The following is a 288,358-nucleotide window of genomic DNA, read 5'->3' on the forward strand; positions in this document are numbered from 1 at the left end:
TGATTCTGTGAATAGGGCAGTAATATTTGGAGATTTCAACTACCCTAATGTCAATTGGGATACAAATAGCATGAAGGACCCAGAGGGCATAAAATTCTTGAACTGTTTTCAAGAGAACTTTTTTTAGCCAGCAAATAACATGCCCAATGAGAAGAGTGTGTCTTACTAACTTAATCGATTTTTTGAGTTTGATTTGATTTGATTTATTGTCACATGTATTGGGATATAGTGAAAAAGTTTTGTATTGTGCATGCTATACAGACAAAACATACTGTTCATAGAGTACATAGGGGTGGTGCTGTGGTATAGTAGTTAGCACTGCTGCCTCACAGTGCTAGGAACCCAGGTTCAATTCTGGCCTAGGTCACTGTCTGTGCGGTTATTTCCACATTCTCCCCGTGTCCGCGTGGGTTTCCTCCTATTTGTGACACTAATAAATACACTTGAAAGGAGGGGGTGCAGAATATAGTGTTGCAGTTACAGTTACAGGGTGTAGAGAAAGATCAGCTTAGTTTATGGTAGGTCTATTCAAAAGTCTGATGGCAGCAGAGAAGTAGCTGTTCTTGAGTCGGTTGGTATGTGATCTCAGACTTCTGCATCTTTTTCCCGATGGAAGAAGGTGGAAGAGAGTATGTCTGGGATGCGTGGGGTCCTTGATTATGCTGGCTGCTTTTCTGAAGCAGTGGGAAGTATAGACAGAGTCAATGGATGGGAGGCTGGATTGTGTGATGGACTGGGCTGTGTTCACAACCCTTTGTAGTTTCTTATAGCCTTTGTCATAGTAGGAGCCATACCAAGCTGTGATACATCCAGAAAGGATGCTTTCTATGGAGCATCTGTAAAAATTGGCGAGAGTTGTAGCGGACATGCTGAATTTCCTTAGCCTCTTCAGAAAGTAGAGGTATTGGTGGGCTTTCTTAACTATAGCGGCAGCGTGGAGGGACCACGATAGGTTGTTGGTGATCTGAATACATAGAAACTTGAAGCTCTCAACCATTTCCACTTTATCACCATTGATGTAGACAGGGGCATGTCCTCCACTACGTTTCCTGAAGTCAATGACTATCTTCTTAATTTTACTGACATTGAGGGAGAACCGTTGCACCATTTCACCAGATTGTCTATCTCTTTCCTGTATCCATCTCATCATTCTTTGAGATCCGACCCACTACAATGGTGCCATCAGCGAACTTGAAAATGGAGTTGGAGCAGAATTTGGTGAAATCCCATGGGATACAGGGGAAGGTGGCAAGTTGTATCCAAAATTGGCTCAGTGACAGGAAGCAAAGAGTGTTTGAGGGATGCTTTTGTGAATGGAAAGAAGGTTCCAGTGGCATTTCACCGGTCTCTGTGTTAGGGGGCTTGCTGTTCATTATATATATTAATGATTTGGAGTCATGTGAGAGGCATGACTGGGAAGTTTGCAGATGACACAAAAACTGGCTGTGTAGTTGATAGTGAAGAGGAATGTTGTTATCTACAAAATGATACCAATAATTTGGTTGAGTGGGCGGAAAAGTGGCAAATGGAATTCAATCCTGAGAAGTGTGAGGTAATGCATTTGAAATTGGCAAACAAAGCATGGGAACACTTAATAAACGGGAATATATTGTGAGTGGTAGAAGAAGTGAGAGACCTTGGAGTGTATATCCACAGGTTGCTGAAGGTGACAGGACAGGTGGATAAGGTGATAAAGAAAGCAGATAGAATGCATTCCTTTATTTGAAGAACCGTTGAATACAAAAGCAGGGATGTAATGCTGGAACTGTATAAAATGCTGGTGAGGCCACAGCTGGAATTTTGTACACTGTTCTGGTCACCACATTACAGAAAGGACATAATTGCACTGGAGAGAGTACAAAGGTTTCCAAGAATTTTGCTAGGGCTTGAAATTGCAGCTATGAGGAAAGTTTGGATAGGATAGGCGTGTACTAGGAGGTCAGTTACTGAATACATTCACAAGAAATCTGTCAGTGTATTTTTAACACGAAAGATAAAATATATACTAAACATGTAAAAATGAATTACATTGCAGAAGACAAAAGGTTGGAAAGATTTCAATACAAAGATTTCACAGTGCTCAGCAAAAGTATACACCAGTGATAAGGAAGGACTGTAGAAAAAGGGATAATCAGCCATGGATATCAAAGGAAATAAAGGCAGGTATTAAATTGAAAGAAAATGCATACAAAGTGGCAAAGATGAGTGGAAAACTAGAGGATTGGGAAATCTTTAAAGATCAACAGAACACCACAAAAAAAGCTATAAAGAAAAGTAAGATAGATTATGAGGGTAAACTAGCTCAGAATATAAAAACAGATAGCAAAAGTTTCTACAAATGTATAAAACGAAAAAGAGTGACTAAGATAAACATTGGTCCTTTAGAGGATGAGAAGGGGGATTCAGTAACGGGAAATAAGGAAATGGCCAAGGCATTGAACAGATATTTTGTGTCGGCCTTCACAGTGGAAGACACAAATAACATGCCAAAAATTGATAACAAGGCGGCTAAGGCAGGTGAGGAACTAGAAACGATCATTATCGCTAAAGAGGTAGTGTTGGGCAAGCTAATGGGATTAACGGTAGACAAGTCTCCTGGCCCTGATGGAATGCATCCCAGGGTACTGAAAGAGATGGCGGCGGAAATAGCAAATGCACTGGTGGTAATTTACCAAAATTCGCTGGACGCTGGGGCAGTTCCGGCAGATTGGAAAACTGCAAACGTGATGCCACTGTTTGAAAAAGGAGGTAGACAAAAGGCAGGTAACGATAGGTGGGTTAGCTTAACTTCTGCAATGGGGAAAATTCTTGAATCTATCATCAAGGAAGAAACAGCGAGACATCTGGATAGAAATTGTCCCATTGGGAAGACACAGCATAGGTTCATGAAAGTCATGTTGAACTAATTTAGTGGAATTCTTTGAGGATATTATGAGCATGGTGGACAATGGGGAACCTGTGGATGTGGTGTATCTGGATTTCCAGAAGGCATTCGACAAGGTACCGCACAGAAGACTGCTGCATAAGATAAAAGTGAATGGTGTTATGGGTAATGTATTAGCATGGATAGAGGATTGGTTAACTAACAGAAAGCAAAGAGTGGGGGTAAATGGGTGTTTTTCTGATTGGAGATCAGTGACTAGTGGTATGCCTCAGGGATCAATGTTGGGACCGCAATTGTTTACGATTTACATAGATATTTGGAGTTGGGGACCAAATATAGTGTATCAAAATTCGCAGATGACACTAAGATGAGTGGCAGAGCAAAATGTGCAGAGGGATACAGATGGTATAAGTGAGTGGGCAAGGGTCTGGCAGTTGGAGTACAGCGTTGGTAAATGTAAGGTCATCCATTTTAGTAGGAGTAACGGCAAAATGGACTATTATTTAAATGGTAAAAAAATTGCAGCATGCTGCTGTGCAGAGGGACCTGGGTGTTCTTCAGCAAGAATCGCAAAAAGTTGGTTTGCAGATGCAGCAGATAATTAAGAAGGCAAATGGAATTTCCATTTTAATAAATGGGGAACCAATCCAAAATCATTCCTGTTGCATTATCAACCAGCCACTTCAGTTCAAATGTTAAGAAATTTTGAAATTCTGAGACTGGTAAAGAAGAAATATTTCTTTTAAAAAAGCGTATTGAGGTTTTGCTTTATGTGCTGAGTGTAAATGTTCATAGCCTGGGGTGTTTTATTGCTTTCTGTTCGTTTCGGTCTCAGCCAGTAGAGGGTGCTTGTATTTCAATTTTGCACTCGTTCAATGTCCATTTCAGGGCCAGCAGCGAGTGCTAAATATTCAACTCAGAGGCTCCGCACTTTGTGTCTTCCATCCTCAGTATTTCACTGCTCCAGTTGATAGCAAGGATGGGAACAAGGTTGTCAGGAAGTGGAATTAGTTGTCTCAACAGTATTCTATTTCCCAGTGTAAATCCTAGTGGAGTTGAATTTTCTGATGGTAAGGTGAACCCTGGAGAAAACTGCAGAATGGCATGTTTGCACATTGGGTACAAGTTTCCATTACTTGTTTTCAATGTCTTGATATAGGTTTCTGAAGTAATTGGAAAAATGCCAGTTCATTAATTGGAATTGATTCAGTTAAGCCAGCCCTGCTTCAATATCTGCACGTGGGAAATATCTGCACCAAAAATAACAAAAACAAAAAACCCAGAAATTTATGTCTCAGAACCCAAACAACGTTGGATGGAAATCATAGGATCCCTTCAGTGCAGAAGCAGGCATTCGGCCCATCGAGTCTGCACCGACTCTCCCACAGAACATCTCACCCTGAGACCCTATCCCTGTAACCCCACATATTTATCTCACTAATTCCCCTAACCTACACATCTTTGGACACTAAAAGGCAATTGAGCACGGCCAATCAACCTAAGATGTGTGGGAGGAAACCGGAGCACCCGGCGTAAACTCGATACAGTCACCCAAGGCTGGAATTGAATCTGGGTCCCTGTGAGGCATCAATGCTAAACTCTGTGTCATGTGCTTTGGGATCTCCTTGGATTGAATTTTACACATCACAGATGGGCGCTCGCCTGACCTGAAAGTATGTGCAATTTCACGAGAAGACGTAGAATGCGCATCCTGCTGTCCTCATTCATTCGCTTGCTATTTTGGTTTGCGGCATGAGCAGGGATCGACTGTGAGCCCTACAGCAAGTTAAAGGGATTAAAAGTCCAGTTGACTTGAATTTTACCTTGCCTGTCCCAAAGTCTCTCCTGCTAATGAGGCCAAAACGTTGTGTGATTTCAAGAACAAATTAGATATACCTCTAGGGGGCTAAAGGGATCAAGGGATATGGGGGAAGGGGGGATCAGGATATTGAATTCGATGATCAGCCATGATCAAAATGAATGGTGGAACAGGCTTGTAGGACCGAATAACTTACTCCTGCTTCTAGTTTCTAAAAATCTTTCCCACATCCACTTTATTCAGGCCTTTCAGTATTCTGTAAGATCGCCCCTCTTCCTTCTAGACTCCATCGAGTACAGAACCAGAGTCCTCAGACGCTCCTCATTCGTCAAGCTTTTCATTCCTGGGATCATTCTCATGAACCTCCTCTGGACCCTCTCCAAGGCCAGCACATCCTTCCTTAGATACGGGGCCCAAAATTGCTTGCAATATTCCAAATATGGTCTCACCAGAGCCTTATAAAGCCTCAGCAATACATCTCTGGGTGGCGCGGTGGCACAGTGGTTAGCACTGCACTAGGGACTCGGTTTCAATTCCGGCCTCAGGTATCTGTCTGTGTGGAGGTTGCACATTCTCCCCGTGTCTGTATGGGTTTCTTCCAGGTGCTCCGGTTTCCTCCCACAGTCCAAAGATGTGAGGGTTAGGTTGATTAAATTGCCCCTTAGTGTCAGGGTAAATACGTGGGGTTACGGGGATAGGGCCTGGGTGGGCTCGATGGGCCTAATGGCCTCTTTCTGCACTATAAGGATTCTATTATTGTAAATAGTGTCCAATGAAATTCATATACCACATTGCTCATTTGCGATAGGCAGAATGTCTTTTTGTTAGATGTCAGCATCCTGTTAATGGCAAACATTACTCGTGTTTCTAATGTACAGTGACAAAATGAAACAGCCAGCTTCACCTGTTGCTCAAATTTTTGAGATACCTTACCCTAACCTGAGGTAATCTGGGCACTTTTCCAGGCCAAAGGTGGCTCTCTCAGGCCCATTCAGGAGTTTTTGCAATATATTGCAAGCAATGATCTGATCAGGGTAGCCATTATTTCACAGGATAGCTTTGTTGCGCCCCATTTCATCATCAAACTTGCACAGTGAGCAAATGGTTTGGACACTATTCACGAGATTGTCAATAAGGCTACCTCTGATTATCCTGGAAGGGTAAGGTATCCCAAAAAATGAATACATAGGGCCCTGTTCTTTTCAGACAGAAAGAACATGTACACATATTGACCGGAATTTTACCATTCCGCCTGCCGTGGGAATTGGAGCAGGTGAGGGGCGGACTATGGAAAGGTCCGTTGGCCTCAGGCAGGATTCTGAGGTTTCGGGATGAGCGAGGCCATAAAATCCCACCCATCTTATCTGTTTCAACTGAACAGAATAGGTGACAACCATGTTCTGGTTCAGTCCCTCGGCCTTGACCAATCAGAGTCAACCTGCCTGGTCTGAAGTTAAACTAAGCTTGCCAGTTAATTGTCAGTCATCAGTTAACTGGTGCATTCTCCATGGCAATGTCTTTACCAATCAAAGTTCACTTCCAACCAATCAGCACACTCTTTTCATGAAGTATAAATTGTTGTTCCCTTTATATTTGGTATTCTTGTAAATGTCCTGGTCATTGCAAGATGAAGAGCTTTGACCTGTCTCTTTTTCAGAAATACTCAAGTTCTGTACTAGCAAATGATGATTTGTTTAACTTTAATTTGCTGATTTATACTGTGTCCTACATTCCCACAACTTGTTGGTGGCCTATAAACAACTACCATCAATGTTTGCTGCCTTTTGCTGTTACTTAGCTCCCCCAAACTGAATCTACATCTTGATCTTCCAATCTAAAATCCTCTCCCGCTAATTTACTGGTCTCATCCTATATTAACAGCACTACCCCAGTTCCTTTTCTTTTCTGTCTATTCTTCCTAAATGTTGAATACTTAGTTCCCAGGCTTATTCACCCTGCAGCCACATCTCAATAATGACAATTAGATCATACCCATTTACTTCTACTTGTGAAGTCTGTTCACTACCTTATTTCAAAAGAAGTGTGCGTTCAGATAGAGTGTCTTTGATTTTGTCTTTTTAACATTTTTCCGTATCTTGACCCTGTTTGATGCTGGCCTTTATTTCTGCTGCCTTCCAATTTCACTTACTACTTTTCTTCCTACCATTACCAGCTTTGTTTCTCTCCTATCTGAATTCCTCCTCGGGTACCCATTCTCCTTGCCAAGCTAGTTTAAACCCTCGCTAACAGCACTAGTAAATTTCCCTGAGAGGATATTGGTTCTGGTCCTGCAAAGGTGTACCCCATCATCCTTGCGGAGGTCCTAACTGTCCTGGAACCCATGCAATGCCTCAGAATCTAAATCACTCCTTAATGCATGTGTTTGATAAATTGCCCCATAATAGATTAATGTATAAGGTCAGAGAAGGTGCAGACAGGGAACAAATGGATTGCTAACTGGCTTCAAGACAGAGAATGGGAGTAAAAGGGAACAACTCAGAATGGCAAATGGTGGGAAGCGGGGTTCTAAAAGGATCAGTGTTGAGGCCACTGTGGTTTACTATTTACATTAAATATTTGGACTTTGGAATCAAAAACACTTCAAACATTTTCAGTTTACACCAAATTGGGGGTGGGGAGATAGTCACTACCAAAGAGAGCTGCAACAAATGACAAGAGGACATTAATAATTGGCAAATGAAGCTGAACAGAGATAAACTTGAAGCAGTACATTTGGGTAGGAAGAGTAGAAAGATCACTTATCACTTGAAAGATGCTAGTCTGGGTGGGACAGAGAGGAACAGATGGCTTTCAGAGAACAATACACCAATCAATAAAACTTTCACTCAGGTTAGCAAGGTCATAAAAAGAACCAGCACTAGGCTTTATTTCGAGAGGAAAGACTTAAAAAGTAGGTAAGTTAGGCCAAACCTGTATTTGGTTTGATCAACTTTGAGCGCTGCATGAAGTTCTGTTTGCCATGTTATAAGAAGAAGTGAGGCTCTGGAAAGGGTGCAGAGAAGATTTACAAGGAAAATACCAGACGTGTGGACAAATATTGACAGGTTGATTTTTTTCCCTTGAATAAAGAAGGTCTTTAAACAGAGATTTAAAATGATGAAAAGTTTTTTTTGGAGTGAATATAGAGAGAATCTTCCCTCTCGTGGTGAAGAGTATAACTAAAGGCTGTATGTATAAGCTAGTCACCAAGAAATTCAACAGGGAATTCAGACGAAACTTCTTTACCTATAGAGTGATGAGACTGTGGAACTTGCTATCATAGACTTTGGTTGAAGCAAATAGTTATAGAGGTTCGAGTGGAGCTTAAACACTTGCATGGACTGATTAAGTTGAATGGCTTGTTTCTATGCTTTTTATCCTATGTTATATATTCCAATAATTTATATATCCAACTAATATTACTGACTGTTTATCCTTGTTGCAGCATATTATTGGGAACATTTTCTACATTTTCTTTACTGTATATATTATAGCTTTGCTGTTTATATTATACTTACCAATTTAATTTCACCTGCTACTTTCTTAACGATTATAAACCCGTATTCTGATCCTGCTTTTTTTTTTGTTTGAGGTACCAAATGTTCACTAATTGTCTGATGACAAACCAAAGTCGGAAGATTTCCCTGGAGAGCTTGATCACCATTTTTCTTTCCTTTATTTATCTACATTGCTTTTCCTCATTTATGTTTCTAAATAATTTTAATTCCCATTTCATTTTCCGTTTCATTTGTTTTTGATTCTCAGTTTCTATCCATCTCTTCTTTTCTACTTTCTCCAGTTGTTCTATTCCTATCTTTGACATTCAATCTTTCTGTCGTGTGTGTGCACAGGGTTTTCTTTTAATGCTTCCTCCATTCTTCACGCTGATATTCTCCCTTCAGTAATTTATGCTTTTATTCATATTGCTGAAAGCCTGAAAAGAGTTAGACAAAGTGAGCTGTCAACATATGTTGTTAAGCATCTATTATCACTTTTGAAAGTATCGGGTACTGAAGTGTCTGTCTCTAGTGATCTGTGTTCACACACTAACAGTTCAACAAGCACGGGTGCCTGGTTTGTCAGCAGGAAGGGAATACAAACATGCCAACTTCACCCCCCTGACCCTGAGAAATTCCTGTAGTGATGTCCTGGGACTGAAATGAAGTCTCTTTGGGATGTTCCAATGCATCTGTTGCCCTTGCCTTTCTTGGCGATAGAAATCAGGGGTTTGGAAGGTGCTATTGAAAGAACTTTGGTGGATTGCAGCAGTGCATCTTGTAGATTGTACTCATTGGTGCCATGGTGCATTGATGTTGGATGGGGTGCAGTAAAGCTGGCTACATTGTCTGGGATGGTGTCAAGCTTCTTGAATGTTGTTGGAGCTGCACTCATCCAGGCAAATGGAAAGTATTCCATCACACTCTTGACATGAGATTTGTAGACGGTGGATAGGCTTTGGGGAGTCAGGAGGTGAGTTACTCATAGCAGAATTCCCAGCATTTGACCTGCTCTTGTAGCCACAGTATTTGTATGGTTGGTCCATTTTGCGTCTGGATTTAGCGATGGTAATGCCTTTGTGAGGCAAGAGGAAATACTTTATCTAGTTGGAGATGATCATTGTCTGGCACTTGTGTGGCACAAGAGATCCTTATGAATATCAGCCATAGCCTGTATGTTGTCCAGGTCTTATTGCATGAGGTTATGGACTGCTTTGTCATCTGAGAAGTTGTGAATGGAACTGAACACTCAGTGAACATCCCAATTTCTGAGTTTCTGTTGGAGGGAAGACATTGATGAAGCAGCTGAAGATGGTTGGCTCTAGGACACTACCCTGAGGAACTTCTGCAGCAATAGTCTATCTGGAATTAAAAGTCTAATGATGACCATGAAATCATTGCCAATTGTCATAAAAACCCATCAATAATGTCCTTTATGATAGGAAATCTGCCACCCTGATCCAGTCTGCCCTCCATGCAACTCCAGACCCACAGCAATGTGGTTAAATGCCCTCTGAAATGACCTAGTGAGCCATTCAGTTCAAGGTCAATAAACCATGGCCCAGCCAGCAATGCTCACAACAAATAAAGAAGAAAATGTCCTGGGATTGAGATAAATATCTTCCAACAGCCACAACCATCTTCCTTTGTGCTAGGCAGCAATCTAGACAAGTGAGAAGTTTTCCACACTATTACCCCTGTAGTTAGGAACCTCACCCCCTTTCCTCTCCTCCCAGCACCACCCTTTGACTTCAGTTTTGCTTTCAATGCCACACTCAGTCAAATGCTGTCTTGATGTCTCAAATCACCTCTGCAATTCAACTCTTTCATGTATGTTTGGACCAAGGCTGTAAAGAAGCCTGGAACTGAATGGTCCTGGCCCAGTCTGAACATCAATAAGCAGGTTATTGGTGAGTACGTGTCATTTGATAGCACTGTTGCCAACACTGCCCATTCTTCTGTTGAGGAGCGTAAGTAGACTGATAGGCATTATTTGGCCAGATTGGATTTGTCCTGCTTTTTGTAAACAAGAGATATCTGGACAATTTATCCACATTACCGCATTAATGCTAGTGTTGTGGCTTGGATAATAGATATTGACTAAATATGCCTGAAAAAGTTAGGACTTGACCATTCCAATATAACTGTTTTTAATGACATGGGTCTGAATAGTACACCCAAAAACAGGAGCAAAACATGATATCCCAAAGCATTATCGAGCACAAAAATGACAGGTCGCAATCCCAGTGTCATCACAGCAGTCTGGAATAATTATGGGTGAATCTGGAAATCGGGAACCTTCCTATGCTATGCAAATTGAACATAATAGGCTAGCTTTGCTCATTAAAAAGGCATTTTACTGGCATAATATGTGCAGATTGGAATCAAACACTTTCAGCGTGGGATTTACGCTGGCCATATTTCCTGTTTTTTCATCAGGCAGGCAGTAATAGTGGGTTGTCTGTGGGCAGAGTTAAATCTTGGCTGTTCAGTGTCATTAGGCTGCTGGAAGTGCTTTGTGGAAGAAGTAGATATATTGAGACTTAATTCCATGATTTAAGAACCTGAGACCTCATATAGAGAGGTCTATTTCTGCATTGCGCTGCTAAAGAGGCTAAAGTGGCCCTTTAAATTAAAGGCTGTGACCTTGATTCTGGTCACAGTCCACGAGCTCCAACGTCAGATATTCCACCCTACTGCTCTGATTGGGTGGGATATTCTCAGTCTGTGGCCTGGAACCCACCCAATACTTTTAATTGGCCCAATTGGCACTTTATTCAGTGTCTTTAGGTGGCAGGCTTGGAAATCTGAATGCTGGCTGCTTTTAGGTGCATGGCCCGTGCACCATGCCAGTGCATATTATTCAGCCCATAAGTCTTAATTACTGCCACACAATTAATACTTACAATTGTGGATTTTAATTGCTGGAGATTTATAAAATATTAAAAAACTTAAATAATTTTTTTTTAGAAAATCCTACCTCCTGATGTGTTAGAGTCTCTTTGTTGTAATGTGATTTGCATTCATTCTTTAGTTACCGTTTAACCGCTGTTCACTCAAATGCCACAAATGTCAAATGCAGCCACTCAATGCTCGAGTTCAACTTTTATCAATGTTTGGACCAAGGTTGTAATGAGATCAGGAGCTGAATGGCCCTGACAGAACTCCAACTGAGCGTCAGTGAGCAGTTTAGCGGGTGAACAAGTGCCAGTTGATTGTGTTGTTGATGACATTTTCAATCACTTTGCAAATGACTAATTCGTGGAATTGGATTTGTCCTGGGTTTCTTTTGGACAGAATATACCTTGGCAGCTTTCCACAGTGCCAGCTAGATGGCGGTGTGGTAGTTGTACTGGAACAGCTTGGCCAAGGGTGCAGTTTGTGGTTGAGCACAAGTCTTCAGTGCGACTGCTGTGATGTTGTCAAATCCAATGTCTTTTCTGTATCAATGCCTTCACCATTTCTTGATATCACGTGGAGAGAATCAAATTGGTTGATGAACCAGCTTCTGAGATAGAGTCATAGAGGTTACAGCATGGAAACAGGCCTTTCGGCTCAACTTGTCCATGTCGCCCCTTTTTTAAAAAAAACCCTTAGCTAGTCTCAATTGCCCGTGTTTGGCCCATATCCCTCTATAATAGAGAAGTGATGCTGGGGACCTTTTGAGGAGGCCGAAAGCTATCACCCATTTGGAACATCTGGCTGAAGATGGTTGCAATATACTTCAGCTTGTCTTTTGCACAGATGTGCTGGTCCCATCACACTGAGAATGGGGATAGTTGTAGAACCTCCTCCTCCTGCTAGCATTTTGATTCATCTTCCGTTCACAACTGGATGTGGCATGTATACTGCATCACTATTGAGTTAGAAAAGTCAATCTCTTGTGAATGCCATTTAAATCTCAAATTTGTGAAGATTGGATGCACTAAAATGAATTGTAGTGGTGGTGGTTTTACTGTGGCCAAATTGATTTCCTCATAGTGTTTCACTGTTTGCTAAAATTTGAATTACCATTTGTTCAGCAAATTCAAATTGCTTTATTTTGGATAAACTGGGCCATGAGCTTGCTGGTTTAAAATAGGTTTAAGCCAACAAGGTTTAGGCTGGTTTAAAAATACAGGAAAGGATGTCCCGAGGTGTGGTACATTGCGAGACCATGCAGACGCTATGGCAACAGATGAATGGACACCGCACGACAATCGCCAGGCAGGAGTGTTCGCTTCCTGTCAGGGAACACTTCAGCAATCGGGTATTCAGCCTCCGATCTTCGGGTAAACATTCTCCAAGGCGGGCTTCAAGACACACGACAATGCGGAATCGCCGAGCAGTAACTGATAGCCAAGTTCTGCGCGCATGAGGATGGTCTCAACCAGGATCTTAGGTTCATGTCACACTCGTGTAACCATCACTATTTGGCCTGGGCTTGCAAAATCTTACTAATTGTCCTTGCTCGAGACACTTTGCACCTCTTTAACCAGTGATTATCCCTCTCTCGACCTGCACTGTCTGTACTTGTAAAGACTCACATTCCAACCACTATCTTGCAATCATGTCTTTGTCTATAAATGCCGTGTTTGTGAAACCCAGCTCTCCACACACCTGATGAAGGAGCAGCGTTCTGAGAGAATCATAGAAACCCTACAGTGCAGAAGGAGGCCATTCGGCCCATCGAGTCTGCACCGACCACAATCCCACCCAGTCCCTACCCCCACATATTTACCCGCTAATCCCTCTAACCTATGCATCTCAGGACTTTAAGGGGCAATTTTTAACCTGGCCAATCAACCTAACCTGCACATCTTTGCAGTTGTGATTCCAAATAAACCTGTTGGACTTTAACCTGGTGTTGTGAGACTTCTTACTGTGTCGGCATCATGGTTCGAAATAAATTATGCATCCAGTATTTAAACCGTGTTTTATGATGTAGTTCGAGGTCATTCTTTTTTGCATGAATCAACCTAGCTCGAGTTTAGAACTACTTTCCTTTTGTTCTTTGTATTCTGGTGTGGTGATCAGGTATTGGTGTTTTTATTAATAGTGTTAGACTCCCTGAGGTACATTTAAATGCTATTGGTTTAAATGTTCAAAATCAGTACGTTTCCTGTGAAATGAATAGATAATTTGCAATTGTTAGCTTAATTTATAATGACCAATGGAAAAAACTGTAGGACATGGTGGTAACTAATACTAGAGTGATCTGATTCTGCACAAAACCTGACATTTTCATTGCAAATTTGAGGGTAATCAGGCAGCAAATTTCATTATTCATGGCAAATGCAAAAATTTGCTGTGTTTGTCAAAATAATGTACACTGTGCCAATGTTTTTGCCCAAATTAGCTACTAATCTCATTCTGATTGAATAAGACGTTACGCATTCCATTCTTGCTTTTAAAAAATCTTGACCAAGGGCAAAGAATAATTAAATAAATGTTCCTTTTTCATCCAGGTTACAAATGGTCTCAAACACATCTCTTGAATGTGAATGTTTGATTGCATTCTGTTTTGCTAAGGTGACTTACAATATCAAATGCAAAATTCTTCTTTGTCTGAACCATTGTAAGTACATGTAACAATGACAGCATTGAGGATTGATTAACAGATCACTAAAGCATGCTACTTGCTATCTATCTACTTGTACTTCATCATATGTTGTTTCGCATACTATTTTTGAATGAATTCATAAGGATATGATTTGCATTCTATTACAGGTTACAATAACCAGTAGCATTAATTATGCTGCATACTATTTGTATTTAATTTAGCTTAAAATTGTATATTTGCATTAGAATTAATTATTTCACATCAGTATTCATTCCTACATGTAGTGCTATTTCCAAAAGGGATTATTGTTCAGAGCAATATTCAATTTCCACCAAGGAAAGATAATTATTCTTGGAAGGAAGAATGCCAGTCATATATTGCAACATTTGAAAAGGTAAATGAGTGTGACTGGTTTGCAAATGGGCAATTAGATTACACCACAATGAAACAACCACGTGAGTAGGGTGGCAAAAAACAAAAACCAGGGGCCAGATAAAGAGCGTAAAGAAAAATGCATGAAGGACTACACCAAAATCCTTGGCGGGGGTGGTGGTCCCTTAGCATTAACTGGCCCTATTTGCCACTGGCAGCAATCCTAATGCCCTGCTGAATGGGACTTTGAGGCTAAAACGGGATTCTCGATAGGCATCAAACCCATTGTCATTCATCCGGCCAGCCCCACTGGCCCGGATCAGGTTCCCGCTAAGGGCGGGAACAAGTTAATTATGCAAAACTGCCAAGAATGTAATTAGCAGTCATGAAGCCTGATTCAAAGCCCACCCCACCATTCATCTACCTTGCAGCAGAATTTGCACTGGGTGGGCTCTGGTGCAGATCCCTGTGGGAGATTAAGGAGTTACGCATTGCTCATGTAACATCTGCTGCTGCCAAGTTGTAGAGGGTGGGTTCTCTAAGGAATCACAAGTCTGGACACAATTTGAAACACAATCTTTCACCTCCCCTCACACTTTGTAAAAAGGAGCGATTTTTCATGTAAGGCAGCAAACACGGGGTATGAATGAACTCCAGTCACTTAGAAGTGTACAAAAGTAAGACCAGGAAGGGAAAATCATAGATCCTGATGTTCCCCCTGTTTCCGTGTCTCTTATTCCCCAGCCAACCCCCTCAATGATGCATGTTTTTACTTCCCTTTTCAAGATTCAGCAATCACAGAAAAGTGCGAGTAAAATGATAAATACATTGCTGTCATCTGATTACAAAAGTCACCCTCACCCACACACATACAATATTGGTCTTTAATATTAAGAGCAACAATGATACAATGTTAGTTTGTGTGTGCCTTATCAGTGATTCCACCATGGCTATTAAGCAAGCCTGAATGAACGAATTTTCTTTTAATAGCATTGTGTAATATTAACAGGAACATATCCCGGTAGTTATTTATAACATTATGCAGTCAATAATACTGATTTTGGTGGCTGCCTCATTAACACATGTTCTGCACATTGCAGCATATGCACGTGGTGTCAGCAAATTCAAATTTGGGGGAAGATTCAATATTTGCAACCCAGATTGCAAGAAAACCTTAAGGTTTTGTTATATTTTGACTTCTGGCTCAGTATAGGAAAGAAGTGCCATTGCCATGCTGCAGCTTCCATTGCTCGATTGTTGGAGAGTTCTAGAAGGGAAAGAGGTTGGGAGAGAAGGGTGGTGGAGGAGGAGTGGTCCCATTCACTTGCTTTTGCCCGAGTTCCCTCCTTCCTCCCTGGACACACTGACCCAGTACTCACTCACCTCACTTAAGATAACTCAGTATCACTAGAAATGAAGTTCCAGTTTCCTGGGAGTGGCTTGTGCCACGAACACTGACATCAGTGGGTTCAGCCTCGTATGAAGCCGAGTGACAATCCCTCCTCCCACTGACCCAGCGTCCCAGCTCCGGCCTTGTTACCAGCAAAGACTTCCTCTTCTTCTTGCATTTTCTATTTCTTCTCCTTGGTCTCCTGAAAGATGTTGTCACAAATCATTCAGTGCAACTGAAAGACCACTGCATGGTGGCCAGTGGGAATGGTCAGAATAAGTGACCCAGCTCCTCCAATCACAGGTTCCCTCTGTCATGGATTGGGTCTCTGGGAGAGTGGCAAGAGTGGAAAGGAAGGAACCTGTAATTGGACAATCTGAAGCAATTATTAACTCTAGCATGGAATGCAGAGTCTTGTTTTGTCTTATTGGTTTCCACAATAGATTGCATTCAACAGGTCATAGCAACTTCAAGGGAAGATGATGTGAGAGTTTCAAAAGTCCTTGACATACACACATCTGCAGATCTGTTCATGCATTAAACTTCTTTGTTGCTTTTTCGTGCATAATACAAAGACATTGCTAAACAACCTTCATAAACCGATCAGTATGAGGGAGGGAGGAACAGACAGCACCACACAGAGCCACCGGAAGATCAGTTGGCAAGCAAATCAGTAGAATCAGAGAACAAAAGAAAGAAGCGCATCAAGGTAGGTAAATCCCTAGGACCTGATGAAATGTATCCCAGGACACTATGGGAGGCTAGGGAGGAAATTGCGGGTCCCTTAGCAGAGATATTTGAATCATCGACAGCTACAGGTGAGGTGCCTGAAGATTGGAGGGCAGCAAAAGTTGTGACTTTGTTTAAAAAGGGCTGCAGGGAAAAGCCTGGGAACTACGGACCAGTGAGCCCAATGTCTGTAGTGGGTAAGTTGTTGGAATGTATTCTGAGAGACAGATTCTACAGGCATTTACAGAGGCAAGGACTGATTAGGGACAGTCAGCATGGTTTTGAGTGGAAAATCATGTCTCATAAATTTGAGTTTTTTGAAGGGGTAACCAAGGAGGTAGCTGAAGGCAGTGCAGTCAACGCTGTCTACATGCACTTTAGCAAGGCCTTAGACAAGGTACCGCATGGTAGGTTGTTGCATAAGGTTAAATCTCATGGGATCCAGGGCGAGATAGTCAATTGGATACAAAATTGGCTTGATGACAGAAGACAGAAAAGGGTTGTTTTTTTCAAACTGGAGGCCTGTGACCAGCAGTGTGCCTCAGTGATCGGTGCTGGGGCCACTGTTATTTGTTATTTATATTAATGATTTGGATGAAAATGTATGAGGAGTGGTTAGTAAGTTTGCAGATAACACGAAGATTGGTGGCATAGTGGACAGTGAAGAAGGTTATCTAGGATTGCAATGGGATCTTGATCAATTGAGCCAGAGGGGTGATGAATGGCAGATGGAGATTAATTTAGATAAATGATGCATTTTGGTAGATTGAAATGGGGCAGGATCTACTCAGTTAATGGCAGGAGTTGGGACATCTTGCTGAAGTTTACAAGACATTAGTAAGGCCACATTTGGAATACTGTGTACAGTTTGGTCACCCTATTATAGAGAGGATATTATTAAATTAGAAAGAGTGCAGAAAAGATTTACCAGCATGCTAGCAGGACTTGATCGTTTGACTTATAAGGAGAGGCTGGATAGATTGGGACTTTTATCCCTGGCGCGTAGGAGGCTTAGGCGTGATCTTATAGAGGTCTATAAAATGATGCGGGGCATAGATAAGGTCGACAGTCAACTTATTTTCCCAAAGGTAGGGGAGTCTAAAACTAGAGGGCATAGGTTTAAGGTGAGAGAGAGATACAAAAGGGTCCCGAGGAGCAATTTTTTCCACTCAGAAGGTGGTGTGTGTCTGGAACGAGCTGCCAGAGGCAGTAATAGAGGCAGGTACAATTTTGTCTTTTAAAAAGCATTTAGACAATTACATGCGTAAGATGGGTATAGAGGGATATCGATTTAATCCGGGCAATTGGGACTAGCTTAGTGGTTAAAAACTGGGCGGCATGGACAAGTTGGGCCGAAGGGCCTGCTTCCATGCTGTAAACCTCTGCGACTCAATATCCAGCGTGGGAAAGACAGAATCTGTGACCAGAGGTGCAGCTCTGTTCTACCCGTGTTTGCTGTTCCTCCAATCACCGTTCTGCTGTCCATTTCTGCTCTCAGCAACTGACAATGTCACCCTCTAATTTAGAAAAAAAATGCCAGTTGCTCAGAGCAGGACCTTTTGGCAACTTCTTGGTTGACTGGTTTAAAGAAAAATTGGAGCCAGTTGTGTGTAAGAACTGCTGCCATTTACCTCTGGGCAGGTTTTAAAATAATCGGAACCATGAAGCTGCCTGTAGATCAGAAGCAGCAGCTCCTACTCGCAGCAACTGTTACTGAAACTGACAGTCCCACTTGTTTCTAAGGCCAATTTCTCCAGATCTGAAACTGGCTGCTCAATCTGGACAATGACGAGAACTCCATTTTATAACAATGAGTCCGGATAGCCTGGATGGCTCATCATTCAAAACATCTGGTACCAGGGAAGAGGAAAGGATGTATTCCATATCAGTGCACAAGAGAATTCTCAGTCTGCTTAGGTACCCTGGTCTAAGGCTTCTTCAACAGAACTACTGCGAACAACCATTATACTTAAATCAAACATATTCTCTTGTTAATAGCTGAGTTCTACTTATCTAATTATGAGATAATCTCTGGTCCTGGCTGGGAGGTGTTACCAAGCCCAAGAATGCGAGCATGCAGAGCAGAAGTAACATCAGTAGCCAAAGGCTCAACAAAGCCTGGTGGTGACTGGGAACATCTGAATAAAATAGTTTCTGGGTTCCAGCATAAAGAAGTTTCTGAGTTCTAGCATAAAGAACAATCAGCCAAGCCGGGTGGCAACTCATGATTGGAGATACTTTTTGGTGTATTTGTGATTTCCTTCTTGAAAACCCGGAGGTTGAAATGCTGCTCGATTCATAGAGAGGTGCGGCAGTCACACAGATGGATGTTCCTTTTGTGCTGTAAAATGAGATGGGGAGACCTTGACATCGGAATATTTGAGTCCCAGAGTTGAAGAGGTAGGTAATGAGCAAATCAAAGGCAATGCAAACAGCAAGAGGATACACTAAATACTTGAGAAAACAGCCAATCCTAAAACATCAGTCAAGAGAACTTGCCAGTGACAAAAGGGAAATGAAGAGAAACCAACTGAACCACTTGAACGTTCTTTGTTAGTAACTGAAATTTCTAACATTCGAAGCAAGGTTTTGAATAAAATAAAATTAAAATTACATATTTCATGGTAAGGTGGTTGAATCTAGCTAGCTTTTAATACCCGTGGAGTCAAATTGCCACATCTTGTAGCACAATCCCCCTCTAAGTCAAGGTTATGGATTTGAGCCCCAACTTCAGCGTAACACCAAGGGAGTGCGGCATTATCAGAAATGCCATATTATAGGTATGTTAAATGGAGACAATCTGTCTGCTCATGTGTACGTATTAAGCTCAGCTGTGTAGTTTGTAGTGATGTAATATTGCTCCCTCAACTCGCACTACCTAAAGCAAATCTACTGATCAATCATTAATTTCTTATTAATGCAGTTTATAACTGACTGCCATGCTCATCTACCAAATAAACCTGTTGGACTTTAACCTGTTGTAGTTAAAACTCTTACTGCATCTACCCAACAACAGGGACCACTTCAAAAGTAATTTGCTGATTATGAAGCATTTTGGGATATTATGAGCACTCGTTTAAGTTCCATATAAATGAATTTTTTTTTTCTCTGTTACACTTCACCTGAAGGCCTCAGTTTCACCCAAAGCCCTGGCCTTAACATAGCCCTTTCTTGGGAAAGTTCCACCCATCGCCCACTAAGTGTCATAACAGTAAGAAAACCGGAGCAATCCGGGTCAGTCCGTCCGGGTGTGCACTGGACCGCAAACGTCCCGCATTTAGTCATTTTCTTTTGGGAGAGTAGCGAGCTGCATGTCAGTTCTGGGAGGGGTAGGGCCTAATCACGCTGGTGAGCCTGGCTGCAAAGCGACTGGGCGCCATTTTGAAAGAGTGCCTTGATCTCTCAGTGCACTGGAAGAAACCCTCCCTTCCCTCACGGACAAAGAGAAACACCCCCCCACCCGCCACCCCCCGCCCCAATCAGTGGCATTTTTCCCCATCCCCCTCCCTGACATGGATTGCTGGCATTGGGGCCCTCCCAATTGGTCCCCCTTCCTGACCCCTGTCATGCCCCCATTCTTGCCCTTCATGTCCCCCTGCGTATCCCTGCTTTATAGTCCCCCCCCCGGACAGGAGTCCCACTCAGGCCCCACCCCCTTGACAACACCCCTGGCAGAGCCCAACTGGCAGTGCCAGTGTGCCAGATGGGCACTGCCCAGCCACGTCCCCAACCACCATTGAGTTCAATGGCCTCCGAGCTCCCCAGCATCACCATCACGCCTGGTCTCCACTACTGGGGACCAGAAGTGTCTCTCGCTGTGTTCGCACCACGTCTGAGGGTCAGAAGGCCCCAGGAGCTGGGAGAATCCGGCATCAGGGCCAAGCCTATGTAAATGTTACTTTAAATATGCTAATTGGCCCCATGTCCTTTCTAGGTGAGATCCAGTTTGTGCCAGTAGGAAGGGACTGGGTCAATTGCAAACCGTTTGGCGCTGGGCGCACAGCCCATTTTTGGGCCCGCACACTGTTTTCCCAGATTAGCGCTATCTGCGCCAGGCGTGGCAAGGCTGGGAAAATCACCCCCAGTGTTTTTTGCCAGAGCTGTAACTCTGCTAACTGAAGGCCGATTCAGCAGCCTGAGCAGTAGTGATTATAGTTGCCAAGGAAGGGTCAATAGCACTTAGTGAGCTCAACAGATGCTTCTGTTCAGTTTAGTCATATCTTTTTGGTTATTTTCAAATTATTTGAAGAAAATCTGGACTGTAAATTACAGAATCTTTATTTGGGCAATGTCTGCATTAGGTTTATATTAAAAATAATAAGCTGTTTGTGTGTGTGAGTGGAATCTATTTCAGACATGACAGGCTTATATGTACCAGTGTAATTTTTGTTTTGTGGTCAAATTATAAACAATCTACAAACTGCAAGGTCAGAGGAGTGGAGAACCTGATTTTATCCTAACTCACCCAGTAGGGACAGGCTTGGGTTGGATGTTAGTTTTGCAGTCCTACCAAATTTACTCCTCAATGAAGTTACTTGCCTCTGTAATCGACCTTCCCAAAGTCCAGGCCAAGCTCTGACCATTTATAAAGGCATTCGAGGCTGCTTCTGACTTTCGGGCAGCTTTGCGGTTTTCTGGCGGACTTTTAAACAGAAAATCGGAAGCACAAAGCCACCTGAAGATTGGAAGCAGCAACACAGCAATCGTCAATGAAATGGGCCTAACAGTTCCAATTTAAAAAAAAACAGCTCTTTCAGTTTTAAGAACATAAGAACTAGGAGCAGGAGTAGGCCATCTGGTCCCTCGGGCCTGCTCCGCCATTCAATAAGATCATGGCTGATCTTTTCGTGGACTCAGCTCCACTTACCCGCCCACTCACCATAGCCCTTAATTCCTTTACTGTTCAAAGATTTATCTATCCTTGCCTTAAAAACATTCAATGAGGTAGCCTCAACTGCTTCACTGGGAAGGGAATTCCACAGATTTACAACCCTTTGTGTGAAGAAGTTCCTCCTCAACTCAGTCCCAAATCTGCTCCCCATTATTTTGAGGCCATGCCCCCTAGTTCTAATTTCACCCGTCAGTGGAATCAACTTCCCTGCTTCTATCTTATCTATTCCCTCTGTAATCTTATATGTTTCTATAAGATCTCCCCTCGTTCTTCTGAATTCCAATGAGCATAGCCCCAGTCTACTCAGTCTCTCCTCATAAGCCAACCCTCTCACCTCCAGAATCAACCTAGTGAATCTCCTCTGCACCCTCTCCAGTGCCAGTATATCCTTTCTCAAATAAGGAGACCAAAACTGTACACAGTACTCCAGGTGTGGCCTCACCAGCACCTTATACAGCTGCAACATAAACTCACTGTTTTTAAACTCCATCCCTCTAGCAATGAAAGACAAAATTCCATTTGCCTTCTTAATTACCTGCTGCACCTGCAAACCAACTCCTTGTGATTCTTGAACAAGAACACCAGGTCCCTCTGCACAGCAGCATGCTACATTTTTTTTACCATTTAAATAATAGTCCATTTTGCTGTTATTCCTATCAAAATGGATGACCTCACATTTACCAACATTGTACTCCATCTACCAGATCCTTGCCCAGACTATCTATATCCCTTTGCAGACTTTGTGTCCTCTGCACACTTTGCTCTGCCACCCATCTTAGTGTCATCTGCGAACTTTGACACAGTGCACTTGGTCCCTAACGCCAAATCAAAGAACAAAGAACAAAACAGCACAGGAACAGGCCCTTCGGCCCTCCAAGCCTGTGCCGCTCCCTGGTACAAACTAGACCATTCTTTTGTATCCCTCCATTCCCACTCCGTTCATATGGCTATCTAGATAAGTCTTAAACGTTCCCAGTGTGTCCGCCTCCACCACTTTGCCTGGCAGCGCATTCCAGGCCCCCACCACCCTCTGTGTAAAATATGTCCTTCTGATATCTGTGTTAAACCTTCCCCCCCTTCACCTTGAACCTATGACCCCTCGTGAACGTCACCACCGACCTGGGGAAAAGCTTCCCACCGTTCACCCTATCTATGCCTTTCATAATTTTATACACCTCTATTAAGTCTCCCCTCATCCTCCGTCTTTCCAGGGAGAACAACCCCAGTTTTCCCAATCTCTCCTCATAACTAAGCCCCTCCATACCAGGCAACATCCTGGTAAACCCCCTCTGTACTCTCTCCAAAGCCTCCACGTCCTTCTGATAGTGTGGCGACCAGAACTGGACGCAGTATTCCAAATGCGGCCGAACCAACGTTCTATACATCTGCAACATCAGACCCCAACTTTTATACTCTATGCCCCGTCCTATAAAGGCAAGCATGCCATAAGCCTTCTTCACCACCTTCTCCACCTGTGACATCACCTTCAAGGATCTGTGGACTTGCACACCCAGGTCCCTCTGCGTATCTACACCCTTTATAGTTCTGCCATTTATCGTATAGCTCCTCCCTACATTAGTTCTACCAAAATGCATCACTTCGCATTTATCTGGATTGAACTCCATCTGCCATTTCTTTGGCCAAATTTCCAGCCTATCTATATCCTTCTGTAGCCTCTGACAATGCTCCTCACTATCTGCAAGTCCTGCCAATTTTGTGTCGTCCGCAAACTTACTGATCACCCCAGTTACACCTTCTTCCAGATCGTTTATATAAATCACAAACAGCAGAGGTCCCAATACAGAGCCCTGCGGAACACCACTAGTTTCAACCAACCATTATTCATGTAAATTGAGTTTGTGTCTTTATATGCTCTGTTTGTGAACAGAATTCCCACTCACCTGAAGAAGGGGCTTGCAGCTCCGAAAGCTTGTGTGGCTTTTGCTACCAAATAAACCTGTTGGACTTTAACCTGGTGTTGTTAAACGTCTTACTGTGAACACCACTAGTCACAGGCCTCCAGCCGGAAAAAGACCCTTCCACTACCATCCTCTGTCATCCATCTTTGAAGCTCTAACAGCTCAGTGTGGACAATGATATATATACGGCAACATGCCCAGGTCTCCCTAGCTCCCATTGTTCTGAAATTTGTGCAACCTTTCTCTGCTGGGCCCTGCATACATGTACAATCTATGAAACTGTTGATGCAAATATAACGGACCATATTGCAAAAGGCAAATTTCCAGCACGTAAAGCAGGATGGCAGAAGAATAGAATACAGCTACTCCAAGTAAATCAATTTCTTTACATATTGACAAGGGATCAGTGCTTAGAAGCCTTTAGGCAAATTGGTTATCAGGGTTGCTGCCTAAGTGTTGAGTATCCACGACGTTTTTAACTTTTAACATTGGGTAACTAATTACTTTTAACTAGAATTCATACAATGCAGAAGCCACAACATTTTAAACAACTAGCAATTTTAGTGAGAAAAAGGAGAACATAATTCCAGATATAGATTTATTATATATTTTTTCAAAAGCTATCGTGGTCACTGAGTAAGCAAATATTCAACACAACTTCTCAGCCAGCAGGCCAAGAACAGAACAAAAATCTCCAAACCACAAATAGAAATTGGTTTTCTGTGTATATAATAAAAAATATAAATACAGGACTAAAAATAAAACTGACTGGGAAACCTTTCAAAAAATAAATACAAGAAAGTTCAGCTTTTACCCAAGATTTATTTTGAATAATTAGCTATATAGAAACAAGCAACCAATCCAAAAGGTTGTACAGAAAAGGAATCCTGGCACTGTAAAATGATACAGAAGGACAAAACATTGGCTTAAACAGATTGATCATTCAGTCTTGACCACTCAATTATCCCAGACTGGAAAGACATGGGAATGCTAGCAATTAAAATATTCAACTGCAGCCAAACATACAATATATACAGAACATCCAGTCATGGCTACTTTCTTCATGTCTCTGTAAAAGTTCTCTAAGTCTACCTGTAGTTCAACAGCAAAACCAGTAATACAATACACATTACTATCTACAGTATACGGTTGTATTTAAAGCATGACAAAAGAGCGCAACTGGTTGATAACTGCATGCAAATCAATAAAGAACTGTCAAAAAACTGACAATTTTGTAAAGCAGAATCTCAAGAGTCCAGAGACAAGAACTATTGAAATAGGGTTTGTTTAGTGGAAAACATGAAGGCACTTGGAGAATACCAGACCAGATTATTTATTTATTTATTTTAAAAAGAGGACTGTTTGGTTTTAATTAATCAGTGGCTTTCTGCCATCACTGAGTATGGTCTTTCACAGCGTACTGGTAGCTAAATGCTCTAACAAGATCAAGTCTAATAGAATAAACAATCTTAAAAGAAAATAGTTTACAACAAATATTAAGACATGACAAGTAATTTCAGCAACATAATTTTAAAAGCAGCAATGCATAGCCTTTCTTTCAAATATTCTATAACTGTGGACACAGCATTTATGCATGTCCTTTAATACACTATTACAGTATAATTCTGGCAAATAAGTAGAAATCCATCAGTGCCACCACTACTGGGATATTCAGGTAAAATATCTGGCATGGAATTGATTATTTCATACAATAGGTCATTTATGGCAAAAATAAATTTGAAGACATTGTCTTTCTATAATCATCTGGCTGTCTCTTAGGCCCTCATTCCAGCAACAATTGCTTGGAAAACTGTGAATTTTCCCTCATTGTATCTGAAAAACCAGCACAGCATTCAGAGTTCCTTTCAAATATATTCATGGTTTTTCCTCTTTCAAATATCTCAAATTCTCACAACTGAACAAGCACGTTCATAAAATATTTGGCAACCTTTTGTTTTTAAAACTCCAGTGAGAGTAAACCTCTAAATGATCATTTCAAATTAAAAGCCATTAAAGGTCTTTCCTCCCGTTTCTGCCAGGGGCTTTTTTTATCCTCGTCTTGATCTTCAGTGCTGTCATTGTCATCATTTTCATTGATCTGATCATTGTCATTAATACGATCATTTTCATCATTCATCATCTTATCATCAGTATCAGCATTCTCGGTCTGTTGTGGATTAGTTGGAAGACATTCTTCAATTTCTTCAATTCTCTGTATATTTTCATTCTGCAATCCTACTGTCATGCCACCATCTCTTTCAGCTGATCCATCCATGAGTGGCTTCATCGCAGTGTCCTCTGGACTGCAGACAGCTGTCCCACTTTCACTCCCACTCTGCTCCATGTCATCCACATATACCAGCCTTGTGTAGGTCATACTGCCAGAAAGATTTCGTTCTCGTGCTTCTTTTCCCTTACGGGAAGGTTTTGGTTCATTCATATCCACACCAGAATCCAAACTCGCGTCGTTGCTCCCATTTTTTCCAGCTTTCTGTAAGTCAATGTAAGAATGCCTCACCTGGGCATTTGCACGGCCATCTAGGGAAACGAACCAAGCTCGAGGATGAGGGAGAGGTTTCCCTCCAGCTAGTTCCAGCAGTGCTTTTTCCGTAAAGAGTTGGACTTCTCCATTCATCTGAGCCATTGCAGCTTCACTCAGTGATGCTGGGATGGATACAGATTCTGACATGGTGGATGATTGTGGACTCCAGTCTCCGCCTTCTGTTTCCTGAAGCTGTTGCTGTGATAAAGTTTGTGGTGTCACTTGCTGTTGAGAATGTGGATGCACCTGCTGGCGAGAAAGTTCTGCCTGTAACCTTTCCAGCTCCAGCTGTTGTTCTGTTGGGGCAGTCAAGGGCTGCCCCAAGGATGGATATTCCATAGGCAACTTCATATAACGGGCAGGAATGACCAATGTGGGTAGCACTTTTCTGTAAACATTGTCATTCACCTCATCTGCTGAACTGCAACAGAGCAACTGGCCTGGCTGAGGAAAAGAGGTTGGTCTTTCAAGGTGGTCAACTGACCGGGACATCATGTAATCAGTTGTTTTCCTATCCACCTTTTGTGCTTTGTCAGGGGCATATGGCAGTTGATAATCTGGTTCTCGGATACTACTCTTACTGTCAGTGGACAGTAGGCTTATTGAAGCCTGAACTTCTTTATCTCTTTTATCCAGTAGTGGCTGGGAAGCCACTGAATTGTAGCCTTTCATGTAGTCTTCCCTCACAGGAGATTCAAAATCCTCAGAAACATCAATAGATCTTGCCATTTTGAGGTGATAGTTTCTAGGAGGAGACATACAATACTCCTCCTTTAAAGTCTCTCTCAAAGATGGGTCGTTACGTGAAATTAATTCTTCCCTCGAACTGAATTCTCGTGAAGTACTATATGAGGGTTTCAGCATTGGTGTATGAACATCTGCCTCTCCGTTGGCTGATACCAGTTCCATGTGGACTGCACTAATTAAGTTGAGGTGAGACATGGAAGTCGCTTGGTCCTTCTTCGAACTGTCCAATGCTGAAGACAGCTGAATTTTCCTATGGTGTTGACGGGGTTTTAAGCATTTTCTCCTGCAAAAAAAAATGAATGGAGTGGGAAGGAAAGAATAGTTTAGATTGTGTTGGAGAACACTTTACATAATAAAAAAATAAAATGTAACTGGAAATGTGTTTAACAATAAAGTAAACACATGAAAACTTTCCAAGGAGAATCTATCTGGCAATTTAAAAAGCAACCAGTGATTACTTAAATAAACTGACTTAGGATGGCTACATTTTAACTCTTTAGACTTTGCAAACACTAATCTAATAGCAGGAAACAGATACACTTGGTCAGTAGACAATCCCAAACATCACAAAAATGTTTGTTGCAATGGATGATACAAAAAATAAATCAAACATTTTCTTAAAAGGCTCTCTCAAGGAACATCTCCAGGACTTTAAAATGCTCCCAATTGTTTTTATTTTTAATTATAATTGAGATTTTGGTACTGATGCTAAATTATTCATGTCAACTGTGTTTACTATAATGAATAAACATATATTTCAAGAAAGCTTTATTTGGTACAAAAAAATATTACCCCTGTTTTTCCACTTTAGTTTAGTCTCTCAGTGCAACAATTTCTCAGCCAACAGATGCACCCTTGGCAGCATGGCTGAGATTAGGAACTCAAGAATCACAGCATGAAGCACTTCCCTACCACAACGTGGTCCAACATATTGGATAAAATACATTAATATAATTTGGGCGGCACAGTGGTTAACACTGCTGCCTCACAGCACAAAGGACCTGGGTTCAATTCCGACCTCCGATTGTCTGTTTGGAGTTTGTAAGTTCTTCGTGTCTGCTTGGGTTTCCTCTGGGTGCTCTGGTACCTTCCCATAGTCCAAAGATATGTAAGTTAGGTGGACTGGCCCCTTAGTGTCAGGGGGATTAGCAGGATAAATATGTGGGGTTAAGTGGATAGGGATTGGGTGGGATTCTTGTCAGTGTAGACCAGATGGGTCAAATGGCCTCCTTCTGCACTGTAGAGGTTCTATGATAACTAAGAACCACTGCAGCAAAATTAATCATCTTTCAAGCTTCATAAAGCTCTGGTTCAAAACATTTTTCAATAAATCACTAATAAGCAGAAGAATCATGCAAGAAATAACGTTTTGTCATTCAGAAATTAAGATTTAAAATCCTTCCGATTAGACCTCATCCTTTGGAAATGGATTATTTTGAGGTTCTCTGCTTTATTTCTGAAAAGTAGCTTCCTCTGTCAGGTTACCTGCAATAATAGATGAGTAAGCAAAGCAGAACCAGCAGAATGACAGTCATCCCTCCAAGAATGGCCAACAAGAAGGCTGTATGATAGACAGAGATGTCACTGGATCCAACGGGACCCATATTACCTAAAATGTGCAAAATACATATCAAATGACTTACTTTTGTTCGTAATGCATAATTGAGCAAACTTCACCAGAGTAGATTTGTGAAAGCGATACTCTTTTTACCACATTATTTTTAAAAAGTAGAATATGCTCATTATCAACCATCTGCATTTTTAATATAATTCAAATGTCAACACAGTACTTCAGTGTTCTAGTCCATTAGTTAAGACCCCCCACTATAGCCATCTTCAAACTTGGCTACAATTCTCCCAAATTATTTACCTGGGCTCTGAGGGGACATGGCTGCTACCCAGTAACCCAACTGTGGAGCGAGGTATGTCCAAGTCAGATAATCCCCTTCTCTTTGTACAAGTCCCAATCCACTCTTCAGCCAAACACCTAAAGAAACAGGAATCAAAAAATCAAGAAACTTTGATTCAAATCACATTTTTTTTCAAAAATTATTTACCCCATTAAGCTAATACTGGAAAACTGGGCACCCTTGTTAAGAAACACACCCAATTTCCTCTAATAATTTTAACAGAAGGAAACTAAAAGAAGCAAGTTGGTATTGAGAAGGTAGGTGGAAGAGTGTTTTGAAAATGTGCTTTCTTGGCAGCTTTTCCTCTCACTCCGATGGCATTATCATCAGCGTTAAGTCCAGCTTAACATAAATCACTAAATAACAGCAATTCAACATCTATTTTGTAACTGAATCGAGCATTTCCCATCACTTATATTTGCCAATCCCAATTGCTTTAACATTTGTGCAAACCTCTCATTGATCACTAGAGGGCATATAAGCATAGTGGATACATGCCATAAAGAACAAGAGTGTATTGTTAGCGCTTCTTGATAATTAAGGCCAAATACCAAATCAAAGTTGTTGCACAACTCTTTGCTTAACATTCAAAACCACGTAGACATTCTCAAGTGAGCAACGGGTGATAATGCACGCTGTTAGCAAAACACACTCAAGCTTGACAAAGGATGCCTTGCAAGTCTTCTTCCCAGCTCTCCCTGAAATAAGTGCAGCCACCTACTGATATTAAAATTTGCTCTCAATTGCATATGCAGCAGAAATGCATACGGTCAAGTCAGGAGGTCAAAGCTCTGACATCAGGTTACAATACAACTCTGACCAGTGCATTATATAGCATATTTATTTGTGTCACAAGTAGGCTTACATTAACACTCTAATGAACTTACTGTAAAAATCCTAGTCGCCATACTCCAATGCCTGTTCGGGTACACCGAGGGAGAATTTAGCATGGCCAATGCACCTAACCAGCATGTCTTACGGACTGTGGGAGGAAGCTGGGGTACCCGGAGGAAACATATGTAGACACAGGGAGAACGTGCAGACTCCACATAGTGACCCAAGCCGGAAATCGAACCCAGGTCCCTGGCACTGTAAGGCACCAGTGCTAACCAATGTGCTACCATGCTGCCCATAAAGAATAGATGTGACCTTTCTCAATATATTTATCTTAAAGTTGTAATAAAATACCATAAGATGCTGTTTATAAAAGCCCAGAGCTTTGAATGTTTAAAACACAAGTGTGATGCTTAGTGATTACTCAATTGTCCATTGTAGCTGAGCTGTCAGTTTGATTAGGTACACAGAATACAATTATAGCAGTCTACAGGAAAATATTCTACCTAAACATTCTTTGTTAGTAATATTTGAAAACAAAGGAAATTAAATTTACTTTGTCCTGGATTTAAGCTACAGGACTTTCTTCAGGCGACAAAGTTACCAAAATAGCAAATGTTCATGCCTTGAAATTGTCCATTCATTAATCTTCTCCACTATTAAACTACATGAAGGATCCTGTACTATTTGATCAGAAGCATTTGAGGACCTTTAAAAATGGTGAGTTGGACCCAGATCCACAGCTCCCACCCCCATTTCTATCAAATCCCATTTTATGTGGGCAGGGGTAAAGGGCACAATTCGCTCAGGAGGGAAATCCAAATGCAGCAGGACCATTTGAACTTCAGTCTGAGTTCAAACAGACCCCATTTTGGCTGTTATAAGGGCTTTAACCCAATGTGGGAGTACAAATTGATGGAGTAGACATATATGCTGATGAATGACAGACAAGCTCTGTTCAAGTATAATGTGAATTTTTAAAAATTCTTTGTCCTTTAAGCATGAAAAAAATGTTGAAGCAGTCAGTGAGAATTAAAAAAAACCCCTGCTGGACTGCTTTGATTGATAGGCCATCTGATCATGCAGTTTCAATAGAGGTTTTAATGGATATTTCCCCTCGGGCATTAGGTCATTATGAATGCTTGGCTTCAGAGTTTCAGAGTCTCCGATTATCTCAGCAGGGTGTTTTGAGTTCACAGTTGGATTCACAGTTTAAAGAGGTCATGGAGAGACTAGCTGTCTTTGATGTGGAATTTGATTATAAAAGGTTTTTTAAAAAGAGAGTAACCACTTGAGATTTAAAAGATTTGAGTAGATTCCATGAATAAGGGCTGTATTCGATAGCAATCTTATCATCTCCACATAGCTCCTCATGTCTGGCCATTGTGGATGCTGGGTGAGAGAATATAGAGGTTGTATAGGGGTATATGAGGGGCATGAGTTGACATGGAGGGGGTGTGGGGATAGGAGGTGTATAGGGGGCAACTGAAGGTCATGAGTTGACATGGAGGGGCTAAAGAAAGTTCAGGAAAACAATTCTGTTAAGTCAACAATTAATGTGGTAAATGACTAAGAACAACCAGTAAACTGACTGAAAATGTGTGATGTAATATAGAGATGAGCTTCCGATGGGAGCATGTGGAACAAAGTAGGCTAGAGTAATTTCTAAGGAAATAGGAATCGGTGCTAAATGGTTCTTTAATGCCCCTCAACTGCCTGAACCATGACTGCAGGTTCTTGTACAAATGTATCAGCATTAGATTTTTTTGCAAAAAGCAAGGTTCTTCAAGGGTAATAAAATTATGGGTAACTGAACCATTCAATGCATTGAACCTAATTGCTTCAAATGCAACCTCTTCCAATGATATCTTAAAAACATGTCTTTGTATGTGGGGAAAAACATGGAGCAGGGACATAGAAAATGCAAGATTTTCTACTCCATTTAGTAAGAAAGCTATGATGAAAGCAGAGCTTCCTGTTCTAAGATACAGTGCAGAGTTTTCACCCACTGTCAATTAAAAAAATAGCACTTTAGAAGGACGTGATAAATGCACGTTCTGAATTGGATTCAGCTTACAGTTGCTGAAATAAATCCTTTTTTCTCTGTGCCAGAGTTTCGACAATGCATAAACAGAACTAGTGTTACGAAGAAGCTAACCTCATTTGTTCAACTTTAAGATGGAACCTGGAGATAAATTGGCAATCAGACTAAGCCAGGGTTGTTTAATTTGTAAATTTATTCACTCTGTGCAATACTCTTCATGGTTCCTTCTGGTCCCACACCTGTTAATTTGGTTGCTTACACAGAGAACTGACAGCTTTTCTGATGAGACCATCATAGAATAATTGAAGTGCAATTGTTTCCCAAAAACAACATGTTTAATTCTTTCCAGAAAAGCTCAAGAGACTGCTAAAATGATGAGTAAAATTGCTAATCAACAGCTATGATATTGCTTTTGAATAAAAATTCCTGGACAATTTCATAAAAGTTACTTTTACTAATCAGCAATTTTCAGAATCAGAGGTCATCAGAATATAAATTGAAGAATATAAAGGGACTTCGAATTCCAATCCAAATTATTTGACACCAACTTTAAAACAACGTGGAGAACTAAGAAAGTTGAATTCAAAATTACAAGTTAATCCAGTGCGTAGATTTGATTTATTATTGCCACATGTATTAACATAGTGAAAAGTATTGTTTCTTGCGCTATACAGACAAAACATACCGTTCATAGAGAAGAAAACGAGAGAGTGCAAAATGTAGTGTTACAGTCATAGCTAGGGTGTAGAGAAAGATCAACTTAATGCAAGGTAGGTCCATTCAAAAGTCTGACAGCAGCAGGGAAGAAGCTGTTCGAGTCGGTTGGTACGTGACCTCAGACTTTTGTATCTTTGTCCCGGAGGAAGAAGGTGGATGAGAGAATGTCCGGGGTGCGTGGAGTCCTTGATTATGCTGGCTGCTTTGCCGAGGCATCGGGAAGTATAGACAGAGTCAATAGATGGGAGGCTGGTTTGCGTGATGGATTGGGCGACATTCACAACCTTTTGTAGTTTCTTGATACAAGATATCTAGATGATAAATTTATGATTCAGAACACTAGGCTTCAACTGTTAGCTCAATCTATGAGTATAATACATGGTGTGGGTCTAGGTTATAGAAGACCTGGAAGACTCGCATAAGATTTCCTGGTCTGCGAAGTTGTGAAAGTGTTTTGATCCATCTTAAGCATCTGCTCCTTGATGGTTTGAGATTCATGAGATTCCCTCCTGAGAATTAACCGTGCTAATCATGTGGAAATACAACCACTCAGTGTGGTTTTAGGAAGGAAGATCTTGGTTGACCAATCTCCTTGGAAGAAATGACAACCCAATGGACTGTGGAAGTCTGCCAAAACCCTGCGTTTAAAATTCTTGCCCTTGTATATACTTCAGAAAGTTAGGGTGACTATTGCGTTCTATAGCAAAGCTGTTAGTGGGGCAATTCATGTTTCCAATGGCTTTCCACTTAGAAATATAGTGTTGATGTTTCGAGATGAGAAACATGTATTGAATTCTTGTGACCAATTTTTTAGGCCTCAAGTCACAGGGTCGACTTTTACAAGGATAATGTCGGAGGGATTGACACATGCTCGATTCGGGCCCAATTCAATATTCATTTTATAACATTAGGAATTATACATAATACATCCAATACAATATAAATAAATTAACTGTAACACAATGTCAAAATCCTTCAAATTCACTCTGATTGCCATCTGAATCAACAAACAATTTGTCCCAATTTGTGCTTGTATAATATCACATAAATCTTCATCATCGATAGTAACTTTGGTACCATTCGATGAGCAATCATCCTCCATGCAGATTTGATATTCCACATCTTAGAAATGATGTTTGGACAATATTAGGATCAAATTCATTTCATGTGCCGATAGCCCATTGACACTATGATGCTAGTGAGGATGTTTGCATAGTTCCACCTTTAGTGAATGTTCTTTCCAACATCCATTTGCTCTATACCTTTTGGATACTGGCCGTGAGAGATTTATTTATACACACATCCAAGGGTTGAATAACACTTGTAGAATGGTTGGGAATAACTGCCATGTTGGCTGGTCTCACATCACAGACTACATCGTCAACAAGGTGGAATTTGAAAATGTATCTGACAAGCAAACATTTTTGTTTCGTAGTACCCCGGTCTCGAATTGCATGAGTCTTTGATCCATTTTTGTAACCAGCTTCATCCATCCATTCTCATGAACATGGATGACAATACCTTTGTGAAATTCTTCTTTGGGAAAATTTTCCACTTGAATATCATGATAGGCTTGAATTTTGTGCCATCCAACATACAAGATGTTATGATCAGGTGAGGAGGGGTCGAATGACTCCCCTTTGTCCTCTCCTCGTTTAACAGCAATGGTTTTACTTTAAAACAATGGGCACAATCTTACTGCCTATTCACACCATGCTCCCGTTGCAGTGAAGACGAAGAATTTGGCAGCAAGCCAAATCTCCATTCGCAGCAGTGGGATGGGAAAATCATACTGGCTTGAACGGTCGGAAAATTCCAGCCAATATATTTGCCAATTTACTGAATGTTTAGCCGGTTACATTTAAAAAAAATCAAATTGGATAGGTTTTCTGGACTTTAACAATGAAAGAGATTAGCTTTGTTATACTTCAGGAAAATAGTCATAAATACTAATAGAAAATGCTAGACAAACTCAGGAAGCTTGGCAGCATCTGTAAAGAGAAGTAAAATAGTAATTTGGCAGTACAGAACTTGTACAGTATTGCTGAAAAAGGAGACATGGTGTTGAAGCTTTCCAACTTGCAAATCTGTCCTGATGAGTGCAAGAATACCAAATATCAAAGAGAACAACAATTTATATGACATGACAAGAGGGTACTGGTTGGTTGACAAGTGGACTCTGGTAGAGGCATTGCCCTGAAGAATGCACTAGAGAACAGTTAGCTGCCAAGCTTTTGCTTAAATTCAAACCAGGCAGATTAACTCTGATTGGTCAAGGCATTGCCAAAAGTGCAATGCGTGTACAAGTTCTGTTTGCAAAGGACAGGGCCTTGTTTATGAACATATGTAGCTTCTAGCATGCATAAAGGAGACATATTGTGAGCTTGACTAATAGTCTTAAATTGGTTGCCAGTTTAATTCTTAACTCTTAGCGCAGTCAGGACTGTTTAATGAGTCTTGGCCAATTGGTTGAATACAATCAGTATCTTGCCTGTTGTAAAAAAACAAGGGGATATGCTGTTTGATACAATTCTCCAGTCATTGGGACGCACGACCTACATACCTGGCATCACAATGACACTGTAATTCACATTTCACATTACCATTGAGTGGTAGGCTGAATGTCTTTTTTTGGTTTGATGGCAGCACTGTCTTAGTGGAGAATAATACTCGCATTGCTCCTGCATTTGTGACAGCGTGAAAAGGCTAGCTTCACCTATTGCTCAAATTTTTTAAGACACTTTGCCCTTTCCAGGGTAATCTGAGGCAGATCTTTACAGGACCAAAAGTGGCAGCCTCAGGTCCATTCATGAGTTTGAGAGATATAGAGTGATCAATGATCTGACCGGGGGAGCCATTATTCAGCAGGATAGCTTTGATGCGCCCTATTTTGGCATCAAGTTTGCATGCTGAGAAAATTGCTCGGGTCCTATTTAGGAGGTTGTCGATAAGACCAATTTGATAGCAAATGGAACTGTAGGCATCCCAACGCATATATTAACCAGTGAAAGTGGGTTGCAGTAGATAGTATTTGACAATCCATTTGTATTTCTCAACTAGCACAGAGGAGACTGCTCCATTTCAAAGGTGGACTTGAGCACAGGAAATTCCACAATGTGCTAGTTGAAAAATCTGTTAATGAGTTCTCGACTATTATTTACCCACTTGTTAAAACTGCTCCTATTGCACAGACATGTTGGGCTAAATCACCTCCTACTGTGCTGTAACAACTTTGTGATTCATTATCAAAACCTTGCATGATTTTGGATGCTTATATTAAATCTCCTCTCAACTCTTTCTGCTTTGGGAGAACAATTCTAACTTTTCTCATCTCTCCATATGACTGAAGTCTTACATCATAGTTTCCATTCTAGTCAATTTACTCCACACCTTTTCAAAAGCCTTGACACTCTCAAATGTGGTGTTCAGAATTGACCACAATACTCCAACTGGGCTTAATCATTGTCTTGTCAAGGTTTAGCATAGCTTCCTTGCTTTATATTTTATGCATCTATTTATAAAGCCAAGGTCCCTTATCCTGCTTAAAAAGTCCATTGTACTATTTAGTTTCATGTCATCTACAAACTTTGGAATTATGCCCTGTATACGTAGAACCAGTTCATTTATATACAGAGCAGTGGTCCCAACACAGATACCACTGCACCTACCTCTCATCTAGAAAACAACCTGGTATCAATACTCTCTGCTTTCTGTCCATCAGCAACACAAACTTTGCCTTTCTGTCTGCACAGACTTTATTACGGTACTTTATCATGCGGTGGCCAGTTGGCTTGATAGCTAGCGTGAGTTTCAGATTAACACCAGTAGCACAGTTTCAATTCCCATTCCAGCTGAGATAGACTTGGGACCTGCCTCCTTACCCTACCCCCGAGCGTAGGAGGCAATGGCAAACCACCGCTGGCAAAATCTGTCAGGAAAATCGCACAGGATGAAACATCAGCACACGATAGGCCAAAGACAGACCTTCCTTTGGATAGAGCACACATGAATGAATGAATTAACTCTATTGTACACCTTTTGAAAATCCATGTACATGATATCAATCACACTACCTGGACCTGGTGATGTCCCTTCCCCACCATTTTGTCTCCTGTTGTTGTGACCCAGTTAGGGACTGTCAACATTTAAAAAGAAGTCTGAATTTCTAGTTTTAACTAATAGAACTACACTGCAACATTTCATTTTTCTTTAAAACAAAACAAATTTAATTAATAGTAATTGTTATACTTAATACTTTCTTTTTACAAGGAAGTATAACAATTACTATTAATTTAACAACATGGTATGTTATGCACTCAGGTTTACTTCATACTTCCTCAAGAATTCTCTTATGAAACTCATTAATCTTGAAGTTATTTACTTATGTAGGGATGACCCATATGTATTCTACAGTGCTCTGGATAATTGTTCTCAGCAGCAGCTATTCTCAGAAGTAAAACTCCCATTTACCACTTCTTGACTTTGGATGGCCCAGTTCCTTGTTCTGGTTATTTATTCAATATTTTCCAGTGAATTTAACTGATTGCTTTCTATTTCATGAGATTCTATGAGGCCATTGCAGATTCTCGCACTAGCTTCAAACTTGGCAATCTTCCAGCTTCTGTTAGGAATATTCATACGTTAGGAACAAAAGGGTTGTTAGGGAAAAAATCGGACCTCTCAGGGACAAAAGTGGGGACTTATGCTTGGAGCCCAAAGAAGTAGGGGAGATCCTAAATGAATACTTTGCGTCGGTATTCCCAAAGGAGAGGGATGTGTTGACTGGGAGTGTCTCGGAGGGGAGTGTTGAACCGTTGGAGAAAATCTCCATTACAAAGGAGGAAGTGTTAGGTTTGTTAGAGAATATAAAGACTGACAAATCCCCAGGGCCTGATGGAATCTATCCAAGGCTGCTCAGGGAGACGAGAGGTGAAATCGTTGGGCCTCTGACGCAAATCTTTGTCTCGTCACTGGACGCAGGTGAGGTCCCAGAGGATTGGAGGATAGCTAATGTGGTCCCGTTATTTAAGAAGGGTAGGAAGGATAACCTGGGTAATTATAGGCCGGTGAGCTTGACGTCCGTGGTGGGGAAGTTGTTGGAGAAGATTCTTAGAGATAGGATGTATGCGCATTTAGAAAGGAATAAACTCATTAACGATAGTCAGCATGGTTTTGTGAGAGGGAGGTCATGCCTCACTAACCTGGTGGTGTTTTTTGAAGAAGTGACCAGAATGGTTGACGAAGGAAGGGCCGTGGATGTTGTCTATATGGACTTTAGTAAAGCGTTTGACAAAGTCCCTCATGGTAGGCTAGTGAAAAAGGTTGGATCTCATGGGATAAAGGGGGAGGTGGCTAGATGGGTGGAGAACTGGCTTGGTCATAGAAGACAGAGGGTGGTAGTGGAAGGGTCTTTTTCCGGCTGGAGGCCTGTGACTAGTGGTGTTCCGCAGGGCTCTGTATTGGGACCTCTGCTGTTTGTGATTTATATAAATGATCTGGAAGAAGGAGTAACTGGGGTGATCAGTAAGTTTGCGGATGACACAAAACTGGCAGGACTTGCAGATAGTGAGGAACATTGTCAGAGGCTACAGAAGGATATAGATAGGCTGGAAATTTGGGCAAAGAAATGGCAAATGGAGTTCAATCCTGATAAATGCGAAGTGATGCATTTTGGTGGGAATAATGTAGGGAGGAGCTACACGATAAATGGAAGAATCATAAAGGGTGTAGAGACGCAGAGGGACCTGGGTGTGCAAGTCCACAGATCTTTGAAGGTGACGTCACAGGTGGAGAAGGTGGTGAAGAAGGCATATGGCATGCTTGCCTTTATAGGACGGGGCATAGAGTATAAAAGTTGGGGTCTGATGTTGCAGATGTATAGAACGTTGGTTCGGCTGCATTTGGAATACTGCGTCCAGTTCTGGTCGCCACACTACCAGAAGGACGTGGAGGCTTTGGAGAGAGTACAGAGGAGGTTTACCAGGATGTTGCCTGGTATGGAGGGGCTTGGTTTTGAGGAGAGATTGGGGAAACTGGGGTCGTTCTCCTTGGAAAGACGGAGGATGAGGGGAGACTTAATAGAGGTGTATAAAATTATGAAAGGCATAGATAGGGTGAACGGTGGGAAGCTTTTCCCCGGGTCGGTGGTGACGTTCACGAGGGGTCATAGGTTCAAGGTGAAGGGGGGGAGGTTTAACACAGATATCAGAAGGACATATTTTACACAGAGGGTCGTGGGGGCCTGGAATGTGTTGCCGGGCAAGGTGGTGGAGGCGGACACACTGGGAATGTTTAAGACTTATCTAGACAGCTATATGAACGGAGTGGGAATGGAGGGATACAAAAGAGTGGTCTAGTTTGGACCAGGGAGCGGCGCGGGCTAATTGTTCTTTGTTTCTCGTTTCAAGGCTTCATTCTGTGATCACCTTGCTGGTGCCAGTACAGAGCGAGACTGCGGATAGTTGGGAACCTGTCTCGGGGGCAGGGAATTCAGATGGTGTTCGTAAAGCAGAAGTGGAAATGAATAGGGTTGGGAAGCATTTTCTGATCAGGGCCAGTGTGATCTCCTGGACTCGTTTCGATCGCCACAGGGGGTCGGAGAGGAATTTCCCAGATTTTTTTTTCCCCATATTGGCCCTGGGGTTTTCACTCTGGGTTTTCGCCTCTCCCAGGAGATCACATGGTCTGGAATGGGGGGTTGGGGGTGAGTTAATAGGTTGTGATGAACAAAGCATCGTAGCTGTGAGGGACAGCTAGGTGGATAGGATATTAGGATGTAGATAGGCTGGAAAATTGGGCGGGGATCCTGGATTCAGGATTCAATCCTGGACCGGGGAGCGGCGCGGGCTTGGAGGGCCGAAGGGCCTGTTCCTGTGCTGTATTGTTCTTTGTTCCCTTGGAAAATTCAAACAGATTAAGTCTCACACATCTCCCACATAGTAAATGATGATGTTAGTTCTTTACTCTGCTTACAGTGCAGGTCTATCTAATTCATTTATTCTAGCTAACTTCGCTCAGTGAGCTGCAAGCTATACAAAGACACACTGCAACTAAAAAGCTTTGTCAGCCAAAACCCAGATCAATTGAAACCAGAGAACCTTCCTAACCGCCACCCATTTCCATAACGACATAGCCTGCTCTGGACTGTCCTTACATCAACCTTTAAGTTAATATTCCTTATTTACGTAGATTTTTACAAACTTTGAGGATTGAAGTCCCAAAACAAAACCATCTCTCTGGGCTGCAGTTACCGCATGCTTTGCAGACATCACATCTCCAGCTCTTTAGCTAGGTAAGCCCACCTCCTAGAATCATGAAATCCCCACAGGATTTGGTCCATTGAGCCTGCACTGACAACAATCCCACCCAGAATCCAAGGTATTTACCCTGCTAATCCCCCTAACCTACACATCTTGGCACACTAAGGGGCAATTTAGCATGGCCAATCAACCTAATCCACACATCTCTGGACTGTGGGAGGAAAATGGAGCACCCAGAGGAAACCCATGCAGACACGGGGAGAATGTGCAAACTCCAAACAGACAGTCACCCGAGGCCGGAATTGAACCCGGGTCTTTGGCGCTGCGAGGCATAGTGCTAACCACTGTGCCACCGTGGTTTATGGCATTCTTCTGGTTTATAGCACTCGCTATTCTACTCTGCCTTTAATGAACAGGAATCACCTTTTGAGCTGCTATTTCTTCAGGTTTTCAGGCAATCTCGAAAACCTAGCATTTTAATCACCTTACCTTTTTAGCTGCTATTCTCTTAAGGCAACATTGCCCCAAACCTTTGTGCAATAAGCTTCAAGCTTGCTTTAATTACATTTTTCCCATTTTTAAAAAACTGATAAAACTTTAATTACTAAAACTAAAAATTGTATTCTAAACCACATGAATCAGATATTCACAACATTATCCAATGTCTTTGCTTCCTCTGCTTTTATTCTGTCATTGGCAGCATTTCCCTATAGTGAAAACAATTGTGAAGAATTCACTTAGTATCCTAACCATGCCTGCTATCACCACAAGACAATCACCTTGAAGGTTCCCAACTGACCCCACCTTTCCAATTACTTACCTTTTACTATTTATAGGTTGATAAAAGACTTTCAACTTTCCCTTTCTGTCATTCGTTAATCTATTCTTACCCCTCCACCCGATGCCCCTCTAATTTCATTTTTCAGCTCTCCTTTGCACTTTCTGCATTCTGTTTCATTCTCTGTTGAATTAAGAATCCAGCATCTATCATGAGCATCTTTGTGTTTAATTTTAATTTTTATATTTTCAGTCATCCAGGGATGCGCTAACTTGGGTGCCCTTCCTTTCTCCCTTGTGGCAAGGTGTTTAATTTGTACCCAAACTATCTCCCGCTTTGAAGGCCCTTATCTACCTGACAATCTTTGATTCCAGTCTATTGGGCCAGGTTCTTTTTATTAGCTTATTGAAATTAGTCTTGCTCTAGTTGAGCGAAGCACAGAAAGGTATTTTCCTGTTTGAATGTCACATGTCCTCTTTGTAACTATTCTAAGCCTAATGGTATTGTGATCATTGTTTCCTAAATACTCCTAAATTTCATTAATTAATCAACAAACAATCTTTACTGTGGGAAGAGGCGGTGTGTCATGGTCCACAGCATAAGTACTTAGAATTGTATGTAATTCAGTGATATTTTAATAAAATTTGATTATCATAGAATCACTACAATGCAGAAGGAGGCCATTCGGCCCCATGAGTCAGCACCGACTCTCCAACAGAGCATCTTACCCAAGTCCTATCCCTACCCTTTATCTTGACCAATCCACCTAACCTGCACATCTTTGGACTGAGAGGGGAAACCAGAACACCCGGAGGAAACACACACAGACCTGGGGAGAACATGCAAGCTCCACACAGATAGTCACTCAAAGCCGGCATTGAACCAGAGTCTCTGGGGCTGTGAGGCAGCAGTGCTAACCACTGTGCCACCATGCTGATTAAATAATCAGATGTCCAAACTACAATTTCAGGAACCCTTAAAATTTCACTGATTAAACAGATAGGCTTTTGGGGTCACTTTGTCCATCAAGGTCCCAGGTAGTCTGTTGCCTTCACTATGCTCTTAATATATTTGCACATTAAGCAATTCGCAGGGGAAAAATTAGAACTGAAGGTAAGAAAAAGAACAATTCATGGAGCTTTCCACAAGATGATCCACTACAATAATTTCAGGACTACCATTTTATTTTTTTACCAATTATTTTTGAATTTGTCCTCTTCAAACAGAGGCAATTTTTGTTTTCATTCATTCGTTGGACATGGGCGTCACTGGCTAGCCAGCATTTATTGCCCATCACTAGTTGCCCTTGTTCAGAGGGCAGCTGAGAGTCAACCACATTGCTGCGGCTCTGGAGTCACGTGTAGGCCAGAGCAGTTAAGGACAGCAGATTGCCTTCTCTAAATGTCCTCAGAGTCTATTACTCTGTACAAGGTCAAGCAGTTTCATCATGGTCTATATCATCCAGTCCTTTAGAATCCCTCTCAATTTTCTGTTTTCTAATGAGAACATGTTTGCTCTGTTCTTTATTCTTTCAATATCCTTTTTGCATTGTGGCAATACTGTACACAGTATTCCACATGCAGCTGTAGCAATGATTTATGAAGTGGTAGGATTACCTCACCGTTTTGGCTCAATATTCACCTTTAATACATCACAACATCTGATTTGCTTTATTCGCTGCCATTGAACATTATTGCCATAGCTTCAATTTACTGTCAATCAGGGGTCTCAAACTGCATTCATTTTCCACCCACATTATTTTCCTTCCATTTAAGTAATCAACCCATCCTGGAGTTTTCTTTCTGCCCCTGTGAAACTCGAGCATTTAACATTCACATGTGAAGTAGACTACATCAGGGCCACAGATGTGTTTCTTTTTATAAATGCAGTGTGCGAACACCAGAAAGTCAATTAAATTTATTTCTGTTTCACCAGCTTGTAGGAAATCCGTTAGTGAAGGATTACATCGTTTTAATGGGCAAGAGTTTAAGACATTATAGTATGCTATTACACTTATAGTTAAACAAAAGCCAAGTAAAGAGTCGTAATGTTTCAAGAAGTATAGCCCAATTTCCGCTCACCTGGCTACAAAGAGATGGCTTCATTACGCAGCACCAGTCTGTCTTAGCTATAGCAATGACTTTGAATCTACTTTGTGGGTACCAGAGGCCTATTCTTGCATACTAGAAAAGAATGATGCGCTGGAACATTAACATCCTCTGACATAGGACTTTTTTTATTTTATCGTGGGACATGGGTCTTGCTGGCTGGCCAGCATTTATTGCCCATTCCTAGTTGCCCTCGAGAAGGTGATGGTGAGCTGCCTTCTTGAATCACTGCAGTCCACGTACTGCGGGTTGACCCACAATGCCATTAGGGAGGGAATTCCAGGATTTTGACCCAGCGACTGCGAAGGAATGGCAATATATTTCCAAGTCAGGATGGTGAGTGGCTTGGAGGGGAGCTTGCAGTGGTGGTGTTCCCATGTATCTGCTGCCCTTGTCCTTCTAGATGGAAGTAGTTGTAGGTTTCAAAGGTGCTATCTAAGGATCTTTGGTGAATTTCTACAGTGCATCTTGTAGGTAGATGGCTGATGGCCAATGCTAAAAAAAAAGGCATAGGGGATTTTCAAAGTAGGGGAAAACGCAGAGAGTGAAGACTTAGCAACAGAATATCCAAAATTCTAACCAATGGTGCTAAAAGCGCAACTGTTAACAATGAGAAGAAGAAGAAGAGGGAAACATATTAGGATTGATGGGTGAGCGGAGGTTAATGAAGCTTGAAAAGCTTAGGGTAATCAAGAATTTGTTTGAGTGGCAGCAAGTAGAGGTAGCAAAGAGGTCAGCAGTGTTGCATTACTGGGTGTAGGCAGTTTTTGATAGAGAAGCTGTGTAATTGGAAATTCAGTTCAGGATCAAATAGGACTTTGAAGTTCCAGTCTACTTTTGCGTGAAATAATGGCTGGGGGAGGGGGAATGGAACAAGTTGGACATCAATAGACACTGCGGCAGGAGCTCAAGAAGATGTATTTGTTAATTTCATGTGAAACCGGCTGAAGTTTAGACTTATCCAGGATGATATGATGGAAGAGAAGTTTAATAATGCATAAGTAGTCAAGAGATCAAGAAAAATGGAAGAATTGGGTGCCTTTGGCATACAGGTATCTGCTGATGTCACAGCAAGGCAGCACGTAAATGAGAAAGGGGGGGGGGGGGTGAAAGAAAAATCCTTGGTGGCTCTGGAGGTACAGAGAAAATGTCATGGCTATGTTCAGATAGGTAGGTATGAAAATAAATGGAGAGAGTTTCAAGAAGCTGGACAGATAAAGGTTTCAGAGCGGGGGTGATCAGGAGGACATAAACATAATCATAGAGCAGGCAGGCAAGGGTTAAATCTAATTAATGTGGGAAAGTGTTAAGCAATTCATTTTGAAGGAAAAACAAGGAGTTTGAGTACTCATTTGAGAATGAGACTTGAGGTTCTGATGTATAATTTCCTGAAACTGCAATTAGAGGTAAGTAAAGGGTCAAAGTATTTTTGGTTTGCAATATAAATTTGTAAGATAACAGTAAGAATACAATTAGTTACTGTATATAGTTTTGGGTGCCCTAATATTGGAAGGACATTCAAGTTAGAGAACGTACAGCAAAGATACCTCAGAATTAAGTCATAAAATCAGAATCCCTACAGAGCAGGAGGAGGCCATTTGGCCCATTGAGTCTGCACTGACAACAATCCCACCCAGGCCCTATCCCCATAACCCCACATATTTACCCTGCTAGTCCCCAAGACATTAAGGGGTAATTTAGCATGGCCAATCCACCTAACCCGTACATCTTTGGACAGTGTACCTGAAAATGAAGTGCCAACCTGGCCATGCTACAACACAGGACCACATGCATGTTAAACAACAGAAATGGCTGAGCTAAGAAATCCCGTCACCAATGAATCAAATCAAAGTTTTGCAATCTTGTCAAATCCAATTGTGAATTGTGGTCAACAACTCAACAGATAACAGGAGCAGGAGGCTTCATGAACATTCCTACCCTCAGTAGTGATAAGCTCATTGGTCAGAAGACAAGGGGTCACGGGTTCAAGGTGAGGGGGGCAAGGTTCAACACAGATGTCAGGGGGACGTATTTTACACAGAGTGTGGTGGGGGCCTGGAATGCACTGCCAAGCAAGGTGATTGAGGCGGACACACTGGGATCGTTTAAGACTTATCTAGATAGCCACATGAACAGACTGGGAATAGAGGGATACAAACGAATGGTCTAGTTGGGCACATGAGCGGCGCAGGCTTGGAGGGCCGAAGGGCCTGTTCCTGTGCTGTATTGTTCTTTGTTCAGATGAGTGACGGTGGCACAATGGTTAGCGCTGCTGTCTCACAGCACCAGGGTTCCAGGTTCAATTCTGGCCTCGGGTCACTGCCTGTGTGGAGTTTGCACATTCTCCCCGTGTCTACGTGGGTTTCCTCTGGGTGCTCCGTTTTCCTCCCACAGTCCAAAGGTGCAGGTTAGGTTGATTGGCCATGATAAATTGACCCTAGTGTCAGGGGGATTAGAAGGGTAAATGCGTGAGGTTACAGAAGTAGGGCCTGAGTGGGATTGTGGTTGGTACAAACTCAATGGGCTGAATGGCCTCCTTCTGTAGGAATTCTATGATTGCCCAAGGCAGCATTTCACCACGTGTGGCATCAAGGAACCCTTGCAAAACTGGAGTCAGTGGAAATCAGGGAAAACATTCCACTGGCTGGAGTAATATCAATCACAAAAGGAAGACACTTGTGGTTGAAGGCCAATCATCTTAGCCCTAGAATGCTGCCTCAGGAATCCGCCACAGCAGTGGTCTAGGGCCAAAAGCACAACCTGGACACATTCAGGCTTGGGCTGATAGTAGCAAATAGAATATTCACCAGGCACTGACCAGCTCTCCCTGGCATCCCATTCACCATCGCTGAATCCCCCAATATTAGAAGCTTTTCAGAGAACTTGTTTACGGCAGAGAATTCTTACAGCAGAGGCTGCTGCATCCTTTGTGAGAATTTTGTTTTTAAATATCAGAACAAACGGGGGGAGAAGGAACTGGCTGCCCATGAAGGCGGTGAAAGCAGAGACAATCAATGATTTCAAAAGGAAACTGGATGGGAAATTGCAGAGCAATGGGGGATAGAGCAGGGGAATCGGACTGACTGGATTGTTCTACACAGATCCAGCACAGACTTAATAGGCCGAATAGCCTCCTTCTGGGCCACAAATGACAGAGAAATGAATGTGATTCTACTAAAGGAAACTAGAATGACCTCCTTTGTAAGAGGTCCTCCTTGTTTCATTATTCTGCAGATCTAAATTAGACCACCTGTTAACATTCTAGGCACTAGTGAAAAAAAATCTATTCACCTCTAATTAATTGTGCTGTCTCATCCCTGGCAATATTCCAGGGAATCACTTTCCATAGCACACAATTTAGCAGGCCAGGGAGAGGTAAACATGTGGCTCTTCTTTGGGGAGTTAGGTACACATTTGCTACAGTGAAACTGATTCACAATTTCCGCCCTTACATGGGTGCCAGTACCGACTTAAAATGCAAAGCCATCAAGCTTCTCTTAAGTACTTGCTGTAGCACTTAACTTTTGACTTAATCCTACACTGGCCTGTCACTTCAACTTAGCAGTCCCAACAACTTAAAAAAAACCCATCTGTAGCAAGCTTGAATTTAATTCTTTAGGAAGCTGATCACTTTTACAAAGTTTGCTGAACAATTGACAGAAGGAAATTAATGGCCCAAGTGCAACGAGCAAATAAAAATGGTGCTTATTTTAAGACTAGAGCGATGTAATTAAAGTATTACCTTTAATGAATGTTGCTTTACTTTGAAATAGTTATTCGTACCTCTGGCAACATCATTTATGACAGACTGCTCAATGCATCTCAATGACTCTCCCAGGTCCTAGTCACAGATGGCTTCCTGCTCAACTCAAATTACTGATCCCAGGAGTTACATGAATCAGTATACCCGATTTCATTTGGATATAAATCAGGAAAGCGTTTGCAGGCATCAGACATTAGTTTAAGGGAAAGCCACAAGTTTATTTATAAAGTATGTTAAACCAGATGTAGGCAAGATTGTGGCATTGAAAATGTCACAATTATTTCAGAATGATTACCACTCCACGCGTACACTAACATGGTCTCGTTATCAAGAGCTGGTTTAATTTTGAACCATAGAATCCCGACAGTGCAGAAGGAGGCCATTTGGTCCATCGAGTCCGCATCGACCACAATCTCACCCGGGCCCTATTCCCATAATCCCTCATATTTACCCTGCTAATCCCCCTAACACTAGGGTTAATTTATCATGGCCAATCAATCTAACCCGCACATCTTTGGAGTGTGGGAGGAAACCGGAGCACCCGGAGGAAACCCATGCAGACACAGGGAGAACTTGCAAACTCCACACTGACAGTCACCCGAGGCTGGAATTGAATCCGGGTCCCTGGCGCTGTGAGACAGCAGTGCTAACTATTGTGCCAATGTGCCGCCCCAGTGAAACCCACTAGTAATAATTCTAGATTTGTTAAATATTTTAACATGACACTAGAAAGCAGATTTCAACAGTCTACTCCCATCTTGCAAAACAAAACTATGAACAAAACAATGAAAAGTCTTAGTAAATGTTAGCACAAAGCAAACGCTGTGGACTGTCATGAAAACAGAAGCCTGTCTTGTCCATAGGATACTCCATTATACAGCGATTCTTCTCAACAGTTCTGTAATATATACTATGCTCTCATTATAGCGTCTCAATCAGACACAATGGCCAGAATTGTACCACTGTTCACACCAGTGGGATTTTGCCATCCTGCCGCAGTGAATGGAGATTTGGCCAGCTGCCAAATTCTCCGACCTTGTTGCAGCAGAAGCGTGGCATGAACGGCGGTAAGATCGCGCCCAACTTGTTTCAAAAATTGCCTCGCGAGAACCTGCAAGTCCAGAACAGAGTTTGTCTCCTTTTAATTCGTTTATGAACAGACGCTGGAGAGATTTGTTCTCTTAGGCAGAGTAGGCAGAATAATTGAAATTTCTCTGACTCACTTATTTTAAACTATATTTATACTTCAGTTCTAAAACTGTATTTTTGCTCAGTTATTCCTTCTTCATGTCCTCATGTGGGCAACAGAATAGCTAGAACAACCTAGTCTCAGAACAATCCTGTTCTGTAACCATCAGATGGAGGTGCTGCCAAGACCAGTGTCTTAACACACTGACAGGTATGTTCACCATATACAGTGTTGGGTAGGTCTTTACGATGAACTATTTTATGCAGCATTCATGGGAAAATTCATCAAACATCTGCTTTTCTAGATATTGTGTAACAAAGGCATGAAATAAAAAAAATATAATTCAAACTGACAAGTCTTTCACTAGCACAGGCCATGGAAAGTCTACCCCATTATAAATTCTACATACCCACTCAACCTGCTGGGATAGCTTTGCACACCAAGTTCACCAGTCACCTCCATTCTTCAACACTGATCAGCACTCTCCCACAATGGATTATTTGGTCTTTTTCTATGATCATGTGCATTAGGAGACCATGTGAACAACTTGCCCAGAAGGAATGCAAAGTTTATAGCTCTCGCTCTCTGCCAATTTCATGGGGTCCATTCTGTGTTCCATTCTTGGAAAGCTGAAGCATTTATCCCCATTCTCTTCACCCTGAATGCAAGTGAACAGCTTGCACAGTTCAGACTTGAAATGTTAAATCATTTTCTCTCTCCAAAGACGCTGCTTGATCTGACGTGTGATTCCAGCATTTTGTGTTTTTACTTTAGATTTGAAACATATGCAGTTTTTTGCTTTTGTCAATAGTAGTTGTGCTGTTCTTGATTACCATTTGGAATGGAAGCAAGGGAAGCTCCAAGGCACAGAAACTTGTTATGTTTCAAGATTTTTGAAGAATTCTTTTTCTGTTTATCAGAAAGGATTTTGCAGTTTTGCTATGTTTTGTTCTAACATGAAGTGCATTGACACAAATTTTTAAAAAATTAAAGGCATCGCAAATATGTACTGAAGCAATTTGAGTGTGCATCTTAGCCCACTTCAGACTGATACAAGGACCCATTACTTCTTCCCAGACCCAATATTTAGAGTGAACAGTGGAGTTAAACAACTTGATACATAATTTCAGGTGGCCAAATATTCACATCCAATGGGGTGAAGATAATTGTCTTCACATGGTTCAATAGATGTAGAAGGTATACTCCGGAGAGAGAGGATAGTCATTTTAATTCGAAGATCTATTGGCAAATACCAGCAGTGGACTACATTTGGAGATGATGTCCCTCTGCTTCCTAGGCCATGATTTCTTTTGGGCCAATGGAATTCTTGCCTGCCAGTCAGGGACCAATTTCATTTCCACAGAGAGGCCCGATGGAATCAAGTGACCTTCACGCACTTGCATGGCATCTGTTGGGTCTACCTAGTGATCTTGATCCCCAGTGACAGCAATCCCGCTCATGGAGTGCCACCGGCCAAATCAGGATCCAGTAGCTTCCTATTCTGCAGGCGGGAGCAGTAATAGCTGCCGGCAATGTACATATCAGAAGTTTAGAATCATTGAGGGATCTCAGGCCAACGGAGAGTGAAGGTGGGATAGCGATTATGGGGTGATAGTCTCAGGGAGCAGGGGATATCAAGGGCAAGAGCAGAAGAGCAGCTTCCAAAGACTCCTGCTTCCTGATACAAGGTCCCTCGATCAGGCACAGAGTACCTGACCATGAGCAACCTTGCCAGGAGGCTGCTAGCAAACCCAACTGAGTCAACTCGGCCTTTGGGAAGCATTGAAAAGCTACATGGCGCCTATTTAATCCAAGAGTCATGGATAGATTGCAATGGGCTCAGGAATAATGGGTCTCAATTGGTTCATTAATGAGCCTATTTGACATCCCACTGGTGGCAGCTGGAAATCTCTATCAGCCCCTTCCGTCTGTTGACTTAGTTTTGCCCCTAGTGGGAAACTGACATGGGCCTCTCCCACAATTAAGTAGAGCAGGCCGCCATATTTACTGCTATGATGAGCTGCATTAAATCCATTCCCTCGATTCAGAACTAATAGTGAGAAGAGAGAAGCATAGAATCCCTGCAGTGCAGAAAGAGACTATCTGGCTCATCAAGTCTGCACCAACTCTCTGAAAGGGCATCCCACCAAAGCCTCCCACCCGCCTTATCACCTTAACCCCGCCCATGGCCAATTCACCTAACCTACACATCTTTGCACTGTGGGAGGAAACAGAGCACCTGGAGGAAACCCACACAAACACGGGGAGTAAGTGCAAACTCCACACAGACAGTGACCCACGGGTGGAATTGAACCCGGGGGCCTGACGCTGAGGCAGCAGTGCTAACCACTGTGCCACCGTATAGACAAAACAACACAGGGGTAGGGCAGGATTCAAACCAAGGTATGAGGCACAGTCCTTGACCCAAACCTGGGCTGCAGTGAGAAGTGGTCTGAAAGAGAGACAATGTTTGAAAGCAAGCAAATCAGCCTATGAAGAGGACAAGTAAAACTACACTGGCAAATTAGGCATAACTAAGGGACCAGCATCTGGTGCCTTTCATTAGAATGTGCACTTATTTTTCCAAATAAACATTCTAGGCTCAGTAAACGGGATGAGCCAAATATTTCAGGATTAGTCGCTTCTTCTGCAGGGTTCCAACAATTTTAAAAAACTTTTACTTGGAATTGCGGCTAAGTTTGGAGCCCTGCCAGCAGGATATATGATTTCAGTTCATGTATTTTGTTTTGCTGACATTCCCGGTTCTTTGCCATCGCAAGGTCTTTCTCCAGTGCGCGAAGGATATCAAGGCTTCACATTTCACATCGATCTCTCTCTAAGAAATGCTGCCCGACCAATTGCATACTTTCAGCATTTTCTGTTTTTATTTCAGACTTCCAGCATCTGCAGTATTTTGCATTTGTAAGGAAGTTTTGACCCTTGCATCCGTGACATTGGCATCGTCACCAAGGCAAGGCGATTGCTGTAGGGCCAGAGTCCTGGCCGAGTGCAGTCCATTGAATAGAATAGAATCCCTACAGTGCAGAAGGGGGCCATTCAGCCCCTCAAGTCTGCACCGACAACAGTCCCACCCAGGCCCTATCCCCGCAACCCCACATATTTACCTTATTAATCCCCCTGACACTAAGGGGCAATTTAGCATGGCCAATCAACCTAACCAGCACATCTTTCGGACTCTGGGAGCAAACTGGAGCACACTGAGGAAACCCACGCAGGCACAAGGAGAACGTGCAAACTCCACACAGTCACCCGAGGCCAGAATCGAACCTGGGTCCCTGGCGCTGAGAGGCAGCAGTGCTAACCACTGTGCCGCCCCTTGAGATTGGGGGGGGGGGGGGGGGGGGGCGGAGTTAAATGTCTTGCTGCTCCCCAACCAGACCTATTTCTCTACATGCTGCAGCTGCTCATGTCTCAAGGCCTATTGAGTGAGCAGAGGCTTCTGGTACCTCAACAATATCAGGCACAATGGTGCAGTATGGTCACCAAGCCTGGTTGGAAGCATTCTTGGAGGTTTGACCATGTGATGCTGTGGCCACAAGCCATCTGACCATGTGCTGTCATCTGGAACTGTTATTGGATTTATCATATAAAAATGGATCCTCAGTTATTGAAAATCTTTGTGGTTTTGCGTCAACAGGTGTTGTGTGAGAGTTCCCAGGACCAGGAGGCTACCCGAGTACAGGAGGAGAGGAGCAACAGCGATTGGGTGGAGGGAGGGGCATGAAGGAGATATTTTCTCCACGCAAACCTCCAGTATCAATCTTTGTCCCCACGCGCAACCGCCTGCAGTCGTTATCTCTCAGTTTCCTCTCATTTAACCCAAGCCTTCCTCCAACTCGAGCTCCCACCCCCAGTTCATGCCAAGGCTGCTCCTATTTCTCACTTTCAAGGTCCTCAATTCCTTTTCTCCATACTGGCAGATCTTTGCACTTCTGCAATGAAGACTGTTCTAGCCAACTGTATGGTGACAACGGAAACCACAGTCTGAGTGGGCTGGGCAGGGTACAATCCCAGGGAAAGATGGGTTTCTCAGTTACTGTGAATGGTGGGGGATAAATCTTCATGACACAATAGATGTTCTTTAACCAGCTGTCAACTCATACTTGTGCGTGTCCAGTGTTTTAAGCTGTGAGCAGACTTGGTGCATTGAAGGCTGTCCATAATTCGTAACATGGAAGCGCTGCTGGTTTAAAGGGATAGTTTTTAATCTGTTATTTATTATATTTACTTAAAATAATTGAGTGTGCTGTATTGAAGAAAATAGGGGGGGAATGCTCAAGTGCCTTAATACTTTAACAAATTACTTTTGTCTCCAAACCTGCCTTAAAAAAAGTCATTGGTAAACTTAACACAACACTGATCACAGGGGACTACTGGCTGAGTTAGTGGTGCTCCGTCAAATAATTTATAGCTCTATATATCATGTCCTTGACTGGAATCTGGACTCAGTATAGGACACAACAATTTAAACAGTTTTTCCAGTAAAACAATTAATTAAAGGCATCCTCCTTCTTTTTCTAACTGTCGACATTGGTATTAGATAAACGGGCATAATGTTGATTTTTGAACTGGTCTAACTAAAGCACACATATCCTAAAAGGAATGCTGGATCTCAACACTAAATCAGTTTAGATACTGATTTGTTAATGTTGCTAAGCGCATTTGACAAGAAATATATTAATATAAATTACACATAGTTAAAGGACATTATTACATAAAGCCAACGTAAAAATATAACTAAATTACTCAGGTATGTGAAAAATATTTTACAATTCATAGTCTAAAATTTAGGCTAATTTTCACAAAACTTGTGATGTAAATTAATAGACCATCACAGCAGATCATTTGACACATGGGGTGAATTTTGCCGTCCCGCCCGCCACGGGAATCGGAGTGGGTGAGGGGCAGACCATGGAAAAGTCCGTTGACCTCAGTTGGGATTTTCTGGATTTGGGGTGAGCGAGGCCGGAGAATCCCACCCAAGTCTGTGTCAGCTCTTTGAAAGCGCTTTCTTCTCTTTTAGCTTTCACAGTATACCCATGATGTGGAGATGCCAGTGTTGGACTGGGGTGGGCACAATAAGAAGTCTCACAACATCAGGTTAGAGTTCAACAAGTTTATTTGGAATCATGAGCTTTCAGAGCCCTGCTCCTTCATCAGGTGACTCACTTTAACCTGGTGTTGTGAGGCTTCTTAATGTGCCCACAGCATACCCAAGCTGACATTTAAAATGCAGGATATCCTGATTTCAATCCTCAATGTTTAGTCATAAAAACAAAGTTTAAATAAATGTAAAAATTGTGGTTCCAGCAGGCTGCTGTACCAAGATACAACATTACGCTCTTGCTCACTATTCCCCAGTGGCTGGGTGACAAATCTCCGAGGCCATGCCATTTTCAGGAATTCTGCTGTGTACTCTGTACTAGTCATTCATACAGAACTGTTAGCAAAGACTCGTGAGAATACGTTGTCTAGCAAACTCATGACAGAAGAGGATGGAATTTAATGAGCACCTCACCAGAACAACCTGAGCCATACCCCACTAAATGAGGCATCGTAAAAATAGAACTCTGCGACAGATTTGCTCGGCGATGTATAATTGCAGACAGAAAAGTGTGAAGAGTACAAAAAACACGCTAAAGAGCTGAGAGCTGACTTTATGCAACAGTCAGTGTTTTTTTGGGCCAGTGCAACTCTACAATTCACTGAAAAGAATTTGCAAAGATGAGTACAGCACGAGACCATTACACATGTAAACTAAGTTTTAAGAATCTTCTGCTTTTTTTGTTTGAAGTTCAGTAGCTTAAGACAATTGTCATTTCATGGCAAGTAGCTGTAGAGCAGAACTCCTTGCACTCTTATCCAAAAGGACATTATACAGTTCTAGAAATGGAAGACACCCTCTGATACCTTTCCCAATTAACCATTCATAGAAACTAGAAGGAGTAGGCCATTCGGCCCTTTGCTTTCATCGTGGCTGATCATCGAATTCAATATCCTGATCCCCCCCTTCCCCCCATATCCCTTGACCTCTTTAGCCCCTAGAGCTATATCGGATTTCTGGAAATCACACAATCTTTTGGCCTCAACTACATTCTGTGGTAGTGAATTTCACACATTCACCACCCTCAAGATTCACCATTCTCCAAGATTCAATCCGTACATGAGTGTCTGGTGATCTCAAATGTCTTTGTAATGTGTCCACACCTTACACTTTCCAATTGAACAGGAGTGTTCAAAGCTGGGGCAGCCCTTTCCTCTAGGGTTAGGTAGAGGGTGCTAAATAAGGAGGTCCTTCCTACCCCCATGACTGAGCCCACAGACTTGCTGTAAGGGTTTATTTAGTGGCCTTGTCACAAGACTTGAGCACAACCCACTGCTGGTTAAAATACCAGTGGTGGTGGGAAGAGACCCTTATGTGGTGAATTGATGATCATTTATGGGCTTCAACTGAGCGAAGGGTGGGTGGGTGGAATGACACCTACTCTGCTGCCAGTAACATACCTACAGAGGCAGTTAGTGTACGCCTGGGTTGGGGGCGGGGGGGGGGGGTAGGGGAATGTGACAACTTGAACACTTGGTAGATATCTACAGTTTGCTGTACAGTGATATGAGTGTAATTTCTAATTTACATATACGTAGCAAATAACAAAAAAAATATGCACCCAAGCTTACACTGTCGTTGTGCATTATATTACAAACATGGAGCGGATGTTATTACCATAAGACATAGAAGCAGAAGTCGGCCATTCAGCCCATCAAGTCAGCTCTGCCATTCAATGAGATAATGTTTGGTCTGATGTGATAATCTTCAAATCCACTTTCCTGCCTTTTACCCATAACCCCAGATTCCGCTACTGAGTAAAAATTGGTCTATCTCAGCCTTGAACACACTTAACGACCCAGACTTAACAGCCCTCTGTGGTAAAGAAATCCATAGATTCACTACCCTCGGAGGAGAAATTCCTCCTCATCTTGGTCTTAAATGTATGATCCCTTACTTTGCGATTATGCCCTCTGGTCCTAGACTCTCCCACTAGGGGAAGCAAACTCTCATCATCTACCCTGTCAAGCCCTCTGAGAATCCTATATGTCTCAATAAGGTCCCCTCTCATTCTTTTATATTCTGAGTACAAGTCCAAACTTCTTAACCTCCACTCATAAGAAAATCCCTCCATATCCAAGATCAACTTAGTGAACCTTCTCTGGACTACCTCTGTCAGCATATCTTCCCTTAGATAAGGGGACCAAAATTGTTCACAGTATTCCAAGTGTGGTCTAACTCATGCCAGTATAGGCTTCCCAGCACAATGCAATTGATCAATTTACAAGCTATATTTATGATATATTTAAAAATAAAACATGGTTTAAAAACTGTGCCAAGGTTAAATAAGGAAAGGAAAATAAAACTAATATTGTAATATAAAGCTATATATAGCAATGTTTCACTCTTAAAATGTTTATAATGGAAGTTTCCAGTTTTAGCTTATTAATTGCTACCAAGAAAACCTTAAATGCTGGACGTTAAATACAGTATTGCAGCACAAAGTTATCTTATTTGCTGCTTGAGTAAATGGTGCAGCAGTTTCAAATTCTGATTGTTCGGAGTAGAGGAAACACCCATAGTAGTAAATGTCACGGTTCTTATATCCTTCTGTTGGATAGCACAGCAAATTAAACTGCTTATTTTCTAGTATGGCATAAAAAGCGAACAGCAGTGGCAAGTAGTGGCTAAGCGAGGTGAACTTGGTTAGGGGATGGCAGTAGTCGGGGTGGGAAAAACAGTGGTGTTGCTGGGATTGGAGAGCTTCCAGGCATCTGATTGGCCGTGGAGGTAGGACATCCTCCCTCATGGGGGCAGAAGCCACCACCTCAGACAGTTATGTAAAATCCAGTCATGGCTTCCCAAGCCGGCAGAGGCTGGCTCATCCCTGACTTCAGCTGGGGGATGGGGCCACCATCCCCACTTAAAATCCAGTCCATTTATGCAAGATAACGTACCGTTTATACTCGAGTAATAATCAATGTCGGGTAAAAGTTGACCCTTAACATTTAGTCAAAAAAAACCATATATATATATGTCCTGTGTACAAGTCAATCTTAGTTTTTAAGAGATAGAACAATTTTTTTTAATGCCCAATACTACACCAAAATAGCATAAATTCAAGCTACTACTGGAAGTTATAATTTCCTAATGTCACAGTCATACTACCAATGCTATTACATTACCTACATTTTAATTACAATATCCTCTGGTGCCTCGCACTATAGAATCTTGTAAAGTTATTTGAGATGAGAAATGCTATCAGTTATGAATCCATTCAGAGACAGAATGCCAGGAAAACTAGAGATGCTACCAAGTGTGGCCAGGTTGAAATTCCACCAATCTCGCCCTCCAAACAAGCCAACACTATGATAAATAACCTGTTACTACAGGTAATTTTAATTTCTTGATATTATGGTTGTATCTATTAATATTTTCTTCTGCTACAATATATTACATCCTATTAAACTGTTCTGAAAAGAGAAAAGAACATTGAAACCAAACCGGGAAATCTGGAAACTGGCACCACAAGCTTTGTACATATCATGCCTAAGTACTGATACCTGTATAAATACAGGCCCATATTTTCTGACAATATGGCATCAAGAAAAGCCCAGTTCAAATTTAAAGTTGTTGAGTTTGGAGAGCAGAAAAAAATATTTGTGCAGCAGCTAGAGAATTCAAGATACTGGAGATAAGAGGAAGCTTTCTAGGAAGATACCCAAGCATAAATGCGCTGAGGGAAATCTAGCAAATGGGCACAATTGGAAGATGAAGTTGCTAAATACATCAAATACTTTTTAGCTAGTTTTTGAATAATACCGTTAGCGCTACCACGATGTAGATGTGTCTGTGGATGACCCACACAGTTATTATCTGGCTATTTACATCTAAGATGAAAGAGAGTTGGGGTCAAGGAGAGCTAATTAGAATGAATGGAAGGTTAATGTACTTTGCAACGGACAGAGGAAGCCATTTTTGTGATCAGGTTACAGGCTTCCCTACAAGTCAATGAATATCTCTTGACCGACAACAGTTTTGTGTGGTCAGCAGAGATAGAAAGCTACTTGACTTTGAGAGAGACGACAGCCAAAAGCCGGGAGAAGAATCATCATTGGAACAGGCTTTAACTGCTGGCAGCAGATTTTGAAGAAAGCACCTGGAGCCAGTCATGCCAGTTACACTTGAGAGACTTGGAGAAAGACTAAAAAAGCACAAGGCAATGAGAGGAAGAGATGCGATGAGAGACAAAGAGCTTGAGAGGGAGAAACCTGGTGAGAAGCTTAAAGAGCTATACAGCTCAATCCAGTCTGTGGACCAATTGCGTTCAGAGAAAAAAAAAAGGTGACATCCCAGGGAAAACATTTAAGTGATTGGTTGGGTGAGTAATTTGCTCATTTATTCTCAAATCTCATCTAATTTATTAGTAATTGTAGGTGTTATTAGTATTGGTAAACTTTACTACAGTAATGAAGTGTAATCGGAGTAGAGAGGTTTATTAATTATATATTAATATCAAATTAATTAACACATTGAAAAAATGACAGGGCAGATGATGTGTTGCAACTACAGAATGTGGGGAATCCTGGACACCTCTGTGATCCAGGGCAAAGTCCTCTACAATTAAGTGGCTGTGGCTTGAGGAGCTTTGGCTCGGAGTCACTGAGTTGGTGGCTGAGCAACAGACACAGATGCAGCAAAGGTGGGGGGTGGGTTATGTTACCAGAACATTTTGTTACAGAAGGTGGTCACACCCTCGATGATAGGGACCTCTGATTAGGGCAGTGATTGTGACAGGAGGGTGTGACTGCAAGCCAGTTTGAGGGAGAGGAGTGGATCTAAGATTAGTGTTTTACGCTTAAATAAGGGAAATTATGAGGGCATGAAGATCGAGCTGGCTAAAGTGAACTGGGAAATTAGGTTACGGATAGGTCAATGGAGATGCAGTGACAGACATTTAAGGGGATATTCAGAACACTCAGGAAAAAAATATTCTAGTGGGAAAGATAAAAGACTTTAAGGGAAGGACATACTGTTCATGGCTAAGACCATAAGAAATAAGAACAGGAGTAGGCCATTTGGCCCATCAAACTGGCTCCATCATTCAACCATTCAATAGGTTCATGGCTGATCAGACGTTCCTCACGTCCACTTTCCCCATAATCCTAGATTTGTCTTACTGATCAAAACTCGACCTATCTCAGCCTTAAAAATACACAAGGACTCTTTCCCCATAGCTTTCTGTGGCAAGGAGTTCCAAAACCTCACAACCCTCGGAGAAGAAACTCCTCCTCACCTCAATCCTAAATTGGTACCCCTTTATTCGGAGACTATGCCCTCTGGTCCTAGACTCTCCCATGAGGGGGAACATCCTCTCAGCATTTACCCCGTCAAACCCCTTAAGGATCCTATATGTTCCATTCTTTGAGTTCACCTCTCATTCTTCTAAATTCCAATGAGTATAGTCCCAACCTGTTTAACCTTTTCCCATAAGACAATCCCGCCATACCAGGGATCATCATAGTGAAACTTTCTCTGAACTGCCTCCAATGAAATAATATCTTTCCCCAATTAAGGGGACCAAAACTGCTCACAGTACTTTAGATGCGGCTTTAATAATGCACTCTAGCTTTTCTCAATGACACATATTAGACTAACTGGCCTATTGTTTTCTGCTTTCTGTCTCACCCCTTTCTTGAATTGTCACTTCCAGAAACTATAGAAGTTTACCACAAATCCATCCACTATCTCTGCTGCCACTTTAAAAAACAATGACCTAGGATACAGGCCATCACAGACCAGGGAATTGGTCAGCCTTTAGATAGTTTTCCCAGTACTTTTTCCTCAAGTGATCATGATTGTTTTAAGTTTCTCCTTCCCTTTCATTTGTTGACTTACTACTATTTTTGGGCTTTTTTTGTGTCTTCTACAGTGAAGACAGGGAGAAATATTGCTCAAAGTCTGTACCATTTCCTTGTTTCCAGTTGTTAATCCCCTAGTCTCATTCCCCAAAGGACAGGTGCTTAAGGCTACTCGTTTAATTTCCATTTACTTGTAGGAGCTTTTAATGTCTGTTTTATATTCCTTGCTGGCTTTGTTTCATACTCCAATTCTCTCTCTCTTCCACCGCCGCCGCCACCACCACCAGTCATCCTTAAAATGCCCAATCTTCTGGTCTACATTCTCACTACTCCTCCAGGAACTTTTCAGTAGTAATTAAAGGATAGTCTAATCGTTTTGTGACTATTTCTTATGCCTACTTCAGTTCGACTTTGATTAGCAGTGTCTGCAAGGCTGCTACTTGGGCTAATACTTGCATGTTTAGCAGGCATTACGGTTTAAATGTGGCCAGTATCCAGGACAATGTTTTTAACAGATGTGGTTTGGCAAGGGTTGAGACATTCCTCTTGGGGCCTCCCTTCTTCTAAATTGTATTATTCTGGCATGGCTCATAGGCTATGTGACAAAGAAAGCAAGGTTACCTACCCATCTTTAACAACATTGGCATTCTTTGAATGACCGTGTGTGTCATAATCTATGATTCCTTCCAACCATTTCCTCAGGCCATGTTGGATTTCTTTTGGAGTTGAGAGACTTTAGAACAAAGTCAGTTCAGAAATAAACTGCTTTCTAATTTTTAAATAGAGTCCACAGGACACTATTACCAGAACAAATTAATGCTATCTAAATTCCTACGATAGAAGAATAAGGAGTGAATTAAATTAAATGCAACCTCAACTGGCATACAGCCGTGGCTACCGCATTAGGTTTCCAATTTTGAGTCATTATGCAACTGAGCAGGTAACATACTCAGCATGTATCAGGTGATATTTTGAAACTAAAGCCAACAAGGTTATAAAATCAGGCTAAAAGAATAGCTGACTGCATTGGAAGAACAATCATCCAATTTCTGCTCCAATTTGTATGTGAAGACTGGGGGCAAGGTAAGATTGCAATATAGCCAAAGTATTCTGCAACTTTGGCTGCACTGCAGCATCAGCTGGCTTCTGTTCCCTTTACATGGGCAAAAGAAGCTCAGCTGACAAGAAGAAAAAAATACTCCGAATTCAATGCTTACTACAATCAATTCCCTAATAGAAGTTTAGTTACAAATGCTTAGCGTGACGATAGTTTTTCAACCTCAGTTATGATGCAATTAACTTCAACGGAGCAGTTGAAATCTAATTGCGCATATTAACACTGATCTTTTACCATTGCAATTTCTACTTTGCAAGCTGGTTAGCTTGGCTTGAAATTTAACATGCACTATTTTCCATTGTTGCGCCTGAAAACACATTTTTCGTGACATTTCCTGTTCTTTGCATTATTCAAAAAGCCATTCAAGATCACATGCTTAGTGCCACAATCAATCAGTCTCACTTCATCTGGCATTTTCAAATGGAAAGTTGGCAATTCACACGGACTACTGGACTGAGTTGGACAGAAAGGGAAAGACACCAAGAACAGAAACAAGCAAGAAACAAATGTTTACCAGAAAGCAGAGTAATCAGAACGATTGAAAAGACAGAAAAATACCAGGACTAGCAACTATTGAAAGAATTAACTTATACATTTAACTGGGACACCAACAAAAACTTCTGATGTAAGGAAATACCTCGGCAACATATTCCTACAACTAAAAGGATAAGAGCTGATGACAATATGGTCCCATTGAGAGTACATAGTATATACTTTATGGGGGCTGCGCAAACATTAATTGGACCCTCATTATAATGGACCATTTACTGACACCCAAACAGTAGATCACAACATGTCTAATGTACCTGGTAAAAATGTGAAGTATAACAACGTGGAACGGAGATATAAACACAACCGTTAGTACAACCAAATGTTGCTACCTTTAGGTACAGCATGCACTGAAACAAAATTACTTTAGGGTCAACAGACAACTTATGTCTGTTCCATCTTATTTCCATACATGTAAACACATATAATGCGGATTAAAATTACTAGCATATTTTACCATTTAAATGTGCAACTTGACATTCTAGCTTGCGATACAGAGTACAAATGAGAATAATGGGACAACCAAACATCACAAGGAAATGGAAACCTGTACGTAAATGTTACGCAAGGTTTTAGGCTGTTGAACTTTTAGAAAATGTGCAACACAATTTAGTTACTGAGAACACCTAGAAGCATTCGTTCAATAAGAAAGAATTATAGGACATGCCTCAAACAAACTGCACTTTCAATTCCATCTTTTTCCTTTTCTTTCGTTAATATGCCCTCTTGTAGTCCCCTTCAGAAAGTAGAACGAGTGAGACAGTCCGGAGAATGCAATCCTTTGTAACTATCAGCAATATCATGGAAATATCTCACGATGAGATATGCTTGATGGAGAGTGAGTAGTAGTTGGTGTTTCACCTCCTGGGTGAGGCATCTTGCTATACAATTGATAGATATTGATAGATTAAGAGAATGGGCAAAACTGTGGCAAATGGATTTCAAGATATGCAAATGTGAGGTCATCTACTTTGGACTTTAAAAGGACAGGACAAGCTCATTTCTAAATGGTGAAAGGCTAGAAGCAGTGAAGGTCCAGAGACCTGGGGAATTCAGGTACATAGTGCATTTGCAATGTCACGAAAAGGTACAAAAAAATAATCAAAAAGGCTAATGGAACATGAGGACTAAAAGGGATTAGAACACAAAAAGGTACGAAGTCAAGTGTCAGCTTTAGAAAGCCATGGTTAGGCAGACCTGGAATACTGAGGGGAGTTCTGGGCACCCCATCTTAAGGAGGATATATTGACCTTGGAGGGAGTGTAGCATAGGTTTATCAGAATGATACCCAGATTTCAAGAGTTAAATTATAAGGAGCGATTAAAGAAGAGGGCTGCATTCCCTGAAATTAAGATTTGAAAAAATTCATTTGTGGGACATGAGCATCGCTGGCTGGCCAGCATTTATTGCCCATCCCTATTGATGTGAGCTGCCTTCTTGAATCGCTGCAGTCCACGTGCTGTGGGTTGACCCACAGTGCCATTAGGGAAGGAATTCCGGGATTTTGACCCAGCGACCGCGAAAGATATGCAGCAATATGTTACCAAGTCAGGATGGTGAGTGGCTTGGAGGGGAACTTGCAGGTGGTGGTGTTCCCATGTATCTGCTGCCCTTGTCCTTAGGGGGTGATTTGATTGAGGTTTTTAAGATATTAATGAGAGTGCTGAGTGGAGAGTCTAGGGCTCAGGAGTATAGTCTAAAAATTGAAGCCAGACCTTTCAGGCATAAAGGTAGGAAACACGTTACATGCAAAGGGTGGTAGAAAAATTGAACTTTCTTCCACAAGTGGCAGTTAAGACTAGATTAATTGTCAACTGTAAATTTGAGTTTGATAGATTTTGATTAATCAAAAGGTACTGGAGGAAATGGGTAAAGGCAGAAAAATGGGGTTAGGTTACAGATCAGCCAAGATCTCTCAAAATAGTGGCTCAGGTTGAAGGGACTAAATGGCCTACTCCTGTTCCCACAACCATTTTCTGTATTGGGCCCAAGTGAGTAAAGGACAAGACTTCACAGTCACTACAAAAGCTGCATTAACTAAAATGGCCCAATGAACTAAGGCAAGAAGTTTAAGAGGAAGATCAACATACATGAGGATGGAAATAAGTAAACTTGCAGGGAGGCCAAAAACAGGATTTTGTGTTTTCTACTTGCCACGCAAACTTCTCAATAAGGAAGAGAAATATATAATCTTCTGTAACATACTGGGCACTGCACTTAGAGAACAGACAAACAGTAAGCTCTCCTGTTCAGTTTTCCAAAGTTTGACAAATTATCTGGACTGCTTACCAATTTTCTTATCAAACTTCCAAGCTGGAAGAGGATCGTTATGCTTCAAGGAGCTTTTGGTTGGCAGGGGAATGGTCACACAGATAGGACCGTTCACCTGGATCTCAGTTCCATCACTATTCAACAGATGAACACTCACTGCTGTGACAGGGGTCAGCTCAAACCTGCTGCTGTTTCCTGTAAAAGAAAATTGCATTAGCAGTATTGAACGGATCAGATAATGTAACGGAGAAACAAAGAAAATCAGTGTCGCTATAATCATTTGTTATCTTAGCATTAATCAGGCAAACTGTGTGTAGGTTTAGGGAAGCAACATGCTCAGAATATGGTTAACACGTGCTAGTTGTCACAATCCATCCTCCCTGCTTTAAACTAAACAAAATTCTGCCAGGCAATGATATGGTTCACAAAACCCACAACACAAGTGTGCACAATTACACAAATGGACCCTTCTAAGCAGCTGAATTTCTCAATAACTGCTCCGCTCTCCAGTGAACTATGACCGATTCAATTAACCAGATGCACATAATCAATATAGGCATTATTTTCAAACTTACCAACTGCAACACAATGTGAAGATTTTCAGTGAGCTGAAAATTTACATTCAAAAAGTTGATGAAGGATCCCCACATTTAAATATAGCCAGATCAAATTTCATCTGATTGGACCAGTTTAAAACACAAAATCACTGGCGGTTTTATAAAAACTAGATCCAAGTTACAACAAAAAGTAAATGGCGCATTAATGATGAACAGTATCAGTATTGATGATGAAAGAAACTACTACATCTAACTTACAGATCTATCTTCTATTACACGATTCCTGAAAGGAAGAAAATAGCACCGTACAACTAATGGAGAAATAACAGGAATAATCTGAAGAGAATTTAAATGCCATATAAGTCATGCAGCTGCTGTGGTAGTCAAAATTAATCAAATTGAAAACATTGCAATAGCTCAGTGAACACACTGAAAATGGCACATTTTCACAATTTAATGCAATTTATTTTAAACCGAAAGAAATAGGTCACTTTTCAATTCTTTGCAATTAAGGATCTTGTAATAGAACATAGAACAGTACAGCACAGAACAGGCCCTTCGGCCCACGATGTTGTGCCGAGCTTTATCTGAAACCAAGATCAAGCTATCCCACTCCCTATCATCCTGGCGTGCTCCATGTGCCTATCCAATAACCGCTTAAATGTTCCTAAAGTGTCTGACTCCACTATCACTGCAGGCAGTCCATTCCACACCCCAACCACTCTCTGCGTAAAGAACCTACCTCTGATATCCTTCCTATATCTCTCACCATGAACCCTATAGTTATGCCCCCTTGTAATAGCTCCATCCACCCGAGGAAATAGTCTTTGAACGTTCACTCTATCTATCCCCTTCATCATTTTATAAACCTCTATTAAGTCTCCCCTCAGCCTCCTCCGCTCCAGAGAGAACAGCCCCAGCTCCCTCAACCTTTCCTCATAAGACCTACCCTCCAAACCAGGCAGCATCCTGGTAAATCTCCTCTGCACTCTTTCCAGCGCTTCCACATCCTTCTTATAGTGAGGTGACCAGAACTGCACACAATATTCCAAATGTGGTCTCACCAAGGTCCTGTACAGTTGCAGCATAACCCCACGGCTCTTAAACTCCAACCCCCTGTTAATAAAAGCTAACACACTATAGGCCTTCTTCACAGCTCTATCCACTTGAGTGGCAACCTTTAGAGATCTGTGGATATGGACCCCAAGATCTCTCTGTTCCTCCACAGTCTTCAGAATCCTACCTTTGACCCTGTAATCCACATTTAAATTAGTCCTACCAAAATGAATCACCTCACATTTATCAGGGTTAAACTCCATTTGCCATTTTTCAGCCCAGCTTTGCATCCTATCTATGTCTCTTTGCAGCCTACAACAGCCCTCCACCTCATCCACTACTCCACCAATCTTGGTGTCATCAGCAAATTTACTGATCCACCCTTCAGCCCCCTCCTCTAAGTCATTAATAAAAATCACAAAGAGCAGAGGACCAAGCACTGATCCCTGTGGCACTCCGCTAGCAACCTGCCTCCAATCCGAAAATTTTCCATAATGATGATAGGATTTGCATTCAAACTGCTGGCCGTCTAATTGGGCCTGGTTTGTATCACAAGTTCCAGCTGCTGGTCGTCCTTATTGTTCTTACTGATCAAACACTCTGAACACAAATAAATGAACCAGGTGCGCACACAACATAACGCACTGTCCGGGCCAGTCGTTATCCCTCAGTCATTGCTAAAACAGACTCACTCATCATTAGCTCATCGTTGTTTGTGGGACCTTGCTGTTTGCAAATTAGCTGCACTATTTCCTATACTACAACAGTGACTACACTTCAAAGATACATCTTTGGTTGTAAAGCACTTTGGGACATCCTGAGATTGTGAAAGATGTGGTAAAATCGTAAGTTCTCTCATCCTCTTTGCTTGATGAATTATCATTCCTGCGTAAGGATAAATTATGATGCATTATGTATGGGAACATTACCACCTGCAAGTTCCCATCCAAGCCATACACCATCCTGACTTGGAACTATATCACTGTTCCTTCACGGTCACTGGGTCAAAATCCTGGAACTCCCTCACTAACAGCACTGTGGGTGCACCTACACCACATGATTTAAGGCAATGGCTCACCACCATCTTCTCGAGGGTAATTAGGGATGGGCAATAAATGCTGGCTGAGCCAGACATGCCCACACCCAGTGAAAGACTAAATTATAAAAAAGGTCAATGCAAGCTATATGGAGGAGACAGTCTTGATTTTATTTTGTATAAGAAAAGCAAAGTTCTGCTATCATCCCTCACAAGTGCTTGAATTTATTTTTTGCTTAATGTTAGCAAGTAGGCAATTTTAAACCAAGATGCTAATATTTGTTATTAACATGAAAAATAAATTGGAGATAATAGGCAATGTTAACACAGTGTGTACTGAGTGGCACAATCTCTTGAAATACACTGCTGCGGGAAGAAAGTAGTACTCATTAACAATGGACATCAGGTTAAAAGTTTCTGTTCAAAGGCTGATTTGCAAATTAAAATTACTTATTTTAATAAAAGATTGTTTTGTTTTGCAAAATTGGCATGCGGCTTGCAGTTTTACTATAAATCAAGCTGGGAAGTGATAGAGAAGAATATGGAGGTGAAAGAACAGAGCTTAAGAGCAGAGCAAGAATTCATTGTATTATCCCAGTTCAAAACTTAAATTTCAGATCCTCAGCTAGTCTCATCCACACTGTGAGGTCAACTACACTAGACTGCATATAATGAACATTGGTATGAGCAAGAGATTTGAGTACTGAAACTAAGAACAAAAAAGAAGTTTGTGTGAAATGGAACAGCATGCTGATCAGAAAGAGTTGTTCTTGAGGGTCACTATGCTCAGCTGCAAAGTACAAAAACCATAAGAAATTGGGTTGAATTAACAGAGGGATAGAAAAAATTGCACTCGGTTGAAGTAACCTTCACCTGCTACCTTAATGAATGCCAACTTACTTTGTTTCCCAATCATCCTTTTACCTTGATTTTACAATTTTCAACCTTATTTTCACATTGGTCATGTTAAATTCTCCCTCCCGAACAGGCGGCGGAGTGTGACGATTAGGGGATTTTTGCAGTAACTTCATTACAGTGTCAATGTAAGCCTGTGATACTAATAAATAAACATAAACTGAAACAAATCAATCCATGGCATTGCCCTTTCCTATCACTGTATCCTCCTCCAGCCCCACACCCCTTCAAGATATCTGCACTCTTCAGCATAACTAATTTTAATTACTCCACCATTGGGTGGCCGTGCCTTCAGCTGTTAGGCTCCTAAGGTCCAGGATATCCTCCCTAAATCTCTCTGTCGCTCTCTCTCTCCCTACCTTCCATTATGATGCCCCTTCAAATCTACCTCTTTCACCAAACTTTCAGCCATCTCTTAATATTGTCTTGTATAACAGGCATCTCATGCTCTTTATAACTCTCCTGTGAAATACCTCGAGATCCGTAATTATGTTAAAGGCACAAAATAAATACAAGTTGCTGCTGTTGAAGATGTTGCTAATACCTCAAGTAAGGTATTCTGCATAGCTTTTACTTAACCATATCATGAATATTATTACCCCCGAGAGGATAAAGTTTAGCGCTGAGGATGATTGCGGTATCACAAATTTTAAATTATGAGTGAGGAAAGTGTGCTCTTTTTTATTTTGAAGATATTTTAAAGATTCTCTGATGGAAGTTTCAAGATTGTAAAAGAAACTGGTAAAACTGGTTCTGACACAGAGCAAAAAATGAAGTCTTTCTGCCCAAATCTGTCTGTACTAGCTTTTTCAATTATTCATTAAATCACAGGTTCAAACTCGGTTAAAAACTGCCATGAATAAGAGTGTGTGCAAATCTCTCAATTCTCATGGATAACTTTTTAAGTAGAAAATCTCTTACTATTCTATTCACCAGTAAAATAATGTGGCTTAAATTACAAACTAGATTGATTGCATTAAAGGCATTTATATAATTATTATATATGTCTATTCATCTTTTCTTCCATCTCTTCATTGCTTTTCTTTACAATTGAAAAGCTGCTGATCTACAATTTCTCTTAGCAACTTGTAGTTAGCCAGGTGAACAATTTGACTGTTCCAATGTTGTCCATCATGTATGGGCTGTCGCCAACAATTCACATTTTTGGAATGTGAACTTGTTCCCATTCTGGAATAGCAACCTCCATAAAGTTCGCTAACTTCCTGGAGTATAGGACGTTACGAACAAGAAAGAAAGGGTGAACCAGCGTCCCTCTATTCAATCTCATTGGTCAGTCACAACAAAGATTTACATTTTTTTTTCATGAGGATACGCCTCTTCCAAATCAATGTATTAAAGTATTTAAGCTGTGAACAATAAGGAGAAGATCAAACAAAGTTTTCTTGATCAAAGAAAGAGCAAATTTATTAACCACTAAACCGGAGAAAAATAATAAAAACTCAATGCCAAGCATGCATGACTCATGCAGTCATTAGGGGGAGTTAGAGTCCAATAAGAAAAGGTAAAAGAATATACGGTTAAGTGCCCTTCGATTGTCCTCAAGGTGTAGATTTTACAATGTTATGGCCAAATTAGATGAGCTAATTTCTTTTGTGTGATCAGATAAAGAAGGCAGTGAATTATTCTGAGATCTCAGTTCATGGATAGAATTCTGATACAGGTGACTTCTTGAACCAGATGAAAATCTTATTCCAAAGAGAGGGAGAGAGAAAGAGCAGTCCTTAGCTTGTGTCAATTGTTGAAGAATTTCTTGACACCATCTGTGTCACTTGCAATTTCTCTCTACTGGCTGGCAGTTTTGCTTTGAAATATTTTACCCAGTGTGTTTTCCCAAGAGGTTTCGGTGTCTTTGAGACAGTTATTGTTTCAATATCCAGTACTTTACATTTTCAATGTTTCTGCCTTAAACAGTTATGCATTTCGATGGGTGTCTGGATTATAGGAAATGTCTCTATCTTCACATTCCCCTGAGGGTAATTTGTTGGTTTCCAACCTTCAACTTAGAAGCAAAGCAGTTTGCTTTGTCTCAGTTTAAATTGAAAAAGATTAAGACAGTCAAATTGAAAAATCATACTTTCAAAAATAAAATGACAGTTTTGTATGAAGGAGCAGCTTTAAGTGATCTGGGGATATTGGTTTTATTTTTGGCATCATTTTGAATGCTCTAAAATACATTTTAAGTCAGCAGAGGATTTTGGAAGTACAGATCATGCAGCAAACCATTATTTAAAATACCCCAGTGAATTGACATCCAAGCATTTGTTTTTAAACTGAGCAGTTGTTGATTTATGAAGACATATTCTTAAATGGTCTACTAGATATCAGCCACACATCAACTTTCATTGCAATGATTTCTCTTGGTTCTCACCCTGCCAGAATTTATAACATAGCCACAATTACTTGTATGTGGTTCTCGAGAAGTCCCAACTAGTTTACAGTTTGAGAAGACAAATTCTGCAAGGAAATTCATGCATTTCCTAACGAATAAGTTTGAAGTTTGTTGGCTCGAAAAGATCTTGCCTGCTAAGAATCAGAGATTTAAAGAAAAGAACATTGACTTCTATGTTCCAGCTAACCAACAAGAAGCCAGCAATGTTTTTTGGAGTGCCCCTGCAGAGATTTTGTTTGCAAGCCCAAAGAGTTTTTCCTTACCCCAGCAAAAAAACCGGAAATGTTGCTTTTTAAATTGAATAACCTCGAACACTTGTTCTTTCACTTTTATTTGCTGCAGTTACAGGTGGTCGCTGCTCAATTGTGTTAGTGACTTAAATGATCACAAGACTGAGCGGCAGCCAAATGAATGCCACAGCAATAGGACAAGGAATGTGTGCTCTCAAAGTGCTTCAATGTAGATCTTCAGTGCAACAATACTAACGAGCTTTGTAATCTAACTTAAATTATAAATGAAAAGCCGTGATTATGCTGAACTAACATAGGTCACAATATCATGCATGCAAAATGCATTGTTATTGCACCATGCGTTGCAGAGAAATTAATTCTCACTGTTGCCCACTTTCACAATATTGACAATTTTGCCAGGACAAAAAAAGATAGAATTCTATGTAGGCATATACTTTGCACTATTTAGCAGAACATGCACGCTGTCAATTAATCTAAATTCTGAGATATATTAAAACATACTTAGCCAATAAGCATTTTATTAGTGTTGGGTATAATTTTTGAAATTCGTGGTAACAATATGCGGCCTTCTGGCACTTGTCATTCTTGGGGCACGGAAGAGAAAGGAGATAGTGAATCCTGGTGGTGTGCTCACCACCAGTAGAGCCTCCTTTGAGAACGGTCTTCTAGATGCTAGTCAGGCAGTTTAAGGGCTAGCGACAGACCTTTTCTGGGATCAAGGATCCCAGAGACAGAAATCCCACTCTCAGAGCTGTCAGTCAAAGGGGGCCCACTCCTTATTGCGATCAGCTCCACTGAGAGAGTCATAGCAGCAGTCGGCAATGCACCAACGAGAAGCCCAGGATCAGTGAGGGACCAGGTAACCGGTCACTGAGGGAAGGTAGAGTCAAAAGAAAGGGCTGATTGTTTTTTAAAAAATTCTACTTGTAATGTGATTAAAATTTTCAATATCCCAATTGGCCTTTGCTATTTTTCTAGTGAATACCACTGCCCTGAATCTTCACGGCTGATATTGCACACCGTATAATGGAGGACAGTGGGATATGAATTTATACCACAGGGAGCAGCCATGCATTCTGATAGTCTGACAAGCGAGAAATAAACTATTCCCATTGAGTATCAGGGATTATATCGCTAATTCACTTTGCACATAATTACTTTCATACTACTTTGGTTTGTGTGAATATCAAAATGAAGGTAGTTTCAATTCTTTACTGAGAAAGCTTGTAAATATATCATCCTAACTCGAGTCATAACAGCAGTGTGGAGCAAATTGGTAGTTATTGCAGCACCATACATGATTTGGGAGGGGTAAATTTAAAAATACATCAATATTAAGAGGACCCACTTAAGCTTAATTCTACATAGGGGCTTGCATTGCCTAATCTCTGTGCCTTACCTGTTCGATTTACATCAACACCTTGCAAATATGGGAAATTGCCTAGTTCCCAAGGGGTGACAGCTACTGTAAGAAAAGCTATCAGATTTCTATAAGTTGAGTTCTTTGGCAAGTTGAGAGACCTTCTGTGGAACTGGACTCTAGGCTGAATTAGTGCACCTATGGATTAAAACAGATTAGGATTTATCAATCATTTATCATTAGAGATCATATAAGCATTAAGCTTCAAGTTAAAACATAAACAATTTACAATTAATTGTAAAATAAAGGCAAAACACTGCAGATGCTGAAAATTTGAAATAAAAACGAAGTGCTGGAATACTCATCAGGTCTGACAACATCCGTGGAGAGAGAAACAGAATTAACACTGAATTGGATAGGACTCTTCAGAAGAAGTTTCCTGCCAGCTTCCTTTATCCCTTGATTCCCCGAAACCAAAAATATCTTAGCCTTAAATGTATTCAAATGATGGAACATTCACAACCCTCTGGGATAGAGAATTCCAAAGATTCACAATGCTTTGAGTGAAATATAGAAACATAGAAGATAGGAGCAGGAGGAGGCCATTTGGCCCTTTGAGCCTGCTCCTCCATTCATCATGATCATGGCTGATCGTCCAACTCAACAGCCTAATCCTGCTTTCTCCCCATAACCTTTGATCCCATTCGCCCCAAGAAGAAATGATTTCTCCACATTTCAGTTCTAAATAATCAGCCCCTAAATCTTGAGGCAGTGTTCCCGTATTTTAAATTCCCCAGCCAGTAAAAACAATCTCCCAGCATCTACCCTATCAAGCTCCTTCAGAATCTTACAAGTTTCAATGAGATCACCAGGTTCTGATGAAAGGTCATGACCCGAACAAAACATTAACTCTGTTTTTCCCTCCGGTTTCTTGCTCCACAGAATGCCACCTGACCCGTTTAATATTTCCAGCATTTTCAGTTTTATTTCAGGAATATACCGTTACAACCTAAAACTGGACGTAGTTATGCTCTGGGTAACCATGAGGCTGCAAAAACTCCTTATTGTGTGTGCTGGATACTGTGATTTTGAACGCTTCCCACCAGCGTTTTGGCGTATCATCTCATTCACTTGCGTTTTTCATGTACATCTGAATACCATTTTCAAAGCAAGTTTTACTTTTTTTTCAAATCAGCACCCAAAACCAAAACATTAAGTGATCCTATTCCTTTTTTCTAGGCTAAATTAACTTCTTAAAACGACTGGTACTGATTTTTCTTATTGCAGGTCACATGTGGTCATGCCTCAAACTTGAATTGGTCACAGCCTTCATTTGCCTAAAGAGAAACCAGGGGCGGAATATTCTTGTCCCGCCCACCATGGGAATCATGGGGGGAGGAGAGGCGGACCATACAAAGGTCCGTTGACCTTGATTTTCCAGACTTGCAGCGAGCGCTGCCGGAAAATCCGGCCCCAAGAATCTTCTACCTCTCTATCTGTTTTAGTTAGCTAACGCAGGTTTACTTTCTTTCTCAGCCATAGCATAACCCAAAAGCTTAATCTTGAACAAACATCCTGTATACTCTGTGGGCATAGAAGACATCTTATAGGCCACTTCTGTGCTAAACAGTGAGTGCAAAGGTCAGTAAAAAAAAAATTGTATTGAAAAAATTGGCTGTGCACAACATTTTTTAAAAAATGGGAAACATAGCCTCAAATTAAAATTCATCACATATATTCTTCAAGTCTGTTAAACCTCTTGGGCCCAAGGCTGCTTCCCAATTGGTTCAAAAATACCACCTTTTAATTGATTCTAAGTGAACCACTTATTCCAAAACTCAGCCAGTCTTCCAAATACAAAACTTGCAATGTTATTACAATGTGTGAAGGAATCCATGGACTGGGTAAAAGAAGTCTGCAGGCTAAGTCTGCCCCCATGGACCACCCGTTTCATGCTACTGACAATATAGTATTTGAGCCATATCCTAGGGAATGTTCTACATTTTGTAACAAAAAGTAAATAAATAACCTGTCTCAAATGCTACTTATTTAATGTTTTCTTTTTTGTTCTTTTTAAGTATTGGAATAAAGCTGTAGGCAGCCCCTTCCTTCAAAACATGAGGCCATGCAGATACCACCTTTGCACAAATATTTTTCAAATGACTGCATGCAATGCCCTTCAAAGGCAGAAAAAGGCATCCCTGCTAAATTTTATCCTAATCTTATGTACCTTCTAGCCCAACAGCAATACTCGGAACAATGGATTCAATAGCTGGATGCTTTAAAACCATATCCACCTTATTAACAAATTGCTTAAAACCAGCTATTAGGCATTTGGCTTTATCAAATCCAATGAGTTTAACTTTGGTGTTCAAAGCAGGATATAAAGTCAGAATTCAAAGCAAAATACTTCCATCCCTCCACTTGGGGGTGTCTTTCACAGCAATCTGTATATATTTGTAATGTATACTTCCCTAACCTTGCTGACAGTTCAATAATGCCCAAAATTCAATAATGTTCAGGATTACAATGCGAATTCTGTCACTTACTTCTGTTAATTGGACCATGGTTGTCATTTCTTTCTCTATTAGAACAGTTATTCGAAGGTTCTGCTTAAGAAAATTTGTTGCAGTTAAAATATGGTGAGGTTATTTTCCTTGGATACCTTTAGGTGCTTTTAGAGCCTCCAAGATGATCGAGATGGGGACTTCAGCTGCACTGCTGGTTTAGTGCAAGATAGCATCTTGAGAAGGCAGCTGAAGCGTCTGCTTGGAACAGTGACTTGGAGGAGCTTTAAGGGTTTGATTGAGAATTAAATTATATGCCCATGCGCATTAAAGAGAGCACGAAACTTTGGATGCCAGTGTTCAACAAATGCACTCTTCTACCAGTGGCCAGCTGAACAAAAATCAACAAATTGTAGTTGAGAATCTCCTGAATTACATAAAGGCATGCTTAATTTTCACTGTTCACCCGCTTGAGGAAGTTTTGTCGTACATGGAGACACTTGGTCAAGACATCAACATGCTATCAACATTTATTCCAGAAATTCTCTAAGGACTTTAGTGAAGGAGAGTGAGTACTATTCTAGGAGAAAGGCAGTGCTTGTACATGAGCATCCTGCTAGTGGTCCCCTTGTACTTGAGGTGGAAGATGAGTGTCAGGGACCCGGCTTTGATTCTGGCCTTGGGTGACTGTCCAGGTGGTGTTCGCAAGTTCTCCCAGTGCCTGCCTGGGTTTCCTCTGGGGCTCCGTTTTCCACTCAGTCCAGAGACGTGCAGGTAAGGTGGATTGGCCATGGTAAATTGCCCTTTAGTATCCAAAGATGTGTAGGTTAAGTGGATGGTAGATGCACGGGGTTTTGGGGATAGGGTCTGGGTGTCCTGGGTAAGATGCTTGTTCGGAGATCAGTGCAGAATAAATGGGCTGAATGGCTTCCTTCTGCATTGTAGGAATACTATAGTAACCCCTCCTGCTGCAGTAGAGATGGATATAAGTGTGAGGCGGAAAACGACTCCGCTGTGAATACAGAACATCCATCCTCCTCTCAAACTCCTTCACCAGGACCTCCAATGCAACACCCAAGGTGATGTGCACCTTCTTCCTGGAGTGTGTTGTGGGTCAGAGAAAGCGTTCTACAGTTTCAGTGGAAGTGGGTATATGGCGACTACCTACAAGCCGCCATTAAAATTGTTGTTCATCAGCATGTCAGTGTTAAATCTGCAGGTGCCTCCAACTTGTAAATACAAGCAAAGGGAGCTGGTGAAGTAGTAGCATTGTCACTGGACTGGCATTCAATAAAAATCTGGACTCAAAAGGTCGAATTATGATTAAACCATCTGGTTTCACCAAGTCATTCAGGGAAGGAAATTGCTATCCTTACCTGGTCTGGCCTACATGTGACTCCAGATCTATACAATTTGGTTGACACTTAAATGCCCTCTGAGATGGCCTAGCAAGCCACTCTGTTCAAGGGCAATTAAGGATGGGCAATGAATGATGGTGCAATCAGTGACGCCCAAATCCCATGAATGAAAAGAAAAAAAAACTGTACATTTCTTCAGGAGGTAACGAATTTACTTTGTAAAAAAAAATCTTCTTCCTAAAGCATTATTCCTAATGAGCTGCTCCTGAAGGAGTGGGAGGGGAGAGTTCGGGTAGCAATGTTTGATGGGGGAAGAGAAGAGTTGACTCACTTGCTAGCATCTCACCTTGACTGCAGTGAAAGTCCTTAGTGAACTGTGCACATGGAGACAAGTATAAGGAACAAATATACCAGGTCAAGTTAGGTGGACATTCCTTTAAAATTAATTCAAGATTCAAATAGGCCTAAATGCAACATATGCTTCATCTCCTCAAAAATAGTGACCAAAACGGTGCAGCATACTAAAAATACAGCAAATGCATCATCAAAACCAAACAATTATGTATGAAATACCGTGGGAATGAAAAGCACACACAATCGGATTAGTATTAATCTATAAATCCACACTGAAAAAAAGGTATTTGGCTCAGTAAGCCTACTTCATCTGGAGTTTAGGTATAATTGCTATCATTGACTTCCATCTCTCATTATCCACTGATCCCTACTTTAAGGATAACTAATTTCCTTTCTCGATTGACCCTGAAGAAAAGAAAAACAAGTAGTGTTATCAGCTTTTCCTACAACTCCCAATCCTGCTGCTTAAGAGGTATTGATCCAGCTTCTTCTTAAAGATGCAAAAAGAGCGGTCCAAACCGATACTGCAAACATTGAAGTCCCAATATTGAGATATAGGCACACCATATTGGCCACAAGAAAGGCTAATTTCACCCATCAGTATTTATTGCAAGTCCAGGTCCGAAGCTCTTCTGACCTACGTCACCATCCATTCTTTGGATAACTAAATATATGAATCATCTACTGAAGGTTCTTGGAGAAGTGAAACCAAGCAAAAATATTGTATATGACATCTGAAGATTTATTGAAATGAATTGTAGCATCTTCAAGTTGCAGTTCAATTTGACTGGGGCGGCATGGTGGCACAATGGTTAGCACTGCTGCCTCACAGCACCAGGGACCAGAGTTTGATTCTCAGCTTGGGTCACTGTCTGTGTGGAGTTTCCAAATTCTCCCCGTGTCTGCGCGCGTTTCCTCCGGGTGCTCCGGTTTCCTCCCACACTCCAAAGATGTGGGGGTCAGGTCGATTGGCCATGCTAAATTGCCACTTAGTGTCAGGGGGACTAGCAGGGTAAATACGTGGGGCTACGGGCTGGGTGGGATTGTGGTCAATGCAGACTCGATAGGCCGAAAGGCCTCCTGCTGCATTGGAAGGATTCTATGATATTTACAGTACCAAATTGACTTTGGAGCCAACGTGACATGCGCACACATGCAATCCAAATCAGAGGAATAGCCTCTTCCACAATACGTCTAACTCACCCCCCCATCTACAAAAATATCCATAAAGTGCATATACCAGATAAACGGATGATTTTCCACAATTGGTTGGGGTTGGGGATGTGGGGAGAAAAAACAGAGTCAATATTCATCAGTCTGTGTTGACCACACAGCTAAGAAGGACCAATGGCATGATTTCAGAGGGAAAAACATCATGGGTTACAACTTGGAAGTATAAAATTAGATGAAAAAAAGGCCCGGATATAGTGGCCAGCGATGAAGCGACAGCATTCACTGTTGACCTCAAAAAGAACTTGCCACAAAGATTTAATGGTCCCTATAACACGAATTTCAGTTTTCCTCAATGTTAATTTAAATCTGGTGCCAAGTCAAGAGGATTTTCCAGTGTCCAGCAACAGTAACATTATCAAGCAGGATAAACAGCAAATCACATAGAGGTGTTTTCAGGGACAGCAAACCAAGAATATTGCATTGAGTATCTTTCACATTTTATACATTATACAGAGGTTTAAATAATGATTTAGATATAGATATTAGAAGCGCAAATACCAAACTTTAAATAAGTATCACGCCTGGAATTATCCAAATGGAAAATCTGACATTGCATAATTATAAAATTAGATTTTCTGGGCCAGAGAGGTTTTTCTGCAGTTATATAAAAGCAAAACACTGTGGATGTTGTAGGTTCGAAATAAAAACAGAAAGTGCCTAAAAACTCTGAAGAATCATATTAGCTTTGAAATTTTAACTCTGCTTCTCACTCCACAGATGTTGCAAAGCTGGCTGATTTATTGCCAGCACTTTCTGTCTTTTGCAGTTATGACTTGGTGAGTAATAAAAACTCAGTTACACCTCATTAACAAAGTGTGATCTTTTCAGCGTTTTTTGTCAGCAACATTACAGCACAAGAGTGCGAAGTTCCTGTCAGTGCCACGATTTCTAATTGATTGCAGTCGGTGGAGGCTTCAACAGTCCAAGTTACAGAGAAGTGGAGAATCACTGGTAGGACTTGTGCATTTCTGCATTTAACAGCGCAGGTACAGACTCCAAATGTTGTCAGTTTCAGAAGAGTGACAATAGTGACTGCTGCAAAATCTGGATCCTGATGTACGTTTATACACCATAAATTTCAGTTTGCAAGGATGTCATTTTTAAGAAATGCAGGAGAATAGGGTACCTTCACACAATATTGCAATGTATTTTTTAAAATCCAAATAGCTTTCAAACTTGAAAACAAACTCTAATAGAACATGAAGGCATCTCTGTTGTATGGGCAAGTCTTTGATAATAATATTCAATAAATTATTTGTCATATTCCTCCAGTACATACCCTGAAATCCTGAGACAATCTGAACGATGTCTTCATACACCATTAGGGTTGCTGACCGTTCAGGATGTAGAAGCAGGCTCACAGATGAAAACACTGATAAAATAATAAAATTAAAAAACAATATGTATATTAACTGGATTGTTGTTGCTTTGCAGGAAGTTAGAAAGTACAGAACTTCATTAAAAATTACCATTTTTGCCAAACCTGCATCCTTACAATTTACAAAACGCTCAGATCATTAATTTTAGAATGGTTATTAATTTGGACAGTAAATAGGTTGCCTAAATCATCATCATGCAAGGCAGACAACTGTTTCACACAATCTTGCAATTTACAAGTGAAGGGCATGACAGCATCATGGACGATTGGCAAGTCATGATTGTATGAATAACCATATCAGTAGACAGGCTCTATACAAGCTCTTTTCAGCCTGCAAATTAATGTTTTCCAGTCGATTAACTTTTAATGAAACAGACTACAAGGTCATTGTTTTGTAGACTCTCCAGCTCCTCTTTGGTATGATGGATCTATCGAGCCAACATTTTGTAAATGTAAATCACAAAAAGCAAAGGCAAGATTACATTGCACCCTACAAACCTGATAATTCTCCTCCTTGAATAATTTAATTCAAACCTCTAGCAACTGATGCTTTTCTTGGGACAATATGCAGCATTTAAAAAATAATTTGAATAAAAAATTGTTCTTGAAAGTTCTTTTCGAAATTTGCTTCAAAAGAAGTTAAGGGTTAACATTCATTATCTCCAGTATTCCCCACCCCCTAGGTAATCAGTTACACTCTTTCCCGCTAATTCAATCTAGTCTTTGAGCCATTGGTTAGCACAATTCAAACTAGATTAATTGTTGTCTATTTCAGTATTAGAAATGATTAGTATTCAAAGTGAATACTTTGAATTTCTAGAAACATTTTGCAGGAGTGGAACTGAAATGGTACATAAATAGTTCCATCTAATTCACACACAGTATGCCAGTATTATTTCCGAACTCTCTCAGTTTCTGGAATTTCCCTTTAAAAATTCACAAAATCCGGACTTGTTTAGCAGAGAAATGTTTTAGGTTTGTATTATTACAGCTGTAATTGCTTAGGATGCAAAGCTCGTGTGCCTAATGGACAACCTTCAAGAGTGTTGTCAACAGCAGCAAGGACTACAAATACTGGTCACATTTTTATGGTAAGCGTTTTAACAACACCAGGTTAAAGTCCAGCAGGTTTATTTGGTAGCAAATGCCATTAGCTTTCGGAGCGCTGCTCCTTCGTCAGATGGAGTGGATATCTGCTCATAAACAAGGCATACAGAGACACAAACGCAAGTTACATATTACTGATTAGAATGCGAATCTTTACAGCTAATCAAGTCTTAAAGATACAGACAATGAGAGTGGAGAGAGCATTAGGCACAGGTTAAAGAAATGTGTATTGTCTCCAGACAGGACAGCCAGTGAGATTCTGCAGGTCCAGGCAAGCTGTGGGGGTTACTGATAGTGTGACATGAACCCAAGATCCCAGTTGAGGCCATCCTCATGTGTGCGGAACTTGGCTGTCAGTTTCTGCTCAGCGACTCTGCGCTGCCGTGTGTCGCGAAGGCCGCCTTGGAGAACGCTTACCCGAAGATCAGAGGCCGAATGCCCGTAACCGCTGAAGTGCTCCCCCACAGGGAGAGAACAGTCTTGCCTGGTGATTGTCGAGCGGTGTTCATTCATCCGTTGTCGTAGCGTCTGCATGGTTTCCCCAAAGTGGCATGCCTCGGGACATCCTTTCCTGCAGCGTATCAGGTAGACAACGTTGGCCGAGTTGCAAGAGTAGATACTGTGTACCTGGTAGATGGTATTCTCATTTGAGATGATGGCATCCGTGTTGATGATCCGGCACGTCTTGCAGAGGTTGCTGTGGCAGGGTTGTGTGGTGTTGTGGTCACTGTTCTCCTGAAGGCTGGGTAGTTTGCTGGGGACAATGGTCTGTTTGAGGTTGTGCGGTTGTTTGAAGGCAAGAAGTGGGGGTGTGGGGATGGCCTTGAATGGCCTCAGTGCAGAGTCGCTGAGCAGAGACTGATAGCCAAGTTCCGCACACATGAGGACGGCCTCAACCGGGATCTTGGGTTCATGTCACACTATCGGTAACCCCCACATTTTGCCTGGACCTGCAGAATCTCACTGGCTGCCCTGTCTGGAGACAATACACATTTCTTTAACCTGTGCCTAATGCTCTCTCCGCTCACATTGTCTGTATCTTTAAGACTTGATTAGCTGTAAAAATTCGCATTCTAATCAGTATTCTGTCACTTGAGTTTGTGTCTCTGTATGCCTTGTTTATGAGCAGATATCCATTCCATCTGACGAAGGAGCAGCGCTCCGAAAGCTAATGGCATTTGCTACCAAATAAACCTGTTGGATTTTAACCTGGTGTTGTTAAAACTCTTACTGTGTTTACCCCAGTCCAACGCCGGCATCTCCACATCACATTTTTATGGACAGAAGGCATCTTGGAATGACCAAATTTGCTCCTTCCTCCACTCACCCTTCTAATTTTAAAACACTTGTTGATCAATAGTATTTATATAAAATCAGAAAGGAGGTAGCTTTGACAACCTATGCCCTTGACTAACTGGGCTTGCTCATGAGCCAAGATTGTCCAGATTTCAGGGATTGCCTAAGATTCTCAAAATAAATTTCAGTTGATACTTAAGTAATGGATGGCCAGCATCTATATCAAGTTAGGGAAAATGTTTAACATGCACATTAAGAAGTCTCACAACACCAGGTTAAAGTCCAACAGGTTTATTTGGTAGCAAAAGCCACTAGCTTTCGGAGCACTGCCTCTTCGTCAGGTGAGTGGGAGTTCGTCAGGTGAGTTCCCACTCACCTGACAAAGGGGCAGTGCTCCGAAAGCTAGTGGCTTTTTCTACCAAATAAACCTGTTGGACTTTAACCTGGTGTTGTGAGACTTCTTACTGTGTTTACCCCAGTCCAACGCCGGCATCTGCACATCATAACATGCACATGGCAGATTGCTGGAACTATAGGTTCTGGCAAGTAAGTTATAAAAGTTGACACCCATGCATAATTTTCAACACCTTTTTTGCAATTAGTTTAATTAGCCTGATGCTAATTTAAGTACAGGTGATGCATTTCATTGCCAGGCTGCAGTAAGTTGATTTAGTCAGGTCTAGTTCCCAAGTTCCAAATGTCTCCAAATGCATTGGTGGAAAAAGAGAAAGTCTGCACAGTACTGTGCTTGTAAATTGGCACAAATGGGTTGATCAGGAGGTGAAGGTGGTACAGCTCAGTTCTAAGGTCCATAGGTTCATGAGATGCTTCACCAGAGACAGGAATGCAAGAATATAATTAGATGCTTGTGAGAATTGTGGAGAGTGGATTACCCGCATAGAGGTTCATTTTTGCTAAGCATTTCCAGAGAAGGATGTTCTTTTTTAAGGATGGTGAAAGAATGATCAAAGATAAATTGTAAACTATTATTTTGTTTTATGTGGTGTTACAACACGATAATAATCTGCAAGAACAATACATCACAGATGGCCAGCACTCAAAAGGAATTGCAACAGTATTGAGCATTCAAATACTTTCATCACGTGCCAAGACTTCCAGGCTCACCTACTGGGTTAGAAGCTTATTCATATTTATTCCTCACTGATCACAAGCTGGATCTCCTAGCAGCCATCTACTCAATCTTTTGACTGCACAGACTCTAAGGCGGTCATCTTGGTTCAGTTAGCAACATGCTCATCTCTCAGTCAGGCACTGAGCCACATAATCAGATTTCAGCTCATAGTCGAAAGTGGACTGTTGCTATGTCAATGGTACCATCTTCCAGAAGAGGAATTGATGTCACAAAGGCTCGTTCTATGAATCGGATGGGCATTAAGGAAATACTTTGGCACTATTTGGAGAGTAGAAAATGCTCCTGGTAGCAATGTTTTCAGCTTCAGGGTCTCTGGTGTAGAGCACACGTCAAGAACTTGACCACTTAAATAATATTCTGAAGAGGAGTCATATTGGACTTGAAATGTAAACTTGGCTTCTCTCCACAGATGCTTCCAGGCCTGCTGAATTTTTGAAGCACTTAGTTTTTATTTATGAACTTGACACACTATCTATATTTTCCACCCATTGATTTTAACTCGGCTCCAGGAACATTGAAAAATGACGACTTTACCTTGACTATAAATAGCACAAAGAGGAAGACTAATGACATTTACAAACTGAAAGCCAGTGAGCACCACAACAAAAAATAATGAAAGAAGCTGTATCGATATCTTAAGATATCTTGGGGCGGCACAGTGGTTAGCACTGCTGCCTCACAGCGCCAGGGATCAGAGTTTGATTCCCGGCTTGGGTCACTGTCTGTGTGGAGTTTGCACATTCTTCCCTTGTCTGCATGGGTTTCCTCCGGGTGCTCCGGTTTCCACCCACAGTCTGAATGACGTGCTGGTTAGGTGCATTGACCCGAACAGGTGCCGGAATGTGGCGACTAGGGGAATTTCACGGTAACTTTATTGCAGTGTTAATGTAAGCCTTACTTGTGACTAATAAATAATAAGTACCAGTGTTGCTCAATCAATTAGGGAGGATGCTCCCAATGGTGGGAGTATCCAGAACCGGGGCCACAGTCTGAGGATTCAGGGTAGACCATTTAGGAGAGAGATGAGGAGACATTTCATCACCCCAAGAGTGGTGAGCTTGTGGAATTCATTACCACAGAAAGTAATTGATGCCAAAACACAATGTATTCAAGAGGCGGCTAGATCTAGCACTTGGGGCGAATGGGATCAAAGGTTATGGGGAGAAAGCAGGATTAGGCTGTTGAGTTGGATGATCAGCCATGATCGTCATGAATGGTGGAGCAGGCTCGAAGGGCCAAATGGCCTCTTCCTATCTTCTATGTTTCTATGATTACTTTTGAAATGTAGTGCTATGTAGTTAAAAATGACAATGGTAAAATTTAAATTATACCAATTACTTTAACAGGAAGCATAAGCAATGCCTCCAACAAGAGATGGGAGGTTTGAAAAATATTGGTCTCCTTCCTTTCACCATCTCCATAAAACAAAGCAGCCACATAATATTCAGAGCCAACTACAAAGGCACAAAAGTTAGTTTGTCAGCAAGATGAGCTTGAACACCAGCAGCTAATCAACTCAACTGGCCTCCCAGCTGCCCCATGAGCCTGCTTGCAATTCTTGTTGCTGGATCTATCATGGAACCAAATGAGCTGGTCAAAACCACTCTCCCAAAGCTAACAATGGGCTTACAGTTGTAGAGGTGAACAAAGCCAATTTGAACCAATTTCCAATAACCCCATCAACAGCCTCGACATCAGCGATCCCAGCAGATCTGCCAACCCCACTGCTGCACTGGCCTATTTATAGATTCCTGTATCGGTACTGTAGTAATAATTGGATCACCCTACACATTTTCCAGTTCTTTACTAGGTGTATCTACTATATTCTAAAGACCACCACCCTCCACCCCCCCTTCAACTTCCATCATTCCAACATTTGTTAAAAGTCAGTTATATTTTGATGCCTGGTGTTCAAAGTTAATAAAACTGAAAGGATACTTCTGGTTTTAAACATTATGCAGAAAGACAATTAGCATTCTTTTCATTTATTTGATGAAATCACCCAGAAATTCCCAAGGGTCTCAGTAAATAGTCTTTTAACATTTGATGCTCAAGATAATTTAAAGGGGGGGGGGGGGGGAGGGAGAAAGTATTTTACCATTTCACTTGCATTTGTAATCCCTGTAATTTGTACAGTTTGATTGGGTTCTGAAGCAAGTATAATAAATGCAAGTGAAACGAATGATAAATGAACTGCCAACAAGAAAACCAATTCTTTAACATTCCTACATCACACAAGAACAGAACTAGGCCATTTACCTCGAGCCTGTTCCACTATTTAATGAGATCATGGCTGATTTCGTATACCCACTTTTGCCCGTATCCCATAGCAGTTTCGGTTAACAAAAATTTACTAATCTTCGTTTTAAAATTCATCTCACATCAAATTCCATTTGCAAAAAAAGAGATCTCCAACATTCTACCACGCTTTGCATGTTGGAAGTATTCCCAAATCTCTTGCCACAAAAGCTCTGGTTCTAAGCTCCCAGTTCTCGACACCACAACCAGCAGAAATAGTTATACGGCCTATTTTTTATAATGTTAAAAACTTCAATGCAATCAGCACTAAAATCTAAGAAATACAACCTAGCTTGTGCAATTTAACCTCACAATCTAACCCTTGGAGTCCAGATACATTTTAGTAAGTCCAAGATGCACTCCCAAGACCAATATATCCTTGCTAAAGTGTGCAGAGAATGGTCCACAGTATCCCAGGTGTGGTGGAACCACCTTATTGGCCGTAAAGCACTTTGGGACATCCTGCGATTGTGAAAGGCACTATATAAATGCAATTCTATCTTTTTTCTTTATTTCAAAATGTGTAAATATCAGGAGGTTGGCTCGAAAAGTTGAACTTGCTTATAATTTGGCACGAATTTTGGAGGTAGACTAAATCAACTTTGGAAATTGGTGAATAAGCATGTTTAATCTATTATGACTGGGAGAGGATGGGAATTGCAGCATTAATACAAGTTGAACAATCCAACTGAGCATTATTTCAACAATGCAATAGGTTTGTGGCTTTCTCTAGATATATGGCTTCAAAATATCACCTACATGCAAGATTATACATAGTGTTAAGCTGCCTAAGGTCAGTCTATTAACTCACTAATTTTGTCATTTGGTAGTACAGAACTTGAGTATTGCTGACAAAAAAGACATATCAAAGCTTTTTGTCTCGCACTCATCAAGATGTTTCACAAGAATACCAATATAAGGGAAAAGTAACACTTTTTACTGTGTGAGAAGAGAGTGCAGATGGTTAGTCTCACAGTATAATGCATTTTAGTGGACTGGAAGCTACCTATATTAATATACAAGGCCCTGTTCTTTGCAGACAGAAAGAGCAGGTACACACATTGCACCTGCTTCAGCTAAACAAAATAAGTGACAGCCATTCACTGACTCAATCCTCAGGGCAGTGTCTTGACCAACGCGGATCAAGCTGCCTGGTTTAAATTTCAAACTATTTTGACAGTTAACTGTCAGTCACCATCCTCCATGGTCTCTACCAGAGTCCACTTGAAAACCAATCAGCACTCTCTTCCCATACAGTATAAATTGTTGTATCCCCTCATCAGGACACTCACATATTGTGAGTGTCCTGATGAGTGAAGACAAAAAGCTTTGGCATGCCTCTTTTTTCAGCACTGATTTATTTTGATAAATAGCCAGTCCTCTTGTTTCTAGAAAAGTCTGAAAGGGTAACTATGTTCAATTATACTACAATTGACTGTGCACTGTTATAATCCAAGAAACTGCTTCTTATATTGTAATAAATTTTGTCAAAAAGCAAGGGATTTACATTATTTACTGCCCGAGAGGGGTAAACCTCTGTTGCTTATCAAAGATGGTGTGTAAATATTTGGTTCTAATAGATAAGTGTTTGTGTATCGATTTTTGTAAAGGTTGCATTTTTGAATATAGTAATGATGCAAAGAATAGTATATATTTAGGTGAATTTGAGGAGGGAATGTGGGGATGGTGGTGATAATTATCAGTGAATTTCCTGGATGTTGCAGATATTAAGCACGAGTTACCGTTAATATTGAAAGCATGGCCATTCTACATTGGAAGCACACTGCCAAGAGACAGCATGCAATTATTTTGTCATTAAGAATATCTTGAAGAATAGCTAGCTCATACAACATAATTGGATTTGCTAAAATGATTGCAGTACCTTCGGGCACTCAGTATCATGATTTGTAGAAGACACAGTTATTGACAGTCCTGTGCTAGAGGTTTAAATTAATTTTTAAACTCGATGAAAACAAAAACAAAATTAAATAGGTGCTCAAATATATTTAGCAGAACAATGGAGATGTAAAGGACTGTCATCAATATCCGTTACAACTCTTGCAAAGCGGTCCCATAGATGAAAGCACAGCGGGCAACACCATATAGCTAAACAAAGACAGCATGGGCACCATATCCTGAGGCAGAAATACAATCAGCTCTTCTGTTTATTAAAATTAACCTCATTTGCACTTGTATTTTCCTTTGCATTACAACTCTGGTTATCAAAACAAAAGACTGAGTAGAGTTAAACCACTATAACCCGAAGCAGTCAAGGCCAAGTTCACGACACAAGCACACGAGTGAATCGAATATTGTGCTTTTTGCCAAACTCATTAGCAACTGGCTGTTCTTGTGCCAAATTTGCTACAGTTTATACACTAATTACTAACTTGTAAATACAGATGGAGTGTGCAAAATTGCTGGATGTTCTCTTTTGCTGAGACTATAGTAGCACTTTCCAAAAGGGGAAAAAAAAGAGAGGTATCAATCTCTCCAGAAAATTGGCAGCTAGTATAGCAGCCAAAGTAAATGAATGTATCAAAAAGATGGTACATTAACCCAACAATGCTAAATTTTGTTTAAAAGGCAGAAAGTAAACATTTTGTACAATTTATTTTGTTCGAGAGTTTTGATCAAGAGTTTAGAATTTTTGAGAAGGGGATTTACAAAAATTTCCAGCAAAAGAATTACAAACATAAACAAAGCCTACATTTCTTGCCACTCAAACAGAGCCCATTAGTTCCAATATTTCAACAGAAAAGACATTGGCAATTGCCATATTAAGGTAATATAATTAATGATCTTGTGAAGAAAAAGTATAGAAGAAAAGCTATCTAAGTTGCCATGCCAACAAGGAAGAAGCAAGAAAATCTTTAAAAATCTGTTGCTCTTCCATATTCTCTTGTTTAAATTCTGTTTTTCAAAATGGACCATTGCTGGTCTGATATAATGGCTGCAGCTGGTCACAGGCTGATAGTTCTAACCACCATTGATCTGAAGACTGGTCTTCAGAAAGTCTCGTCAAGGCAAAGAACGGAATCCTGCCAGACTGAGCCACCCGATATTGGGCTTGGACTCACGGGACACTCCGGTCTCATTAATTTATGTCAATGCCTGCTTTGATTTTGAGAGAGGAAGAAAGAAACTTATCTTTTATTGTTGAAGCTGAATGAGACTCTGAAATGTACAGAATGGCAGCGTATGCATATCATTTAGTGGAGTATTTGCTCCTGCGCTGGACTGGCTCATTCTGTCCTGCACTAGCCTGTGCTGAAGTGATGTCTTCGGCTGACTTTTCCATCGCATTGCTCACCAGCAAGTTCCATGTTTGCTCGTCTCAAAATACACATCGCATTATTAACCATCTTTACCGTCATAGAATCCTATAGTGCAGGAGGAGGCCATCTGGCCCATCGAGTCTGCACCGACCAGAATCCCACCCAGGCCATATCCCTATAACCCCATGCATTTACCCTAGATAGTCCCCCTGACAATAAGGGGCAATTTTAGCATGGCCAATCCACCAAACCCACACATCTTTGGACTGTGGGAGGAAACCGGAGCGCCCAGAGGAAACCCACACAGACACGGGGAGAATGTGCAAACTCCACACAGACAGTGACCCAAGCTGGGAATCGAACCTGGGTCCCTGGCGCTGTGAGGCAGCAGTGCTAACCACAGTGCCACCGTGTCGCCCCTCATTCTGACAAGAGGCATACTTGGATTTCAATTCAGCAATTGTTCATACAGGCTTGTCTTTGCCAGTTAAAAAGCACTAAAGCAGTAATTAACGTGTATTCTTGTGGCTTCCGCTCTGTGTTCCGTGGGACAAGGGTGGACATGGTCGGGAGGGACACGAGGCCAGGGGGAGTCCAGAAATGAAGGTGAGGTGGGGCTGCACGAATTGTAAATGCACTTCAGCTTGAGGAACACCACTGTCTACCATTCTCTAGTCTGAAAAGTGATTGTTTTCCACAGGTTTTTGTCCTTAAGCCACTTTTCGATCCAAGCAGACACTGACTCTCACATTCCATGAGCCTCAACTTTGTTAAGCAGCCTTTTGTGTGGTTCCTTGTCAAAAGCTTTCCTAAAATCCATATAGACTACATCCATTGAAATTCCTTCATTGACCTTCTCTGTTACTTCATCCAAAAATTCAATTAGATTAGTCAGGCACGATCAGCCTTTTAAGAATCCATGCTGGCTATACTTAATTAAATGGTGTAAATGGGTGGCATGGTGGCACAGTGGTTAGCACTGCTGCCTCACAGCACCAGGGACCCGGGTTCGATTCCCGGCTTGGGTCACTGTCTGTGTGGAGTTTGCATGTTCTCCCTGTGTCTGTGTGGGTTTCCTCCAGGTGCTCCGATTTCCTCCCACAGTCCAAATATGCAATTAGGTGAATTGGCCATGCTAAATTCTCCCTCAGTGTACCCAAACAGGCGCCAGAGTGTGGCGACTGGGGGATTTTGACAGTAACTTCATTGCAGTGTGAATCTAAGCAAACTTGTGACTAATAAATAAACTTTACTGAAGTTTATTTTATTTAAAATGCTTACCTGGGACCTTCCAAGAAGGATACCAAGGTGCATCTTTTGACTACCTTCTCCCAAATCTGACCCTGGGAAGCCAGCAAGTTACAGATCATTAAGTATTCTAGATTTGCTCTGTGATTCTAAGCATAAAATCACCCTTTTTGCCCTAATAGGACCCAATGTTGTGATTTCAAGAAGAAATTATATATATTTCTTGGGGCTAAAGGGATCAAGGGATTAAATACAGGAGGGTCTCTCCTTCCACACCTCAAAAAAGATTTGGGAGAGTTTTGGCAATCTGGTTACGCTTGACCTGAGCTATTTCCGTTTACTTACCATCTGTAAGAAGCAAAAGCTCCATCTATCTACGGGCAAGGGATGGAGTCACAGGTATGCACTCCCTCAGACAGGTATTCCCACTCCTGATTCACATTTGGGATCCACCATTTGCCTAAGAGTCAGTATGCTGGTAGATGTTGAAGATGCTGGTTGGGGTGCCAATCAAATGGGCTGCTTTGTCTCGGATGGTGTCAAACTTCTTGACTATTGTTAGACCTGCACTCATCCAGGCAAGTGGAGAGTATTTCAGCACACTCCTAACTTGGACAGGCTTAAGAGAGTCGGGAGCGGAGTTATTCTCCACAAAATTCCCAGTCTCTGTCCTCCTCTTTTAGCCACAGTATTTATATGGTTGGTCCAGTTCTGGTCAATTGGTAACCCCTCGTGTGTTGATAGTCGAATACATGTGGGAATAAGAAAAACTGTAAATCATAGAACAAAAAAAAACCGATGTTGAAATAAATCAAAATTTAATAGGTTCTTCTGAGGGAATGTTATTCCATTCTTGTAAAAGTAGTTTCTCAGGCCAGGCAAGGGTGTTCAGCATTAATTACGTCTTGATATACTACAAAGCAACTCACTACGAGAAGAAATTCCTCATCACCTTAAATGAGAGACCCCTTAATGCAAGTGGGTTGAGTGTTGTATGAGAACACACTAAGCTTGTGTTTATTATTCTTGATGAAGGCAGTGATGCAAAATTCCAGAGCTCATTGTGGCTGCACAACTGAATAAAGTTGTAGAGATTATTACATTTTGGAAATATAGTGGTAAATTTTAAGTCATTAACCATACAAAACCACTTTTTCCCCGCAAGTAAAATCAGGCTGAGATCAACAATTCCTTGCCCACTACTTAACCAATTCAGAGATGTTTTCATCATTTGGATGTTGTGTAAATCTTGCTGGAACAATAACATTGCTCTCTTCGTCCAAATCATTTATATATAAATTGTAAAGAGTTGAGGCCCCAGCACTGATCCCTGTGGTAAACCACTTGTCACACCCTGCCAACCAAACAATGACCCATTTATACCTTTTGTTTCCTCTTTGCTAGCCAATATCCATGTCAATATGTTACCCTCTACACCATAAGCTTTTATTTTCTGCAATAACATTTATAAGACACCTCAAATGCCTTCTGAAACAGTACATCCAATGGTTCCGCTTTATCCACAGCATCTGTTATTTCTTCAAAGAACTCCATCAAATTGTTTAATTTCTCTTTTAAAAACCATGTTGATTCTGCCTGTTTACCTTGAATTTAGCCAAATGCCCTGTTAAAATATCTTCCAGCATTTTTCCCTATTCAGACTGTCAGTGTCAAATCAATTAGATTCTCAGCCAGTTTAAAAGGGTTAGTTTAAAAATTAGAGTCACATCACATCAGATTTTATGATGGATGCATCTACATCATGCATAAAATGAAAAACATGAACAAATTGAAGCCACCCCTTTTCAATAATACAGTCCCCCCTGCAACCCCACCTTTGTCCTTTCCATATTCAGTAAAGGGACAGACCTGCATAAAAGAATCTTCTTACAATTATTAAGAGAGTACTAATATAAAACTCACAGGGCAGTTTGGTGGCTAGCCATGGTGAGGAGTTTGGGACGTAACCACTTTTTGTTGCAGCAATAAGCAGCTGAACTCCAAGGATGTAGCGGAACGTGATGAAGGCTACCCCATCTGCTTCTGAATATCCTGAGGCAAATGAGGTCTGGTTGGTAAAAATCTCAATGAAGGCTTTACCCAAAGGCTGATGTGTACTGAAATCACTCACGTGGACTTTTAACGTCACCTCTGAAAAGAAAAGGAGGATACAGTCAGAAAGCGCTGATCACTGAAAACTTAAGATTGAAAAGATTTTTTGTCTTTACTGCAAAACACTAATTACCCCATTTTAACTCATTACATGTTGTAGATCTGAGGTGCAACTTATACCTGCTTATTATGATACTCAGACAGATGATGGGTAATACCACATAACAAGTGAGATAGTGACTAATGTGCCTTTCTTAAAATAAAAAGTTGCAATAATGAAAAAACTGTGTGCAACAATAGAGAGTTTAAACCATACTAATACATTCAGAGGGACAATGTCCCTGCAGTTTACGTTGTGTCAATCTACTGCTATTTCTTGCCAGTTTTTGGAACGACCGCCAGTGCTAAGCGATCGGTGAGTTGAATTAGTCATGGGGCAAAGGAAGATATGGAGTTGAGCCACATTGTATCAAGTGCACCAAGTTTATTTTTAAATTCTTTTTCACGAAACATGGGTGTTCCTGGCTAGACCAGCATTTATTCCCCATTTCTATTTTCCCTCCATTTTCAACTGTTTTCTGTTTCAATTTTTTTCTCTTTAATCCATTGGTCTTACTTAAAATTGAATTCTGCAGTTGTACCCTTCTTGTGGTTGTTTTCCACCTTTCTGCAAATGATAAATTAAGACAGAGTACAACTTCCTCTGAAATTTTAGTATTTTTCTTAAAATCAGATTTTAGTGCATGTACAGTGAAATCTTTTAAAGGAGATGCTCCAAAAACAGACACCTACAAAGAAAAGACGCCCGAGGTACACAAATAATTTTAATGGTCAAATTACAAGACACATGTTGAAACCATGAATAAGTGCAAATGATGAATGAAGGGGAGCTTATGATGCACCAAGCTCTTTTATAACTTAAGTCATGGGACAAGGCTCATTAAAAATGTTCACTGATTGATGATTACTGCTGCTCAACCTTGCAGCTAGCTTTCCTCCTACCCTCAAATCCTCACAAGGTCAGAATATACGGGTCAGACCAAGGTGGCAGCAGCTTTTGTGAGAAATAAAAGCTTAGGGGTTTTTTTTAAAAAAGGGCGGCATGGACAAGTTGGGCTGAAGGGCCTATTTCCATGCTGTAAACCTCCATGAGTCTATAACCATCATAGTGGCAGCGAAACCACTACACTCTGGCGTGCACATTCTTTCCTGGGAGTACCTGCAGGGAAGTTTCTATTCTCTTGTGCAAGTCGTGAAGAAAAAAAGTTTCCAATCAGTGGAGCATTTTTAAAAAATAGTACATTGAATAGCCATTCTGAAAATAAGGAAACATGCATTAAAAAGGATAGATGCCAGTCACCAAGGTGTCTGTAATTTACAAGTTTTCATGTTCTTCCGAGATGTGAGATTTTTAAAAATGTGCTATCTTGCGCCCTTCTAGGTGGCAAATGTTAACAGTGTGCAACACTAGATAGACAATGTAAATTTTAGCACTCAGGTCAGGCACAGCATGGATCGGATTCCAGGTAAAAGCTCATTTCTTACAATGAACAAACATGCCTTAACCCAGCCGGAAAAAAATGACTACCCCGCACTGCACAGTACCATGACAGCTCAATTTCACACTTGCAACTTTTGTGTAATTTGTAAAAAGTGAAATAAACATCAAAGCAATGGAACAAACTTGCATTTAGGAAGTGCTTCAGGGCATTCCAAAGTGCTTTACAACCAACTAAATACTTTTGAATAGGAGTTACTATTGTAATATAGGACACAACATAAGTGCTCAGTGGCACAGTGGTTAGCCTCACAGCGCCAACGACCCAGCTTGATTCCCGGCTTGGGTCACTGTCTGTGCGGAGTCTGCACGTTCTCCCTGTGTCTGCGTGGGTTTCCTCCGGGTGCTCTGGTTTCCTCCCACCAGTTTAAAGACATGCTGGTTAGGTGCATTGGCCATGCTAAATTCTCCCTCAATGTACCTGAATAGGTGCCGGAGTGTGGCGACTAGGGGATTTTCACAGTAACTTCATTGCAGTGTTAATTTAAGCCTACTTGTGACACTAATAAATAAACTTAAAACTGCTGTGGACTCAGCCATTAGGAATTAGCAGCATGAAATAAAAATCTAAAATATGGCCATAAATCTATTGTGACTTAGCAGACTAACAATTCTTTTTCAGATTAATTTCACATTCGCCATTCTGGGAGGAACAAGAACCTTCGTCAGCTGGGGATGAATTTCAAATCAGTTTTCAAAAGGTGACAGCACTCTATTCTGGTCCCCTGCCAGAATAGCTAGCTCCAGCTTACTGTTCAGATTGAAGTAGCATAAGGGTGCCTATTATGAATATGAAGGTACTGGGTAGGAACTAAATCAAGTACTAGCTTTTTTTTGTATGCTACTGTTCAAATTATTACAGATCCCTTCTCTTAAAAAAAAGCATAGAAATGAAAGACAGCAGCCAGTATAATAGTCAATGGTTATTTTACAGGATTAACGATCTAAAGGCTTGGATGAATGACCTGGTTACACAAGTTCAGATCCCATGAGGGTGGCGGGGAAATTTAAATTGAGTTAATGAAATAAAAACCTGGTATTAGCAATAGTGACTATAAATTGTCGTAAAAACCCATCAGATTCACTTTTCCCCTTTATGGATGGAAATCTGCTGTCCTTACTCAGTCTGACCTACATGCAACTCCAGGTCCTTGGCAATGTGGTTGACTCTCAGCTGTCTCTGAAACGGCCCAGCAACTCACTTGTATCAAATTGCTACAGATAAAGTAACAATGGTTGGAAGCACCTGCATAGAATTTGGCACCAGACACAACAAAAGCACACCAAGCCCAGTCAACCTGCATAATCCTACATAATGCACTAATGTCTAAGGAATTGTGTCAAAATTGGGAGAGCTGTCCTTATATTTTAGTCAAGCAATAGTCTGAGCTGTCATACAGGCTCCTACTTTTCAGTCAGTACCCCAGACTCATCCATCACCAGCCCACAGTGGCATAGTGATATGCAATCAGGAAGGAATGACCCGGAGTGTATTCAATATTGACTCCAGACTCCTTGAGGGATCAAGTAGAGCATGGGTAAAGAAACCTCCTGCTGAATTAATATTCATTACATTACAAGTAATGTAATTAATATTACAAGTTGAATTCAAGTTCAAAGAAGCACAGGTTTGCATGGGCACCTAGGGAGGAAGCTTCCATCTGCATCACTATGGGTGGCTTGGTAGCACCATGAGTGACCAAGCTGAGTCTTGAAGACAATCGGTGACAAACTGGGTTTCTAGCAGATGAGTGGGGGCCCATCCTCATAGTGAAGACACCTTCCATTGTGTTGTGTGGCATTGGCACCATACTAAATGGGACAGATTCAGAGGGATCTCCTCACCAATGTTGAAACATCTTTAAAACTCAAATCGTGTAACAGGTAGATCAGTGGTCTCAAGCCATACAATGAAGACTGGAGTACATATGGTAGAAATGGCTTGACTGTCACTGCCTCACCTTATTAACCACTTGATCAAATCCCATTATTTCATCATCATCAAAAAGGCAAACTCCATTCTCATTTTTGCTCCCACTGGTGTGACAATACTATGCCTTTAAGAAATATATTTTAATCATGTTTCTCCGCAGTTTTTTTTCCAAAACGGGCCCTGGTATTTTGTTGCCATAATGTCTGAGTTGATGTCCTCTAATTGTTGCTGAAGTAATATAATGGGCATCTCGTTTATTTTTAATCAAGATGCTAATGTAGCGTCCTGAAGTTTTATGATCCTTTTGGAATTGTTGGGCGGAGCATGACTGACAGGTCAGGTGCTGCCTTTGGACAGTTCTTTATCCCCATAAAAAAAAATCCAACGTTTTAGTTTCAGTTTTGTCAGAAGCTGTTTGGGCTGCAGACTGATAGTGGTGTTTTTTTTCTCTCCCTCCCTGGTGTTGGAAATCTTTTTTGGGGGGAGGGGGGAGGGCAGGGGGTGGTTGGGATTGCAGTTAGAAGCTAGAGGCAGGTACTGTCTCTATCTCTCAAGGTGTGCTGAAAGTTCCTGGACTGGAAAGCCTCAGCGTTTTAATTCAACATCCAAAGGACACAACAGGTGTTTAAAAGCTGCAAAATCCAGCATCATGTGAGCATACCTGCTTTCTGTGCTAAGCCTAGAATGGGGTTATGTTTGTGGGGGTTGTTTGATCTGGAACTGTAAAGTTAGCTGTTAACGTTTATACAATGTTATGGTTGTTTTCCTGTAATTGATGAAAAGTATGCTGATTTTTCTTATTGTAGTTTAACTGTGTTATTAAATAAACTTTGTTTGATAAAAACTTCCCAAAGGGTGCCTTGAATCATACTGGGAGTGAAAGACCTTATGCTCACCCGTGCTAAATTCAAATGTAAAAACTTCAGGCTATCTTCAAAAGGTCCAGGCTATCTTCACAAAACACCTTGGAGTTTCTGGCCTGGATCATAACATGAGCAACCGGTTTTCCCTTCCCACCAACATCATTACAGAATGGAAGTGTTCACAGATTTGCTCGTATTTATAATGAAGAACATCCATTCAGCCACCTGTGTCTCCTGCATTCCTCACTGCACCCTCCCTGAATCACTCTTCCGACACCAGTCGTCAATTTGGGCTCTTATACTAGATATTGCCCTCATGTTCAGCATCATAGGCCACCCCAGTAAATGAGCCTTTACTAGTTGAATATCTGGTTAAATGTAACAGCCCAGCAGTCAAGCAGATTAGGGAACCTGGGGTTAGTCTATTCTGGCTTTCTAGACATATGCATATTCTCAGTAGGCTTCTGAGAAAACATACACTCAGACTGTGGATTCGGTCATGGACTAAAGATAGAGAGAGTAGAGTAGTTCAGTGATGGAATAGGACCAGTGCAGCTGAAAGCTTTGCTGCCAATGTTCAAAAATAGAGGCAAGCATAAAAGACCAGAGTCAGGACCGCAAGGAGCAACAAGGAAGTCCAAGAATACAAGAGGTGGCAGAATGGTTTTGGTGGTGTTTGAGAAGTAGAGGAAGGGTTGATGGTGGGGGTGAAGAATTTCAGACAAAAAAACCTTTAGGAGACAACAAATCAATGTAGGTTAGCAAAGACAGACTGGCTGATAGACCAACTGGCTTTCATGCAGGTCAGGATACCTAATGTTATATTTCCCTCTCAAACAACTTTCTCCTGCATCTTTCACCCCGCGTAAATAAAACAACTTCTCCTTTCAATCATGTATTCCGTTTCCTCCAGCCAATCTCCTTGGTTTTATTTGACCTCGACCGACCCGTTATCCACACGCATAGAACACTTAGTCACATTCAAGGGGAAAAAATACAAATTGAAAATTAAAAAAGTCATTCATAAATTACAACTACCCCTCTGCTCTTCCCACCTATCTATTCAATATTTGCAGATAGATTTTAACAGTGCTTACAGATAACTGGTGTAACCATGGAAACACTCCTGGAATATGGAAATGTGAACGAAAAAGGCCCCATGGAGAACACATGCAACATAACTAGGGTGGTTCCACTCAACCTACCCTTTACAATTTAATAGGCTGAGGCCGGATTATACCCAAGGGAGGGGGGTATTATAACCATAGCAACATAAAGGTTAATTATCACAAACTACAAAGCAGGAGATGTAATAGGAGCTGCAGGATGACAGATTGCCACCAGGACAAAGGGAAAGCCTGCGGAGAAACACTGCGCAAAGAAAAACTGACAGTAGGGAAACATTCACCACAATTGAAGCTGTGAAGACGCAGCGTCACACAAAAAAAAACCCTGACCTATTAATGGCCAACCAGGATTTGAAAATACTGCAAATTTGGAGGTTAGTTCAAGATATTGGTGGCAAAACACTGCTGACTTTGGAGAAATGAGCAGCATCAGTTGAAAAAGGTCACAGTCTACACAAATATTGCAGAAAGCTTAAAATGCATTTTTTTAAAAATTCAGTCACACTTCTACCATAGCAAGAGAAGAAATAGTCGGGGCTCCAGTCATCATTTTTTAAGTCTCTCCAGGTATAAATTGATAGAGTGTTAATGCTATATATTATGGTTTAGAAAGGGAAGAAAGGATAGTTTCAATAGGACAGTCAGCCTAACCTCAGTGATGGACAAATTATTGGAGAAAGCTCCGAGAAAGTGTATAAATCATTTAAAGAGACAGACCTAACAAGGACAGTCGGCATGGATTGCTTAAAAGAAGCAAAACAGAAAATGAATAGAGCCAACGTTGTGTGTCTGGAACATTGGCTCTGGTTGAGCGCAAGCGCTCCGAAAGCTAGTGGATTTTGCTACCAAATAAACCTGTTGGACTTTAACCTGGTGTTGAGAGACTGCTTACTGTGTTTACCCCAGTCCAACACCGACATCTCCACATCTATCCTCTCTCCACAGATGCTGTCAGACCTGTTGAAATTTTCCAGCATTTTGTTTTTGTTTCAGATTCCAGCATTGGCAGTATTTTGCTTTTGTTAAGAGAGGGTCGCCTCTGATGAATTTGATTGGATTTTTTGGGTAGGCAACAAGGAGGGTCAATGAGGGTAGTGCATTTGATGTGATCTACATGCATTTTAACAAGACTTTTGACAAAGTCCCACATGACAGACTGGTCAGAAAAATAAAAGCTCATGGGAGCAAAGGGAAAGTTGCAATGTGAATCCAAAATTGCCTCAATGAGAGCATGCAAAAGGTAATTGTCAGTGGGTGTTTTTCCAATGGCATCCCCCAGGGCTCAGTTGCTGTGTGGTAAAAAAAAATCAATGATTTAAGCATAGATTTAGACGGCATGATTAAGTGGTTGCAGATAAAATAAATGATGAGGAAGAAAGTTGCAGAACGATGCCAATGGGCTAACAAGGTGTGCAAAAAGTGGCAAATGGAATTCACTCAGGAGAAATGCAAGGCAATACATTTGGGGAGGACAAATGGGAATACACAAGAAACGGTAGGTGGTGGAAACCCAGTACATCACCCTGCTCAGCCCTTGGGTAGGAAAGCTGGGGTACACCTCCAACACTGGCCCTCTTTCCCGATTGGGTGCTTGCCATCATTACATCCCCACACCCTTCTCCTCAGTCCCCCCTCTGAATCTCACCATGAGACTCTGTACACTTAGGGAGGGAAATCCTGCCACCTGTAAAATTCTGCCCATAGTGTACAGGGGAGCAGGGGATTTATGCTAGAACTGTAGAAGACATTAGTTAGACCATAGCTAAAGAACAGTGTACAGTTCCGGTCATCACATTACAGGATCCACGCTGGAGAAGCATTGTCCCTCAAATATATGATAACCAATTGTCACTCACAAATGGAGAGAGATCACATTAGAGAGGGTGCAGAGGAGATTTACAAGGATGTTGCCAGGATTGGAGAATTTTACCCATGAGGAAAGATTGGGCAGTCTGGGGTTGTTGTTGTTGTTGGAATAGAGGTGGGTAAGGGATATTTAATTCAGATGCATAAAATTATGAGGAAAATAGACAAGAGTGGAGAGGAAGGACCAATTTCTATTGACAGAGAGGTCAAAAACCATTGGTTGGTTAGTTCAGTTGACTAGATGGCTAGGATGTGATGCAGAATAATGCCAATGATGTAAGTTCAATCCCCATACTGACTAGTGGTTCATGGAGGCCTGTCTCCTCACCTTGATCCACACTGGAGAAGCATTGTCCCTCAAATATATGATAACCAATTGTCACTCACAAATGGAGAGAGATGCTTCTGGTCCTTTGTGGACTATGGCCATTTACAAATGACCAGGTTTGAAGTAAGTGGTGGAAGTACCTTTTTTCATCCAGAGGGTGGAGGAGGTCAAGAACTCACTGACTGAAAAGGTGGTAGAGGCAGAAACCCTTATTACATTAAAAAAACACTTGGATATGTCGCTGACATGCCGCAAATCGCAAGGTTACAAATTAAGAGCTGGAAGGTGGGATGAGACTGGAAAGATCTTTATTACTCAGCACAGATGCAATGGGCTGCATGGTTTCCGTCTGTGCTGTAAATTTTGAGATTGTCCAGTTTCTAAATACTGAACAGAGTTGATTACCATTCATTATAAAGCTTAGTAAGCACCAGTATCCAGTGTGCATGCACTTCAGACCAGATTTGTAGAGCTGTTACTGATGAGTCACAGTTGAACCACCAACAAGTTTTACTTGGGCGTTACACTTGTACAACTCGAGTAGGGATAACATGGGGAAACAAAATTCTTCCCCAATGGATTGCTTGGTAAATACACCATCTGCCATGGCGCTGAGCTTATAACAACAAGAATGTCCTTGGCTTGATTCCCCATCTGTGTCAGTTGATCTCAGCCGAGAGTCAGTAAAGTATTACAGTTGGCTTCTGTGCCTCTGGGCTTGAAAAACAATTCAAATTTGCCTCCATCCTCATAAAATCCTTCCTCCCCACCTGTGGCACACATTATTCTCCATAAGAGATGTGGGGAGAAAGCCTGCTTCTAACCACTTTTGGCATTTGCTAAAACAGCCTGTGATAACCCTCAGTCCAATTTCCCCACGTCCTGAAGGGAGACAGCCTGGACCATGCTTAGTAACTTCTTTGGCTGACCGTCAATATCTTAAACTTGAGATTTATGCAATCAAGGGACATAACTACTCTGTGGTACAATACATCGCTGTACAGAAACCAAAATGATTTATCAACATTTAAACAATGTAAGTATATAATGGGATCTTCAGATCCACTACCTTAAACGGCCCAAACTGGATTACATAAATAGAATCTACTTTGATCAATTATTCTGCTAAAATTAATATCAAAAGGGTCAAGTAGGCATTTTCAGTATAATATAATAGATGTATTACAAGATACTCAGAATCATCTGAAAGTGCAGTGCAATTAACCTTCAACTCTGCATCACTTAACTTAATTATAAGCACTGTACAATTGAACACACACAGCTAAAATAAATAAAGTGCTTTTACAGTTAGGGTACAAGTCTGCCAAATCCTATTCGACATCATGTAGAAACAGGGTATTCAGTCTCGACGAATCAATAACTGTATTTATTATGTTTGTAAAGGTGCAGCCTTTGTAAAGGTGCAGTTACTGCAAAGCATTCTTATTTGCAAAAATTAAAGAATATTAGCATATTTAGATTCCTATATATTGTAGAAAAGTAAATGTTGAATAGTCCAATTAGCAAGTTATTTTGAACATGAATCCTAGGTATGGAGTTTAAGTTTATTTATTAATGTCACAAGTAGGCTTACATTAAAAACGCAATGAAGTCACTGTAAAAATCCCCTCGTCGCCACATTTCAGTGCCTAATTGGGTACACAGAGGAAGAATTTAGCATGGTCAATGCAGCTAACCAGTACGTCTTTCTTCCTCAGTGGGAGGAAACAGAGTACCCGGAGGAAACCCACACAGACACGGGGAGAACGTGCAGACTCTGCACAGACAATGATCCAAGCCAGGAATTAAACCCAGGTCTCTGGCACTGTGAGACAGCAGTGCTAACTAATCATTGCGCTACCGTGCCGCCTACAATAATATATTTACAGTGCATTATTACCAAGCTAAACGACACAAGGACTGCTTCTTTTCCATATCATTCACAGCACACTGCAAATGCTACGATTTGCTTGAAACATTTGAAATGGGTTTTCCTCATTACCTTTTATCTATTACAAACAATGCAGCCTTGCCTCACACGTCTTTATACTCTTGCAATGCAGGTAGTGCCGTACCAAGGTGACTCAAAGACTTTCCACATATTATTCTGTGTAAAGGTTCCGTAATATCAAAACATTGTAAGAACAAACTACTTTCCATTTACATCTAATTCCATATATCTGCATATCATTTGCACTATAGCAATTTGACCATGGTCACTTAACTTTCAGATTGCCACTTCCTAAATACCAGTTATTGAGATCTAAGCTGCTTAACTTAAGATAGCATCTATAAAGTGAGAGAGATTTGGCAGCAAATTTTGTAATCAACACCTTGAAATTAATTCAGAGTGAAATTATAAACTATATGGGGAATATGTTAAGCTTTAATGTCATGTTTGTTTCCTGTTAGTTTATTAATTTGGATAAAAATGCCCTAACAGCTGCCTGTTTGCCAACGCAACATCATGTACAGATTCCTGGATTGGAAAAAAATGGAGTGGTTTTCTCCATGATCAATGATTGTGAGATAGCGCGCATAAATTTTCCAACTGCAGCTAAGGGGAGTGGCACCTCATTTGTATTACATAGAGATAGCACAAAGATATCACATCACTACACCCAACAGTTAAGTAAAGAAAACTGCTGCCACAAGGATTAGTATTTCTATGGAAACCATCCCTATGGCCCACATAATGTTGTACTGTGCCACATACATCTGAGTTTGATCCTAAGCCCTTGCTAAATGAGCTGATCTCTTCCAAGGACAGCAGAATTCTCAGGCTCGGCAGAAAACAACAAAAATAGCCCTGGCCATTATTCAACGGGTGCTGAGCAGCACTGGGCAAAGGCAAAATCAACCTTAACTGTGATATTCCTCCCACAGCCAAAAATGCCCAAAACTATGCTAAAGTATGATTTCCTAAGCAAAGAACCCGAGAGTTATCAACTGTTTAATCCTAACAAAGTCACTGCCTTTAGGGAAAATGAAATGGGAAGTGGACAAAACATTTCCTCACTGGGTGGCTTTGTGCTGCTCATTGAAAGGAAGAGGGGCTCCAACATGTGGAGGGTATAATTTCCCAACTTGGGAGTGCCTGGATAGGTTCACCTCAAGTCAGATCCCTGAAAAACAGACATTCACAAGTGTGGAAGAAAATCATTGCAATGTTTCGTGACCCTGTTGCTATCCCCAACTCAAAATTTCAGACCTACATAAACTTTAATCACAGCAACGATAGATCGAGGACAATCAAGAGTGAAAAGCTTAAGTAATCAATATCAGCAAAGAAAGGTATTAGTGAAGTTTAAGGGATTTAAAACGGACAAATCCCCAGGAGCTGATGGCCGACATCGCTCAGGGTTCTAAAAGAGGTCACTGCAGAGATACTGAATGCGCTGGATATGATTTTCCGAAGTTCCCCAGATCCTAGATAGTCCCAGCAAGCTGGAAGCTAACATCGCATTGTTAATCACAAAAGGAGGGAACTACATGTCTGTTAGCCTAACATAAGTTGTCGGGAAAAATTGAGGAATCTATGATGAGGTTTGACAAAGCATTCAGAATGTGACAGTATGGTCAGGCAAAGTCAACACAGTTGCATGAAAGGGAAATAGTGTTTGAAAAATGTATTCGCGTTTTTGAGGATGTAACTAGCAAGACAGATAAAGGTGAACCAGTAGATGTAGTATGTTTGGTTTTCTAAAGGGCATTCATTAAGGTAACACAAGTTTAATATACAAGATAAGGGCTCATGGAGTAAGGGATGATGCATCCCAAATGGATGGAGGATTGGGTGACCGACTGGAGGAAGTGGAGAAGGGTGACCCCAAGTAAAATGAGAAGCCTAAAGAGAATGATGAAAGTGGCTTGCAGTAATGTCCTTCGTTCCTTAGTTTCTGTTTCTTGTCAGACTTTGAATTTAGACACTTGAATACATAGGTATGCAAAGACTGATGTTCTGATTATGATAAATTCAGCCTATAGAATCACAGAGTGCAATTGGTCCTTCACTAAACATAATGGTAGGTTGTTGTCGTTTTTTTAAATATTGCTCTCTCATAGAATCTCTACAGTGCAGGAGGCCATTTGGCCTACTGACTCTTTGACAGGGCATCTTACCCAAGCTCTTTCCCCCACCTATCCCTGTGAACCCACACATTAACCATGGCTAACCCATCTAATCTACACATCTTGGGACACGAAAAGGGCAATTTACTATGGCCAATCAACCTAACCCTGCACATCTTTGGATTTTGGGAGGAAACCGGAGCACCCAGAGGAAACCCATCCATACAGACACGGAGAACATGCAATCTCCACACAGACAGTCACCCAAGGCCAGAATTGAATCCAGGTCCCTGGCGCTGTGAGACAGCAGTGCTAACCGCTGTGCCACCATGCCACCCTCTCCTCTAATTTGTCTTGGGTGGTTGTAAAATTCTGTACAGAAACTACTCTTGCACCCTAAGCTTCACCGTTTATATTAGTGCTGGACTTGTTGCCATAGAAGCGGACCCCAGATAAAATCATGTAAAAATCAGGGTTTTTTGTGGCTTATCAAAACAGCTTTTATAATGCCTTCATTACAATGGCAATACAGTACAAGTTCATTGATATGAAGGATGGGCCAGGGTAGATAGAAGTCAACTGGTTCCAGAAGTTGAGGAGGGAGTCAAGGGGCCAGAGGTATACGATTAAATACAGGAATGAAGGGGCGGAGAATAATGTAATTCACTTGTTTGAACAGTTGAGGCAGAAAGCAAGATTAGATTAGGTTGGAAGTGCGGGAAAAGACGTTGAATGGACAAGAAGAGGATAGGTAAATTGGAATAGAATTATTTATTCACGAGGAGGGTAAACATCATGTATTAGCATGGATTGAGGATTGGTTAACTAACAGAAAGCAAAAGGTGGGGGGTAAATGGGTGTTTTTCTGGTTGGCGATCAGTGACTAGTGGTGTGCCTCAGGGATCAGTGTTGGGACTGCAATTGTTTACGGTTTACATAGATGATTTGGAGTTGGGGACCAAGTGTAGTGTGTCAAAATTCGCAGATGACACTAAGATGATTGGAAGAGCAAAGTGTGCAGAGGACGCTGAAAGTCTGCAAAGGGATATAGATAATCTAACTGAGTGGGTGAGGGTCTGGCAGAGTACAATGTTGGTAAATGTGAGGTCATCCATTTTGGTAGGAATAACAGCAAAATGTACTATTATTTAAATGGTAAAAAATTGCAGCATGCTGCTGTGCAGAGGGACCTGGGTGTCGTTGTGCAGGAATGTCAAGGAGTTGGTTTGCAGGTGCAGCAGGTAATTAAGGTGGCAAATGGAATGTTGTCCTTCATTGCTAGAGGATGGAGTTTAAAAACAGCGAGATTAAGTTGCAGCTGTATAAGGTGCTGGTGAGGCCACACCTGGATTACTGTGTACAGTTTTGGCCTCCTTACTTGAGAAAGGATATACTGGCACTGGAGAGGGTGCGGAGGAGATTCACTAGGTTGATTCCAGAGTTGATAGGGTTGGCTTATGGAGGAGAGACTGAGTAGACTGGGGCTATACTCATTGGAATTCAGAAGAATGAGGGGAGATCTTATAGAAACATACAAGATTATGAAGGGAATAGATAAGATAGAAACAGGGAAGTTGTTTCCACTGGTGGGTGAAACTAGAACGAGGGGGATAGCCTCAAAATAAGGGAAAGCAGATTTAGGACGGAGTTGAGGAGGAACTTCTTCACACAAAGGGTTGTGAATCTGTGGAATTCCCTGCCCAGTGAAGCAGTTGAGGCTACCTCATTGATTGTTTTTAAGGCAAGGATAGATAAATTTTTGAACAGTAAAGGAATTAAGGGTTATGGTGAGCGGGCGGGTAAGTGGAGCTGAGTCCACAAAAAGATCAGCCATGATCTTATTGAATGGCGGAGCCGGCTCGAGGGGAAAGATGGCCTAATCCTGCTCCTAGTTCTTACCTTATGTTCATACATTGGGTGGACCAAATGATCTGTTCCTGTGGTGACACTTCCACATGAAAGAATTTGAGTTCATTCTTAATAGCAGTTATAAGAACACAAGAATAGGGGCAGAAGTAGACCAAGAGGCACCCTGAGCCTGCTCCACCATTCAATATGATCATCGCCGAAAATCTCCATCCCTTGTTCGCAGCTGGGATTCTCTGGTGCCACTGAAAGTGATGGGGGTTTTGGCTGGAACGCCAAATTTTCCATTCTCACTTGCAGCAGGGCAGCCACGGACGAGGTCGGAGAATCCCGCCCATAGCCAACCTTCAGCCTCAACTCTGCTTTTCTGCCCAATCCCTTATTCATTAATTCCCTAGAAACCAGAAATCTATCTCAGTCCTGAATATACTCAATGATGCAACATCTACATCCTCCTGGCATAGTGAATTCCAAATTCCACAACCCTTTTGAATGAGGAACTCTCTCCTCATCACAGTCCTAAATAATCAACCCTTTACCCTGGGGCTGTGCTGCCATGGCTTCTGATCTTCGGGTAAGCATTCTCCAAGGCGGCCTTCACGACACACGACAGCGCAAAGTCGCTGAGCAGAAACTGATAGCCAAGTTCCGCACACATGAGGACAGCCTAAACCGAGATGTTGGCTTTATGTCACACTATCAGTCACCCCCACAGCTTGCCTCCTGTCCTGTCTGGAGACAATACACATCCCTTTAACCTGTGCTTAATGCTCCCTCCTCCACTCACATTGTCTGTATCTTTAAGAACTGGTTGGCTGTAGAGATTTGTATTCTAATCAGTATTCTGTAACTTGATTTTGTGTCTGAGCCCTGTTTGAGAGCAGGTTTCCACTCCATCTGACGAAGGAGCAGCGCTCCGAAAGCTGATGGTATTTGCTACCAAATAAACCTGTTGGACTTTAACCTGGTGTTGTTAAAACTGTTACTGTGTTTAACCCAGTCCAACGCCGGCATCTCCACACCAGGTTTCCCAGGCAGGGGAAACAAACTCTGTGTCTACCTAGCAATCTTGTATATTTCAATGATATCACCTCTTATTCTTATAAACTCCAGAGAACATAAATGCTATTTACTCAGCCTGGGCGGCACAGTGGTTAACACTGCTGCCTCACTGCGCCAGGGACCTAGGTTTGATTCTCGGCTTGGGTCACTGCCTGTGCGGAGTCTGCATGTTCTGCCAGTGTCTGTGTGGGTTTCCTCCAGGTGCTCTGGTTTCCGCCCATAGTCCCAAAGATGTGCTGTTTAGGTGCATTGGCCATGCTAAATTCTCCTTCAGTGTACTCAAACAGGCGCTGGAGTGTGGTTACTAGGGGATTTTCACAGCAACTTTATTGCAGTGTTAATGTAAGCCTACTTGTGACACTAATAAATAAAACTTACTCTTCCCAAAGTACTTGAATCTACTCCATTTCTCCAAGTCTTTACCCATAATCTTTACACCTTCACTCTGACCCTTTCATCTCGGCTCAAACTGACAGTCCATAAATGGGGTATTTTCCTTGCCATCTTCCAGCATTTTTCTCCAGATACTCGGTCATGTTCTCATCAACCCACCACATAGCTCAACGTCATCTGCAAACATCATTGACCATAGCACTTCCTGTCTCACTTGCCCAAGTGAGAACATCCTTGGCAATCAGGAAAAGGATCAAGCTCAGGGCCAATCCTTGATGTAATCTAACTTTGAAACTGAAACTCTCCCTGCTCAGCTTCTTATTCTTGTTCTGCCTTGAACATGTCTTTTAATAGTCACATACTTCTCAGGCACTCCACAAATTCTAGGAAATCTTGAGATTTCCTCCCTAGGTACATAATCATAGCCTTTTCCAGATAGATGAATCATAGAATCCCTACAGTGCAGAAGGAGGCCATTTGGCCCAATGTGTCTGCACCGACAACAATCCCATCCAAGCCCTATGCCCATAACCCCACATATTTACCCAGCTAATCCCTCTAACCTACGCATCCCGGGATACTAAGGGATATTTAGCATAGCCAATCAACCTAACCCACACATCTTTGGACTGTGGGAGGAAACTGGAGCACCCGGAGGAAACCCACGCAGACACGGGGAGAACATGCAAACTCCACACAGACGGTGACCCAAGCCGGGAATCGAAACCTGGGCCCTGAAGCTGTGAGGCAGCAATGCTAACCGCTGTGCCACCGTTCCGCCATAATACCATCTTCATGTTGCATTGGCCTTGTTAATGCTTCTCCATCACTTGTCTCAAAACAGAAATGGCATTAGTGATGCCCAGACATGAATCTTAATTGACCTCATGTATTTTTACTATTCATCTCAGTCTCTGGACAATGATGTTTAGGATCTGGACCCCATATCCACCATGACAATTCCTCTGGTATCTCAGCCAGTCCTAATGCTTTGCTGTTTTCCCTTGCTTTCAATGCTATTCCAATTCCTTCCAGATTGATGCTAATTGTCATTTCCTGACTTTCAGCAACCGCTTTTATTTTTGTTCTTGGATTTTCTTCATTCATGAGCCAGTTAAAATATTGGCCCTCACCTCCCTTCGATTTCATCCTCTTTCAATAAGGTTAACCCACCTGCACCATTTCTCACATCTTCTACTAACCTATCTCAAGCAGCCACTATTCTGAAGTTCTCTCTTTTGGTATCCAGACATTCCCATATGCATTCTGTGGCCAGAGATCTGCAAACTCTCTACTGGGACCAATTTTCTAAAGTAGGTTCGGGTGGAACAAGCAAGACAGAACTGAAATTCGATTTAGCTTTCAGATTGGCTCGATGTTTGAATCCCACAGTTGTGTACTGCTACACATTAGATTGCTCCCCTGTGACCCTCAGAAAAAGCATAATTAAACCAAGGGTGGAAAAAAAATATGTTGACGTGCTGCATTTATTAGGGGAAAAAAAAAACTTTCTTGGAGCCATAAAGACATTTGCTGTATGGAGTCTTAAGCATCTAAACTAATTTGATTCATCACGCAGGCCATAACTGGATGAACTCCCCCTGGGTTTACGTACAATTTTATACCTTGGCATCGTAAAAAGATCGATTTGGATCGCTGAACTTGATCATACTGATCTGACTACAGATCACAAAATATCATGATATAAATAGTCCAAATAGAACAAGGGTCGGTTTGGCGTAGTTAATTTGGAATGTATAGCCAATCTCACTTAAAAGTTCAGAAGAAAATGCAAATTTTGCAACATGTTTCATAGGAAACTCAATCCCTTACAACAGTCATATAATTTTACTTCAATGATTGCACAGGAACAAGAGGTCAGTACAACGAACATGGTCAAGACCCTTTTGGTGCTATTATGAAGGTAAGGAGTTGACATTGAAGCTTTATAGACTCACTTATTGTGTAGACAGGGCTGTAAGTATTTGCAGGCACTGTTACATGAAATATTGATTACAAAAGTGTAAAGTTAATCAAACTTCTGTGGGCTGTTCTCTTGTATTTACATTGTACTTCGCCCCTCTTCCTTAGAAACTGGAGATCCATTAGGGGTAAAAGGTGCGTGCAAAGGAGCCCAGATCTCCATATTGCAAATTGGTCACAAACTATTGGAGGAGAGCAGGGGCAACAGAAAATGAACAAGATTGACCTGAAAAGCCACTGCTATAAGAATTGCAAAATAAACATTTTAAAGGGTGCAGGTTACATATAGGAGAAATGGATAACTCAAGGAGCTAGCATAGACTTTTCAAATAAAAACTCAAAATGCATCAAACTATAACAAAAAAAAGAGAAGCCCCATTTTTAAAAGCGTAAACCATCTCATTGAAGGACTTATAGAGTTAGGGGCTTTGCTGGAATGCAGATGAGTAAACACTTCAATTTTATTAAAAGTTTAAAAGAATGGAACAGGGTAGGTAAAAGCAGAGTACTTCCAGTATTTGGGGTGGTTTAGAATAAGACCTATAGATTAAAAGATTGAATGTGGAAGAGTGAGCAAGAGAAACTGAGAGAGTCACACACTAAGATGATATCGCACTGGAGATGGCCATTTGGCCTATCATGCTTCCTCATTGAAAGAGCTATCCAACTGGTCCCACTATTCTGCCCTTTTCCAATGGTCTTGAAAATCTCTTCCTTCAAGTACTTATCCAATTTCCTTTGTCCTTTCAGGCAACATAATTCAGACCATAACAAGTCACTGTGTAGAAAAAAAATAATCTTGCCACTGGTTCCTTTGCTACTGACCTTAAACTGGCTTTTCTGCTGGAAACAGTTTTCTTTCTTTACTCTGTCAATGTTATTCATAATTTTTAACAGCTTTATTAATATTTGCTGCTCTAACTTGAACATCAACCTTCTCACTATTGAACAGCCCTGTATTTTATTTATTTTATTTGTTCATGGAATGTGAGCATTGCTAGCTGGGCCAGCATTTATTGCCCATCCCTGAGGGCATTTAAGAGTCAACCACATTGCTGTGGATCTGGAGTCATATATATATGCCAGATCAGGCAAGTATGGCAGATTTCCTTCCCTAAACCCGATGGTTTTTTACAACAATTGACAATGGTTTCATGGTTGTCATTAGACTTTTAATTCCAGATTTTTATTGAATTCAAATGTTACCATCTGCCGTGGAGGGATTTGAACCTGGGTTCCCAGACGATTAACCTGGGTCTCTGGATTACTAGTCCAGTGACAATATCACTATGCCACTGTCTCCCCTGGAATGCCATACTAGCCAATATCCTTTACACCTTCCTTAGGGGTTTAACATTCTCCCTAAAGTTTGGAATCCATAACTGAGGAGAGATTGGGTAAACTGGGGTTGTTCTCCCTGGAAAGACGGAGGATGAGGGGAGACTTAATAGAGGTGTATAAAATTATGAAAGGCATAGATAGGGTGAACGGTGGGAAGCTTTTCCCCAGGTCGGTGGTGACGTTCACGAGGGGTCATAGGTTCAAGGTGAAGGGGGGGAGGTTTAACACAGATATCAGAAGGACATATTTTACACAGAGGGTGGTGGGGGCCTGGAATGCGCTGCCAGGCAAGGTGGTGGAGGCGGACACACTGGGAAAGTTTAAGATTTATCTAGATAGCCATATGAACGGAGTGGGAATGGAGGGATACAAAAGAATGGTCTAGTTTGGACCAGGGAGCGGCACGGGCTTGGAGGGCCGAAGGGCCTGTTCCTGTGCTGTATTGTTCTTTGTTCTTGTTCTTTGGACACAATATGGAGCATTGACACATAGATTTTAGATACACTCAATAAAGTGTAATAAAGGATGGGCATTAAATGCTAGCCTCACTAGCAATGATCATATATCATGAACAGATTAAATTTATCATGCTGTTGAATTAATTTAAACAGCATGGGGTTGAAGCAGAAACTACAAGATTAATCTAGGCCGGCAGAAGATGGAAATGCACTGGAAATGATATGAGAGCAGGGCAGGAAATATGACTGGACTTGCATGGAAGATAAATGTCAATATGGAATGGCCAATGGCTTATCGCCATGTCGCATTTTTTTTCCTTTTGCAGATGCTGGACTTGCAGTGCAGATCTATTTTGTAACAGAATTATTCTTCAGTGTGAAATGAGTCATAGTTTCATGCGAGCTCGCATCATAACATAATATTGTGCAAACTCAACAAACTTAGTGGGTGGTTGGTTGTAGCAATGGCAGAAAGCAGGATGAAGAGTATGTGTCAAATCTGGCTTTCGATCAGCGGTGGAGGGCAGTCAGCTACAGCAACTTAGAAATGCCAAGCTCTGCTGTACTTCAAATGCTGCTGCCACGTTAAAGTTAGGTCGCAAAACTTGAAAGCAAATTGAAAGACATTTTTACAACGCTTTTAAAAAAATCACCATTTAGGTGTTCCTTCTTTATAATGCTGATAATACGTAGAGCTGATTAGTTAATGGAGCGTAAAGTCATACTTTCCAACTTAAAAATATAGGGCCTTATACTAATGGGCATGATGTAAACCAGATTTTCATAGGCCAATGTTGCATCAATTTCCTGGATGCCAGTTCATGTACACTAACGTGTTCAGTTGATGGAAGGCTTTAATGTAAATGTTGTCCATTAAATGTTTGACTTGATTTGATTCACACTGGTGAGACATCGATGTTATAGCAATAGCACCTCATGAATTGTGTATTAGGACCTAGATAATGTAATGGTGCAAAATTTCACACTGAACCCATCAATCAAGGTTTTTTTTTAAAGTGCATGGTTTAAATACAATTACTAACGGACAGAATGTTGAGAGCAAAAGCAATTTCCATCAAGCATAAAACACCCATGTACAGGAAACTATTTCTGAAACTTGATGAGTTGTAACTTAACCTAATTTTTATTCCTGTACTCAGCATCAATTGTTTCAGCAAGTTCTCAATCAAATCTCAAAATATATATGACAGAATTGGTCCATCTTCGGCAATTTTAAAATGCCACAATAAATCTACTGTACTCTCAGAATCAGCTGATGGCTACTCATCTCACACTGAAGCAATAACTTCCCTCCTCCAGATATTTTTCTAAGGCATTACAATACTGAGCTTTCTTCTCAGACTATAGATTCCATTGCATTCTTTGCACCTCTATGTACTTTTACTAGCATTAATCTAATTGCGATGCACGATAATTTGCTGCAGGGATAGGTAACACGCTGTTCTAACTTAAAATATTTATTTTAGGCAATAAAAAAAACGTTAAAAGTTTCCTTCTGTGAAACATGGTGTTTGGCAAGTTTACTTTTCCATTCAATTTTCCAGGAATTAATTGCGCAACGCTGGCCACACTTGCTCAGTAGCTAATTTCCAATTGTTAAGATTGAAAATGTTCCTGGCTCTGGTGAGATTCCGAATAAATCCAAGTGGAGAAAGTCACGGTCTTTTCTTAGTTTATCTATGATCATCTCATAAGGGCCTTTGAAGCAAGGGCATGGTAGATATGATCAATAAGGTTGCTTGTGTGTAGTGTCCCTTCCATTAAAATGCATGTTTAATGAAAACAACAACTAAGCAGTACATATATGGTTTAAAAAATACACTGGCAAGTTCCCTATATTAAAAAAGAACAAAAATTCCCATTCTAAACAAAGGAGGAAACTGCATTTCTTTTCATTCATTATAGCTGTTGGCTGCATCAAATTAAATTGTTGACTAAGAACTAACCTTGCACAAAAGGAAATCCTTGGATGCGAGAAGAAATTATTTTGCGTAAGCTAACTGGAAAGGGTAGCTACTTTGAAACCACATTGACAATGCTAAAAAGTTACAGCAGTTGACACTCATCTCAGCTATGAGCATGTTGCTATGAACCATTTTTCCTTTACAGATAGGGGAAGCAGAAAAGGGTTATTAAAATAAAATTCATTTCAGGCCAAAAGAATTGAGTTATCTTCTACAGTATCAGTGAATTACCAATTTAGTTAAAATTCTCCATGAAACGACATATCTTCTCATTAAGTTGCAATTATACCACAGCAGCTACTGTAGTGTTCAATGGTTTGATTGAGCTCTTTGATTATATAACTCTGGTTAGGCAACTGTATTTGATTGCTTAACCATGTGAGTGGAGCGCGAGAGCTTTGCAAATTAAGAAGATTGAGTTCAAACTGAGACCATGTGTGTACACAACATGGTGCCCAACCGTTCCTTAATTTACAGGATTATTCTGTATCTGAGTCCACCATCCCACGTTGCATGATATCCAGGCACTGTTTGTCCCATAATTCGGGCCTTTAAATTTTAAGCATGTGCAGTACCTGTTGTCTATATCCTTTTTGATAGGCTTGGATTCAAACCTGAAAACTTTGCCAGAGCACTAAACATGACTGATGACGCCATCACCAGCATTCTTCCCGACTTACTGGATTTGGGGAGATTAAGGGGTACTGCCATGCTCCTCACCCTGACACATCAATTAGTGTCATTTGCAATTCATGTCAAAGCATGAGAAGAGCTGAAATGACCAGAAGCAGAGCATTGAATAAATTAGCTCATTGACATGGATATCAAATTGATTCATTGCTCAATGACAGAATGGCAAACCTAGAAAATGCATTGACATTAAGATGTCAATAAAGCATCATTCCAGTCAAGCATCCACTTCTTACAATCCAAAAACTATCAGCATAATTTCATGACTCCACACAGTTTTAATAAAACTTGATACACAATGGAGCTAAAGCTGATGTCTTACAGATTCTGTTACTCATGTAGGTGTGTTTAGGTATTACAGAATACCTTCTGGACCAAGTTCAGCATTCTCGAAAATGGTTTCTTCATTTTTGTCGGGGACATTCATCCTAGCTGATGGCACTAAAGGACAGAGCAGAACACTTATCAACCAGACCCAACATTACTCACACGACTCACTAAACATAATTTGATGTCTAACAAAGACAAGTGCACATTCATGGAATCCAAGGTCGACATTCCAGGATACAAATTGACATGAGTTGTAAAGCCTACATATGACGATGCCAAAGCATTTCATGCATTTATGATATCTTCTAACGCGAGAGTCATAGGGTCATAGAGGTTTACAGTGTTTTCAGCCCAACTTTTTTTACTACTAAGCTAGTCCCAATTGCCCAAATCCCTCGATACCCATCATATCCATACAACTGTCCAAATGCTTTTTAAAAGACAATTGTACTCGCCTCTACTACTACCTTTGGCAGGTCGTTCCAGACACTCACCACCGTGAGAGAGAAAAAATTGCCCCTCTCGACCCTTTTGTATCTCTTCCCCTCTCGCCTTAAACCAATGCCCTCTAGTTTTAGACTCTCTACCTTTGGGAAAAGATGTTGACTATCTAGGTGATCTATACCCCTCATTATTTTATAGACCTCTATAAGATCACCCCTCAGCCTCCGATGCTGCAGGGAAGAGTCCCAGTCTATCCAGCCTCTCCTTGTAACTCAAACCATCAAGTCCCACTAGCATCCTAGTAAATCTTTTCTGCTCTCTTTCTAGTTTACTAACATCCTTTCTATAATAGGGTTACCAGAACCATACATGGCATTCCAAGTGTGGCCTTACCAATGTCTTGTACAACTTCAACAAGATGTCCTGACTCCTGTTCTGACCAATGAAACCAAACATGCCGAATGCCTTCTTCACCACCCTGTCCACCTGTGACTCCACTTTCAAGGAGCTATGAACATGTACACCTAATTCTCTTTGTTTTATAACTCTCCCCAATGCCTTACCATTAACTGAGTAAGCCCGGTCTGGTTCAATCTACCAAAATGCATCATCTTCCATTTATCTAAATTAAACTCCATCTGCCATTCATCAGCCCACGGCCCAATTGATCAAGACCCTGTTGCTATCCTAGATAACCTTCTTCACTGTCCACTATGCCACCAATCTTGGTGACATCTGCAAACTTACTAACCATGCCTCCTAAATTCTCATCCAAATCATTAATGTAAATGACAAATAACAGTTTATCCAGCACCGATCCCTCAGGCATACTGCTGGTCACAGGCCTCCAGTTTAAAAAACAACCCTCTACAACCATCCTCTGTCATTTGTCGTCAAGCCAATTTTGTATCCAATTGGCTACCTCACCCTGGATCGTGTGAGATTTAGCCTTATGCAACAATCTACCATGCGGTATCTTATCAAAGGCCTTGCCAAAGTCCATGTAGACAACATCCACTGCACTGTCCTCATCTACCTTCTTGGTTACCCCTTCAAAAAACTCAATCAAATTTCTGAGACATGATTTTCCACTCACAAAGCCATGCTGACTATCCCTAATCAGTCCTTGCCTCTCTAAATGCTTGTAGATCCTGTCTCTCAGAATATCTTCTAGCAACCTACCCACTACAGAGGTTAGGCTCATCGTAGTTCCCAGGCTTTTCCTTGCAGCCCTTCTTAAACAAAGGCACAACATTTGCCACCCTGCAATCTTCAGGCACCTCACCTGTCACTGTCTACGATTCAAATATCTCTGCTAGGGGTCCCGCAATTTCCTCCCTAGCCACCCACAATGTCCTGGGATACACTTCATCAGTTCCCAGGGATTTATCTACCCTGATGCGCTTTAAGACTTTCAGCACCTCCTCTGTAATATGTACACTCAAGACATCACCATTCATTTCCCCAAGTTCCCTCTGCTGGATGCTAGCCTTCACTTCAACATGGAGGGTGTCTTGCTGAGGTGCACCTTCTGGAAGCAGTGACTGCACCGATGCAAATCTTCCCCATGGCAGCCCATCAGCGTCGCCGCTCTGCCGCCCTCTGCTGAACCGGAGAGTGAGAGTTGGCATTGTTCCTTGGTGCCACCAAGTATTAAGTGCATAGAGATTGTAGAGCCTCTTTGGAAGCTACTGCACAAAGATACACAATAAGAATGGAGAATCACATGGCATTTGAAATATTAAAGGCAAAGGTTGCATCTCCACCAGCATTCGTGCAGATCAGTCTACAAGCGGAAACGTATGTTGCAACAGTCACGATCGGAAAATTCAATCGGAACAGTACTCTCAGTACATTGAAGGAGGCAAACAAGCAATTGCGTATCTGTCATGCCTATTGTCAGAAACTGGAAATGCTCTACTGGAGAGTGGGAGGCACCAACCTGCAGCTCCGCTTGTGAACACTGGCATATGTATCACTAAGGTAAAACGCTCACCAAGCCCATTTACACTGTTAGCTACGTTAGGATCAGGTCATTTACAGATGGTCAGATAAGCTTCAACAAGGTCGAGTATCTTGCAAGTTCACACAACCGAGTAGCTATAATGTGCACGGTAGCACAGTGGTTAGCACTGCCTCCTCACAGCACCAGCGAACCAGATTTGATTCCCGGCTTGGGTCACTGTCTGTGCGGAGTCTGCACATTCATCCCATGTCTGCGTGGATTTCCTCTGGGTGCTCCAGTTTCCTCCCACAGTCTGAAAGACGTGCTGGTTAGGTGCATTTACCATGCTAAATTCTCTCCCATGTGTGCCTGATCAGGCACCGGAGTGTGGCGACTAGGTGATTTTCACAGTAGCTTCATTGTAGTGTTAATGTAAGCCTGTGATACTAATTAATTGAACTTTAAAATGCTGAGCTGTACAATTATTGCTGAAAGTGTCAGTGACAGTGAAGCGCCTTACATCATTGAAGACTATGTAAACTTGTGAATAACTACAAATCACGTTACATGTGGGGACTTAGAGGCGGAATCAGCGATAGATAGCATATGGCAGCAAGTAAGCCAATACCTAAAAACTGAGTGGCCTCGTGATACTGGGGAAGAACTGATCCCGTACTACAGCGTATACAATGAATTTGCATTTCTGGTGATTACTGTATTGCAGAGAACTCAGGCCGTTATCCCAAAAGGATTACAGTAACTTGTCTTGCATCCTGTCTATATAGGTCATCCACATGTTGTTAAGATGAAACATCAATCCTGTGAAGCAGTGTAGTGGCCAGCAATAGTTCGCTGTACAGAAGAGTTAATCAGAAACTGCATAGTTTGTACTGTTGGTGAGAAATCAGTTAAACCATGGTCCGCACGCACAGGAGCACAGTGGTTAGCACTGCTGCCTCACAGCGCCAGGGACCTTGGTTCAATTCCGACCTCAGTGACTGGCTTGTGGAGTTTGCACTTTCTCCCCATGTCTCCATGGGTTTCATCTGGGCGCTCCGGATTCCTTCCAAAGATATGAGGGCAAGGTTGATTGGCCATGCTCAATTGCCCCATAGTATCAGGGAGATTAGCAGGGTAAATACGTGGGGTTATGTGGATAAGGTCTGGGTGGGATTGTTGTTGGTGCAAGCTTGATGGGCCGAATGGCCTCTTTCTGTGGGGATTTTATGATTCTAAAGCTGACCCCCTGAGCCACAAAACCATGCTAACAACTCCAAAGTATATATTTGGAGAATTGCAAGGTCTGGGAAATAATGTTTTCTTCTTGTTCAGGGTATACATAATAAATAGCCAGAAATCGCTACAACAGGTGGTCCAGAGACAACAGACCCGCAGTTTGTTTTCCAGTCAGCGTGCAGGGTTCCTAGAAAGTTACAAATTTCACCACCATCTGACAGCGTGCTACTACTCACAATTGAATGGTGGCATTTGAATGATTCAACGGGGAGATCAAGGATAGTCTGAGAGCCCATATCAGAAGGAAAAACATTTGAACAATCCATTCAGATCTTGATTGACACATATCGATCCACTCCACATACTGACTGGAAAGACACCAGCCGGACTTATGATAGATACGTTGCAACCTTTCACATGCCACTGCCCATTCTTAAGCCATCACCTCCAGTTAATGAGAATGCAAAGTGAAAGCAGATAAGATCACAATGTGAAAACATGAAGCAAAAGCATACTCAAGACAAACGAACAGCTTCACAAGTTCGCCTCAATGGTGGACTTAGAATAAAAGGTAGGCCATTTAAAACTAAGATGAGATGGAATTTCTTCAGTTAGCGGATGGTAAATCTTTGGAATTCACTACCCCAGAGGGCTGTGCTTTTTCATTCATCAAATATATTCAAAGCAGAGGTCAACAGATTTCTTGAAACCAATTCTATTTAGAATACAGGGATAGTGCATGGAGATGGCATTGAGGTAAAAGATCAGCCATGATCTGGTTAAATAGCAGAGTAGGTTTGAGGGCCGAATGGCCCATTACTGCTCGTGTTCCTAAAACTGCTCACCCATTGTGTATTTTGTTTATAAACACCTTAAAAATGGTTAATAGGCAGTAAGTAGTAAGTTGCTGGCTTCAGGTTACACTACAAAAGCTTTGACATCTGGTCAAGTTGAGCCAATTGCTGCAGAAACAGCCCATTCCATCCACAGCCCAAACAGAAACAACAGCCCACACCACCATAACCAGGCTCCCCCCGCCCAAACCACCCATCTCATTACTCAATGTAAAAGATGCATCAACATTTTCCCTGGTGCCTTGTTAGGTTTCTTCATATTTCTTTATTCCCCGCCTCAAATTACCAACTGTTCTCTAAGTAGCAATTATAGGTTTTGATGTGCAAGAGTGAATTTTGAAGAGACAGAATAACTCTATTTCCTTATAATTAATGACTCGGTAATGAAATTGTATGTTTAGAATCACAAGTTCCTATAACTATCAAGTCTTTAATTATAGGCATCAAGCAATCTTGTGTTTTGTTCAAGGAATTTCACCCTAATGAGGGAGTGCATTAATAATTTACAAAGATAGAGTGAGCCACTGTGCTGCAAGAATAGGAATCAGGCCTGCAGTTTTGGCTTAGTTTACAATGTCATCTACAACTAACTCTTCTGTATCTGCAGCAAGAATTTTTGGTTCAAAAATTAACAGCCTTCAGTAATCTTCCTTTGCAACTCAAGGCACATCTGGTGCATTCATTCATATGGAGATCAGCCACATCCCACTTACGGCTTCATTCCAACTTAGCTGCATGAGCATCTGTCACATCATCTTGATCCATTAAAGAGCACATCCAATCCCAACATGTTTCCAACAGTCTTTCCAATGACAACATTAAACAAATGAGTCAGAATTAATTTAAACAATTGTGGAAGTTTGCAAAAAAAATTAACATTAAAACAAACAAAAAAAAATTCTCTCAATCTTTGCCCTAATGTTTTGATCGATGATTTGGTTAGCCTTTCTCAATGTTTAAATCTCTACACACAAGATTGTTCTGTGGGGAGATATGTCAATGTATTCCTTGAACAGCTTTGCTTGCCCATGCAGCTCAAAGCCAGCTCCTGCCTGCTTAGCTCTCACCACGAGTTAAAAATCTGGCTTAAAACCCTCAAGAGTGGAGAGAAGGGAAAATATAGTGATGCCCACACACACAGAATGCAAAAACAAAATAAGGGACATGAGGGAGGTTCTGGGTTTTATACTTAGGAACACAATACCGTCGAAGCCCCCTTAGTTTATTTTTTGCCCCAGCTATCAAAACTAGAAATCCTCCTAGAATCCATACAGTGCAGAGGGTGGCCATTTGGCCATCGAGCCTGCACCAACCACAATCTCATCCAGGCCCTATCTCCTGCTAGTACCCCTGACACTCAGGGGTAATTTAGCGTGGCCGATCAGCCTAACCCCGCACATCTTTGGAGTGTGGGAGAAAACTGGAGCACCTAGAGGAAACCCACGCAGACACGGGGAGAATGTGCCAACTCCACAGAGGCAGTCATGCAAGGCCAGAATCGAACCCGGTCCCTGGGGTGCTGTGAGGCAGTGGCGTTAACCACTTTGCCACTGTTCCATCCCTTCAAATTCTTTCCTCAATTTTAAACTTTCCACTTGCCATTGTCAAATGGATATCTCATCTTGTTTACATTTTTCAAACTTTTTGATATCATAAAAGTGTGGGCTTAGTTTCAACTTGGCATCAGAACTGAAAAATCACTTTGCCTGCAGAACCTTGTGTGGCATGCACAGCCCCAAACACATCTTGCGAGCACAAAAGTGACCAGAAGTGATACGTTATATAAACAAGTCGCAGGATTTTCAGTGCAATCACTTGGTTGTCAGAATGCTCACAAACCACTCAAACACTACTCTTCCGTTTGACATGATCTACATTCCAGACATGCAAGCTTAACAGCTGAACAGAATTTTGTTCTGAACCTTCAAAACAAATGCTCTTTTCCTCACGGTCTGTTGCACAACCAGATAGATCAAAAAAGAAAAAGAAAGCTTCACATCCGTAAGTAAGGTCCAAATAAAAGGAACTCCATTTGTAGGTCAGTAAGTAGGGCAGTGAATATCAGGTTGACAACCGAGCAGATTGCTCATGAAATCAAGTGCACTCAAGTAACAAAGAGGGAAGGGGAGGTTGCAGAACACAACCATCACCCATCTGACACTGTCATTCTGCTTTGAATGGTACTCAAAACTACATTTAAGTGCCATTTGTGGATTAATATTTTAAACATCCAAAGATGCTGCAATGGAACACAAGAGGCGAGAGTCGTTACACTGAAACGCCATAAATTTTAAACAGAATCATTGCTACCACCGAAAGGTTCATTCCTTGATATGGGGATTAGTACTCACCTTTGCAATTCTCAATGCTGCTATTTTAAAATGTGCACATTCTCGTCACTTCCTTTGCTAAATGTCTCAGCCAAAAAAGCAGATGCCATGTCTTTGGGGGTTCATCAGATGAATCTGCCTAGGGCAGCCGCATTCTCACAACCTCTAATTGTTTGTTGAAAGACTAAATCTCTGTACCTGCCACATCTTAATTACTGACTACTCTTTTCAAAAAACAGATTAGCAGTCATTGCACAATTGCTTTCATCACCCTTAGCCGCACCGTGCATCAGAACCGGTAGACTAATGCTGCAAAATGAGAATTTAAAAAAGTATTCAGATCAAAATCGACAAATTCAGGTGAGTAAGTCTTTGAAATTGTCTTTTACAAATCATATAGACTTGGAAGTACAATCCTAATGCTAAGCATGTCAACAAATCTCCAAATAGACCTCGACAAGAACGGGATTCGATGCCAGTGAGATGGAAGTGACAGATAATGTTAAACAGCATGTTGCATTCCAAGACCACAGTATTTGGCTTTTACATTATTGTTAAATAGCACCACCATATTTGCTCTCTACTTTAAAAATTCATTCATGGAATGAGGGCATTGCTGGCTAGGTCAGCATCTTTTGCCCATCCCTAACTGACCTTGGGAAAGTGGTGTGAGCTGCCTCCTTGAACTACAGCAGTTCAGTGCTTTTAAGACAAAAGTTTCAGGATTTTGAGCCAGTGGCAGAGAAGGAACAGCAATAAGTCTCTAAGACAGACGGTATGTGGTTTGGAGGGGAACTTTTAGGTAGTGGTGCATCTGTGCCCTTGTTCTTCTAGGTGGTACAGGTTGTGGATTTGGAAAGTGCTGTTGAAAGAGTCTTGGTGAGTTGCTACAGTCCATTGTGTAGATGGTACACACTACTGCTATTATTGTGCATCAGTGGTGGAGGAAAAGAATGTTTAAAGTGGTAGATGTTGTGCTAGTCATGATGATTGCTTTGTCCTGGATGGTGTCAAGCTTCTTTAGTGTTGTTGGAGCTGCACCCATCATACTCCTGTCAGACCTTATAGCTGCTGGATAGGCCTTAAGAAGTCATAGGCGAGTTATTGCTTGCAGAATTCACAGCCTCTGACCTTCTCATGTAGCCACAGCATTTAGAAGGCTGGTCCAGTTGACTTTTTGGTCAATGTTGATAACATTGGATTTTGTGATGGTTATGTCATTGAATGTCAAGGGGAGATAGTTAGATTACCTCTTGTTAGAGATCTCTTGTTCATTATCTGGTTGTTATTTGCCATTCGTCAGCCCAAGTCTGAAAGTTGTGCAGGTTTTTGCTGCATATGGACATAGATTGCTTCAGTATCTCACAAACAGTGCTGAACATTGTTACAGTAGTAGCAAACACCCCCCACTTCTGACCTTATAATGTAAGGAAGGTGACTGATGAAGCAACTGAAGATGGTTGTCCTAGGACACTACCATGAGGAACTACTGCAATGATGTTCTGGGACTGAGATGATTGTCCTCCAACAACCACAACCATCTTTTTGTGCGTGATACAACTCAAACCAGTAGAAAGTTTCCCGCAATTCCCATTGACTCCAGTTTTGCTAGGGCTCCTTGATGCCACACTCGGTCAAATGCTGCCTTGATGTAAAGGGCAGTTACTCTCACTTCACCTCTGGATTTCAGTTCTTTTTTCATGTTTGAACCAAGGCTGTAATGAGGTCAGGATTTGAGTGGCCCTGGCAGAATCCAAACTGAGTGTCAGTGAGCCAGCTATTGTTGACTAAGTGCCGCTTCATAGCACTATCAATGACCCCTTCCATCATTGCACCGATGAACCAAACCTAAATTAAGAATGGTGTTGTTGACAATCCCAAGCCACTTTTTGAGAAACAAAGTTGTGTTCTGCGTCACTGGAGTTAATTAAATGTAATGTCTGCCAGAAGTACAATCTTGGGACAATATAGCAGATATTTCTCTTCCAGTTAAAAGTATTTCATCTTCCAAATTGAAAAAATATTTGGGTCTGAACATTCCATTATCATATTGTCAAATGAAGGGAACCAACTCAAAACCAGCATCACAGCCAAATCTAGAAAGCAAAATGTTCCTCAGAATAAGTTTTTAACATTAAATATCTGGGTAAGAGCCGCAATATCTTTCCACCGCATTACTGCTTCAGTTGTGACAATTGTGATCACACTGCTACAAACAGGGAGCTGTGTCTGACCATATTTTGAATTCAACCAGTGCAAGGAATATCTGGAGACATCTCCAAGTGGAATTCAGGCTCTGAAAGGAGCCTTGGACTTCACTGCTGGACATTTGACTAATATCTGAACTTCTATCTCAGCAGACGACAATTCTTAGTATTGTTGCTAAAACTATACAACACCACAATCTATTAGGTACAAGCAGATGGGAAATGTTTGACAAAAGTCAATGTTGTCCATCAAACTAGACTTGGTCAAAACATGAGGGGACGAATTAACAATGAAAGCCTTAAGAACCAGCAATGATCCTCGAACGTCATACTCAATTGAATGCTACAAAAGTGGAGATTGGCCTCCCTTGCTCTCTCACCAATAAATTCTGAGAAGTTTGATGCTAATCTGGAAAAGATTTCCAAGAATATAAACATCCATCATGTACCGAACGTCATTCTTCTAATGTGAGCCTATAATGGATTTCAGCTGGGTTTTAACTGTGGTGAGATGCATATTAGTCAAGGTTGATCACATCTTCACCCACTTATTTGGACCTTTTTAAAACAGGGTCACTGAGGTGTGATCAGGGCACAAGCACTGTTTCCCCCACCTGGCCTCCACATCCAACAGTAGTGCCCAAACAGTCACCCAGCTGAGACCAGGAAACTCAGTACAGACCTAGAGAACTTCCCAATCTGCATGACTTCACATCACTCATGGTCCATATGGCCACTGAGCAATCATCAGAATTTAAACAATTCTTTAAAGATGTGCAGTTTTTTTTAAATGTTAATCTTGTCCAAGACCTATCTTGTTTATGGGAACAAAGAAAAAACTTTTCAGTGATGAGAAGCTTGGGATGTCTTAATGAATGGAATCACATTCTCGGCCGAACTATAAAACAAGAAAAAACTGAAAAATAATAAGCTGAAACTCCTACTGTGCTTGGAATTATTTTCTCACATAAGGAATGTCAAAACAAAACTCATGAAGGGATTCACTTAAAGAGCTGTACTGAAACAAAGGAACAAAGTCCTTAATAGTGCAATTTATATAGAGCATGGAGAGAAGTCCTTAACCCATCCTGCCCTACACCCGCCCCCAAAAGAGTTTTTCTTTGCAAATTTTATTCTCATTGGTTATGCAGACAGAATCCCATGTTTAGACTTGGGATAACAATCACATGGTGGGAATTTTGTTCAACTTTGTATTGAGAATGGCCGTATGGACAGCAAAAGTAAAAGAAAACAGGAAATGCTGCAAATACCCAGCATGTAGCCTATCCCCCATCATCTACAAAGGCACAAGATAGGAGGACCATGGAATACTCTCCACTTGCCTGGGTGAAGTGCAGCTCCAACAACACTCAAGAACTACATTATCAAAACAAAATCAATGTAAAAATGATTTTCAACCTGACCAAAATCTAATGTTGGCACAATCAAAACTTATCCTGTTTAGTTCTCAACTGAAACTTGGCACTTCTCTCCATCTCCTTGTGTGGCTGCTTGCTGATATGCACAGTTCCTGTGTTTCTTATGATATTCAGCTGTGCTTGCATCCCCAGGTTCAGTTTATTGGAAAGAATACTTGTTACCAGCCAGGGGACAGTGCCTACCTATGCTCTGAACCTCACCATCCATTGTTAAAATCTTCATTGTAAGGCTCAATTGCTACATGTTTTTTTTATTTCTGGCCTTCCTAGTTCTACCCTACACACAACCTCACCCAGAATTCTGCAGTCGACCCTACATACCTATATCCCCTGTCCTTCACTTGTTTCCATCAACCGGGACATTAACTTTAAAATTCTATCCCTTATCTCCATCCCTCTATAGCCAGATAGCACACTAGCTTTGCAATATGAAGTTAATGGCCTTTTACACATCTTCAGTTCTACTGTACACTCCTCCAGCCACAGTTCCAAGTGTACCAGGGCATTCAACCATTCTGAAAAATCACTCCCTAACCATGTTACTTCGTTGTCTTTCCAGACCACTAAAAGCCTTCACAGAACTTCTGGTACTATTGTACAGAAATGGTTTCAGTTGCTGGGCTTCCCATAGTCTGTTCTCCGTAAGAATAACGTGTGGCATAACATCCCAAGAGAAGATTGGCAGCAGTACAATGTAGAAAAGTACCCTGAAAGTGTCACATGTTTGTGTTTTCAACAATCCTATTGGACTTTGGGAAAATATTAAGGAGCTAATGCTAAGAATTATGGGTACTTCCAGACAGCAGGACGAAGAAAAAGCATCTTTCACAGTTAGCATCTGCTTCCAATCAGTGGCTGGAGCCAAGTACACCCAGGCTTGTTGTCAAAGTTGAATGTTAGGCCATGATCTGTTGATGAGATACAGATAATGAGGAGAACTGATGCTTAAAGTTGAAGGAACCAATCACAGCTTTTATCAAGTAATTAAAATATGGCAGAGTATTGACTCCGAGGAATCCTTGCAATAAGTTATCATTCAGATTGGCTAAAATGACAAAGGTGGCTTGATATGAAGTTTGAAAAGATAGGTTTTTTTGACATAAATGATAAAAGGACTCAATAAGTTAGAGGGAAAGGTCAGACAGTTACTGATGGACAGGCGACTTTTGATAAGAAATGAAATTTATGGGAGAGGGGAAGACTTGAAATTAAGAACTCTGTTAGACACAGAAAGGCAATGAATTCAGCATGTCAGCCCCATGCAGAAATTACTCTACATATAAATTATTTTGAGAACAGAAGCAAGGTCATTTCTCCTGAACTATACTCTCCCAGCTTTAAAATTCAATTTTATCTTGAATATACCTCTGTTGCTTTATTACCAGCAATGTGTTGCTACACTGTTCTTATAGCTCAAATAATGTCCCTTTCCAACGTTAATGCTGGCTTGCCCTTACTCGAGGGAGGTTATTGATAAAATCCAGCCCCAGGTTTTAGGCCCAGCATTCCCACAAGCTCCACAAAACCCTTAAAAAAAATGTAACTGGCAGCAAAACAACTGCAGTCGCATGACTGTGTGCAGCTGCTGTATCTAATCTGTAATGACTAACATGAATATAAAAAATAGAGTTCTATTTTTATACATCAGAAATGAGCGGTAATGTTGTCAAGTTGATGAAATACCGTATGGCAATGGAGTCAATGAAGTATCCTTTATGTATCCAATGATCTACATGAAGCAAATACGTACATAATTACCTGAATTAATAGTAATGTGCTAAGTATCCAAGAGCTAAAGGCATTATTCCAGATCTAATAGCATGTTTATGTTGAAGTACTAAGAGTCAACAAAACAAGCCAGCCATTGATTTAACTCTTGGCATCCAATATGTTCTGCTAATTTAAAGCATTCATATAAAATATTTATTACTCAAAATCCCTTATTTAGAAGGCTCTGCATTCTAATGTAAAGCACATGCAATTCTCAGTTTCATATCCCTTCCAGGCACATCCTTAAAACTATGCAAATTTTCCTTCCATTTTGCAAATGTGACATTTCTTTTACTTCACTGACATTTGGTCCTGTTCATCAACAGATTTACCAAAGAATGCACTGATAACAGCAGCCATTTTTCCTGAAAGGAGCGAGGGAGACTGAGAAATAAATGGGCACAATTATTACAAAAAAATGTACTGGATAGCAGATAAGTTACTCACAGCACTGTCACATAGGGATAGGGCCTGGGTAGGATTGTTGTTGGTGCAAGCTTGAAGGGCTGAATGGCCTCCTACTGTACTGTGGGATTCTATGATTCCACACCACTACCTGTTCCTCTGGCCCCTCACGTGCTTTGAGCAACTCTAGATTTGTTTTTTTTTGCTAGTTTGCTAGTACCTCCTGCCACCCATCATAACATTCAACTTGTACTAAACTAGAAGCAGCCTGTACGACTTGCCCCATAGCCCCACCTTTGTTGACCAACATGGGCACAACATTTAGTTGCCTTTACCTTACATCCACAATCTCTTTCAGACTTGTATTCCATTTATTCCAATACACCATTCCCTAACCCCCTACTGCTTTTGTTTCTGATCATGTGTGCATTCCCTCCACACCTTCAACTCCCTCTCCAGCTTTAAGCGTCATCCCACCCCTTCAATTAACATTGATTTCCACCCTCTCCCTGGCAGTTTATGAAACTTCAATATGATTTATACATTAAAAGATTCTATACAAGTTGATATTGAAAGGGGTGTAAATAGAGATCCCTTTTGGTTATGCATATAAATCAACAAGATATCTTCATGAATGGATCTGTCAGCGTTCAGGCTTTTCCCAATTCTACATGTGGTTTAAGCCATCATTTAAGATTGGTAAAAAGTTAAAACAAAATTATATTCCAAAAAACAAACTTTATAATACCTACAAACGGCAGTAATATCTGACCTGAATTTAAATATAGCTTTAGTAACCTACCTATGAATTCTATATGCTTGATGTTCAGAGTTTGAGTTACACAGAATATAATGCCAAAATGAATCTACCAGAGTGGTAGAACACTAATCCCACTCTCTCTACTTTCCTGGTTCAAGGAGCAAGTCTACCTCAATTCACCTCATGGTTCCTGATACCTACTTACTGCCACTCGAGAAGGTCAAGATGGGATCACAAGTCCTGTGCTGCACATTTGATGTATACAGCAACAAAGTGTAGGAAATGAGCTCAGCAATCATGGTCAAGTTAGTGAATGAACTAGAATAATTTGGGGAGATTGATAAGGGGTGAGAATAATGTTCAAAATTGTTGCAATAAAAATGGCCGATTCTCCACTATCCAATTAATATCTAACTCTGGGGATGCTGTGTTTCTTGAATGAAGAATTCCCAAGCCCAATTGTTGGTGGGGACCTGCTAAAAGCCCGTCAATGCTTAAAGCTGGGGAAACTTTCACACACTCTCATAGTCCTTGTCAGTAGTCAACATCATGAGCTATTACTTCCTAAAGGGTGGGAAAATGCTGGGCTGAATTTTCCCATCCATTAGTGATCAGCTGAGAGGTGGGAAGGTTGACCCTCTTGATTGGGCTAGCAGCTCGAGGTTGAGGCACTGTCCTCGATTGGACAGCCTTGGTGGGAACTTGTTAAATGACTCCCTCTGACTAAGTGCTGCTCTAGACTCTTGCAGTCCACCAGAACAGGGCTGACTCCTGCTTTCAACAGTGGCAGCATGACTTCAGGGTCCCCTGAAAAATTCAGCTCGCCATATTTTTAATTGTTTTCTCCTGTAGAAAAAGCAATTTGTTAATGGTTCATGTTAATCACTGGCGGTGTGAATTTAATCGATTCATGTCAAATTGATTTACAGTTAGCCATATGTAAATATCTTGCCAGAGAAAGAAATAATTCAGATCAATGTCGTAATTAACGGTTAGTCTATTACAAGTCATTGAGTTATTCATTTTATGACTACACTTTGCTCGGGTTACTGAGAGGTTCAATTCAACACGGGCTCTGATCCAAGAGCTGAGATAATTTGAATTTGGTTTGGTCATTTCCCATTGAATTGATGTCTTTATAGGATAGAGGAGCAAATTTGGTACATTTTTATTTTACAGTGAAGGATAGTACTGTTAAATGGCTTTGCAATAGTTCTGGTACATGTGGAGGATGAAATGAAACACAAGATTTAAAAGAGAAAGTCTTTAGGTAACAAACCAGAAATGGGTCTCTGACACGTCATGAATAAACAAGGTTATTTGAGAAAATTGGGTCAGCAATGGATTATTGAAAACAAACCAGCTCTTTTTCTCCACCCTCTCCTCTCCACTATGGTTAAAGTATTAGCTGAAATTGATACATGGTTTTGCACATATGGTTTTAGGACTTCTTTCAAAAGAAGTGGGAGAATCTAAGTTCCATCAGAATAATCCTGCCCAACATCAGACTGGAGATGTACATTTTATGATGCATTATACAATATGCACATTGGATATGCAAAATATCAATAGCAAATGAACTGCATTATAATGAGCCACAATGTACCATAGCTTCAGTTGAGGATGACATATACCATGTTTTCAGGATAAACTGTTACACCTAATGATTAAAAAAATCTGCCATTAAAATTAATATGGACTTTCTGCTGCTTAAAATACAGTTCTCGAGGGGTACAGGAATCGGGTATGGAAAGGTTAAAAATTTATTGAGAATTACCCAATTTATTCAGCAAGATATCATAGAAATCTTAGAAACCCTGCAGTGCAGAAAGAGGCTATTTGGCCCATCGAGTCTGCACCGACCACAATCCCACCCAGGCCCTACCCCCATACATTTACCCACTAACCCCTCTAACCTATGCATCTCAGGACACTAAGGGGCAATTTTAGCATGGCCAATCAACTTAACCTGCACATCTTTGGACTGTGGGAGGAAACCGGAGCACCCGGAGGAAACCCACGGAGACACGGGGAGAATGTGCAAACTCAAGCCAGGAATCGAACCAGGTCCCTGGAGCTGTGAAGCAGCAGTGCTAACCACTGTGCTACCGTGCTGCCCCTGATGCAACAGTCATCAGTTTCACTGATGTAACAGTCACTTATAAAATCCAGCAATCAACTGTAAAGTGCATTTTGCTGACTATATTAAATCATATTTAGTAGCTTTTGAAAGTCTTTCAGCCAATGTGAAGTGTCATCAATATTTGATGCCCTCCAGAGATTAAACAACTTGAAACGGTGCAGTTTGCCAGCAGCAAGCGGAATGCCATCCGTTTAGCTAGGACTACCTGGTCAGTAAGGCTATTGACTTGTAGAGCTGCTTGGAATCAATCGTAATTGCGCACCCAGTAACAATTCGACCTCGCCAATGAAATCAAAAGTAAAATTGAGACACTCCTCATCAGCACAGGCTGTGCCTGCCCCATGTCCCCAGCCAGGGGGACATGGGGCACAGTGAGGGAGGAGAGAGCAGAGTGTAGAATAATGTACCTGTACAGGAGAGAGAGAGAGAGAGAGAGACTGGCACCCGTGCAGCAGCTCAGTGTCTGGCTTTCTACAACATTTGTGCATTTTCCTCTCGCACCATTTTCTATTCTGCCATTTAATTTTTTCCCAAAACAAAGTCCTGTTCGTAGTGTATTGAAATAACTCGAGAGCACCAAATACTATATTAAAAGATAAAAGCAAAATACTGCAGATGCTGGAATCTGAAAACAAAATCAGAAAATGCTGGAAAGTATCAGCCGTTCTGACAGTATCTGTAGGGAGAGAATAGGGCCAACATTGAGTCTAGATGACCCTTCGTCAGCTCCCCCCACAGATGCTGTCAGAACGACTGAGATTTTCCAGCATTTTGTGTGACTATATTAATGGAAATTGAATTGTATTGCAATCCAGTGTCAAATTGGAACAGTCAAGTGATGTACATTAACATATTTTATGAATAAAGTAAAAGCCAAATCAAAAGTAAAATTGTGTATTCTGGCAAAAAAAAGGCAGCACCCGATGTGATCCAGTCAGTGGTTTAGTCGAGAAGTCAACCAGTGACATGTTGTTGAAGCCTGCCTATTAAAAATCGGCTGATATTCATGCTGCCAATCCCTGGGCAGGCCAACTATTTATTAAGGCCACTTTCCCACCCCAAAGTTAAAATTCCCACCTTAATACTTGATTAATTAAAATTTCCTACAAGCTAACTTAACCTTTCTTAAAAATAAATTGTCATTGGGACGTGGAAGTGAAATAATTCCTCAGAGGCCGGTGTCTCTTCACCAGATTCCCTTTTATTTGCAAACTTATATCTCCACTACTAAAAGTGCTTCAGGTACAAAGTCAGAATCTGGAGTGTCATTAGACCTGACACTCCTCATTATACACAGAGGTGAGATTGGGCAGGCAATCATTACCTCGATCAGGGTGCTCGTATTCCTAAGAGGCCAACCTCATGGGGCTCATTGGGGTCATTAGAATGACCAGTATTGGAAGTTGCCCCAAAAGGTTTAGGAGCCAATGGTGAAGTTTGGAACTGGAATCACGTTACTGGGTCAAAACTCTCGAAGTTCTTGGCTAATAGCACTGTGGTGTAGCGATCAAATGGACTACAACAGTTCAAGAGGGCAGCCCATAGCTCCAAATGCAATTAGTGCAGGCAATAAATGTGGACCCATATCCAGAGAATTAAGTTTTACATGGATCACAGGTTTCCTTCTCTTAAGGCTGTGGGTTTCTATAACAATCTAGCAGCTTTCATGGCTATTTTCTGGGGTGAGCCCAAAAACGATCAGATTCTTTGCTTTCAATTTCACCACTTGGCATGGTGGGATTTGAACTCAATATCTCTACATACCACAACTACCAGGCTACAATTTAAATCACTCCAATTATCACTTCAGATTAATTTTGGTCACGAGATCCCATAATGATACTCGACCTGAAGCTGAGAGTCTCCTTCCCCACAGCTATGCCATCACAAAGACCAACTTCAGAAATAAAATGTACACCACGATCAAGACTGTATCATTCAATTTCTCCTGCTCAGAACCAGCCTCTCTATTTCCACCCTCCACAAACCCATTTTCACTGTTGTAGCCCATGTCCTAAGACTGCTCAAAGGCTAATACTTTCTTTATCCCATATCTTATAACAGTCCGAAAATGCTGGAAAATCTCAGCAGGTTTAACAGCATCTGTGGAGAGAGAATAGTGCCAACGTTTCGTCAGAGCTAGTGAAGGGTCATCCAAACTCAAAATATTGGCTCTACTCTCTCCCCACAGATGCTGTTGAGGTTTTCCAGCATTTTGTTTTTTTGTTTCAGATTCCAGCATCCACAGTGGTTTGCTTTTATCCATATTATCAACCATTTTCTGACTTTTGTTCTGACCTTTAGCACCTTCTTCACCCCATGTCCTTGTTCGCACCCTTCACTCTTATTCCTTTCACTCTCACAGCAATCACTCTTTTTCTGCCATCATGACCCTACCCATCAGAATGGTCTTTCAACATGTTGCCACCTGAGACCATGTCGGGAAGTAAGATTTATAATCAACATGAGCAAAGCAAAGTTCAAATTTTTCAGAATTCATATTAATATTGGTTACACTTCTAAATCACATGAATTGAATCACACTCCAAAACGTAAGCTTTGATAGGCCTGATAGGGATCCTATTCAAAACATACGGAAATATTAAACTCCTATGTGCACTCATGCATTTTTTAAAGTTTGGCTATGCTTTGTAGCTGTTGGATTTTGAAAACAGATGCGTTAAGTTTGACTAGGCGTCGTCAACCAATCATATTCATCTTGTGGTGCTGCAAACATGTGCCCAACTAGTACTGGCACGAGTCGATATTTGTTTTACTGAATATGCTCTTGCCAAAAGGTTTATTGAGTTGACTGGATTTCAAATGGGACTCTATTCCCATTTTCTGGGAATTAAAAATGATACAGTGGAAGACTGCCATGTCATAAAAACAGGACTAAAAGTGGTCATCTGTCAAACTGACAATACTCATTAACATGAGAGAAAAAAAAGCAACCAATTCTGTTTCAATATCTTCCTTATGAAAGAACATGGTTAAAACAAGAATATCATGTTGTAGATCAAATAGAGAGAGAAAATGTGAGAAATACTCTATGTCTAACAGTAGCCGTGGGGGGGAGAAACAGAGTCAACATTTCAGATCAATGATCTATCATCACAACTACTGTCCAGTGAGGTTTACTGGAGCTCCACTTAAGAGGGGCACAAAACAGAATAGACATCCAGTAATATTTGTCATTCTAGCTTAATTAAAGCCTTTTTTAAGAAAGCGGAGGTCAGTACATAATAAGAATTTCCAGGAACAGGAAAAATATTATTTAAGCCCAAAAATGTCCATCCTGTATCACACGGACAGGGAATAAACCCTATTTATGAAATATGATTAAATGTTCTAAACATTTTTTCCAACCGAAACTTTGCTAAATCTTGTATATTTCCAAGGTTCAATTATTCTTTCAAAATATGGCTTCACCCTAATGCTTTATTACTGTGACGCCGAGCAGTAAATTGCTTTTGGCTAAAGTGAACAATAGCCCTGATATTTTGAATGTATTATTGATATTAAGGAGGGCAAAATATCAGCATGGTGGCACAGCGGTTAGCACTGCTGCCTCACAGCGCCAGGGACTTGGGTTCAATTCTAGCCTTGGGTCACTGTCTGTGTGGAGTTTCCACATTCTCCCAGTTTCTGCATGGGTTTCCTACAAGTGCTCGGATTTCCTCCCACAGTCCAAAGAGGTGTGGGTTAGGTTGATTGGCCATACTAAATTGCCCCTTAGTGTCAGGGGATTAGCAGGGTAACTATGCGGGGTTATGGGAATAGGGCCTGGGTGGAATTGTGGTTGGTACAGACTCAATGGGCCAAATTACCTTCTTCTGCACTGTAAGGATTTTATGATTCTACTTCATCTCCACACTACCTCAATCTAATAAAGACTGTACTTCTCCATTAACCTATTCTGAGACTATTACCCAACTAGTTACCTTGCTCTTGATTTCCATATTTATAACATGCATCCATCAATATTTCAACCCTTTTTAGGGATCTGGATTGGTTTATAATCCTGAAAACAACTGCCAGTTATCCAATATCCCAGATGCTTCACCATGGAACTAAATTAAGAGAAATCGTCACCAGGGTAAAAAACTTGAGAAATGACTGAAAGCTTGGTGGAAAATGGACTTGATTAGATTATTTATAAAAAGATGAAAGGGCTTGACAAAAAGTTGTAAGTGGGAACCCAAATAGGTTTGTAAGCTTTTTAAACCATTAGACATTAAGGCACTGATAGAACTAGCAGCATTCAGTTAGATGACTTTTAAAATAAGTTTATGAGCTAACAAAAAGCAATTTACACATATGAGATGCAATAATTGCTGATATTTAGAATGTATTATATTATTGATTTTAAGGAATATTGTTCGCTTTGGCCAAGAGCAATTTACTGCTCGGCATCACAGTAAAAAGACATTAGGAAGAAGCCATATTTCAAGAGAATAATTGAATCTTGGAAATATGCAAGATTTATCAGTTAAAGTTTCAGTTGAAAAGAACGTTTTGAACACTTGATCATATTTCTTGAATAGGGTTTATTCACTGTTCGGACGAGATGGACTTGTGCCCAGACGTGGTGTCACAAGTTAGTCTGGTTAGATAGTGGGACTAATACCATTATGCCGAGGAGTGAAATGCAATTGGCTAAAGTATTTGACAAGTATTATCGTTGATTTGTGTATCCTGAAGATGATTGATTTAAAGTTACTGAAAGGTGGGGAATGATTGATAAGAAAAAACTATAGTTGATCAGTTTTGATTGCATATGTTAGATTCATTGGAGAAGTTTTGCTGCTCTATGTCAAAGCTACTTAAACCTTTGATGTTCTCCTGGCAGCTGCTGGTTTAAATAAAGTTACGGCTTCATACAGAAATACTTGCCCCGTGAGTCTTGTATTGTCTAAACTTTAGGCAGTAACGGTCATCTCGGTTACCACACCAATGAGGGCCAAGGTAATCGGATTCTCCCTTTAATAGTTAGAAGATGAAAAAAAGGGATTTGAAGATAAGAATGAACATTTTAAATGTTTAAACGGAAATAGAGGAGTTAATGTAGGTTAGCAAGGATCGGGATAATATTTAGGTAGGACAGATGAAGCTGGCTGAATTTTGGATAATTTCAAATTAATGAAAAATGGGGAGTGGGGACAGTGGATGGAGATTACCATGGTGTTTCCTTGTTTAAAGAAAAAAAGTGCAAGCTCCTCAAGTTTTCTTAATAGGTTAAACTGCTGATACCAAGGTCATCTTTATTACTGACTTCTGTAACCTCAACAGCAGTAACAAATTATTGCAGAGTGATATAAAGGATTCTAGATTGAAGTCTGATCAATACCCAGTACAAACACTTCAGATCCGCATACAGGTTGTGAAGATCTCCTATTTATGCCAATAACTCCAATGCATAGTTGGCCCTTTGGATCCCAGAACCAATTCCCAAGGCATTCCTTTCAGTAAATCTCCATAACCTGATGTTCTTTTAAATGGCACCTGACTCTTCTTTTCCAGCCAATTTCTGCGCAAACTACAAGCTTGAATCAAGGATATTTTACCAAAAACTAGGTGGAAGTCAAGTTATAACAGCTTAAAGGAGCTAAGTGACACAAGAAATGAGATTTATTATGTGCGGACGACCATCGATTGAGTTGGTGTGGCTCCACTGAACTTATAAACATTGGTATCTATTTTCGAGAAAGTTTATGAAACAAAAATCGACGCTTAGCAGTTTAGTTAGTCTAGTATTGGAATTGGCAAAATAAGAGAATCAAGCATAGGGAGCAAAGTTGAGTATGAGTATCTATATGAAAATCAAAGCAGCATCCACTAACTCCTCACCCAGCTCCCTAATCACCCAACTCCCGGCACTCTATTCAAAGTCACTGCCAGTGCTAAATTGCACTGAAATGTCTGTTTACATCCTGCTAAAACTAATGAGTTAGCTAATTCCAGTTCCAGAAACACTGGTTTAAGCTGCTTTCCTTACTTAGTTAGGTTTAGCTCCTCTTGCAGTGCAAGGCTGAAAAATTTACAATTTAGTCAGTACATTTTAATTAAATGCAAAAAACAAAGATTAGTTTCTTAAGAGATTAACACTCCCATTCTCATCCAAACTGCCAGCAATCAATTAGCACATCACATGGATGGTCCAATGCCTTTACCAAAGAAAAGATAAAATAGAAACATAGATGTTTACAGCATGAAAACAGGCTCTTCAGCCCAACTTGTCCATGGCGCCAAGTTTTCAACCACTAAGCCAGTCCTAACTGCCTGCGTATGGTCCATATCCCTCTATACTCATCTTACCCACATAACTGTCTAATACTTTTTAAAAGACAAAATTGTACCCGCCTCTACTACTGCCTCTGGCAGCTCATTCCAGACACTCACCAACCTCGAGTGGAAAAATTTGTCCCTCTGGACCCTTTTGTATCTCTCCCCTCTCACCTTAAACCTATGCCCTCTAGTTTTAGATTCACCTACCTTTGGGAAAAGATGTTGATTATCTACCTTATCTATGCTCCTCATTATTTTATAGACCTCTATAAGATCACCCCTAAGCCTCCTACATTCAAAGAAAAAAAGTCCCAATCTATCCAACCTCTTCTTATAACTCAAACCAACAAGTCCTGGTAGCATCCAAGTAAATCTTTTCTGCACACTTTCTGGTTTACTAACATCCTTTTTATAAGAGGGTGACCAGAACTGTATTCCAAGTGTGGCCTTACTAATGTTGTGTACAACTTCAACAAGAAATCCTAACTCCTGTATTCAATGTTCTGACCAATGAAACCAAGCATGCCGAATTCTTCACCACCCTGTCCACCTGTGACTCTACTTTCAAGGAGCTATTAACTTGTACTCCTAGATCTCTTTGGTCTATAACCTCAGCTAGTTTGCTTTGAGAGAGAACTTCCTTGTTCTGTTAGTACATTGCCAATTAAAAGTTTATTCATTAGTCACAAGTAGGCTTACATTAACACTGCAATGAAGTTACTGTGAAAATCCCCTGGTCACCACACTCCAGCGCCTGTTCGTGTACACCGAGGGAGAACTTAGGATGGACCATCCACTTAACCAGCACATTTTTTTAAAAATTGGATCGTGGGAGGAAACGGGAACACCTGGAGGAAACCCTCCATTCAGCAGAGCCCGTTCTCTTCAGACACCCTGGTCCACTCCTCCATCATACCCAACACCTCAACTCCTGCCCACGGCAGCTTCCCGTGCAATCGTAGAAGGTGCAAAACCTGCCCCTTTACCTCCTCCCTGCTCACGGTCCCAGATCCTAAATACCAGTTTCAGGTGAAGAAGCTTCACAGGAACCTCCTTCAATCTGGTCTATTGCATTCACTGCTCCCAATTGTGGTCTACTCTACATCAGGGAGACCAAATACAGACTGGGTGACTGCTTTGCTGAACACCTTCGGTCCGTACGCAAACCGGACCCAGACCTTCCAGTTCAACAAACCACCCTGCTCTCCTGTCCCTATGTCCGTCCTTGGCCTTTTGCAATGTTCGAGTGAACCCCAATGCAAACTGTAGGAACGGCACCTCATCTTCCTATTGGGCACTTTACAGCCTTCCAGACTGAACATGGAGTTCAAAAACTTCAGAGCGTGAACTTTCCCCTCCCTGTTTCCATTTATTTTATTTCATTTCATTCATCCACTTTATCATCCTTCTTGCTCACTTACATTTTTCCAGCTCTCCTTCTTGCCCCCCCCCCCCCCCCCCCGCCCCGCCCCTCAGGCAGTCCCTTAACAATCTGTACCTCTATTCTGCCATTCACACTTTCTGATTACTTAATGGACACTTTAGCACCTTGTCAGCATTTTTTGTTTTTGTTACTAACAACACTGCAGACTTTTCTGAACTTTCTCAGTTTGATGGAGTCCACTGAAATATAACTATGCACTGCAGCATTACAAGATCATCTTATTTCTTTCCATTAATCACTTAAATTCTCTGGAAAACAGGACAATGCCATCTGGTAGAACTGTGCATAAGTGCTTGGCTATTGGACTATACTTTCAACAAAACAAACTCTACACAAACCTCAACAATCTGTTACAGTTCCCATAGGGAACAAGACTGTGGACAGCCCAAGTGTTAACTTGATAGCCTAGAATACAGTGCAATTAGCATTTGATGCTTTAGGAAACCCCCGAGCTCCAATTTTAAAGTATATAGTATATCACAGAATTTTCTAAATTTACAACAATTTTGAAACATATTCTCTGGGTTGGGGTAGCGATGTACAATTAAGCCATTGCAGTTTCCAAAAGGAGTTATAAAGAATTTAAACAATTAAAATGTTTTGTTCCTTGGAACACAAAGTCACTCTGTGTCTTAAAAGTCTTCACTTCCAATGTTGATCTTGCCAAGCGCCCACACAGGCTGGGTAAGAGGGTCTCAGGGGTGCCAGCACTATATTCTAGGCTCAAATACAAGTCATATTATCATAAAACATCACTATAAAACCTGCCCGTCTCCATTTTAATGAGCTTCGTTTACACCCAATGGTGGAATGACTCATTGCAAATGTTTCACCTCTGGGAAAGAAATAACTGTCACCATGCCCGGAGTTGGCGGGCAACAAAGCAGTGGAGTCTGCAGCCAGACCTCCCCTCGGTTCTGAGTAAAAGTGGAGTGAGACAAGTGGGAATTATTAGGATGGTTACCAGGACAGAAAAGTATTTTCAGAAGAAAAGCAAATATCAAAAATTATGGAATGTATTCTCTGTACAGGCCATGGTCAGCTGATGTACACAGTTTGAGTTCTGGTCACCACACACATGCTGTGAGGAATTAAGGCCCTGGAAAATGTTCAGGAATGAACTAAACTGAAATTTGGTTTAAGACATTTAGCAACCTCAATAGGCTAAAAGAGCAGATATATGTAATTCAAAAACAATTATAGGTGTTGAATGAGATCTTTAAAAGTGAAAGGATTAGACTCTGTTTTAGCGGATAGGCTATTTGAATCAAGAGAGATTAGGAAGGTCTAGTGGGTATAAAAAGTTTACTTCAAAGTTTATTTATTAATGTCACAAGTAAGGCTTACATTAACACTGAAATGAAGTTACTGTGAAATTCCCCTAGTCGCCACACTCCGGCATCCATTCGGGTCAATGCACCTAACCTGCACATTTTCAGACTGTGGGAGGAAACCGGAGTACCCAGAAGAAAGGTGGAAAATGTGCAAACTCCACACACACAGTGACCCGAGGCTGGAATTGAACTCGGGTCCCTAACCACTGTGAGGCAGCAGTGCTAACCACTGTGCCACCCCTCAAGAAGGAACAGGACTACTCAGAACAAGTAGTTTTGATCCTTAACAATACTGCAGGCTGCTGGCCACCAGTTGGGCCACCTTCTCCTCCCTCCCAGGATATCAGAGCTGCACTGGCATATCTGACTGGTACCCAGAGTTCACTGGCTTCATATAGATGAGGTTTGAAGCCCAGTTTCCAGCAAGCGCTAGGCACATCTTCCAAGCACATCACCTATTGCATCAGTTTCCAGCACAATGCTTCAGACATTATGTCCATTCCTTTCAGCCTTTTTGGTTTAGTTATTTTGCATGAAACATCTCACTTGCTTTCCAGCTTTGAGGCGGCCCACATTCCTCACTTCACCAGTGATGGAGCTGTTGCGCATTTCTAGTTTAGCCATTATACTTGGCATCTGTTTGAAATTGTACGGTCTATGTCATCTACTGTGCTAATTAACACATTCATGCTGGTTTTCCTCAAGGGCAAATCATGTTTAAATAACTTGAAGTTCAGAGAGGGCTGATTAGAGTAACGCTGTTGATGGTATTTATAATAATACTTATAAATTTAAAGAACATATAGATTAGGAGTAGGCCGTTCGGCCCTTTGAGTTTTTTCCACTATTCAAATCAGATTGGCCATGATCTTATTGTGATCTCAACTCCACTTTTCTGCCTGCCCCCCAAAAAGCTTGACTATCAAAAATATATACGACTCAGCCTTGGATAAATTCAATCATCCAGCCTCCAGTGCTTTTGAAGAAAAACTATTCCAAAGACCAACAATGCTGAACAAAATTCTCCTAATCTTCACCTTAAGAGGGAGACTCTCTTATCTTAAATTGTGTCCCCTACTTCTGGGGCTGAACTTTCCAGTCCTTCCCGTTGTGGGACACCCTCCCTGCTGGTGGGACACCCTCCCTGCTGGTGGGACACCCTCCCTGCTGGTGGGACACCCTCCCTGCTGGTGGGACACCCCCCCCCCCGCCACCCCAGCAGCACGACTGGTGAACAATGCAAAAGGCCATAAACATTGGCGGGGCCAGAAGATCCCACTGCTGCATCTCCATTGGATGGGAGTGGGGGAGGGCCGGGGGGGGATCTCACCCTATAGTTTCCTCAAAAAGAGGAAACTTCTACCTAATCCCCTCAGGAATTTGCATGTTTCAGTAAGATCACCTCTCAATCTAAACTCCAATGGGTATAGGTCGAACCTGTTCAACCTTTCTTTATAAGATAACTCCATTACCTTGGGATCAGAAATGCCTTCCTGCTAACTTGCCGTACTAACATTTTGTGATTCATGTACCAAGAGATTATAGCTTTCAATTCCAGATATTTTTTTCCATAACAGCTGCCATGGTGCGATTTGAACCCGTGACCCCAGGTCTGGACCTCGGCATGATTATGGAATTATAGAATCCCTACAGTACAGAAGGAGACCATTTGGCCCATCAAGCCTGCACCAACCACAATCCCACCCAGGCCCTATTTCCGTAACGCCACACATTTACACTGCTAATCCCTCTGACACTAGGGTCAATTTATCATGGCCAATCCACCTAACTCGCACATCTTTGGACTGTGGGAGGAAACCGGAGCACCTGGAGGAAACCCAAGCAGACAGGGAAAACGTGCAAACTCCACACAGTCACCTAAGGCCGGAATTGAACCTGGGTCCCTGGCGCTGTGAGGCAGCAGTACTAACCACTGCGCCACCCTGCTGCCCAAATTAGTCCAGTTACATTACCATTATGCCACTGTCTCCCTATGTGTGGATAAGAAGACAGAAAGACATGAGAGAGTGCAGAAAAAGTTCACATGAAAGATTCCAGGGATAAGAAACTTTACTTGTGAAAATAGATTGAAGAAGTTGGGACTGTTTTCCTTGGAGAAGAGAAGGTTGAGAGGAAATTTGATAGAGATCGGGGTTTGGACAGAGCAAATAGGGAGAAACTATTCCCAATGGAGGAAGGATCAGAATGTAAAACACACAGAATTAAGGTGATTAGCACAGATTTAAAGTAATTGGCAAAAGAAGCAATGGAGACATGAGGAGATTTTTTTTCATGCAGTGAGTGGTTGGGATCTGAGACTCTGGTGGAGGTAGGTTCAATTGAGGCATTCCAGAGGGAATTGGATTGTCTGGAAAAAAGGAAGAACGTGCAGGGTTACGGGGAGAAGGCTGCAGAATAGCACTAAGTGACTTGTTCATTCAGAGAGCTGGTGCGGAGACCAAATGGCCTCCTACTGTGCTTTACCAATTCTGTGATTAATAACAATTCACTGTTGATTTTCAGCTTCCTCTTACCAGCAACACATTAACTCCAGAGCTTGCTTGTTGAAATGGGGTCCAAGTGGGTCAAGCAAAAAATATTCAAAACAACACATCAAAACATACATCCTGCACTACTTTCAAAAGAGGCACAGATGGCGAGACTTCATCCATGTATTGTAATAGGATACACTTTCCGTACTTAAACACACGCTCATTCAATCCAGTCTGCCATGCTGACATGACATATGGAGAATGAGCTTTATTATGACACAGGCAGGCATGAAATTTCTCCTGAACTCTGGCCTGAATAACATTTTAAAAATTACAACCCCTCATTTCTGCATGATTTCCAAACAAGAACAAAGAAACACCAATGCAGCATGTGTTAGCTCCCAGAATGAAAATACAATCATAACCTGAAGCTTTATTTTAAGCCTGTATTACAGAAATATTAAATTAACAAATTTATAACCAAGTTTGACAATAATAGTGAATGTATAAAACTGACCCAGAAACAGTAAAGTATGACTTCTCTATAATCTTCTCCCAAAACAAATCCTACCTCCCAAGTTTCATCATATTAAAATATCTCAAAGTATCTCGCACAACTTCTTGCAAGGGATGCAATGAATTGTGTGGACAAATACAGTGACCACTCCGTGACAACAATGAAAAATAATTTTGTTTTAAAAAAAGTTCACCAAGACAGGAATATCTGTAAGGTCACAGCTTACATTTTCTTTAAAAAGTGCCACATAATCTTTGTTAATCTTTGGCTGAACCACGAAGTTACAGATGTGGTCTTGGTTTACTATTCGAGATATCTCACACGAAGAACAGATCAAATATTACAGCATTGTCTTTTACTGATTGGCATTTAGCACAATAAACAACATTGCCTGTTGTAACTGGCCTCTTCAAAAGCTACCAAGAAAATTGCAAAACAAACAATCAAATGTTAACTGTAGGAGAACTTGTTTGATTTTAAACTCCGTCATCTTAGATTTAGCCCCAGTGCAGCAGACTCCCATTATACAATTGTTCCTGACCTCAAGAACAGATACTTTTGTTCAGTAATTGAAGAAAATAAATTTCAAATAATTGTATAAATGTAAGACTTTTGACCAATCTAGGAATTAATATAGATGAAAATAGGTATTGAGACATTAGCAGAATGAAAATAAGAATTTCAACAGAATCCCACATTTTTCTTAGCATTTAAAAAAAAAAATTGTCAATTATCGTTTGAAAATAAAAGCGACAGAATCTGACATTGATTGTGGGAGAACTAGAGTTCACAAAACAGGATGAAATTAATGAACATTTTGGAAGGCAGAGGATAATTTGGGTCAGATATTTAAAGGGCAACTCATCCTCCACTACTACAATTGATTTTGAGGAAGCCACAAAGGATGTATAAGTAAAAAGACATCAACCAATATTCTTATAGAAGTTCCAGCAAAGGAAGGGGCCATGCAATCCATTGTGCCTCTGCCATCACAAGCTCAAACTGGAACTGCCTCATCCAATTCCATTCACCTGTCCTATCTCATCAACCTACAGAGTAATTATTTTTAATATATATTTATTAACTATACATTTGAGACATTTAAAAGGTTTAACAGATGTATCAAAAAATCAAAGGTATCAGGTGGAATGTGGCTGCATAGAGAGAGAGATCGAAATCATATGGCAAACACCATGGAGGTACAGTCAATGGAAGTTGTTGGATTAGTAGACATATGGACAGAACCCCATGCATTTAACGCCCAACCTACACATCTTTGGACTATGGGAGGAAACTGGATCACCCGGCAGAAACCCATGCTGACACGGGGAGAACATGCAAACTCCACACAATCACCCAAGGCTAGAATTGAACCTGGGTCCCTGACGCCACCTTCCCAATGAAAATTGTTTGTATAAAAGACACAATTTCGATCTAAAATGAACCAAGTAGATGCAAGAATAAACATTTAGGGTTATTTGAATTTATTCTGCCTTAGGTTCTCACCAGGCAATCAGACCATCCACCTGTTTTCCACACCACCCAAATAAAGTAACAGGAAAGTAAAATTGAATGGGGTGTAAAATGGATGATTAATCTAATGATATCAGTTTCTCACCCGACAAGTTCAGTTAAATTGTCCCTATAAATCAACATCACCACAAAGGAAACATGGGGGATGGGGAGGTGGTACAAAGTTCAATATAAATGGACAACACTCTCCCATTACAATGTGTGTTCAGACTACTTTCAATCTCAAAACACAGCAGGACATCCGTGTGCTATGGATCATCAAGCCTCCATAAAATGTTTGTTGAGCAAAGCAGCTTTGCATTCATACTAACCAACACACAGTGCAAGACCCTGATTAATTATTACCAGCAGTTAATAACAATGGCACAGATCAGTAACTCTTGGCAAGAACAACTGGATTAAGATGCAAATTCCAAATTCTCAGAAGAATCAACAGAACGGAGACCAAAAAGCCACACACAATCTGTTCAAGACAATTTCCAAATTCATGTCAACGGAAGGCCACCAACAAAACCCACAAAGTACTACAGAAATAAAGAATAAAACCAAAAAGTTTTTGAAAAATGAACCACAAATTACTCCTCAGTTACGGGTTTAATCAATCATCTACTTTATTTTTCTTGCTTCCACCAGCAGAGGCTGGTATTCCGCAAGTATGATGTGGAGATGCCAGCGTTGGACTGGGGTAAACACAGTAAGAAGTCTAACAACACCAGGTTAAAGTTCAACAGGTTTATTTGGCAGCACAAGCTTTCGGAGTCTCAGGCTCCTTCTTCAGGTGAGTTCCGCAAGTACAAAGAACAAAGAACAAAGAACAATACAGCACAGGAACAGGCCCTTCGGCCCTCCAAGCCCGCGCCGCTCCCCGGTCCAGGATTGAATCCTGAATCCAGGATCCCCGCCCAATTTTCCAGCCTATCTACATACCAATATCCTATCCACCGAGCTGTCCCTCACAGCTACGATGCTTTGTTCATTACAACCTATTAACTCACCCCCACCCCCCTATTCCAGACCATGTGATCCCCAGGGAGAGGCGAAAACCCAGAGTGAAAAACCCCAGGGCCAATATGGGGAAAAAAAAATCTGGGAAATTCCTCTCCGACCCCCTGAGGCGATCGAAACGAGTCCAGGAGATCACAATGGCCCTGATCGGAAAATGCTTCCCAACCCTAGTCATTTCCACTTCCATGAACACCATATGAATTCCCTGCCCCCGAGACAGGTTCCCAACTATCCGCAGTCTCGCTCTGTACTGGCACCAGCAAGATGATCATAGAATGAAGCCTTGAAACGAGAAACAAGGAACAATTAGCCCGCGCCGCTCCCTGGTCCAAACTAGACCACTCTTTTGTATCCCTCCATTCCCACTTAAGTAGTCCAGAGGAGTTGAGCAAAATAGTTTCCTTACTTCATGCTGCTCAGCAAAATACTTTGTTCATGTTAGAATGGGAATGGCAGCATTATTGGTGAGCAAGTATCATCAAGTTAATCTGTACACATCCAGTCATCTGGGGAAAGTTAAGGCACTGTGCTTGCATACTCAAACAAGTTCATAAGGATCTACTCCCTATTTCTGACTGTTAGTGACATACTGAATATATTAGAACAATGTATTCTGTCAGCTCATTCCTTTTGAAATTTTGACAAACCGGCCAAGTTTTTAAAATCACAATAAAGATTAGTTTTGTGCTGGCTGTCATCAGACAGCCCCATTTGACATCCAATACTTCATTTCCAGAACAAAATCTTTCAAGTGGTCAGGACAAAAACTCAAACACAATGGGCTGCACAACTGACACAAACAAAAATACACTTTATACTAGGATCTTAAGTCAGACTCCAGAATTAGGCTTTTATAAACTCATTTAATCCTTTTAATCATATGTATTTAAATTATTTTCCCCACCACTGCATCCATTTCTACTAAGCTACATGCTGCTGCTTTCCCTCAAGAAATAAATCTTAGGATAGTGCATCTAGCAAGCACACCATCAATAATTTGTTTTCCAGTTGAGAATGGAACTCTACTTCTGCACATGGCAGAAATACGTAACGTACCCTTTCCAGATCATCATCTACCCCACTTACCAGGACTGGCAAAGACCACCAAATGAACACGATCACCAACAAGTGAGCAGGACCCCTCTCGCCCCAAGCTGCACAATAGATATAATAATCCAATAAAAAGAAATACAAGAAAGGAGCCAATAAGTTAGTGAATAAACCATCAAGTGAGTGAGGTCTGTGACTCTGTAACAGTGCTCTTCATATGTTAATAAGCTCAATGTTACTACTTGGTGAACTATTGCTCTGTATTTTATGCTGAAGGAGGAGCTTTAATGTTAGTTGAAAGCAATTGACGCTCTTGCTTTATTAGCACAACACTTGATTGTTAATTATGCCTTCACTGCTTCCCACTGGTTTCGCTTGTGTCGAGTGCTATTAGCTTGGTTAACTGTTCATTTTCAGAAGCTCGAATGAAAAAGTAACCTGGAGAATAGAAAGGATTCAAGTTAGTCTCTCAAACTTTCAGCTCTCAATTCACAGTCAAGCCAACAATGGTTTGAAATTGAATTAAAACATTTGGCTAATTAAAAGCCTTTGGCCAGTTACTAAATAATGTAGGTCCCACTCCATAATAGAATTGAAAAATCAAAATCTACTACAGAGACATGAAAGATGTGCTGGTTAGGTGCATTGGTCATGCTAAATTCTCCCTCAGTGTACCCGAACAAGCGCCGGAGTGTGGTGACTTGGGGATTTTCACAGTAACTTCATTAGTGTTAATGTAAGCCTACTTGTAACTAAAAAATAAACTTTTATTACAATAACTAGTCATCTTCTCTATTTACATGTTAGTTACAGCAAAAACCATTTTAAAATCATTTTGTTGCCCTGCATTGTATCTTTCAAGTAGGAAATAACATTAAAATGATACCTCTTTCGAAAGTCTAAATAATAATGAAATGTCTCCCGAAGAACTGAAGTAAATATTCAGTGTACCAATAGATTCATGTTACTAGTGAAATAAAACTGATTAGCACACAATGCAGAGACGTGGATGTCGATGATTGAAAAAGACACACGCACTCGTGCGTTTCCGAGCAGCCAAATTCAGAATACTTCTGACAGAAATGGCCTTAATGAGCTCAATTCATGTCACTCCTCATTCCAGGCCTTCTTTCAAAAAGGTCATGCTGTAAACTGAGGGAGGAGGGTTGCATTAATTCTTTTGAAGACAAGAAAGTAATCCAGTTTCATTTGGTTTAGATTTTCCCATGCCGCCTCCTCACAACAAACACAATGGATTCAACATACGAGGACATCACATGCTTAGTGCTCTACAATACCAAATTAACTAAAAATTTTGCACCCATAGTACCTCCAACCAAGTTACTGTTAACAAATGAGATTATCACTCAAAATCATAATGAGTGTAGGTTGGAAGATTACAGAGTACAATTTTGAGTGAAATGCAGTGAATCTCATTTCCAGCGAAATGATTTTTTTTTAAACAATGGCCAAACAATGCTTAACGAGTGTGTTTCTGACACCTTACAGAGTAGGCATTAAAAGATGGGAAGGGTTGAAGATGGCTTGCGTCACCCCACCTCTCTCTTTTTGTGTCTGGCCGCCATTGGTCATCAGCTGCTTTATTGGTCTCAACCCAGGAAATTTGGCCAGGACTCCCGCTTATGCAGAATGTGAGAGAACTGACACTGCCTGATCTGGAAATATGGCCTCAACGTGTGTTTCAGACAATACGTTAAAGACATCAGCTTTTCAAGCTGGACTACATCGCAAAAGGAGCAAGGGTGCATACTAATGCAGTCCAAAATGGAAAGCAGCATTTGTTAAACAACTTTCTACTGTCTTCACCTGGAAGGAAGCAAACTTTTCTGATGCTCCATTTTTGTAAATAAAATTTGATTGTCATTTGTTCTCAAAAAAAAAATCCATCCACTAGCTCTGCACAGAGCTTGTGATATTCCAATATCTGTTCTTTCCTAAGGGCCTTCTCAAAAATTTTGACTCGCTCAATAAACATCCAATTGCCCAAGAAACTTGCTTCCTTCCATACAAGTAGATCATGTTCCAATAGGCGGGGGAAAGTTTGCGACACCCACTTCCCAGTGTTCAAAGGCTGTCCCATCATTGAAATATTAATTTGCCCACCTTTAAAAGTAGAGCCAAAAGATAATTTCTGGAAAAAAAAATTTGTTCAGAAATGAAACTGGTGTAAGCAGAGAAAGAGCAAGTACTTTTATTTCTCCAGTTTCTTGCTAGGTAGCTCCACACATGAGCCACAACACCAAGGGTATCAGAAGGCTATTCAACTAGGCAGTATCACGCACAGGCATATTTGTATCTTTATCCTATGTGGAACTATCTGCTCTAAACATATCCCTCAGAAGAGATGGTAGACATTGCGAGGGGATAGCACTGGCACAATGGACTGAATGCTGGAGATTTTTGGATGGTGGTTAGTAGTAGGAACTTTGATCAGAGACCTCAATAACCCAATGCAGTTTACTTTGAGAATCACACAGCACAAAAGGAGGCCTTTGCTCCCATCATACCAGTTACTGCTCTTAAGTGCCACTCCCCTGCTGTTTCCAGTATGTATCCCTTCCCTTTTTGAAAGCTGCATTTGAATCTGCTTCCACTGCCCTTTTAGGCAATGCATTCCAGATCGCAACATTTTTCTCCTTATCCACCCATGTCTTTTTGCCATTTTCTTAAATCACTGTCCTAGAATCCTACAGTGCAGGAGGCGGCCATTTGGCCCATCAAATCTGCACTGACCACAATCCCACCCAGGCCCTATCCCCATAATCCCATGCATTAACCCTAGCTGGTCCCCCTGACACTAAGGGGCAAATTAGCATGGCCAATCCATCTTTGGATCTGGTTATTTGTTATCTTGAAAGTTGGAAGAAAATGTCTGTTCTTATCCATTATCAAAGCTGCTTAGAATTTTGCATCCTAATTTAATTCCAAGTTGTTCATTTCGATGAGGGCCAACATATTTGAAATGCAAATGATCAACTGCAAATCACCACCACTTTGGCATCTCCATTGCAAGTGACACTGTTATTACATATAATATACAGCAGAGAACTAGGCTACTGAACCCAACCAGTCTGTTCTGGCATTTACTCTCCCAGTGATATACTGTAAATTAACATTCTCCGGCTATCACTAGTGGTTAGCTGTACTCTAGTCTATGAGGAATACGAGAATCTCTATTATTGTAACTCTGGCACTTGCTTTAACCAAGAGTGGTGGGCAATTCTCCTTTATAAGGGAGCAGCATCCTTCTCAATGTTTACTTTCTCAGTCTGACTGCGCGCAAATAAAAATACACCATAAGAAATACTACTCTTATGGAGAAACTTCCAGAGATTTTTTTAAAAATTCAGCTGTGGGACATGATCGTCGCTGGCTGGCCAGCATTTATTGCCCATCCCTTGTTGCCCTTGAGAAGGTGATGGTGAGCTCCCTTCTTGAAACCCTGCAGTCCACATGCCGTGGGCTGACCCACAATGCTTTTAGGGAGAGAATTCCAGGATTTTGATCCAGCGACTGCGAAGGAACGGTGATATATTTCCAAGTCAGGATGACGAGCGGCTTAGAGGGAAAATCGTAGGTGGTGATGTTCCCATGTATCTGCTGCCCTTGTCCTCAACAGATGTGGTCATGGGTTTGGAAGATGCTGTCTAAGGAGCGTTGCTGATAAAAGACAAATCAGCTATTGGCTCAACCGATTGACACTTAAAGCTTGAAATGGGTGAACTGACTGTGTGGATTGTGTGCAATATCCTTGTTTTAAGAAAAATTAGATTAGCTACCCTAATTTGGATGGAGTGGGTTGGTGCCTAAATGTGTTTTCTTTAATTGGCCAGACACACTGAAAATATTACTCAAGTTCCAGTACAACGCTACAAAGAGGGCAAATGTTAACTCTGGGCTACGCAACCCAATACATTCCATATTTGAGGATGGCACAGTAGTTAGCACTGCTGCCTCACAACACTTGGGACCCGGGTTCAATTCCAGCCCTGGGTCACTGTCTGGGTGAAGTTTGCACGTTGCCCCCATGTGTTTCCTCCGGGTACTTCTGTTTCCTCCCACACTCCAAAGATGTGCAGGTTAGGTTGATTGGCCATGCTAAATTGCCCCTTGGTGTCAGGAGGATCAATAGGGTAAATGCGTGGAGTTGCGGGGATAGAGCCTGGGTGGGATTGTTGTCAGTGAAGGCTCGACGGGCTGAATGGCCTCCTTCCGAACTGTAGGAATTCTGTGATTGATCATGAGTTGGGCAGATAAAGCTTTCACAATGGAAACAGTGTTGAAAAAGCTTGAGCTGTAACAATTTTTTTTTTTGAAAATCCAGTCAAAAAATAAATTGCCACTCCAACTACATAACAAGGAAAATAGAAACCGATCCCAGATTTCAGAATCATTCCCGGCACCATTAAATTCCACTCACCCTTTGTGTGGAATATCGCTTTCAGAAATAAATCAGGAGACAAAAGATTTGCTTCATATAATGGTCAACTGGATTTTTCTATGCCTAATAAGTGCGCAGGAGTCACTATCTGAAACTGGATCCAGGGAGCAGGAAAGAAAAACAAAATGTGCATGATGTCAACGAGAAAACATTTTTGCAATACAGTTGGTTCAATTTACAACTGAAGCAGACTGCCAAAGATTTGATTTCACTGGTGAAACTTTGCTATTGTCGACTACGCGCCAGCTGGCCAACAGTCAGTGAATATTGAATTTTCTCCACATGTAACCTGTCAGCAGCTTTTCCACAGGGCATAGCAGCCTCCAGACAGAGAGGATGCATTCTGCTATTGGCCATTTCCTCAGGTACGTGGTTTGTCATGTGCTAGCTGCACCGTAAAGCTGTCACTCAGCCACTTAGCTATGAACTAATATGAACAAAGTTTTAAATCTAAATGAAAAATTGGCGAAGTGAACAGAAAAAATGCTCAACAGTAGTTGGCAGAAACAGTTGAAGGAAAGATTATTGAAAAGCTCCCTATTTGCTCTCATTCTACTAAAAAATATCTATCACTTGTGGTGAGTTAGGATCATTTACTTTCTAAATATTCTAACAACGCACATTTAGACCCAAGTTGTGTAAAATTTGTAATCCAAACATTTCAGGTTAAAGTGATTTCTCTAAAGCTCAGAATTAAAATCAGTTCAAGAAAGTAGCAACTTGAAGGTCACTTTTGCAGAACACCTTTTTATTGGTCAGAACATTGAATACAGGAGTTGGGACTTCTTGTTGAAGTTGTACAAGGCATTGGTAAGGCCACACTTGGAATACTGTGTGCAGTTTTGGTCACCCTATTATAGAAAGGATATTATTAAACTAGAAAGAGAGTGCAGAAAGGATTTACTAGGATGCTACCGGGACTCGATGGTTTGAGTTATAAGGGGACTGGATAGACTGGGATTTTTTTCTCTGGAGCAAAGGAGGCTGAGGGGTGATCTTATAGAGGTCTATAAAATAATGAGGGGCACAGATCAGCGAGTCAATATCTTTTCCCAAAGGTAGGGGAGTCTAAAACTAGAGGGCATAGGTTTAAGGTGAGAGGGGAGAGATACAAAAGTGACCAGAGGGGCAATTTTTTCACACAGAGGGTGGCGAGTGTCTGGAATAAGCTGCCAGAGGTAGTAGTAGAGGCGGGTACAATACAATTTTGTCTTTTAAAAAGCATTTCGACAGTTACATGGATAAGATGGGTATAGAGGGATATGGGCCAAATGCGGGCAATTGGGATTAGCTTAAGGGTTTAAAAAAAAAGGGTGGCATGGACAGGTTGGGCCAAAGGGCTTGTTCCCATGCTGTAAACCTCTATGACTCGATGACCTTTACATGTGAACATGAAAAAACAGCTAATGGAAAGAGATTGCTGCATTCAGCCCTGTTGCAGTTAAGTACCATGACGGACAAGGTTCTCCTCTTTCTCCTACAACTACAGGCATTTATCTACCAGCTTTGAAAGAGTCGAGCACCCAAAAGAGCTTCATTGAAATGTTCTCAAGCAAAATCTGATACTGAGCCATATAAGGAGATAGGTGGAGGAGCGCGCCGAGATCGTGGACAATTGTAGGGCTGAAAGGGCTTACAGAAATAGGGAGAAACAAGACCATAGAAGGATTGCAAAACAAGAATTCAAATTTTTTTTAAAAATCGGGTTACTGAACCAAAGCCAGGTGGCACAGGAGTGATGGTGAGCTGGATTTGGTATGACTTAGGATATGGGCTGCACGGTTTTGTACAAGCTCAGGTTTATGCATCGTGAAGGATGAGAGATGTTGGAATACTCACAAGAGGTCTTGAGGTAATAAGGGCATTGGTGAGGATTTCAGCACCAATTGAGCGAAGGCAGAGGACCAGTCAGACAATGTTATGGACGTGTTACAAAAACAAAGTGCTAGAAAATCTCAGCAGGTCTGACAGCATCTGTGGAGAGAATATAGAGCCAACGTTTGGAGTCTGGATGAGCTAAAGACAAGCAGATAGGACAAGATTTATACTATGAGGTTGGGCGGATGGGGAGGGGTCTGTAATTGGACAAAGGGAATGTAAATGGTGACGATAAATCTGAGAAAGGTGCTAAGAGCGTCCACTAAGAGATTGGAATGTATGAATAGCAAAACAAAGGTAGAGATTATCAGAGGACAATCTGAGGATTGTGTAGATTGTCCTCTGACAATTTCTAACTTAATGAACGCTCTTAGTGCCTTCATCAACATTTACATTCCCTTTGTCCAATTACAGCAACCATCCCTCCAAAACCCCCCATCCTCAGAGCATAAATCTTGTCCTATCTTCTTTGTTTTCACCTGACTCAAAATGTTGGCTCTATTCTCTCCACAGATGCTGTCAGACCTGCTCAGGTTTTCCAACATTCTCTGTTTTTGTTTCAGATTCCAGCATCTGCAGTATTTTGCCTTTATCTTATTAGGTAATCATGACGGTGCAGGTGTGGTCAGAAGTTCATCTCAGGGACAACACTGAGGTCTATAAACAGTCTGGTTCAACCTCACATGGCTGCCAGGGAGGGAACAGAGTTGGTGGTTTGGTAATTTGATCGAAGATAATGGCTTTAGTCTTCCCAATATTTAATTGGAGAAAATGTCTGTTGAGTGGTTGTTGGACAAACAGTCAGACAGTTTAGAGGCAGTGGAAAGATTGAGACACGAGGTACAGCTGACAGTCATTCAAGTGAATGTACATAGCACATTTAAAGCTTTAGAGCAGGTAGTATGCAGATTCAATAAGATGTTTCTTGATTTCAAGGGTCCTTGTAAAATGAGCTTCGAAAGTCTTGATCCAGTTCCCAGTGGGTAGAAGAGCACAACAAACAAAATACAAGTAACTGGTACCAAAAATGTAAGCTTGTGGTAACCACAAAATGACTATTCTCTCCAGTTTGTCAAACCGCTGAATCAGAATAGATGCTACACCCCCACGTAGCCTCAAGAGCTCAAGGTAAACACTGGACACAGAATAAATAGATGTGATATTTCTCATGGTTAATCACAGGAGAAGCTGTGTAATGTCATGTAAAGTATAATATAAAATATCATGCCCGACAATTAATATCATAAAAAGACCACTGAATAGTGCAGAAAGTTCCATACAAAAAGAACTGCTTAAACAAATGAAGAGGTGGTAAAGCATAAACCCCTGTGTTAACTCAACATTATTACAATAACACAGGAAGAAACCTTGAGGGCCCGATTTCCCAAATCAGGACTAAGTGCCCATGCCAGCTGGAAAACCAGACTGCTCCCCACTGGCAGCTTCTGTCAAGTGGGATTCTCAAACCTGATGGATGCAAATTCATGCATCCCACAATTCACGCCTGCCAGCCCAGCTTTTCAGAGCCCCCAATTTCCGCTGTCAGAGTCAAGTTCCCCTTCCCACAAAAACTGAGCACAGTAAGAAGTCTCACAACACCAGGTTAAAGTCCAACAGGTTTATTTGATAGCACGAGCTTTCACAGCGCTGCTCCTTCATCAGGTGAGTGATGAAGGAGCAGCGTCCGAAAGCTCATGCTACTAAATAAACCTGCTGGACTTTAACCTGGTGTTGTGAGACTCCTTACTGTGCCCATCCCAGTCCAACGCCGGCATCTCCACTGAAAATGAAATGGTGATCCTCCCGCCCGCTGACTAGGGGAGCACCACCAAACCTACAGCAAAGAGGAGCATCCTCCCTCACCCAACCCAAACCCCCCCACTCAGCCCCCCTTCCCCCAACCTGACCCTCCCACTCAGTCCCCTCCTCCCTATCCCACCCACTCAGTTCCCCCCCATCCAACTGTTAAAGGGATTGTTAGGAGAATTCCAGGATTTTGATCCAACAACAGTGAAAGTAACATAGTTCCAAGTCAGGATGGTGATAGGTTTGAATGTTGTCCAGGTCTTGCTGCATATGGACAAGGACTGCTTCAGTACCTGTGTCGTTATGAATGATGCTGAACATTCATCAGCGAACATCCCGGTTCCTGACCTTATGAAGGAAGGAAGTTCATTGATAAAGCAGCTGAAGATGGTGGGGCTTAGGACACTGCCTGTGGTACTCCTGCAGCCATGTGCTGGCACTGAGATGATTAGTCTCCAACAATCTCAACCGTCTTTATGTCTGCCAGGTAGGATTCCAACCAGTGAAGTGTTTTCCCTGATTTTCATTGACTTGCTAAAGCACCTGGGTACCACTCGCAGTCAAATGTTGCTTTGATGTAAAGGTAATACCTCTCACCTTCTTCCTTTAGTTCACTTTTTTTGTCCATGTTTTAACCAAGGCTGTGATGATGTCAGGAGCCGAGTGGTCTACAGCATCAGTGAGCAGGTTATTGTTGTGCAAGTGTCATTTGATAAGGTGCCGTCAACACCTTCCATCACTTTGCTGATGATGCAAAGTAGGCTGATGAGGCAGTATTTGGCCGGATTGGATTTGCCCTGCTTCTTGTGGACAGGACAATTTTCCATGGGTCATTCTTGGGTTGATGCTAGTGTTGGAGCAGTACTAAAACACCTAGGTTAAGAGCATGACTAGCTCGAGAGGGCAAAGCTTTGCTGTTTTTGTCGTGGTTACTGAAATTTGTTCATTTTTGTGCAGACTGATCACTTCAGGGTATTTTAAAATCTTTGAATAACGTAATTTTTCCTGTATTAGAATAGAATAGAATCCCTGCAGTGAAGAAGGAAGCCATTTGACCCATCGAGTCTACACCAACCACAATTCCACCCAGGCCCTATCCCCATAACCCCATGCATTTACCCTGGCTAGTCCCCCTGACATTAAGTGGTAATTTAGCACAGCCAATCCACCTAACCCGCACGTCTTGAGTGTGGGGGAAAACTGGAGCACCCGGAGGAAAGCCACGCAGACACGGGGAGAACATGCAGACTCCACACAGACAGTGATCCGAGGCCAGGATTGAACCCGGGACCCTGGCGCTGTGAGCTAGCAATGCTAACCCCTGTGCCACCGTGCTGTATTACGTGCATATAAGCTGTATTAGATTACTGGAAGTTTAATTTTCTTTTCACCTCCACAGGGCTCCTAAAGTTTCCTGAAACTGGATGAGTGGCAGTGGTGATGGCATGGAACAGAGGGCAAAAGGAGTATGAGGAGGGAGGGTTAGAGGATCTAGCAGCTTTCAAAGACAACGGACAGCAAGTTTCAGAGAACAGTGGCAGGCCTTCCTACCAGCATGCCTTGCCTGCCCATATGGTCATCTCTGACCTGCTTCAGGGGGTTGGCGAGCACTGGAATTGCCCCAACTTGAGGAATTTGTCCACCTGAGCTATGCGCCTCAGTTACAAAAATCCAAACCTTTTTGTCTTTAAATCAACGTTCTACAACAAATAAACATTGTTCTATACTGCCCAATCACCCATGGCATTATTTACAGACTCAGGTGATGTGTTGTTTTACAGTATGCAATGTATTATCAGGATGACTGATTTGTGGAGGATAAAGTAAAACATCATGGGGTGCTTTAGTACTATTTACAGGTACAAATGAAGAGACTGTGGCTACATTTTCTTGGAAATCATAAATAAGTGGCTAGGATGCTTAATAAATAGTTGTTTAACCATGCATTATAGCTTTATCATACCACTTCTCAAGTGCAGGAGAAAATAATAGGGAAGATGCTTCCAGATTGGTAAGAGGACTACAGGATTACAGAGGTTGGAGGGGAATTATAATGGTTTTTAGGGTAATCTCAGGGTTTGGCAGGAACTGACCTTGTATGGGTAGGATGAATACATGTTGGGAGTCTGGTGGTATTCAGAATAACAAAATATAATAATGGTATTTGTAATAATAATGGCTTTAAATACAACAACATACAAATTAAGAGCAGTAGGCCATTGTGGCCCCTGGAACCTGCCCTGCCATTTAATAAGATCATGTCTGATTTGATTGTGGCTTCAACTTCACCTTCCGCCTACCTCAAATAACCTTTGACTCCCTTGTTAGTCAAGAATCTAACTAGCTCTGCCATAAAAATATTTATTGACCCAGCTGCCACTGCTCCCTGGGAGTTCCAAAGATTCACAACCCTCAGAGAAAATGTTTTCTTATCTTGGTCTCAAATGGGAGACCCCCTATTTTTAAATTGTGTCCCCAAGTTCTTGCCTCTCCCAAATGGGGAAATATCATTTCAGCATTGACCCTGTCAAATCAGCTAAGGGTCATACATGCTTAAATAAGATCACTGCTCAAGCTTCCAAACTCCAGTGGACGCAGGCCCATTCTTTAAAAAAAATTCATTCAGGGATGTGGGGTTTGCTGGCTGGGCCAGATTTGGCACCTATGCCCAATGTCCTCGAGAAGGTGGTGGTGAACTGTCTTTTTGAATCACTACAGTCCATGTGGTGCAGCCTGTCCAACTTTTTCCTCGCAAGACAATCCCCCATCCCAGATATCAACTGACAGAACCTTCTCTGAACTGCTTCTAACGCATTTATATCCTTTCTTGAGACCAAAACTGTACACAATATTCAGGATGTGGTTGCACCAACTGTAGCAAAATATTTCTACTTTTATATTCCATTCCTCTTGCAATAAATAACATCACATTTGCCTTCCTAATCACTTACTGCACCTGCACACTAGCTTCTCCTAATTCATGTATTAGTGCACCCAGATCCCTCTGTATTCAGATTTCTTCAATTTCTCTCTGTTTAAGTAATGCACTGCTATTCCATTCTTCCTGATAAAGTGGAAATTCACATTTTCCCACATTATATTCTTATCTGCCAAATGTTTTGCCCTCTCATTTAACTTATCTATGTCGTTATCTCTTCATAGCTTTCTTTCCTATCTTTGCATCATCAATGAATTTAGCAACCACACATTCAGTCCCTTCACTCAAGTGTTTGATATAATTTGTAAATAGTTGAGGCCTCAACACTGATCCCTGTGGCACTCCACTTGGCACATCTTGCCAACCTGAAAGAGACTAATTTTTGTCCATGCTGTTTCCTGTGAGCTAACCAGTCTTCAATCCATGCGAGTCTGTTACCCGCTATACCATGAGCTCTCATTTTGGGTCGTAACCTTTTTGATGTGGCACCTTATCAAATGCCTTCTGAAATCAAGGTATAGTACATCCACAGGTTCTCCTCATCCATGTTCCTTGAAACACGCTCGCAGCCCAAATCTGAATTGCAGTGTGACTCACGTAGGCTAAGTAATCAAGTATGTAGCTCTATAAAGTAGGGATGCTACGCCTTGTGCTACACAACTTATTTGATTAATTATAAAACAGTAGGCTTAGTAATAAGAAAAATGGCTGGGTGACAGATTATTTTGTGACAATGTGGAGATTTCTGTATTTATGTATCTCTGCTGGATAAGCATGGATAAAGCTGTGCCTGGCAGAGTTTAGGATTAATCAAAAGTGAAGTGGTTGCCTATAGAAGCTAAGATTAATGATACAATCTTCTTGCATTTTGTAAATGAGACACCATAGTGGCTCTTAACAGGGCAGAGCTGAAATTTGCATTTGGGGATATGTGCTGTAGCATTGTAAAAAGAGTCTCAAAGCACTTGCATTTTACAGGAGATCTGTAAGTAAATAGGGGGAGGCGTTTCCAATTTTATTGACACAAAATAGAGGTAAAATAGGAACGTGAAAGGTTTTAATATTTGGGAACCTGAGTTTTCAAGGGGATATTTGAAGACAATGGAGAGCTAAGATGAAAGGGGTGAAAAGGTATTTATGAAAATGGGTTTTCAGCTTTAGTTAGTTGATGTGGAGGGAGGTTCCACTGAAAGTCAGCTCCTGTGTTTTGGATTGTGTTGGAAAGTTGTGAAAGTCTTTCAGCCGAACAGTTTTGGGCCAGGAGAACATTTGTCTTGAATTTCATTTGCGAAAACCAAATCAGCATTGATTTGTTCTGGCAAGTTGTGGATTGTATTTCTGTTTTAACATGAAAACACTTACTAGATTTGGATAATGTTCCCTGAATTTTATGCTTAAGAATCAATAAGGGCTGTTACCAAAAACGTAATTTTGTGGAACCATTGATAAGCATTTTGGGGAGTTATTTTGTAATTTATTTCTAACTGTTGTCCTTTTATCTTACCAGGTCTGGCAGCATCTGTGAAGAGAAACAGAGTTCGGAGTGGCACGGCCACTCTGCCTGGGTTCAGTGAAGAGAGAGGGGGAAAGAGGGATCCGCTGCCACTCTGCCCGAGATCAGTGAGTTTGGGCGGGGGGTAGGGAGAGACTGGGGGGGTCCTGCTGCTACTCTGCCTGTGACCAGTGGGGGGCTGCCACTCTGCCTGAGATCAGTAGGGGGGGAAGGGGGAGGGGCCCACAATCAGTCTAGGTGGTGGAGGGTCAATAATATTGTGGTGGTGGGGCAATGTCTGTGGGAGGCAGGGGGAGGCATTATCCGGCCCGGGAGGGACGTGGCAGTGGAGCCGCATTCTATCATTTTATTTTGCACGTGCACAGTTAAAGGCTCCGATCGGAGCTGCAGGTTTTCGGGTGCGTTAAGACCCACCCACAGACTTGTGCAGTGTGATTCAGAATTGCTGATATTTTTACAGGCAGAGTGCGTATGGGGGCGCCGGAGAACGAGTCTAAAAGTCGGATCTGAACCACTCCCAGTTTCAAGTCCGCCCAGCACTTAGAATCAAAATTGTAAAATAGGACCCATAGAATCCCTACGGTACAGAAGAGGCCATTTGGCACATCAGAGTCTGCACCAACTCTCTGACCGAGTATTTTACCCAGGCCCTCTCCCCCGCCTTATCCACCTAACCTGCATATCTTTGGACTGTGGGAGGAAACAAGAGCACCCGGAGGAAACCCACGCAGACACAGGGAAAACGTGCAAACTTCATACCAGTCACCCAAGGCCAGAATTGAACCCAGGTCCCTGGCGCTGTGAGACATCAGTGCTAAGCACTGTGCCAGCCACATTATCAAAGGATAAAGGCAATTTGCACTTATACAGCATGTTTCATGGCCAGATGTCTCAAGCGTGCTTTATAGCCAAGCCAATAATGCACTTTTGAAGTTTTTGCCACTGCAGGAAACCATGGGAGCCGATTTGCACTCACCAAACTCCCCAAAATAGCAATGCAATCATGACCAGACAATTTGCTTTTTGTGAAGGTGAACGAGGAATAAATATTGGTCAGAACACTGGGGATAACTCCTCTGCTATTTTTTTAAAAATAGCGCCATGGGATCTTTTACATCCACCCGAGCAAACAGAAGGGACCTTAGTTTGAATGCCTCATCCAAAAGATGGCAGTGCAACATTTCCTCAATACTGATTTGATTTATTGTTGTCACATGTACTGGGATACAGTGAAAAGTATTGTTTCTTGCATGCTATACAGGCAAAACATACCTTTCATAAAGTATGTCGGGGAAAAAGAAAAGGATAGGGTGCAGGATATAGTGTTGTAGTTACAGGTAGGGTGAAGAGAAAAATCAGCTTAATATAGGACCATTCAAAAGTCTGATGACAGCAGGGAAGAAGCTGTTCTCGAATATATTGGTATGTGTTTTCAGACTTTTGTATCTTTTTCCTGATGGAAGAAAGTGGGAGAGAGTATGCCTGGGGTGCATGGGGTCCTTGACTATGCTGGCTGCTTTTCCGAGGCAGCGGGAAGTGTAGACGGAGTCAATGGATGGGAGGCTGGTTTGTGTGATGGATTGGGCTATGTTCACAACCCTTTGTAATTTCTTGCGGTCTTGGTCAGAGCAGGAGCCATACCAAGCTGTAATACATCCAGAAAGGATACTTTCTCTGGTCTCAACCCAGCAGCACTTATATACTGGTTTATATTGGCACAGATGCCCAGGAAATACTTAAAGCAGCTGACCTTGCCCTGACTTTGAATACTTCAGCAAAGTCAGGAGTGCAAGACAATGGCACAGCATGTATAAGGATCAGCACCAATACCTTTCGATGCTGGGATATTTTACTGCAGGCTGAATTCACATTCAACCCTCTTGTGATTACAGCCTTCCTGCAGACCTATTGAGACAGACTATTTAATTTGTTTGGAAATTAAATCAAGATATATTACTCACCTTATGAGGGAAAGTCTCATAGTTCATCCGAGTGTCAGCAATTTAAACCTGTTCAAATGAAGGCGGTAAGCTAATCAATTCACCAGTGGATGCAATTACACCCTTTAAATGCTACAGATATTTAACTGGTGAATGATGCCCATTTGATGCCTTTCATTCCAGTTAAAACTTCAAAGGGGGTAGGGGCATATCAGTCCCCATTAACAAAAGATCTTTATTCCTCTGGTTGCAATGATACGGAGTGGAACACCACAAGACTCTAAGGGGGTTAACTCAGCTCTTCAATAAATTGATGGATCAGTTGTCAGCTGAGGTTTGGTAAGATTAGGAGAGTTAAAAGTGTCACTCACTATATTATTTCTTGTATCCAAGGAGATGTTACAGGTTCCATGATCAGGCACTCTGTTTCACTTTCAGCAGACCTAATTCATAGTATATGACTCAAATCAGACTGCCCAACAGATTGTATATTCTTCCTCTATCTGGAAGCTATGAAAACACAAGAGGGCTTGTGTCAATTCTAGTGAGTGAATTACAGTAACAAGAATGCTCTGTTCAACCCCAGGCAATAAAACATTACCAGATAGTGTGTGCGTAAGATCACAGTTTGCTTTGTAGAAGCCAAGCCTGGCTCATGGGAAATGTTCATTGTCACGGAGTCCCAAATATTAGCAATCGTTGTAAACTTGCAATTTATTGGTTTCATTATGATTTTTGATTCAATCTCTTGACATAGTTTGAAGTAATGGTCTGGATTTGACCCATCTACAGCATTTAATGTCTGCATCGTCAAAAGCTCCCTATTCACAGTTGGAGCATTTTGCACCCAATTTTTAAACTACCAGCATACCTATAAATTACCCATCTAGAAAGACAATTAAAATTATCTCTGCAAAATAAAGCAAAATTTCAGGAGGTTGACCAAGTGAATTTGTATAACAGGAGAATTCAGTTAGTTTCAATTAGGTTAAAAACATGTATCTATATAACAATTTGAACAGCTTCTCCCCTGCTGCCAGACTTTTGAATTATATTAAGTTGATGTTTCTCTACACCTTAGCTATGACTGTAACATTACATTCTGCATCCTCTCCTTTCCTTTCCCATATGTTCTATATGAACGGCATGCTTTGTCTGCATGCCATGCAAGAAACAATACTTTTCACTGTATCCCAATACATGTGACAATATAAATCAAGTATAAAATGCTACTGTATATTTTACTTTTAAAAATATTTAACAGTTTATCTTGATGTTTATTTTTGTAACCTGACAAGAATGCAAAAGTCATAATTGCACAAATTATTAGATCGCAAAGAAAACACTATCTAATGCAGCAAGGACTGGAATAGTTTTAAACTGGTCATCTGTTTCAACTGGGTCATTGTAGGCTGATGTTACACTGAGGAGATCATTCAGCCATGTACACAGGAGCATTAGCATCATGCATGTGTAATCAATTGTCACATACACTGGAGCCAGATGGGAAGTATATTTCTTTACACTGAAGCAGTCATAATAGCCGGAATAAAATGATTCGGATTTGGACTGAGCTTGTATCTATTCTCCCAGTTTTCCACATATATTGCAGGGGTGGCACCAATGAAGAGCACAGGCTTTGCAAAAGCAGCCACTACATCTGATATTTAAATGCTAATCCACAGCAAGTTTGGAACACAAAATCCGAAGCCCCCAAAAAATCCAGTTTTGATATTTATGCTAAAATTGTAAATGTAAATAAAAAACAAAGTAAATTTTTTTTCTGAGAATTGACACCATTATTATTTTATTCTATCATGGGGTGTGGGTATTGCTGACAAGGGCAGTATTTGTTGCCCATACCCTAACTGTCCTTGAACTGAGTGGCTTGCTAGGCCACCTCAGAGTCACATGTAGGCCTGGCTAGGCAGAGATGGCAGATTTCCTTCCCTAAAAAAGGATGTTAATGCACCAGCTAGGTTTTTCTGACAATCAGTGATGGTTTTACCGAGACTAACTGCCAATTCCAGATTTATTAACTGATTTTAAATTCTTCCACTGCCACGGCGTGATATGAACCCATGAGCTGCATCAACCATTAACACGTGCCTCTGGATTACTGTTCAGTGACCATTACGCCATTTCAGGTTACCATTACGCCACCATCTCCCTCAGGAATGAAAAAGCAATTTACATTTGTTGAACAATATACACTATTATTCCATTTGACCAACAGGGGAATGCAAGTCAAAAACACAAGAACCTACTTTGGATGACCAATGAAAATCTGATGCTTAATACAACAGCCTGCGAATGCTCCACAAAATATTTGCCCAAATCTGAAAGTGTGTATTACTGCTGATCAGTACCCACAGGGGCCACCCAGAAATCCTATCAATTACATAGTATAAAACAGGCCAAAGCTGTTTTTATTTGGATTAGAGTAGTGGAGGGGGCAGAGTTGGAGAGAACAAAAGATCCTTACAATTATTTCCACCACAGTTCAAAGCCTTGTGTGCATTGTGGCAAAAGCGGATTTGAATGGAGGTGGTCCTAAGGGGGTCATGATGAACAGACGAAAGCACAAAGTGCTATAGTTCGTGACTAGCTGGTAAATGCCTGAAGCTGACCATCTCAGCTTTTAACACAGCATCCAATTTGTGACTGACCTGACACCACGGGTGCGGCTGTGCACTAAATTTGCAAGATCCCAATGACTTGTAGCCTTCCAAATAGAGCAAATGCTTTATCATGTGATATTTAATAAGGGAGATAATCATTCTCCTCCCTCACTGTAATTATTTGGATATGTCTAAGAAACAGGGGCTATAGAAATTCAAGTTGTTATTAGGGTAATGGAGCTCAAGGAACATGAATTTCACCAAACTCACCTCCTACATTTTTTTTTATTCATTCGTGGGACATAGGCGTAGCTGGCTGGCCAGCATTTATTGCCCATCCCTCGTTGCCCTTGAGAAGGTGGTGGTGAGCTGCCTTCTTTAATTGCAGCAGTCCATGTGTTGTGGGTTGACCCACAATGCCGTTAGAGAAGGAATTCCAGGATTTTGACCCAGCAACTGCGAAGGAACGGCGACATATTTCCAAGTCAGGATGGTGAGTGGCTTGGAGGGAACTTGCAGGTGGTGGTGTTTCCATTTATCTGCTGCCCTTGTCCTTCTAGATGGAAGTGGTCGTGGGTTTGGAATGTGCTGTCTAAGGATCTTTGGTGAATTGCTGCAGTACATCTTGTAGATAGTACACACTGCTGCTACTGAGCATCGGTGGTGGAGGGATTGAATGTTTGTAGACGTGGTGCCAATCAAGCGGCTGCTTTGTCCTGGATGGTTTCAAGCTTCTTGAGTGTTGTTGGGGATGCACCCATCCAAACAAGTGGGGAGTATTCCATCACACTCCTGACTTGTGCCTTGTAGATGGTGGATAGGCTCTGGGGAAATCAGGAGGGGAGTTACTCACCGCAGTTACTCACCGCAGTATTCCTAGCCTTTGGCCTGCTCTTGTAGCCATTGTGTTTATGTGGTGAATCCAGTTGAGTTTCTGGTCAATGGTAACCCCAAGGATGTTGACAGTGGGGGATTCAGTGATGGTTACACCATTGAATGTCAAGGGGTGGTGATTAGTGTCTCTCGTTGGTAATGGTCATTGCCTGGCATTTGTGTGGTGTGAATGTCACTTGCCACTTGTCAGCCCAAGCCTGGATATTGTCCAGATCTTGTTGCATTTGAACATGGACTGCTTCAGTATCTGAGTTGTCGTGAATGGTGCTGAACATTGTGCAATCATCGGCGAACATCCCCACTTCTGACCTTATGATGGAGGGAAGGTCATTGATGAAGCAGCTGAAGACACTACCCTGAGGGACTCCTGCAGAGATGTCCTGGAGCTGAGGTGAGTGACCCTCCACAACCATCTTCCTACGTACCAGGTATGACTCAACCAGCGGAGAGTTTGCCCCGAAACCCATTGATTCCAGTTTGGCATGGGCTCCCTGATGCCACACTCGATCAAATGCGGCCTTGATGTCAAGGGCGGTCAGTCTCGCCTCACCTCTGGAATTCAGCTCTTTTGTCCATGTTTGAACCAAAGCTGTATTGAGGTCAGGAGCTGAGTGACCCTGGCGAAACCCAAACTGGGTGTCACTGAGCAGGTTATTGCTGAGCTATTGAATGATACAGATTCCATGTGCCCCTGAACCAGATGCCTGAACACGACTATTAGTTGATAATAAGCTTTGTAGAACAAGACCCCAGAAATTACATCTGGCATAATTTGTACTCTCACTTCACACAATGAAAAACTGCTTTATCGCTCCATTGTCAGGTATGAGAATCGCCCATTCCTGCTCAAAAAGCTAATGTAATGTTTAAAATAGAAAGCTGGAGCCCATTATATCAAGGATACATCCTGATATTTGCTGTGAATTAGAACGATCCTGTCTTTTTTTCTTAAAAGTCCAAATGGTAAAGCATGTGCTCCCCTCGGAGCTTACCTATTCAGGAATTTGAGACACAGATACAGCTGTACCTGGTGATGCCAGGTTAGCCAAAGGATTGGATGCTGGACTGAAAAGGAGAGAAAAAGGTCATCTGGAGGTAGTTACCAGCTATCCCTAAACCATAACATTTTGTGCTTTCAATCATTGCGCCTCCCATTAAGTGAAGCTCAGATTGTTCAGCCATTGCAAGGGAAAACAAATCCCATCATAAAACCTAAAGAGAACATCCGGAATTTAACACGGGCTGATTTTGTTCCTTACAAAAACATGCTTCACATTAAACATGAGCTGGAAGGCTGCTATGGAAATGTTCCAGCTTTACTCTGCCTAACTATCCACGGAGATAATGGCTCAGCATTATGTGTAATTCAAACAGATTTCCTCAACTCCTGCACTGAAGCAACGAGCAGACCAAAACTGGGAGTCACTAAATGAACTGTATTTAAGAAATTAAATCAAATTTTACTTGACATTAATCTATTTTCCTTATAAAATACTACACATTAATGGAATTGTTCCTCCTAATTTTAAACAGTTACTAGGCTTATGCTTCCCTTTCCATTTCCTCAAGTGGTTTCTGTACAGCACTGCAGCAAATCTATTATTTAACCGAGCGTATGATAAGAAATGCCTACTCCATTCTGAATCAAGTTCTGTAGTGAGGTCTCCACAACACAGACTTTGTATCTATGATATTTTTACAAAGCCTCTTGTCAAGCAAAACAAAAAGAGGCAAAATATGTTCCAGCATTACACCAATTAATAGATTATTACCAACCAGGATAAAAGGCACTTCTAGTTTGGTGGGAGGAGGTCAGTAACACCATTCCTAATTTTGAATCAAAATGAAAATTTAAAAATTTCGGGACAAGTGTAGCAAGAAACAAAACCAAAAACACAAAAACACATTCTTTCTGAATTCAACACTGCTTTCCATTGAATCCTGAGGTGAATTGAGCCATTTCCCATGGTAGGCAGTTAATGGATACTGTCCTTTCCTGTCTGCCCCTCCCCCACCATGTCCTAATTCTCCCCCTCGATTTCTTCACATCCTCATTATTTGTCATTCTAACTAACTGTTTTTACTGCGGTCCCTTCCAAGGCCTCATGTCGGTAGCTTCCCATCACTGGCATGCAAAGATCCCTTCCTGACCTCCCATCACAGTATGTAGAATAAAAGGTTTCCATCTGAGTCACATACTTAACAAACATACCAAAAAAAAGGACAAATAAAGCAGGGCTGGCCCTTCAATCCTGTTCTAAATGAATTAAATCGGCTGGTAAAAATTCCTATAATCCTCACAAGGAACATAATCCAAATTGTTTAAAAAAGACTATAAATTTCAAGTTTCTCAGGGCCAGTTTAAAAATAAATGAAAACTGAACAATTTGTATTTAAATGGCATCTTTTCTATAAATGTGGATGCGCTATGTATGAATGTGCTGAATGTGCCAAGGCATTTCACAGGAGCGTTACCAAACAAAACTGAGCCATGCCAGGTGATACAAAGGGAAGTGACCAAAAAAACTAACCAAAGAGATAAGTTTTAAATGGAATCTTAAAAGAAGAGGTAGAGACACAAAAGTTTGAGACACGGAATTCGGGAGTTTAGAGCTTTGGCAGCTGAAGGTGCAGCTGCCAACTATGAAGCAATTAAATTCAGGGATGCACAAAGATCATAATTAGGATATTGCAGATATCTTGGAGGTTTATAGAGCTTGACGATGTTACAGAGAAAGAAAGGGGCAAGGCCTTGTAGGTATTTGTAAACAAGGGTGAAAACTTAAAAAGGAAATCGAGGCATTGCTGAACTGGGAGTCAATGTGGCACAGGGATGATGGGCGAACAGGAACAGGTGCTAGTTAGAACATGGGGCAGGAGTTTCATATGAGCTCAAGTTTAAGGAGAGGAAACCAGCCAGGAGTGCATTAGAGTAGACAAGCCTTGACGTGACAAAGTTATGGATGAGGATTTCAGCAGATCAGCTGAGGCAGGACAAAAATCAGATGTTGTGATGAAGGCGGAAATACATTAGTGATGGCGCGACACATGATCCGAAACTCAACTCCGGGTCAAATATGTAAACATTCTGGTCCAGTTTCAGAAAAGAGTTATTAGTGAGAGTGATAAAGTCGGTAAATGGAATCAGGGTGGAGATGGGAAAGTCCCTACCCACCACACTCCCACCTAATTAAAATGTCAAATGCACCATGTGGACGGCACAAAATTCCATCCAATGACTTTGGTCTTCCCGGATTTCGTTTGAAAGAAATAGCTGCTGGACCAGCAACCCGACAATTTAGAGATATGATGTGGTAAGGAATGGGTAGGTGAGGCAGAGATGGGTGCCAACAGCATCCATATGGAAAGAAGAGGACATAGGGCTTAACAGGTCTGATACAAATAAGGAAACAAATAGGTTAAGTGAAGGACAAGTAAAGTAAGGTGGGAGTTCAAGGATAGAATTAACAAAAAGGTAAAATATTCTACAAATACTTCAGGGGAGAAAAAGGGAATTGTTAAATGGAACGTCAGGAAAAAATAAATGAGTTAATAGATATATAGAAATCAGCATAAGTACTTAAGTATTTCGCTTCATAATTTGCAAAAGACAATATTAGGGAGGAGTTAAATCCTCAGTTTATGAAATGGAGATAAGCCATACCATAAATATGATCATATAAATACTACACAGAATATAAATACAATAATCAGGGAAGTATTGGAGTTAAGTTAAAGGAGTTCAAAGTGTCTGGACCTGATGTGTTACACCCAAGAATCCAGAGGGACTGGAAACTAAATTATTTTTCAGGATTAAATTGAGTGCGTTTGTGCATTAGTGGACTGAAGAGGGACTAATATTGTAGCCAATTTCAAAATGGTTGACAGTGGCAGTCTGTGAAATAACAGAATAATTCAGTTTAATCCCTGTGGTGAGGAAAGTTTGTCTAAGTAAAGGATTACATTTATTAGATGAGGAGAACCTAATTAGAAGCAAGTAACACAGGCTTCAGAAAAGAATGGACAAATACTTTGGATGAAAAAAGATAAAAGTGGTGGATAGGGTGTACGTGGACTTTTAGAATGCTCTCGCCATGATATATGTAAAATTATTGGGGATTATTGAAAAGGTATGAAATTAATGAAAGGTAGAACAAATAAACTGATTAGCAATTAAGGAGAGTTTCAGAATTGCTTGGAAATGGATATCAGTGACCCTCAGATGTCGGTTCGGGGATCGTGTATATCATATGAGATCTGGCCAAATGGTTAAAGACAATGACGTCCAAATATTGCTTAAAATGTTACTACAATGAGACACACAGTAGATATTGCCAAAAACAAAGGAAATTATGAAGAGATATTGTGAAAATAGCATGTGGCATTCAAATGTAGGGCGGCACATTTTTAATTAAAAATATACACTTTCTAAATGAGAAACGCTGAGTGATGAGGAAGAGCAACAAGATTTATAGGTTCAGGTATACAAGTCATTAAAGTAAAACCCAAGTGAAAATGGCTATAAGAATAAAGCTTAGAATTATGGATTTTATGAAAATTGTTTTTTTTTAAAGTAGCAATGCAATGGTGAATTTATTGAAAACATTAGGACAAAATTTGGAATGCAGTGTGACATTTTGCACTTATGGATAATGGAGAGGGTACAGCACAGTTTCATTAGCATACTGCCTGATATAGGAAACACAAACACCAAGAGCTATTTTCATTAGAACTGTTGATGTGGGTTTTTTTTTTAAATATGAAGGGATGGGACAGTTGATGAAAACAGACCAGTTCCAGTGGCTGAGGGGTCTGGTAGAAAAGGGACATAAATGTGCAGTTTAAAGTAGAGATTTGAGAGAGATCGAGAGAAACATCTATTTCAAAAAAGTTGCAAGACTGTGAAATGCACAACTAGTTATCAATGAAGCAAGAGACCTGTTAATATGCAGAATAAAGAGATGTGAGAATACAAAATTAGGAGCACTGCTTACAAGGAGGATAAAGACCAACATGAACCTCAGCCTCTGTTGCAATTTTAATGTTATTCCATTTAGGTCCATACTATGCAAGCCCCAAACAATGAATGTACAGATAAGGAGGACTAAAAATTTCAACAGACACAAAAACCAAGCAACCAATCAATATTTCCCTCAATACTATTTGAGGGAAGAAAATTGACAAATCCTACATCTGCCAAGATGAGTGGAGAGATAAGTCTGTCAATATTCACTTTAGACTCAAGTCAAAAAGACCTGGACACATTTTGAGGAGAATTTAATTAATAAACTACACAAAAAAATGCAGAATGAGGTAACAGGTGGTAGACCACAGGACTTAATTTCTCTCATCATAAACTAGCTGCATATGTCATCAGAGCATCTGAGGGTGATCAAAATGTCTGGGGTACTGGTGAATCAGAAAAGATCAAATACAACAAGCTAATGATTAAACAGTGAATAGTCTACCTCAGATAGGATACAAGCTTTATAAGGATGTGATCATGACTTTGTTCCATCCCCCACCCCCGGAATGATTGGGCAGCAGTGGGGAGAGTGATGGTCAACACAAAAAAAAAATGCCTTCCCAACCCACTGATTTTAAGCCAAATAAAAAACAACCTTGCATATCTGAAAGAGAATTGACTGCTACCACACTTCTCCCTGGACAGAAGGGAGCTATGGATACAAACAGACCAAGACAGCAGATTACCGCCTACAACACATGAGGTTTCTGAGCCTCAAGTTTACCAGTCAGTCCCTGTGGAACATTATAGAAGATTGTTTCCCCTGCAGTAATGATTTTCTTGGAGCAGCTATTGTGCAGTGAATAATTAAATGCTAAATTCCATACCGAATTATGTCAATATGGAATTTCTAACCTTCAGAACCACTGGGAAATTAGACCTCTTTGCACCTGAAAGAGTTGGAGCGTAAGGGAGCTCACAGTTTGAGAGTCAGTAAGCTGAACCAAACACTGTAGGGAATTTACAAAGTTACTGACAGACTATCTCGAGATTAGTCAAAAATTAACAGTAATCCATTTTCACAAGATTTCATATTCTGATTAAACAAATCCCACTCTGTTCATTAAGAACCACTGTTCAAAGATCAGGAAGTGCATAGGTTACAAAATATGTTATCAACATCAATTCAAATGTATATTCTATCTTACAATAATATAATCCACCCTTTCCATACTCATGCTGAAAAATCTGATTCATCTACGTCTTTATGCCTCTATGCAGGCTTAATTTAGAACCCAAGGAACTGTATTGCAGAAAACTGTACAGAATATATGACGTGGAGATGCCAGCGTTGGACTGGGGTAAACACAGTAAGAAGTTTAACAACACCAGGTTAAAGTCCAACAGGTTTATTTGGTAGCAAAAGCCACACAAGCTTTCGGAGCTCTAAGCCCCTTCTTCAGGTGAGTGGGAATTCTGTTCACAAACAGAGCATATAAAGACACAAACTCAATTTACATGAATAATGGTTGGAATGTGAATAGTTACAACTAATCAAGTCTTTAAGAAACAAAACAATGTGAGTGGAGAGAGCATCAAGACAGGCTAAAAAAGATGTCTTCGCATTCCAACCATTATTCATGTAAATTGAGTTTGTGTCTTTATATGCTCTGTTTGTGAACAGAATTCCCACTCACCTGAAGAAGGGGCTTAGAGCTCCGAAAGCTTGTGTGGCTTTTGCTACCAAATAAACCTGTTGGACTTTAACCTGGTGTTGTTAAACTTCTTACAGAATATATGACACAGAAACAGGATAGTCAGCTCAACCAGACCATGACAGCTTTTATGCTCCAATCATGCCTCCCCTCACCCTTCCTCATCTCGCAGCATTGCTGAGCAGAAACTGATAGCCAAGTTCCACACACATGAGGATGGCCTCAACCGGGATCTTGGGTTCATGTCACATTATCTGTAACCCCTACAACTTGCCTGGGCTTGCAAGATCTCACTAACTGTCCTGGCTGGAGACAATTCACACCTCTATAACCTGTGCTTAACCCTCTCTCCACTCACATTGTCTGCAACTGTAAAGACTTGATTACCTGTTAAGACTCACATTCCAACCATTATCTTGTAACTGAGTTTGTGTCTATATATGCCCTGTTTGTGAAACAAATCCTGCACTCACCTGCTGTAGGAGCGGCGCTCCGAAAGCTCATGCTACCAAATAAAGCTCCTTTTGGCTAAGATCAAGTGTAGTATGGTCGGCTGCACTTGGTTGAGGTCATTAGGTTACACTGAAGCTTCATATGTTTCATATGAAGCAATTTTTAAAAGCGGCATCTCGGCCTTTTGGCTAAGATGCAAATGAGCTCAAGCCTTGGAGGAGGAGCCTCCCCCTTCTCCAATCAGCTTGGCTCATGTAGATCAGGCCCAGGACAGGGTGGTTTGGTCGCTCGCCCTGTCTTGTCAGCCTGGATCTGAAATGTCTCAACTTGTTGAGACTCTGAATTGGATTTGATTTGATTGAATTGGAAAAGTGTGTAAAAAATAAACCTGTTGGACTTTAACCTGATGTTGTGAGACTACTTACTATGCCTTCCTCATCTCAGCATCTCTATTTTATTCTCCTCTCATGCTTATCTAGCTTCCACGTGCCTATATGATTTGTCTCAATACTCCCTATGGTAGGGTGTTCCAGCTGCTCATTCCTCTCAGGGTAACTAGCACATTTGATTAGATAGCTCCTAGTTTCGCTCAACCTCAAAGATGGAATCACTCTCTCTGCACCTATTCAATCAAAATCTTTCAGAAGTAGCACATCGTTTGCTAGCAGCGGGATTCTCTGGTCCAGCCGCTGTCAATGGGAATTCCCACTGACGTCACCCCATGCCGGCAGGAAACTCACGGGCGGGTATGCGCTGCCGGTGGAGCCGGAGAATCTCACCGGCATGAATGGCTGGAGAATTCCGGCCAACCTCTCTACATCTCAATTTTATTCTTCTATAAATAAACCCTAGTACTTGGTTTGCTAACAGTTTTGTGAACCTGTGTTGCTACTTTTATAAGTTTGCATATCTGTACTTTGCTCCTCTGCCCGAATTAGATTCTTATTTTCTATGTAAGAATAAAGGGAATAAAGAAAATTACAGCACAGGAACAGGTCCTTCGGCCCTCCAAGCCTGCACCGACCATGCTGCCTGACTTAACTAAAACCCCCTACGCTTCCAGGGACCATATCCCTCTATTCCCTTCTCATTCTCTTGTCAAGACGCCCCCTAAAAGTCACTACCGTATCCGCTTCCACTGCCTCCCCCGGCAACGAGTTTCAGGCACCCACCACTCGGTGTACAAAATCTGCCTCATACATCTCTTTTAAAACTTGCCCCTCGCACCTTAAACCTATGCCCCCTAGTAATTGACTCTTCCACCCTGGGAAAAAGCTTCTGACTATCCACTCTGTCCATGCCTCTCATAAATCTTGTAGACTTCTATCAGGTTCCCCTCAACCTCCGTCGCTCCAGTGAGAACAAACCAAGTTTCTCCAACCTCTCCTCATAGCTAATGCCCTCCATACCAGGCAACATCCTGGTAAATCTTTTCTGTACCCTCTCCAAAGCCTCCACATCCTTCTGGTAGTGGGGCAACCAGAATTGAACACTATATTCCAAGTGCGGCCTCACTAAGGTTCTATAAAGCGTCAACATGACTTGCCAATTTTTAAACTCAATACCCCAGCCGATGAAGGCAAGCATGCTGTATGCCTTCTTGACATGCAATAAGGAGGTCATGTAATACATGACCTCCTTATTTTTCTTACCAAAATGTAATACCCCGCACTTATCTATGTTGAATTTCATTTGCTAAACTTGTAGAATCTGCATATAATTATCAAGGTCTTCTTGTAGTTTGCTACAATACTCCTCAGTTTTGACTATACAATATCGCACCCCACCAGCCAATCTGGTGTTGTCTACAAATTTAGAAATTGTGATTTTGATTCCAAAGTCTAAACCATTAAATATAAATTGTAAACAGTGATTCTAGCACTGATCGTTGTGGAATCCACTTCCCTCTTTCTGCCACTTATTAATCCTACTCTGTCTGACAGTCAGCTAGTTTGTTAGAACTTGAGAGAGTCAGGTGGTGAAGGTTAGAACACTGACACCAGGCTTTAATAGATTTACAAACATAGTTACAGAGGCACACAATACATATCATGCATCTCAAACTCAATAAGCACAGTTTCAGACTGTTTATGTATAAACAGTCAAGTCTCCAATTAATGCCCACCACCCAAACCATATACAATTACCATAACCTTCCACTCCACTGCTTGTCCATTGACTCCACATGCTTTAACCTTATTCATTTGTCTATTGTGGCACTATCAAAGGTCTTTTGGAACTAAATTACATCTGCTACATTACTTTGTGAAAGAATTCAATGAGGTTCCTGAAGCAATATTTGCCGTTTAAAAAATCCATGCTGACGGTTCATTACTATACTTGTGGTTTTTAGACATTTTCCTATTTTAGCAGGGATTCCATAATCTCTCTTACCACAGATGTCATGCTAATTGATCTGTAGTACCCTTCACATGTTCTACCTCTCCGAGATATAGCTAATGTTATCTCTATCTGCTGGCCTTCTGTCATTGCACTAGTTTCTAACATAATATAAAATGTTTTAACATTACACTATCTCTTCTCAGAGGCCTCTGCTAACTCTTGCTTTTAGATGCATGGATGTAATCCATCTGGATCAAGAGTTTATCCAGAGTTTGATTAGGTACATTATTCTTCCTCCTTATTTTCAATGCATTTATATCATTTTGAATCTCATCTTCTAATGTCATGTCGATCTGATCCATCTCCCTAATAAACACTGATGCAAAACAATTAATCTTTCTTCTTTTTCGATATCACTATGATGTTGCCCACTCTGTCCCTTATTTACGCAATGCCTTCCCCTTTAGAAAATGCCTGTGAAACATTTCACTATTTTGTTTAATATTCTTTGATAATTCCATTGTTCCTCCTTGCCTTCCTATTTTTATTGCTCTCCTAATATCTTCGCTCTATTGAACAGTTTTAAATGTTTCCTTGCTGTTCTTTATCATCGTTCTCCAACATTGCTGTCATTATTATTACAATTTGCCTTTAGTTTGATTTCCATACATAAAACCAGAGGAGTTTAGAACACTAAAAGAATATGTAACCATTCCCTGTAACAAAAGTTTCCAATATCCGGTACTCACTTTTCCTCTCACATTCAGTGATAACTATAACGTTAAAATTGGCAATATTTCATCATAGAGTATCCAATTCCAAGAAGAGTCTTCTCATTTAAATTAAAAATTCTTGGCCTTCTCTATTCCAATGCAAAGTGTTTGAAATCTCTCTTCATAACTATAGTTTCTTATCCCTGGGCAATCTGCTATGCATGCTTTCTAGAATGGAGTAGCCAAAACTGCACACAATAATTTTGGATTAACTAAGGTCTCGTATAAATTCATCATTAGTTCTTAATATAGATAGGTGTAATAACATTCATGATTCAGTATTTAAAATTATGGTGTAGACAATTTGATAATTAGCCACTTTTCCATATGCCCAAGGAATAATAATACTTCCATATTCTATTGAGCTTGTTGTAACTAGGTCACTGGCTCTCGGACTGTGTGCTTGATTACATCAAATCCCTCCAGATCAATGGAACAAATTTAATTTCCCCATGGTCTGGGAAGCCAGAGAGATCAAATTCATATCAGCTACTTCAACATAAATGAAACAAAATTACAATATCTACATCAACAACCAATACATTAACTTTCTTACACCACCAGTGTTATTAATAACAAGATATGGTTCATATATCTAAAAGATTGAATATGCAAGAGAAAGTCACTAATATAATGACATTCCCAAGGCACCACCTGGAGATATTTTACTTTATAGTAAAACATACCCATTAAATCGCTAGAATTATTATGTTAGCAAGATATCCAGCTGAGCTCGATGTTACTTGACATCCAAATAACTCCCAATCGTATTGGTTGGTTGAGGCTTGTTTAAGTTGCAGGGCACATTTATTTGTTGGAGAATGATGGGATGAGCGCAGGACGCTAATGTTGTGGAATTCAGGAGTATGGGACAGAATTAGCAGCTTGACGCAAAAATTAGATTCTGTCAACACAAACCTATCTGTACTGGTTGCAACAACACAAAAACATCGCAAAATAGTTCATGTAGTAATTTTAAAGGGGGGGGGGGGGAGGGGGGGGGGGAAGACCCACAGTTTCTTCTTCACATCATAGCCGAATCAACAATCTATTTTAAAGTAATTGCTGCAACTTCCTAAAAGAAAATGCCTGAATTAGGATTTGATTTATTGTCACATGTATTAGTATACAGTGAAAAGTATTGTTTCTTGCGCGTTATACAGACAAAACATATCATTCATAGAGAAGGAAACGAGAGAGTGTAGAATGTAGTGTTACAGTCATAGCTAGGGTGTAGAGAAAGATCAACTTAATGCAAGATAAGTCCATTCAAAAGTCTGCCAGAAACAGGGAAGAAGCTGTTCTTTAATCGATTGGTACGTGACCTCACACTTTTGTATCTTTTTTCCGACGGAAGGTGGTGGAAGAAAGAATGTCTGGGGTGCGTGGGGTCCTTAATTATGCTGGCTGCTTTGCCGAGGAGCAGGAAGTGTAGACAGAGTCAATGGATGGGAGGCTGGTTTGAGTGATGGATTGGACTACGTTCATGACCGTTTGTAGTTCCTTGCAGTCTTGGGCAGAGCAGGAGCCATACCAAACAGTGATACAACCAAAAATAATGCTTTCTATAGTGCATCTGTAAAAGTTGGAGAGAGTCGTAGCTGACATGCCAAATTTCCTTCGTCTTCTGAGAAAGTAGACGTGTTGGTGGACTTTCTTAACTATAGTGTCGGCATTGGGGGGGGGGGGGGGGGGGGGGGGGGGGGGGGGGGGGGAGACCAGGACAGGTTGGTGGTGATCTGGACACCTAAACATTTGAAGCTCTCAACCCTTTCTACTTTGTCCCCATTGATGTAGACATGCTTTGTGAAATTAATGACAATCTCCTTTGTTTTGTTGACATTGAGGGAGAGGTTATTGTTACCGCACCAATAATCACCAGATTCTCTATCTCATTCCTGTAATCTGTCTCATCATTGTTTGAGATCCGACCCACTATGGTGGTGTAGTCAGCAAACTTGAAAATCGAGTTGGAGGGGAACTTGGCCATACAGTCACAGGTGTATAAGGAGTACAGTAGGGGGCTGAGAACACAGCCTTGTGGAGCATCGGTGTTGAGGATGATTGTGAAGGAGGTGTTAGAACCATAGAACCATAGAAAATTACAGCTCAGAAACAGGCCTTTTGGCCCTTCTTGTCTGTGCCGAACCATTTCATGCCTAGTCCCACTGAATAGAACCATAGAAAATTACAGCTCAATTACAGTGTTGTTGCCTATCCTTACTGATTGTGGTCTGTGAGTTAGGAAGTTCAGGATCCAGTCGCAGAAAGAGGTGCCAAAGCCCAGGCCACGGAGTTTGGAGATGAGTTTCGTGGGAATAATAGTGTTGAAGGCTGAGCTGTAGTCAATAAATAGGAGTCTGACATAGGTGTCCTTGTTTTCTAGGTGTTCCAGGGTTGAGTGCAGGGCCAGGGAAATGGCGTCTGCTGTGGACCTGTTGCGGCAGTAGGCAAACTGTAGTGGATCCAGGTAGTGTGGGAGGCTGGAATTGATTCATGCCATGACTAACCTTTCAAAGCACTTCACAATGATGGATGTCAGAGCCATTGGCCGATAGTCATTAAGGCATGCTGCTTGGTTTTTCTTAGGTACCGGGACGATGGTCATCTTCTTGAAGCAGATAGGGACCACAGATTGTTGTAAAGAGAGGTTGAAGATGTCTGTGAATACCCCCGCCAGCTGATCCGCACAGGATCTGAATGCATGTCCAGGTATTTCATCCGGGCCAGTCGCTTTCAGTGGGTTGACCTTCACGAAAGCTGCTCTGACCCCCAAATACAGGTTTATCCAGGGTGGAGGGCATGCTCTCGCTGATCTCTTGCTCAAAATGGGCGTAGAATGCGTTGAGCTCATCAGAGAGGGATGCGTTGGAGCTGGCGATTTTACATGCCTTCATGCATTCAGTCCAAAGATGTGCAGGTTAGGCTGATTGGCCATGCTAAAATTGCCCCTTAGTGCCCTGAGATGCGTAGGTTAGAGGGATTAGCGGGTAAATATGTAGGGATATGGAGGTAGGGCCTGGGTGGGATTGTGGTCAGTGCAGACTCGATGGGCCAAATGGCCTCTTTCTGCACTGTGGGGTTTCTATGAATTAATTATTTTATGAATCTTGTAGCCTGTTATGTCTTGCAGACCTTGCCATAGTCAGCGGAGGTCGGTGTGGCTAGCCTGGGAGTCTAACTTGGTCCGGTACTGTCTTTTGGCATCTTTGATGGATCTCCTTAGATCATACCTGGCTTTCTTGTATAGGTCAGTGTTGCCTGACTTGAACGCCTCAGATTTGGACTTCAGCAAGCAATGGATATCCCTGTTCATCCATGGTTTCCAGTTGGGGAACACACGGATAGATCCCATTCGCTGTTCAATAATTTACCCCTTTTCCATATAATGCTTCTGACAAACACACAAAATAAACCTTCAAACATTGTACTCTGAGAACTTACAGCGTACCGATCAGCAGAGAGAACGGGTTCTTAAACTGCCTCAATGCATTCAAGAAGATTGTGAACTAATACAAGGATAAGGCAGCTCCTGACAGAATTATTCTCAGATATACCATTAGTTCAAAAGTAGCTATATTTTCTAAAGCTTCTGTTACTGAGAGTGAACTGCAAACCTCATCCATAGCTTCCAAAGACAACAGAACAATCAGATTGTAATTTGACATGCTGGGATAGTAACCACACTTGAACAAGTCGGTGAAATAGTATTGTCTTATGGTGAATACCAAATTCCACTCAGAATGGAAGACTGTTAAAGACGCTTATGAAATCAAAGTGAAATTTTACAATTATTTCCTTGCAATTTTCCCCAGTCAATTGGTGTATGCAACCTTGATTTAAAATTTAACATCTGTTTACAAATTCTAAAACAACTAGGACTAAACAATAAAATGCAGCTTTCAAAATAAAGTATTTTCAGCTACATACATTTTTTTTAAAGTGTAAAATTCCAACTATTTAAAGCAGCAACATTATGGTAATTCATTGGCTATAAAGAAATATGGCATACTCCAAAGAGATAAAAGACATTATGTAAATGCAAGTTTTATTTCTATGTGGGACAGACAGCACATCCTATATAGAAACATTTTTGAAAGTGTTCATTCCAGTTTATTTACTTGAATGCTATTTTCTCTTAGACTTAATAACATTGTAACATTCAGACTAACAAAAAAAATAATAGTGAGTTTTAGAATAGAACTTGCTTGAACTAGTATTGTGAATGCAATTTAAATTGGAATCCAGCTGAGCTATTAACTATGCCAAGTTGATGCTTCCATCTTTAAAATCAACCAACTTGCTAAGGAGAAATGAAGGCAAAAAAATTATAGAAATGCTCAGTAGGTCTGCTTGTATCTGTGGAGAAGAGAGTCAATGTTTCAGACTCAGTTGTGAAGAAAGTTCACTAACCTGAAGTGCTAACTCTTATTCTCTGTCTACAGATATTGCCAAACCTGGGGTGAAACAGCATTTTATGTTTTTATTTCAGATTTCCAGCGTCTACTGTAGTTTGCTTTTGGTCACTCTCCTCAATATTCATAAATCAAATCTTACTATTTAACTATGTAGCTAGATCAAGTAATTGTATGCCTATCCAAATATCATAATTTTTTTAATGTATCATACACAATGCAAAAGCAAATAAACCTCTAAGAACAACAGATGAACTCACTCTTGGATCTAGGTTTCAATAAAAGTGAAAGACATTGCATGATTAGAAAAACCACTTAGTTTTCAGTAATTACACTTGCAAGTAATCTGAGCACAACTTATCAAATAATTACAAGCTCATTCCTCAAACCGGTAACATTTACTTCATTAGTATTAACAAACTACTTCACATCATGCATTGAGTTTTCATTGTTGCTGTTAATGACATGACTCAAATGGACTCAAAGTTGAAAGCAACTAAATTTCAATAACATTCCCCCCACACCACCCGCCCTCCCTTTGTTGTCAAACTTTAGGTACTAACAAAAGTGGGATTCTTTGTATGGTTTGCTTTAGTTAAAATACTTCATTTTAAGGTATTTCTGGCTACGTAACTCATTATGCTAAGCTTTGAAGCTAACTTGGCCACATTTTAAAACTCAGCTGGGAATTCTGGGATGAGCTTAGAATTGACTGTATTTGAAAATGTGACGTTAACAGAAATGGTTTTTGTCATAAACAAGCTTTCATGATCACAGCTGCCCATTGTTTATGTTAGTTGAAGACTGTGTGTGCCCAGCTATTTCGTAACACAGATAAGAACTCATATATTGTAAGTAACAGTTATCTGTTTAATTCAGTTGTGTTGAATCCTGTTCAAGTCTATATTGGGACCAGCTTTCGAGGCCCTCTATCTCTCTTTTGCTTTTCTCTCCAGTAAATCTTTCTGCCATGTTAATCAATAAAAGTAGTTCTACTTTGGATCAGTTGTGCCTGCATCTATTTTAAGAGAACAGACCCTACAAAAAGTTATCAACTCTGGGATCAAGCATCAGCATTAGCAGAAAATTAATAATTTTGACATAATTATGAGAAATAAACAAAGAGTACACCCACAAATCACAGAAAAACAGGAATAAACTTGCAGAATGGACAAATAAAGTTCAACACAGATTAATGTGAGGTAGTACCTCCCTTTTCGTTTTAAGTTATTAGTTGGAAGGTACAGGTCAAGGTGGGGAAGAGAACAAAAGCATCTCTATTCACTAAAAGTTGTGTCATAAGGCCATAAAAAAGACAAACCATGCACAAGACTTTATTTCTACAGGAAGAGTGGAAAAGTAGAAAAGTTACACTAAACCTGTATCATACATTCGCTTGACAACACTAGGATACTGCATGCAGTCTGGTTGTCAAATTGTAAAAAGGTTCGAGAGGCATTGGAGAAGATTTAGAACATAGAACAGTACAGCACAGAACAGGCCCTTCGGCCCACGATGTTGTGCCGAGCTTTATCTGAAACCAAGATCAAGCTATCCCACTCCCTATCATCTTGGTGTGCTCCATGTGCCTATCCAATAACCGCTTAAATGTTCCTAAAGTGTCTGTCTCCACTATCACTGCAGGCAGTCCATTCCACACCCCAACCACTCTCTGCGTAAAGAACCTACCTCTGATATCCTTCCTGGATCTCCCACCACGAACCCTATAGTTATGCCCCCTTGTAATAGCTCCATCCACCCGAGGAAATAGTCTTTGAACGTTCACTCTATCTATCCCTTCATCATTTTATAAACCTCTATTAAGTCTCCCCTTAGCCTCCTCCGCTCCAGAGAGAACAGCCCCAGCTCCCTCAACCTTTCCTCATAAGACCTACCCTCCAAACCAGGCAGCATCCTGGTAAATCTCCTCTGCACTCCTTCCAGCGCTTCCATATCCACATCCTTCTTATAGTGAGGTGACCAGAACTACACACAATATTCCAAATGTGGTCTCACCAAGGTCCTGTACAGTTGCAGCATAACCCCACGGCTCTTAAACTCCAACCCCCTGTTAATAAAAGCTAACACACTATAGGCCTTCTTCACAGCTCTATCCACTTGAGTGGCAACCTTTAGAGATCTGTGGATATGAACCCCAAGATCTCTCTGTTCCTCCACAGTCTTCAGAACCCTACCTTTGACCCTGTAATCCACATTTAAATTAGTCCTACCAAAATGAATCACCTCACATTTATCAGGGTTAAACTCCATTTGCCATTTTTCAGCCCAGCTTTGCATCCTACCTATGTCTCTTTGCAGCCTACAACAGCCCTCCACCTCATCCACTACTCCACCAATCTTGGTGTCATCAGCAAATTTACTGATCCACCCTTCAGCCCCCTCCTCGAAGTCATTAATAAAAATCACAAAGAGCAGAGGACCAAGCTCTGATCCCTGCGGCACTCCGCTAGCAACCTGCCTCCAATCCGAAAATTTTCCATCGACCACCACCCTTTGTCTTCGATCAGACAGTCAGTTACCTATCCAATCGGCCAACTTTCCCTCTATCCCACACCTCCTCACTTTCATCATAAGCCGACCATGGGGGACCTTATCAAACGCCTCACTAAAACCCATGTATATGACATCAACTGCCCTACCTTCATCAACACACCTAGTTACCTCCTCAAAAAATTCTATCAAATTTGTGAGGCACGACTTGCCCTTCACAAATCCGTGCTGACTATCCTGGATTAATCCGCATCTTTCTAAATGGTCGTAAATCCCATCTCCAAGGACCTTTTCCATCAATTTACCAACCACCAAAGTAAGACTAACCGGTCTATAATTACCAGGGTCATTTCTATTCCCTTTCTTAAACAGAGGAACAACATTCGCCATTCTCCAGTCCTCTGGCACCCTCCCCGTGGACAGCGAGGACCCAAAGATCAAAGCCAAAGGCTCTGCAATCTCATCCCTTGCCTCCCAAAGAATCCTAGGATACATTTCATCAGGCCCAGGGGACTTATCGACCTTCAGTTTATTCAAAACTGCCAGGACATCCTCCATTTACAAGGATGTTACCAAATCAGGGAAGGATGGGTTCTCTTTTCCCTTGAGAAAAGGCTGAGGCGTGACCTGTTGGAGGTCTCTAAAAGGGCGACATGGTGGCGCCGTGGTTAGCACTGCTGCCTCACAGCTCCAGAGACCTGGGTTTGATTCCTGGCTTGGGTCACTGTCTGTGTGGAGTTTGCACATTTTCCCTCTGTCTGCGTGGGTTTCTTCCGGGTGTTCCGGTTTCCTCCCACAGTCCAAAGATGTGCGGGTTAGGTTATTTGGCTATGCTAAATTGCCCCTTAAGTGTCAGGGGGATTAGCGGGATAAATGTGTGGTGTTACGGGGATAGGGTCTGGGTGGGATAGTTGTCAGTGCAGACTCGATGGGCTGAATGGCCTCCTTCTGCACTGTAGGGTTTCTATTTCTATGAAAATTGTGAGAGTTCTTGATAGAGTGAATATGAAGAGTATTTTTCCTCTTGTGGGGAAGAGCATAACTAGAGGCCTTAAGTGTAAGATAGTCACCAGAAATGCAACAGGGAATTCAGAAGCAATTTCCTTACCCAAAGGGCCCGATTTTACCAACAATGCGCGCCCGTTTTTGGGAGCGAAATTGCGGTAAAGTCGGGTGTGAGGCCTTTATCGCGATCTGCACCCACGTCCGAGCAAATCGCCACTTTACCGAGAGCTGCGAATGGCGGGGATCCGATCCGCGCCCAAATCGGGCGGACCGACAATTTAAATCGATTTAATGAACTGCCCGCCCAACTCTATCATCATTTCCCACTTTACCGCCGCGTGTACCGTTCCGGATCCGCGCTTTTAGCGACCTGCTAAATAAAAGTCTGAAGCCGACGCTGCAGCTTCCAAAGAACAGGTTCAGAGCCTCCAACGGCCCTCTGACCCAGATCATCCTCTGGTTGGTTTGGGGGGGGGGGGGAAGAGAGGAGGGAGTCAGGTCGGATCATCCTCCGGTTGGGGGGCGGGGGGGGGGGGGCAGGACAGATGTATCTCTGGAGGGGGAGGGGGGCGAGAGGGCTGATCGTTGTCTGGTGGTGGTTGGGGGGGGGGGGGGGGGGAGGGTAAGAAGGAGGTCTGATCGCTCGCTGATGGGGGTGGGGGGGGTGGTGTGGATGGATCTCTGGTGGGGTGGGGGGCAGGGGGGTCCGCTGCCACTCTGCGGGCGATCCTTCCTCCCCACCGGAGAAACGAATCCCTCCTCCCAGAGTGGACGTGCGGCCATGCCATCCCACAAAACCTTCAGGATCAAGCGATTCCTTGCTAAGAAGATGAAGCAGGACCGGCCAATTCCACAGTGGATCCGCATGAAAACCGGCAACAAGATCAGGTACAACTCCAAGAGGAGACACTGGAGAAGGACCAAGCTGGGCCTGTAAAGGGATACACCATCACTACAGTGATTGGTGGTCGGTTTTCATATTTATGTCCATTGGAGATTTTGCGTTAGTTGCTTGCTCTGGGAATGTTTGTTAGATATTATCTTTCATGTAGATTGATTGAGAGATGTTGGGATGGATGCAGAGGATATTTTCTGTGCTGACGAATAGGGGAGATGGACAAGGGAAATCGTTCCATGCTCATGTATGCCTACACTATTTTCACACTGATGGAGACGAGAGGGGTTTTTGGATGTGACAGATATTTTCTAGACTGATAGATGGGGGGAGATATTTTCAGACTGATGGATACGTGAGCTATTTCACACTGATGGATGGAAGATCATTTTTCAAACTGTTGAATATTTCCATAGTCATGGATCTGAGCGAATTTTTTATCATGAAACATATGGGAAAAATATTCTTTCTGGCGCTAACTTTGTGTCAATGGGTCGGGGTGACATTTTCATAATGATATATATTGGCGGCATTTTAGTGCTGATCGTAATATGGAATGACTCCATCCTGTTGGATATGGGCGATTCTTTCATATTGATGGAGATGGGTGATGCTTTTAACACTCCTGCCCCCCTCCCTCCCCACCGATCGCCTGCAGAGTGGCAGCGGACCCCCCTGCCCCCCCACCAGAGATCCATCTGTCCGCCACCCCCCCCCCCCCCCCCCCCCCCCCCACCAAGCTGCTGTGTTTCGCTCCAAGCCGCTAGGTCGGATCTGTACCACGCCCAGATTCGGCACTTAGAATCAAAATGGTAAAATCGGGCCCAAAGAGTGGTGGAAATGTAGAACTCACTACCGCAGGGAGTGGCTGAAGTGAATAGTATAGGTGCATTTAAAGGATGCTCAAGAATCACAGGAGAGAGAAGGGAATGGAGTTACATTAGTAAGTTTGGGTGAGGAAAAATGGGCAGAATTTCAAATGAAGTATCAGCATGGACTGGTTGAGCTGAAATGTTTGTCTTGGTGTTATATATTATTGCAATTCTATTTGAAACAGAGATGCCATCTGCCTGCTCAGGTATATGCAAAGGATTCCACGGCATTACAGAGAAGTTTTCCTGGTGTCCATCTAACCAACAATCAACATCAACCCACACCATAAAACAAACAAACTGGTCATTTATCTTATTGCAATATTACAGAACTATGCTGCACATAAATTGGTTCCATATGTGTCTAGATATTGCAAATACTGCGTGGTATCATGAGGTCATGAAGGAAGTGTTACACAATGCAATTCTTTTTTAAAAACAAAAATCAACGCTTGGCAGATACAAGTTCAGTGGAACATTCAGTGGATAAATGTTCCCATGGTACTATTCAAAGGAAAGTAGGGATAGTTCTCCCCAGTGTACTCCCTAAAGCAACATCATAGATTATGAGGTAATTTATATCAACCTTGTTTGAGAACTTGCTGTGCACAAATTTGCTGCCACGTTACAGCCAATGAAGTGCAGTTATTACAAGGAGCTTTCCAACATTCCAAGACTGCGAAAGGCACCATATAAATGCAAGTTGAACATCCTCCCAGACAAAATGAGAGATTCAGTGCTTTTACATCCTTAGCTTATTGATGTAGAAACAAATTTCACTGATACGTAAACATAAACATCTTGTAACAACACCATCCATCCAACTATGATGCATTGAAGAGGCAATTTATTGTAGAAGTCACCAGAATCAACTTTCCGCACATAACTATCAGGCATCCTGAACATACAACACCATTGGGAGATAACATTCCTTTCTAACATCACACTATAAACTTTGTATGAACAGCACCCCAGAGACACAAGTTTGTTATCTGTTACAGGGCATGAAATTTTACACTGCTCAAAGACTGTCTACCACCATTAAAGAAAAATATGTTAATTAGCATGAGATGGTGCAGGTCCTCTGAAGTATAGACAACATGCTCAGTTTGACCACCCTAGTAACTGAATTACAGTAAGAGGTCTCACAACACCAGGTTAAAGTCCAACAGGTTTATTTGGTAGCACAAGCCACAAACGTTCGGAGCACTGCCCCTTCACTCACCTGATGGAGCAGTGCTCCAAAAGCTTGTGGCTTGTGCTACCAAATAAACTTGTTGGACTTTAACCTGGTGTTGAGAGACTTCTTTCTGTGCTTGCCCCAGTCCAACACCAGCATCTCCACATCGTAACTGAATTACTCAGAATAAAGCACTTAATTGAAATGAGCTATTTCTGGTAATGTTCTTTCACATTAAAAAGCACAAATTTAACAATTCAAACCTATTTGGCAATTCTGCTGATTGTGCTATCTATTTTTCCTGTCCACCTCTCGCATAGTGGATGAATATCTGGTACCACAATAGTGATAAAATGGCTACTATAGATTGCACCAAAATTCACTGCAAACTTCATTCAGGAACATTGTATGCATCCTAGGTAAGAAGCAATTCTGTGCGACTGTCATTCCTATTTATTAACACAGAATGGTTTTGCACATTAATAGGAAGTAAGCCTCAGAAAGTCTCTATTTGAAACAGCACTCAAAGTTTCCCCCCACCCCCACCATATTGTTCCTCTAACCAAAATGTGAAAACTGTCAGTGTACTACCATTTAATTCTGTAATGGCAACCATTCTCCCTCAATGGACAGAATTTTCCCATCCCGCCCACCACGACAATTATAACGGGTGGGACAGAAAATTTGACCTCAGGCAGGAATTTCCGGTCTTGGGACATGTGTGGTTAGAAAATCCCGCCCATTATTAACTGATATTTTAAAGGTGTTTTTTTAAGGCTACCCAAATTTACTAAGTGGATTGGGGTAAATCTTGTAAAATTGAGCCAAATAGAACTGCCTTTATACTTGTCTTTCATCTGTCCGTGTTCAGAGGGATGGCCACACTGTGAACAATCTTTCCCCACTGATTTCTGTTCTCTGCTGCCCTCACTGTCTGTCCCATTGAGAGACAAGTCCATGTTCTGATATTATCCATGCCACCTTAGGTCTCCCATGTGCATGTTTTCCAGGTGTTTTTCGTCTTTTTTCAAACAACCCTCTTTGCACTGCATGTCCAAAAACTATGCGAGCTTCCTTGATATCACTGCCTTAACAAATATTCCTCTTAACACCAGCTTTCTCAAGCACCCACTTGTTTGTCTGCTAGGCCATTCATGACATGTAATATCTGCGCGAGTCCTTTTTAATTTCAAATGCTTTCACTCTGGCCTAGTCTCTTCTTGATCGTCCAGCTTTCACACATACATTGTCACCGGCCACATAAAGACTTTCAGAAATCAAAATTTTCATTTTAATTGAGATGCTGTGGCCATGACCCTTGTTAAGTCCAGCCTAAATGTCTTTGGTGGATTCTGCATGTTGGGTGATGATTGACCCAAGATAGAAACATAGAAAAACTACAGCACAAACAGGCCCTTCGGCCCACAAGTTGTGCCGAACACATCCCTACCTTCTAGACCTACCTATAACCCTCCATCCTATTAAGCTCCATGTACTCATCCAGGAGTCTCTTAAAAGACCCTATTGAGTTCGCCTCCACCACCACTGACAGCAGTCGATTCCACTCGCCCACCACCCTGTGTGTGAAAAACTTACCCCGAACATCTCCCCTGTACCTACCCCCAGCACCTTAAACCTGTGTCCTCTCGTAGCAGACATTTCCACCCTGGGAAAAAGCCTCTGAGAGTCCACCCGATCTATGCCTCTCAACATCTTATACACCTCTATTAGGTCTCCTCTCATCCTTCGTCTCTCCAAGGAGAAAAGACCGAGCTCCCTCAGCCTATCCTCCACTCTCCGAGTGGAGGCCTGTGACTAGTGGTGTGCCGCAGGGATCAGTGTTGGGTCCATTGTTGTTTGTCATCTATATCAATGATCTGGATGATAATGTGGTAAATTGGATCAGCAAGTTTGCTGATGATACAAAGATTGGAGGTGTAGTGGACAGTGAGGAAGGTTTTCAAAGCTTGCAGTGGGATTTGGACCAACTAGAAAAATGGGCTGAAAAATGGCAAATGGAACTTAACGCAGACAAGTGTGAGATATTGCACGTTGGAAGGACAAACCAAAGTAGAACGTACAGGGTAAATGGTAGGACTCTGAAGAGTGCATTTGAACAGAGGGATCTGGGAATACAGGTACAGAATTCCCTAAAAGTGACGTCACAGGTGGACAGGGTCATAAAGAGTGCCTTTGGTACATTGGCCTTTATAAATCGGAGTATCGAGTATGGAGTGTTATGGTAAGGTTATACAAGGCATTGGTGAGGCCGAATTTGGAGTATTGTGTACAGTTTTGGTCACGTAGTTACAGGAAGGATGTAAATAAGGTTGAAAGAGTGCAAGAAGGTTCACAAGGATGTTGCCGGGACTTGAGAAGCTGAGTTACAGAGAGAGATTGAATAGGTTGGGACTTTATTCCCTGGAGCGTAGAAGATTGAGGGGAGATTTGATAGAGGTGTATAAGATTTTGATGGGTATAGATAGAGTGAATGCAAGCAGGCTTTTTCCGCTGAGGCGAGGGGAGAAAAAAACCAGAGGGCATGGGTGAAAGGTGAAAAGTTTAAAGGGAATATTAGGGGGGGGCTTCTTCACGCAGAGAGTGGTGGGAGTGTGGAATGAGCTGCCGGATAAAGTGGTAAATGCGGGGTCAATTTTAACATTTAAGAAAAACTTGGACGGGTTCATGGATGAGAGGGGTGTGGAGGGATATGGTCCAAGTGCAGGTCAGTGGGACTGGGCAAAAAATGGTTCGGCACAGACAAGAAGGGCCAAAAGGCCTGTTTCTGAGCTGTAATTTTCTATGGTTTTTCTATGGTTCTATCCTCATAAGGCATGCCACTCAATCCAGGCAACATCCTTGTAAATCTCCTCTGCACCCTTTCAATCTTTTCCACATCCTTCCTATAGTGAGGTGACCAGAACTGAGCACAGTACTCCAAGTGGGGTCTGACGAGGGTCTTATATAGCTGCATCATTATCCCCAGACTCCTAAACTCAATGCCTCGATTGATAAAGGCCAGCACACCATACGCCTTCTTAACCACCTCCTCCACCTGCAGGGCCGATTTTAGAGTCCTATGGACCCGGACCCCAAGGCCCTTCTGATCCTCTACAGTACCAAGAGTCTTTCCCTTTATATTGTAATCCTTCATCCCATTTGACCTACCAAAATGGACCACGACGCATTTATCTGGGTTGAAGTCCATCTGCCACTTGTCCGCCCAGTCTTGCATCCTATCAATGTCCCTCTGTAACTTCTGACATCCCTCCAGACTATCCACGACCCCACCAACCTTCGTGTCGTCGGCAAACTTACCAACCCATCCCGCCACTTCCTCATCCAGTTCATTTATGAAAATGACAAACAGCAAGGCTCCCAGAACAGATCCCTGGGGCACACCACTGGTGACCGACCTCCATTTAGAAAAAGACCCATCTATACCCACTCTCTGCCTCCTTTGGGCAAGCCAGTTCTGGATCCACCGGGCAGCAGCCCCTTGGATCCCATGCCCTCCCACCTTTTCTAGAAGCCTTGCATTGCGGACCTTATCGAATGCCTTGCTAAAATCCATATAAACCACATCTACCGCCTTCCCTTCGTCAATGTGTTGAGTCACATTTTCGAAGAACTCCACCAGGCTCCTAAGGCACGATCTGCCCTTGACAAAGCTATGCTGAGTATTCTTGAGAATACTAAACCTCTCTAAATGCTCATATATCCTGTCCCTCAGGATCTTCTCCATCAGTTTACCAACCACTGAGGTTAGACTCACCGGTCGGTAATTACCTGGGCTATCCCTATTCCCCTTCTTGAAAATAGGAACCACATCCGTAATCCTCCAGCACCTCTCCCGTCTCCATCGACGACACAAAGATCATCGTCAGAGGCTCTGCAATCTCTTCCCTCGCCTCCCACAGTAACCTGGGGTACATCTCATCCGGCGACTTATCTATCTTGATGCCATTCAAAGATTCCAGCACAACCTCTTTCTTAAAGTCCACATACTCAATCCTTTCAGTCCACCGCACGCCCGCAGTACATCCACCCAGGTCCTTCTCCTCTGTGAAAACCGAGGCAAAATACTCATTGAGCACCTCTGCCATTTCTACTGGTTCCGTACAGACTTTCCCGCCTTCACCTTTTATAGGCCCTATTCCGTCACGTCTCATCCTTTTACTCTTCACATATTTATAGAACGCCTTAGGGTTCTCCTTAATCCTACCTGCCAGGTCCTTCTCGTGACCCCTTCTGCCTCTCCTAATTTCCTTCTTTAGTCCCTTCCTACAAGCCGTATACTCTTCCAAATCCCTATCTTCGCCAAGTTCTCTGAGCCTTTTGTATGCTTTCCTTTTCTTCTCGACTAGGTCCTGCACCGCTTTCGTGCACCATGGTTCCTTTAACCGACCAACACCTCCCTGTCTGCTCGGAACGTTGTCCTGTAGAACTCCAGACAGACATTCCTTGAAAAACTGCCACCTCTCTTCAGTACATTTCCCTGAGAATACCTCCTTCCAATTTACTCCTCTAATTTGCTGTCTAATGTCTTCATATTTCCCCTTACTCCATATAAACACTTTCCTAGCTTGCCTGATCCTCTCTTTTTCCAATGCAAGCCTAAAGGAGATAGAGTTATGATCGCTATCCCCAAGATGCTCTCCCACTGAGAGATCTGACACCTGTCCAGGTTCATTGGTCAGTATCAGATCAAGTACAGCCTCTCCAGATAGCGAAAGGTGTCAACCTTTTCAAACTGGAGTCTCAGAATCTTGCAGGCCTTTCCACCCATCCACATCACCTTTGTCTTGTGAACATTGATCAGGTGAATGCATCTCTGGTTAACTTGATCAAGTTGATTCCGACTCACTATCATCCTTGCAAAGGTATGCCCAGTATACCTGCCATCGTTCAGCAAATTTTACAGATTCACAATATCGTTCTGGTGCAGGAGGAGGCCATTTACCCCAAATGCTGTAGCTCCTTCGCTGAATTAGTGAACAGAATATCATCACCCAAATCGAAGATTCAAAATTCACCATTTGCCAATAGGGATCCCACCTTTGTATCCATCAAGTGTCTCTCTCATAATCATTTCTGCTGGGATGTTGAATAAACATGGTGTGAGGACACCGCTTTTTTGACTCTGAACTACGTTGAGCGGCTGCCGGAAACTTTGACCCGTGCTCATTGCTTATGATAAAGTTTGGTTATCAGTTGATTAAATGTGGTAGGTATCCCATGTCTAACATTGTCAACCAGAGTTTCTTGTTTCAGACCAAATCGAATGCCTTCTCAAAGTCAATGAAGCACGTGTATGTTGGCTGATGTTCTTGGAATTCGCGCATTATGATTCTAAGATTAATGACTTGATCTTGGGTTCCTCTTTCAAGTCAAAAGTAGAACAAAGAACAGTACAGTACAGGAACAAGCCCTTTGGCCCACCAAATCTGTTCCGACACAGATGCCTCCCTAATCTAATATTTTCTTGCCTCTACGTGGTCCATATCCCTCTATTCCCTGCCTATTCATGTACCTATCCAGCGCCTCTTGAACGTTGCTATAGAATCTGCTTCCACCACCTCCTCCAGCAGCGCAAGGCATTTCTCTGTACCTTTACATATAATGCTCCTTTGAATGCTTCGAGAAAGAAGGAATTTAGAGGAGTCACCCACCTAGAGGATGCAAATTCTGACTCCCAAGTTCTCTATATGCCAACTTCCCCCATTCGGCTGCACAAAGTTTGGGGGCTTGGGGCACAAGCATTTTACTCACCCTTCGTGGAATGGAAAGAAAATTTCACCATGCTCTAAAATCAACCAGGGACATTCAAACAGTTCTTGGAACCAAAACTGATTTATGCATTATTTTAATTTTTTCCCCATATGCAAACCAAGACTTCCACAATTGGTGGGCACCACAGGTCATTGTCACAATGATGAGAATGGGAATTATATTTGCATGTTCTTTTAGTTGGCTGGGTTACTTGTTTTAGTGGTGGGAAAGGAATGTGAAAAAGGGCACATCTAGTAATATTTATTAACTTTGGACTTCTGCCCAAGGGCCTCAATTCACTTCATGGTCCCTCACCTCAAGATGGAGCAACTATTGTACACAATGTTTCCCCTGACTGGGAACAATATTCATCCCTACCAGTAGCAAACTGTGACTGCTGCAAGTGATAAACAGGATGCACTGCTATCATTCACCAAACTTATTTAAAACAGCGCCTTTCGGCTCCACAACCTTGAAGGACAAAGCCACTGGGATACCAATACCACCAAGTTTCATTCCAAGTCAAGCATGTCACAGCATTGCCTTTCTAGCACCATCTGCAGTTCCAACAAGCCTACTATCTTCTCAAGCAATGTTCAGCAACGACAATAAAAATTCCCTACACACCCCCCCCCGCCCCCACAGAAATGGACTCCATTCAATAACAGATTAGTGAAATAGAAACTACCAGAAAGCTTTCCATGTGTTCCACTTCTTGCACAACTGGCCCAACTGTTTGCCATTTATGAACAATTAATGCCGAAATCTTCAACAAATGGCATTGCCAGTATATCCTCTCGTCCTGGGTTATGATTCATTCTTATCTTTATGAAGACTGTTAAATATTTAATTGTTTTATATTACACGTGATCCAGGTGTGTCACTCCCAGCAGCACATTTCAAAGAAATTCAATATTTTTAAAATGGTACCTTTCCGCAAATTTGCTTTCTTCTTCCTGCAAACTCATTTCCTACATTTACAAAAACAGAAAATCCTGGAAAATCTGTAGAAAATTTTCCAGCATTTTCTGTTTTTGTTTCAGACTCCAGCATTCACAGTATTTTGTCTTTTTTCTACAATTAACTTGGATAAGAGACTTTGTGGACTTAACCATACATTGGAACTTGCTGGTACTACCATTAACTTACTACTCTTGGAGAAAGTATAAGTCAGGATAAATATCAGCAGCAGAATAGACGAGCTTAAGTCAACGTCTTTTCAATACACATTACGGTATGTAATAAATTCATACACGATGCCACTATGAAATTCACCAGAAGTCATATGACCCAGAGATACAATTTCAAAGAAGAACAAAGTACATCACAGGGACAGGCCCTTCGGCCCTCCAAGCCTGTGCCAATCATGATGCCCTAATTAAAACAAAACCTTCTGCCCTTACTCAGTCAGTATCCCTCTATTCCTTACCTATTCATGTACCCATCCACATGCCTCTTAAATTTCACTAGTATCCATTATGATGCAGGGAAACTAAACCAGGCTAGGCCCTAAATATCCTTTCAAAGTCAAAGTGATTAATTTTTAATTTTCCTGATGTATTATATTCACCAGTTTCTAACTCGTATAGACAATGAAATGCACAGGGGATGTCTCCAGTACAGCAATACTGAGCCGATTCATATTATTTCTATGTACATGATTTTTTTTCCTTGAAATTGCATGTGCGGATGAGCCCACATGACAATTCTGACAGTGCGTGAGGGGTTTGGATGGATTCCCTCCACCGTACCCTGATCAAATAAATAAATGCTTCACAGCAAAACGCAATACATGTCAGAAACAGAACAAACTCGCTAACTTTTTTTTAAAAAATCACATTGGTCTGCGGCTGTTTTTTTTTTGTTCTGACATAGGACGTGTTGCGAGATCAGGAATCAATGGTGTTAACAAGGCGCTGGAGATGAGGGTTTAAATGATGCTTGTAGGGAGGCTCAGGAAATGCGGCTGTGATCCTCCTCTGTTCAATATTCCAGCTTCCAGAGCGATTGATGTCTTTTACAATAGACACGGGCTATCTGCCGGACTGCACATTCGGAATTGCCCCCCAAATATCATACACAATCCCTTAAAATATTCCTCAGGCCGCAGAGAGAGAGAGAAAGGAATGATACAACCTTTTCTATATTGTTAAAGGTGAAATGATTGTACCGATTGAGTGGCTTCCCGGAGTGAGGCGAATCTCTGCAGCATCCTAATATCTCATGTTGCAGCCTTTCTGCTGCAACTTCAGTAGTATATATCCAGGGGAAATGGGGCGAATAAGGAGGAACCCTTTTAAAATAGACTTTAGCTCCCTACATCAAGCTGCGGGCAGGAGAGTAACGGTGCTCATTGTTCTCACCTCAGCCCATCCTCCTCCTCCTCCCGGGGCTTTTTGTTTAAAATGATAATAAGAAAGGACTCGCTAAGCCGGCTGGAAAAACACATCCAGTTATTTCCCTCCCCTTTCCTTCTCTCCCTCTGTCTGTCTGCCACCACTTACCCTGTGCACGCTGCTGCTCCAGTAAGGTTTTAGTAACCGCTTTCCACACATTACAGCCCAGTAAGCAGAGCAGGAGAGCGGCGGACCGGGAAAACTGGCTCATCCTTTACGGGAATGTCTCAGTGAGAGCAGAAGGACGCCGAGACTAGTCCGAGGCCGTCCATGTTTCAGACTGCTTGCTGTTGCTGCCCCCGCTGTCTACATCTCCAGCTGCCGCCTGCTCTCAGCCTCCCTCACAGCCCGCGATTCAAATCAGCTTTCCCCCCAGCGCTTTAACCCTTCCCCTTCCCAACCCAGCTCCGGGCTGAGAGGCGCGGTCCCCGCTCCGCCGCTCCAAGCTGTGGCGCCATCCGCTGCTCACAGCTCACTCTGCACCTTCTCTGCACAAGGGAACCAGGACAAAACATAGAAAATGCTGGAAAATCTCAACAGCTCTGACAGCATTTGTGGAGAGACAGAGAATCGTTTAAATTTATTTATTGGTGTCACAAGTAGGATTTGATTTGATTTATTATTGTCACATGTATTCGTATACAGTGAAAAGTATTGTTTTTTAGACACTATACAGACAAAGCATATCATACTTAGAGAAGGAAAGGAGAGGGTGCAGAATGTCCTGTTACCTTGGTAGCTAGGGTGCAGAGAAAGATCAACTTAATATAAGGTAGGTCCATTCAAAAGTCTAATCACAACAGGGAAGAAGCTGTTCTTGAGTCAATTGGTACCTGACCTTACAGTAAGCAGAGCAGGAGAGTGGCGGACCAGGAAAACTGGCTCATCCTTTACGGGAAGGTCTCAGTGAGAGCAGAAGGACGCCGAGACAAGTCCAAGGCCGTCCATGTTTCACACTGCTTGCTTGCTTGCTGCTGCTGCCCCCACTGTCCACATCTCCAGCTGCCACCTGCCTTACATTAACACTGCAATGAAGTTATTGCGAAAATCCCCTAGTCTCCACACTCTGTTTCGGTACACTGAGGGAGAATTTATCATGGTCAATGCAACTAACCAGCACTCTTTTGGAAGGTGGGAGGAAACCAGAGCACCCGGAGGAAACCCAAGCAGACCTGGGGTGAACATGCAAACTCCACACAGACAGTGACCCAAGGCCAGAATTGAACTCCGGTCCCTTGTGCTGTGAAGCAGCAGTGTTAACCACTGGGCCGCCCATTAGAGCCAATGTTTCGAGGATGACCCTTCGTCAGAGCTGAGGAGGATCCAGGGTTGATTTGATTTTGATTTGATTTATTATTGTCACATGTATTGGTTGCAGTGAAAAGTATTGTTTCTTGTGTGCTATACAGACAAAGCATACCGTTCATAGAATACATATAGGGAAGAAGGAAAGAAGGTGCAGAATATAGTGTTGCAGTCACAGCTAAGGTGTAGAGAAAGATTAGCTTAATATTTGGTAGGTCCATTCAAAAGTCTGATCACAGCAGGGAAGAAGCTGTTCTTGAGTCAAGTGGTATGTGACCTCAGACATTTGTATCTTTTTCCCAACAGAAGAAGGCAGAAAAAGAAAGAGAGTATGTGTAGGGTGTGTGGTGTCCTTGATTATGTTGGCTGTTTTTCCGAGGCAGTGGAAAATGTAGACAGACTCAATGGATGTGAGGCTGGCTTGCGTGATGGACTGGGCTTCGTTCACGACCCTTTGTGGTTTCTTGCGGTCTTGGTCAGAGCAGGAGCCATACCAAACTGTGATACAACCAGAAAGGATGCATTCTATGGTGCATTTGTAAAAATTGATGTGAGTCGTAGTGAACATGTTGAATTTCCTTCGCCTCTTGAGAAAGTAGTTTGAGTGGGAGAGTAGGAGATTTTTCTTTACTCCAAAGTTACAAAGCCAATACTCAAAATGGACCGGGCAAGCCCAAATCCGTTCCTTTGCTTGCTCCACAAACCAAATTCAAAATCCAATTGATTCCAATTCATGGTCCCCATCAAAGAGACAAACAAGATCCAAGCTGATAAGATGAGGCATTGCACCCCATCTTGGACTTGATCTTAGCCAAAAGGCAGAGAAGCAAGGGAGGAAGGGAAATGGGTACACTTCTGATGCCAAATCCTCCACCCTCAATGATCCCACTGGTGACAGGCAGCATTGTTTATTACCACAAAATCTGGCACGGAATGCCATTCGGCCCATCCTATCTTTGAAAGAATCAAAGCCAAAAATAAAAAGACTGCAACTGCTGGAAATCTGAAATAAAAACAGAAAATGCTGTGTTATAATACTCTGGCAACCTTTGTGGAGAGAGAGAGGAGCAAGAGTTCACATTTTCGACTCCAATAGTCGGGCCCAGTCCTGAAAAAGAGTCATATTGGACTTCAAAGGTTAACTCTTGTTTTTCTGCCCACAGATGCTGCCAGACCAGCTGATTTTTTCCCCAGCATTTTTGTTTTAATTTCCGTCCTTCCAAGAATTGTGCAATTAACCTTGCATATAAAGCTGAGCATTTATATTGTGCCTTTCGTGACTATTGAACCTCTCAAAGAAAGGCACTGACATGATGAAAAGATACTTGTACTCTGTTAACAACAAACTTCCACAACCTCCGCCACCTAGAAGGATAGGGGAAGCAGCGAATGGGAATATCACCACCTGCATCTTCCCTTCCATTCACTCACTCTCCATTCTGACTTGATTCCTCCCGTGTCGCTGGGTCAAAATCCTGGAACATACTTTTGAACAGCGCTGTGGGTGTACCTACATGACATGGACTGCAGTGGTTCAAGAAAGCGACTCACCCTCATCACCACTTTCTCAGGAGCAATTAGAAATGGATAATAAATGCTGGCCTTGCCAACAATACCCACATCCCATGAATGATTTTTTTTTTAAAACAGTAACTGCCGGGACACCAGAAGAAAAATACATAGATGGCCCAGAATTCAATTTCCAAAAATCATTCCAAGAAAAACAAATATAGCCCAACCAAGCAGGAATTCTTCATCTGGTTAAGAATAATGACCATGTCACTAATTTTTTATTTTATTTTTTTTATACTTTTCCAATTCAATCAAATCAAATCCAATTCAGAGTCTCAACAAGTTGAGACATTTCAGATCCAGGCTGACAAGACAGGGCGAGCGACCAAACCACCCTGTCCTGGGCCTGATCTACATGAACCAAGCTGATTGGAGAAGGGGGAGGATCCTCCTCCAAGACTTGAGCTCATTTGCATCTTAGCCATAAGGCCGAGATGCCGCTTTTAAAAATTGCTTCATATGAAACATATGAAGCCTCAGCGTAACCCAATGACCTCGACCAAGTGCGGCCGACAATGGGGTGCCGACCATACACTTGATCTTAGCCAAAAGGCCGAGATCACTAATGGTAATGATGACAATTCCCATTATAGTGCTGGTGTGTTACAGTTCACTCAGGGATTCAAAGCTGCTGGGGCAACATACACTTTTACATGCATATTGTGGGCTGAAGCTATGGATAGTGATGGCTGATAAGGAATCTCTCCCATTCTTACCATTGGCATGGGTTGGAAGGATTTACAGGTTGATACTTGGCTATGTCATGAACACATCTTCCTTGGCTATCAAGTCCTGGGTGTGACTCAAACCAGTGGAGCTTTTGGCTCAGAGGCAAGGGCACTACCCAATGCAAGACAAGATCTCTATGATATCCATCATAGACATTGACAAGTCTTTTTCTGAACCTGCTTTGTGGCCCAATGTAATGCTCAATGTTCAAGATGTGCTAGTGATCAAGGCGATCAAAAGTAAAGGAAATGGATTTTCCTTTGGATGAGCAGTTTTGCCATTTTCAAAGACACTTTTATACAGAAAGCTTGAAAACGGCTAAGTTCTGAGGTGACACTGGCTGCTTTACTCAGAATCCACTGATACTGTGTTTCAGTTTCCGCTGTAAGCATTTCAACCTGAATTCAGAATCATCCGTAGAAGTTGAGAGGTCGAATGAATGGAATCACATCAAAGATCCTCAGACCTCATGGAAAGTTAAATAGTTCTTTCAAATTCCTCCTGAATGTAGGTCACAACAAAGTATAAAGTAGGATATTGTAATAGCATTGGCATGAAGTTTCAACCTGTGATTAAACAAGAGGTGAAACAATGGCAGAACATTCTAGAGAGGCTCCTGACAATAACACTTTATCTTTCCAAAAATAACATTGCTTTCCTAGGCTCATCTGACAGGCTCTTTGCAATGAAACAGCAGGAACTTCCTGGGTTTGATAGAGTTACGAGGAAAGTACAACAAAGTAATTAAGGAACATTTGTGATGCATATTTTCCAGAGAGGTGACAGATCATTGCTACAGGATGAGATAATTGAATTAGTAGCAAAGAGCTTTATAAGGCATGAAACTTGTAAATGTTGATGCTCAGAGAGACTTAGAAGATGTACTCATACAAGGAATATGGTATGTTAGCATACTAGACTGCAAGCAATTCGAAAAACAAATGGTATGTTGATGTTTATTGCAAGGGAATTGGAGTACAAGTATGAGACACAATTGTACAGGGCTTTGGTGACACCACACCTGGGGACAACATGCAGTTTTGTACTCCAAATAGAAAGAAGAATATACTCACATTGGATTCACTAGATTGGTTCCTAGACTGAGATTGCCCCATGATGAGAGGCTGAGTAAATTTAGCCTTTGTTCATTGACATTTAGAAAAATGAGAGGTGATTGAAACATACAAGATTCTGAAGGGCTTGCCAGGGTAGACACTGAGAGACACTGAGAGAAGATGTGCTGGTTAGGTGTATTGGCCGAACAGGCACCGGAATGTGGCGACTCAGGAAATTTCACAGTAACTACATTGCAGTATTAATATAAGCCTTACTTGTGACTAATAAATAAACTTTCATAAATAAATTTTAATTTTACTTTAGATTGTTTCCTCCAGCTGGGAATCTAGAACACAGAAGCAAAGTTTCAGGATAAGGGGTTGATCATTGAGGACTGAGATGAGAAATTTAATCGCTCAAAGAGTTGTGAATGTTTGGAATTATCTAACCCAGGGAGTTGTTGATCTCCATTGTTGAACATAGTTAAAAGAACAAAGAACAATGAAAATTACAGCACAGGAACAGGCCCTTCAACCCTCCAAGCCTGCACCGACCATGCTGCCCAACTTAACTAAAACTCACTACCCTTCCGGGGACCATATCCCTCTATTCCCATCCTGTTCATGTATTTGTCAAGATGCCCCTTAAAACTCACTACTGTATCCGCTTCCACTACCTCCCCCGGCAACGAGCTCCAGGCACCCACTACTCTCTGTGTAAAAAATCTGCCTCGGACATCTCTTTTAAACCTTGCCCCTCGCACCTTAAACCTGTGCCCCCTAGTAATTGACTGTTTCACCCTGGGAAAAAGCTTCTGAATATCCACTCTGTCCACGCCTCTCATAATCTTGTAGACTTCTATCAGGTCACCCTCAACCTCCGTCACTCCAGTGAGAACAAACCAAGTTTCTCCAACCTCTCCTCATAGCTAATGTCCTCCATACCAGGCAATATCCTGGTGAATCTTTTCTGTACCCTCTCCAAAGCCTCCACATCCTTCTGGTAGTGTGGCAACCAGAATTGAACACTATATTCCAACTATATTGAACACTATATTCCAACAGTTAAGTCCAAGATGACAAACTTTTGGTCTCAAAGGACATGGGTCACAGATGAGAACGGGGAGTTAAGACAAAAGTTCAGCCATGACCATACTGACTCGTGGAACAAGCTCAATCAGGCCTACTCCTGCTCCTAGTTTCGATGATAGCAAAGTTTGTGGGGTCTCCTCCTCTGGTTAGTTGTTTAATTGTCCACCACCATTCATGAAGTAGGCCATTTTCCAAAAGCCATATTTTTATTATCTCATCAATATTCACCTCATTAAACATATTCATTTATTGGACTGATTGGCACCATTCATAACGTGCCCACAATGCAGAGGGGAACACCCGAATGGACATTCGTTTAAATCCCCCTCTGCACAGCTGAGAGACCTTTAATTTCAAAGCCGACAAAAGATCCTTATTCTGCCCAGCAACAGCACGAAGCTGCATTTTAAACCGGCCCTTGGCCAGAAGATCGGGATATCTGCGAGTCAAGACCTGGCAGTGGGATATATGGCATAACTGTACTGTCAATAAAATATTACGGGAATAAAATGGCCAAGGCAGGCAAAGAAACTTAATAAACCAGGATAAAAAGAATAAAAGGTTAGATTAAATCCCCCTACACACAGCAGGACAAAATGACATTGACACCTAATCTCGCAAGCATAGAATACAGACACAAAACATCAGAGGTCGATTTAGATAAGGGGACACATCGAGAGGATAATGGGAAACACATTAAAACACTGGGGCAAGAACAGGCAGTCCCATTAACACGGACACACACCAGACAGATGCAAATTGACAAGCCTCCCAGGGAACTTCCTGACCAGACAGGCCACTTTTTAGGTATTGTAAAAATGTATGAGCAAATGTTCCCGCTCGAATTTGGATTCCTATAAATATCCAGAGCAAATGTGTAACTATTGAGATCAACGTGGCCAAGCCACTGTTTCTGAGCTGGTTACGCGGGTCTCCCTGGGATCCCAGTAATTGTACAATAAAGAAAAACGCTTTGAACTTTGCCTTGCGACTCGACCTCCTTGAATGCACTGGTACAAGGGATTTTTCCCGACAACAATTCACAACTTATCTGATCGTGATCTGTATAAGACTTTGGTTAGGCCGCATTGGAGTATTGTGTACAATTCTGGTCGCTACACTACTGGAAGGATGTTGATGCATTGGAAAGGGTGCAGGAGAGATTTACCAGGATGTTGCCTAGTTTGGAGGATATGGACTATGAAGAAAGGTTGAACAAACTTGGGATTGTTTTCATTGGAGCGTCAGAGGATGAGGAGGGTCCTGATAGAGTTTATGACAGGCTTGGATAGAGTGAATAGTCAGAGTCTTTTTCCTAGGGTCGAAGGGTCAATTACTCGGGGGCATAGATTGAGAGTGAGAGGGGAAAGTATAAAAGCATTGTAAGGGGCAGGTTTTTCACACAGAGGGTGGTGAATGTCTGGAATGCGCTGCCGGAAGAGGTGGTGGAAGCTACAACCCAGGTGGAGACAGTGTGCTCAGTGTCTGAATTTGAAATTAAGAACTTGACTGTCTCTTTATTGCTCCTCACACTATTGAACTTTCTCAGAATCATCTGAGTTAATATTTGGTTGCAGTGTTTGTTGTAAAGCTCGAAGTTGTGTTCACAGCCATCTTCCCATTAATGGTTCTCATGGAGGTAATCTGTTTTGTAATGGTGAGGTTCTGTTGTTAAGGAATACTAAATTAATATCTTTGTCCTTTTTCATCAACTCCTTAATTGTTGAAACTCATCTTTCTGCTTCTCCATTTGACTGAGGATATCTAGGTGAACTAATCACATGCATGAAACCATATTGCTGTGCAAAGTTATGGAATTGCTCATTAGCAAATTGAGATCTGTTGTCTGATACCTCAACATCCGGGATCCATGTGTCATGAAGATTTTGCTTTGTGGTGTAATGACTGCCACCTGCCTCGACCATAAGTTTTGCAATTTGAATTTGGCTAGGGTAAGCATGAGATATTTCACTTCAGGTATGATTCAAATGACCCACTAGGGAGCTTTTTATCAAATTAAGTTTATTTAAGAATACAATTAACATATAGCAATAACTTTTACCAATTACAAACAAGAAAAAAGCAACCATGATATTGTATAACCCTTGACAAATATATGAAATGTTCCAACCAAACAAACCTCCTTAAAACATACCCTTACCACAGGTTTAGCACAGAAAATATGAATGCTCACATGTTGCTGGAACTTAGTCCTTTGGTTGGAGAACTGAAACTCTGACTTCCCAGTCTTGTAACTTCCAGCAGCCCTCGAGGTAGATATTAATGCCACTGCTGGCCTCTATCTTTTGACGCTTCGACAACGGATGAATGAACACCGCTCAACAATCACCAGGCAAGAGTGTTCTCTTCCTGTTGGGGAACACTTCAGCCATCAAGGGCATTCGGCCTCTGATCTTCAGGTAAGCGTTCTCCAAGGCGGCCTTCACGACACACGACATCGCAGAGTCGCTGAGCAGAGACTGATAACCAAGTTCTGCACACATGAGGACGGCCTCAACTGGGATCTTGGGTTCATGTCACACTATCTGTAACCCCCATGACTTGCCTGGGCTTGCAAAATCTCACTAACTGTCCTGCCTGGAGACAATACACATCTCTTTAACCTGAGCTTAAAGCTCTCTCCAGTCACATTGTCTGTACCTTTGAGACTTGATTACCTGTAAAGACTCACATTCCAACCATTATTTTGTAAATTGAGTTTGTGTCTTTATATGCCCTGTTTGTGAACAGAACTCCCACTCACCTGACGAAGGAGCAGCAAGCGCTCCGAACGCTAGTGGCTTCTGCTACCAAATAAGCCTGTTGGACTTTAACCTGGTGTTGTGAGACTTCTTACTGTGTTTATCCCAGTCCAACACTGGCATCTCCACATCACTCTAGCTTTTAGCCAGTGAACCATTACAAGAGATTGAATTCTCACTCCAGGAAGGAAAGAAGACCTGCTTTCAGCTAGCCAGCAGAATCTATAATAGATTCTCTATAATAGAGAGAGAAAGCCTGCGTGCAACTTGACAACCAGGACAGCTTCTGACTCTGAACAAAAACTGAAAGTGGATCCTTGGATTCTTCTGGGAAGAGAAAAATAAACAAAATCTAATTTAAACCATTGAAAGAGCAATAAAAGGGCTTCTAAGCAGGCAGCCCATGCCACAATGAAACCAAAAGCCTTGCTTACAAACTGCAGAGAGCATGATTTTAATTTTTTTTCGTAAAGGCACGCTAGCGTCACAATGCGGAAAACATTGTCTTTAAATTCAAATAAACCCATTCCCAGGAACTGCCATGGCCTCAAAGGAAAAGTGGAGGGTCGGGCGCCAGTGGTTCATTCTGCTATTGGCTATTCACTGCACACGTATGGCAATTTGTGATTCACTCTTCAATGCAGTGACTGATGTCTGGCCACCAGACTGACTGCTGAGATCTTGTTTGGCATTTCACTATTCCCAAGTGAACTTGGATATTCTAGAGAACATTGAGTTGAAGTGATTGTGGAATAACTAGTCCATTGTTAAAAACTAAGAAAGCATCGATAATTGTGAGATGTTTTCTCTGTTTGAAGCATAGGCGAACTATTGGGTTGTAAGTTGCATACTCTGGCAATACTCTTTTATTTTGATGCACTTGTTATCCTGCTGTTGTCTTGTTTAATCTCTTGTAGTCTCTTCTCGGTGGCTGGCAAATGTTTAGTGATGGAGTGAAATATATGCTTCCACTTCCTCAATAAAATTTAAATCTTCTAGTTTGATTCCTTCCGTTTGTATTCTTGATCATGCTTCTACTATCATCTGGTACTTCCCTTGAAAGTACTCAGTATTTGAATCATATCTCATAAGTCTCCACCTAAAACATTGAATTTTGGGTGGCACTTTTGCAATTTCATTCAAGTTAAGAAATGTTTGTTGTCAGTTTTGAGTTCAAACCTTAATCTCATGACATAATAAGGGAACTTCTCACAGATCCATGTTGCTGCTAAAATTCCTTTCTCAATGGTTACATACCTTTTCTCTGTGTCTGTGAAATATCTTGAGGGGCAATAAACTGGTCTTCTTTGTCTATCTTTTTGAACTTGAAATAGCTCTGTGTAAAACCTGTAAATGATATTTTTGCTGTTCCAATTGTTGGCAATTCTGGATATTAGAATGTTTGGTGAAATTAGGAGATTTTTGACCTTATCAAATACTCTTTGCCACTCCATGTTCCAGCACCCCTGTTGATCTTGTTGTGATGGCCTGCTGATTTCTGCCAAGTTTGGTAAGAACTTTCTTGCTTGGTTGACCATCCCAAGGAATCATTGTAATTCTATGATGTTCTTAGGCTGTGGAAACTCTCTAGTGACCACCTTGATTTTCTGCAGGTTGGGTGTACTTCCAGAAGCTTGTATAATGTGTCCTAATAATTTTATCATGGGCTTTGCAAATTCACATTTCTGTTAAATGTCAAACCTGCTTCTTGGAGGACTGCTCTCATTCAATGGTCATGTTCTTCCCTTGATGAATCATGTATAAAAGCATTGTCCACATGGCACATAGTACATTCAGGATCTGAAACAGCATTCTTTGGAATACATCACGTGCAAAAGTAATTCTGAATGGCAACCTGTTAAAATGACAACCAAATAATCATTTACAATTGGATTCCTTGTCTGCTAAAAGCTGCAGTTAGCATCCAGTTTGATGAAGAGGGTCCTTTTTGTTAATTTGGTGAGACTTGCATGCACTGATGTCATTGATTTGATTTGATTTATTATTGTCACATGTAGTAGTATACAATGAAAAGTATTGTTTCTTGCACACAGTACAGACAAAGCATACCGCACATAGAGAGGGAAAGGAGAGAGTGGAGAATGTAGTGTTACAGTCATAGCCAGGGTGCAGAGAAAGATCAACTTAATGCGAGGTAGGTCCATTCAAAAGTCTGATGGTAGCAGGGAAGAAATCCTACAGTGCAGAAGGAGGCCATTTGGCCCATCGAGTCTGCACCGACAACAATCCCACCCAGGCCCTATCCCCGTAACTCCACATATTTACCCCACTAATCCCTCTATGCATTCCGGGACACTAAGGGACAAATGTCAACCTAACCCACACATCTTTGGACTGTGGGAGGAAACTGGAGCACCCGGAGGAAACCCACGCAGACACGGGGAGAATGTGCAAACTCCACACAGACAGTGACCCAAGCCGGGAATTGAACCCAGGTTCCTGAAGCTGTGAGGCAACAGTGCTAACCACTGTGCGGCCCAGAAGAAGCTGTTTTTGAATCGGTTGGTACGTGATTTCAGACTGTCGTGGTGTGTCCTGTGCTCTACAGACTTGTTTAATTGAGTCAAATCCACAGAGTTTCGAATTGAACCATTCGTATTTGGTAGTGTGACCATTCCACTTTGTTGGTTTTGTTATTAGAGAGATGACCCCATGTTGTAACATGTGTTCAATCTTGCTCTTGATTTTATCTATGAGTGAGCGAGGAACATTCCTCACTGTGAAGGGACAAAGAGGCTTAGCTTCTGCCCCTAAGGTTTTGTGATATCCTGTCTTCATCCTTATGAATATCTGGAAATAGGATGGAAATTCATTTCTGAAATCTGCACTGGACTGCAGATCAGCAATCTTGTAAGTGAGCCTCAGCTGCAAACATGCTTTTCTGCTGAGTAGTGATGACTCCTGATCCTTTATCACATACAGGAGTTCCACAATTTCTTTATCCTTGTATCCTATTCTTGCCAAGTGTTTATTTATCACTTTTAGTGCAGTTCCTCCGGGACCTTGCAACTGGATGGAGGATGGTTTTAATCTCATATTTTAAAGCCATTTTACTTCATAAGGTAATGCTGAAACATCTGCATCAGTACATAGCTGGTTGCTCTGTGGGGCGCTTATTAATTTCTAATTTAATGCTCCACTAATTATTTTATGTTTTGTTAACTTCTCCTAAGAAGGAGGTTTGTTTTTTTCCATGGCTCATCCACTTCTTGCGTTTTACTTGTTGTTATCACTTTTTTCCTATGAGCTATAGGAACTTTGCACCTGCAGATTATTTTAAAATGTCTTAACCTCCCAGAGTTGTGGCCCTCAGCTCCCCCTGCTGGACATTCTTCCAGCTTGTATAGGGTTTTCCCTTCACACCGAGAGCATATCAAGTTGGTGGTTGGTTTGCTTTTTCCCGTTTTCACAGACGTTTGCTTTACTGCTCTTTTCTGTCGAAATATTGATTGGCATCACTCAGTTTTTTCCAAGGGACATCACTTTCTCCGTGAATAACTGCTCAGTTTTGCTTTCTAAGATCAGTCCGTCACATGTCTTTCTAAGAGTTAAATCTTCCCTCGTTTGTAAAAGATCTGATAGGGTTTCATCTAAGACCCCAACTACTATATGATTACATATTAATTAATCTCTGAAGATCCTATAATTGCAATTGTTCGCGAGTCCGTACAGTTCATTTATAAATGAATCCATTGATTCACTTGGGTTTTTGCCTCTTATTAAATTTCTCTCGCTCAATAGTCAATTTTTTTCAAACACAAAATTATGAATCAAATGCTTGGATGACTTCCTTATATGAGCTTGGAGCCTCATTGATGCTCTATCTTGCAATAACATTGTCTGTTATGGCCCCTACTGCATATTGTCAAGTACTGGCCTGATCCTTCTGGTCCTCCTTTTGCACACCCGAAGCTGTCTGTACCTGCAGAATCTTTTCTTCCAATTATCCCAATATTGAGCCTGTTGTGAGCCTTCAGCATTTTGGAATGGTGCTGGGTGTGGCATTGTAGGCTCATGCAGTCATAGAGTCATAGAGGTTTACAGCGTGGAAACAGGCCCTTCGGCCCAACTTGTCCATGCTGCCCTTTCTTTTTTAAAACCCCTAAGCTAATCCCAATTGCCCACATTTGGCCCATATCCCTCTATACCCATCGTACCCATGTAACTATCTAAATGCTTTTTAAAAGACAAAATTGTACCCGCCTCTACTACTCCCTCTGGCAGCTTGTTCCAGACACTCACCACCCTCTGTGAAAAAATTGCCCTTCTGGACACTTTTGTATCTCTCCCCTCTCACCTTAAACCTATGCCCTCTAGTTTTAGACTCCCCTACCTTTGGGAAAAGATATTGACTATCTAGCTGATCTGTGCCGCTCATTATTTTATAGACCTCTATAAGATCACCCCTCAGCCTCCTACACTCCAGAGAAAAAAGTCCCAGTCTATCCAGCCTCTCTTTATAACCCAAACCATCAAGTCCTGGTAGCATTCTAATAAATCTTTTCTGCACTCTTTCCAGTTTAATAATATCCTTTCTATAATAGGGTGACCAGAATTACACACAGTATTCCAAGTGTGGCCTTACCAATGTCTTGTACAACGTCAACAAGACATTCCAACTCCTATATTCAATGTTCTGACTGATGAAACCAAGCATTCCGAGTGCCTTCTTCACCACTCTGTCCACCTGTGACTCCACTTTCAGGGAGCTATGAACATGTACTCCAAGATCTCTTTGTTCTGTAACTCTCCCCAACGCCCTACCATTAACTGAGTAAGTCCTGCCCTGGTTCAATCTACCAAAACGCATCACCTTGCATTTGTCTAAATTAAACTCCATCTGCCATTCGTCAGCCCACTGGCCCAATTGATCAAGATCCCGTTGCAATTGGAGTTAACTTTCTTCACAGTCCACGATGCCACCAATCTTAGTGTCATCTGCAAACTTACTAACCATGCCTCCTATATTCTCATCCAAATCATTAATATAAATGACAAATAACAGTGGACCCTGCACTGATCGCTAAGGCACACCGCTGGTCACAGGCCTCCAGTTTGAAAAACAACCCTCTACAACCACCCTCTGGCTTCTGTCAAGAACAGTAAGAAGTTTAACAACACCAGGTTAAAGTCCAACAGGTTTATTTGGTAGCAAAAGCCACACAAGCTTTCGAGGCTCTGAGCCCCTTCTTCAGGTGAGTGGGAATTCTGTTCACAAACAGAACTTATTAGACACAGACTCAATTTACATGAATAATGGTTGGAATGCGAATACTTACAACTAATCCAGTCTTTAAGAAACAAAACAATGGGAGTGGAGAGAGCATCAAGACAGGCTAAAAAGATGTGTATTGTCTCCAGACAAGACAGCCAGTGAAACTCTGCAGGTCCACGCAACTGTGGGAGTTACAAATAGTGTGACATAAATTCTGATTCTAGGATCGCATGATAAAGACTCAGGAGGAAAAAAGCAGAAATATTTATGTGAAATAGTGTGACATAAACCCAATATCCCGGTTGAGGCCGTCCTTGTGTGTGCGGAACCTGGCTATCAGTTTCTGCTCAGCGACTCTGCGCTGTCGTGTGTCGCGAAGGCCGCCTTGGAGAACGCTTACCCGAATATCAGAGGCCGAATGCCCGTGACCGCTGAAGTGCTCCCCAACAGGAAGAGAACAGTCTTGCCTGGTGATTGTCGAGCGGTGTTCATTCATCCGTTGTCGCAGCGTCTGCATAGTTTCCCCAATGTACCATGCCTCGGGACATCCTTTCTTGCAGCGTATCAGGTAGACAACGTTGGCCGAGTTGCAAGAGTATGTACCGTGTACCTGGTGGATGGTGTTCTCACGTGAGATGATGTACCACCAGGTGTACCACCAGGTGTACCACCAGGTACACGGTACATACTCTTGCAACTCGGCCAACGTTGTCTACCTGATACGTTGCAAGAAAGGATGTCCCGAGGCATGGTACATTGGGGAAACTATGCAGACGCTGCGACAACGGATGAATGAACACCGCTCGACAATCACCAGGCAAGACTGTTCTCTTCCTGTTGGGGAGCACTTCAGCGGTCACGGGCATTCGGCCTCTGATATTCGGGTAAGCGTTCTCCAAGGCGGCCTTCGCGACACACGACAGCGCAGAGTCGCTGAGCAGAAACTGATAGCCAGGTTCCGCACACACAAGGACGGCCTCAACCGGGATATTGGGTTTATGTCACACTATTTCACATAAATATTTCTGCTTTTTTCCTCCTGAGTCTTTATCATGCGATCCTAGAATCAGAATTTATGTCACACTATTTGTAACTCCCACAGTTGCGTGGACCTGCAGAGTTTCACTGGCTGTCTTGTCTGGAGACAATACACATCTTTTTAGCCTGTCTTGATGCTCTCTCCACTCCCATTGTTTTGTTTCTTAAAGACTGGATTAGTTGTAAGTATTCGCATTCCAACCATTATTCATGTAAATTGAGTCTGTGTCTAATAAGTTCTGTTTGTGAACAGAATTCCCACTCACCTGAAGAAGGGGCTCAGAGCCTCGAAAGCTTGTGTGGCTTTTGCTACCAAATAAACCTGTTGGACTTTAACCTGGTGTTGTTAAACTTCTTACTGTGTTTACCCCAGTCCAACGCCGGCATCTCCACATCATTCTGTCAAGAAGCCAATTTTGTATCCATTTAGATACCTTACCCTGGATCCCCTGAGATTTAACCTTACACAACAACCTACCACGCGGTACCTTGTCAAAGGCCTTGCTAAAGTCCATGTAGACAACATCAACTGCACTGCCCTCATCTATTTTTTTGGTTACACCTTCAAAAAACTCAATCAAATTTGTGAGAGATGATTTTCCACTCACAAAGCCATGCTTACTGTCCCTAATCAGTCCTTGCATCTCTACATGCCTGTAGATCCTGTCCCTCAAAATACCTTCCAACAATTTACCCACCACAGACATGAGGCTCCCTGGCCTATAGTTCCCAGGCGTTTCCCTGCAGCCCTTTTTAAACAAAGGCACAACATTTGCCACCCTCCAATCTTCAGGCACCTCACCCGTGATTATCGATGATTCAAATATCTCGGCTCGGGGACCCACAATTTCCTCCCTATCCTCCCACAAGACTCCATGTTTACCTTCAGCACTGCATCTGTTGCTGCTTCAATAGTTTAGCTTTCAGATTGTGAGCTGTCTGGACTGCTGTCTGGACTCTGGATAAGTGTATCTGCTTGCCTCCACAGCACCCACAATGTTCCATTCTTAGGTGAGTCCTCAATCATTATTTTTTCTTGTCCTGTTTTTCAAAGAATTTATCAGTCTTTCAGATATGAATTCTTCCCTTTGAGTTTTTCTCAGATCTTTAAGCTTTGCCCGCTGCCACTACCTCTATCACCATGTTTCGTATTAGGTTCAGGGACTAGATAGGATTTATTTAAGGTTTGTCTATTACTCTAAGAATGCTACCATAGACTGTTATTTGTAAAAACCATTCTTGTTTATTTACAGATCTATACACATCTCACACTCCACACAAGGCTGTACTTCAGCTTCCCACCGCATCTCAGTCTCAGCCATGTATCATTGCACCATCGTTATATCATTAGTTACATCAGTATCAGGTACCCCTGATGTTCACCCTTTACTTAACATCTCCCCCCCAAGTCTTTATCCCAACCATACACATATTCCTCCATTCACTAGCCCGTTCATGCCCTCTTGACATTTATCACAATCCTCCTTGCAGTTCACAATACTTCTGGGTTTTGTGTCATCTGCAAATTTTGAAATTATGCCCTGCACAAGTGCCGACCCTTGGGAAGTACCACTTTTGTATTTTCCTCTTGTACAAAAAATCAGTCATTCACCCGACTCTGCTTTCTGTCACTCAGCCAACTTCTTATCCATGCTGCCACACTACCTTTTATTCCATGGGTTTTAACTTTGCTGACAAATCTGTTGTGTAACACTTTATCACTTTTGAAGTCCACATCAACTACATTATCAACCCTTTTTGTGACCTTGTCAATTATCCCAATAATTTAGTTAAACGCAATGTTTCCTTTAATAAATGCATGCTGGATTTCCTTAATTAATCCATATTTATCCAAGTGACTGTTAATTTGTACTGGATTATCATTTCTGAAAGCAATTCTACCACATAAAAGCAAAATAGCACTCTTACCGGAAATATGAAATAAAAGCAAAAAGTGCTGGAAAACCCAAAAAGTCTGACATCATCTGAGGCGAGAGAAACTGTGTTAACATTGAGTTCATTATGACTCTTCTTTGGAACTCAAATTAAATAGCTGGTATGTAGTTACCGGGCTTATCCTTGCACATTTCTTGGAACAAGTATTTAACACTTTCAATTCTCCAGTCCTCTGGTACCACCCTTGCATCTAAGGAGGACTGGAAGATTTTTGATTTGATTTGATTTATTATTGTCACATGTATTAACATACAGTGAAATGTATTGTTTCTTGTGCGCTTTACAGACAAAACATACCGTTCATAGAGAAGGAAATGAGAGAGTGCAGAATGTAGTGTTACAGTCATAGCTAGGGTGTAGAGAAAGATCAACTTAATGCAGGGTAAGTCCATTCAAAAGTCTGACAGCAGCAGGGAAGAAGCTGTTCTTGAGCCGGTTGGTATGTGACCTCAGACTTTTGTATCTTTTTCCCGACGGAAGAAGGTGGAAGAGAGAATGTCTGGGATGCGTGGGGTCCTTAATTATGCTGGCTGCTTTGCCGAGGCAGTGGGAAGTGTAGACAGAGTCAATGGATGGGAGGCTGGTTTGCGTGATATATTGGGCTACATTCACGACCTTTTGTAGATCCTTGTGATCTTGGGCAGAGCAAGAGCCACACCAAGCTGTGATACAACCAGAAAGAACGCTTTCTATGGTGCATCTGTAAAAGTTAGTGAGAGTCGTAGCTGACATGCCAATTTTCCTTAGTCTTCTGAGAAAGTGGAGGCATTGATGGGCTTTCTTAACTATAGTGTCGGCATGGGGGGGACCAGGACAGGTTGTTGGTGATCTGGACACCTAAAAACTTGAAGCTCTCGACCCTTTCTACTTTGTCCCCATTGATGTAGACAGGGGCATGTTCTCCTTTACATTTCGTGAAGTCAATGACAATCTCCTTCGTTTTGTTGACATTGAGGGAGAGATTATTGTTGCCGCACCAGTTCACCAGATTCTCCATCTCATTCCTGTACTCTGTCTCGTCATTGTTTGAGATCCGACCCACTACAGTGGTGTCGTTACCAAACTTGAAAATCGAATTGGAGGGGAATTTGGCCACACAGTCATAGGTGTATAAGCTGTATAGTAGGGGGCTGAGAACACAGCCTTGTGGGGCACCGGTGTTGAGGATGATCGTGGAAGAGTTGTTACCTATCCTTACTGATTGTGGTCTGTGAGTTAGGAAGTTCAGGATCCAGTCGCAGAGGGAGGTGCCGAGGCCCAGGCTACGGAGTTTGAAGATGATTTTCAAGGGAATAATAGCATTGAAGGCTGAGCTGTAGTCAATAAATAGGAGTCTGACATCGGTGTCCTTGTTACCTAGGTGTTCCAGGGTTGAGTGCAGGGCCAGGGAGATGGCGTCTGCTGTGGATCTGTTGCGGCGGTAGGCAAACTGTAGTGGATCCAGGTAGTCCGGGAGGCTGGAATTGATTCGTGCCATGACTAGCCTTTCGAAGCACTTCCCAATGATGAATGTCAAAGCCACCGGCCGATAGTCATTAAGACACGCTGCTTGGTTTTTCTTAGGCACCGGGATGATGGTCGTCTTCTTGAAACAGATAGGGACCTCAGATTGTTGTAAAGAGAGGTTGTTGTAAAGATGTCTGTGAATACCCCCGCCAGTTGATCCATGCAGGATCTGAGTGCTCATCCGGGTACCCCATCCAGGCCAGTCGCTTTCTGTGGGTTGACCTTCGAGAAAGCGGCTCTGATATCTGCAATGGTGACCACAGAAACAGGTTCATCCAGGGCTTCCAGGGTGGAGGGCATGTTCTCGCTGATCTCTTGCTCAAAATGGGCATAGAATGCATTGAGCTCATCAGGGAGTGATGCGTTGGAGCCGGCGATTTTACATGCCTTCATCTTGTAGCCTGTTATGTCTTGCAGACCTTGCCATAGTCGGCGGGGGTCAGTGTGGCTAGCCTGGGACTAGCTTGGTCCGGTACTGTTTTTTGGCATCCTTGGTGGATCTTCTTAGGTCGTCTCTGGCTTTCTTGTATAGTTCAGTGTCGCCTGACTTGAACGCCTCAGACCTGGACTTCAGCAAGCAGTGGATATCCCTGTTCATCCATGGTTTCCGGTTGGGGAACATACAGATTTGTTTCTTTGGCACACAGTCTTCTACATACTTACTAAAGAAGTCAGTTACTGTAGTGGCGCACTCGTTCAGGCTGGTTGCAGAGTTTATAAACACTGACCAGTCCACTGACTCTAAGCAGTCCCGTAGGAGATCATCCGATTCCTCAAACCAACATTGCATGACTTTCTTTGATGGTTTTCCCACTTGTAAGCAAAAACTGTACCTTGTACCTGCAACTGCAACTTGTACCTCTGCAAGTTTCCATCCTTAATTCACTCATCATCCTTGAATGCATCCTATCCCACCCTGGTGACTTTTAAGCATAGCCAGCCTTTCTGAACTATCTTCTTTATCAATTTTATTCTATCGAGTTTCTTAACTGTGATGTTTTTACAATCATAACTTTTACGCAAAGCCAATAGGATCCTGAGTATCGCTAAACCAACTTCCTTAACTTCAGCCAGAGGGAGCCAGACTCCAGGACACATAATTTGGATCCACTGTGTCGAGCTTTCTCTCCACCCAAAGGAGGAAAGTCAGTTCAAAGTATTACCATCCTCCCAATAATCTAAAATTGGTCCTCCTTAGATGCAAAGGTGGTACCAGAGAGGAGCAGCATGGTGGCTGCACTGCTGCTTCACAGTGCCAGGGACCCAGATTCAATTCCAGACTTGGATGACTGTGCAGAGTCTGCACATCCTCCCCGTGTCTGCGTGGATTTCCTCCGGGTGCTCCGGTTTCCTCCCACAGTCCCAAAAACGTGCAATTTAGGTCCATTGGCCATGCTAAATTCTCCCTGTGTACCAGAACAGGTGCCGGAGTGTGGTGACTAGGGGATTTTCACAGTAACTTCAGTGCAGTGTTAATGTAAGCCCACTTATGCCACTAATAAATAAACTTTGTAAAAAAACTTTATAAACCAAATTCAACTGTATTCTTAGCTAGACTATAATTTCAAGAATATTGTAATTTCCGGGTGAAAACTCCTAAGAAATTATTCCCCACCAAAGAGAATACAAGTTGGGTTTGTGGAGTGTTTGATACAGAAGGTTAGATGAGACTATTTAAGTTTCAAATAAACGGATAAATTTAATACTGTGAAAAAGCAGTCAACTTTGTTGTTATACAGAGTATAAATTGCAACACTTAAATAATATCCCAGAAAGATAGTTAATCCTAATATCTGAGAGAATCCCAAATGTAAACTCTTACTTAATACAAATACTAGATTTTAAAAGAGAAATTCGATATCCACCAAACATTAAAGTAATATTACCTTGACCCCTGTGAGTGAGAGACTTGTTAGGATGCATCTCACGTGGAGGTGACCACTATAACACTCCCCCCTAACAATGTCTGATAATTCATGGGGTTAGTTATAACGAATTTCTGATGTTGTATAATTAAAAGATGGTGTGGAAGATGGTCATAAATAATACACCACCGCTACTCAATATCCCATATTAGATGAGAGGATCTTCCTATTGTAATTAGGTTGCTCACTCAATTTCTAAGAAATGTTTTTCTGAATTTATTCTTGAAAAACTAAGGCTGCGTAATCGTCATGTTGGCCAATCTGTATCCAGGAAGATAATGAGACTTGGGACCTGGTGTTCATGGAATAGAATCATAGAATCCCGACAGTGCAGAAAGAGGCCATTCAGCCCATCGAACCTGCACCAACAACAATCCTACCCAGGCCCTATCCCCATAATCCCTGACATTAAGGGGCAATTTAGCCTGGCTAATCCACCTAACCTGCACATCTTTGAACTGTGGGAGAAAACTGGAGCACCTGGAGGAAACCCACGCAGACACGGGCAGCACGTGCAAACTCTACACAGGCAGACACCCAAGGCTGGAATCGAACCTTGATCCCTGGTGCTCTGAGCCAGGAGTGCTAACCACTGTGCCATTGTGCTGCCCCGACATGTTCCTTTACTTGTTCCTTTATCTGACTGTGAAATTGGTTGTGAAATTTTTTTTTTTTTACTTCTCCAATTCAATCAAATCAAATCCAATTCAGAGTCTCAACAAGTTGAGACATTTCAGATCCAGGCTGACAAGACAGGGCGAGCGACCAAACCACCCTGTCCTGGGCCCGATCTACATGAGCCAAGCTGATTGGAGAAGGGGGAGGTTCCTCCTCCAAGACTTGGGCTCATTTGCATCTTAGCCAAAAGGCCGAGATGCCGCTTTTAAAAATTGCTTCATATGAAACATATGAAGCCTCAGTGCAACCCAATGACCTCAACCAAGTGCAGGCGATCCATACTACACTTGATTCCAGCCAAAAGGAATTGGTTGTGAAATTTTTTTTTTAATACTTTTCCAATTCAATCAAATCAAATCCAATTCAGAGTCTCAACAAGTTGAGACATTTCCAATCCAGGCTGAAAAGACAGGGCGGGCGACTAAACCACCCTGTCCTGGGCCCGATCTACATGAGCCAAGCTGATTGGAGAAGGGGGAGGTTCCTCCTCCAAGACTTGGGCTCATTTGCATCTTAGCCAAAAGGTCGAGATGCCACTTTTAAAAATTGCTTCATATGAAACATATGAAGCCTCAGCGTAACCTAATGACCTCAACCAAGTGCAGCATCCTCTCCATGCTACACTTGATCTTAGCCAAAAGGCCAAGAATTGGTTGTGAAATTGCTTATCTCTGCCTATTACTTACTGCTTATGCTGTTTGGCACGCAAGTAGTCCCGTGTTGTAGTTTCACCAGGTTGACACCTCATTTTTAGGTATGCCTGATGTTCCTCCTGGCATGCCTTCCTACACTCTTCATGGTGTGGTACTTTGTTTTATTCAAAGTCCATTCTAATTCCAAGACAAAATAATCACATTTCAAATTGTTCTCTACATACCTCAGAGCATCTGTGTAATAGCAAATATTCACCAGGTAATATCTTGTGATTGGTTAGCTTAATCATTGAGACATTTAACGATGCTAAGAATTCAGCAATTCTTAGTTCTTTTGAAATATTTTCTCTCACCAGTTTTGGCACCAACAACTGTACACAATTTTGATTACAAAATCCGACATTCCACTTTACATTAAAGTAATTAGCGTAACTTCAGCATGCATCAAGAAACACATTTGTGAGAGATAGGAAGGGATCTTTCCTCATAATGTTTACTCTTTGGCAGAGATTGGTTAAAACTGAAGGCTGTTATTGGTGGAGTGATTAAAATCAGGGATTTGCAAGAGTCCAGAACTAAATGAGTGCTGAGATCTTGGTGGGATGGTTGTAGGACTAGAGGAGATCACAAAGATAGGGAGGAGCGAGGCCGTAGAGAGATCTGTAAACAAAAATGAGCATTTTAAAATCAAGGTGTTAGCAGGTAGCCAATAAAGGTCAGTGAGCATGGACAGGAGCGATGAATAAATTGCTGCAAATTAGGATATGAACAGCAGAGGTTTGGATGCACTCATGTTTATAGAGAATAGAAGGCTGGCCAGCAGAGCATTGGAATAGTCAAGTGTTAAGGGAGCGAAGGGTGGCTTAAGGTTTCAGCAGTGGATAAGTTGAGGAAGGAGGTGGAGAGGACAATTCCCCTCCCATCCCCCAAGTGAGGGAATGGGCTTGTTTAAATCAGAAACTCAGAATGTAAGATGGGGAAGGGATGTAATGCATCATTCATCACTGTTTAAAAGATACAGCTAGGGCCCTCAATATTCTTCAGCTATAGCCTGCATGTGGTAATTACATGGTACATTGTGTAATACAATAGTGTCTTATATCAATATCTTCAACTTGTTGACAACAACAAAAATGATTGCCTCAGCATCAATTATGAAGTGGCAATTAAACTGATTAATTGATCAATCTAAGCAGAATCGCTTAATACGCGATGGTGTTAAGAATGGAGCCGTTTCCGAGAATCCTAAGAAGAATGACAGAGATTGAGCGAAACCATGCAAGGGAATTTAACCTTAAATTGAATGAATGTGTAGTGCCATCTGCTGTTAAAAAACTCAATCAACAGTTTGTTGTTTGCAGACATAATAGAATGCAATCAATATAGTTTTTTTCAGCTAATTAATCATGAAGAATATTCATTCCAGTTCAACATTTAAAAAACTCCCATACGATTTATCAGCATTTACTCTTGTCTTTCATTTTACACTTTTATGTAAAAGCCCTTAAAGGGCTGCAGGTCTGGCTCTCGAAGCAGCAAATGCACAAAGCGGAATCGCACAATTTAATGAAGCAGCTCTGGAGGTGCTGATTAAAGGGGTCCTTTGAACAAGGATAGTCTGGTTTAGAGTTGCAGACCATGAAGGGCAGAGCTAGGACAACTTGAATGGGAGTGACTGAAGGGGTGAATGCTACTTTACCTCTGTGCTTTAAAAGAGATAGCAAATGAGGGGGATAAAGGCTTTTCGCAGAAATCGTTCTCACATTTAGCTTAATGTTTACAAGACAACATAACAGCTTTAAGTAGAGTTAAAAGGAAAATACGGAAAGTAAGGATCACCTGTTTCAAAATTTGCAGTTGTGACAGTGTTTTACCAGGGTACCCCGCACTGTTACAATAGAAAAGCATTTGCTCTGTGGCCCATCGCATATGTCAAACAATAATCACATCCCTGTGGCACAGAAGTGGCAGCAAGACTCCCCTTTCAGCTGAACGATAATGGCTTTTAAGATTATCTGTGAATTTGACCACATAATCTAGGCTGACAGTCTAATGCGGTAGTGAGTCAGTGTTGACATTTGGGTGGCATAACAAATGACTGCTCAATTTGGCTTCCGCCAACGCCACGGGCTCAAGATCCCATCACAACTTTGGTCCGAACATGGACAAAAGAGCTGAATTCCAAAGGTGAGGTGAGTGAGTTAGCCCACGACTGATGGTTACAGCGTTCAGTCCCATTCACCTCTATCCCCCAGCAGGATGTTTCTTGCTTGAATGGAGGCCTAAACAATCCTGATCTACCACAGCCCTCCTCTGCCTGCCTGAACTTGTTTTCATATTGAACAACCTCTCCTTTAATTCCACTCATTTCCCCCAAATAAAATCTGTTGCTATGGGAACCCATATGGTTCCGAGCTTTGCCTCTATGCTTTAAATAGGATATTTGGAATATTCTTTAGAATCATAGAATCCCTACAGTGCAGAAGGAGGCCATTTAGCCCATCAAGCCTGCACCGACAACAATCCCACCCAGGTCCTATCCCCATAACCCCACATGTTTACCCTCCTAGTTCCCCTGACACTAAAGGGCAGTTTAGAATGGCCAATCAACCTCACCCGCACATATTTGGAGTGAGGGAGGAAACCGGAGCACCCGGAGGAAACCCATGCAGACACAGGGAGAATGTGCAAACTCCACACAGACAGTGACCCGAGGCCAGAATTGAACATGGGTCCCTGGGGTTGTGAGGCAACAGTGCTAACCACTGTGCCACCGAGCCACCCTTTGTTCCAGTCCTACTCAGGTTCCCTCCATCACCTCTGCTTCCACTGTATTGATGATCATATTGGTTTTGTTTCTTGATTACACCTGGAACTGGAAAATTTCATCAACACTGCCCCCAGTTTTCACCCTTTCCTTGTCTTCATGCGGTCCATCTTTGACTCTTCACTTACTTGACTTTTCTGTCCCTATTTCTGGAGGTAGCCTATTGACCAATATCCATTATAAACCCACAGCATCTTCAGTTACATTTCCTCACACCCCGCTTCTGTAAGGACACCATCCCACTCTCTCGGTTTCTCTATTTCTGCTGCATCTGTTCTGGCGATGCAAACTTCCATGCGAGTGTTTCCTATATGTCTTTTGTTTTCCTCAAGCGAGGAGGTCAACCCCACTCTGATTGACAGGGCCTTCCATTTCCTGCACTTCTGCCCTCACTCCTTTCCCAGAATAATGATAGGTTTCCCCTTGTCCTCAATTTCCACCCCATCAGCCTCCATGTTCAAAACAACTATCACATTTCCGCCACCTCCAGCTGATGGCATTGCCAAATAAGTCTTCCCCTCCCCTATCCTTTCAGCATTCCAAAGGGACTGTTCCTCCTTGACGCTGTGGTCCTCCTCTCAATCATTCCTTTGCACTTCCTGTGCAAGTGCAGGAGATGCAGCCTCAGCTCATTAACTTATTCCCTCCTCACTGTTGAAGGACCCAAACACACCTTCCCAGTGAAGCAAAAATTCACTTGCACTTCTTTCTTTAGCCTTTCAATTAAATATACTGTATTTGCCACTCACAATGCAAGAGAAATATAGGAAGGTTAATGACACAGAAGGAAGGTCATTCAGCCATCTTGATCGTACTGATTGAAAAAGGACTAACCTAATTCAACTTTCCAGCTTTTGGTCACAGTCCCCATAGGCTACAGCACATGAATCCATATCCAGGGTCTGTAAAGACGATGAAGGTGATGGTGGTTACACTGCCTGAAAGGGTGGCAGAGGCAGGAACCTTCAGCATCAGTCCTACACTGTCCTCAGCCTCCCAAATTGTTCTGATGAAAATTCAATGTAAACTTGAGGAAGGACATCTCATCTTTCGATGAGAAAGTTTACACCCTCCACAACATTGAGTTCAATCATTTCAAACTGTAACCTTTGTCCCCATTTTGTTTTGTGTTTTGGACAGCAGCAGGCTACACGGTGGCACAGTGGTTAGCACTGCTGCCTCACAGTGCCAGGGATCGGGGTTCAATTCTGGCTTCGGTTGGCCGTCTGTGTGGAGTTTGCACATTTTCCTAGTGTCTGTGCGGGTTTCTTCTGGGTGCTCCGGTTTCCTCCTACACTCCAAAGACATGTCGATTAGGTGGATTAGATTTGTTAAATTGCCCCTCAGTATCAGGGGGATTAGCAGGGTAAATACAAGGGATTACAAGGATAGGGTCTGGGTGGGATTGTTGTCGGTGCAGGCTCAATGGTTCAAATGGTCTCCTTCTGCACTGTAGGGATTCTATTGATAATGGTTTTGTTTTTCACTTACATCTCCTCTGAACACATCTTTACTTGCATCACCCCCCTACTGCCTTACACCACCATTCCTTTCATCATATAATTTCTTCTGTTTGTCACCCTATCATAAACTTTTTTTTTCTCCATCCTCTCCTCCTGGCTTTTCCTACCTCTATGCTTGCTTTGAACCTGTCACATCCTGAACTTTTGCCAGCACTGATCAAAGGCAGAGTTAGAAAACTGGCGGCTGACTGGAAAATTACAATGAACCTCCTTTAACATGACACTTAATGAGACCTATATGCTGCTTGTCTGATGGGAATGGGCAGCCCTATCAGGCCCCAGTTCCCCTCCTCTAGATGGCCAGCGCCAAGAATGGAGTTGGGAAACCAGCACACTGTCTGGCATATATATTTACGGACCCAGTCTGCCACTATTCCCAACCTTGGGAGGGCCTGAAAATTCTGCCCATTAACTCTGTTTCTTCACAGATATTGTCGGATCTGCTGAGTATTTCCAGCATTTTCTGTTTTTATTTTGGATTTCCAGTATCTGCAGCATTTTGACTTTGTACATTGGTTTCCCACTTGCTAACCATTTTCAGAGTTGTGGATGTCTCTTTGTTGCTTGCCTTCTGCAAGCTTCCAATTTATTTTGTGGCACAGTGATTAGCTCTTCTGCCTCACAGTTCCAGGGACCCAGGTTCAATTCCAGCCTTCAGTGACTGACTGTGTGAAATTTGCATGTTCCCCCCTGGTCTGCGTGAGTTTCCTTTGGCAGCTCCGACTTCCTGCCAGAGTCCAAAGATATGCAGGTTAGGTGGATTGGCCGTGCTAAATTATCCTTAATGTCCCACGATGTGTAGATTAGATGGGATTAGTCATGGTAAATGTGTGAGGTTACAAGGATAGGGTGGGGGAGATGGCCTGGGTAAGAAACTCTGTCAGAGAGTTGGTGCAAACTTGATTGGCCAAATGGCCTATTCTGCATTGTAGGGATTCTATGATTTTTTCTATTTGGATTTTTTAATTGTTTATTTGCAATGATTATTCTTTGCCATCTGAATGTTATTACTGTTTAATTTGGGGAAAATGGTTATAAACAAGCATGAAAAATGCAACTATTGCAAGCTTAATTATTCCTTTTATTTCACTTCATCCAGAGTCCCTGTAGAACTGTAGAAAACATTATGTGGAGGCAGTAGGTCTGCTTTCCAGCAAAAGCTGTCTAATTTAATCATTGATTAACTAATCACCACTTAATTGTTACCATGCACCAAAACTATTAATCTAAAACTCTATTTCTACCTAACATGTCATTGTGCTCTGGGGTATGTTGTTTAAAAATCTAGCCAAAATCAAGTTAAATGTCAAACTGCTTGAGAACCCTATTATTATCTTAGACCTTGCTACACAATTTGACACCACTCTGTGGTTTGATCTTCCTCCCCCAAGTGATGTAGAAGTTGAATGAGAACAGCTTCGTAATTAGATCTTCAACGTTTTAGCCGCTGTCTTAAAAAGAAAGCTGGCCTCTTCCTCCTTCCACTGAAGAGGTGATAAAGACAATCAAACTCACCAAACATGGCCACCCCTTCCCCCCAAGATGGTATTCCAGCAGAGATTTGGGGCTGTAATAGTATGGCGTTTGTTAACACGCTTACAACCATTGTTCAGAGTATCTGGGGATTGGGAGAAAGTTCCATAGTATAGGCATTGTCATCAGCATCTGGAAATGGAAAGGATCTAAAAAAAGTGTACACAGCAAGTGGGGCGGCATGGTGACACATTGGTTAGCACTACTGCTTCACAGTGCTAGAGACCTGGGTTCAGTTTATTTAAGTTTATTTATTTATTACTCACATGTAAGTTTACATTAATACTACAATGAAGTTACTGTGGAAATTCCCTAGGCGCCACACTCCAGCGCCTGTTCGGGTACACTGGGGGAGAATTCAGCATGGCCAATCCACCTAACCAGCACATTTTTCGGATCGTGGGAGGAAACTAGAGCACCCGGAGGAAACCCATGCAGACACAGGGAGAATGTACAAATTCCACACAGACAGTGACCCAAGCTGGGAATCGAATACAGGTCTGTGACACTGTGAGACAGCAGTGCTAACCACTGTGCCATCGTGCTGCCCCTAATTCAATACCGGCCTTGGGTCACTGTCTGTGGAGTTTGCACGTTCTCCCTGTGTCTGTGTGGGTTTCCTCCCACAGTCCAAAGATGTGCAGATTAGGTTGATTGGCCATGCTAAATGGTCCCATAGTCTCCCAAGATGTGTAGCGTAGGGGAATTAGAGGGGTAAATACATGGGGTTATGCAGATAGGGCCTGAGTAAAATACTCTGTCGGAGAGTCAGTGCAGACTCGATGGGCTGCATGGCTTCCTTCTGCCCTGTGGGGATTCAATTCTATTCTATGATAACTACCGAGGAATACATCTCTAAGTTGCAGGAAAGATCTTTATAAAGGTCCTGTTCAACCTCCTACTGGACGGCCGCGTAAATGATGCTCTCTGTGGATCACAGTATGATTTTATAGGTCTAATCATGGGACAACCGACATAGTTTTGCATCAAGACAGCTACAAGAAAAGTGTAGAGAGCAAATCAGGATTTCTAGACCTAACCAAAGCTTTTGACATTGAGAATTGACCTAGTCAATGGTGTTTGCTTTCCAAGTTAGGTTGCCTGAACAATTTTGTTAAAATCCTATGCCTACTGCATGATGGCACAGTTAGATGTGTTTGTGCCTGTGGCGAGAAGTCCAATCCTTTTGCAGTAACCAGCAGCGTAAAGCAGGGTTGCGTCATGGCTCCCAACTTCTGCTGTATTGGTGTAGCCAGTTATGAATGTCTCAACCAATAGACCACAATTTTAGATACCAACCTACTCTGTGTTAAATCTGTCAGCATTTGGATTACCCAAAAGTGTACAGTGGAAAGTCTATTGGTTAGCGCAATGGCATCGGATCTGAACCCCAGGGTTTCCTACAAGGAGCCAGCAAATGGCTCAATGGTAGCATTTTGCATCTGAGTCAGAAGGTTGGAAGTGCCATCTTTCAGATGAGATATTAAACTGAACCCCTGTCTGCCTTCTCAGGTGGATGTAAAAGATCCGGCAGCACTATTTGAAGAAGATCAGGAACTTTCTGGCAAACTGTTATCCCACAATGTCTAATAGTAACAATTTGTGGGACTTGTTAGGCACACTTTGGCTGCACTTCCTATGTTATAACACAGATTCTTCACTTCAAAAGCACACCAAAACAAAAAGCACTTTGGTAAATCCTAAGGTCCAAGATGTGCAGGTTAGGTGGATTGGCCATGCATGGGGTTATGGGGATAGGGCCTGGGTGGAATTGTGGTTGGTGTGGACACAATGGGCTGAATGGCCTCCTTCTGCACTGTAGCGATTCTATGATTCAATGGAAGGCATTATATAAATGCAAGCATTTCTTTAAACAACAGCCTTACTTAAAATAAAAATTTACAAAGTAATATTGTTGATAACGGAGGTACAGTGCACCCTGTGTTTTCTGCTGACTTCATTACACATTATTTTGTGCTCCAATTGTCCAGCCTTTACCTGCTCAAAGCGCCAACAACAAGAACTTTCATGTATACAGCAGCAAAGTGCAGGAGAATTATCAAACAAAATTTGACATTGAACCACTTTAGGAGATATTTGTTTATATTCTCTTTGTGTCCTCCTCACAACTTGCCTTTGCACTTATTTTGGTATCATCAACAATTTTGGCTGTGTGCCTTCATCCAAGTCATGAATATGGATTGTAAATAGGCCCCAGCACTGATCCCCTGTGGAACTCCACTGATTAGTTTGCCTACCTAGACAAAGAACAAAGAAGAACCAAGAAAAGCACAGCACAGGAACAGGCCCTTCGGCCCTACAAGCCTGCGCTGATCATGATGCCCTAACTAAACTGACTCGGCCCTTACTCGGCACATATCCCTCTATTCCCTCCTTATTCATGTACCCATCCAAATGCCTCCTAAATTTTACTAATGTGCCTGCTTCCACCACCTGCTCTGGCAGCATGTTCCAGGCACCCACCACTCTCTGCATGAAAAACTTCTCCCACACATCTCCCTTAAACTTTCTCTCTCTCACTTTGAACCTGTGCCCCCTTAACATGATCCATTTATCCCAACCCTCTGTTTCCTAATAGTTAGCTAATTCTCTATCCATGATAATATATCACCACCAGCACAATATGCATTAACCTTCTGTGTGACATCTTATTGAATCATTTTTTTGGAAATCTAAATACACTGCCTCTTTAGTTTTTTTTGTTCACAGGATGTGGGCATTGTTGACTGTGCCAGCAATTTTGGCTGTGTGCCTTCATCCAAGTCATGAATATGGATTGTAAATAGGCCCCAGCACTGATCCCCTGTGGAACTCCACTGATTAGTTTGCCTACCTAGACAATTTTTACAATTAGGGATTGCCCATCCCTAATTGCCCTTAAACTGAATGGCTGGTTAGGTCATTTCAGAAGGCATTTAAGAGTCAACCACATTGCCAGGTAAGGGTGGTAGATTCCTTCCCTAAAGGATATTAGTAAACCAGATGGGTTTTACAAAAATTGACTTTTAATTTCAGATTTTTATTGAATTCAAATCTGCCATGGTGGGATTCGAACCTGGGACCCCAGAGCATTGCCTGGGGTCTCTGGATGACTATTTCAGTGGCACAGTGTCAAGGTGGTCAAGGTGGTTAGCACTGTTGTCTCTTATTGCCAAGGACCTGGTTCAATTCCAGCCTTGGGTGACTGTGTGGAGTTTGCACATTCTCCCTGTATCTGCGTGAGTTTCCTCCGGGTGCTTTGGTTTCTTCCCACAATCCAATGATGTGCAGGTTAGGTGGATTAGTGGGTAAATGTGTGGGATTACAGGGATAGGGCAGTGGATGGTGGTCTTGTGTAAAATGCTCTGTCAAAGAGTTGATGCAACCTCGATGGGCCAAGTGGCCTCCTTGTAGGGATTCTATGAATGCCACTACACCATCACCTCCACTGGTTCCCCTTTATCCAGCTTGCTTGTTACATCCTCAAAGAACTCTAATAAATTTGTCAAAGACAATTTTTCTTTCATAAAGCCAAGCTAACTCTGTTTAATTATACTATGATTTTCTAAACATCTTGTTACTACTTCCTTAAATGATGAATTCCAGCATTTTCCCAATGACAGATGTTAGACTAACTGACCTATAGTTCCCTGCTTCATATTTCCTTCCTCCCTTAAATCTCCAATCTACTGAGACCTTTCATGAATCTAGGGAATTTTGGAAGATTACAACTAATGCATCCATAGAATCCTTACAGTGCAGAAGAGGCCTTTTGGCCCATCAAGTCTCACTGATTCTGTGACAGAGTATCTTACCCAGGCCCTCCCCCCTATCCTATCCCCTAAACCCACACAGTTACCATGGTCAATCCACCTAACCTGCATATCGTGGGACACTATGGGGCAATATAGCATGGTCAATCCACCCTAACCTGCACATCATTGGACTGTGGGAGGAAACTGGAGCACCCGGAGGAAACCCATACAGACATAGGGAGAACATACAAGCTCCACACAAACAGTTCCCGAGGCCGGAATTGAACCTGGGTCCCTGGAGCTGTGAGGCAGCAATGCTAACCACTGTGCTACCGTGACACCCAGCCATTATATTTGCCACCACTTTTTTTAAAACTCTAGGACCCAGGCCACGAGGTCAAGGGGACTTGTCAACCTTGTCATGAAAATGCACTACAGCTTCCCAACTACCTATGGGCATATTAAACTTTTGAAGAAAGACCTGAGTTTTTTAAAGAAACAAGGTAAAGACACTGACCAAAGGATGGCAGATACTGCAAAGTGACCACTTTCTGGAAAATTCTTATGTGGGTTATTTTCCTAGGAGAACAAAGAATTTTGCACCTGAAGAGATGTCATGGCCAACTTCAAACAGAGACACCCTGAAAGAAAGGCCTGGAAAATCCAAAAGGCTGGATTAATCTCCTGGGTTTGTGAGGACATTGGAGACTATTTCGTGCATCTCATCAGACATCCAAAAAGACACCCATCTCCTGTTGATTTATCTCTTGGAGTGTGGAAAATGTTCTGAGATGAGTGCAAGTCATGACTATTTATCTTCCCAGCAATGCACAGGGAAAATGGGTTAAAAACTGGCCGATGACCAGTGAGAAGCACAAGAATAAAGAAGTAGAAGGGGTGTCTCTCTCTTGCTAGAGACAAGTGTGTGTTAGCAGAGACAGGCAGCAAACAGGAAGACACAGGACAGTATCTACACCTTATGGACAAGCAAAGGACAGAATATTTTACAGAATGTGTGTGTGTGTGGTGTGTAGTATTTGTCCTTGGGTTTTTGTAGACAATAAACTTACTCCTTTGACTCAAAAAAGCCTGGTTATATTGGTTTCTTATAAAAAATAAATACATTTGGATTGGGGAAATGTATCCATGGGGAAAGGATTTTAAACAAACGTATGTTGCAACCAACCCAGGAGGCTGGAAAAAAGAGGGAGCCAGCTTATTCCTCCTCAGCCAATCATAGCAGCCTTTAGTCCCATTAATTTTCCGAGTATGTTTTCTCTAGTGATCGCGATGGATTTAAGTTTCTGCTTATATTTTGCCACTTGATGTTTGACTGTTATTGGGATGTTTAAGTGCCTCTATTTTGAAGGCAGATACAAAATATTTTTCAAAGTCTCTGCCATTTCCTTGTTTCCCATTGTTATTTCCCCAGTCTCATCCTTTATGGAACCAATGTTTACTTAAGCTATTTTCTTGCTTTTGCTATAGTTCAAGAAGCGATTGTCTTATTTTATATTTCTTGCTGGTTTCATAACTTATTTTCTCCCTTTTTAATACTATTTTAGTCACTCTGTTATGGTTTCCCAATAGCCAACCGCTAATCTGAAACATTGTATGCTTTTTCTTTCAATATGATGCCATCAATAACTTCATTAGTTATCTATAGCTGGTTCATCCTTCTCAAAGAGTCTTTCTTCCTTAATTGAATACATCTTTGTTGAGAATCCTGAAAAATAGTTTTAAATGTCTGCCATTGCTTATCTCTTTAATCTATTTTTACAATCTATTTTAGCCAAATCTATCATCATATCTTTGCAATTGCCTTTATTGAAGTTTATGTCATTGGTTTCATACCCAAGTTTTTCACCCTTAAACGGAATATGAAATTCCATGATACTATGATCACCCTTCCCCAGAGGATGCTTTACAATTAGATAATTAATTAATCCTGTCCTTTCCTAATGGCACTATGGGTGTACCTACACCACCAGTGTCTCAAGCACAATTAGATGGACAACAAATGTTGGCCTAGCCAGTGACATCCACAAAAACCTAAACAAAATACACTTTACCAGGTCTAAAATAGCCTGTTCCCTGGTTGTATCCACAATATATTACCCAAAGAAACTGCCCCAAATATACTCTACAAACTCTTCCTCAGAGCTACTTTGTCAATGTGAGGATTAAAATTACCCATGATTATCACAGTATCCTTTTTTTCACAAGCTCCAATTATTTCTTCACTTATAATTTGTCCTACAGTCTAAATAGCATGAAAAGGGACCCATAGACTACACCAGCAAAGAACTCCAAGTCCTAGATCCAAACTGATCCTATATTTTGATCTTCCAAGCCAAAGCTTTTTCTCACTACTGTATAGATCATATCCGATAGTAACAAATCTATCCCAACATCTTTTCCTTTCTTCCTATTCTTCCGGTACGCTGAATATTCAGTTCCCAGCCATGGTCACCTAGTTACTATGTCTCCAGAATGGCGATCAGGTCTTGCCTATTTATTTCTGTCTGTATCATCCATTCATCTATCTATTTATTTCCAATGACCTCCTGTCCTGAAAGGCACTGCCAGCCATGAAAAGCGAAAATTTGGTGGCATTGTAACAGGCATTTTCTAGCAGCGTACAACAACTGGAATAATAAGCTAACAAACTGACAAATTTACAAAAGTTTTTTTAAAAATCTGTCAGTAAACAATCAAGAAATCTGATGACACAATGGATCATCCGTCATCACAATCATGTTACCATGATATATTTTACCATTGATGTAGGAATACATTTGAATGTGCTTCCAAAAGATGAAGCCAAAGAAGGAGGTATTAGCAGGAGTGACCAATAGTATTAAGTTTTACTGTGGGGCTTTAAGGAAGATACAGAGTTGGAAAGGTCAAGGGGATTAGGGAAGGAATTGCAGGACCTGGGGCCAAATGGCAGCTGCCATTTTGGAGTGAAGGGAGAAAGGGGTGCAAAGAGTTTGCAGAGATAGGGAGGGGTAAATCTAAAGAGAGATTTAAACTCGATGCCTCCTGGGATCTAGGGATACCAGTTTTCAAACATATGGAGGGCGATTTTCCGACCTCGTCACGCCTGGCGTGGATCATGCTGATCCTGGGAAATAGCATGCGGGCCTAAAAATCGTTTCTGCATTTGGCACCAAACAGTTTGCAATCATCCCGGTCCCTTCCTAATGGTGTGACCGGATCGTGCCGATAAAGAGTGTGTGGCTGATTAGAACATTTAACATAGCATTTAAATATGCATAGCTCATTTAACAACCAGCCCCCAGGATTTCCCAACCTTCGGACGCAGCGTGAGACCGTGAATCATAGAATCCTACAGTGCAGAAAGAGGCCATTCGGCCCATTGAGTCTGCACCCACCACAATCCCACCCAGGCCCTATCCCCATATCCCCACATCCCCACATATCTCTCTAATCCCACTAATCCCTCTAACCTATGCATCCCGGGACACTAAGGGCAATTTAGAATGGCCAATCAACCTAGCCCGCACACCTTTGGACTGAGAATCAGTACTGGTCTCCACCAACGGCTGCAATGGCCATGCCGGGGAGCTTGGAGGCCATTGAAGCCCCGGGGTGGTTGGGAGCATGGCTGGGCAGTGTCCATCAGGCTGTGCCTACCTGGCACACTGACAGTGCGCACCAGGCACTCTAACAGTGACCACTGACACGATGGCAATGCCAGATGGGCACTGCTAGTGTGCTAGGGCAGTGCCAAGAGGGTGAGGCCTGAGTGGGGGCTATGACAGAGGGGGATTATATAGGGGGGTCATGCAGGGGGGGGGTCGTGCAATGGGACTATACAAGGAGGTCATGCGGGGGGGTTATATTAGGGGGGCTATGCAAGGGGGTTGTACTGGGGGGACTATGAATGGGTGGTCGTGCACGGGTGGAGAATTAAGGGGGTTGTGCAGGGGTGGCGCATGAATGATGTCATGATGGGTGTGGCATGTCGGGAGTCAGGCAAGGGTACCCACTGGGGGGAGACCCAATACCCTGATGCCGGCAACCTGTGTTGGGGGGGGGGAATGTGCCGCTGATGACAGGGGTGTCCTGATTCCTGTGGGGGGAGAGAGGGGGTCTCCTGGTGCACTGTGAGATTGAAGTGCCTTCGCAAAACGGAACACAAGTGCTCTGAAATGTATGTATGTTTAACCCCCACCACCCCAACTCACCCCCAAGTACCGGCGCACAACTCACCGTTCTCCCAAAAAGTGACTGAGTGTGGTCCGAATGCAGTGTGGAGTGCTCCATTATTCTCGCCATCATTATACTTAGGCTGGAATTCTCTGGCTGTTCTTGCCCCGCTGCCGCTGCCAGCAAGGACGGAGAATTTGGCGCTCAGCCAAATCTCCATTCAACACAGCAGGACGGGAGAATCCCAGCTGGAAGCGAGGTCAGAGAATCCGATCCTTCATTTCTTTTTGGGAATATTCCTCCCACGATTTAACCTTATTGCCTCTGATTGTACTAATCATCAACCGATTTCCGAGGCAAGTCATTTCAATGTCCTTTATAAACATTGTAAAGTACCTTGCAATGCTTTAAAATGTGTCACTCTAAAAGATGCAAATAAAGCTGTTTTGTTGCTTGGATTTCAGAAAGTCTATGCTAGCAAAAGCCAACAGAAATTAGTAACAGATGCTAGAGGTTACATGAGTTTTATAAGCATACAATTACACATCAAAAAGAACAGAAAACAAGCTGAACTGTGTTGAAATGGTGTAACACCTGAACATTCCAAACAGCTACTTGTTCTGGCTATTGTTGCATAATGGCTTTTTTTTTTACTGGATTAGTTATCCAGAATCCTGAACTAACAATTTGGAGATGGGAGTTCAACTCCCATGCCAGCAGCTAAGAAATCTAAATTCAGTTAATTAAATAAGTCTGGAACAAAAAGCTGGTATCACAAAACTACTGAATTGCTGTAAAAGTCCATCTGGTTCTTAGGGAAATAAATCTGTCGTCATTACCTGGTTTGGCCTAGATGTGACTCCAGACCCATTGCATGCGGGCTTTACCCCCTAACAGGCCCCTGATATGGTCCAGCAAGCCACTCAGTTGTACTCAAGAAGGTGGCTCACCACCATGTTCGCAAAGGCCATTCAATGCAGGCCATATCCCGAGAATGAAGTAAAGACAGAAACACAGACAAGGTATATTAAACCTGGCACTGTATGTATTGCACCGTAACCACAGTTACGCAGGAGACGTCTGTTTCTGTGATACCCTTCTATTGATTACAAAACCATCTTGTGACATTTTCCAGCTTCCCTCCAACTGTTGTTTTCAGGAAGGAAGAAAAAAGCCGCGTAAGCTCGACATTCTTGCATCAGGTATGCAAAAACACATGTCCTTTAAAGTGATTTACTTTTTCTCTGGAACACGTATACTTCATGGATTGTTTGAGACTGTCATATGGTTTTGATTACTCTGCACCTTTCTACAAGCAGTTGCATAGCACAGAGGGTCAAGCAACCGCTGGAACATTCAGATCTCTCGTATAATTTCATCCGCTGAGATTCTGCAGAACAATGCACGTTTGATCAACTGAGGCTTTGATTTTGACATTTTTACATTTGAGCCAAGTTGTGCAGTAGGCCAAAGGGGAAGAAAACATTTTGGGTTAGTCTTTTCTTTTCCACGGAGCTTAGTCATTAGAGGTTGGATTTAATCTTTTACGTGACATTTAATTTTTCAATGTAAGATACCACTGAATTGGAAACTTGTGGTTTTATAATCAGTGATGACCCCCCTCCCCCCACTCCCTCCCTCAGGCTTATGAGGAGCTGCATGTTATAATTGTTATCATTGCTGATAGAATCAATAATAATGCAATTCTACCGCCAACGAACTGTCAAGCAAAAGTATAACCGAAAATGGTTCAAAGTAATAATTTCAAGCAAGGTAGCACTTCTACAATAAGCATGTGGATAGATGTTATGCTTTTGGTGCAATAATCAAAATACATGAGAAATGTTGCTGTTTTTCTGAAGTGAAGCAATGTTTCCACTTAAATGCATTTACATAATCACAAATGTAAAATGCTCCATTGGCGCAGCCGAATAGGGCTTAACTCTTTCTCTTCCCAGTGCATTAAACATATTCATCTAGGAAGTTAACTTGGTGCAGTTTTGTTAATCCAGATGAAAATTGATTTGTTGCAAAAAGTTCATATTTTTTCACTGTCCACTCCTCTACCTGCGAGGAACATGATTTTAATTTGCTGAAAACAGTTTGAGAAAACCATACTGAAACAATGGGCGGGATTTTCTACCATGCACACTGATGCACGTCAATTGAACTGAAGACACGAGGCTTCGGTAACTGAAGGCTTTTATTGCCTAACAATGGAACTACTAGAACGTAAGTACACCATCCCAGACTGACGAGGTCCCGCCCGAGCAGGGGGTCTTATACCTCTCCCAGGAGGCGGAGCCCGACTGGGATGTGCCACAACAGTAACAACCACAGGTGTATTAATCCCACCCTAGCCCAACAACAACATTAGAACAATCCCACAGTGTGAACACCCTAGCCCAACAACAACATTAGAACAGCCCCACAGTGGGAACCAACGATGGTTCACCACATTCACCCCCCCTTTGAGAACAAAGGTCGGCGGGGTGCGAAAACAGACTAAAAAAAAGTAAACAGATTATAAGTCCAGACGGTCTGGAGGACCGCACCGTCGTTGTGACCTCCTCAATACCGGCGGTGACACCGGAGTAGGTGCTTGCGGTGGCGTTCTCCCCAAAACAGCGTCCGGCTGTCCTCTCGCGGACTCACAGGCCGGTTGACCCTGATGAAACGGTAGTGCAGGGGATCCCGGTACATTCTGCGATGGTGCCGATCTCCGGGTCTCAGGCAAGCTGTACATTGGAGTATAACTGTTAAGCACTGGTCCCGGTGTTGACCGCGCCACGTCCGGGGAAGAAATAAGGGATAAGGGATTCGTCACTGGGGGTATGGGAGCGACAGGAGTTGCTACGTCCCCTGCGGGCACCAGGTCTCGGATCGAGACTGTGTCCTCTCGCCCGTCAGGATATGCCACATAGGCATACTGAGGGTTGGCGTGGAGGAGGTGGACCTGTTCGACCAAGGGGTCGGACTTGCGGGCCCTTACATGTCGCCGCAGAAGGACGGGTCCTGGGTACGTCAACCAGGCTGGTAAAGATATCCCCGAGGACGACTTCCGAGGGAATGAGAACATCCTCTCGTGGGGAGTAGCATTGGTTGCCGTACACAGGAGGGAGCGAATGGAGTGAAGCGCATTTGGGAGGACCTCCTGCCAATGGGAGACTGGAAGGCCTTTGGACTTCAGCGCCAATAGGACAGCCTTCCAGACTGTAGCATTCTCTCTTTCCACCTGTCCATTGCCCCTAGGGTTGTAACTCGTGGTCCTACTAGAGGCAATCCCGTATGAGAGCAGGAATTGCCTCAAGTCATTACTCATGAACGACGAGCCCCTGTCGCTATGTATATAGCTGGGGTACCCGAACAGGGTAAAAAGATCACTGAATGCCTTGATCACCGTGGCAGTCGACGTGTCCGCGCAGGGGACAACAAACGGGAACCGGGAGTACTCGTCTATTATGTTCAGAAAGTACACGTTCCGATCTGTTGAGGGAAGGGGGCCCTTAAAATCCACACTCAGCCTCTCGAAGGGGCGAGTGGCCTTGACCAAATGTGCCCGGTCAGGTCGGTAAAAGTGCGGTTTGCATTCCGCGCAAATCCGACAGCTCCTTGTCACTGACCTGACGTCCTCCACCGAGTAAGGCAGGTTGCGGGCTTTGATAAAGTGGTAGAGCCGAGTGACCCCAGGATGGCACAGGTCATTATGGAGGGCGTTCAAGCGATCCTCCTGCATAGTAGCGCATGTTCCGTGCGAGAGGGCATCCGAGGGCTCATTGAGTTTCCCTGGACGATACATGATATCATAGTTATAGGTGGAGAGCTCAATTCTCCACCGCAAGATCTTGTCATTCTTGATCTTGCCCCTCTGCGTGTTATTGAACATGAACGCCACGGACCGCTGGTCCGTGATCAGGGTGAACCGCTTCCCCGCCAGGTAATGGCGCCAGTGTCTGACGGCCTCCACAATGGCCTGGGCCTCCTTTTCCACCGCTGAATGCCGAATTTCGGGACCTTGGAGGGTGCGGGAAAAAAACGCGACGGGCCTGCCTGCCTGGTTTAGTGTGGCGGCCAGGGCGAAATCAGATGCATCGCTTTCCACCTGAAAAGGGATGGATTCGTCTACCGCGTGCATCGTGGCTTTCGCAATGTCGTGTTTCAATGCCTTGAAGGCCAATTGGGCCTCTGGCGTGAGTGGAAAAGTCGTGGACTTAATAAGCGGACGGGCTTTGTCCGCGTAGTTGGGGACCCACTGCGCATAATAGGAGAAGAAGCCTAGGCATCTCCTCAGTGCTTTTGCGCTAGCGGGCAAAGGAAGTTCAGCAAGGGGGCGCATACGGTCGGGATCAGGGCCAATGACCCCGTTTTCCACTACGTATCCCAGGATGGCTAACCGGCGCGTACGGAATACACACTTCTCTCTGTTGTAGGTCAAATTCAGGCGAGATGCAGTGCGTAAAAAGTTCTGGAGATTTGTGTCATGGTCCTGCTGATCACGGCCGCAGATGGTGACATTATCCAGGTACGGGAAGGTAGCCCGCAACCCGTTCTGGTCCACCATTCAGTCCATAGCACGCTGGAAGACCGAGACCCCATTGGTGACACCAAATGGAACCCTAAGAAACTGATACAGACGACCATCCGCCTCAAAAGCCGTGTAGTGTCGGTCCTCTGGGCGGATGGGGAGTTGGTGGTAGGCGGACTTAAGGTCTATGGTGGAGAACACCCGGTACTGCGCAATCTGATTGACCATATCAGATATGCGCGGGAGAGGATACGCATCCAGCTGCGTATATCGATTAATGGTCTGACTGTAATCAATGACCATCCGGGGTTTGTTCCCGCTCTTAACCACCACAACCTGTGCTCTCCACGGACTAACACTGGGCTGTATGATCCCTTCTTTGAGGAGCCGCTGAACCTCAGATCTGATGAAGATCCGATCTTCAGCGCTGTAACGCCTACTTTTAGTAGCGATGGGCTTGCAGCCTGGTACCAGATTCTTGAATAAAGAGGGTGTGGTGATCTTTAATGTAGAAAGATTGCATGCGGGGCGCTTTGGACAATTTGGAGACTGCAGCTGTTCCCCTACTGTCAGCGAAGGGAGTGGCCCACCGTACTGTAGGATCACACTCTTCATGTGGACCATAAAGTTTAGTCCGAGGAGAATTGGTGCGCAAAGATGCGGCAACACAAGGAGCCTGAATCGCTCGTAAATTGTGCCCTGCACTTTCAGAGTTACCACACAACGTCCTTGAACAGGGACAGACCGGGACCGTGATGCCATAGAGATTGTCTGTTTGGCAGGTTGAATCTGGAGTCCACACCTCTTTACAGTGTCAGGGTGAATAAAGCTCTCAGTGCTCCCGCTGTCAAACAGACAATAAATTGCACGACCATTTACCTCTATGTCCATCATTGAACAGTCAAGCCTGTGGTGCTTAGCCTGGTTCAGGGTGATCGACGCCACCGTTGGCCCTTGAACGTCACTGCAGGCAGCTGAGGTCGATGCTGAGGACGCCTGCTGGTCGCTCCTGGTCGTCGTCGACCAAAATGGCCGCCCCCATGAATCACACATGGTTGAGGGCGCCAAGCGTAGCGACTCCCGGTGGTCATCCTCCTCCGACTCCGTCGACCACAATGGCGTCGTCCTGGACTCGCACGTGGACGAACCCCGTGGGTACTTCGACGTCGATGGTGATGATCCCCGTTCTGAAGGGTCACAGGCTGCACTGCCGTTCTTGGGCTTTGATCTGCAGACCTTCGCGTAGTGCCCCTTTTTACCGCATTGATTACAGACCACCGCTTTAGCAGGACACTTTTGTCGTGGATGCTTGGCCATTCCGCAGAAGTAGCACCGCGGGCCGCATGGGGCTGCCGCCGTCGTCGGGTCTACATGGGAGCACGCCATAACACTGCACTTCGAGCCCGTGGGGCGAGGAGGGATTTGTGACTGCTCCTGCCACGTTGTCTCCACGTGGTCCTCCGGATACAGGACCAAGCTCTTCGAAGCCGCCTCAAGCATTTCAGCCATTTCCATAGCTTGGGTCAGGTTGAGATTCCCCTTTTCTAGCAGCTTGAGACGGATGTACGAAGATCCTACCCCTGCCACAAACGCATCTCGGGCGAGGTCATACATATACTGCTCAGCCGACACAGCTTTGCAGTCGCAGCCCCTGGCAAGCTGCAAGAGCTCATTGGCGTAATCCTCCATGGTTTCGCCCGACTGCCGACGTCGTGTAGCGAGGAGGTAACGAGCATGGATCTCATTGGGAGGTTTCGTGTAGCGCTTTTTTAAAAGCTCGAGGGCCCTCGGGTAAGTGGTGGCCGCACGGATCGCGAGGTAGACAGTGTCGCTTACCCTCGCATGGAGGACCCGGAGTCTGTCATCATCTGTGATGACCGCTGCGGAGGCTGCCAGGTAGTCCTCAAAACACTTCAGCCAGTGGTCGAAGGTGTTAGAGGCGCCCACCGCACGTGGATCCAGCGTCAGACGCTCTGGCTTTAAGATTTGTTCCATACTCTCCTTTCCGTCGAGAGCTTAGTGTTAGGCAATAAAATTGATGCACGTCAATTGAACTCAAGACACGAGGCTTCGGTAACTGAAGGCTTTTATTGCCTAACAATGGAACTACTAGAACGTAAGTACACCATCCCAGACTGACGAGGTCCCGCCCGAGCAGGGGGTCTTATACCTCTCCCAGGAGGCGGAGCCCGACTGGGATGTGCCACAACAGTAACAACCACAGGTGTATTAATCCCACCCTAGCCCAACAACAACATTAGAACAATCCCACAGTGTGAACACCCTAGCCCAACAACAACATTAGAACAGCCCCACAGTGGGAACCAACGATGGTTCACCACACACACCCGAAGACCAGAAATTCCCACCCGAGCTCGACAGACCTTTAAATGGTCCCGTCGAATTCTCTGTCTCGTCCGCTGAAATTCACATGGGCGGGTGAGGTGGGAGGCTTTCGTCCATTATTTCATTGCTGCACAATGTTCAGTAAATTATTTCTTTCATTATTTATAAACTTTTAAAACACACTTGATCATGCTTAGGTGTCAAAAATAAACAAAAACTAATTCAGTTTGAAGAGCCTCCTCAAATGATCGCAAATGGAAATATTTCCCTTCCATCTCACCAGCCTCCATAATCAACAGCCAGTACCCACCATTTCTATTACGATGCCACCATCAAACACATCTGCCCTTCCTTTCCCCTTTCAGCATTCCGATGAGATTGTTCCCTCTGCAACATCCTAGCTGGTCTACTCTTCAATCATCCCTAAAAAAAAAATCCCCTTCTGACAGTATTTTTCCATGCAAGCACAGGAGATGAAACACCTGTCTTTTTTTTTTAACCTCCTCTCTCCTCACAGTCGAAGGCCCCAAACACTCTTTCTCGGTGAATAACAAATTTACATCTATTCTTCCCATTTAAGACACAGTATTAGCTGTTTACAATGCTGCCTCCTTTGCACTGGAGAAACCAAAAGCAGATTGATGATCGCAACCATTTTGCTGAAAGATAATGGAATCCCGTATTACGCTTGAAGTAAATTGCGTTTAGAATTCTGTGATCTTTTATAAATGCAGGTTTGGCCAATTGCAGCTGGATTGCGCTGATAAAACCAACACAAACAAATAAAAACTCTAGGCCAAGGGATTTAATGCAGTTGTTGAAGTCTAGCTAGCAAACCCCATTTTCTTGGCAGCATAAGTGACTTGCGTTGTAGTTGTCCCTCTGGCTAAATTAGCATTAGAATTTGCATTAGAAGGATTGGAGGAATGTTGGCATGACATTAAACCATTTGAAAAACAAACTCCTTTAACCATCAGTCTTGAAATTTTAAAAGAGAAATCATAAAGCAAGCTGCAAAATAATTGAAATGAGGAGATCTCATAGAGTCATAGAGGTTTACAGCATGGAAACAGGCCCTTCGGCCCAACTTGTCCATGCCGCCCTTTTTTTTAAACCCCTAAGCTAATCCCAATTGCCCGCATTTGGCACATATCCCTCTATACCCATCGTACCCATGTAACTATCTAAATGCTTTTTAAAAGATAAAATTGTACCCGCCTCTACTACTACCTCTGGCAGCTTGTTCCAGACACTCACCATCCTCTGTGTAAAAAAATTGCCCCTCAGGACACTTTTGTATCTCTCTCCCCTCTCACCTTAAACCTATGCCCTCTAGTTTTAGACTCCCCTACCTTTGGGAAAAGATATTGACTATCTCGCTGATCTGTGCCCTTCTGTTTTTCTGAGATCTGTTTTTATATTTTGTTAGTGAGATTGAAAGGAAACTGGTTACCTTTTACAAATCATTTTTTAAAAACTCATTTATGGGATGTGGGCGTCACTGGCTGAGCCAGCATTTATTGCCCATTCCTAACTGCCCTCCATTTCAGAGGGTATTTGAGAGTCAAACACATTGCTGTGGCTCTGGAGTCACATGCAAACCAGACTAGGTATGAATGGCAGAATACCTTCCCTAAAGGACATTAGTGAACCGGATGGTTTTCTTTTATGACAATTAACAATTGTTTGACGGTCATCATCAGACTTTTAATTCCAGATCTCCAGTGAATTCAAATTACATCATCTGCAGTGGTGGGATTTGAACTCGAGTCTCCAGACCTTGCCATGATCTCTGGATTATTAGTCCAGTGACATTACCACTACATCACTGACTCCCCTAAATATAGGGCGGAATTTTCTCATCTTCAGGCTAAGTGCCCATGCCGGCAGTAAAACAGGAGTGTCTCCTGCTCATGTTGGCAGCATCTGTCAGGTGGGATTCAGCTCAGGGAACCGGCTGGCCAGCCTTGATTTTCACGTTCAGGGACAGGTCTCCCTCCCCTCATAAAATGACCAGGGAGCACCACCAACCCCTCACGAAAGTGGAACACCCTCCCCCACCCACAAATAATGGGTAATCCGCCTCCCCAAACCACACAGGCATGAGGGTGAACTGACCCCCACCCCTCAAAACTCCCCCTTACCCCTCAGATCCCCCTTTCAGAATCCCCCCCCCCCCCTTTCAGGCCACGTGCCTTGGCAGTGACAATGGTACACTGCCCCCTGGCACCCTGACCTGGCACCGTGGGCCCGAGGAAGGTCAAGGAGGTAAATTCAGTGGCCCAAGGGTCCAGGGGAGCGTCACCAATGTCGCCACTTGTGATTGGCAACACCAAAGACCACCAGTGCTGTTCCCGCTGTGGGGGGCAGGGGGGGAGGGGGCGGGCGGTGGGGGTGGGTGAGGGGGGGTGAGGGGAGTGGGCAGGGGAGGGGGGCGGGCGGGCAATGGGCCGTCAAACCCACTAATTGAATTACAATTAGTGGGTTTGCATAATTATTGGGTTGCCACCCGCTATGGGCGGGAACCTGATCGAGGCAGGTGGAGTGGGTCAGGTGAATTCCGATTGCCTTGGCGCCCGCCGGGAATCCCGATTTTTGGCTGATGTCCCATTCTGTGGGGCATCGGGAGAATCCAGCCCATAAGTTCAGTGATTTCCACTGATAATAGGAAAATTAACTGATCTTATTTGGTATAATTTTAATGAAACCAACTCTTTGTTCAAGTTAGATTCCAAGTAGACAGTATTGAATCCAAAAGAAATTGTGTTCTGATTCAATATTTGCAAGGATGTGGATGTTTAAGGTGCGATAACAATAACTATAATGTTTTGCACAAGCAAAATTGTGAGTGTATGAAAGTGCATGCATTAATGTTGAAAAATATGAAGCGACTCAAGTAGAAGCAGATTTTGAACATTGTAAACCAACATAATTTTAAAATGTGTGAAACTACAGCACTGTCAAGGACTTGCAGTGGATACAGAGGAGATTAACTAGTGTGATACCAGGAATGGGGGAAAAGGGACTTCAGTTAATGAGAAATACAAGAGAAGTTGAGATTGTTTCCCTCAGAGCAGAGAAGGTTAAGGGGAGATTTAATTGGAGTGTTCAAAATTATGAAGGGTTTTGGTAGAATTTGGTTTTGACTGATAGGAGGACGGGTAATCAGGAGACACAGATTAAGATGATTGGCAAAAGAACTAGATGGAGACAATTTCATTGCACACAGGTTACTTCTTAGGACCTGGAATGCATTGCAGCACTGGAAGCAGATTTAGGTGTAATTTTCAAAAGAAAATTGGATATACACATGAAAATAAAATAAAATTCAGGGCTGTTGGGAACAGCCAGCACAGACACATGCTGTGTGATGATACGATGCTGCATTAAATTGACATTTGCAGCAATATGTTGAGGACAAACAGTATTGATGACACCTCCGTCGTGGGTTGGATCTCAAACAATGATGAGACACATTACAGGAAAGAGATAGAAAATCTGGTGAACTAGTGCAATGACACTAATCTCGCCCTCAATGTCAACAAAATGAAGGAGATAGTCTTCGACTTCAGGAAGTGTAGTGGAGGACATGCCCCTGTCTATATCAATGGGGACAAAGTAGAAATGGTCAAGCGCTTCAAGTTTCTAGGTATCTAGATCACCAACAACCTGTCTTGGTCCCCCCATGCCGTCACTATTGTTAATAAAGCCCACCAACGCCTCTACTTTCTCAGGAGGCTAAGGAAATTTGGCATGTCCGCTATGACTCTCACCAATATTTACAGGTGCACCATAGAAAGCATTCTTTCTGGTTGTAGCACAAGTTGGTATGGCTCCTGCTTTGTCCAAGAATGCAAAAAACTACAAAGGGTCATGAACGAAGCCCAGTCCTTCAGACAAAAAAGCCTCCCATCCATTGATTCTGTCTACACTTCCTGCTGCCAGGAAAAGCAGCCAGCATAAGTAAGGGCCCCACGTGCTCTGGACATACTCTCTTCCACCTTCTTCCATCAGGAAAAAGATACTAAAGTCTGAGGCCACGTACCAACCGACTCAAGAACTGCTTCTTCCCTGCTGCCATCAGACCTACCTCATATTAAGTTAGTGTCAGGGGGACTGGCTAGGGTAAATGCTTGGGGTTATGGGGATAGGGCCTGGGTGGGATTGTGGTCGGTGCAGACTCGATGGGCCGAATGGCCTCCTTCTGCACTGTAGGATTATATGATTCTATGAGGTTGATCTTTCTCTACACCCTAGCTATGACTGTAACACTACATTCTGCACTCTCTCCTTCCCTTCTCTATGAACGGTACGCTCTGTCTGTATAGCACACAAGAAACAATACTTTTCATTATATGCTAATACATGTGACAATAATAAATCAAATCAAATCAGAATAGAAAAATGTTTATTTGCTGTAGGACATGAATTTAAAAATACAAAGGGTTGGATTTTTGCAACTGAAGCACGTTGCTCGGGTGGAAAAATTGCTCAATACTTTTCACAGTGTACTAATACATGTGACAACAATAAATCAAATCAAATCAAATATTTTTCACCGATTGCAGCAAAATTAAAGCTATGAAAAAATAGTTTTAGTTCATCTAAATCTTAAACCACAAGTTGAGTTTGTATTTAACATTGTAAATATGGCCCTCTACAAATGAAGCAACTATCTAAAAATCATGCTTAGTCAAGGATCTTTAAAGTATTTGAATCCAGTGATCTTTATCAGCTGATAAATTGACAGAGAGGATGAGAAATGTAATAGGAATGTCATGAGCGCATTAAGCTTTAAGAGTCCAACAGCCCTCGGGGATTTATACATACTTGAGTCTTTGATTTACAAACTAACAGATAATGAAATTTAGATCACGGAACTAACGTGTAATTTGACAGAAGCTGCCGTAAACTGAAAACAGATTGGTCCGAAAGGAAAAGTAAAAGTAATAACTTACCTTTTCGTCACAGGAACCATTTCCCCTGTATTTTAAAAGAAAATGTTTTCAGACATTTTGCTTTCAGGAAGTTCAATGGAAGCAGTATATTGGCATTGTTACTGTTGACTAGTAAACCAGAGACACAGGGCAAGATCTGCGGTCCTGGGTTCAAATCCCACCACTGCAGATGGTGAAATTTGGGAGAGTTGATTAGCTCAATTGGCTCATGTGTAATGCAGAATGACACTAACAGCATGGGTTCAATCCTCATACATGCTGTAGTAGTTCATGGAGACCTTACCGCCTCACCTTGTAAGTAAGTAAATTTTATGGGTGGCACAATGGTTAGCACTGCTGCCTCACAGTGCCTGGGACCCAGGTTCAATTCCAGATTTGGGTGACTGTCTGTGTGGAGTCTGCACGTTCTCCCTGTGTCTGCGTGGGTTTCCTCTGGGTACTCCGGTTTGCTCCCACAGTCCAAAGATGTGCAGATTTGGTGGATTGGCCATGTTAAATTGTCCCTTCATGTCCCAAAACGTGTAAGGTTTGGGGGATTAGTGGGGTAAGTACATGGGCCTATGTGGATAGGATCTGGATAAGATGCTTTGTCGGAGAGTCAGTGCAGACTCGACGGGCTGAATGGCCTCCTTCTCCACTTTGGGATTCTATGATTCTATGAATCTATGATTCTATAAGTTCAGGAATAGTATTGTCAGGTAATTAAATATTTTCCATTGCAGGCACCCAATGTCGACATCAATCATTTCTGGGTGATGTGCAGTGCAGATTCGATAGGAAAATTGCCTTCACACTGACCTGCCAGCATGATTCAGTTCAACTTTAAAAAAGCATTGACATTGTCAGTTGGCAGTCTGATTCTTTCTAACTCTTGTCAGGAAGCTATGGGTCAACGTCCCCACTCCAGGACTTCAGCCCGTAAACTCAGTTGACACATCGTTAGAACAGCTGTCCTTTGGATTACACTTTAAGCCGGGGCCCTGTGTGCCTGCTCAGGTATATATTAAAGGCACAATCTTGATGTGTTCGATAAACTCCTGGGCCTGATTGACTCCACATCCAAATTCATGATGTGCGCTGAAGCTTCAAGTTTGGAGCACTAATATATAGAAAGAAATTTCCCCCAAAAATCCAAGGTAGCAGTTGAAGAGTATGGGGTCCAACCATTGTCCCAGCCAATGATGCTCCCTCAACTGAAATTGCCAACTCTGATAGGAGGCAATGGAGCTTTGGTCACATGACCTTAGATTAGGAGAGAAAGTTAGCCAGAAATTTAAAATCATATGGTACGACTTTCTATAGATATTTTAAAAATAAGGGAGTTAACAAAGTGAGCATTGGTCCGTCAGAAAGTGAGTCTGGAGAATTGATAAAGGAAGATAAGGAAATGGTAGATGAATTGAACCAGTATTTTGCATCGGGTTTCACTATAGAGGGCACAAGTAACATCCCAGAAATAACTGTAAATCAGGATGTGGAAGGCAGGGAGGAACTCAGGAAAATTACAATCACCAGGGACGTGGTACTGAGCAAATTGTTGGAGCTGTGGACTGACAAGTCCTAGGATCCTCATGAACTTCACCCTAAGGTTTTTAAAAAGCGGCTAATGAGATTGATGCATTAGTTTTAATTTTCCAAAATTCCCTGGATTTGGTGAGGCTACATTAGATTGGAAAATAGCAAATGTAACTTCTTTATTCAGAAAGGGAGGCAGACAGAAAGCAGAAAACTACAGGCCAGTTAGCCTACCATCGGTCATAGGGAAAATATGAGAAACTACTATTAAATATATTATAACAGGGTACTTTGAAAAATTCAAGGCAATTAGACAGAGTCAATGTGGTTTTGTGAGAGGAAATCATGCTTAACCAATTTAATGGAGTACTTTGAAGGAGTCACATGTGCTGTGGATAAAGGGGAACCAGCGGATGTACTGTACCTTAGATTTCCAGAAGGCATTTGAGAAAGTGCCATAGGTTATTGCGGAAAATAAAAGCCCATTGTGCAGTGGGTAACATATTGGCATGGATAGAAGATTGGATATCTAACAGGAAACAGAGAGTAGGCACATATGGGTCACTTTATGTTTGGCAAGATGTAACAAGTGGTGTGCCACAGGGATCAGTGCTGGTGCCTCAACTTTTTGCAATTTACCCAAACAATTTGAGCAGAGGGATAGGTGGTATGGTTGTTAAATTTGATGATGATACAAAGATAGGTAGGTTAAGTGAGTGGGTAAAGATCTGGCAAATGAATCTTAATATTGGAAAATGTGAAATTGTTCACAGTGGCAAGAAGAATGAAAAAGAAGCTTATTATCTAAATAGCGAGAGATTGTTAGCTTTGAGATACAGAGAGATCCAGCTGTCCTGGTGCGTGAATCACAAAGAGGTTAGTGTGCAAGTACAGCAAGTAAGGATTTAAAGCAAGGTTTTGCAAATTGTTGCCTGATTTATTGGAAACCCGTCCATCCACTTTGAATGGCTGTCTATCACAATGAATAGCTGTTGCATTTCAAATTCTGCCAAATCTATGTGCAGCCTCTACCAGACTCCGGCTGACATTTCCATGGTTGCAAAGGTACCAACAGTGGCTTTTCTACTGCCCGACGTACTCGACATTGTTTCATTGTGTCCTCTATGTTCTTAACTCATCCTAATCACCAAAAATAGCTTCTCATTGGACTCTTTGTCAAACTCATCCCTATATGTTATAATGAAGATCGCATAGCAATTGTGATCTGTACCTTTCAGGAATTACAACTGTGGCTCCCCAGATAACACAACCTTTATCAACTGACAACTCATTCTCCAACGTAAGAAATGGCCTGATTTATTCATCCAGTATCAGTGTACATCATTCGTCTGTGATATCATAGAATCACTGCAGTGTAGAAGGAAGCCATTCGGCCCAGGTGGCCAGGCTTTAAGGAGTCAGGTGGTGAGTTATTCATCGCAGAATTCCCAGCTCTGACCTGCTTTGGTAGCCACAGTATTTATATGGTTAGTCCAGTTCAGTTTCTGGTCTTTGGTAACCCCCAGGTGGTTGATAGTGGGGGATTCAGTGATGGTAATACCATTGATTGTAAAGGGGAAATAGTTTGATTATCTCTTATTGGAGATGGTCCTTGCCTGGCACTCGTGTGACACGAATGTTACTTAGCTTAATGTTGTCCAGGTTTTGCTGCATATGGGCATGAACTGATTTAGTACCTGAGGAATTACAAGTCATGGGGCAACATTAGCAAACTTGACCTGCACTTCATGTCTAGAAGAATCATACACCAGAAATGAGTCAATATCTTCAGGTATGAAGGAGGGAAAGGGAGAAAATGTGGCAAAGAACTAACTGATAAATTCAATGCAACTCTTTCCACAATATCAATATAAATGAATAATATATCAATATATCAAGTAGAAATGGTCAAGAGCTTCAAATTTCTAGGTGTGCAGATCACCAACAACCTGTCCTGATCCCTCCATGCAGACGCTATTGTTAAGAAAGCCCACCAATGCCTCTACTTTCTCAGGAGACCAATAAAATTAGGCATGTCTGCTACAACTCTCACCAACTTCTAGAGTTGCACTAGAAAGCATCCTTTATGGTTGTCTCACAGCATGGAATGGCTCCTGCTTTGTCCAAGACCACAATAAACTATAAAGCATCGTGAACGAAGCCCAGTCCATCACTCAAACCAGCCTCCCATCCATTGACACTGTCTACAGTTCCCGCTGCCTCTGAAAAGCAGCCAGCATAATCCAGGACCCCACGCACCCCGGACATTCACTCTTCCGCCTTCTTCCATCAAGAAGAAAAAAAAAAGTCTGAGGACACATACCAACGAACTCAAAAATAGCTTCTCCCCTGCTGCCATCAGACTTCTGAATGGATCTATCTTGCATTAAGCTGATCTTTCTCTACAACCTAGGTATGACTGTAACACTACATTGTGCATTCTCTCCTTTCCTTCTCTTTGTAGGGTATGCTTTGTCTGCATAGCACACAAGAAACAATTCTTTTATTAATACATGTGACAATAATAAATCAAATCAAATTTGTTTCATTCATGCTTATATATCCCAGTCTTAAGTAGATTCCATCACTCACCATCTGCTGATAGTTCTAGAGACCCGTTAGTTTTCACTTACTATGAGGTTGACTCCTTATGACTCTCTTTATTCCCAAAATATTTTACATTCAAAAATACTCAACAAACCTGAAAGTGCTAAACCGGCTTTACACTGAGGCTCTGCCATAACCGCATGTGCCCAGTGGTCAGTTAAACACTGAAGTATGCCTTGCTTAACTGCAAATTCCCCTTTGTGATTCAAATAGCGCAATTTGATTTTTGTTTCTTCACCAGGATAGTAAAGCAGTTAGCAGTTTGAAGCAATTTCTTACTACAGTGGGGACCTGCAAAATTTGATGAAGAAATGATAGTGAATGAACAAAACACTGTTATTTTATAAATGTAAACACCCTGTTATGAATGGGCAAATTTGCCAGCAACTTACTGCAAGGAAAGGATATGTTGTGAATTCCAAATTGTCACAAATTGATGGTTGATTTGCACTAATTTTCCATTAGCTTAACAAGAAAAACACTTTATAAAAACTTCCCATCTAATTTCCATGAAGATTCTGCATTTGCACATTAGTTACCCATTAAACTCACCACAGAAATTTAAGACTATTAATTAACAGTTCAAGTACCCTTTAAATACCATGATAATTGTTAATGACTGCCAAATCAACCTTGCTTGCCAAGAAAATGATCAATTATAATTGTGGAGTCTTGTTTCTTAAGGTTGTGAATTGTCTTAGGAGAGTTCAAAAATGTCAAATTTTATTAAAAAAAAACCTCTTCATTGAATCATAAAAGGGTTACATTACAGAAGTAGGTCTTTTGGCCAATAATGTCTCTGTTGGCTCTCTGAAGGAGCAATACACCTACTGCCACTTTACCTTCACAATGTGGTCTGTATTTGTAAAGATACATTTGGTGTGAAGGAAAGTATAAGTTTGAATCATTTTCTGGAGTTTGTATTGAAATCTTTCCAACCTTTTTTGTCTAGTGTAATACAGCTATTTTTTCTTGTTTAATGAATGTTGTATCCCGTAAGAGTCACACAGCAGACTCTCGTGAATGCTCTATGACTGACCTCCATGGTTTCTAAAAAAAACACAGCAAGGATTTTTCAAACCAAGTTTCACTTTGGAGTGGACTTTTCCAATATTAACATCAGCTAGGATCACAACACCTATCATTTTAAAAATTGTTCTGGTGTCAGAAATACCTTCTCTTTCGCCATGACCAGGGCAGCATTTTGTCCTTGGCAAGGTGGTCATTTAGTTCCTCAGCTATGCCCCCAACCTCCATGTAAAAATACCCTTTTTTGTTCCCTAATCAGCCTCACTTCCCTTTTACCTTTTTTTACTATTTATATGCCAATAGAACACTTTTAGATTCCCTTATATGTTGGTTGCCAGTCTCTTCTTATATTCTCTCTTTGCTTCTTTTGTTCTCTGATGACACAAATACACTTTTTTAAAGGCATAGTATCATGTTTCTTATGAAGGAGATGTTAAAATTCAGCTCTGTTTAAACCATGCCGATTTGTCTGTAACCGGCAGCCAATGCAGAAGAATAATTGCTCCTAGTTATTGGGTGTTGGTTTTAATTTGAGTCAATGCAGTTTTGTTATTTTTTGGGTTGTCCCTGGGGTTTCAGAATAGGGTTTAATTAAGTTGATTGACAAGAGAGCTCGGCTTACAGAGAGACAAGCAGGCAGTTTCTATTTGAATTTGAAATGAGCAGCAGCTCTATCTCTCTCTGGAGTTCTGCTGTTTGAAGACAGGCCTTTAATTTGCCCACGTTGGCATCTGTTTCCACCTCCACCCTGCTTCAGGAGATGGTGGGCTGACTTCAGCTTGCACTCGAATCTGTGGGGTGGAATGGGCATAGAGGAGGTAGGATTGTGATGCTGGGAAATGGCTCGACTCCTGATTCCTGCCTCAAAGGGGAAAATCTGGCCAATTTTTCCATTCCAATTTAGATTTCCTTCTCAATCCTTCTGCTGTTTATTTCTCAATTCCTTGGTCTTATTTTTTCAGGAGATACCCTACTGATTGCCCTGTTCACCTAGGTCCTGGATTTCCTTGATTCTCCATTATCAGTGGTACCATTCATTCATAGGCAGGTCCTTGGCTGATTCAGCCTGGATTGTGTTTTTTTTGCAGTTTTTGTAGTGGTTTGCCATTACATTGTCTGACATGTTTTGAGTTGAAGAGCGTAGGTACAAATCTACCAATGGCGACAGTATTAGATAGCCTGCTGGAGCAAAATCTGCCTCTGAATGTCCAAATTGAAGGTTTATTTTCTTCAAGAACGAATACAATTGTTTTCTTGAGATAGGAAAGGTGATTCCTAGTATTATTTATTTGTGCATTCCTGTCATTACAATGGCAAAATTGCAAATTTTGCAGATAAAATAGAAAGGATATTAACACATTGATGATTTTCTACTTTGTTTATACTTCAATTTCCAAGATATTGCAGTTTACTCATTGCTTTGTAAAACAAATTGTTGGTTTATTTATGAATGAGTTGTAGTTCCTAATTATGTTCTGTAACTTTGAAAATCGCTCACTTTGTAAAGAAAAAAGTGTGCCATTTTAATTAGAAGCCAGCATCCATGTGTAAATGTATTAAATTTCATTAATCAATAAGAAATAAGTCATTTGTATTTACATTGCTTCTCAGCCTTTTGGTGCAAATCAAGTATGAGATCAGGTGCCTGTTCTTGGCAGCTTGGATCCAGTATGTCCCTTTAGTGGGAACAAAGAGCAAGATTTTCCTACCATGCTTGCCCCAAGACCGGAAAATCCCACCCAAGGTCAATGGACCTTTACATGGTTCTGTCCCGCCCCCTACGATTCCCGTGGCAGGCGGGATGGGAAAATTGGATTGAATTAGAATTTGATTTATTATTGTCACACGTATTAGTATACAGTGAAAAGTCTTGATTCTTGCGCACTATACAAAGCATATCATTCATAGAGAAGTAAAGGAGAGAGTGCAGAATGCAGTGTTACAGTCATAGCTAGGGTGTAGAAGAAGATTAACTTAGTGTGAGGTAGGCCCATTCAAAAGCCTGATAGCAGCAGGGAAGAAGCTGTTCTTAAGTTGGTTGGTACGTGACCTCAGACTTCTGTACCTTTTTCCCGACGGAAGAAGGTGGAAGAGAGAATGTCTGGGCTGTGTGGGGTCGTTAATTATGTTGGCTGCTTTTCCGAGGCAGCGGGAAGTGTAGACACAGCCAATGGACAGGAGGCTGGTTTGCGTGATGGACTGGGCTACATTCATGACCCTTTGTAGTTTCTTGCAGTCTTGGACAAAGCAGGAGCAGGAATTTGAATTGTGTTTTGGAGCAAGCAAGGAGATCAACAAGGCTTGCCTTGTCCACACTGCACATTGGCTTTGTAATTCTGAGAAACAAGTCATATTTTTAAAAAAAACAATGAAGTGGATCATATGTATTATAGCCTTTAATATCCCGTGAAACCCAGAGTGAGCACACTGGTGCATGAGTGAGTACTGAGTATGTATGTGGTAGGTTACATTAAGTAACAACAACATCAATCTCTACAATTGACTAGCACTGCATTAAACGCTGTCTGGTTTTCACACTGAGAAGATTTGATCTTGTCCTTCAAATTGCAATGTAAGGCCTTTGCTTGAAGCTGATGTGATTAAGTATCATTAATCTGCCTATTCATGTAAGAGCTTACAAGAAATGTATTTAATGGCACTAACAAATAAATTGTGTAAACCAGGCTTTCAATTCCTTTTGCAATGTTCCTTACATGAAACAAGGCAGGAGCTAAAACAATCAATCAACAATGTGCTAAACTGCTGCAACATCAATGATTACTGTTTCTTAATCATCATTTAAGTAAAAGATAATTAATCATCATTAACTAGCAATCGGTGTTTAAGGATGTGAATCAAATTAGAAAGAAGATATACCTAATGATACCGGTTAAAAATTACAATTCAAAATACAAGGAGGAATCTTAATTCCTTCTGCTTTGAGGAAACCTGGTAGGGAAGGAATGGTGTTTTACTACTCATCACCCACCCTGCCACCATGTTAATGCCAATGTGATTGAGGTGCCCAGCTGATTTAGGTGGGGTGTGCAAATTTGTATATTTATTTACCAATTGGAGTCCTATCACTCAGATTGATACAATTTTAATTGTCTACCGTTCTGTAGCATCTTCCATGTAAAACAACTACAGTTACGATCCCTCCAGTGACTGATAACTTTCGAAAAGATATTTGAATTTTTAGTGAAGGATCATAACAAGATTTCAAGTTTTAACACTGTAGTAATAAAGGTCGAGCACATATAGGGTTAATGTGGGACTGAGCACCATATCTCCCACACAGTGGTGTAATAGAATGCATGTCTTGCACCTCAGGGCCAGTGTAATGTTGGATAGAGTCAAGTGTAGAAGCAAGCATGGAAACCTTTACTATGTACATGGTTTCTAGTAGTTACTTGAACCACCTAAGACTATGTATACTTTAATAAGACCTACTGAACTACACCAACACATTATGACATGATGGCAGCAAATGTAACAACTCAAAACCTCACAGAGACGGCAGAAGAAAACTAAAATCCTGGAAAACTGAAGGACAAATCAAAGAGGCATTCTGACTTGAAGAAAAGCCCAAGAAGCAAGGTTCAGAAGGAAATTGCCAGAGAAAAGCCTTAAAGAAAGACTTGGAAGCTGAAGGCAGAAACTAAATTCCTTACTGCAGCAGAAGACTCCATTAAATTCCATGGAAGTGCAGTTTTAAAACCCAGTGTGTGTTAAGTCAGCAGATCTAGCAGAGGTGAGCTGAAATTTTAAAATTCCTGGACAACACAAGTCCTGAAAAAAGCTAAATACTGCAGTGGTCAGAAATTGCCAGTTAAATCGCAGTCTGACATACTGACTCCTGAATTAGTGCCTGAACATGTGATGGCCAAGCTCGCCCTGAACAAAGGAAAAATAACAATTAAAATTTAATCGCAACTGGGCTGGCAGCTTTAAAAAACCCATAAAAGCTGAGATTTGATGCTTCCAAGTCCAGAGAATGTTGCACTAAAGTGGGATAGACTTGAACCAGTCAATCTAGGCAGCCATTGTAAGCAAGAATTGAAATGTTTTAAGTGGAAACAAAAACCAGCAAATGTGCGCAAACCCCTAATAAAGAAGCATACAACTTGGATTTTCAGAAATCTCTTAAAGTTGAACTTGCAATTTAAAAATTTTAACCATGGATCAGAAATCTGGGCAGGATTTTCTACGTCCCTTTGGCGTGTTTGGTGGAGGAGGAGGCAGCCCATTTCAGCTGGCGATAGGATCCTCCGTTCTTGCCGTTGTGATGCGTGACAATCAAGCACGTGGAACAAGGCTTCAGCTATTGAAGGCTTTTATTAGCAAACAATGGAACTAACTAACACGAGTACACCAGTTCAGACTGGAGGGGTCCCGCCGGAGCAGAGGGTCTTATACCTCTCCCCAGGAGGCGGGGCCCGACCGGGATGTGCCATAACAACATTTACCACAGGTAAACACCCTAACCCAACAACATTATACAACCCCCACAGTGGCAGCACCCTAACCCAACAGTAACATAGAAACAACCCACAGTGGTAACCAACGATGGTTCACCACATTCACCCCTCCTTTAAAAACAAAGGCCGGCGGGGTGCGAAAACAGGTCACATATGTACAAAATTCACAAGTCCAGACGGTCTGGAGGACCGCACCGTCGCTGTGATCTCCTCAACACCGGTTGCGACACCGGAGCAGGTGCTTGCGGTGGCGTTCTCTCCAAAACAGCGTCCGGCTGTCCCCTCGAGGACTCCCGGGCCGGTTGACCCTGGTGAGGCGATGGTGCAGGGGATCCTGGAACCTTCTGTGGTGGCGCCGATCTCCGAGTCTCAGGCAAGCTGTACATGGGAGTATAACTGTTATGCACTGGTCCCGGTGCTGACCGCGCCACGTCTGGGGAAGAAATAAGTGATAGGGGATTCGTGACAGTGGGTATGGGAGCGACAGGAGTTGCTACGTCCCCTGCGGGCGCCAGGTCTCGAATGGAGACTGTGTCCTCTCGCCCATCAGGATATGCCACATAGGCATACTGAGGGTTGGCGTGGAGGAGTTGGACCGGTTCGACCAAGGGGTCGGACCTGCGGGCCCTCACATGTCGCCGCAGAAGGACGGGTCCTGGGTACGTCAACCAGGCTGGTAAGGAGATCCCCGAGGACGACTTCCGAGGGAATGAGAACATCCTCTCGTGGGGAGTAGCATTGCCGTACACAGGAGGGAGCGAATGGAATGAAGCGCATTTGGAAGGACCTCCTGCCAACGGGAGACTGGAAGGCCCCTGGATTTCAGCGCCAGTAGGACAGCCTTCCAGACTGTAGCATTCTCCCTCTCCACCTGTCCGTTACCCCTAGGGTTGTAGCTCGTGGTTCTACTAGAGGCAATCCCGTATGAGAGCAGGAATTGCCTCAAGTCGTTGCTCATGAACGACGAGCCGCTGTCGCTATGTATGTAGCAGGGGTACCCGAACAGGGTAAAAAGGTCACTGAATGCCTTAATCACAGTGGCAGTCGACGTGTCCGCACAGGGGACAACAAACGGGAACCGGGAGTATTCATCTATTATATTGAGAAAATAGACATTCCGGTCCGTTGAGGGAAGGGGGCCCTTAAAATCCACACTCAGCCTCTCGAAGGGGCGAGTGGCCTTGACCAATTGTGCCCGGTCCGGTCGATAAAAGTGCGGTTTGCATTCCGCACAAATCCGACAGCTTCTTGTCACTGACCTCCACCGAGTAGGGCAGGTTGCGGGCTTTTACGAAGTGGTAGAGTCGGGTGACTCCAGGATGGCACAGGTCATTGTGGAGGGCCTTCAAGCGGTCCTCCTGCATGATGGCGCATGTTCCGCGCGAGAGGGCATCCGAGGGCTCATTAAGCTTCCCTGGACGATACATAATATCGTAATTATAGGTGGAGAGCTCAATTCTCCACCGCAAGATCTTATCGTTCTTGATCTTGCCCCTCTGCGTGTTACTGAACATAAACGCCACGGATCGTTGATCCGTGATCAGAGTGAACCGCTTCCCCGCCAGGTAATGGCGCCAGTGTCTGATGGCCTCCACAATGGCCTGAGCCTCCTTCTCCACCGCTGAGTGCCGAATTTCGGGGCCTTGAAGGGTGCGGGAAAAAAACGCGACGGGCCTGCCTGCCTGGTTTAGTGTGGCGGCTAGGGCGAAATCAGATGCATCACTTTCCACCTGAAAAGGGATGGATTAATCCACCGCGTGCATCGTGGCTTTCGCAATGTCGCTTTTCAAAGCCTTGAAGGCCACTTGGGCCCCCGGCGTGAGTGGGAAGGTCGTGGACTTGATGAGCGGACGGGCTTTGTCCGCGTAGTTGGGGACCCACTGCGCATAATACGAAAAGAAACCGAGGCATCTCCTCAGTGCTTTTGTGCTAGCGGGCAAGGGAAGTTCAGTAAGGGGGCGCATCCGGTCTGGATCAGGGCCGATGACCCCGTTTTCCACCACGTATCCAAGGATAGCTAACCTGCGCGTACGGAATACGCACTTCTCCCTGTTATAGGTCAGATTCAGGCGAGATGCAGTGCGCAGAAAGTGTTGGAGATTCGTGTCATGGTACTGCTGGTCATGGCCGCAGATGGTGACGTTATCCAGGTACGGGAAGGTAGCCCGCAACCCGTTCTGGTCCACCATTCGGTCCATAGCACGCTGGAAGACCGAGACCCCATTGGTGACACCAAATGGAACCCTAAGAAACTGGTATAGACGACCATCCGCCTCAAAAGCCGTGTATTGTCGGTCCTCTGGGCGGATGGGGAGTTGATGGTAGGCGGACTTAAGGTCTATGGTAGAGAACACCCGGTACTGCGCAATCTGATTGACCATATCAGAAATGCGCGGGAGAGGATACGCATCCAGTTGCGTATAACGGTTAATGGTCTGACTGTAGTCGATGACCATCCGAGGTTTGTTCCCGCTTTTAACTACCACGACCTGCACTCTCCACGGACTAGCACTGGCCTGTATGATCCCTTCCTTGAGGAGCCGCTGAACCTCAGATCTGATAAAGATCCGGTCTTCAGCGCTGTAACGCCTACTCTTAGTAGCGATGGGCTTGCAGCCTGGTACCAGATTCTTAAATAAAGAAGGTGTGGTGATTTTTAGTGTGGAGAGATTGCATGCGGGGCGCTTTGGGCAATTTGGAGGCTGCGGCTGATTCCCTACTGCCAGTGAAGGGAGTGGCCCACCGTACTGTAGGATCACACTCTTCATGTGGACCATAAAGTTTAGTCCGAGGAGAATTGGCGCACAAAGGTGCGGTAACACAAGGAGCCTGTATCGCTCGTAAATTGTGCCCTGCACCTCTAGGGTTACCATACAACGTCCTTGGATCGGTACAGACCGGGACCGTGATGCCATGGAAATTGTCTGCTTGGCAGGTAGAACCCGGAGTCCACACCTTTTTGCAGTGTCAGGGTGAATAAAACTCTCGGTGCTCCCACTGTCAAACAGACAATACACAGTACGACCATTTACCTTGATGTTCATCATGGAATTATCAAGCCTGTGATGCTTTGTCTGGTCCAGAGAGATCGACGCCACCGTTGGCCCCTGGGCGTCACTGCATGCAGCCGAGGTTGATGCTGAGGACCCCTGCTGGTCGCTCCTAGTCGTCGTTGACCATGATGGCCGCCCCCATGAATCGCACGTGGGTGAGGGCGCCAAACGTAGCGACTCCTGGTGGTCTTCCTCCTCCTCCGTCAGCCACGATGGCGCCGTCCTGGATTCGCACGTGGTCGGACCTCGTGGGTACTGCGACGCCGAAGGAGATTGTCTCCGCTCTGGAGGGTCACAGGCTGCACTGCCGTTTTTGGGCTTTGACCTGCAAACTTTAGCATAGTGGCCCTTTTTACCACACTGGCTGCAGATCGCCGTTTTTGCAGGACACTGTTGCCGTGAATGCTTGGCTCCGCCGCAAAAATAGCATCGCTGGCCGCCTGGAGCTGCCGCCGTCGTCGGATCGATATGGGAGCGCGAGCCCGTGGGGCGAGGAGGGATTTGTGCTTGCTCTTGCCACGTTGTCTCCACGTGGTCTTCGGGGTACAGAGCCAAGCTTTTCGACGCTGCCTCCAGCATCTCAGCCATCTCCATCGCTTGGGTCAAGTTGAGGTTCCCTTTCTCTAATAGCTTAAGCCGGATGTACGAGGACCCTACCCCTGCTACGAACGTATCTCGGGCGAGGTCGTACATATATTGCTCTGCTGACACATCTTTACAGTCGCAACCCCTGGCAAGCTGCAAGAGCTCATTGGCGTAGTCCTCCATGGTTTCGCCCGACTGCCGACGTCGTGTAGCGAGGAGGTAACGAGCGTGGATCTCGTTGGGTGGTCTCGTGTATCGTTTCTTCAAGAGCTCGATGGCCCTCGGGTAAGTGGTGGCCGCACGAATCGCAAGATAAATCGTGTCGCTTACCCTCGCGTGGAGGACCTGGAGTTTGTCGTCGTCTGTAGTAACAGCTGCAGAGGCTGCCAGGTAGTCTTCGAAACACTTCCACCAGTGGTCGAAGGTGTTAGCGGCACCGACCGCACATGGGTCCAGCGCCAGATGCTCTGGTTTTAATATTTGTTCCATACTCCCTTTTTCTGTTGAGAGTTTTATGTTTGCTAATAAAATTGATGCGCGACAATCAAGCACGTGGAACAAGGCTTCAGCTGTTGAAGGCTTTTATTAGCAAACAATGGAACTAACTAACACGAGTACACCAGTTCAGACTGGAGGGGTCCCGCCGGAGCAGAGGGTCTTATACCTCTCCCCAGGAGGCGGGGCCCGACCGGGATGTGCCATAACAACATTTACCACAGGTAAACACCCTAACCCAACAATATTATACAACCCCCACAGTGGCAACACCCTAACCCAACAGTAACATAGAAACAACCCACAGTGGTAACCAACGATGGTTCACCACACGTTGTCAGCGAGGTTTCCTGTTGTATGGTCTGACGGGGGCTCACTGTCGGCGGGACTAGAAGATCTTGCTGGGGGAACAAGAAGAAAATTCCAGCCCTGGTCTTCCAGATCCATTTGTCCAAGGTTCAGTTCAATTACAAATTTTGGACTTTGGAGAATGGAGTCAATGAATCATGTGCAAGATTTGATGAAGTTTTAAAATCATTCAACATTTATTTTAACCTCCTAACTAACAAAATTGAATACATGTAGCATCAGCCCGCAAAATCTATCAACTCTTTCACTAAGAAGCTGTATAGAATGGTTGAAAACTGATTATGGTGACAAATCTGAGTTAATCAGGAACAGAATAGTTGTAGGAGTGGTGGACAATGCATCTTCAGACATGCTTCAAGAGAAGAAAGATCTAACCCTTGAGAAGGCCATCCAGATTGTCAGGCAATCTGAAATCTGTGTGCAGCATAGATCCAGATTAAGGAGAAAGCAAATAGTGGTACAAAGTAAAGCTCATGGTCCACTAAGTGAAACTACACAGGAACAGCGACACTCGAGCCCACGGGAAAAAATACCCCAACCAACCAGTAAAGTGAGCATGCCAGTACTGTGGAACAAAGTTCCCCACAGGCAGAATCAACGTCCAGCAATTTTAGCCCAATTCTTTCATTGAAACTGCCGTGAACAATTTAGGAAGCTGTGGAAAGGTAAAACATTAAGTAAAGGTAAAACAGTCCAAAGATGTGCAGGTTAGGTGCATTGGCCATGCTAAATTGCACCTTAGTGTCCCGGGATGCGTAGGTTAGAGGGACTAGCGCAGTAAATGTGCGGGGTTATGGGGATAGGGCATGGGTGGGATTGTTGTCAGTGCAGACTCGATGGGCCAAATGGCATCCTTCTGCACCGTCGGGATTCTATGATTAAAATGCACAGAAGATCCCAAGAAGACTCATGAAGTCAAAGCTGCACACCAAGGGAACATGACCATGCTTCTTCGGTGAGGTCAAAGGTCCTGGATTTTTGTTCCAGAATAGAACATAGAACAGTACAGCATAGAACAGGCCCCTCGGCCCACGATGTTGTGCCGAGCTTTGTCTGAAACCCAGATCAAGCTATTTCCTCCCTATCATCCCGAAGTACTCCATGTGCCTATCCAATAGCTTCTTAAATGTTCCTAAAGTTTCTGACTCCACTATCCCTGCAGGCAGTCCACTCCACACCCCAACCACTCTCTGAGTAAAAAACCTACCTCGGACATCCTTCCTATATCTCCCACCATGAACCCTATAGTTATGCCCCCCAGTTACCGCTCCATTCACCCGAGGAAATAGCCTTTGAACGTTCACTCTATCTATCCCCCTCATCATCTTATAAACCTCTATCAAGTCTCCTCTCAACCTCCTCCGCTCCAAAGAGAAAAGCCCAAGTTCCCTCAACCTTTCCTCATAAGACCTACCCTCCAAACCAGGCAGCATCCTGGTAAATCTCCTTTGTACTCTTTCCAGTGTCTCCACATCCTTCTTATAGTGAGGTGACCAGAACTGCACGCAATATTCCAAATGTGGTCTCACCAAGGTCCTATACAGTTGCAGCATAACCCCACGGCTCTTAAACTCAAACCCCCTGTTAATGAACGCCAACACACTATAGGCCTTCTTCACGGCCCTATCCACTTGAGTGGCAACCTTCAGAGATCTGTGGATATGAACCCCAAGTACTCTCTGTTCCTCCACATTCTTCAGAATCCTACATTTGACCCTGTAATCCGCATTCAAATTTGTCCTACCAAAATGAATCACCTCGCATTTATCAGGGTTAAACTCCATTTGCCATTTTTCAGCCCAGCTTTGCATCCTATCTATATCTCTTTGCAGCCTACAACAGCCCTCCACCTCATCCACGACTCCTCCAATTTTGGTGTCATCAGCAAATTTACTGATCCACCCTTCAGCCCCCTCCTCCAAGTCATTTATAAAAATTACAAATAGCAGAGGACCAAGCACTGATCCCTGTGGCACTCCGCTGGTAACCGGTTTCCAGTCTGAAAATTTTCCATCCACCACCACCCTCTGTCTTCTATTAGATAGCCAGTTACTTATCCAATCGGCCAAACTTCCTCCTATCCCACACATCCTTATTTTCTTCATAAGCCGACCATGGGAGACTTTATCAAACACCTTACTAAAATCCATGTATATGACATCAACTGCACTACCTTCATCAACACACTTAGTTACCTCCTCAAAAAATTCTATCAAATTTGTGAGGCAAGACTTGCCCTTCACGAATCCGCGCTGACTATCCCGGATTAAGCTGCATCTTTCTAAATGGTCATAAATCCTATCCCTAAGGACCTTTTCCATCAACTTACCGACCACTGAAGTAAGACTAACCGGCCTATAATTACCAGGGTCATTTCTATTCCCTTTCTTAAACAGAGGAACAACATTTGCCACTCTCCAGTCCTCTGGCACCACCCCCGTGGACAGTGAGGACCCAAAGATCAGTGCCAAAGGCTCTGCTATCTCTGCACCACGACTTGTGACTGTTCCCCCTCCCCCTTTAGAATCCTGAAGACACGGTCCGAGATGTCACGGACCCTGGCATCCGGGAGGCAACATACCATCTGTGAGTCTCTCTTGTTGCCACAGAACCTCCTATCTATCCCTCTAACAAACGCGTCCCCAATAACTATAGCTCTACCGCTCTCCCCCTTACCCTTCTGAGCCACAGGGACGGACTCAGTGCTGGAGATCTGGTCACTGCGGCTTACCATTGGTAGGTCGTCCCCCTCACCTGTATCCAAAGCGGAATACTTGTTGCTAAGGGGAATGACCACAGGGGATCCCCGCACCAACTGCTTCCTCCCAGCCCGCCTCACTGTCACCCATCTGTTTTCATTCCCTGGAGTAACTATATCCCTGAAGCTTGTGTCTATGGCCTTCTCTGCCTCCCTAATGATCCTAAGCTCATCCAACTCCAGCTCCAATTCCCTAACGCGGTCTTGGAGGAGCTGCAGATGGGTGCACTTCCCACAGCTGTAATGAGCAGGGACACTGATGGCGTCCCTCACCTCAAACATTCTGCAGGAGGAACACTGCACTGCCTTCACTTCCATCCACTCCATATAACTTACTGCTACAAAGAAGAAAAAGAATTGCTCCAATGGGACACTGAACTTTTTTTTCCCCTTCCTCAGAATCCACTGGGAAAGAACAAGGATTCGAAATTGAAGGGTAACAGAATGAATTTAAACCTGCCCGTTTCCGCCTAAGCCCGAGGAGCCAAAGCCCTTACAGCTCTCACTCTGCTCCCTGCTCGCTCCACTGCCTGCTAACGACGCTGCCCGCTGAATACTGCAGCCTGCTTTTTAAACCTCCCGCGCACTTAAAAAAGAAACTCCACGCCTTCCCAGATTGCCCCACGGGTGGCCTACTTCCGCTTTTCTAAAACGAGCCTAAACTTCTAAAAACCCGAACACTCGAAAACCCGCGAAAAAATAAGTAAAATAATCACTGTCTTACCCTCTTTAGCTGTACTCGCAAAAACCTCTCCCTTGCTCCGGTGGAACAAAGAATACCGAAATGTTGGTTAATGGCCATCTCACAGACCTTAAGATGGACATGGGAGCCAGTGTTCCAATTCTATTGAACAAAGAACCATGGTTGAGAGACCTTTGGCTACGAATGCCAAACACACCACTCCATGGGAATGGAGGAATCTGACTGTTTTTCTTCTTTCGGGGGAAGTGAGCATTGCTGGCTAGCCCAGCATTGTTATTGCCCATCCCTAATTGCCCTTGAGAAGGTGGTGGTGAGCTACTTTCTTCAAGCACTGCAGTTATTGTGGTGTAGGCACATTCGGAGTGTTATTAGGGAGGGAGTTCCAGGATTTTGACCCAGTGATAGTGAAGGAACGGTGATGTATTTCGAAGTTAGGCTGGTAAGTGGTTTGGAGGAGGCATTGCAGTGGTGGTGTTCCCATGCATCTGCTGCCCTTGTCTTTCAAGGTGGTAGAAGATTTGGAATGGTACATATCATTGCTTCTGTGTGTTAATGGTGGAGGGAGTAGATGTTGAAGGTGGTGGATGGGATAAAGTGGGTTGCTTTGTCTTGGATGGTGTCACATTTGTTGAACACTGATGAAGCTGCACTTATCTAGGTAAGTGGATAGTATTCTATCACACCTGAATTGTGCCTTGTGGATGGTGGACAAGCTCTGGGGAGTCAGGAGATGAGTTACGGAGTTGGGGGTAGGGTGTTAGTGTGGATTGGGGATTGGCTATCCGACAGGAAGCAGAGAGTCAGAATAAATGGGTGCTTTTCTGGTTGGCAGATGGTAACTAGTGGCGTGCCGCAGGGATTGGTACTGGGGCCTCAACTATTTACCATTTATATAGACGATCTGGAGGAGGGGACTGAGTGTAGGGTAACAAAGTTTGCAGACGACACAAAGATAAGTGGAAAAGTGAATCGTGTGGAGGGTGTAGAAGGTCTGCAGAGAGATTTGGACAGGCTGAGTGAGTGGGCGAGGATCTGGCAGATGGAGTATAACGTTAACAAATGCGATGTTATTCACTTTGGAAGAAATAATAGCAAATTGGATTATTATCTAAATAGAAAGAAATTACAACATGCTGCTGTGCAAAGGGACCTGGGGGTCCTTGTGCATGAGACGCAAAAACCCAGTCTGCAGGTGCAACAGGTGATCAAGAAGGCAAATGGGATGTTGGCCTATATCGCAAGGGGGTTAGAATATAAAAGCAGAGATGTCTTGCTGCATCTGTATAGGGCATTGGTGAGGCCGCAGCTGGAATACTGTGTGCAGTATTGGTCCCCTTATTTGCGGAAGGATATATTGGCCTTGGAGGGAGTGCAGAGAAGGTTGATACCAGAGATGAGGGGTGTTGATTATGAGGAGAGACTGAGCAGATTGGGTTTGTATTCGTTGGAATTTAGAAGGCTGAGGGGGGATTTTATAGAGACCTATAAGATAATGAAGGGGTTGGATAGGGTAGAGGTGGAGAGATTCTTTCCACTTAGAAAGGAAACTAGAACTAGAGGGCACAGCCTCAAAATAAAGGGGGGTCAGTTTAGGACAGAGTTGAGGAGGAACTTCTTCTCTCAGAGGGTGGCGAATCTCTGGAATTCTCTGCCCACTGAAGTGGTGGAGGCTACCTCGCTGAATATGTTTAAATCGCAGATGGATTCCTGATCGGTAAGGGAATTAGGGGTTATAGGGATCAGGCGGGTAAGTGGAACTGATCCACTTCAGATCAGCCATGATCTTATTGAATGGCGGGGCAGGCTCGAGGGGCTACATGGCCTACTCCTGCTCCTATTTCTTATGTTCTTATGTTCTTATGTACACTCAATGGAATTCTCAGCCTCTGACCTGCTCTTATGGTTACAGTATTTACTATGGACTAGTTAAGTTTCTGGTCAATAGTAACCCCAGGATGTTAATAGTGGGGGAATTCAGCGATGTGTAATGCCACTGAATGTCAAAGAAAAATGGGTGGATTCTCTCTTGCTGAAAATGGTCATTGTCTGGCACTTGTTTGGCGCAAATGTTACGTGCCATATATCAGCCCAAGCCTAAATATTGTTCAGCTCTTGTTGCATTTGGGCACAGACTGCTTAAATATCTAAGGAGTTGGGAAGTGCACCAAGCATTGTGCAATCAATCAGTAAACATCCCCAATTCTGACCTTACGATAAAAGGAAGTTCATGGATGAAGCAACTGAAGATTGTTGCACCTAGGACACTACCCTGAGGAACTCCTATACTTGAGGATGTCCTGGGATTGGGATGATTGACCTCCAACAAATAAAACCATCTTCCTTGGTGTTAGACATAATTTAAAACAGCGCATTTCTGTAACGAGCATGATTCTGGAACCATTATTGTATGGCATCAAACAAATCTTCAAAATGTCATCCATAACCTATCTTTTTTTGTCTTGAGTAGAGATGCCTCTGTAGCTCCGAATCTCCTCAAAACACCAGAAGATGTGAAGACAGTCATAATTATACAGAACGAGAAAGATTCTCTTGACTGGGACTTCAACTCTAAAGTGTCTTCTCTCTTTGCAGAGAAAGTTTGTTCACTTTTGTTACAGGTTCCAGAAGTACCTCATTGGTTAGACCAACCAGCCACACAGACGATTACCATTATACCTCGAGTAGATGACAGTCAAGAGAGGAACCAGAAAATACATCTGAAAACTTTCACTGTAACAAACAAACTGAAAACAAGAATGACAAACACTATTTTTGCAGACAACTTAAACTCGAGTGCTGAAACTTTTCACTTCCTCTGCCACAGACGAAGCATGGGTCCGGCAAGCCATTGAAATCTCTATTCACATCAGTAGGACCAGAAGATCCTGTCAATGCAAAGACTCCAGTAAGCTTTCCTCGATTTAACTTTTAAAAAGCTGAAAATCTCCCGCCACAGTAATACATTACCTTGTCTCTTAAGAGGACACTTTATTTTCCTGGAATGAGTCCAAAGCTGTTTTGCACTCCTAATAGTCTACTTCCTCTTTCCTTTCCCTGCCAGCTAATTTAAATCCCAGTGCTAATTTTCACAGTAAGAGTTACATATGAACATTTCTCCTTCTAGCCAAAGCTAGATGAATTATTCAGCCTTGTTTAAACCCTCATGAATGTGGTCTCTTTATTCTGAATGTGAACTCCCACTTGCCTTCTGTGTGGTGAATAAAAAAGACAGCAACTTTTCCTCTTAGAGGCAGTTAGCCCTGCACTTCGATCTCTCAGTCCTCTCTCAGATTCTTGAAGAATCCCTTGGCTGAGTTTCAAGGATATGTTTGAAAAACCCTTAACCTGATATTACAATTGCCTGCCTTGGACTCTTCCCCCTCAAGGCCCATCTCAATGGTAAGGTGAATCACATGGGCCTTACATCCGGGTAGAAATTCTAATGACCTATCTTTTACATCCTCAACTCCATTCCATCTTGGAATTGAGTAGACAACTCAAAATATAACTGTTTAGAAAATATGATATTCCGAACACCTCCCCATGAGTCTACTACTAACAGTCTATCCATAGCCATCGCAGATGCTCTTGCCACTATCCATGGGCATAAACATATTGCACCTTTTTCCCAGGAAACATCCTCTAGGCTCTCCAACCTCCACACCCCACCCAACTCCTTAACCTTTAACAAACAACTCACACAAACATTTTGTGGAGCTGAATTCTGGACAGTTGACATGACTCTCTTCATTCCTCCATTTTATCCTAAATTAAAGAGACAGTTCAAAAACATAACAATCTTTGTAAACTTTGTGTTTGTAACATGAGATGGAACAAAACTGACAAACCAAGAAGGTAAGTGTAAAACTTACCTTTGTGAGGAGTACGTCTTCAGACCACACAAAGAAAGTATGGGCTGCCAAGCTGATGACGCAAGTTTGGTCCCACTTCCCGCTCACAGAACACTCCTAAAGCCCTCCCCAAAAAACTTGTCTTGTGGCCTTTGGGCAGTTGGCTTGTGGGATGCTAATGAAGCCTAGTCGTTAACATGGGCCAAGCCTTCCATTGCACCGCCTGTTGGCTTCTCGCCCAGAAGTTGAAATGCTCCCCCGTGGATTTTGTTTCATTATGATATTCATATGTTATTTCCATCCATTTGCCTCATAATAATTCATCTTCTCAATTTGATGTTGCAAGAATTTTTCTGATCTCATGATTGTAGCTTTAAGTGGTTTCATTTTCTCACAGTTTCCACATGTTCCATATACCTCAACAGAGCCATTAATATTTTATACTTTAGGGAATCATAAACCTCATAATTTATTCATTAGTACACTTTTGAGTTAGCATCCACACTCAATATTTCATAATTCGCCGTGATGTTATTTATATATATTATATATAAACTACTTCATAGAGCATTTTATACTAGTATCATCTTCCTAATCTCAAATTAATCTATTGTTAGATTATTATTGAGAAATGTGATACATCTCAGATGCCATGATTTGCTTGTTCCTATTACAAACCCAGAAATGTTGGTGAGCACTTTCTCTCAGATATATTTGTAATGACATTGTAATAACTTTGTTCCAACACGACACTAAAAATATTAAATACATGATTATCACACCAGTCCAATGTGCAATGCATCATCCAGGCAAATGAGAATGACCAACACAAGTTTCAATATCAGAATATAATTCAACTGGGCTAGTTACAGCTTGCATGGAAAGCTTTAAAAACTGCACAACTAATGTAATCAGAAAAATTAAATATTTCCAGTAAAATCAGTGAGAAAAGTAAGAAAAGCAAATAGTTAAGCTCCAAAAGGAAAAACCTTACTGAATCATTACAAGATAATTGTATGTTCCCATTTAACTAATCTGGTAAACAAAAGAACTATATTTTTATTGCTTTCAAAACCTTTCATATTTCATAGTGGCACAAAACTAGTTGGGCAATACTCACCAACCCATTCATGCCAGCATTCCCTCCACAGCCATTGTGAATGGGACCATGGCACAACGCCTCACAGTATCAGGGATCTGGGTTTGATTCCAGCCTTGGGTGACTGTCTGTGTGAGGTTTGCATATTCTCCACATGTCTGCGTGGGTTTCCTCCAGGTGCTCCAGTTTCCTTCCACAATCCAAAGGTGTGCAGGTTAGTTGATTGGCCATGTTAAATTGCCTCCCAGTCTCTAACAGATGCGTGGGTTAGGTGGATTAGCCATGGTAAATACGTGGGGATAGGTCAGTGGGTGGGGCTTGGGTAAGATGGCGCTGGAGCATGGCGACTTCTTGCAAAATATGCCCAACATACCTTCTAATTTCATCTTTTACTCTTATTCTATGCTTCTAAAACTTTATTTTAATTCTTTTAATTATTTTAAACTCTTTTAAAAATGTTTTAATTCAATCTTTTGCAGACTTTTGAATGGATCGACGTCGCATTAAGTTGATCTCTCTCTACACGCTACCTATGACTGTAACACTACATTCTGCACTTTCTCCTTTCCTTCCCTATGTACAGTATGCTTTGTCTGTATAGCGTTCAAGAAACAATACTTTTCACTGTATACTAATACATGTGACAATAAATCAAATTAAATCAAATCAAATCAAGAGATGCTGTTTTGGAGAGTTGGTGCAGACTTGATGGGCTGAATGACCTCCTTCTGTATTGTAGGTTTCCATGGTTCAATGGACCTGATGTTTTAGCTGGAAGGCAAATGAAACACAAAAAAATAGTCTGGTCCACTCCTTCCATGAGCTTCCCCTCCCCATCAATTATGACTGCAACTAAGTCGGCACGGTAGCACAGTGGTTAGCACTGCTGCTTCACAGCTCCAGGGACCTGGGTTCGATTCCTGGCTTGGGTCACTGTCTGTGTGGAGTTTGCACATTCTCCTCGTGTCTGCGTGGCTTTCCTCCGGGTGCTCCGGTTTCCTCCCACAGTCCAAAGATGTGCAGGTTCGGTTGATTGGCCATGCTAAAAATTGCCCTTAGTGTCCTGAGATGCGTAGGTTAGAGGGATTAGTGGGTAAATGTGTAGGGATATGGGGGTAAGGCCTGGGTGGGATTGTGGTCGGTGCAGACTCGATGGGCCGAATGGCCTCTTTCTGTACTCTAGGGTTTCTATGATTTCTAAAGCTATGACAATCCTCATTGCTGCAGTGCTTTTGCGTTGTGGAATATGCCAGTGTTTTTGAACGTTGACCAGTGTTTGATGGGTTTTCCAAGTTGGCATTTGAACTTCATGCTGACAATGAGCACATGGCCCTTCACTCTGAGATGCTGTGGAGGTGGACAGTCATAATGGCTCTTGTAATAATTGAACCAGTACTGATTTCATAAGGGGATCATTCAGAAATGTCCATTCTTTTTCATATGGATCAAGTTGCAAGTTGAAAAAAAAATGAGGGTTTATCACAATTTGCTATTATTTCCAGCTTTCTAGTCACTTAGAAGATTTTGGAAAACCTTTTAAATTTCTATTTCGTTTTAAGCTGGAATTACTTTCTCATCATCTTGAGAATGACTCTGCTGGTACATTTGTTTTGCCGAAACAATTATTTAAATTCAAAGTCATAGTTTTGGAGAACTTCCAACTATATGTTATGCTTTTAAGCAGCTGTTAAATCTATTGAGAAATAATGCAAAGAACCATTGTCCATTTCTAGCAGGATTGCTCCATTATAAATACTACTTTCTTACTTTTAACACATGAACATTTGCCAAAAGTATGTTCTTATGCATTATATTCTGTTGCTGATAGCTTCCTAGACTTCGCTTACATGGTTAGGTTACCCTGATTATACATTGGACAATCTGTAGTTACTTTAAATACAGCAACTGAATCTGGCAAGTTTGTAGTACAGGGTCAGATATTAATTTCCTTTTCATCTATTCAAGTACATTCTAGTCCCAGCTTTTCCACTTGAATTATTTTGGCTTCTTTGTAAATTAGTGAGAAGTTGATAAATTTCCTGAGGCCAACTGCAAAAAACTTCAATCGTCCATATCTCATTGTTTTGGCCACTTTGTCCTTTTCAAACATTATGGGGATCCATTGTAAATCCTGCGCTGGCAACAAGTTATAGCTTTTTCTCTTACTTCCACTATTCTCTAGTTTAGGATAGAGTTTGTTCTCATGAAAGTTGTGTACTATCCTTAAGGGGAGGGGGGGGGGGCGGGAAGGTTGCTGCATGGCAAATACTCTGAATCCTCTGTAGACCGAGTGATGATACGGCTACAAAAGAGGTCACATGGCAGGAGAGCAGGAGTTATCCCGGGAGCGCGAGCAGAGCATAAGTGTTGAAATAGCTGCAGAGCTGGTGAATAAACTACCTTAATATAAAAGCAAAATACTGCGAATACTGGAATCTGAAACAAAAACAAAAAATGCTGGAAAATCTCAGCAGGTCTGACAGCAACTGTGGAGAGAGAAATGAGCCATCATTTTGAGTCAGGATATCCCTTGAGGGTTCATCCTGACTCAAATAAACTACCTTGATGAAAGTTCTTGTTGTCAGTGATTCAAGGTATCTGCAACATCAACATCCTCAATGCCATATAATTTAACAACAAAAAAACTTGATCAGCAACTTTGATCAGAACCCTGGGAGAATCCAGTGATGTCAAGTGAGCAAAGTTCCCAGGCGAGGGCAGGAAGACACAGTTTCTTCAAACTCTCTGTGGAGTTTTTGCCTAAATCATGGCAGATAATGGGAGAACCCCTAAGAAATTTCTACCCTTACCTCTGAGGTACCTCCTTGTCAAACTGTAAAACACAATTCCTTCCAATCTTTCCTAGTTCTTTAACATTATGGATCAGTCTTGTGGTTAGAAATCATAGAAACCCTACAGTGCAGAAGGAGGCCATTCGGCCCATCGAGTCTGCACCGACCACAATCCCACCCAGGCCCTATCCCCACATATTTACCCACTAATCCCTCTAACCTACGCATCCCCAGGACTCTAAGGGGCAATTTTTTTAAACCTGGCCAATCAACCTAACATCTTTGGACTGTGGGAGGAAACCGGAGCACCCGGAGGAAACCCACGCAGACACGAGGAGAATGTGCAAACTCCACACAGACAGTGACCCGAGCCGGGAATCGAACCCAGGATCCTGGAGCTGTGAAGCAGCAGTGCTAACCACTGTGCTACCGTACCAGAGTTCATGACTCTGTCGCCTGCAATGAATCATAGAACCATAGAATTCCTACAGTGCAGGAAGAAGCCATCCAGCCCATCAAGTCTGCACTGACTCTCCGAAAAAGCATCCCATCCAGGCCCTCCCCTCCATCCTATCCCCATAACCCTGCGCATTCACTCTGGCTAATCCATCTCACCTACACATCATCAAGTCAATGTTTGAATCTCCCTTGTGAATCAATGACTGGAACTGAATGGTATACTGCGGATGTGGTTTGATCAGGCCGCTGTATATTTAAGCACTGGAGAGGTTTCACCAGTGGTATCTTCACAAGATCCTCCAAAATCTGGTGGCAATGAAAGTGGGCCAGCAATAGCATCCTCTCCCAAGTCAGCCAGCCCAGCATTGCGACATTAATATCTCAAACCAGTTCCACCAGGTGGGACATGTAGTTTGTATGCCTGACACCAGACTCCCAAAGCAACTGTTCTTTTCAGAACTCAGTCGCAGCAGGAGACTCCCAAGAGGACAGTGGGATTGCGTTAGGGATGTTCTCAAGCAAGGAAGTCAAACATCCTTGCTGACTCAAGAGAGTGCCTGGCTTGTGACTGACTAAGATGGAGGAGGTTTATTAGAGAAGGCACCAAGCACATGGGGAGACTTCATCAGGAGCATGCAGAGGCAAAGGTGAGGTGTCGAACAGAGGGCACAAACCTCCAAACAACTCTGAATCGTTGAATGGTTTCAAGAAGGAGCTAGATGTATTACTAATTTTAAAAAGGGATAAGAGGATTTGGGGAACAGTTTGGGAGATGGAATTGAGACCAGGGAGAGATCAGCCATGATCTGATTGAATGGCGGAGCAGGCTCGAAGTGCTGAATTTGCCTCCTTCTGCTAGTAATTCCTATATTCCTATGTTCCTAACTCATTTACTTGACCCCACAAGTGCCTTGTGCCACAAATGTGGCAGAGTCTGCAGATCACACATTGGATTTATTGCAGCCAACTCAGAAACCATCGAGCAAGATTGGAAGCAAGTCGTCCTCGATCCTGAGGCATTGCCTAAGGAGACAGTTTAATCGTTATTCTCTCTGATTTACTTTCTACTTCCTTTGTTGTCTTGCTCAGCATGTGATTCCATCTGTTGATTGCTGCTGTTAGCTGGATATTAAAACTTCCTGAGATTTTTCAGCTTCATCCTTAGCCATTTCACCACCATTCATGACATACGTTTGTTGTTTATTGGACAACTTGTCTTTTCTATTGATACAACTGCTGGTTCCCAACCCCAGCCAAGATAGTTTAACCACCCCACCCTCTAATTACATTAGCTAATTCCCCCAGTGATATTGGTCCCACGGTGTTCAGGTGCATCTGTTTGGTTTGTACATGCCTGTTCCCAGAAGTTAAAGCCATCCTCCTGCATCATTGTTCCAGCCACACATTCATTTGCTCCATCCTCATTTTTCTATAGTATTACTTGGTACTCGGAGTAATCCAGAGATTACTACATTTGTATTCTTGCTAGCCAGTTTCTTCCTTGGCATTGTAAAGTTTGCTTGCAGGACCTCATCTCTTTTTCTACCTACGTTGTTGGTACTGATGTGGGCCATGATCGCGGGCTGTTCACCCTCCCCCTTCATAGTGCTTCAAAGTTGCTCAGTGACATCCTTGACCCTGGCACCAGGGAGGCAACATACCATTCTGGATTCAAGTCTGAGGTTGCTGAAATGTCTGTCTGTTCCCCTAAGGGTAGAATCTCTTCCCACTATTGCTTTTTCAATCTTCCTCCTGTACCTCCCCTTCCCCCCTCAGTACAGCTGAACCTGGCATGGTGCCACGGATAAGGTTCTCGCTGCACATCCCGGAACTGAATACGGGCTGGAGGGTGCGATGCACTCAGGGGATTGCTGCACTACCCACCTGGTTTGTCTTGACTGCCTGACGGTCACTCATTCCTTCCTGTTTACAGATCCTCAATCTGTAGGGTGACCATATCTATAAATGAAACTTTCAGCCTTGTTGATGTGTCACAGTGACTCCATCTGCTGCTCAAGCTCCGAAACTCAGAGCCTGAGCCGCTGTAGCTGAGGGCATATCCTCCACATATGGCTGTCTAGGACACGAGAAGAACAATTGTGAGAAAGAGATTCCACAGAGAAATTGATTGGACTTGGAGGAACAGAAGTCTCATCACTAAAAGAGTCCTTCCATTGTGAAGTACCAACTCTAACTTTCTGTGGTGAACTCATTTTGTATTTACTGTGCAAGTGCCAGAAGTGATTGGGAGATTGATAGCAAGATCCTTTTCTCATGAGGCCAATGGGGAAGCAATGCAAACTGTCCAGCAATTTGTGGCAATTCACACATTAATGCATATCTCTTCCTCAGCACAAACTGTTGGGCTACTTATGATATGCATTTAACTTGCCATTATTTTCCGAACTAATACTGGGCCATTATGTTTTTTTTAAAAGAAATACTTTGGACGTTATGCTTCAATATCATTAATGATTAAAAGTCAAGGGCAAGCTGCAAAAATGCTTCTAAATTTAGCATGTGTGGGTCGATTATCATCTGTCTCCAAAACAATATGCCTCTCAGCGTTTCCAGCATACATTTTTCTCAAAATCTTAACTCCATCCAAATTAATCAATCAAAAGTATCTTCCTCCTCAACATCTCCGCTATATTTAGCTCTTTTGCAGTTTGCTAGCCCTAACTGTACCATCATTAAAATGGAAGTCTGAGGACGTGCCTTTTCCATTTATTGATTGCAATTCAATTTATATGTAGCAGCAAAAAGTATTCACTTGCCTGAATGACCTTCTGGCTTAATTATCATGGCAGTTGGCCCTTGCTGTTGATTTAACATTTGGTAATTTTGCCTCTATAGCTGTCAATGTCAATGAGTCTTTAATTGACGGTGCATTTTTAATCAGCTATTAAAAATCATCCAAGCAATGCCTTTCCGGAAGTTCATTTTGAATGATAACAGAAATTCTGCTCAATCTGCCAGCAGGGAAAAGCAGGTTATTTTCAATGCTTGTTAATTACTGTTTAAATGCTTGATTAGGACATTTAAAAAACTATTAGAATAATCGGATATTATGTGATTTGCATTTGTGAGTAATAGCTATGGCTGCCCTAGGTAAAATCAACTAGTTATATCCTTTCATGATGGAAGGTTCTTATTAGTTAACTCCCTAATGATCCACATCTGATAGTGTAACTTAATAATCCAAGTAAAGGACACAATTTGCTGCTTCAACCTGAGGCCTGAGCAGCAGAGTCGTTAAGACTTCTTACATCCCTGCAAGGCAAAATCTGCTGCCAGGCCCCAGAAGAGGCCCAGGGAGATAAGCTTTTAAACCATTTGTAAAAAATGTCCTTGTGGGCCGGAAAGAACACTCCTGCTAACCTTCAATTTATCTTCCCTGACCGAGACTCCTACTTCCCCCCCATTCCACTGTCAACACACTTACCTCATGCTGGGGACTTGTTCCCCTGTGAGCCTTTTAATAGCTCAATGACCATTTTCCACAAACTTCCTGCTCATTTTGGTCACAAAGTCGACAAGTGACATGTTAATGAGGCCAGACCATTAAAATTAGATAAACCTCTCTTACTGTTCCCATATGGGCCAGCTGTTCACTTTGGATGAACTATTAGTGAGACAATAAGAGGACTCCTGTTGTGTCAGAAGACATTCTTGCAAAGAAAATTTGCAAGCACAACAGCAACAAGAAGTTGCATTTATATAGAACCTTTAATGTAATCAAACACCCCAAAGTGCTTCACAGGAGCATTCTTTGACACCTCGCCACTTAAAGAGATATTAGCTAAGATTGCCAAAATCTTTATCCAATGGATTGTGTTTCAGGCCCAGGAAAGAGAGGCAGAGGTTTAGAGAAAAAATTCCAGGACTTAAGACCTAGCTAGCTTAAGTCTAGGCTCATCACCAAAGCTAGAGCAATTAAAATCAGGGATGACATTGAGGTCGCAATTAGAGGATCATGGATATCTTGGAAAGTTGTAGGGCGACAGGTGAATACAGAGATACAAAGGGACAAGAGCATGGAGGAATTTGAAAACAAGAATGAGAATTTTAAAATTGAAGTTCTGTTTCTGAGAGCAATGTTTGTAACTGAGCACAGTGGTGATCACAGAATCCCTGCAGTGACGGTGGAGGTCATTTGGCTCATCGAGCCTGCACCAACAACAATCCACCCAGGCCCTATCCCTGTAACCCCACACATTCACCCTCGTTCCCCTGACACTAAGGGGCAATTTTGCATGGACAATCCACCTAACTCGCACATCTTTGGACTGTGGGAGGAAACCGCAGCACCCGGAGGAAATCTATGCAGATACGGGGAGAACATGCAAACTCCACACAGACAGTGACCCGAGTCCGGAATTGAACCCGAGTCCCTGGTGCTGTGGGGCAGCAGTTCTAACCATTGTGCCACCTCGCCGCCCCACGGGTGGGTGAATGGGACTTGTTGTGAGTTAAGACACTGGCAGCAAAGCTTTGGATGACGTCATGTTTACAGAGGTTAGGATGTGGGAGGCTGGCCTGAAGTGGAATAGTCAGATGTAGAGTTAACAAAGACATGGTTGAACATCTCAGCCACAGATGATGGTAATGTTACAGAGGTGGAAGTAAATGGTTAAAGTGATAGTGCAGATGTGTGGAAACTTATCTTGGGATTAAAAATGGTATTGTTGCAAACCATCTGGTATTGCCTCAGACAGTTGCGAGGGAAAGGAATGTATTCAGTAGCCAGGGAACAAAGTTTGTCGAAGGGATTGAAGACAATGGCTTCATACTTCCCAATATTTAACGGAGGGGAATTTTTGCTCATCCAGTACTGAGTGTTGGACGAACAGTCTGATAATTTAGTGACAGTAGATGGCCTCAACCTTAGTGACAAAAAGGTCCATGGGCACCTCTCACAAGTTGCTGCAAGTGAAGGTGAAGGAGATGGGGGAGAGAGGCTTAAGAAGATGGTTTGCAGATGAGAAACGAAGCAGAGGGTTACCTTTGCATTCTGGATGATCCTGGAATAGTGAGCAATTTAATTTAATGAGTTAAAAAATTAGAGTAGATATTACTTAGTTGAGTTTGTTGGGAGGATATTGGAATGATAGAAAACTCTCTTACTCAGCGGAACAAGAAGGCAGCTCACCATCACCTTCTCAAGGGCAACAAATGCCAGTAACGCTCACATCCTTGAAAGAAGAATAAAAAACCCTTGGGTGTAATTTTCCCATCACAGCCATGGCAGTTTCAGTGGCAGATGGGCATCAAGAGACTGGTGAGAGCATCAGAAACCCACCGGTGTAAAATCATGTTGCAATTCTCCCAAAGGCCGGTGGCATGAACACTATTTACATTCATTTGCATCCCATGAATGCTCATTAAAACAACTGCCCGCTGATATCCTATCAGGCTTACGTCATGCCTGCGGGTAATCACATCAGTGTCAAACCTGACTGATAAAGAGTGACATGCAAAAGGTGGCCCTCAGTTTGCGAGATACTTCGAGGTGAGTGCAACAAAGCCTTTTTGCCATAGTGCTGCACTACCTCTGATGCACTGTACACCACTCTGCTGGGGCAGATCTCTTCTTGCCTTCCATCTCCATGCCAAGTTGGTCTTCATGCACAGCATCTTACCGCTGGACCCATGGATTCTCCTGTGTCACTATCTCAAATCAGAATTGCAAATGGGTTTGGGGAATACAGGGGTCTCCTTACCCCTTGTGCCACACACCAGTATCTCTCTGAACAGCACTTGCTGTGGGTCTGAAGCAACCACCGCAACAAAGGTCTGAAGTTCGACTGAGAGTATGTGTGTGTGTGTCATGACAAAGACAAGGGGGGAGCAATGTGGAAGGAAGGCTGTGCAAGGTGGGGTGGGGTAAGGGCGAGGGCTCACAATGGTAGGGAGGTGGATGAAGAGGTCGAACACTGAAAGGCAGAGGGAAGACCCATGGGGAAGGAAGCTGGACCCTGACAAGGCTGCATGACAACGCAGATAAACAAACATAGGAACATAGCAACAGGAGTAGGCCATTCAGCCCATTGAGCCTGTTCTGTCATTTATTGAGATCATGGCTGATCTGTGGCCTAACTCCATATACCTGCCTTTGGCTCATATCCGTTAATACCTTTTACATAGTGAAAATTTATCTCTCTCGGATTTAAAGATAGCAACTGATCTGGCATCAACTATCATTGAAGGGGCAGGAGATTCAGAGGCGATTGGAGAAAATTTTGTTTCACACAGATGGTTGTGGGAATCTGGAATGCACTGCCTGGGAAGGCAGTCGAGACCAGAAACCTTTAAAAAATATTTGGATGAGCACTTGAAATATCATAATATTCAAGGGTATGGGACAAATGCATGAAAATGGCATTGGTATGCCTTTAGTGATAGATATTGTCTGTGTATGTGTGGACTTGATGGGCCGAAGAGCCTTTTCTGCACTGTAAGACTCTATAACTCTACATTTGTGGAAGTGAGTTCCAAACCTCTACCACCGTTTGTGTGTAAAAGTGCTTCCTAACATCTCTCCTGAATGGTCTGGCCCTCATGTTTAGATTATGCCCCCTAGTTCTCGACCCTCCAGCCAGTGGAAATAGTTTATCTTTATTTACCCTGTCTTTTCCTGTTAGTATTTTGAAGATTTTGATCAGATCACCCCTTAACTTTCTAATTTCGAGAGAAAACAGGTCTAGTTTGTATAATCTCTCTTCATAATTTAATCCCTGAAGCCCAGGTATCATTCTTGTAAACCTACGGTGCATACCCTCCAAGGCCAATGTATCCTTCCTAAGGTGTGGTGCCCAGATCTGCTCACAGTACTCCAAGTGGGGTCTAACCAGCGTTTTGTGTAGCTGAAGCTTATCCTCTGCATCCTTATCACAGAATCATAGAATCCCTACAGTGCAGAAGGAGGCCATTCAGCCAATCAAGTTTGCACCGGCCATAACCGGCTGTTGATGGTAGATCAGTTGCTATCTTTAAATCTGAGAGAGATAAATTTTTGTTGAGTAAAGGAGCCAAGGGAGGTTAACGAGCACATGGGTAATAGGTGAGGGGGTCTTGGCGTGAATTAAGACACGGGTATCAGAGCTTTGGATGATCTCATGTTTATGGAGAGTAGAATGTGGAAGAGCAGCCGGGGATGTGGTGGACTTGTCAAGTCTAAAAGAAAGAAAGGCATGAATGAGGATTTCAGCAGCAGATGAGCTGAAGCAGGGGTGAAGTTGGGCGATGTTACAGAGGTGAAAATAGTTAGTCTTTAGTGATGACATTAATATGAATTCAGAAGATCTTCTTGGGGTTAAATAAGAACTTAAAGACTTAAGAACTAGGAGCAGGAGTCGGCCATCTGTGATTCTATGATTTTATGATCTGGCCCCTCGAGCCTGCTCCGCCATTCAATAAGATCATGGCTGATCTTTTTGTGGACTCAGCTGCACTTACCCGCCTGTTCACCATAACCCTTAATTCCTTTACTGTTCAAAAATTTATCTATCCTTGCCTAAAAACATTCAATGAGGTAGCCTCAACTGCTTCACTGGGCAGGGAATTCCACACATTCACAACCTTTTGGGTGAAGAAATTCCTCCTCAACTCAGTCCTGAATCTGCTCCCCCTTATTTTGAGGCCATGTCCCCTAGTTCTAGTTTCATCTGCCATCTTATCTATAGAAGCAGGGAGGTTAAATATGACATCAAGATTGCCAACCAGATTGATTTACTCTCAGACTAAATATAAATATAATAAAAGTACCCATCCTTTTTAAATGCCATTGCATCACACTGTTTTTCTGTTGTATGCCCAAATACAGTCATTACAACGCTACACTGTGAAGTTAGCCTTGCATTTCCTACTGCAAAAGATTAACAAAATAAACAAACCATAGCTGATTAAAATTATTGTCTTTGCTGCAGCCTTCTGGAAAACTGTTAACTCTTGCAGAGTATTGCCATGTAATGAGTGACTTCCAGGGGGAATGATTAACTGGGCTTCCTCGAATCAAGTTTGGTCATTCCTGCAAGCTATTTTTCCACAAAGTCATAAAATAGAAGAAAAAGTTCATAGCATTATTAATCATTGGCTAGCGAGTGGGAAGATTTTCTTTCATCATTTGGAACTTCAAATGGTTAATTGTTAACACATCCAATTTGGCCACTTGCAATTACATTCAGCAGACAAAAGTGGCTACTGGATCTTGTTTATTTTAGTCTTGTTTGTTAAGGGCTAGTCAATTAGAATGGTACATGTTAACTATCAAAAGCATCTATTTTTTTATTCATTGAAGGTGGGCGTCGTTGGCTGGGCCAGCATTTATTGCCCATCCCTAATTACCTTTCAGATGAGTGGCTTGCTAGGCCTTTTCAGCATGACATTGCATTTACAAGTCAACCACAAGGATGGCAAATTTCATTCTCTAAAGGGCATTAGTGAACCAGATGGGTCTTTACAACAATCGTTTCATTAGACTTCTAATTTCAGATTGTTATTTAATTCAAATTCCACCATCTGGGATAGTGGGATTCAAACCTGTGTTCCCCAGAGCATTAACCTGGTTCTCTGGATTGCCAGTCCAGTGACAATACCTCTATGCCACTGCCTCAAGACAAGTAAATTGCAGAGTGGAAAATAAATCAGCTGGGCGAAGGGCAATTCTTTGCCCTGCTGGTAAACTTTATAGGAGTTATTTCATTGTAACTGTACTCATTACAGAACATAATATTTAGCTTCTCATACTTGGATGCTGTAAATAACATTTAAATATTTTCTCAGACCTGGTATGACTGTAATTATGTGCAATTGTTATATAAATAGCTTGAAAATGCAGCAGATATCCAAGTTTTAAATGCTAGAATTTCATTTAGGAACCACAGATTAAATAAACTTTTACAGTGGAAAATATTGGAAACCTATTATTTCTTTGGGTGACTTACTATTTCTACCAAAAGCATTGCAGCTGCACAAACCTTTAGATGTCTGCTTCAGTTACACAACACACAGCATTTGAACTACAAGGTTGCTCACTTTGCAGCTTCCTGTACCATGGTGCCATTGTCTGTTCAGTCATCCACCCTGCAGCTCCCACTCTCATCCAAACAAGCTGAAAAAACCCTCAATTCTGATGGACAATTGCAAGGGCTGAGGCTCCAGCCCTCTGGGTCCCCTTAACTGCTTCACTTGCAGTTGCAGCCTCCTGTCTCTGGCCACTGAACAAATCAGATGTCCCTATCCAAATGAGTATGACTGCCTTCTAAAGCAAGGAGTTCCAGGTATCTTTCTCCTTCCCTGATACATCACTGTGTCTGCCGCTCGACCTCCAGCTCATTGACTCTGTGTCGGAGCTCCTCGAGCTGCAGACATTTACTTCAGACATGATTGCCCTGGATCACAAGCTGACGACGAAGGAGCAGCGCTCCGAAAGCTAGTAGCGTTTGCTACCAAATAAACCTGTTGGATTTTAACCTGGTGTTGTTAGACTCCTTACTGTGTTTACCCCAGTCCAACGCCGGCATCTCCACATCATCACAAGATGATGCACAGTGTCATGTGAGTGTACCTTTAAGAAAATTATTTTAAAAAAAACTTTCTTAAAGGTACACTCACCTAACAACAGTAGGAGGCAAAATGTGGCTGGAATCTTACCACTGTTCATGCCAGCAGGATTTTCCCATCCTGCCGCAATGAACGGAGATTTGGCTGGCCACCAAATTCTCCGACTTCGCTGCAGCGGAACCGTGGCATGAACAGAAGGTAAGATCTGGAGAGGCTCAATTATCCTCAATGTTCCTGAGAGGTTCAATTATCCTCAATAATTTCCAGGAGGTGAATAATAAATTGATTTTGAGACTTTTAGGAAATGGAATCTTGGTTCATATTTTGCTGAGTGAATTAAGTGAGGATTTTGAGGGCTGGTTCACTTTTCCATCCCTTAAGAGCCTAAATGATGACCAGTTTCCCAATCAAGGTGACAATTCTATGGCAACCAGAACAAGTGTATTGAAAAATATTTTTGCTCTTTTCCAATGCTGACCAGCCTGCTTTGCAATTATTGCTGTTATTTCACAAAATTACTTACTCGGCCACTGCTACTTTAAAAAAAATTACTCTCATCAGGCAGATTTCCCAATGATGAATCGAATGCTCCTGCATCAAAGGGTAAAAAGAAAATTGTAGCAAAGCAAGGATTTGCAAGTGGGAGGCGCTGTAGTTTTCCAGAGACCAAGTTTAGTGCGTGAAATCACACCTCATATTTCACATGGGGTGTACCTTCCTCTTCTGTCTCTTCATGACTGTCAACCTCCATGTTATGATGTGGAGATGTTGGACTGGGGTGAACACAGTAACAGTTTTAACAACACCAGGTTAAAGTCCAACAGGTTTATTTGGTAGCAAATACCACAAGCTTTCGGAGCGCTGCTCCTTCATCAGATGGAGTGGAATGTTGCCACTGATTCGTGGCATTAGCTATTATCATTATTCCTTGATATAAATATTATTTTCTGCTGTGAGAATAAGTTAATGTTACACACACACACACACACACAAACTCTTGGTATATTTGCCACACTTTGCTAGAAAGGTTCTGTTTGGCATCATGATTTTTAAAAATTGACTTATGGGATGCTTTTCTGGCTAGACCTATCCTTGCCCATCCCTAATTGCCCTTGGGAAGGTGGTGGTGAGCTGCTTTCTTGAACAGCTACAGTCCATGTGGTGTAGGTACACCCACAGTGTTGTTGCAGAGGGAGTTCCAGGATTTTGACCCAGCAACAATAATGGAACAGTGATATATTTCCAAGTCAGGATGGTGAATGACTTGGAGGGGAACTTTCAGGTGGTGGTATTCTGCTGCTTTTATCCTTCTAGATGGTCGTGGTAGTGGGTTTGGAAGGTGCTGCCGAAGGAACCTTGGTGAGTTCCTGCAGTGCATCTTGTACATGGTACACATTGCTACCACTGTGTGTTGGTGGTGGAGGGAGTAATGTTTATGGATGGGATGCCAATCAAGTGGGCTTAAGAGTGGGGCTGCACTCATCCAGGCAAGTGGAGAGTATTCCATCACTCTCCTGACTTGTGTCTTGGTGGACAGGTTTTGAGGAGTCAGGGGGTGAGTTACTCACTGCAGGATTCCTAGCCTCTGACCTACTCTTGTAGCCAGTGTATTTATACATCTAGTGCAGTTCAGTGATGATCAATACATTTCTTACTTTCAGAAACTCTAGTAACAATTTTAAAAGTCTGAAAAAACCTATTTGCTGCAATCATAGAATGCCAACTTTAACTTTTATTTATGTAGCATATTTAAAGTAAAAAAAAATCTGATGGCTTGCCATGGAAACAAAAAGAAAAAAAATCAACACCTGGATCAAATAATGAGATATTAGGGGATGACCAAAAATGTATTTGAGGAGATGCATTTTAAGGGCTGTCCAAAGAATTGAGAGGGAAGTGTAGGGTCTGAGATTTAATGAGAGATAACACTATAAAGCGCAAGGATGCAGCATTTAAATTTGAGGTGTTGAGGTACTGGGAATTATTCAGGGTCAGTGTGGATAGTGGTGATGGGTTAGTGTAACCTGGTGCAGGATAGTACATGAGCATCCCAGTATTTGATGAACTGAAGTGTGCAGAAAATGGAGGACAGGGTTCTGGTCAGGACAACATTATATAATCAAGTAATAAAAGGGGTAGATGAGACCAGACAAAGTGTGCAGACGCTTAGCAATTTTTGTGAACTATTTTACATGCAATAGATACAGAAAAAAACTGCAATTCTATTATATCAAACCTCAAAAGGCAATGATCATATTACCTGGTGAACTATTGTTTCATAAAATGATTCCCCAGCAAAGAATGTAATGATCTAAAGTACTGCATGAGGCAGATTGCTTACTGATAATGAGATTTAAGATCTCTTTCCCACACCATGGATAGTGATCTAAGGTCTAATTCCCATGGGGGACATTTTCTAAATGTCCATCCCTTTAAGAACTTTAAGAATGCATTGTATCATTCCATCTTGTCATCTTCCTCTTTCCCACGCCCTATGTAGTGTTCCCCTCTTCCTTTAGACCAGTAAAGACCACAATATACAACTCATAGCAGTTTAAATTAACATTATAATTAAAATCTAATCTCTTCCTTCCTGTTCGTCTTCAGCCCTTTTATTATTTTTCAATACTTTTCACTGTATACTAACACACGTGACAATAATAAATCAAATTGAAAAGCTCATTTTTGTTTTCTTCTACAATTGTAAATTTTTGCAACATGCTTTATTAATGTTTTCCCTTTCAACTAAAGATCTTTATTCTTTCCACAGTAAAATCATATCCAATTATCTTTCTATTTATATTTCTACTTCGTTCTAAAAATAATTTCCTGTCCCTCTTCCCCTTCAACCACATGTCGTACATTGCAAACAAAAAATGAACAGACATCCTATTTTCAGGCTGCTATCTGTGCTACTTTAATTCCTGTTTGTAATGTAGGAGTAAAATTCTCTTTTCATAAAAATCCCTTCTTTTACTTGATCTTCCAAAATGACATTTCAACTTCAGCCAAAAAATGAATGGTTGCCCCACTCCCAATCTTCTCAAATGTGTCCTGACCTGGACAGCCACCAGAGGAGGTGCAAGAGCCATCTGAGTAATGTGCTCCCTTTAATGTCCACCTCCCCAGGGCATTCAGTCAATATTAGCAACTCATCATGGCCTTGAAATAATGTTGTACAACATTGAATGATGTTGAGCTCTTTACACTAAAGAATTGAATTCAAGGGGACATTGCAATCAAGGAGCAAATAATTAAATTGCGGTTGTAGCTCAAACTCAAAGGCAATTATTTGTGGATAAGCAATCTGGGGGAAGAATTGATTCACATAACGCCACTTCTAGCTATGCAGGCTTACAGTGATTCCTGGGGCAGGCAGTGCTGCGGGCTGTTATCTGGCCATCCATAAATGTATTGCTCCCAAGTTTTAATCTAGTGGTCTTCTGTGACTAAATGCCAATGAGAGGTGGTAAGGACTTCTTAATTGGTCACAGACAAGGTTCAATTGGCTTTTGGGTTGGAGGACTGTGTGCCAGCTTTCCTGTTGTTGGCAAGGTGGCAATGATGGTGAGAAGATAACGGGCATTCCAGCCCCCGCCCTTCCCTCACTATCCTACTGCGCACCACCCCTCAGCAATCCACAGGAGAGCTGGTAAAATCCAACCTGTTCGGTAAGTTTCCATGTTCTTGCAAGCCAGTGGTTGACAGTGGATTAAATTTGTGGTATACAAAGTACACAAAATAAATGAAAATACCACTGGAATAAATTGCTGTTTTACCACGTCAATTGGAAGTTTTAAAAACTTATTTCACAAGATGTGGGCAACACTGGCTAGACCCGCATTTATTGCACATCCTTAATTTCCCTTGAGATGGTGGTGAGCTGGCTTCTTGAACCGCTGCAGTCCATGTGACGTGGGTACACCCACACTGCTGTTAAGAGTAGAACAATTGACATCAGTGGCATCAAGTTAATGGAATCTCATTCAAATGAGAGAGGATTGAGAGCCAATTGGTTGTCATCCCAGATTTTCTCAAAGTTAGATTATTTAGAAAGGTAATGGTCTTCTTTTGTGGCTGGGATTTTCCAATGCCGCTGAAAGAGAACGGCTTCTTGGCTGGAACGCCAAATTTTCAGTTCTCGCTCGCAACCGATCCCGGCATGGCCAAGACCGGAGAAACCCGCCCAATATGTTTGTAGTGTCAAAAGTGTTGAAGAAGTATCCAGATACAATGGAATCATGTGGTAGGAAATAGTTATTTGGTTAACTTTCCTTATGAGAGATGTGCTGCTATGGATCAGGAACAAATAGATTTTGTATAAACAATATGTTACAACGGTGAAGTTAGTGTAATTTGAAAATGGCCACATTACGATCAATGAAACAGAAAAAGAACTTTTTTATAAAATGTGGTTATTTTCAATATTTACAAATGAAGAGCATTCTTTTCCCTCCCTAACCTCTACACAGCTACGTAACCAACAAAGCATGCAGTTGACTGCACTTTCTATTTAAATCTGTCAGCCAGAACAATACATGCTGTTTCTCTGGCTCCTGTCTGTCTACCTTATAGGAATATCATTATGTGACCTTACTTGAAAAACAAATTGAAATAGGGGGTTTGGTTTTCAACTTATTTTAAAATTCCTAACTTCCTTTCAAATGTTCCTTTTGGAATCCCTCAGTGATTCATTGTAGCAATAAAATCCTATTCTGCTGCATCAGAATCTAATAAAACTTTCTCCTCCACCACATAGTATTCAGCTTTTTGATTTTTTTATAACTTAGTATTGGGTCTCTACCCATGTGTTGCACTCCTGATTGACACTGTTCAGTTAAGCTGGCAAATGTAGCAGAAATTTAAGTAGTTTCCCTTGTCCGTAGCTGTGAATGAGTGGACCTAACTGCAGTATAGTTCCAACTTACTTTTCATCTAGCTTCATGTAAACTATTAACAATTGGTCTATGTATTCTCAATATTTCTTGTGCAAGCTGCAACAAATCTTCTCTATGGCAGCCTCAAGATCAGCTAGTTCCCCACAAGCTAAAACCTAATTTACAATAATTTCTAATTATAGAGGACCTCAAGAGTATCATGTATTTGGCTTCTGCAATCCGGAGGTCCTGTCCATCTATTTTAATTATTGCCATATCATTAGAGTTCCTCATCAGGTCAGGTCAGGTATAAAAACAGCAAGGGATTATTGCAGCATGACCAATCCTGCAATTTTCAACTCGTATCCATGACAGTACAATTTTCATGGTAACCAGCATAATCTTGCAGTGGACTCCTGGGTTCTGCATTGAGCTCATTGAGTCGTAAGTTCTGAAGCAAACTATTCCCTAACAAGCTTGCTCCATGTATGCACCTGGACAATAAAATGATAATATAGGGCCCAATTTTACCAACAATTTGCGCCCGTTTTTAGGTGCGAAATCGCGGTAAAGTCGGGTGTGAGGCCTTTATCGCGATCTGCACCCGCATCCGCTCAGATCGCCACTTTACCGAGACCCACGAATGGCGGGGATCCGTTCCATGCCCAAATCGGGGCAACGACGATTTAAATGCATTTGCATGCATTTAAATTGAATTAATGAACTGCCTGTCCAACTCTATCAGCATTTCCCCCTTTACCACCGCGTTTGCCGATCCAGAACCGCGCTTTTTGGGACCTGCTAAATAAAAGTCTGAGTCGGGTGCTCCAGCCTCTGAAGAGCGCGTTCAGTGTTTCCAACGGCTCTCTGACTCAGATCAGTGGTGGGGGTGGGGGTGGAGGCGGGTCAGATCATTCTCTGGTTGCGGGGGGGAGGAGGGGAGTGAGGCCAGATCGTTGTCTGGTTGGGGGGTGGGGGGAGGAGGAGGAGGAGGCAGGTCAGATGTATCTCTGGCGGGGGGGAGTGGGGGGGGGCGAACGATCGTTATCTGGTGGTGGGGAGGAGGGCTGATCGTTGTCTGGTGGTGGGGGGGAGGTGGGATCATTGTCTGGTGGTGGGGGGAGGGCTGATCGTTGTCTGGTGGTGGGGGGGGGGAAGGCGGGTCAGATGTACCTCTGGAGGGGAGGGGGAGTGAGGCCAGATCGTCGTCTGGGGGGAGGGGGGAGTGAGCCAGATCGTTGTACGGGGGGGGGGGGGGGGGGAAGGGAGGCCAGATCATTGTCTTGGGGGGGTGCGGGGGAAGTGAGGCCGGATTGTTGTCTTGAGGGGGGGGGGGAGGGAGGAGACAGGTAAGATGTATCTTGGGGAGGGGCGGCACATGGATCTCTGGTGGGAGGGGGCGCAGATTGGATCTCTGGTGGGGGGGCAGGGGGGTCCACTGCCACTCTGTGGGCGATCGGTGGGGGGAGGGGGGCAGGGGTGGCGATCGGTCTGGGTAGTAGGGGGGATGAATAAGGGGGACACACACATCACTGTCCTCCTTATCCACCACCCTCCCACTATCCAGACCGATCGCCACCCCTGCCCCCTTCCCCCCCACCGATCGCCTGCAGAGTAGGAGCAGACCCCCCTGCAATCCCCCACCAGAGATCCATCTGCCCCCCGCCCCCCCACCAGAGATCCATCTGTGCCCCCCCCCCCCCCCAACCCGGAGATACACCCTCGCTCCTGCTTTTCGCTCCCGGGCCGCTTTCTCTGCTTTCTGCGGCTCGAGAACGAATCGACATGGGCGCGCTTTTTCCAATTTTTTTCTAACTGCGCATGCGCAGTTCAGAGCTCCAATCGTTCCGGCAGCGCTAAGCCCCGCCCACAGCACAAATCGGACTGGAGATGGCTGAGAGCGTATGGGGGTGCCTGAAAGCGGATTTCTAAGTCGGGTCTGTACTACACCCAGATTCAGCACTTAGAATGAAAATGGTAAAATTGGGCCCATAGAGACAGTGCAACACACAGACCGGAGAGGAAGAATCCACAGTGTTCAGGAGTACCTCATAGTAGATGACGTATGAGGAGTGTTTGAGGACTCTGGGTCTGTACTCGATGGAGTTCAGAGGGATGAGAGGGGATCTCATTGAAACTTGCAGAATACTTAAAGCCTGTATAGAGTGAATGTGGGGAAGATGTTTCCATTAGTAGGAGAGACTAGGATCCGAGTGCACAGCCTCAGAGTAAAAGGATGACCCTTTAGAACCGGGAAGAGGAGGAATTTCTTCAGCCAGAGGGTGGTGAATCTGTGGAATGCATTGCCACAGAATGCTGTGGAGGCCAAGCTATTGAGTGTTTTAAGACAGATGGATAGGTTCTTGATTGGTAAGGGGATCAAAGGTTACAGGGAAAAGGTGGGAGAATGGGATTGAGAAATTTATCAGCCATGATTGAATGGCAGAGCAGACTCGATGGGCCGAATGGCCCATCCTATATCTTCTGGTCTTATGGTCTAGATTGAAGCTCACTCTGCTTTTCACCAACAGTGCTTATATCCTGCAATTGATGTAAAATGCATCCCAGTGTTAACTGTTCAGTTTTATTGGGTTTGGATAACAAAACGTATGTGGCACGGGTTTATCAGATATACATATAAGTACATTTTAAAATGGAACATTGGGAGAATTGGATACCTTGCTCCAAATGTCAAAAAATTTACAACCATATCAGTAACAAGTGATCCTGCATTGTTGAGTCTGACAAAAACCCTCTATCAGCCATACAGTCACAATTATACATTTGCAATATATATTTATCGTACAACAGTATCCGTTGCGAGAGTGGATATTTTTCACTTAAAATCAGAAATATTCCAAAATGGTATACAACATACAAATCTAGCTTTTATACAGAAGTTGAATAATTTTGTAAATATCTGAAACTTGTGTAAAATGGAAAACTACGGTACCAATGAAAATCGTTGTTGATTGCTGCTTAGTTTATGCAAGTCCTTATCAGTACTCCCTTCAGTTGTAAGATCATTATCACGATAAAACAGACAAAACTGTTTGAAAAACCTTAATGCAAATTCCATATATGGCTAAATCCCAGTGTAAACATGCTTCCAAAACATATAAATACATATAGAAAATATTGCACGTTTAAAAATCTGTTACTCCCACTGCCAGTGTAGGGTGACATCATCCTGCAAATTGCTTCACATGAAAATGTCTGGATATTGAGTGCCGGTTCCTCTGTAAAGCCACATAATGAAGGACCACACTTAATGGTTTTTGTTGCAATTACCTCTTCCCTTGCTAGTCGTGTTTGTTTAGATTTACTTCCTATTAAAACAAAATCATTTGTTCAGAGATTTTTTTTTTCATCTTTCAGTAAAATTCCTTATCCTTTTAACCGGCAACCATGGGAGCAAGTCAGTGCCGGATTTTGGATCTTGCTGGATTTTGGGTTGGGCTGTTCAACTGGATCAGGTCGGTTCGGGTGGGGGTCAAGGGTCACTTGGGAAAAGACGGGTGCGCAAAGCCGATAACTCGTCGGTCCACCACCATGCCAATGCTGCACTTAGCTGAACAAACCGTTAAGTTATTTTACTCATCCAATAATAATAAAAACTTATGCATGGCAACTTTGAAATATGTCCGGATTGTCGGATTTGAGTTATTGTAACAGTATTTTAACTACTAGCTCAGTACAAACAAGAAAAATCAACACCATGGTTGCTTTATAACACATTAAGATCCTTATCGCCCTGTGTATTTCTAGCGAGTTGCCCAAAAAGGAAGGCTATATATATGCAATTCATAAAAAATAGTAGTGCATTTAAAACACTAATCCTGTGAGACTAATGCAATCTGAAACGTTTCTGACTATATGTGAAGACTTTTTTCTGATTGGAATCAGACACAATTTTATCTGATCTACAAAGCGCACAGCACTTGCACTTAAAAATGTACTTCAAGATAAACAGTGTAACTTAGAAACAGTCCCACCCAGTACTCCTACACAGTATTGAGAGGCATTTTATTGTGTTATCCTGGCAGAATGCTAACTGCAAAGTAACTTGCAGGTGATTGCATAGTCAACAATGGCACTTTCCCTGTTAAATTGCTTTGCTCAATGTTCGTTTGCTGTTGTTTCTTTTCTTCTTCACTTTCACCAAAAGCAAATGTAAGGAAATAAGTCTCAGTGGTGTGGACACATCTTTAAAGTAGCTGTTAGTGGATTAAGGCAGCTGGAGTCAGTCCTCAGGCATCTGCATCCTTTTCTGGGTGAAGCTGTTCCCGGTCTCTCATGTCGTCTTGAGGTGGGCGAGCTCGATCAAAGAAACCAAACTATGGAAACAGTGCCAGATTAAATGATAAATTCTCACCACAACAAAGTGATTACACTAGAAGTACAAGAACTGTAAACTCTAGTTTATGACTGCACGTCTAGACACAGCCAATTTTTTTTAACATCAAACAAATTAAATATTGTTTAAATACTCATAACAAAGACAAACTTACAATGCAATAATGCGCAACAGCTGGGGATTAAAAGTTTCAGGAGGAATATTTATTACAGTATTTCTATTCACACATTACTTCGTTTGAATACCACTGTTTAATATTTTCTGAATTATTCTACTTTACTATTAAATTTTCAGGAAGTTCAAATAAAGATTGACAATATTTCACAAGATTCCAGGCTCCAAATTCATTAGGTCATATTTGACAAAATTATCTAAAGTTTTAAGTAATGGGAAATAGCCCTGATGCATTTAACCATTAGGTGGCACAATAGTCATGAGTAGCTGTGATATATCAACAATCGCTGGATTTAAATATATACATAACCTCAATCAGAACGCGAGCTAGATTTTCCTATTCATTGTTAATGGATCTGGATAAAATGTGAACTGTGATCAATATATGACTCTTTTTACCTTCTACACTGTGGCTGCTATTGAGTTCTATGTGAGCGATTACGCAGGTTTTGCACTAATCATGTAGCTTGGATTATTTGAGGACTGTTTGAACAGTTTTCATCCTGAATAAAAATCAGAGGCGAGCTAATTTCCTTCAGCTCAATTGCACGTTAACTCAACTCAAAACTTCAGAAAAGTCAAAAGCTTTTTCCCAGAGTGGAAGAGTCAATTACTAGGGGGCACAGGTTTAAGGTGCGAGGGGCAAGGTTTAAAGGAGATGTACAAGGCAGATTTTTTTACACAGAGAGTAGTGGGTACCTGGAACTCATTGCTGGGGGAGGTAGTGGAAGTGGATATGGTAGTGACTTTTAAGGGGCGTCTTGACAAGTACATGAATAGGATGGGAATAGAGGGATATGGTCCCCGGAAGGGTAGGGAGTTTTAGTTAAGTCGGGCAGCATGGTCGGTGCAGGCTTGGAGGGCCGAAGGGCCTGTTCCTGTGCTGTAATTTTCTTTGTTCTTTGTTCCATCTCACAAGTAAAATCTGAGTTCTTTAGCAGACACGGCAGCACAGTGGTTAGCATTGCTGCTTCACAGCGCCAAGGACCCGGGTTCGATTCCCGGCTTGGGTCACTGTCTACGTGGAGTTTGCACATTCTCCCTGTGTCTGTGTGGGTTTCCTCCGATGTGCTGGTTAGGATGGTTGGCCATGCTAAATTGCCACTTGGTGTCAAGGGGACTAGTAGGGTAAATGCGTGGGCTTATGGGGATAGGACCTGGGTGGGATTGCAGTTGGTGCAAACTCGATGCGCCGAATGGCCTCCTTCTGCACTGCAGGGATTCTATTCTATATCTCAGTTCTGGCTTAACACGAATAAGTTTCTCTCGTTCAGATAAGATTGATCCAGGTTGTTTTTTCACTTTGGGCCTGAAAATAAGTAATATTAAGAAATGTATTGTAAAAATATTAAAAACCTGGATTTAAAGGAAAAAGTTATGCTTATCACTTTATAATGGCATTTCTACTGCAATAACCAGAATCACTTTGTTTTTTATGGCTTGTATTGCTGGATGTGGCGTGAATAAACTTGCTGAATTGGATGTGTATATGGCAAATTCATTTCAATGTAGATAAATTTGAGGTGGTTCATTTTGGTGGGAAGAATAAGGAAGCTACATACTCCTCGGAAATTAAGAGACAAAATGGGGGAGATGATCAAAAATCTGGTGGGACAGATACACAAGTCACTAAAAGTAGCGACACAGGTTAATCAGACTATAAAGAAAGCAGACAAACTGTTCATTTCTAGAGGGATAGAATTGTAAAGCAGAGAAGTTATGTTAAACTTTGTATAGAAACATGGTAAGGCTGCAGTTGTCCTGTGCAAGTTCTGGTCTCCATGTTATAAAACAGATACAGAGGCATTGGAGAATGTGCAAAAAGGATGATACCAGAACAGAGAACTATAGTTCCTATGGTGACTCCTATGGTGCAGTCAGAGGCCATTCAGCCATTGAGTTTGCACTGACTCACTGAAAGAACATCTTCCCCAGGCCCAACCTCCCTGCTCTATCCCTGAAACCCTACACATTTACCATGGCTAATCCACCTAACCTACACAACTTCAGACTGTGGGAGGAAACCAGAGCACTTGGAGGAAATCCACGCAGACAGAGAATGGGCAAACTCCACATAGTCACCCAAGGCTAACTTCGAACCAGTGTCTCTGGCACTGTGAGGCAGCAATGCTAACCACTGTGCCACCGAGAGGTTATACTTATCAGGAAATATTAAATAGCTGGGGCTATTGTCTCCAAAGAAGCGGCTGAGAAGTGATTTAATTGAGGTCTTTAAGAATATGAAAGAATTTGAGAAGTTATTTTTCTTTATTCATTCGTGAGATCTGGGTGTCACTGACAAGTCCAGCATTTGTTGCCCATCTCTAATTGTCCTTGGACAGAGTGGCTTTTGCCAGGTGGAGGAGAGTTAGGAGTCAACTATAACACTGTGCATCTGGAGTCACAAGTCGGCCCAACCAGGTTAGGATGGCACATTCCCTTCCCAGATGCAATTCTTACAATCAATGATAGCTTCAAAGTTACAATTACTGAGATTACTTTTCAAATTCAAGTTTTGTGTTAATTGAATTCAAATTTCAACATGGTGGGATTCGAACCCCTAGCCCCAGAGCATTAGCCTGGGCCTCTGAATTGCTAGTCCAGTGACATTATCATAATGCCACCACTGGGGTGGCACAGTGGTTAGCACTGCTGTCTCATAGCGCCAGGGACCCGGGTTCGATTCCCAGCTTGGGTCACTGTCTGTGTGGAGTTTGCACGTTCTCCCCGTGTCTGCATGGGTTTCCTCCGGGTGCTCCAGTTTCCTCCCACAGTCCAAAGATGCGCAGGTTAGGTGGATTGGCCATGTGAAATAGCCCCTTAGTGTCAGGGGCACTAGATAGGGTAAATGCAAGGGGTATGGGAATAGGGCCTGGGTGGGATTGTAGTCGGTGCAGACTCGATGGACCGAATGGCCTCCTTCTGCACTGTAGGATTCTATGATTCTATGATACTTCCCTGGAAACTTAAGTAGACACAGAAGAGATGTTTCCACTTGTGAGGGAAACCAAAGACAAAGGCCGCAAATATAAGTACTTATAAATAAATACAATAGAGATTGCAGGAAAAGCAAAGGCTATGGGCAGGGGACAGGCCTGTTGCTGGAATTCACAGGTCAGCTGTGAATGCCCTGTGAGAGGAAAAATTCAAGCAGCTACCTCTCCACCAAGAAGGAACACCCAGGAGAAAATCAGGGTGAGTTGTTTTTAATCTCAAGGTAGTCTCAGATTTTCATTTGTGTTTTGGAATTAGATTCTGTAGCCTTGTCCATTTTCTATGAAAACACTGAATGAGTGGTCTTAGGTAACACAATGTGAATAAACTTCCTTAGAATTTGTTCCACTGCATCACTGACAACACTGAAACTGAGTTTGCACTCAAACAACATATTCCATAAAACCATTGAATCCCTACAGCGCAGAAAGAGGCTCTCCGACCCATCAAATCTGCACTGATTCTCCAAAAGAGCAACCCACTCAAGCCCACCCCCCGCCCCCCCTCCCCTACCCTGCCCTATCCCTGTATTCCCATGCATTTACAATGGCTAATCCACTTAACCAACACATCTTTGGACACGAAGGGGCAACTTAGCATGACCAATCCACCTAACGTGCACATCTTCAGACTGTGAGAGGAAACTGGAGCACCCGGAGAAAGTGCACGCAGACACGGGGAGAACGTGCAAACTCCACACAGACTCAAACCTGGGTCCCTGGCAGCGTGAGGAAGCAGTGCAGATGATAGTTTATAAAATATAACTAATTTGGTCAGGCACTTAATGGGTTAACCTTTTTTAAAATTAGTGCATACTGTGTATTGCTCATGGGGTGCAATTGTAAGGGCTTGACAAATTGAAAACGTACCTTCCACATGACTAAGATCAAAATAGCCAGAACCAGCAAACCAACCAGTACAGCCAGAATTATGACCCACAGGGGAATTGCAAGTGAAGCATCAGGCGTGGCCCAAATCACTGAGGTCCTTATCTAGGGCAAGAAAAATATGGAACATGAGTTTTCAGCATAAAATACCTTAAAAAAATATAGCTGCAAATGATAATATCCATAATTGCTGCAGTTATATGTTTGTGTAACATAATTGTGGCCAAATTGTTCCATGATAGTCACAAATCAATATCATGTTACATTCCATGACATTGACATTTGTGTTTACCATTTTGGAACAGAGGAAAGAGATTAAATATGTCAAACAGGAATATTCTGTATCAGAGTGCCAACAAATGAAATATGAATTGAATCAGTTAGTCTCAGTAAATCAGTGACAATAAATCACTATGTCATTACATGCAGCAAATAGTTGTCCCTTTGTGAAAGATATAGTAATATGCATGACTAAAACTATTGACTGGGTTAGTCTTCAACTTGACTCATTTCACTGTTAATATCCTTCGATTCTTATTTGATTACTTAATATCCCGGAATTGTGCACTACAGCATAAATGATGGAATTATTGAGATTTCATTGTAAGGAACTTGAGGCTAATTGTGCACAGTAATCCTTATTGTTAAATATAACTAGTATATTTTTTACTGTGATGCTTGCTGTTTTTAAGGGAAGTCCAGAGGTGACCAGGTGGTTTCCTTCAAGATCGGGCAGGGAGAAGTGCCAAGAAAGGAAAAAGGCTGTTCACAGAGTGGGAGACGGTGGGAGTGAGCAGAGTGAGAGGAGGAAGTGGGATCTGAAAGTATAACTGGGTCGGGAATGAGTTGAGCACAGGTAGACTCGGGAGCTAATATAACATAGGTAACCATGAACTGAAGGGGACACTGGTAGGCAGGAGAGGGGCATTTCTGTAGCTATATTATTTTTTCCCCCCAAAGTAATCCATTATAATTGGCTGGTCTATGATAGTCACATGACTAATACTACTATGTGGTTAGCACGCTCCAGTCAGCAGCGAAAGAGCGATGGTACGACATGAACAGAGAGAAAGACAAATGTAAATGAGTGTCCTGTGCTAATATATTAATTTTGTTTTTGTTCAAACCAATACAGTTATTATAACAATAGAGGATTGATTGCACATTAGAGAGATCTACAATCCAGATTGTCCTGTATGTCTGCTTATCAAATGTAATGGATGAAATTATATAGCTTGACACTGGCCATTGTTAAACGCTATTATAGGCATCTGTTTATTGAAGATCAAATATCAATTAAAGGTAATGAGTTGGCTCTTCCTGGTTAATTAGTACATAACAGTACGTATGACAGCAATCAAAGACTTGCAGATTTACACTGGTGCCAATTCCAAAATTTGTCCTCATCTCAGTGGCGCAAAATGTGTATTTGTAGAACACCAGAGATGAAAGTACTTGTTTTATATAACCAGGAATTGGAGAATGGGATGTATAAAGCTATAAATTTGGCATCGAGAGAATGTATTCTGTGACATAAGATTGATCAAATGAAATATATGAAATCCTAGGGCAGGATTTTTCAGATGACAAGAATTAGTGGGGAACACATCACTGTTGATGTCAAGTTTAAGTTTATTTATTAGTGTCACAAGTAGGCTTACATTAACAGTGTAATGAAGTTACTGTGAAAGCCCCCTAGTCGCCACACTCCGGCGCTTGTTCAGGTACACTGAAGGAGAATTTAGCATGGCCAATGCACCTAACCAGCACGTTTTTCGGACTGTGGCAAGAAACCAGAGCACCGGAGGAAACCCACGCAGGCAGAGGGAGAACATACAGACTCTGCACAGACAGTGACCCAAGCCGGGAATCGAACCCAGGTCCCTAGCACTGTGAGACAGCAATTTGACCACTGTGCCACATGTCATGTAATTGTCACGAGAGTATTAATTGGATATGGGAGAGTCTTGTGCTCCCAGCAGCACCAGATTCAAACAGTGGCCACTGCTGGGACCACAGCCAGTTCCTGATGGAGAAGAGCTAATGGGGGCGATTCTGAAGGTAAGTCTGGATTATCAGTGGGGCATGGCTGGGAGGCTTCAGTGAGCAGAGTGAGGGCCTGCGAAGCTGGGTTTGAGAGGGTGTGGGTGAGGGGAAGGGGGGTGGGAAGAGTGATAAGTGAGGTGAACGAGCACAGGGGATCCTCACCCCTTCTCCTTGCCCGATACCAACCCACAGAGCTAAAGCTGGTCTCCTACCCACTTGGTGTGGGCCTGTCCTTGCAATAAAGTATTGGCGGAGGCAGGCTGAAGCTCTTGAGTAGCCATTACTTGACCACTTAAGAAGCTCAACATGCCCAAGAGCAGCAGACCGCTCAACACATACACTGCCTCCCCATAAAATGGAAGACAGGTCAGGGATGGGTGGGTAGCTGGTGTGCTGGCCACTCGCAGAATTTTACAAGTACCCCCAATTTCTAATGCACCGGCATGGGACCATAAAATACCACCCCTAGTTATATTGTGAAACAAATATTGAGGAATTTTGGGACGCCATTTACATGTGATATCGGTACATTCTAACTAAAAATTGGCCAAAGAAACTAAGACATTATTGACAAAGTACATAAAGTTCTGAAAAGTTTGAAATTTAGAAGTAACAGTATTATGTAAGAAGGGAGCCTCCTTAATTAAATGTGCAGTTGTATTTTGTAGGGGTAAGTCTAATCTTCCTCATGAGAAATTCCATTTCTGCTAAAGCTACGTTAACACATACCCATACGGATGGGAACAGTCAGCCTGAGCAAAAGGAAGTTGTGTCTTGGCAATTTCTCTCTGGATCCTGAGACTATATACATCCGGTTAATGTTATCTAAGCAAGTCTCATGTTTATAAAATGTGTTTTCCCTCAAGGTACTTACCACAGTGCTCGCGCTGGGTAATTCCTCTGGCTGGATTTTGTACGCCATTTCCTTCACTGCAAATGACACCAGAGACTGCAGAGAGTAATGGTTGTTCCTTCTCTGTCAGGAAAAACAGTAGAAAATTGAACCACATGCAAAGGTAGTGAAACAGAACAGTGATTCCTAGTGCTCGGTTCCCGAGATTATTTTTAGCTGTGAATAAAATAATTGAGTTTGATTGCTCTACCATGATTACACAAGTAGAATTGGTGAAAATCTGTTTTCTCAAACCAAATGAATTAGAAATACTGCACTGTACTTTGGTCATGTTGGACAAGAATATCATCTTCCCTGATATTTATTTACTTAACCGAACTGTAAGTAAATGTTCTGCAATTAGTTTGTTTTCTGTGGTGTTAATGAAGTGGTGTATGTTGCTTCTTCCAGAACTGGAGCTCCTAATCCAAGTATGCAGTTTATTATGGTTTATGCCTAAATATTCCACATCCTCTTGACTGATTAAACAAAAAAAACCCTCTGAACTTTTCCCTGTTT

General features: G+C 42.2%; 2 protein-coding genes across 2 annotated transcripts in view; both read right to left on the reverse strand.

Annotated features, from left to right (window-relative positions):
• Positions 1-23,847: 23,847 nt before the first annotated feature.
• Positions 23,848-189,422, reverse strand: fam171a1 (family with sequence similarity 171 member A1). The gene is made up of 8 exons (XM_078235247.1): positions 189,211-189,422; positions 88,516-88,743; positions 76,114-76,206; positions 69,422-69,580; positions 61,816-61,992; positions 28,203-28,319; positions 27,818-27,941; positions 23,848-26,615 (listed from the first exon to the last, which is right to left on the reverse strand). The coding sequence occupies exons 1-8, from the start codon at positions 189,311-189,313 to the stop codon at positions 25,034-25,036; spliced, it is 2,583 nt and encodes an 860-aa protein (XP_078091373.1). The 5' UTR covers positions 189,314-189,422; the 3' UTR covers positions 23,848-25,033.
• Positions 189,423-279,052: 89,630 nt separating this feature from the next.
• Positions 279,053-288,358, reverse strand: part of itga8 (integrin, alpha 8) — a 219,576-nt gene continuing 210,270 nt past the window's right edge. The window contains exons 27-29 of the mRNA XM_078235261.1: positions 287,822-287,923; positions 284,884-285,006; positions 279,053-280,826 (exon numbers count right to left, since the gene is read on the reverse strand). The gene's annotated coding sequence lies outside the window, so the exon portion shown is untranslated. The remainder of the gene's footprint in view (positions 280,827-284,883; positions 285,007-287,821; positions 287,924-288,358) is intronic.

This window comes from Mustelus asterias, chromosome 2, assembly GCF_964213995.1.
Source record: "Mustelus asterias chromosome 2, sMusAst1.hap1.1, whole genome shotgun sequence".
Taxonomy (NCBI): domain Eukaryota; kingdom Metazoa; phylum Chordata; class Chondrichthyes; order Carcharhiniformes; family Triakidae; genus Mustelus; species Mustelus asterias.

Bases quoted from the DNA above. Each gene is read 5' to 3' on its own strand.
- fam171a1 (XM_078235247.1), bottom strand. From the start codon at position 189,313: ATGAGCCAGTTTTCCCGGTCCGCCGCTCTCCTGCTCTGCTTACTGGGC. The intron at 28,320-61,815 runs GTAAGCAGTCCA...CTGTTTCTTTAG, and splicing joins GAAGTTTGATAAGAAAATTG to GTGTTTGGCTGAAGAGTGGA. The intron at 27,942-28,202 runs GTAAATAATTTG...TGCACATTTTAG, and splicing joins CATGTCCCCTCAGAGCCCAG to GTAATATGGGTCCCGTTGGA.